The sequence below is a fragment of the Cavia porcellus genome, unplaced genomic scaffold (assembly GCF_034190915.1).
Source record: "Cavia porcellus strain 051 isolate PalLab524CR breed Dunkin Hartley unplaced genomic scaffold, mCavPor4.1 scaffold_12, whole genome shotgun sequence".
Taxonomy (NCBI): Eukaryota; Metazoa; Chordata; class Mammalia; order Rodentia; family Caviidae; genus Cavia; species Cavia porcellus.
Genome location: NW_026947495.1, coordinates 59148473 through 59436830, shown reverse-complemented (window position 1 = coordinate 59436830; position 288358 = coordinate 59148473). Strand labels below are relative to the sequence as shown.

Here is a 288358-nt window from a genome sequence, read left to right as displayed (position 1 = left end):
TTGAACCCAGGACATTGCACAAAATGCTAGGCAACCACCCTACCACTGACCTATACCCTCAGCCCTCAGATCGGCCTGTAGTTTTTTCAGTTGGATCCTTCTTTGGTTTAGTCAAAGTAATGCTTGCTACCAGGAATGAATTTGGGAATATTGCTTCCCTTTCAATTTCAGTAAAGAGTTTGAGAAGTGGCGATATTAGGTCTTCTCCAAATTTCTTACAGAATTCAGCAGTGAGTCCAGTAGGATCTGGGTTTTTTGGTTGGTAGGTTTTAATTACATCTTCAATTTCATTCACTGATACTGGTTTATTTAGAATTTTTATATCTTCTTACTTCAGCTTTGGTAATTCATGTGTCTAAGAACCTGTACATTTCTTGTTTTCCATCTTATTAGAATACAGTTTCTGAAAGTAGGTATTGATGATCTTTTGAATTGCTGCAAGATCTGTTGTGATTTGATTTTTTTTTTCTAGAGTCTTATTCATCCTCTTTATTACTTGACTGTTAACCACTTTAGAGAGTCCAGGTGGGTGGGTTCCAGATTCTTCATTGCCTCCTGGGTTTGCTTTATGTTTAATTCCTGAGTTGATGCTTGTAAATTGCTTAAGGTAAGTAGCTTTATTGCTAGTATTTAGAATTTTTAGTGAATGACTACTTCTCAGAGGTGTCTTCTATGTGTAGCTCGTTTTTGGGCTTTGAGTCTGTTGCAGGGTCCTACCTTTTCAATTTATTGAGGATGAGAAGTTGCTTCCTATTTGGCCTAGCCTGTGGTTCTTTTCCACTGGCCTATAGCATTTTTTATGACCCTTAGGCAATCTCAGTCTTGCAATACCAAAAAGAGTGGTTAGAATAATCATGTCACTTCAGCTAAAGTGATACAATCAACAAGAGCAATATCATCAAATAGCCTAGAAAATGACAAACTGAGGTAACTATTAATTTGTTACCGTTAACCATGTGAACAAGATTTGTGGTTATATAACAAAATCTAGAATGAACCAGAAAATTGCATGCAGCAAAAAGCCCTCAGTATGGCAATTTTACCCTCAGGGGAGAAAACCTAAAGGGGTTAGGGGGAAAATAGAGAAATAAAAGAAGATGAAGAGATTAGAAGCAAAGCTGCAGGATGAAAGAAGATCACACAAACTTTGGGACACTGGTGAAGAAGACATGAGGGAGAAAAGGAAGAAATAAAAACAAGAACAGAACAGAACAACAACGAAAAACTCTACAAGCCATGTTTACATTCATATAAAAAATAAAAACAAACAATCAAGAAAAAAAGGAGAGGAAAAAAAGTAAAAAAAAAAAAATGTCTACTGCAAGGCATGTCTCTGATGTTACTGATAGACAAAGTCCAGATCCTAGTTGTCCAATCCCAGAAAAACAGCTGTAGCTTTACAGTGGCATAGTGGATAATCCCAGCAAGCCTTTTAGTTTTACTGAAGTTTCTTGCTATAAGGCTGGAACCAGATTTGTTCTGCCTGTTGCAGTCTGTGCGCTTCCTGCTGGCTTTAACCTGACTCCCTGCCTACCTGAACTTGGTTCCCTGATCTTGTCACTGGGAGCCACTAGATGGAGCCACAGTTGTTCTGAGTTCTGAGTTCAGTGGGCCCCTCTCCAAGATGGATACTGATCAATCGCAGTTTCCTGAGAGACATCTGAACCAGACTAACTTACTAGCCACTGCAATGTGCTGTATCCATTGCTCCCTTCCACTGGTACATTTTTCCATGGAGGCCTCTGGTCTCCGGTACTGACCATGCATCAGCAGGTTCAAGCTACCTCTCGCACACAGCAAGTCTGGGCTCAGGGAGAAAACGCTGTCACCTCCTCCTGCTTGAAATCTCCCTCTTTGCCCCTTTATGGACTTCTCTTTCCACTTCAGATCCTTCCTGGATCCCAGGAACCCGCTTCCCTCTTTTTTGTCCTTCTCGTGTTGCTATATGCCAGTGTCTGGACACCAAGTCTCAGAGAGGCTCCTTCTTTGATCACTACTCCATAATTTTCCTGGAAACAAGTATCTGTTCTTGTAGAGGATGGAGAGATGGAGGATGAGAGATTAAATAGCTTGTTCAAGGTGACACTTCTGTGCCATGGGAATTCTTACAAAAATCCTGATCTTCTGGGTTTTGTCCAGTTCTCATGATGCCACCCTGTCCAGCTTCTAGTAACTTGCATCACCATTAGAAGACGGCAAACATTTATGCCCCTGGGGAATTTGCAACAAAAAATGCTGCAAAGCAATTGATTCTTCAACCAGTCTGGTGTCTGCCCAAGTTGGGCTTTTGGCAAATGTTTTAGTTCCTCTTTTCTGCTGTTAAGAAAGCATTTATTTTTATTTTAGAAATGTTCTCTTCAATTTCTTGTTAAATTAGACTAAACAAAGAAATATATGATGTCAGGGCTGGGGATTTAGTTCAGCGGCAAAAGCGCCTGCCTTACAAGCGTGCAGTTGTGAGTTTGATCCCGGTACCAAAAAAAAGAACTATATGATGTCAACCTGGCAGATGAGTTTCTAATAGTACATATTTTAAAGGACATGCAATGTTTCTTTTAGTACAAAAGTAGTAAATGTCAGAAAAAATATAGATAAAACAAAAAGGACATTAAAATGTTGATTATTCTATCCTGATGCAAACATAACAACTATTCATAAATTATTTGGTATTTTATGTTTCCAATTGTGTGTGTGTTAGTTTCTTTTACTCATTGCTGAGACAAAACACCCAGCACCAAAACTAAAGAAGGAAAAGGTTATTTAGCTCACAGTTTGTAGAGGTTTCAGTCTACTGTTGGTTGGCCCCAAGGGAAGGCAGCATAGCAGAGGGGCATCACAGAGAAGAAATAATTCATGGCAGACACAAGGCAGCAAGCAGCAAGTGACAAGCAATGACACTAGCCCTCTTTCTGTCTCTGTATTTTATCCAGGCTACCCATCTTAGGAGGCAGTCTGAATCCTACCCAGAACTATGCCAAACCAATTACCAGACTAATTTAATAATCACATACCCTTGATTCTAGCACCCCACACTTAATTCTAACAATCCACACTCTGATCCAGCCACCTTTGAAAAGCCCACCTGTGATAAAATGAGGCTTTGGGGGGACATTTAAACACAAGGCATAACTGTATGAGACAGAGAAAGAGAAAAAAAGAGGTATATCAAGGGGTCCTCTCCAGTTTCTATCTTATCATCCCTACATCCTCTAGTGAATGACTTTCAATGAGGAGGTTAGTTGTAAAGTTAGGGCACAGGAGAGAGAAGAAGCAGACTAAGAAAGATGTAGGTGATCTAGGAAGATGGAGTCAATCCTATAGTTCTGCTGTTCTTTTACAGAGCTCTCAACAGCTCTGAAGCCCCACACTAATTTCTCTGTTTCACAAGTCACTGGGGCAGTGGCACGTCTGGAGGTCCTGCAGATCTGTCTCTTGCTTCAACGTGTTTGGACAGAACAGACCCAGCGACTTCCTTTTTTTCATCTTCCACACCAACTTCCAGGTACAAATTTTGGAAACTTCTCGACCTTCTCTTCCTTCCAGGACTGGACAACACCATTCTTTAGTGAGTAGCTCCTTACTACTGATCAGCCATGACCTTTCAGATGCATCCGAATTATTCCATCGAGATGGAGGCTGCCCTTAACCGCTTGGTGAACTCGCACCTGTGGCCTTCTACACCTATCTCTCTCTGGGATACTTTACCACGACAATGTGGCTCTGGCAGGTGTAGGCCATTTCTTCTGTGAGCTGGCCAAGGAGAAACGTGAGGGCGCCCAGCATTTCCTGAAGCTGCAAAACCAGTGCAGTGGCCATGTTCTCTTCCAACACATGCAGAAGCCTTCTAAAGATGAGTGGGGCAAAACCCTGGATGCTACGGAAGTTTTCTTGATCCTAGAGAAAAACCTGAACCAAACTCTTCTGGATCTTCATGCCCTGGGCTCTGCCAAGCCAGACCCCATGCCTGGGATTTCCTGGAGAACCATTTCCTAGATGAGGAGGTGAAGCTCATCAAGATAGGTGACCACCTCACTAACCTCCACAGGGGGGGGGGTCTCTGAGGGACTCCTGCATCACCTGGCACCAGAGCTTTGGCCCAATCCTCTCCCTCCAGCCACTAAGCAGTTTTTTTCACCTCTTTGGAGACCCCTCCCAAATCTTGGACCAGAAGAAAATAAAGCCTTTTGCAGAAAAAAAAAGTCACTGGGGGGAAAAAATGAGCCATCAGTAAGGTCTGGTAAAATGCACTAAAAGAGTGACTTGGGTTCTCTGAATTTGCAGAGGATCTCTATACCCAGACCAATGGGCAGCGGCACAGGACCAAAGGAGAATCAGGAGCCACTGAGGGCTTTTCCTGTATGATACTTCATCTGCTGGGTATTAGAGGAGATGTTGAATTTAACAAGGCAGAGAAAATAGGGTGGGATATTTAGATATTTTTCAATCAGGTATTGACTATCATGTGAGCTATTTCAAGGCAGAGGTTAACATAAGCAGACAATAACCACTACTTAGAATAATTCACTGTGCCAGTATAGCATAGCATACCAAATAGTGTAGTACAAGCTAGTACTTTAGGTACTGTGTCCTTTGTGGGGTAATAACTAATATCTTACAAGATCTTTTCTGTTCCTTTTTTTCTTTTCTGCTTCCCTCTTTTATTTCACACTCTTCTCTTCTCATAAGGTTACTGGCACTCAGGTCCATATGCTCAGTTTCATGTGCTGACTAAAGCAAAGGAGGCTGTTTATTTTGGTGAAAAGGAAAAATCCTTTATTCAAAACTAGCTCCAAAGAGACAGGGGCCTCGCTTGCCTCAGATCACCATCATCTCACTGTGTCCAGGTGCACAAGAGCCTTTTACAGAAAGGAACAGAGGGGAGAGGTAGTGAATCAGACAAGAGATGACTTAAAGCTTGCACCATCCCTCCTGGCCTTCTGCACTCCCTGTCTTCCTTGTGGGATCAAGCTTCACTTTGATTTCCTGGGGCCCGCAGATGAAAAGAAGTTGTAGACGTCACACCCATGGTTTAAGGAAGTTTAGAGAGGCCACTTGTTTCTTTAAAAAAAAAAAAATATATATATATATATATATATATATATATATATATGTATATGTATATATATGTATACACACATAAAAAATATTTGTTAAAGTTTCATTTTTTTCTATGTCAGTTACAAAAGTACATATGATTTCTGTACCAAAAAGAAAAATAAACTTAAACCAAAGACATCATCTGAGACAAGATCTACATACAGTATTTTCCTTAGGTAGATATTAGATGATATCAAGAAACAAATTCATTCCTAAGAAATGCATGCTGAAGTTGAGATAGTCTTACTATAACTGCAGTTTACTTTAAAACCTGTAGGTGCAGAGGGAGAAAAAGATAAAATCAAATGTGGCAAACATGAGCAATCACTCAATCTGTTGGAGAGTATGTGTTTATTTACATTGCTACTCAATTCTTCTACACTTTAAAAATTAAAAGTGAAAAGTTAGTGTATTGTCTAGGGTTCCCTAGAGGAACAGAATCAGTAGAAAATATGTGCATATTTATGCAAGGGGATTTCTTGGGAGACTGACAGGATCAGGGGAAGGATGGTGCACAGCAGCCATCTGCATGCTGGAGAGCTGGAAGATCCAGTAGCTGCTCAGCCCAAGAAGATGGAGCTGCAGAACAAGAGGGATCAAGGATGCTGCACCAGCCCAAGGATAAAGGTTCGAAGCTCCCTGGAGAGTTGTCAGTGTGAGTACATGGAAGGCTGAAGAGAGAAGACTCATGTCCAAAGGCATAGCAGCCAAAGACACACACACTCAAGTATACTGGAGCTTTGAAAACACACTGATGGTCTTCTGTCCTTTTATTCTGTCCAAGGAACTAGCCTATTGGTCAGTGTCACCCACAATTGGGTGGAGCTTCCCCCTAGTTGCAGACTCCATGCCAGTCATCTCTGGAACACCCCACAGATGGGACCAGAACTATACTTTACTAATCTGGTAGGTATTTTTAGTGCAGTGAAGGAAAATACAGCTGCAAAAATACAAATGGATTGCATTTAGGACAAAGTGCTGACTTGACCAATAGTAGATTCTTTGTCAGAGTCCAGGAAAATGCTCCTTGCCTTTAAGTGATAACTTTTGCCTCACATACTTAATTTATATGGATTTGTTTGTTAGCATTTCAACTTCAAGTGTCAAGCTGCCAAAATGCAATCTTTTTAATTTTTTAAAATTTTAATTAGTACATGTTTGCAGTACCTAATGATTACATTTATCGTGGGGACTTGTATATAAAGCATCTTAGTTATTTTTGGGGGTCCCTATCCCTTCTCTTTCTATTTGAAAAACAGCTTCCTACTTCCGAATATCTATCTTTTAGTCTGCTTCTTATTTATATTTTGGGTTTCTTATATAAGAAGTACCATGACATATTTAAGCTTGTGTGTCTGATTTATTTCACTTAACATTATAGTCTCACACTGCATCCATTTACTTAAAAATGATTCGGTTTTATTTTATGGCAGAGTAGTACTCCATTGTGTGTAAATACTGCACATTTTCTTTATCCATTCACCTGTTAATGAACATCCAAGCTATTTCCAAGAAAAGCTTGGAATTTAGCTAGCTATTATAAATTATGCTGCTATAAATATGAGTATGTATGTATCAGTGTAATATTATGTTTTTAATCCTTTCAGGAAGATACTTAAAAGGGAACTAGCTAGGTCAAGTGGAATTTCTAATTTTAGTGTTTTGAGGAATCACTATACTATTTCCATAGCGGCTGTACTAGTTTACATTCTTACAAATGATGTAGGAGAGTTCCTTATTCCCCATGGCTTGGTCAGCATTTGTTATTCAATTTCTTGTGGCAGCCATTCTTTCTGGAGTCAGCTAGAATCTAGTTGTTGTTTTCATTTTCATTTTTCTAGTGAACAGAAATGTTGCATTTTTCATGCATCTAGTGGCCATCTACACTTTTTCTAGGAAATGTCTATACATTTCAGGTGCCAGTTTTTGACTGGGTCTTTTATTTGGGGAGTCTAATTTTTTTAATTCTTTATGTCTCTTAGACATTAGTCCTCTGTCTAAGGAATAGCTGGCGATTATTTTTCCTGTTCTGTAGGCTGTTTCTTCACTCCATTGCTTGTTTCCTTTGCTGTTTGAAAGATTTCTATTTTGATATGATCCTGTTTGTTGGTCTTCAGTACTATTTCTTGTGCCATTAGGGTTCTGTTTAGAAATTCCTTGCCTATGTTTATGACTTTAAAAGTTTTATCTATTTTATCTTCTAGTAGATTAATGATTTCTGTTTTAACATTTAGATCTTTGATCCATTTTGATTATAGTTTAGTACAAGATGAGGTGTATGGGTCTAGAGTCAATCTTCTATGTATATAGCCAATTTTCCCAGTACCGTGTGTAAAAGAGGCTGTCTTTCTTCCTCTGTATGTTTTTGGCCCCTTTGTAGCTGAATGTGGCTGGGCTTGCTTCTTCTTCCTCTATTCTGTTTCACTGATCTGCATGTCTTTTTTATACCATGCTGTCTTTGTCTCTGTAGCTTTGTGATATAACTTCAAATCTTGGGTTATGGGGCCTCCTCCTTTCCTTTTGTTACCTAGGATTGTATTGCTATTCTGAGACTAGTCTGGTTTCAAGTGAATTTTAGGCTTATTTTCTATAGATCTTTGAGAAATGCTGTCAGTATTTTGACTATAATTATATTAAATCTGTATTTCAGTTTTGGAAGTATGGCCATTTTGACTACATTCAGAATACAATGTTTTTTTTTTTTTTGGGGTACTGGGGATCAAATTCATGACCTTGCGCTTGCCAGGCAGGTGCTTATGCCACTGAGCTAAATCCAGCCTCGCAGAATACAATCTTATATGAGGTATATTTTTCTCTTGTCCAATTACACAAGCCCAGGTGCTCAAATATTTTAAAGTGGAAATTATAATTATTTAATATTCCCTTTTCATCTCTACTTTATAATGAAGGTCAAGTTCTCACCTTTAATTGCATGATATTTAAAGCAAGTATGTTTTGTACAGCATTTAATTAGGCAAGAGTCAAGTTTAAGTAAGTGGATAAAAAGCAAGATCTGTAACTTGGCAAGAAGTTGTAAGAGCATCTTGAGTAAAATTGTCCTTTGACCAATTTTTCCCAAAATAAAGCAAAGCAGTCATTTGCAACAGTTCCAAAAGAGAAAAGAAAAAAAGTCTCCTTCATTGAATGAATATAAATGCTGCATATTGCAATTCCTGTCTTGGATATTCTGATTACACTTTAGCAATGAAAAGTGTGGCATAGTTCTGGATTTTGAAAATGGAGAAATAGCTTCTTTTGAATCAACTCTTCTACAGACAACAATCAAAAAATATGGACAGAATGTTTTTTTAAAAACTATCTGAAGACACTGGAAAGTAATAAAAAGCAGGCAAGGAGACAAAATTCCACCCGAAAACCTGTTTTACTGACTTGGAGAACCAAAGAATAAAATTCAATGTGACCCACAGCAGCTTGACGGGGAAGGGAAGATCTTCTTGGGCAGAGACATCAGGGGAATTTTTTTTCCTGATACTGGAGATTGAATCCAGTACCTTTCCATCGCCAACACTTTTTTTGCCTTTAATCTTAAAAGAGAATTTTAAGTCACTAAATTGTCCAGATTGGGCTTAAATTTGGCATCTTCCTGCCTCAGCCTCCCAAAGTGCTGAGATTACAGGCATGCACCAACATGTGTGACTGCTGAAGGATTTTATTATTTAGGATTCTCCAGAGTAACACTGAGACAATAGTTAGGATTCTATGGGGTGGTAAGGACAATGGCCCTAGAATGGACTCAGGAAGGTTCAAACGGAGTTAGCTGGGTCACCCTTCTAAGGATCTTACGAAAATATCTGCTAGTTGTCTTTGGACTATCAGGGACCTTACAGTACATGAATGGGGAGGCCATTGGCTCAAGGGAGCCCTACATGAACACTGCTTTGATTGGACCCTGAGAACTATGTAGCCTTGTGTAGGGTAGAAATCATACCCTTTGGATGACTACCTGAGAATTCTTCTAAACCCCTTTAAAAACCATAGACAAAGAGCCTTCATGGGTATCCTTCTCAAGAACCTCTCCCAGCTAGCAGGAATTCTACTTTGCCTTTATAACATCTACTTCCTTGTCTTCGTATCTTTTAAATAAACTTGGTTACACTCTGCCTGCTCTGTCCACAGTTTTATCCTTCACTACCATGGGACACAACCTTGGCATTCTGGTAACAACAAAACCAATAGAACAAGTATATAATTATTGTATTAGCTTTCTGTTGCTGGACACAATATCTAATTTAAGGAAGAGAGGCTTCATTTGCCTCACATTTAAAGGGAATTCAGTCTCTGGTCAGCCTGCTACATTTCTTATAGGGCTAAGCAAGAAAGAAACATTATGGCAGAAGGGTGTGGTGGAAGAGAGCTTCTCACCTCATGGCAGGAGGAAGGTGGGGGAGAGCTGGGGACAGGATGTGTCCTTCAAAGGCACACCCATACTGACCCACTTCCCCCAGCTGTATTCTACCTCCTGATAGCCCATTCAATTATGAACTCAATGGATGTCAATAGATTAGCCTATTGATGAAATCAGCACGTGCATGTGTAAACACCTTTCTAGGCCCCACCTTTGAAAATTGTTACACTGGGAATCAAGCCCTCATTATCTGAGTCTTTGGGGGATACTTCATATTTAAACTGTAACAGGGTGAAGAAGGGGTTGATCTCTTTCTTGTTCATCCATGGAATTGTGGCTGATACCCTTATAGCCACAGACAAATTAACAAGACAAAAACATAGAATTATTTGAACATAGCATTAAGTGACATTTTTAATGCTTACAGAGATTCAATGAAACATGGATAGCTGTGCAGAAATATGATTGTGATCCCAGAATGCTGGGATCGTGTCCCATGGTGACAAGGAAAGAAACTACAAATGGAGGAGGTGGAGTGCAAGCAAGCTTGTTTCTGTTGTGGTTGTAGTTGTTGTTGTTTTGAGACAGGGTCTCACTATGTAGTTCAGGCTGGACTTGAACTCACTATGTAGCCTAGCCTGGCCTCAAACTTGTAATGATCTGCCTGCCTTAGCCCCCTGAATGCCAAGACTACAGGTCTGTACCACCATGCCCAGCCCAAATTTGTTTAAAAGATATAACAGCAAGAAAGTAAAAAGAATAAAGGCAAGAAAATAAAGCTCCTGCTGGATGGGAAAGGGTCCTGAGCAGGATACCTATGAAGGTTCTTTTCTACAGGTTTTAAGGGGCTTAGAAGGGAGCTCAAGGCATTGTACAACCTATATGCTCCCTACCTTACATATTTTTAGTGTCCATTCTATGCAATGCTCCTGTAGTGTCCATGCAGGTCCAATGTACCCTTGAGTCAATGGCCCCTTGAGGCAATGGAGCCAAGGGACAGCATTGGCCTGCCTGATCCTGCTCTGGGGAGGCCCTACACAGCTGCAGGACACCTGGCAGATATTTGTAAGGCTCATCACTCATTGTGAGACCACTGTCCTTACTGCCTAACTCCTGTCTCACTAATCCCATCTTAGTTGGATAAAAAGGGTATGATTTATTCACAATAGACTTGGGGGGACTACAAGGTTGTCTTTTAAAAATAATTTTGTCCTCTCTCTGAAGAATTTCTTTCTTTCAGGATGGGGTAGAACCCTCCTGTATTGGGGATCTTATGACCTACAATCAAAACAAGGTAGGTCATAGGATTTTCTTTATGGCCAGCTCTCACTCAGAAAAATGAATCACGTATTTTAGGTTTTATGGCTGGTTTTGGAGATGAGCTATAACCTGCCTTGAGAAAGAGTAATTCTGCTTCTCATGGCTTGCCTTTAGCTAATAAAAGAGGGCAGGTTGTCAGAAAAAATCTGTTATGGGAGCCCTCGAGGAGAGGCCAAACTCTGGGGGTGCCAACAAATCAATCTGGTCTCTTGCTTTAAACAAAGCAAGCAAAAAGTAATGGTGAGGACAGATATGGGCCTTTAATCAGTGTGGCTTAACCAGGAAGACGCAGGGCTTTACCAAGGGAGGCCGGATCGGTGCTTCCAGCTCTGTCTCCAGGGTGCTGACGTGAACGCCCAGATATTCAGACTCAAGAACCAGAAGTCTGCACAGGCCAGCTGATGTGATCAAAGGCAATGGCTGAGTGACCACTGTCTCAGGACTGGCAGGGGAGAAGGACTTCTTGGACAATAGAAAAGCTGCTGATATCTGCATGACAGTTTTAACACATCACAAGTTGCTTATGAATCAGATATTGTTCCTAGAATCCAAGATGACCACCAGACAGAATGCCTCGGAGCAAAGGAAACAGCTGAAAATGGAGGCAGAGACACCAAATTTTTATTCTGCTGTTAGTTATTCATTTGACATTTGTGGGCCCAAGTGAGGGGTGTTGGTAAAGCAGCCCATGAATCCTTATAATTAAAAAAAAAAAATAACTTTGCTTCTGATGTTGCCAGTTCTGGCTACTTGCCAATCAAAAGCTGAGAGCTGGGTTGGGGAGTCAGTTCAGCGGCATAAGCACCTGCCTGGCAACTACAAGGTCTTGAGTTTGATCCCCAATACTAAAATAAATAATCTGAGAGTTGATGGGAACAAAATCTGATTTCTTTAATGGCTAACTCTGAAAAGGGAGGCAGGGTGTTATCATCTTCACAACTTGTATCTTGCAGGACTCAGGTATCGTGTCCTGACCTAGATCCCAATCTCCCAAAGGAGTGTACGGCAGAGGTTAAATAAAGAGACAAATTGTACGACTTTTTAGGGCTCCAGGAGGATCAAAACCCTTTAATTAATCTCGAGACTCTGAGGGTTAAGACAAAAGCTTCTCTGGATCAGTCCACTTATATTAGGACCAAGGACAAAGAGTGGAGAAACTGAGGAAAGTGCAGGCAATGAGCAGGACCTCGGGAATCACTTCAAAGACGTCTCCAAGTAATGAGTGAAGTCAGTTCAGTAGCACTACCATGAAGACATGGTGGAAGGGAAACTGCAGGAGTAATCTTTGCGGCTGCAGTCTCTACCTTGTTAATCGGGTTTGGAGCCAAGTGTCCGCAGCTGTGGCCTTATCTTGCCCTTTGAGGTATCTCTGGCCTCACAGGCCTCAGCCAGGAACAGTGATTCACAGAGGTTCACTTACTATGAATGAGCTCCCACCGCCAGGCAAGGGGCCTAGGCCTAGGACTGATTCACAGATAAACATAGAAAGCCAATTAGTAAAATTTAAATCCTGCTCAGAGCCACTTGTAGTGTTTCCAACACCGGTAGATGAAAAACCTCACACCCCACCCCAGGTACTGGGAAAGATTAAACTTGGGGGCTTTTTTTTTTTAATTTAAAGAGAAAGAAACAAAAAAATACATGGATATAAAAAAAGGGCAGAAATAGTACAGAATTATAGAAAAATAAACGGTAAGAAATCACCAGTTGATAAGATACATATTGTCATCTTAGGAATAGCTGTTCAGGTTACAAAATTAAAGTATGTAAAATGACATTCAAATAGTGACACTGCCAACAGTTCTGCTCAGTGATCTAACAAAAACTTAGTAATATGGTTATCAGTCCTACACACTTGTTTTTTATCTTAAAGAGGGTAAGATTAAACATATCAAAACAGAACAAAACAGTTAAAAAAAAATTTAAAGAAATACAGATTTCAAAACAAGTCCACTGGAAATCTTCACTGTTTATCTCATTGTCTCTAGTTTGTTCCAAATAGTTATCCCCATCTTCACACACATTAAATACATACTGCATATTATAGAACTAATCAAATCATTATAGGATGATGAAGGCTTTTTAGGTCTTCAAGATGTGACATTGGGGAAGACAATAACTACCATAGTGTCTCTCATTCTTTTCGTAGTAGCTGTCCTTATCTTTACATATGCTGAAATTGAACTTAAGAGACTAGACTAATATCACTCTGAGCAGTGAATAATAGTATTGCTAGATTTTATATCATAATGCTACAGAATTAGCATTGGGTTTCTTAGTGTCTCTTCTTCTTCAGAGTATCTGTTCATTACATCTTGCATTATATATAATCTGTTCCCGTAAATAGTTTTTAAAAAATCTCCTCATGTGTGAATTTCTACATGTATATCTATCCTCTCTGTATTATAGGGAAAAACAAATCATAACAAGACAGCAAAACAAATTCCAAGAAAAACATGCAATGAAAAAGACACATAAGACCATAATATTAGGTGATCTACAGTAGTTACTATGCTTTCATTTGTTATTTTCAATAGACTTGTCCACATCATCAGGCTTAATATAGTTAAGCATAGTATTACATAGCTATTTTTATAAAAGCACAACTTTGAAAACATTGTAGGACTTGAGAGCTGTTAATAATCAATATCAGTATGGATATCTTTTACATCCTGTCATCTTCAGAGTAGTTGCCTCTACTTTTAGGGTTGATACTATCAAGCACACAAAATTCAAATAAAATCAGCCAAGGCAAAACCACGGTCTAATAAATTGGATTCAAATAAGATCAGTCACAGTAAGACAATGTAAGTAATAAAGGGTTTCAGTTTAAGTTAATAGGAAATTAAAGATAATTACCATGGTATAACCTGCTATTTTTGGGTCAGATGTGTGTGCCCTCAAATCTGATATGAGTGGACAGACCAGAACAAATTAAATTCAAACTAAACAGGGCAATAAGACTACTATGTCTTTTAAATCCTGATACACTATTAACAATGACCTCTGCCTTTTTTTTAGCATATCAAAGCTATCTATACTAAAGATTATAGCTTACTGTCTGTGCCTCATGTCTGCTACTCCACTGTATCGCTATAATTTGTCCACCTTACTCCCTCATTCCACTGTCTGCCCCATTCATTGAGGCCTCTCTGCCACTATTGCTGGAATCCAGGTATCCCTTCCTCTCTTTCTCTGGAATGTCCTTTAGCACTCTCTGTAGGATTGGGTTGGTGGCCACGAACTCCCACAGTTCCTCCTTGTCTTGGAAGCATCTTATTTCTCCATTAATTTTGAGAGAGTTTTTATGGGTATATGAGTCTTGGTTGCAAATTATTTTCTTTCAGGACTTGGAATATTTCTCCCCATTCCCGTCTTGACTTTGATAATTTTCCCGTTGTAGGTAATCTGCTTCTTTTCCCAGCTGCTTTTAATATTCTATTCTTTTTCTTCCAGGAGAACATGGCAGACAAATAACAGCAGCCACAGAGGCTCTCTGAGATTACCAGCTTAGAATCCAGGAATGGTGTGGTGTGAGGAGTCCTAAGCAAGGGGAGATGTATCCTGCCGACCCAGGAACGAAACAAACTGAGAGAAACCAACTGGAAATGTAATCTTGATGCTATAACAGGAACAGATAAAATCTCAGTGCAGAAGCTGGAACCCGCACCACTGGAAGCCAAGATTTGAATTTCCTGCTGCTGCTGCATCCCAATCAGCACAGCCGGGAGAGAAATGCGCGGAAGCTCTGAGAGCAGGAATCGGTGAACCAAACAGAGTTGAGAGCGGGACTTGCAGGGAGCCCTGCATTGACCTGCGGTGAGTGAGAGAAACGGGGATCCTTTCATAGACTATGAGGCTTCAACAGAGGACATTCTGGGACCGAGCAGACTAGCCTGAACAGGGTGCTACGGTGACTTTAGTTGCATATTCCCCTCTCAAGAAGGATTGGTGGGGAGCGCTTGGCCTGGTGACGCTGTGGACCAAGATCCGGTAGGCTAGCCCAAACCAGGTCCCTGCGCCTGGCGATGCACCCTAGCAGTGAAGCCTTCTGTAGGTTGACCTGGAGGGGTGAGCCCAACAGAGGCTGCCCAGGTCTGTGCTCCCTAGTACACTACAGGTGGGTGGGAACACCTAGCCGGCACAATTCAAACAAACTGTAACAGACAAAGAAAAAAAAAAAAACTGGGCCTCCTATATTTGCTTGTATGGAAGGAACAAAAAGTATGGGAAGAGGGAGCAACAAGAAAGGGCCCTCAGTCCCCAATCCTGAGAACACTGATCCAGTAAAGGTAAATGCAAAGGAGAATGAGGACAGAAAACATGCAATATCAGATATGGCACCAATAGACATAAAGCGATATCTTCGGAGTCTCATAGACAAGTTCAAAAATGAAGTATTTAATGAAATAAAGCAAGAAATAAGTAGAACAGTTAGAGAAATGCTAAGCACCACCCAAGAAAAAACAGATGGTGGAATGGAAGAACAGAAAAAAAGGGAGAATTGTTTGATGGAGAAAATAGAGAAAACATAGAATACATGAAGCAGGTTCAAAGAGATTACCAAGAAACTAAAAACTCTATTGAAAGCTGGCATAACAGCTTGAAAGAAACTAAGGATAGATTATCAGAACTGGAGGACAGATTTGTAAGGTGGGAGCATGAAATGAAAAACTTCTTAAAAATAACAAAACAAAACAGCAATAGTACAAAGGCTTGAAGATGATAAGAGGATCTATAACTTAAGAATTAAGAACATAAAAGAAGAAGCAGGGACACAAACAAATGGACTACAAAAGCTATTCACAGAAATAATACAGGAGAATTTCCCTAATTTAGCAAAAGGTAAAGATACTTGGATATATGAGGCATACAGGACCCCAGACACCTACAACTCAAACAGAACAACACCCAGGCATATAATAATCAAAATTTCAGAAATCCAAAATAAGAACAGAATATTAAAAGCTGTCAGAGACAAGAAACAGATCACTTACAAGGCAACACCCATCAGAATTACAGCAGACTTCTTGGCACAAACCATCAAATCATGAAGAGCGTGGGGGGAAATAATTCAAGATTTGAAAGATAATAACCTCCGGCTAAGATTGATATGTCCTGCACAACTGTCCCTAGAAATTGATGGAAAAACAAGGTGCTTCCAGGATAAAGAGGAACTAGGGGAATTTGTGGCCACCGATTCAACTCTACAGAGAATACTGCAGGATATTCTAAAAATGAAAAATACCAAGATTCCAGAAACAGTGGCAGAGCGGCCACAATGAATGGAGCAGAAAGCAAAATGAAGAAAACAAACTGACATCTAATGACAGAAAAGGAGCTCAACAGAAATGAGGCAAAGAAGGTTGGATGGTAGGAACAGCCATTCTGGAGAAAACAAGACATCATAATAGGTAGTGCTGATTTAATATCCTCTTGTTTTGAAGTCCCATCAAGCTTTTGGAGTTTTTTGTTTTTGTTTTTGTTTTTTGTCTTTTTCCTTTTTATCAGTACCGGGGATCGAACTCATAACTGCCTGCTTGCAAGGCAGGCGCTTATGTCGCTGAGCTAAACCTCCAGCCCCCCATCAAGCTTTTGTTCTTCTGTCTCCCTCGGTTTTAACATGTTGTATCTTATTGGATTTTATTATATGTGATAATATAAACAAAAACTTATATAGATAAGGAGATTATACAGAAACCATTGTTCATTTTCTGTTAGTTGATTCTAAATACCCTGTAGTACTGTCATTCTCTTGAATGGTTTTACATTGTCTTGATATGTTTGATGCTATAGTATACGAAATTATACCCAAAGATTTTAAGGAAAGAGACACTATGGTAACTACTTTTATGTCAGGATTATCTTGTAGTGAAACACTATTTTGCTTAAATGGCTATGTTTTGACCTGTGCTGTTTTGTTGTTATACCCTCTTTTATCTCAATCTCCTTTTTATTATCTACTTTTTCATTTTATCCTTTTAATTAAGGGAAAAATAAATAAAAATAGCAGGATATATTATAGTAACCCACATTGATTTCCTATTAACTTGATTTGAAACCCTGTATTGCTCTCACCATCTTGTTTTGACTGATTTTCCTCTATTCTGTTATGGTTGATAGTACCAAATTCGAAAGTATAGGCAACAACTATGAAGACAATAAGATTCATTATGAGGCCCATTCTATTTCACTATTAACTTCTTTTTGAAGTCCTCTAATGTCTTCAATGTTTTGGTTATATTGGTCTTGTTCTTTACTGTTTTGTTCAATTTTATTATAACTGATGATATAGGCAATTATTTTTAAGCTAGCAAGAGGCATTATGGTAACCATTGTTGATCACCTTTGTTTTTACATTATGTATTATGTCCATCCTTTTGATTTGACTGACTCTGTCCTATTATGTCACATTTGATTTTACTTTCTTCAAAAAAAAGTAATAAGAACAGTGAGAGTAATAAAACCCAAAATGTGTAATTGTCACAGTACAACAGAGAGGAAAAGAAGGTGCTCTAAAGGACATAACTGCATGTATATTTAAGTGTATATGATAGATAACCATATTCTCAAGTTTTGTTGGATCATTGAACAGAGCTGTTTGCAATCTCACTGTTTGAATGTCCACTTTATATGCTTTAATTTTGTGACTTGAACAACTATTTCTAAGATGACAATATGTAATCTATTAACTAGTGATTTCCTACTATTTATTTTTTCTGAAATTCTGTATAACTTGTACCCTTTTTCTGTTTTTTTTTTTTCTTTTTTCTCCGTAAATAAAATTAAAAAAATATTCTGTTGTTTTGGTGGATTTCTGGAATCTTGATTATTATATGTCTGGGTGTAGATCTGTTTTGGTTGTAGGTAGCTGGTGTTCTGTATGCCTCTTTTATCTGGATATCATTTCTTTTTGCTATACATGGGAAATTTTCCTTTAATATATCTGTGAATATTCTTTATATTTCATTTTTGGTTGCTCCTGCTTCCTGACTCACATGCCTTATTCTGAAATTATGTATCCTTTTGTCATCTTCTAGTCTTTGAATTATTTCTTTCTGGTTCTTGTTATTTTTAAGAGGTCTTTTCTTTCATGATCATATATCATAAATCTCTCTTCAAGTTTCAAAAGGCTAACTTTAGTTTCTGTCAAGGCATTTTACCAGTGTTCAATGGAATTTTTAGTTTCCTGCTAATCTCTTTCGATCTGTTTCATGTATTCCAGATTGTTTACATTCTTCTTCAGAAGTTTCTCTTTCTTTTCTGATTTCCTCTGTTCTTCTATCTGTGTTCTCTTGTGCGGAGCTTATCATTTCATTAATTAATCTCTTCATATCTTGCCTCACTTGGATCAGGAGTACAGCTTTAAATTCATCTGTGAGGTCATGGAGGTATTTTTTATTTTGGCTGATGCTGTGTCCAGTATTGGATGGTTACTGTGCTTGTTCTCTTCAGTGTTTACTTCTCCTGGGCTTATTTTCTTATGTTGGGCAGCTGGAGATTTTTTTTATTTCTATCTCTTGTCATGTTTCTGGTTTCTTTCAGACTGGAGTGTCCTGGGTGTCTCTGGCCCTATCTGTATTGCTTAGGGCCTTTCAGAAGCATGCTGACTTGAGTTTTTGCTGCCCTCTCCAATTTGCTGTTATCTGGGGTAGGCAAGGATGCAAGGACGGTGCAGGCTAGCCTCTAGCCTCTATACCAGTCAATCCGTAAGTTAGACTGTACTTTGTGGATGTCATAGAGTCATGATTATTTTGTATCTGCTTATTGGGTCCCAACCAGAGTCTTGGTTCAGCCCCAGCAGATCCTGCCAGTTCTCTCTGTGCCAGAAGCAGCTGACTTATGTCACCGTGGCAAAGGGCTCTGCCCAAATCCCAGCTGTCCTCTACCAGACCTCTCTGTGCCAGGAGCGACTATCTAATGTTACCACTACACTGGGTCTGCCCAATTTCAAGATGTCCTCCATCAGATCTCTCTATGCCAGGGGTGACTGTCTGACGTCACCGAGTCTCGGGCTCTGTCCAACTCCAAGATGTCCTCCACCAGACTCTCCATGTTACTGATGCTGCCATGGTGGCAGGCCCTGCCCAATTCCAAGATGTCCTCCAGCCAGCCACAGCAGCCGTGGGACCCAGTCCCTAGTACTCACCAGGACTCAGTGCAGATCTTCCTCTTGGGTCTACTGCACACTGCACCACTTGCCTTCACTGCGTTCCTGACACAGCACAGAACACTGCACGGTGTTCGGTTTCTGAGCTCCAGAGCTTCTCACAATCTTCTCCGGCACAGCTGGGTGGCCCTGGCTGCTTCGTGGGGTCCCGGGTCTCAATTTCCAGCAGTCACCAAAAGCCAACACAGCTTTTCCTCTTGGATCTACTGGTCAGTGTGCCGCATCAAAGGCGCGGGATTTGCAGACTCCCGTTATCAGCAGCCGCAGTCTCAGCACGACTTTAAATCCTCCAGCTGCGCTGTCTTGGTTAGTAAGAATTTTTATCCATTCATCTGGCCCTCTCCATGTTGTCAAATTCTAGCATCTAATATGATTTCTCCACAGAGACTTCCCGCCCAATCCCCTAGCAAGCCGCCATTTTTGAAACTCCAACTTGGGAGCTTTTCACTGAGCTATATTCCCAACCCTTTTTAATTTTTTTATTTTCAGATAGAGTCTTGCTAAGTTGCTAAGTTTCTTCCTTTCTACCATCACTGTCTTCTTCTACATAATTTTTAATTCCTCATCATTTTTGCCTAACAAGAACTTCCTCCTGTTATATACCAGGGATTGGCATTCTTTAGCCAGAGGGCCAAAAACAGCCTGTTGTAAAGTTTCCTGGAAAATAACTATTCTAATCTCACTCATTAAGGTACTGTCTGTCACCACTTGGGGATACCATGGCAGAGTTCAGTAGTTACAATAGGTTCTGTGTAGTATCACAAGCCTACTTGGCTTGTCTCAGACAAATTTTCTTAACTCTTGGGCAGGCTCTACCTCATGGCCCTGGTCTCCAGGCACTCTTTTAGCTTCAGTGTCCACTGACTTACTCTCCAAGTATTTCCCAGTGTGCATTCTTAGAAGAGAGAAAATCAGAACTGCATGTGTAAATACTGAATTGTCTACTTAGTGTAAAAAACTGAAACAATGAATAAGATCCAAAATGTACAACAGATATTGTGAAAGGGAAAGAAACTTCAAAAGAAAGGAACAAGTGTAGTGTAATCTCAAATATTGAGTACAGTCATCCAAGTATCTAATCTCTTTTCTAGTCTTCCTCAAAATCCAAAAAGTTATATTTGTAATCCCATTGAGATGTAATTGGAATCCCAGCAAGTTAACTTTAATCTATCACCTCCAATGCATCCCACGGAGAGAGTAAAGACACCAAGACATTTTCAAAGTTAAAGGCAGCCAATCCCCATGAGGATGTGCTGTGTGGACAAAGGCCTTTCCCAGAATTTATTATCTCGTGAAGAAGGGGGTCACTCAAGGGTGGTGGTGGGGATACTAGGTGAGTAACTTGAGCTGGCTAGTTAGGTAGTGAGAAAGGCATCTCTGCAAATTGCAGAGATAAAGATATGCAGAAGATCAATTTGCATAATTCAATTAAGGTAGCAACTTAATTGTTTTTGGAGGCTGTTGCTTTAGTTTCTGATATATAAATTTTTGTGCCCTGGGGACTCATCACTTCTTTATCTCAAGGCTCATATCCAGTTAACATTCCTGGAGCTGACTGGCTCTACCATCCTACTGTGCTCATAGCTTTTACAGAGAGCACTGCGCAAGGAAACAGGAGACTGTCTGATGGCTTTAGAGATTACATACCAGTACCTGGGCTAGCCTTATTTGCAATGCTTAGAACCAACTGAAGAGAGAAGGAAATACCACAGTCAGCTCTGTATATATCAGTATAAAGAAATGTCTCCATATAATCAAAGTTGCAGCAATTGTTCTGCATTCAAGGGGAGTCACTCAAATGTCTCCCACAAAAGTGGGATGGGGGAAAGGAGAAAAGAAAAGGAAAAGGCTGTATGTTTATATATACAAGATAGACAACTATACTACTAATCTCTACTACTCATCAAAAAAAAAGTTTGTGCTTTCATTGTTCAATTGATCGTTTTTATGCTCTTATAAACTGAACTACTTTAAAGATAATATGCAATACACTAACTAGTGTTAATTTCCTATTATTTTGTTTTGAAATTCTGTATCAATGTTTTTATTCTTTTGTTTTTAAAATTAAAACAAAAAAAAACACCCCAAAATTAAAAAGAAAAGAAGAAAGAAAAGCAACATGACCGCTGTTTTTTAATGCCAGGCCAGTCTGTAGTATGTTATCCTGCTTTGGAGAGGTTGCACCTGGGTGGTAGCCATGTCCTTTCTCATCCTGTCCAGTTAGCTGTGCTGACAAGACATAGGTGACATTTGGTTAGTTAAACAGAGGTCCCTTGGAGGGACCGGAGCATGTAATTGACATGCCTAGCACAATCCCAAATGGTATTAAATAAATTGATATGTGTAAAATTATACAGTAATATGCTCCAATGTATGTAAAATTCAAAAAGCACTTGTCAATTAATCTAAATCTAAATAAAGTACCCCTGAAATTAAGAAAATAAATCTGTGACAAAATATGATGTAACATAAAAATTCAACTCATATGTATTGCAGCCATGTTGAATAATAGGACCTAATCTTATACTATCATGGCTATGTGACACGAAATATCATGAACATTTCTAGCAGATAAAAAAGCTAAAAAAGCCTAAATGAGTGGTCAAATGAAGAGCTGGATGAGTCTAGGCATTACTTGGGTATCAATGATCCTTTACTGTGGGGAAAGGCAAAGTAGTTCATCCATAATGAATTATACATTTTCTCCATGAAAAGTTGCTGTAAAGAATTTTACGACAACAATTACTTTACTAGGTTCTTCTTCTGTAATTTCCCAACTCACACCACACCCGTGTGGGCTGCTTGTATCCATGTACCCTTTTAGACTGCAGAGTGTGACTCCAACTCTGAGTCACTTTCCTCATTGCTAGGGCAAAGTGGCTGACACCTACACCATAAAGGAAGAGAGTTTTGGGTTCACAGCCACAGTCCCTGATAAGCTGCCTCTCAGACATGGTGGAATAGCCTGGGCAAAGGAAAGCTGCTCACGTCATTATGGCCAAGAAGCAGAGAGAGAAAGGAGGGCCCAGGGAGGCTGATACAGCCTTCCAGGTCACCTCTCCAGTGACCAGCCTCAGACTGCTGAAGGCAACTCACCTGTAGCGCCTGATCCAAAAGCCCCGCCTCTAAACACATGAAGTGTTTGGGGAACATTCTAGATCTAAACCACAAGCAACGGGAACACCATGACAGTTTTGAAACAGTTGTCTGATACTTCTAGCAATGTAAAAGGTACAGTACTCAAAATACACTTGATAGGGAAATCTGACAGCATTTTCAATAAAAGAACTAAAAAGAAATTATCCCCTCCAAAAACCATGAAAAAGAAACTTTCAAAATAATTCCTATACCTTGCTGGACAAATTGATAATGCACACGAAAAGCTTTCAAAATACCTTTTTATTACTATATAAAAAGAAAAATAAACGAGTAGCTTTTCTACAAGATTATAAAATATTAAACATATTTAATATTTTCCCAAGTCTGCCAAGATAAAAAGACAAATTTAAAAGATAAATCTTTTGTTTCCACTAAACTTCTCGGGTACCTTGTAGCAGACAAAAAATAACTTTCTTCTATATTTTCCTATGTGTAGCCATGACATAGAAGTTACAGTTTCCTGCTGGAGTTTATCTTTTAAAAAATCAAGATAAAAATTCTATCATATTGTAACAAAATTGGACTAAGGGTTACTTCTTCCTTTGGGCTTTAAATTTGGCAGTTGTGGTCAATCAGTGTTGCTCGGGTTTTTCAACTCAGCAGGGAGAAGAGCCTAATTAAAGACAAGACACACAATTTATTTCTTTTTTCAGAAGACAGAAAGCACTTGTCAGTATTCCTTAAAAAGTACGATTGCCTTCTTTGTCATTTCATTGTAAGGTCTGAGATGCTATTTCTAAACAGCACAGCTTAAATGAAACCCTAAAGTAAAGAAAGTGTGCTAGAGGGTGGATTCAGTTTGACACAAGTACAGGAAACTGTACACTTCTGATGACATTAATTCAATAAAGTATATTCATTTGAGTTTCTCAATAAACCTTTCAAAAGAAAAGCCTTTCATGTTGACTTAGATGAGTGTTAAAATAAAGCTTTCTTTTTTGAAATTAGATTATGGGGTAAGCCAAGCCAGATTATCTCCACAGATGATATAAGCTATAATTATTTTAGAAGCTTCAATCACTGTTTTGGAATTGATACCTAAGTCTTTCTTCTCCCGTATTCTTTGTGGGCTTTTTAATGTGATATTTTTGGGGGAGATGCTTTAAGTAGGAAATATTAGCTTTTAAAAGATAAAAGTGCAATTATCATTAGAAAAGAGAGCCCATTAAAAGGAAAGTCTCAAATAGAAAGGTTTTCTAGATTATTTTACTATGCATCCTTTTTATAAGTGCTGAAGAAGAAAGAGGTTCCTATAATATCTGTAAGATTACCCTCACATTAGCCTGCTTGAGAGAAAATAAAAGGCTGAGATGAGGGGCACTCAAAGACTTTGCAGTCATCTATTCTAGTGCTGAGTAATTAGCTTTACCCTGATAATCTCTTTGTTGGCCTGTAAAAAAGGAATGGGGCCTTCATTCTTGGGTCTCAGTCGCTACGCCCCTCTCACCCCAAAAAAACCACGTGTGTGCACAGCTATGTAATGAGACATCCATTTATAAACTACATTTGCAGGTGACCATGCAACTATTTAGCAATCACTTGGCATTCATAGAGTTTAATTATGCTATTATATACACAGTCTTGGCATCCTTCTGATACTAGTAACAATTTTTGAAACATAATTAAATAAGAAATAAAAACCCAAAATATTGCAGTTAGGGAATCCTGAATGGTTATTCACCAAGTCTAAGGAATATGATACAGTATAAGGTGTATTCAGCCTTTGGAAATAATAGCCTGTTACCTAAAAGAAAGTTCTTGAAACATCAACAATGTTAAATATATTTGGTGCAAAACATAGGGTTCTTATTCACATTAAAATGCTGCAGTGTTCTATTTGTTGTTGCTGTTTTTAAGAGATGGAGTCTTACTGTGTTGCCCAGGTTGGCTCCAAACTTCTGACCTCAAATGATCCTGCCTGGGCTACCACACTGGCTTTCAATGCTTCAGTTTAAAATCAGATGGAAGCCAAACCTAACCAAAACCCCAAATGCATCATTTCAGCATAGCTACTACTCTAAGTTTTAAATCAGCTTAGAGCCTAGATAGAGATTCCCATGCCTGAAAAGTTAGCATCCCTAAGCCCTAGTTCATGACCAAGAATCCAAGACTCAAAATTTCACAAAAGGCAGGAAAAGTCAGGAAGGCTGTGAGATAAATCTCTCCAGCTGAAAAGCTGCTCAGCAGCTAAGATCCTGAAGAGCAGGGCTGGGGAAGTAGTTCAGTAGCAGAACATTTGTTTAGCATGGAGGCCCTGGTCCAATCCCTCATAATGCCTCCTAAATCCTGGACCTGCTTTCCCCATTCCTTCTGTCAGCAAGACAAAACATTAAGATTCAGTGGGTAGCAAGGCAGGTTATGACTTGTGGTGGCAGAGGGCTCTTGACTGCTATCCAGGAGTAGCAGATCCCTTTCCCTGGGCTACCTGGGAGATTTTCCTGGAAGACAGTGAAAGGTAAGAGCATTCTTTATACCTCCACTCTACCCCACTCCAGCAATGTGATGCATGTTAGTATAAAACAGAGGAGCAGCAGAGTGCAATGGTTAGTATACAATAGAGGAGCAGCAGAGTGAAACAGGAGTCAGCTGCCAGTGTGTGAATGTGAGTTCCCCTGCTTATGAGCTGTGTGACACTGGGTCACCTTACCAATTACTCCAAGTTTCAGATCTCTCACCTGTAAAATGGGGTAATCTCCACCTCATTCTGAGGGTGGAGGGAGCTCATTATAAAGTGCTTAAAAAGAGTGGCCACGTAAGTACTTTACTTAAAAAAACAGAAACCAAAAACCCCCACAGAAACTAAGGAAAAGTATTCTTTGAGTTTTGTAGAGTGGTGTAGGTTGCTTAAGCATTCAGGCAAATTTTCATTCTAAGAGGTCTAGAATCTAGACTGTATCAGTCCAGGAGGTTTTGAGACTAAGCTGAGTTACGGAAAATCTTGAGCCTGTCGAGGGAAGATCTCTTCGGTTACCAACAGCCCAAATACCTTCCCAAATACCGTAGTAGAAAGACTGGTACCCAGAGCCAATCTGAGCCCAAACCAGCTGGGAAGGAAGCAGAAGTCTGCCAGGGAGAAAGGGAACTTGTTGTTTTCCTGAAGAGTTTTTTGTTCTGTCGTGGTATTTGTGTAGGATAAAGATCTAAACCCAGTCCCCAAGACTGGTGATCTGATTTTAAAACTTTACAATGGATTCTACCTACTTCTGAAATCACTGGGCTCCCAGAAGCAACAGGAGGCCAGGGGTGCTGCTAGTTTATCCGATCAACCACCTGACAGACAAACTTTGAACATTTGTTTCATGTAAGCCAGTGTGACAAAGGTTTGGTCCCCAATTAGAAACATGTAACATAAACACAATTTATATCTTTTATTATTTATATTGATTGTGTCTTTTCCCACTCATGTAACTCAGAACCTTCAGTCATTACAAATTCTTTCAAGAAATGCTCTACGGTGATCACAACAAATATTGACACTATGTAGCTTGATCATCTTATGACTAGGAGAAGCGAAACTGTACAGCTAGTTTTTAAAGGTGAATTTATATGGCTGTATTTTAAAATGTGCAGTTATACGGTTCAGTGACATTTTACATGGTAGACCTCTGGCTAGCCTCATCAAGACCGAAGTTTCTCTTTCTGGCTGCTACTTCATTGTTTAACTCTGCTTCAGATTTGTCGCCCAAGCTCATGGTTATGGTGCCTTCCACTTCCTCTCCAGCGCCTCCTTTGGACTGAAGAATGGAGGAATCTGGTTCTTTGGGACGTTTCCATTGTGGCCGAGTAGCAATCCAGAAGATGAGGGCCCCATACAACACAATCAGAAGACTAAGGGTATTTGTGAAAATACCTTCTGGTGAGAATGAATTGTATGGGGGAGTTGTGCTGAGAAAAAAAGAGAAAATGCATTCAATTACAGATAGGTCAATATGGCACCACACAGCATAGTATTGAATTCATCGGTTCAAAATATACATGGATACAGTTTGAATGTAAATTCCTTTAACGCTTGATATTAAGATTAGATTTAAATTATGTAATAATTCACACACTAGGATATTATAAAAATTGCTAAAATTCCTAAGTATGAAAATAATATAGCACTTGGAACACTTGTGCCACTTAAAACTTGGAAAACAAAATGAAAATTAAAAATGCATGTGTACTGTAATTACAAACATGCATACCAAAGACGGAAAGGTAATGTTCAGCTCCCATCTGTGTTTCGTGCGAGTAGACCTGCTAAGCTTCTATTAATGTCCTAGTCCACATATGATATAGTTAAGTATTTAAAAAATAACTAGGTTAAGGCCTAAATTTTTAATATTAAATATTGTTACATTTAAATTTGTTTCTCCTAGAATAGAAGTATGAACATTTTATAGCTGACATATTATGATTAGGAAGTCTATGCAACTTACGTGGGAGAAGTCAGCTTCTCTGTCACTCCCATAAGGACTGTTGCAATCACTGTCCCAAAGAGGAAAAGTCCAGAATAAACATGTATGGGCATGGCTATTGCTCGGAGAGAAAGTGGAGCCCATGGGAGCAGAAAGATGCAAAAACCTAGGACAAGCTAAACACCAAAAAGTGCAAAGGTTAGCATTTAATTTTGTTTTACTGACTTTTAACTTGGTATTATAAAAACAATATGTGAAAAGTGAGAAATAAGGTTTTCTACTCCAGTTCCACTATCCAGAGTGATGACAGCCATGATAATCACCTACTTATGGACCCTTCTAGAAAATGTCCATTCCTGTACAAGTATATCGTGTGTATTTCATACATGCCTTTTTAATGCCTAAAGGGAACCTCACTATACATATTATTCTATACCTTGCTTTTTTCCTTAACAGTATATCTTTTCAACACATGTTTAACTAGTTTATTATTTTTATTCACTAACATTTTATTTTAAATATATAACAATTTATTCAGTTCTCTATGAACATTTCTGTTTTCATGCTTTTTTTTCTAACATTAACAGGGCCACAGCATTTGTTTTTAATCAATTTCCTAAGGTTGTCAAGTAAAAAGGGAAATAAAAGATTAAGTCACCAAAAACAAACACATTAGGATGCATAACTCAGTCAGTTCCGCCTAAAAAGCTCTGTAGAAAGATGACAATTTTGTTTCACAAAGGAAAAAATGAATTCTGTAGAAAAGTTACCTCCATTTCATTGATGACTAAATCTTTAGTGGGATATCAAATAAAGTCAGTTATACTTCTCCAGTTTTGTGTTGTTGCCCCATTTCCCTGAGCTAATAATATTTTCTTCAGGAAAATTAAGATGACTTAGCAGCTACTGGATCACTGAGTTTAAAAAGACATTTTTCCCCAGGTTCTACCCATTTAAAATGACTTGGAAAAAAACAGCGGGGTAGGAGAAAGAATGGGTAAAAAATCCACTGAAATCACTGTTCATCCTGCCTGACTGAGACCCAAGACTGAGCGGCACGGGCAGGAGGGTCCAAAGCCCAAAATACATTTACAAGCAATATGTGTAATACACAGTGGTGATGAATGGAAAATAATAAAAGTGACTTTGATAGGCTGGTGTGCGTGTTTTATTGTCCGCTTAATACCATAAATGCTTGAATATTGTTAGGAAAGGTTCAGAGGGCTCCCTTTGGTGGTTCAAAATTTTCCTAATTCTCCTTCAGAGTTTCTATTAGTATTGATGAGCAAGCTTCCTGACGTCCATGCTGCGCCTTCTATGTGAAACTGTGGCTCAGCTAAACGAATTAAACGCAAGTGTATTTCTATGAGGCACCATATAGCTTTTCTGTGACTTACCCATAGGAATATATACTTCTAACCTTTGTGTTCTCCTGATCTTTATTCCTAAGATCTCTAATATCTTCTTTCCATTTCTTCATGATTTATCATATGGGTCTTAAAAATCTGAAGGCCTCAATGATTTAAGTAGGTGGGAGGTCAAAAATTCATTTATACCATTAAAGAAAATCTTAAAAGAAAATTCCCTTTTAGGGGAGGGTAGTGAGGATCGAGCCTGGGGCCTCATGCATGCCAAGCAAGCCCTCTGTTACTGAGTTACAGTCACAGTCTTGTTTTACTATGTTTTATTTTGGTTTTGTGACTGGGTCTCACTAAATCGCCCACGCTGGCCTCAAATTTGATATTCTCCTACCTTAGCTTTCCAAGTAGCCGGCATTACATGTGTATGCCACCATGCTTGGCTAAAAGAAATATTTTTTAAAAAAGGAAACCAGACTCCAAACTTAGCATTATTCACCAAATACTCAATTGCCTATTTTCTCCTGTAAGCTTCACAAGAGCACAGAGCCCACATTCTTTAAGTCCATGTTTATCTTGTGGAACAGTGTATCTCCCAAGTATCTAACTCTGTTGACTGGCTTTGGGCATAAAATTCCACCAACATAAAAGGCGTATTCTCAGTCATAACGGTGATCCAGAGTAGATAGGAAAATGCTATCTTCAGATTACAGAAGAGCCTACCACAAGATTCACCCTTCAGATAATAACAGCTAATTTGGGGCATTACAGTGTGTATTAATCTTTGGGTTGAGCCTTTTGGTGCATTATTTGGATTTGATTTTCAAGGTTTTGTGAAGGATCATAAGCATTACTTACAAGTGAGCAAAAGTAAATCCAGAGCAGTTTTACATAATTTGTATAAGATTGCCAGGCACCAAATGGATAAATCTTTCTCAAACTAAGGTCTCCCTGATTGCAAAACCTGTGTGCTTAAAACACTTCCTATTTTCCAGATCTGAGCAAGAAAGAAGCTAAGAGCCAACATTCCTCCCAGTGAACAAAAGCCAAGAAGTTACAAAACCATTTCTGAGAAGTCCATTGAGCACAAAGAAAAACATGAGAGAAGAACACAGATATTTCAGAAAGCATGGGGAATCTTGAGACAATTGGGTCTGTTTTAAATAGAATCAATGGATGTAATTGGCTAAATTAACAAAGTAAAAAAAGCAAAACTATATCCATCCCAACAGACACAGAAGAAGCAACAGACACAGAAATAAAATTCCACACGCATTCCTGAATTGAAAAGAAAAACCTGTTTACAGAGATAGGAAGAAATGTGAAGCATCTGTATTAAACAGTAAAATGTTAGAAATGTTAAAATCAGAATTAGGGATGCTTATTTCTTCTGCTGCTCCCCCTTCTTCACTGCAACTCCCAACTCCCCCTCATCGGCCTCTCCTTCCTCCCCCCCCCCCCCCAGGTAAGCACTCTATTAACAAGCTACATCCCCAAGCTTGTACTGCTTACTTCTTACACTTCTTTTTTTTTTAAATCAGTACCGGGGATCGAACTCATGACCACCTGCTTGCAAGGCAGGCGCTTATGCTGCTGAGCTAAATCCCCAGCCCACTTCTATGCACTTCTACATGCTTCAATGCTTCCATGCGCCTCAACTCCTCCCGTGCTGAGTAGAATGCAGAGGGAAAATACGTGACAAGACCCTCACTGCAGAGTAGGGACGACTCAGCAAATGGTTTTGGGAAAACAACTTACCCATCTGGAGAAAAATGAAGCTGAACTACCAAATTACATCATGAGCTAAAGTAAATTCCAGATGAATGAAGCACTCAAATATTAAAGACAAAACATTACTATTCTTAATAAAAAGAGATTGTTTTGATCTCAGGGTAGGGCAGGGTTTCATTAAAAAGTCACCAAAAGAAAATAAAACTTAAAAAAAGAGATAACCTTAGAGGAAAAAATGATTCATTTTAGTTGTACTAAAACTGAGACTTTCTACCTGTCAACAAATACTAACAAAAGTGAGAAAATGCAAGATTTATACTGGAAGAAGATATATTAATATACAAAAAAAGGGCACTTGATACTGAATTCCTACAAACCTTTAAGGAAAAACACACACTTACTTACTTTTTAAATGGACAGAAGGCACAAACAGGTATTTCTTATAAAAGAAAATGAGCTGGGCAAGGTGGTGCGGCCCTGCCCAGCTTGCCCAGCCACTCAGGAAGCTGAGGCAGGCAGATCATTCTGAACTCAAGGGCAGGACAGGCACACAGTGAGTTCAAGGACAGCCTAACTACATAGTGAGGCCATGTGTCAAAAAAAAAAAAAGAGAAAAATGTATGAAACGAAATTTGACACCCCAAAAAGACATCATTTGATACCTGCTTGTTTAGAATAATTAAAAGGTTTAAAGAGGATGTATATTAACAAGGATGTGGCATGTGGGAAAACCTAAATACTCTTGCCAGGAATATTATCTGGGGTCAGCTATGTTGGAAAGCAATTTGGTGCTATTTTTTCTTTTAGTTGAGCGTATAGTTCCACGTAAGTGTATGCCCGGAGAAACCCTGGTATATGTGGACCAGGAGACGTGCAATGCTCTGTGCAGCATTGCTTGCAACAGGGAAACAACCCGAACGTCTAATAGCAGGAGTGCAGGTAAGTCGGTGGTACCTTTTAACAGTGGAATGCAGAAGCACGCATAGACTAGCTAGAGGAATCAACAGAGGTCAATCGCTTAAGTTTTTTTTAAAGGTCACAATAGAATTTAGTATATGAGACCTTTTTAAAGTTAAAAAGGCAAAATTAAACTATGTTTAAATGCTATTGACACACCAATTCACAGTGTATTGGATCAAAGTATGTCTCAGTCACTTTTTTGTCACTGAAACACGAGACTGGGCACTCATAACTGAAAAGAGGCCAGCTTTATTTGGGCTCATAGTGACAGTCCATAGTCAGCTGGCTCCTGGGGGAAAACAACAACGTGGTGGGAGAGAGGCAGCGAAAAGCTGCTCAAGCCTAGGCCACCAGGAAGCACAGAGCAAAAGGGACTTAGGCCTCTGAGTCACACCCCAGGAGGCCTCTTCAGACAAGGCCCCACCTCCTAACAGCAAGTTAGTAGGGACCCCAGGGGTCCAACATCCTTCCAAAGGCCCCGCCTATGAGCTTGTTAGACTTTTGGGGACATTCTTGATATAAACCAAAAGGTACACGTATAAAGAAAATCATACAATGAGGGAAAACAAAAACAAAATAAAACACAAGCTAAGTTACTTGGGTGGGTACATAAATGTGCATTTACCAGGTGGGCAGGTAGGTGGGGCTTCTCTGTTTTTTTAAATTAGTTTGGATGGGAATCATGGAAGTTCATTTTATTATGAGAACTCATAGCTTTATACACACACAATAGTTGTTTTTTAATGCCCCAGAGGCTAAATCTCACAAAGAATTCTGCCCTTAAAATGTTTACAGTTCACTGAGGAGGGCTGAGACCTTTTAACTGTTTTAGGTCATGTGGTTTTATTTTTGGCCTCCTGTTTTGTTTTGTTAATTGAGATAACCTAGACACTGGCTTCCTTTGGCAGGTAAACCCTGATTTTACATCTAGTGGCTAACCCAAACCCTCAACAGTGCTACAGAGAGGACCTAATCTTGAAAATCTCTCCCATGTTTTTCACACTCTGCAGGAGCTTTGTTTCTTGAATCGGCTGACAAGAGAAGACAACTAGACTTTGTGGCTAAAGTGCAGAGCAGAATGACAGGCAGCGCTCCCTGGGTTGGGGCTTCCTTTCTCCACCCACAGGCCACAGCCCCAAGAACCGCTGTTTGTGGTTCTCTCGAAAGTGAAACTGCTTCCCCGTTAAGGCTTTTAACTTCATTTGTGAATTTTACAGAAAAATATTATCTCTGTAAAGCGTATGTTTGTGGTTCTGATATTTTTGCAGCTAACATTATGGGGCAGAAATCTGAAATCTTGAGAAGGAAGGAGTTTCATCTCCATCAAAAATGAAGACAGGCAAACTTAGAAACTTTCTTAACATTAGGAAAGAGAATGTTATTTCACTTAATTTCTGCCTGAGCTCACCTTCATGATCTGTCACTTCTAAGAAGAAACAATACAACCAACCTAAAAATAGCTTTTACACAACAAAGGGATAAAGCTGGAATGTCGCATCTTTCTAGACTAGGACTAACCTCTGGTCCCCTGGCTCGGGAAGGCACATGTAAGCGTGCAAGCATAACATGAGTACTGCCACATGCAAGGAGGGATGCTGTTTGCTTATTTAGTGACAAAACAAAACAAATACATATTTTTTATAAATATATAGACTCACTTATTTTTAAGAGTACAAAAGTCACATGTTCACACAAATAAAACAAACTATATTTAAAATGTAATAATTTCCCCAACTAGTCTCACGCTATATTGGTAGCAATTTTATATAAGTCTTCCTTCCTCTTTCCCTCCTCTCCTCTCTTCTCTGCCCTGCTTTTCCCTCTCCCCCGACCCCAGTTTCTGTCTGTTTCTTTTTGGTACTGGGGGCTGGGGCCACGGGCATTCTACCGCTGAGCTACATCCCGCCCTTTTGAAAAATCTAAAAAAAAAAAGTTTTGACAATCCTGCTGCCCAGATTGACCTACACTTGCTTCCTGCCTTGTCTGAGTGCTGGGATTACAGGTGTACCCTGCTGGGCTGGCCCGGTAGTTTTTTACTGTAGAACACATCATGCAGTTCTACCTTGGTCTATGGCTTTGGTTATATTCTATGCATAATATCAAAAAATATATGGATTTGCTACAAATAATTTAACCGTTCCCATACTGACAAAATTGCTGACTGTTTCCCGTCCGTATGATGTTTCATTGAAGGAAGCCCCTAGGTGCGGTTCCCAGGTCAAAGGGTAAGTATCTTAAAATAAATCTCTAGATATTAGGATATTACTCCCCCATACTTGGTTACTATTCAGTTTCCCACTGCAATGTAAGAGCACCTGACATCAAGCCAGCAGTGAACATCAATCTTACAAGAGAAAACCACTATTTTATGGTTGTTTTAATACGTATTTCCTTAGGACTTTTGGATATCTTCTCAACTTTATGGCCTTCCCCGTCATTCATATATATATATATATATATATATTTTTTTTTTTTTTTTGAGAGCCTTGCTATGCAGCCCAGGCTAGCCTCAGACTCATGGTGATCCTCCTGCCTCAGCCTCCTGAATGCTGAGATTACAGTTGTGTGCTACCACACCTGGCTCATTACAGATTATACATTTCTTATTTTTTTATCTCATCATTAGTGTTGATTTTTATATTTCTTGGGTCAACTTTGGTAGTTTTTATTTGGTAACAAAATAATCCCTTTTTCCTTAAGATTTTAAAGTATATTACTATCTATATCTATCTAATTTGGGGGAGTGTTAGGAACTGAACTCAGGACTTCTCATATGCTATGTACATGTTCTGCCATCGAGCTATATTCCATATATTAAAATTTAATAATTGGTCCTAATTTAAGAATATTATTTTTATGTATGATTATATTTCTCATTTTAAATGTTATATATTTTAGTTTTACTTAATTAAGCCTTGCATGGGGTTTTAGATGTGAACAGAGATAGCAAACCAACTTGGAATTTTGTTGGGAGGTTGTACGTTTGGGTTTTCATAAGGTATTAAATTCATGGTAATGTGTTATGGCAACAATAGGATAGTAAAGAAATTATTCATGGAATTCTTTGTCTTTATTAATTTACTTTCTCGCTGTTTTCCTTTAGTTTCTTACGTGGTTAGTTTCTATATGTTGTCTTTTCTTTTAAAAAGGCCTTTAAAAACTTACATTTCTCTGACAGTCAAGTCAATTAACATTTATATATTTTAGAATATTCTTTTTGTGAATTCTTCAGTATCCTTTAATTTTACATATTAACATGTTAATGAGGGTATAGTAGGCTTATAGTAATCCCTGATTAAAAGACAAGCCTGGTATAGAAAGTCTTCTATTATTTATTTATTCATTTAATTATTTACTTATACTTTACTATTATAATGCAAGAAAAAGGTGTGTGGAAGAAATATGAGATAATACAGACAGTAAAAAGAAAACTAATCAATTGATATGTAGCCAACTACAGAAAATCACATTTAACATTTCTGGCACATGTCTTTCCAGATGTTCTGCGAATGTCTTGGCATAAAACTAACTCAGAACTGACACTTTAGTTAGTCTGTATAAAATTATTTACTTGGATGCACAGATCTAGTATACTTTTACCCAGAAAGTGGAGGCTTTTCAATCTATGTGATCAGACAGCAGTAAACTAATGATGCGGAAAGTCAGGACTCAGAGAGACCTGGGCCTGAGTCCCAGCTCTGCCACTAACTGAGTAGCTCTGGGACGGTCATTTCTCTCTGTGCCCTCGGTATCTGTGCAAAACTTCTCACCCAAATGAATGAGCCAGAAACACACAATGCTCTCCAGGGCACCAGCTGTGGCAGCATCTGTATGCTGACGGGGTGCAGGAAACTGAGCAAAGCCAGGGTAACTGAGGTCCCAAAGAGCATAGCGCTGCAAGAACTGCAGAGACGCTGGTGTCCACACGAGCGCACAGAGCACCTGCAGGTCTCAGTGGCTCTGCCCTTGCAATCCTCTTCTGTAGGGAGGGGATTCATCAGCTGATGGCAGTCAAGGAAAAGGCCTGCCAGATGTGAATCAGAGGCTGAAAATTCCCAAACAAAAATCAACCTGAGGACAGGCGATCTCAGCTGGGCTCAGCTATCCAATGACAGAAATTTCATTTGTTCTTTCTTTTTTTTTTTTTTTTGTGAGTGTGTCTTTCTTGTTTTTTATCGGTACCAGGGATCGAACTCATGACTGCCTGCTTGCAAGGCAGGCGCTTATGCCGCTGAGCTAAATCCCCAGCCCCTCATTTGTTCTTTCTTATTTGGGAAAATTATAGTTGATAACAGGTTTTCTCCATACTTTCCTCCCATCTCCTTGCCAATCCCAATCCCTATGACCACATCTGCTATCACAAACTTAAATAATAGTATTCTTGGAGATACTAACTTTGTTTAATAAAAATTCAGTAGCTTTAAGGTTTAGAAACTTTTTTTCAGAAAAAGAAAAATGACAATTTCCAGGTAAGAGGTTCTGTTTTTAAGGGAGCCCTATATTTGGGAATAATAAGCCTTGGATTTTGTGGATTCACTCTGTTTTATTAATCTTATTAACAAGTAAGGTTCACACTGATGATTCACCAACCAGCTCAGTATACCCTGTACTAATAAGGCAGAGAAGTGAGTCCATATAGGTAACAAAGATTTTTCAACAAAGTTGTTAAGACCCAAAAGACTCTCATTAACTTTTATTTTAGTGACCTAGGGGAGCCAACTGTCCATTGCCTGCTACAAAATTAGGCTTAAATAAAGTGTTCTCAGGGTACGTGCCTTTAAAAAGAAAAGGGCGAATAATGGGGAAATAATCACCGTGCCTTTGAAATCTAGTGAAAAGTTGGAATCTCTTCACTTATAAAAGTAAACCTAGAAAAGTGGTAGAGAATGTGGGAAAGCCACAGCTGGGCATAAGCTAGTAGAACCTAAAGTTAGAACACAGAACCTCAAGTCTGAGCAAGAGCAGCCTAGATGTTAAGAGATGGCAATTTCCTTACTTACAGATGTCAGTATTTTAAATCCCACATTCAAACTCAGAGACTGAATTCAGCAATGCCAGTGTCCATGTGGCAGAAAGAGTTGTAATAGAAGCAAATGTAAAGAAAGCTTAGAAAACCTTGGTGGTCCCTAATGGTTTTACTTTTCGTATTTTATCAGTATACTAAGACAATCACCTGTAAAACATAGAGTATGACAGCTGTCAGGCCAATCCAGCTGTGCAGACTGTACATATTGGTGAGGTTTCTGGCTCTACGGTTCTCGAAAACAGCCACCAGGGAGACGATCGCAAGAATGGCAGCAACGGTATTCAGCCCGGCGTGGATGGACTTCATCAGGAGCTTGCTGCATTTCCAGGTCCATGGGAGTCTGTATACGATGATGGCTACAAAGACAGAACGTGTTTTTAAAATTTAAAAAAAACATACAAAATAAACAATGGGACAGACTGGGCACTCGTTTTGTGAATCCTTTCTCCCTTGGCTTCTGCTTGGCCTCCCTTCCCCGTTACTCCTGCCTCTCAGCAGCAACTTCTCAGGCTCCTTTGTTTCCATTTCACTCCCCAGTTTATGCTCGAAAGAAATATGTGCCCAGGTTCCCCAAAAGACACGTTTTAGAATATTACTAGCGGCACTATTTATAATGGCCGAAACTCCCCAAATGCCCCTCAACAATAGAATGATACATACACACCATGGAATAAGGTACAGCAAAGGGAATGAATGATCATAACAACTACAGCTAATGACCCGGTTCCACCTGCGGTGTTAACCCCAAGAAGCTGCAGATTAAAAAGGATACAGAAGGATTCAGTTTATTTGAAGCATAAAAGCAGGCAAAGCTCATCTCTGCATTAAGAGAGGTCAGGACAGGGGCTGGAGATTTAGCTCAGCGGCATAAGCGCCTGCCCTACAAGCAGGCAGTCGTGAGTTCGATCCCTGGTACCCACAAAAAGGAAAAAGAAAAGAAAAAAAGAAAGAGAGGTCAGGACAGTGGTTGTGTGTTTTAACTTCACTTATCTCTCACACTCACATGCACACTGCACATGCACACGTGTGTAGATCCTTGCTGGGTGTTGGACACCATGCTCAGTGATTTACATGTTTACATTTTAATTCTTACCTCAATTACCTGAGAAAGACAAAATTACCATTGCATAGAGGAGAAAGCTGATGCATAGAGATCAATTTGTTCAACTTCAATTAGTGTTTCAAAATATTATCGCTAGACAGGTGCTATAGTGAGCACCTGAAATTCCAGCTACTCAGGAGGCTGAGACAGGAGGATTAAAAGTTCAAAGTCAGCCTGAGCAGTCAGCCTGCCCCCCCATATCTGTATATTTATGTATCTATGTACCTATCTATCTATGTATCTATGTATCTATGTTTTTATTGCCATTATCACTGTTGTGTCAACCAACACCTGAAGGAAAGAATCTACATACAAAAAGGAAGTACTCAACATGTGTTTTCTTGAAGACAAAATGGTGAACAATAAGCCACACAGCTTTTCTCTCCAGCCTGATCACATTATACCAAAAACTTCCAAAGTAAAAATGACTGATGTTAAAAGTCAAGAGTAGTCATTGTAATTGAAAGGCCTTGCAAGGCTGACCAGGGAGATACTGGGGTGCTTGGAATATTCTTTCTTTTACCTGGGTACCCAGGCGTGTCCCTGTTACAAGATCACCTCACATGACCCAGCACTTTTCTGCATGTTGTTTTAAAAAGTTTGCTTTAAATACTGTTGCTGAAAATGCAAAGACAAGTGTGTAATGAGTACAGATTTCTTACCACTCGCAGTACAATAGATATCAGAGTGTGCCAACATTTCATACAGCCGAAATCTTCCCCTCTTTGAATGTTTGACATTGATTGAATGTTTGACTTGATTTTTAAAGCTTTTACATTTGCTCAAATGTGGATTTTTTGTCACTGGTGTGTGTACGGGAGAGGAGTTGTTTTGAGACAGGGTCTTGCTATGCTGCCTATGCTGGTCTCAAAGCTCTGGGCGCAAGTAACCCTCCTGCCTCCATTTCTCAAGGAGCAATGTTTTTCAGATTAGTTGTACACTTGTCTTCCTTCTTCAGCAGTAGCGCGAATGGGACATATTTATTCTTCCACTGATGATTTGGGTCATCAAGCAAACATCGATTATTATCCTATTTTTATAAGAAGGAAGTCCGTGAGGGTTTCCGAAGCAAGAGAGGTGCCTGTCTCTGACCCATACAGACCCAGACAATTGTGGTTTTAGAGGCCCAGAGGTTTTTTAGTTTGTTTCTTCTAACCTTAGAGCATCTACCTCCCACTTCTTTCCTGTATCATCCTACCTTATGCTTAATTCCTACCAGCTCTAAATTGTAGCTTATAAGTTTTTATGTTGTTGCAAATCTCAACATCTGTTAAATCTGGGTAGTGAAAACATGGGAATCTATCATACGATTTTCTGCAAAACTGAAAGAGTTCACCAAAGTTTTTTTTTTTTTCCATTAAAGTTTTAAAGTTAAAACAATATTTTAGCTAGGCATAGTAGCACATGCGTGTAATGCCAGCATTTGGGAGGCTGAGGCTGGAGAACTGGTGTGAGTTTGATGTAATAGTGAATTCAAAGCCAGTTGCATAGTGAGTTCAAGACCAGCCTGAACTGCATAGAGACCATGTTCAAAAAACAAACAGACAACAAAACACAAAACCAAAAGAAACAAGCAAAAATCAATATTTTTGTAAGCTCACAAATGGTGGCCATTAGTCTCAACTTCTCCATAGGCAGCCAAGATCTGAGGCCTTGCATCTGAATGAAGAACAACCAGTTCTCAGCCTCCATCCCAGCAACCTGAGGCTCTGCTCACAGCTGACTGTGCTTCCAAACGCACTGTGGTAAAGGAAAGCCCACTGCAAAATACTGCATTCACTCCAGCTGTTTATATGCTTTAAAACATGCATAAATAACCAAAATACGGTGGGTTTCAAGAGGAAAAAGTAAGCTTAACAAATCAGACTTCTTAAATAAGAAACGATTCTCAACAATTATACAAACTGCCTAGAGTGTACATTTCAATGTTTCTTGCTCTCTGACTTGGCACTTAGACACCATTCCTGAGGCTCCGTAGGAAAGGAGAAGGGCTCCTAAGCCCCAGAGGAAGAGAAATGGTATGAAACGGCTACTTGTGATTCAAACAAGAGCTTTCTGTTGGAGGCTCTACTTGGCAGGGCCATTTCACCGCAGAAAACGAGCGGGTACATGAACACATTCATGTGAGAAACACGTTTTCAGTTCTAAGGACGAGTCGCTAGTGGAGGAACGTGTTAGTGTAAAGAACTGATGAAGGACGAAATGAATAACTGTGTGTGACTATTCACCGGACCATGAAGAAGAAAGAATGGTAAATTAAATTTGAATTTAACTATTAGAAAATTTCTCAACTACAAATTGCATAACCAAAGCTCAAAAATATATACAGTATGTATATACACACATACATATCTTCATATATATATATATATATATATTCTGACTTACACCAGCCTTTCATCCCAATGCCATTATACAGATGCTTTATACAATTATAAAATATGGCTATGAGCAATGCAGAGCTAGAATCTATCAAAGTAGGAGCAGGCATGGGAGGAGTGTTTGCCCGGAGAGAAATGTCTCCAGACCTAGGGACTCATTTTGACTCTAGCTCTTCTGTGTTTAAATCTTGCAGTTCATGAGAGTAGAAAATGTCTATCTTGTTATAACCCAGTAGTTGGCAGGGACCCTGGCACACAGTGAGAATTCAGTAAATACGTGTGAAAAATTAAACCTTAATAAAGTACAGTAATCCATTCAATATTCCCAGCAAATAAACAGGTCTTTTACTTTTTTCAAATTTATTTTTTAATAATAAGGTATATATGTATGAACTACAACATAAAGTTTTGACATATGTACACATTGTGAAATGGTTATGTCAGGCTATTTAACATGTCTGTTACCTCACAAACTTAGCAACTGTTGTTGTGACAGATCCTCTTTTAAGATGTACAAATCAAAAATATAAAACAAATTATACTGCTGACCCACATATAGCAAATATTGTAAGACCAAGTAATCCTTTCAGATAAGTAAAAGGTATTCTGCACTTGGACCTGCTTAACTGCTTTAAGTGAACTTTAAAATAAACTATTGAGCTTGCGGTCAGTACACTGGAATTTGTTTTGTTTTGGTTTTTGAAACAGGGTCTCGCTGTGTAATTCAGACTGGCCTTGAGTTCACAGTGTATCCTAGGCTGGCCTTGAACTCCCAGGAATCTTCCTGCCTCAGCCTCCTGTGCTGGGATTACAGCTAGGTGTCACCATAACTGGCAATACACTGGAATTTTAAAACACTTAAATTTTGCTTGAATATGGTGTGCCACTGCACTGCCTTTCCCTCTTGGAATAAAGTATTATTTCATTCTACTTGATAGAATGTCCAGAACAAGAGTTTACCAGATTCTATACAAAGGACTTCAAGTTTAAATGACAAAGTAAACTCTTTTTAAATTCCTGCAGTAGCCGACAAAGAAAATCAGACCTCTAAAATGCGTGTGCTTTGGAACTGTCTCACCGTGTGAGCATCAGGAAGTTGAAAACTTTTGGAGCAGCAAAATGAAGGAAGTCATCTGGATACACTGAAAGATAGATTTTATCGTCTTGGCACTAGAAGCATCTGTCTCAAGCGGCCGAAATCCTCCACAGGCAGCTCTTTGGTAACAAGTATGTGTATGAGAACAGAAAAAAAAAAATCAATTGGCTTGAAATCTTCTTTTTTTTATTAAAAAGAATTAAAAGAAAGAAGGAGATTAAGATAAAAGAGGACATAACAGCATAATAACACAGGTCGGAACAGAACAATTTAAGCAACACAGTGTTTCACCACAAGATAACCTGACATAACAGTAGCTACCATAGTGTCTCTTTCCTTGAAATATTTGAGTATAACTTCGTGTATTATAGCATCAAACACAAGATGACAGTGTAAAACCATTCAAGAGAATGAAAGTATTACAGGGTATTTAGAATCAACTAACAGAAAATGAACAAATAATGGTTTGTATATTATCTCCTTGTCTATAAAAAATTTTGTTTGTACTATCACATACAATAAAATCCAATAAGATACAACATGATAAACTGATGGAGACAGAAGAACGAAAGCTTCATGGGACTTCAAAACAAGATGATATTAAATCAGCACTAGCTACTATATTGTATTGTTTTCTTCAAAATAACTGTTCATACAGTTATTTTGTTTAAAATCAAACAACCCAGAATAAAGCCATTCCAATTAATGAATGAAAACATTATAAGGCTTCAAAGCAATATAATGGGGAATCATGTTTACCACCGGTATTCTTACCATTTCTTACATTAGGGAAACTATTCATTATTTATACATGTGAGTTTGATTTATTTCGCTTATGAGTATGGTCTCAAGCTGTGCTCATTATTTATAAATATCTCAATGTGATCATTCTTTATAGCTGAGTAGTACTCCATTGTATAAAAATATCACAACTTTTTTATCCATTCCTCAGTTGATGGACACTTAGGTTGTTTCCAAGATCTGGCTATTACAAATTGTGCTGCTATAAACATGGGTGCACATATATCACTGTGGTATGATGTTTTCAGTTCTTCCGGGAATATTTGGCTTGAAATTTTCAAAAATCCAGAAACTTTTTGTTTCTAGAATGATCAGCTCTATTTTCTTGTGTCTCACGTCAATATTACGACAAATCAGAAACCGTGCTGGCTGTGATGTCACACAGCTATCTGATTCTGGACTGGAACCCAATTCCTCCAATGAGTAGTCGAACTTAAGGGCCCAGCCAGTCCTAAACACAAGGATCACTGCCACACTCATTCAGAAAAAAATCCTCATCATTACTTATGTCCCGCACCTCAATGGGAACAGCTTGTAGACAGGGTTGCACCTTAGTATTCGCCCCGGCTTCAGGGTTATGCCTTGAACCTGGGCTCATACCTACGAGGCAAGTACTCTACCTTGGAGCCACACGCTCAGCCAATTATTCATTTACACCACATTTGCTGCATTGTAAGCGCTTAATCAAGGTATGCTGATTGAATACATAGAATAATAGATAAAGGAACTGGAGGACTGGACAAAACAACAAACCTACAGAGCACAAAATCTAAACAGTTGTTTTCAAAGCCTGTTTTCACTTGCTAAAAATGTTTCCATGTGATGAAAAAAAAGTTATAACACATATTTCAGGCCCACCTTCCTTAAAAGGGAAGATTATCCTACATTTTCAAGGTAAAATTAAAAACCTCACAAAGTCAGGTTTCTACAGGAAACCCCAGCAGAAGTCACCTGTAATCTGGAAGGCATGGGTTGGAATTTGGTCTACAGATGCGTTTTACTGGATCACTACAATGTTGGGGGGACGGGGTGTTGTTTTTGTGACTTGTTTACTTTTAGTTTGAACCAGGTTTTAAACATCTTGCTCCTTGGGGCTGGGGATTTAGCTCAGCGGCATAAGCGCCTGCCTTGCAAACAGGGAGTCGTGAGTTCGATCTCTGGTACTGATTAAAATATATATATATATATCTTGCTTCTTTTGGAAAAGTAGGAAGACCTGGCAATCTTGGACTGGCATTTCCAGACAGCTACACTCTGCTGCAGCTAAGCAGAAGTTTGCTGTCTCCTGTTTCGCGTAGAACCAGCATTTGTCCATGCCTCTGAGATCTCACCTTCCCAGTGAGGTCTACCCTTACACCCTGCTTCCCCAGGGTCTGACTTGTGGATACCTGGCCTCTTAAACAGATCAAGAGACTTGTTACAGTGTTATTAGGCACCGGTGCTTCCAATCAGGACCATCAGATTGGTAAGCTATGTCTGCACTAGGAAGAACAATGAAAAGTCTATTAAACATGTGAAAAGAATGCCACTACTTTGGGCTCTCGAGGGTACAGGGACCTGTTTTATCCTGTATTTGTTTCGTGGGCTACCTTAACAAGTTACCACAAACCTAGTGCTTAAAAGAACATAAATTTATTCTTTCAAATCTGAAGGCCAGAAATTCAGAATCAAAGTGTTGTCCAAATGGGCTCCTCCTGGCGGTGCCGAGGGATAATAAGTGGCATCCGTTCCTCTTCCTTTGCTTCCAGCGGTGCTGGTTACTTGTGATATTCCTGGGCTTGCAGACATGTCACTCCTGTCTCTGTCTCTGTCCTCATCGGCCTCCGCTCTGTTAGTTTTTGTGTCTCAGATCTCATTTCTCTTACTAGAACATCAGTCACTGGATTTAGGACCTAAATGTGCATATCCCTTGCTGGGAATCTGGAAAGTAGGTCTACAGAATATTACAAGCAATAACAGTTCCTATAAGGCAGGGGGACTAAAGCCCTGGCCCACCAACGTGGATCTTATCTCTTGTTCCTGAGTTGTCACCTAGGAAGAGGACTGCTGCATGGACTCCGGTGCCAGCGTGCCTGCTGGGGAAGACTGCCTGCTTCACATCTGTCTGTAGACTCTGGTTCCTGTCCCGTGTCCTGCTAAGTGGACTGGTTCACACTGTGGTCTGGTGTTGGGTTGTACCCAGGACACCCTGGTGATGCTACACTCCAAATCCACCTCATTTATTTACTCTGTATACCCAATCCTTGTAAGAGGGCTTTTAAAGATTGGCAAAATTGTCTTTAATTCAATATTATTTTCTTTAATTCAGTATTTATTAAATGCTTATTCCACGTTAGATAATACCATGGATAGAGCAGTGAAGAAAACAGACAAAATCTTTCCCCTTGGAGAGCTTGTATTTAGTACGCTAAGAGAAGTTAAGAGGTTAATTAATAATTAAAATAGTGTCAAAATTTGGATATCACTGTATTTGAAATTGAAGTTTATAGGATTTCCTGATGGACTGGATGTGAAGTACAGAAGAAGGGAATGCAGACGACTCTAGTTCTGAATACTTAGAATGATCAAGTTGCCATTTACTGAAATGCTGGATGGTGTCATATACCGGAATGTATGAAGAAATGGGTTTTCAGACGTAAGGAAGATCAGCTGTTGAGCTGGGGACATGTCTAGCTGACACCCGAGAGTCTGAGCAGGCAGATGACGACGATCTGGTTCTGGAGTTAGGGGAGGGGCTGGGAAGCCTCAGTGTCTGGACGGTGTTTAACCCAGAAGGTGAACGAGATCCCCAAGAAAGAATGGAGGAGACTGAGCCTCAGGATTCTACCGTAAGGAATAGGGGAGATAAAGGGAACCCTGAAAAGGGAATTAGGAAGGGCGGCCAAGAACAAAGACAAGTATCCTAGAATTCACTCAACCCTACTGAAAAAGGTAAAGCCAAAAAAGAAGTGTCCCCAGAAGGAAGGAGGGATCAGTTATGTCACGTAACGGCCTGCAGTCAAGCAGGATGAGGACTGAGAAATGAGCACTGATGTTACCAACGGGGAAGCCTCTCGTTACTACATTAAGAGCGATTTTGTGACACACAGGAGGTTCAAGTGACAGCAGGAGGAAAGGATCTGGGAACCACCCATATTGACGTATTTCAAAAAGTTCTATGGGAAGGTTAAGAGGAAAATTAGGGCAGTGACTGGGAAGGGACTCAAGGTCAAGAGTGTAGTTTTTTTTAGGGTGACAAATTATAATATATTGGAAATCATCTAATAGGGGAAGAAAGTGATTCAGCATTGCCTTAGGTGAGCAGAAGAGACACGGGCAGTACCTAAGCAGTGGTGTGCTTAGAATAAAGTATGCCTTATCTCACAGATTTAGAGAAAACAATCCTAAAATTCATCTAGAACCAGAAGAGACCTAGAATAGCATAGGCAATCCTGGCCAAAAAAGGTAAGGCAGGGGGCATCCCAATCTCTGACTCAAAATCATACTATAAAGCTACTATAATAAAAGCAGCATGGCAAAAAAAAACCAGACACACTAAGCCAAAAGACTCTTTAATAAATAAGGGTGGCAAAACTGGCTCTGCATAAGCCAAAGATTAAAGTTTGACCCATATCTTTCACCATGCACTTAACTATATTCAAAATGGATCAAAGGTCTGAATATTAAAACAGAAACATTGGGGCTGGGGATTTAGCTCAGCGGCATAAGCGCCTGCCTTGCAAGCAGGCAGTTGTGAGTTCAATCCCCGGTACCGATAAAAAGGAAAAAGAAAAAAAAGAAAAACAGAAACATTAAATCTGCTGGGAGATAAAGCAAATAAAACTCTAGAAGATATTGGTGTAGGCAAAGACTTTATGAACAAAACCTTGATTGCACAGGACCTACTGCAAAGAATCAACAAATAGGATCTCACTCTATTGAAAAGCCTTTGCACAGCACGAGAAACCACTAACAGAATGAACAGACAACGCCCAGTGTCTGTGGGAGAAAATGTTTGCCACCTGTTCCTCAGACAAACAATTACTGTCAAGAACATATAAAGAACACAAAATCAGTTCTCCCAGATATAAAAATTCAATCTAAAAATGGACATCTGAGATGAATACACACTTCTCAGATGAAATAAAAACAGCAAATAAATATATGAAAAAAAACGTTCAATATCACTGGTCATTCGAGAGATGCAAATTAAAACAACACAGAGATTCTACCTCATCCCAGAAAGAATAGCTACTATCAAGAAATCAACCAATAGCAAATGCTGGAGAGGCTGTGGGGAAAAAAAGGAACCCTTCTTCACTGTTGGTGGGAGTGTAGACTGGTGCAACCACACTGGAAATCAGTGTGGAGATTCCTCAAAAAAACTAGGATTGGAGGTCCCATTTGACCCAGCTATTCCCCTGCTAGGTATCTTCCCAGAAAAATTAAAAACACTGTACCACAGCAATATATGTGCACCCATGTTCATAGCAGCACAATTTCTAATGGCCAGATCTTGGAAACAACCCAAATGCTCATCAATTGAGAAGTGGATTAAAAAAAAAGATGTGGTTCTTTTATGCGATGGAGTACTATTCAGTCATAAAGAAGGACAAACTTGAGACTTTGATAGGTAAATGGATGCAACTTGAGCCCATACTCATAAGTGAACTAAATAAGACATATATGTATCATATATATATATGATTTCTCTGAGTACATCGAAGAGAAAGGTTTGCACTGATGCTGGTTGTTGTATTTTGAAATTGTTATTTTTTTTTCTCTTTGAAATAAAATGGATTTGAAGGAAAAAAAGAATGAAGTATGCCTTTCTAGTGCAACACGATGCTCATCCTTCCCTGGAGCTGACTAAGCAGTGGTTCTAAACTGCTGAACAGGATAAGCTCAGGGGACAAGAAGCGCGATTCTGCTTTGGACGCCATTATCACCATCACAAATGACAGACTGTAAAATTGCATTTTTGTTACTAACAACTTAATGATGGCACAGAAATAACTATTCAACAATATTTACTAGCTTACTACGTGCTACTTGTAGGCTCTAGGGATACAGGAGTGAGCAAAATAGTCCTACCTCAAACATCGCTACTAGTTACCTTATTAAGAGATCTGTATGCATTTATTTATAATAAAAATTAAATATCTTGAGTTGCTCGGAAGTGTCCCTGTATGCTTTATAAAAACCCTCACTTCCCTAAGATTCATATGTTTTGTTATCGAGGTTTACTTTTTCCTCAAAGCCAGTTTTGGAGTAGCTATTTGGAGCAGTTTGTCTATTATCTTCTTTGCCAGGTTTTAGCCCAAAAGCCTTTTAAAACAGATATGTTTAAATATTCTTGGAATTTGGGCACTTTGCGATCCATTAATAGGATATCCTGACCACTTTTTAAGAACTACCCTTCATTTCTTTCTGTTGTTTGTTTTTAGATGTTTTAAATGCAGTTACATTATCTCACCAAACCTTCTGGAGAGCATTAAACTATTTAATTTCTCTTTCTTTAGTTTATAACACAAAAGGAATTCTACTTGTGGAAAGTAAAAAGTATAGTGTTGCCAACACTGCTTTTCGCTAAATGTAGACACCCCATTTTCTACCTTTCACTAAAGAATACCTTCCACCTTTGACTCTTTTAAAGGCCAGCAGCCACTCTGAGAGCACTTATCTGTTTCAGTCTTTTCTGTGGCCTTCTTTACCAGGGGGCTTCTCTGATTTCCTGACAGCATAGTACTTGCTTCATGGGAATCATTCCATTTAGAGAAGCACAAAGCCTCTTCTAGACTCTTCCTCATCCATGTCAGATTCTGTTAGGTAGACTTCCCACTAGTTTAAGATTTTACTTAACCAGACTTAGTGGTGCAGGTCTACAGTCCCAGTACTTGGGAGGCTGAGGCAGGAAGACTAGTTGAACCCAGAAGTTCAAGTCCAGCATGGGCAACAGAGCAATAACCTGGTTCAAAATTTTCGTTTTGGATTTCCCATAATCTGTCATGCTTTATTTTAGAATATATACGTTTTCCAAAATATACTTGGGGCTGTGTGTGTGTGAGGAAGGAGAGAGAGGCTGATTTTGTAATTTCTATGTTAGCCTTGTTTTCTTCAGAGCTTCTTAAAGGTTTCAAAGATTCATATTTATTCTTAACCTAGTTTCAAATGTTGCCTATGGTTTGTACATTGGATTTGTAAAGCATTCTATGCCTTGAGTAACGGCTGTACTCTCACCTTTCCTTCGGCTCCAAGTATCTCTATATTACGAAGACCTCTATTATATCATGTGCATTGTTAGAGATTTGAAATATCATAACCTTAAGGTTTTCTCCCTTAAGGACACACACACACACACACACACACACACACACACACACGCCTTTATAACACAGCTAGTCTGTAACGTGTATTTCCCCTCACAGCCTATAAACCCAACTACAGACAGTCTCCAATTTAAGACTGTTACACTTAAAAAGTAATTGACCTTACATTGATAGAGCAGTCATAGGTACAAACTGTACTTCAAATTTTGGATTCTGATCTTTTCCCAGCCTAGTGACACATGTGTGATAACTCCCCATGTGCCAGGCAGTGCCCACAAGTCACAGCCCCAGTCAGCCAGGTCATCACCATGGTAACAAACTGATGCTCTACAGCGCACTGGGCTTCCCAGGTGTGCCAGGTGCATTTTGCAGTTAGTGTATTTCCAACATGCAATGGGTTTATCAGGGATGTAATCTCCAATCAAGAAGCCTCCATACTGGCTCTCTTTCCTCCCACCCAAGGCTTCCTCCTGCTTGTGTTGAGTGTGTGCAGGCCAAGGTACAGGAGACCTGGGGAGGACTCTTCATGAAAAAGTTTATGTTCATGTCAATTAGACATAGTATGTGAATAAAATGCTTTGCAAAAACGGGATCCAAGCAATAAACAGGATGGGACAGGAGAAACCTTGGAACATTAGCACAAATACAGTGACTAAGTCTTTTTAAAAAACAAGGTTTGCATAAGAGGAACATGAAAATTTCCAAGGTATCCATTTACACATTTATATCCAAAAGTAAGAAAAAACAGATTATAAGAAATCCAATGTGTAGAGAAATTAGAAAATCATTTAGAAAAACTGTGTAGTAGATTCTGATATGAATGAAGATTTTCAAAAACTGTATTTCAGATGAAGCTTTAGATGTCTCTAAAAACTTTGAAGAAAATAAACATATTGTTATAAAAATTAGAAATAATCCTTGAAAATAAAGCAACTGAAAAGACTTACACTATTCCATGGGTAAGTTACCAACTCCTCTGTGCCTTGGTTTATTCTCATACGGCCACACTGGTTTTGGGGAACTGTTCTAAGAGGAGGATGGAAAAGAGGAAGACAGCTTTTGTATGACTGAGCAAACAGATGGTGTGGACAGCTCTGGCTTAACTGAAGGCCTCCACCATGAAGGAAAGCGCTCTGCTGGTGAGAGCGACTTGGAATATGTTTTTCTCATCTCGGGGTAGCGGTAAAAGAGACTGGAATTATGCAACGCAATGACTCAGTGGTGTTCCCGGACTTCAAACCTCAGAGCAGCGAAGCCTCCTGAAGCTGAACGCTGGTGCCGCCTCCCACCTCAGGTCGCAGTGGGAGAATCTGGGCCACACCCGTTGCAGGTTGTAGCACAGGTTAAAAGCGGAAAGACAGAAGGATACTATTTTCTTTTAGAAATGAGGTCGGTATTTTATTGTTCGCTTGCCTGCAGGAAGTTAATACTGGGGAAGAAAAGGCAGCCAACCCAGAGGCCAGCCTGGTCTCAACACGTGGGCATCTCAACAGGTGGGCATCTCAACAGGTGGGCATCTCTTTTGGAACCCTGTCCACGGTCTACTCCTCTGTATTATTCCCGTGAGCACTCCAGGACACCACTTCGTTTTTCTAAACGAGTTCCCTATCCACCGCCTGGTCTTCTCTTTTGGGAAGGTGGTTACAAACAAATGCTCGAGGTTCGTCCAATCAAACAAAAGTTGCCCAAGGAATCTTCCAGGACCTTGTATAAGAGAAACCATGTACCACGACAGAAACACTGCCACCGATGCGGGTCCTCCGCGCGGCCTCAGCCCGGAGAACGCGGACCCTCTCGCTAGTCGCAGTCCCGCCGGGGTGCCGCCCCGCGGGGCATCGCTCACAGCCCCAGTTCGGGCTGCAGCCCAACAGGAAGCCACGCAGGGAAACTTTCCCTGCGGGCTGCCCCATAAACGAGTGGAGCTCAGGACCGTCCGACGCGTGGGCGGGAGCAGCCCCGCGGCCCGGCTTAGCGACGCGCCCGGGCGGGCGGGCGGGGTGAGACCGGGGAGGATGCTCCGCGCGCCGCCCGGCCACCAGCTGCCCCGGAGTTGGGGGCGAGGCTGGTGCTCCCTCCTCAACCCCACGCCCTACCCCTGCAGTCCCCTCTCACTCTGCAGCCCCCTAAAGCGCACTCTGCACCTGCCCGCGCAGCCCGGCGCAGGGCCACCGCCAGGAGCAGTGTCCAGCGAGCCCGGCTGCACCGCGCTGGCGCGCGAGGCCCCGACACCCCGAAGCCCGGCCCGCGCCCCGGGGTGCCCCCTTACCTAGCCCTTGGATGAAGACGAAGCCGATCACCGCCAGAAGCGGGTGCCAGTTAAACTGGAGCGCGGTGCCGTCCCAGCCCAGCCCCTCCCGGTAGTGCAGGATCCAGACAAACGTGAAGATCACCGACAGCAAGCCGAAGAGCAGCGCCGCCGCCAGGAGGCCCAGGAGGCCCCGGGAGCCGCCCATGGCGTCAGAGCCCCATAGCCCGGCCGCGGCAGCCTCGGAGCTCGGCGAGGGGCGGCCTCTGGCTCTGGCCGGGCGGCCGGGCGGCGACTTCCCCGCGCGGGGTCCGCCCGCGGGGCGGGGCTTCCTGGGGGCCGGCCGGTGGGGGGCCGTCCGCGCGAGGGGGGCCCACCCGGGTCACGCGGCGGCGCGGGCCGCCCTCTGGCCCAGCCTGCGAGCTCGCGGAGGGCTCGAGTGGCCGATCCGGTTCCTCCGCAGAGTCCTCTGAGGATTTCATGCCCACCACTTTGTTGTAACTCTTCTTGCATCTCTTCCTTATTTGTGGCGAGGGCAGTGTGGCATGCTCCTAGTTTTAAATTAAAAGCCTCTTTAATCTAGAAAACTGGCTCTGATGCCAAGGAAGAGTCAAAGAGAAACCTCGGGTAGTGTGGGCAACAGTGCGCTTAGCTCCATCCAGAGGGAAACCACTTGCAGTTGGCTATGGAGAAAAAGATAGCAGGCACCTGGACCCTGGCCTTGCCGGATTTTAAAACTGCCCACCTGTGTCAGAGGACTTGTCTAGCATGCACAAGGCCCTGGGTTCGATTCCTAGCGCCACAAAGCAAACAAAAACGTCCACTTTCCCAAACACTTAAACTGAAATTTCACGTTGGCAATTAATGAAGTGAAGCTGGCTTCCTGCCCTTTCCAACTTCGTCTTCACCCTCTCTGTGGACAAGAACATAGTCAGCGTTACATGTTGCTATTATGATTCCCCATTATGTGGCCTTGAAGCCTTATAAAATTTTCACTTATTAATTAGAAAGGCTTTACTCTGGGCTTTTTGATATGGAAATATTTGAAGCTATAGTATATGAAGTTTTATCCAAATATTTTAAGGAAAAAGACAGACACTATGGTAACTACTATTCTTTAAAAAAAATTATTTAGCTATTTCTTATGTTTATTTTAATTAAGGGAAAAACTTAAAAAATTAGGATATATAGTAGTAACTCTTTTTGATCTCCTATTAACTTGTTTTGAAGTCCTGTAATACTCCCAAGATCTTGTTTTGACTGATTAGACTCTGTTCCATTCTGTGCGATAGTAGCAAGTTTGAAGGTATAGGCAACTAATTTGAAGGCAATAAGATTCACAAAGATGCCCATTGTGGTTTGACTATTGTCTCCTTTGGAAGTCCTGTAATGTTCACAATGCCTAAGTTTTATTGGTCTTGTTCTCCACTGTTTTGTCCGGCTTTATAATATCTAATGAGATGGACAATTCCTTTTAAGGAAACAAGAGACAATGCTGATAACCATTGTTGATGACCTTGTACTCTGTTCTACATCATGTGCTATGTCTATCCTTGGTTTGGACTTACAGCTTTGTTTTGCCATATTTGACTTTATTCTCTCCCCCCCAAGAGAGTAATGAGAACTGAGGAGTAATAAAATCCAAAATGTATAAATTTTGTTATAAAAAAGAGAGGGAGGGGAAAAAAAAAAAGAGCTCTAACGGATATAACAACAAGTGTGTTTAGGGATGTTAAATAGCTGACTATATTAATGTTTTTGGATCATTGAACACAGCTGTTTGCAGTCTCTCCGTTTGAATGTCTACTTTGTATTCTTTGATACTGTGATTTGAGCAACTATTTCCAAGATGATATTATGTAATCTATTAACAGGTGATTTCTTACTGTTATGTTTTTTTTTTGTAGTTATGTATTATGTGTAACCTTACACTGCTTTGTTTTGTTTTGTGTTTTTCTCTTTTTCCTCTTAAATAAAAAAAAAAAAAAAAACCGGACTCTGGCCTGCAGGGCTTCATGAATGCGTTTGGGAACATCACTTGTAGCCCACGGCGGTGGCTTATCTCCAAAGGACTAGTTTACCATGTTGTCTTTTTGTAACCATAAAGACCCAAAAAATGTGCAAGACAGGGTAGGGGTCTGACTTTTCAAAGTGGAGAAAGTAGCGGGGCAGGATTAAAGCGTCTACAGTGACAGGCTACAGACTTTACCTGTGCCCTTGTTTTTTCTTTGGCAGGGAAAATAAGCACATAGAGATGCCTTCCCGGAGTACAGTGCTTCCTTTGGCCTGCCACACCCCAGCTCTACTCTCCTGATCCCTTACCAATCCCTGAATGGCTCTGGAGGTCCTTAGCTGTAGAGCGCTGTCAGCTGTCAAAGCTCCTGACCACTCCTATCTGGCTCCCTGCCTGACCCCACCTTAGCCAAGCAATCCCTGAGTCTCTCCTTGCTGCAGACCTTTTATCCTGGCCCCCCATTCCCTTGGAGCACTTTCCAAAATGAACTGTAATGATCTATTTCAGCGGTTATCTCCATTCACCAGACTGGCTTCAAGGCATGCAGTAGTTGTCAAACTTTCATTGTTAGGTTCAGGGGACTAAATATGGCAGTTGGGGTCCTGTCAGGAAACAGATGGCACATTCCCACTGAGTAATTTAGCAACAGATAGGACTCTTTACATACAAAGTTTCAGAGAGCCTGTGAAAAGCCACCAGGATTCTGCAGTTCCCCAAGCCTCTAGGGAAGAGGATCCCTGGAACTAGAGAAAACATCGGACAAGTGTATTGTCACACAGGCTGTGTGGAGAGGTGCAACCAGCTCGCAGTGACCCCACGCCAGGAAAGACTAGGAAGGGGGACATATATTCCAACATTACCTTCCTGCTCTCTGGTCTGCCAGGTATCCTCCAGCGGCTACTCAGACCCTAACAGAAGCTGAAAGGCTGTGTCATGGCTCGCACAAGTCAGGCTCTCAGGACACACAGCACAGGCCAGGAGGGCTATGGTAAATTCACTGGAATACATACAGTTTTTTTAGGTTTTGTTCCTGAGTGCTACAACCCTATACAACATTCCCCTTTAATTTTATACTGTTTCTCTTCCTCTGCAAACTTAAGCTAGATATTCAATAAGATGGTCATTGTTCTTGTGCCTAAGATTATGCACTTCTTATCTCTGTTTACCCACTCACCCAATGCTTCACTCTGCTCTTGAGTTAATTTTGCTTTGCTTTGCAGCAACAGCAAATAAGTCTCTGAGATTCTAGACCCCATTTAATAAAACACCTGAGGAGAATGGGACATAGGTGGCACTGACAATGTTGAACTGTCTGTAAGGTATGTGTCAAAGAGAAAATTCCAGCTTTAAAATGTAAAGTTGGATGCCTGCCTAGAAACCAGCTCTATGTGCAGGCCGCTGCCAGAGTGGGGACAGCCGGACCGAAGTCTCTCTCCGTGAGTCAGCACCATTTTCAGACTGTGGAGGGAAAGAACAGGTCTCACCAGGAAGCAGTCCCCACCGGGAAACCGTATCATCTTCATTGTTTTCTTGGGTTGAGTTTTATTCTCTTTTGTTTTGTTTTGTTTGATTATGTTAAATCTGATGACATGAGCAGATATTTAAAATATAGCAAGACATATTATGGTAGCAACTTTGGATTTAATATAGGCTTGTGTTGAAGTCCTTTATTGCATTCATTGTTTTGTTTTATAGATTCTGTTCTGTTTGATTTTACTATGTCTGAAGGTATCAGCAGATATTTTGAAGACAACAAAAGGCATTATGGTAACCATTGTTGATTTTTTAAGGTTTTGAAATCCTGTATCACTTATACTGGTTTATTTTGATTGGTTTTATTCTGTTTTATTTTCCTTGGTTTTATCCTCTTTAAAATAAAAAACATGTAAAGTTGTCCTTTCAGGACCTAACTTTGGTAGAATCTATTACTTAGAAGAAGGACTTTTTCAACTGAATATTGGTGTGGCCTAGAGTTAACAACTTTCTAAAAACATTTGTTCAGCAATCAAAGTTTCTTTTAGGAGGCCCTGAGCAGTTTGTCATCAAAGTACTTCATTGGATTTCCCGATATGTGTATGTGATACTAAAAACAAGTACATGCTGACAAAAATTTTTACAGTCCCTGAGGAAAACATAGAGTAAGGAGATAGGCTATGAAGAGGATATCAAGCCCATCCATGTGAGCTAAGCCACACACGGATGTCCTGGGAGCTCACTATCTATTGGGCTTGCATGTGGTAATGGTACATTTCTTCTGGTACTTTGGAAGTCCAGTGTTCTTGAGCAAGGCACTGATAAATTATATAGAGTGGGTTGCTTTTATTGGATAAGCAGACCACTTTTTTAATTTTCAAGGTCTTCCATTCGCCACCCTTTCTTTGCCTATGCCCCTGGAGGCTGAAGTTGACAGCTTTTCTTGTCCTCTTGTTACTACGTGTAGATCCAACAGATAAATTTTAGGCTTTTGTGTCCACAAGCAATGACTTGTGAAGCATACACACGATAGGGGAAAGCAGCTATCTTTGTTCACAAACCGAGAAATGACATACTCCTGTAGACAAATCAGGCTCTTGGGCCCAAGAGCAAGAGAGGAAAAAAGGGCTTGCATGTACTTTGATCTGGGGTTATGTGGAATGCTCCTAAGGTGGCCTCACAACTCAAGTAGGTGGAGTGGGGTGAATCCCTTGGCTCCTCATATCCTATCTGTCTACTCTGGCTCCCAGTTGGTTTTGGCTGAAGGCAATGCTAGCATAGATTAGAGGAAACATAGACTTATCCCACTGTGCCCCCTTGACAAGTCACGGCTTTTGCAGTGGTTGCATTTCTCTCTGCCACATGACTTTCTGGTACACTGTCTTCCACAGCTATAGCTCTCACAGAAGTTTAGTACCCTGCAGGCTTAGGGTTCCTGTTGCTGGTTGTCTCTTTTATGCATTATTCTCGTTGGGTTTTCTTAAGTCTGTACCTTTGAAAATATTTCATGTATTAAAGTTTTTAAATCCTTTATGCAAATCAGTTTCTAGCAGGATCCTGACAGATACAGGTGGAAAAATACATTGACCTAAGACTATTTCCTTAGCCCCATCCCAACTGCCTGTGCCTTCTTAGAACACATTATTATAGGAATGATATCATGATCTCCAAATGATATAGCTAAAATATTATAACTCCCCACCTACAAGATGTTCAATATACCAAGATTGTATTCCACAAAATCAGAGAACAAATTCTGTGAGAGAAAAAAAAATGGAAGTTAAGAGCAGGAAATATTTATTGAGAGAAAGACATCGCCTGCATAAGAGAGACAGGAGATGACCTGGAAAGTGAGTTTCTCACGAGCCCACTTCTCAAAGGAAGTTTTATGGAGCAAAATCATGAGGTGGGCATAAGATGGGACAAAACTATGGGCAACCAATAAGATTATAAGGATAGCTGCTTAGGTGATATTGATCCAGGGGGGAAACAAGTCCCATAACAAGTGTATGTGGAAAGAACAAGGACCTTTCCTGGGAGGGATGCATCAAGGGAGTCTTGGTGTCCCCCTCACCAGGTAACCGATACCCATTTAAGACTACTGATCATTGTTTGTCCCTCGGGGAAGTATGTAGGTCTAGTCATTCCATGTTTGTCTTGAAGCCTGGCTTAGCGAGTGCACCTCTACCCACTGTTGTAAGATGCTCTTATCTTCTTCACTGACTTCTTTTGCAAATACTGACAACAATAGCCATAATGTAACCCAATATTCTGTGTAGTTCATGTGCACTAATTAAAAAAGAAAAAAAGAAAGTCGCCTCAAGTGACTAAGATAAAGTGACTCACAGCTGACACTGATTCATGATGCATGCTAACCTCAGGGAGTGGTCAAGCGCTCCTTGAAAAATGAAAAGGAGGATTACAATTTTAAGAGAACAAAGTCAAACCTATGTTAGTGGGAAACATATCATGGGAGATATAGCAAAGACAATCAGACAAATTGTTATCTTTAGGAATGTAAATCTTGAGAGGGTTAGCTTCCTGGATCTACAAGGCCCCACACATCCGCAATCAGAAATACCGAAAATAATTACTGTCAATACATCCTGGAACAGTTGACAGAGAAAAGGCATTTAAAAACACAACCTTCAGGAAGGTTAGACAAGAGGATTTGCAGTTCAAGTCCAGCCCTGGCAATTTAGCAAGACCTTGTCTCAAAAAAACATAAATAAATAAATAAATAAATAAGAAAAAAAGGTGGGGGAGCAGGTAGGATAATAGCTCAATGGTAGAGAACTCCTAGATTTGACCCCTATTACCACACACACACACACACACACACACACACACACACACAAAACCAATTTGTTCACTGCCTGCAGACTCACTAGAAGATTAGAGCTAAAGTCAGAGAATTGGCAAGAAAAGGACTGGCTTATGACATTTTTCTTAGACTCAAGCTTCCACAGACACCAAATTTTAAAAGTAACTTTGAGCTGTTTGGATGCGACACTATAAAATGTAAAGAACTAGGTTGGACAATTAATGAGAAGCTAAAAACATAGTTTTACCTTTGGAGAACTTTTATTGGATGCTTTCTAGTTTAGCTCTGTAATAACAGGAATAAGTGTTCTAATTATAATCTCTGTCACTAATGTATTTTTTAAAGGGCATTCATAGACTGGGTGTCTCAGAAATAATTTCCAGAATTGTGGCTCACAGACCTCAGGACATTACTGAAATATGCAGGGATCGTGTGTGTCTGAAAAGAACCTTGAATGTAGATCCCAGATGATCTCCTGACAGGTCTGGTTTTTGAGTTAGTAAATTTGACCTGCAAACACCTTTAGATGGCTCTCACTGGATCTTGGGAAGACTTGGTAACATATATATTATATATATGTATATGTATATATATATATTTTTTTTCCTTTTAAGCAGGGAAAGCTTTTTTAAAAGAGAATTTTACATTTGCTCCAGAATAATTTATCTTGGTTTCTGTCATTTATGTGCTCCATCCAAGCCCAGATTCCTGGGATTCCAAAGGATGGGAAGCTGTTTACAGAAGGGATTTCAATTTGCTAGCATGTTGTGTAATCAGATGACTATGAGGGCCAAAAACCAGGGCTGTATTTTGCTAGTTCATGACACAGTGGTTTTGAATTTGCCTAGAGTTCTTAAACTGGTGTGTATGGAGAAATCATAGATAACTGGAAATGGCATCTTTTTTTCATAAACAGAATTTTAGCCCTTTCTTTAATTATAAAGACAAAATGCCCATGAATATCCACTGTTGCTATGGCTTCATAACCCTTGGCAGTCTTGTCATATTGGAATCAGTACGGATATCTCAATTTATCATGGATGCTCAGTACCTCTTCAAACTAACTGTGGTAACTAGATGTGCAACCAGATCTTACCAGTGAATCCATAAGGAGGCGCATATATTACTACACCTCACATTTACTTTTATTTTTTAATTGTAATAACTCCTTTTCCATGTGATTGGTCTTCTTCATAATCCTATATTAAAAAAAAGATACTGTAGTGGATTGGGGATGGAATCTAGGGGTGCTCTACACCTCAGCTACATCCCCAACCATTTAATTATTTTTTTTACACAAGATCTTGCTTTATTGTCCCACTTTTTGTTTGTTTATTTTTAAAATACATTTAAAACAATATTCTGAGGAGAGGTCCACAGGTGTTACGAGCTTTCCAGGAAAGTCTATGACACGAAAATTTTGGGAACCCCTGACTCTAAGGTTTATTTCTGCCTTTAAATCTACCTGCAAAACCAGGAGAATAAATCACAGTCACATCTTACAGAGCATAGTCATCACCCTAAGATGATAACAATGCAAACATCTACACCTAAAGGATTTCACAGTTCTTTTGAAAAATTGAAACTTCACAAGTTTCAATTGGCATTGGCACTGGCAGGTGCAAGCTGAGTTATCTTGAGTCATTCTTCCTTGAGAATCAAGAGTCAGTCTCTTGCTAGCTTAATCTTTATTTACTGTTGGTTCAACAGACATGTTTTTCTGCAAATACAGCCGACCTGGCCAGAGTGTCAGTCGGACTCTGTTTGTTATGGATACCCCATCATCTCGTCTCACCACTGCCCTTCTCCTGTCTTGCCTCTCCTTCTTCTGGTATCTGCTATTTGTATAGGAACTCCCCACACCCAAACCTGTGGTCCACCTCTTTCACATTAAGTGTCCATCACTGGTGTAATACTCACCATGAACATGACTAGCAATTGTTGATCACTTACCTTATATTGTGCAAAGTTTTCCATATATTCCTCAACTTAGTTCCTGTAACAACCAGTCTTATAGATAAGTAAACAGCTACAAGCAAGGCAAATTAGCAAAGGTCCCACAGAAAGGAAGTAGAGAGACTGGGATTCAGCTCAAGTCCTTTGCTCAGAGTCCTCCTTTGGAGTTGCTCTCGGCTACAGTGCTGTGATTTATTCAGCAAATACCCTGTTTGTTGGTTGGTTGATTGGTTTCTTTGTTTTGAGACAGGGTCTTGCTGCGTAGTTCAGGCTGGCCTAGAATTCACAATGTAGCCCAAGCTGGCCTCGAACCCACAGCGACCCTCCTGCGCTAGACTCCTGGGTGCTGGCATTACAGGTGCACACCACCACTCCTGGTCCCTGTTTTTTGATGATGACATTTATTTATAATTTTTCACTGTTCTAAAGTTACCAGCATTAATATCTTTATACATAAATAATTATTGCCGGTAAAGAGTGTTACCATTTTATATCTTTAGGATGGAAGTTTGTGGGCAAAACGTATCTCATTATAATTTGCATCTGTTCAAATTTTCTTCAAATATGTGCATTTTTCACATATTAAATAATCATTTGTATTTTTTCTTTTGTGATTCTTGTTTTCTCTTGTAATGATTTGAATATGGATAGAGTACCCCAAAAGCCTAGTGTGTTAAAGTTTGGTCCCCAGAGTGCTGCTATTGGGAGGTGCAGGGAGGTCTAGTGGGAGGTTAGTATATATGTTGCTGGGGATATCATAGTAAGAGGGATTGTGAGATCCCCCCGCCCCGGATATCCTCTCTCAGCTACCTGGCTTGTGTGTAAGTGCTGTCTCAGCCACATGGTCTGCCACAATGCGCCACCATTGCTACAGGCTCAGAGTGAAAGCACTGCCCAGTCTTAGACTGGAAACTTCATAATTGTATACTGAACCTCGATATACCTTTATTAAGTAATTCCCTCCACTATTTCATTATAGTAACACAAAACTGACTACTACGCTCTACTTTGTTTCCTTCTTGTTTTGTATAATATTTCTTCCCTATTAAGCTTTTAACATCGTGTTTTGAAAAGATTTAACAGAAAAAAATGAATGTTGGCTGTCTGCTGGTCATAAAACAGCATTATGTAATGTTTCATGTTTTAGTGTCACAAGAGACAGGGAGTTGCTTGAAATACTTTGACATTAAAAGCATTCTTAGAAATTGTTGAACAGACTTGGTTTGAGCAGAGGAACTTGTCTTGTTCTTACACCTTGTTCGTGAGATTCACAAGTTTCTCTTCTTCAGGATTTTCTAGCAATCAGAAAAACAAGAAAAAGGGCTGAGGATGTAGCTCAGTGGTACAGTAACTGGTTATCTAGCACAGGTTCAACCCCCAGCACCACCAAAACAAAACAGTAACAACAGCAAATCCAGGAGAAACAATTTCCTACCAAGCTCATTTCCCCTTTCAGCCTTCTGAGGGGCTTCTGTGGAGGCCTTAGTGTTCATGAAAAGTATCTAAGTGTGGTTAATGATCTGAAGAGAATCATTCTTATTCTAGAATAATGAGAATTAATGATATTTTGGCCATGGTGACTTTTTATCATAGCCCACCCTATGCTGCAGGGTGTATTTTTTAATTTTAATTTTTATCTTTTCCCCCCTACTTTTACTTGGTCAAACTTGCTCTGCAGAGCCTGTTTTTCTCTACCTTTAATAAACTTTACCACCATTAAAAAAAAGTCAGTGGAATCTAAAACATTTAAAGGTAATAATATTCATTTCCTATTGTTGTTATAATATATTGCTGCAAATTCAATGATTTACGATAGTAACCAATGTCAGTAACCATTAGAAATTCTTTGTCATTTCCTTCTTCTTAAATCCTTACACTAATGCTCTGGAGAGGTAGAGCAGACATTATAGTTACAGCTGCTGTTTAGAAGTAAAGAAACAGTAACAGGTGATGGTAAAATTCACATCACTGAAGGAATTTGTTTATTCATTCAACAAACATTGATAAGTAACAGCTAGTATTAGAACACAGAAGCCTGACCCTCTGCCATGTCCTGTTTCTACCATTAGGCTCAGGTTTGCCTTTCTCAAGAAATGAAGATTAGTCATGGCCGGAGAAATTGATAGAAGTATTCAAATGTGTATTTTCTCACACTTGTAACAGAGTAGAAAACAAATTAAAAGAGATTTTCCATCTCTTTCTGCTTCCAGCAAGGATGTTAAACCCCTTGAATTCCTGGTCTGGGATCTTTAGACCAGCCTCTCACCTCACTCCCTCACACTCCATCACTCCTGCTTCAAGGAAGAGTTCAGAGCGTCTCTATGTTTTAGGGGACACCCCAGCTTTTGTTGTAAAAGTTAGCCTCAAAGGGGAGAAGCTAAACTGCTCCCCGAGAGCAACGGTGACAGAGACAGACGTGAATTAAAGAGGATGGTGGGTCATCCAGCATGAAATAGTGAAAGGTGGATGATAGATACAGACAGACAGAGAGACAGACAAACAGACACAGACAGATAGATAGATAGATAGATAGATAGATAGATAGATAGATAATATATAGATAGATAAAAGATAGATGATAAATAGATAGATAACTAATATACAGTATATCTCTTGTTGGTTTTGTTTCTCTAGAGAGCCTGATAAATTTACTATATAACAGGTCTGTTTAACACAGAGAAAACATAGCCATCATTCATTTGTATATATAAAAAAAGAATCACAAAAAATAGGTAAATTAAAGAGACTTACTCTTAAGTTAGAAAGCACTGGAAATGAGGAACTGTCATCTGCTCTGATGAGTTTTAATGACAGAAGGTTTTGTAAAAACCACAAAAGTCTATTGGAAGCTGTTTGGTGGCCTCATAACAACTTTCCTTTATATTGCCTGTGCCCTAAGGCAGGTCTGTTTCCTTCCCCTCACCACTGTCTGTCCTAGTTAAAATTGTTTTGGTTACAAGAAATCTAAACCTACTCCACAAGTGTATTTATTGGTCACTTGTCCGGTGCTGAAACAAAATACCTAAGTCTAGGAAACTTATGAAGAAAAGAGTTTAGGCTGGAAGGTGTAGCTCAGTGGAGTGCTTGGCTCTGATCAAACTCAAGATTCTGGATTTGATTCTCAACATATCAAAAGAAAAATCAAGTTTATGTAACTCACAGTTTTAGAGGTTCGTATTCCAAAAGCATGACAAGCTGTGATGGCAGCCCCCCTGACTGTATCACAACCCTCTACGCAAACTAACAGAGTCTCAGGAGACCCCCATCAATTTCACAAGAGGGCAGCTCCCTCAGGGGCTTAGTTACTTCCTAGCAGTCCCTACTGGTAGCACACACTTTAAAGAAGCAATAAATAGGTAAATAAATACAATTAAAAACTAAAAAAGTGCTTTATTGTGGAGCACATACGCATTTTTGGTGATAGAGAACAGAATCAGAAACAATTTGAACCACCATATGCAAAATCTGATGATTCATCTAGAAGTGTAAGGGTATGAAAAAATGGACTAAATCCAGGTTCTGAAATCTAGACAAGTGACTGGCCTTGTCTTTAATTGCTGTACAGGTCTGCATGACTTTTTCCCCCTACTCTAGACTGCCGCTTTCTATGTATGGTTGTGTGTAGCTTCTAGTTGTTCTGGTCTTCACCTTTCTGGTTTTTCAACTTTAGAACAGAGATCAGCAAATTTTCTGTAAAAGTCTAGGCCGTAAACACTATAGATTTTACAGAGCAAATGGTCTCTGCTGTTGCTATTCAGCTCTGCCATTATAGCATGAAAGCAGCAAGCACTCTGTAAATCAATGGATGTGGACGTGTTCCAGTAAAGTTTTGTTAGCAAAAACAAGCAGCAGAGTGAATGGAAAAAAAATATATTAGTCCTGCTGGTGGACAAAATGTCAAACACTCACAAACTAAAGAAGTTTAATTGGGCTAATGGCCTCAGACGATTCATCTATGGCCTGCTGGCTCCAAGGTAGACACAGGACAGCAAAGGCACGTGGCAGAGCAAAGCTGCTTAGTTTATGGCCACTTAGTTCAGGGAAAGCAGAGCAGTGCCAGGGAGGAAGGGACAGTGGACCAGATACAGACACCGAGCTCATACCTTCAGGGGCCATCCAGACATACACCGAAATGTGCTCCTGCTTCCCAGGAGGAGGCACAGAGGAAACCCAACCAAGTGTCCACTACAAGGAGTGCCCTAAAACTCCAACAAAGCTAGAAATATAAAGGGGCCTCATGCAGACAAAAACCAGAAACTCAGAGAACCTGAGGAGCTAAAGCAGCTGCTTCTCCATGGAATGACCAGTTCCTTTGGTCTCTCCCCGCCCACCCTTGGGCATCTTTCCCCCTTTACTTTTTCTAAGTGTAACTTTCTCCCCTGCCTGTGGTGGATGAGGTAGTTTCCCACACTTTCAGTATTTATTTTTTCCAATTGTAGTACTTATAATTATTATATTTACATTTTTATATTATGCTAAAGCAAACTAAATGGTGGTAACTCTAGAATTTCATTTTTGAGAAATTGTGTTCCTAATCACTGAGGACTTTAAATGTCCTCCATTCTAGTGTAATAAGCTACATGCATCATTTTGAAAGACTCACAGTATATAATACCTGGGTTAGATTTACAATAAAACATTTTTATTGTGAGAATGTACACACATCATTATACTAAAATGCTTAGCAAATGAAGACTGTTTCCTTTTTAAAAACTCAAACCCCAGCAAATATTTCTTAGTATTTGACAAAAGTGATGAACCATCTTTTGGCCCAATTGTCTTTTGATTCAGTAATGATGTATGACAAGTGACAGGGCCAGACAGACAAGACACAGCACAGCAGTGAGCACTCTGAGTCACCGTGGGTCTCAGTGATGGTGGCCATGTGCTCAGCAATTCCCTGACCCTTGTGTCTTGTACACCAAAGGAGACAAACAGGCTGCTGACCACGCGTGGCAGAAACAGCTAACAATCCAAGGAAAGTCATGGTCCTACTCCCTAGGGCAGAATTGTCCTGGGAATCAACCACACAGGACTACAGCTCCAAGGGTGGCATTTCCCGTCCTCCCTGCCTCTAAGTGCTACCATGCTCACTGGCTGAAGTGTCCTTAACCACCCCAGGCCTGGCTGCCCCTGCCACCTCCAGGGCTGCTCCCTGTGTAGTTCCCCATGGTGCATCCCTCTGCAGATGGAGGCAGAGGACTCAGAAGGCCTAGAGGCGGGCAGGAGTGTTCTGATGGAAAGGGGTAGAGAACAAGTGTTTTAGGCTTTGTGGTCACGTGGTCTGTGTTGCAGTTACCCAGGTTGCACTGCAGCACAAACGTGGTTGCCGACAGTAACACAAGCAATGGGTGCAACTGTGGTGCGTTCCAACTTCATCTCCCCAGAGTGGGACAGGATGCTGGATTCCAAGTTTCAGTGCAGGCTTTGCGTGACCCTCTATGTCTTCATCTGTGAAATGAAGAAGGTGGTTTGGATCTCAAAATTCTCTTAATATCACCACAGTTCCACAATTTCAGTCCATCAACTATTTCCACTTACCTTTGACACCGTGTATTCGTGTGTGTGTGTGTGTGTGTGCACGTGCACACACACACAACTCTTAAAAGCCAAAGAAAATTAGCTGTAAAATACAACAATTAAAGTGTTTTCCAAGATTGGGTAAAAGTGAAGAAGAAAATGAGCCAAGAAAAAGAAGAAAAGCATCAGGTGCTTCCGTACTTCACAGAATTTAGAAGATTAAACACAGGAAGCGTTGAGTGAATGGGTTCCAAGTGCACATTCTCACCGCACCAGACCGCGGGGTGCAGGAGCTTGATCACAGCCATTACACAGGGGGAAAACTGGAGTCTTTCTTTGGGAACTCACAGCATCATTATTAAGTAAGCACCCTGGGAGCAAAAGAACTGTTTAGCTCAACAGCAGCAAGATTCTTTGAGAAGAGAAGAATGATGGCCTCCTTCAACAACTGAGTAGTTTGCTCAGCAGAAGAAAGTTAATGTGTTAAACAAGAAGCATCAGCTATTATGGTCATAATGATCGGGAGGTCCGTGTTTGTGTTTAGGTAGCAACCTATTTTCCAGGAGCCCTGAGCACACAAACCTCACATTGGTGGGATCCCAGCACATACGGCACTATGATTCATCAGCAGGACAGTCTGTGACACACTTACAAATGTCACATTTGTGTCTTCCCAAATCTCAACATAATCAGTGTAATGTCAGGGCACACTATTACTGAACATTTCATCTGTTTTATCCCACATGGAGAACCGTAGTAGTAGCTATTTTTTTATGAGTAATAATACAAGAACAGTAAACTTATTATTCAAATGTTAATATTCTCTATCACTTTAATTGTTACATCAATCTGGGAAAAAAGGATGAAGCTCTGTGAGAAGGAAACGGAGACACTGGCAGTAAGTTGCATTTCTTCTCTCACCTCGCTGATTATCTTTTCCTCCCCTGCATGTATATTATCCGTGATTCTTGAGTGAAGTTGGGAGTGAAACGGGGCCAGAATGGACTGCCCCAGCTGCCATCAGAGGAGGCATCTCCCCGGCCTGCATTTCCCTGTCCTGACAGCTGCAGGAGGGCTCACACCTGTGGTCCCTACGGTGCTGCTCATACTGTCTGTCCTGTGAGGGTCCCAAAGCAGAGCTGGGTGCCACAGGCAGCGCCGTGACTGAGGAGCTGGGAAGGCGGCCCCTCCTGGTGTTGCTCTGCCTGGAGACAGCCAGCCTTTGGATCTGACTTTGGGGTCCCTGCTCTCAGCAGCAGGACTGCGCATCTCCCCATCCTCACTAGGCTTCCTCAACTTGGTTAACCAGACTCAGCCTTCAGCTCTCATTTCAGCACCACTGCCTTGGGAGTGACTTCCTAGCTCCAGACCCGGTCCTGGGCCCTCTTTTCATTCAGCACATGCCACATGGCTAGCAGTCATCCATTTGCCTTCATGGTTGCATTATTATTGTCCCTCCCAGCTAGAGAGGTTGAAAATGCTAGAGAGCAAAATTCTTTTTTGTTCTGTTTATCACCATGTTCCTACCACCTGGCAGAGATATTGGGCTCACCGCAGAGACTTTGTTTGAATAAATGTATCTATAGATGAATGAATAAGAGCATGAATGCATAAGATTAAAAAGTTTTAAACTCAGTGGCAAATGCTTGCCTCGCTAGCATGTGTGAGGCTCTAGAATCAAATCTCAGCACTGTCAAACAAGACAAGACAAAACAGCTCCATCAGAGCAGTCCTGCAAAAATGCAGGTAACATATTTCTGATAAATAGCACATAATTTTCTAATGTAACTACATTTTATAATCTTTGGTAGATACACTAAAAAGTTTCTTATTGTTTATCTGAGATTTAAATTTAACAATGTATTCTATATTTTTATTTTTAAAATCTAAATGTTGGAACTGGAAGAAGTCTTGGAAATTACAGTTCAAATTCTTCATCAAACAGAGTGGTACCTAGGGCCCTGAGCCTGAAGGGAAGTTTTCCTTACCAGTGATCTATTGCAAATATGGCCGTGAGTCTCTAAACTGTGGGTTCCTCTTTGTTTCTTTCCTTCAGAGGAAGAAAGAACTTTGATAGAAAGTGATCATACTTAGAACCCAGATCTAGCAGTATGGAAACAATTTTTGAACCAATAAATGCCCTTTATCACTTGAGCTAGTTTGAATGGTATTTCTATCTCTTTTACCATCCAGCGTCCTCACTAATACTAGCATAAGACTTCCATATTTTCTTATAATCATGTTGTTAGACTACTCATCACAGTGATGTTCACAAAAAAACTCAATGAAATTTTGTTAAAGAAATTATACCTAGATCAATTGAAAGTTTGTTCAGATATATTCATTTGAAGACTCTGTCCCTAGGTATTTGTACTGAAACATGTTAAAGCGAGAGGTCAAGTTAACAAGAAATTCTTTTGATATATGCAATAAAAGGAAACATCCCATTAGCTAAGAAATTATTCTGATATATGTGGTAAAAGGATACATTGTGTTAGTTAACGGGAGGTTCTGATATATGCAGTAAGAAGGAATTGAAAGCATTATTTCCAAATCAACCATACCATGTAAATTTGACCAAATTTGGGTCCCATACATAGTAATGAACTCCTTCTCATAATGTTTCACTTTGCTTTAGATTTTTTTCCTTTTTTAGCAAAACTACACTTTCAGGTATGCACGCTACAAGGTGACAGGGATGAAATGTGGGATCATGATGATTCACTGAAGCCTTCTGGAAACCAAGGAGAGCTAAATGTTATTATACACAGCCTATGAATCTGAACTGTCAGAGGACAAGTATACAACACTTTAGTTTAATTGAATTTTTTTCTGACTCCAGAATTGGGCAACACAACATTCCATAAACTAGAGTAAGTATTCAGATGCGCTGAGTGGGAGAGCATGATTTTCACAGATAGAAAAGGATTAGGAAAAAGAAAGCAGAAAGAACAAGGAAAAGACTAGTCATTTCACAGTCACTGTCCTTGTAAGGTGGGAACAGTGAGACAACACAACAGAAAAATAACTGGTTGCTTAACGCCAGGTCTCTTTGGGATACTTTTCTTTGTAAGGATTAAAGCAGGTAATTATCATGTGAACTGAAAATGGCTTTTTGGGAAATTTAGCTGTTACCTCTCTTGTTTGTTGATTTCTGGGAAAGTCAGATCACAGCTTAGTTTTTGTTTAGTGATGTGGACATTTAATATGGGCTTTGATTGTTAGGCTGGTCTGTTGGGGCTTAGTTCAAAACAATGGCCTTCTGCAATTTTCGGTTAATAATTGATAGGTATATAAAAGAACCAAGTCATCGCCTATACAGAAGAAATCAGTTTAACAACAGAAATGTATTGAAAGTCTACTGTATGCCAGGCATTTTGCTAGGCCTCTTGGGACATATCAGTGAACAAAATAAGATCCGCAAACTCTTAATGCTTATTTACTTCCTAGAGAATGGGGCTACAGGGGATGTGTACTTCAAAAGAACGAAACACTATGCTCTGTTAATCTGCAGAGGCAGATCTGAACAGGAGTCAGGCTCAGAATGGAACCCTGGGTTGGAGCTGCAAGGCAGTCACAAGTAGCCAGTAGAATATTCCTGTGGAGGCAGACCAAGAGGCTAAAAAATGAGGGATTTGGCCCATATCCTTAGGAAGTGTTCTTAGATAAGACATGAAAGGCAATAATCATATTTTTAAAAAAGCAAGCCTTGTCATGGTGGCACTTGCCTACAATTCCATCACTCTACAAGTCTGAGCCCATTGTCAGAAACTTAGTGATTTAGTAAGACCTTGTCTTAATGGGCCTGGGGATTTAGCTCAGCAGCATAAGCGCCTGCCTTGCAAGCAGGCAGTCATAAGTTCGATCCCTGGTACCGATAAAAAGGAAAAAGACCACACACACACACACACACACACACACACACACACACACAAACAAAAATCCTGTCTTAAAATAAAAAAAGTAAAACAGGCTGGTGATATAGCTCAGTGCAAAGGCCCTAGGTTCACTCTCTAGCACGGCTGGGTGTGGGGAAGCAGAGAGAGAGACAACAGACAGACAGACAGAAAGAGAGAGATGGCCTCAGCAAAGTCTAAAACTTTTGTTAACCAAAAGCTATCATTAAAAAATTTAACAAGCCAAACTGGGAGAAATATTTGAGAAATATATATCCAAATCAGTGTAATATTGTATAATACAAGAATATCGGCTCCTGACCTAGATCTTTGATCTCCCAAACTAGTGTATGGTGAAGGCTTAAATAAAATGAGACAAGTGGTATGATTTTAGGGCTCCAGGAGGGTCAAAACTCTTTAGCTGCGTTCAAGAGTCTGAGGGCTAAGACAAAGATTTCTCTGGATCACCTGTGTTTATTAGGTCCAAAACAAAGGGTGGGGAAACTGAGGAAAGTGCAGGCAATGAGCAGGACCTTGGGAGTCACTTCAAGGATGTCTCCAAGTAATAAATCATATCAATTTAGGAGAACCATCTTATCATGAAGACATGGTAGGAGTGAGACTATAAGGAATAATTCCTGCAGCTATAGTCTCTATCTACTTAGTTGATGTTTGAGCCAAATGTCTGCAGCTGTGGCCTTATCGTGCCTTTGAGGTATCTCTGGCCTCACAGGCTGCTGCGGGTCTCAGTCAGGACCAGTGATTCATAGAGGTTCACTTACTATGAATCAGCTCCCATTGCCAGGCAAGGGGCCGAAAATTTTTAATCTCGCTCAGAGTCACTTTGTAGTGGTCTTCAACACAAGTACAAGGGGAAAATCAAATGATCATTACAACTGATGAAGAAGAAGCATTTGACAACATCCAATACCCTTTCATCACAAAGATATTCAGAACAGTGGGAATAAAACGTATCTTAGTTGCTTTTTTCATTGCTGAGACAAAATACCTGACATCTGCAATTTAAAGGAGAGGTTTATTTATTGATTTATTTTTAAATTTTATTTAAAGAAAGACAAAACAAAAGAACAGGCAGAAATAGTACATTCTTTCAAAGAAAAGAAATAAATAATAATAAATCACTAGTTGATGTATACATATTGTCCCCCCACAAATAATTGTTCAAGATACAAAAGTGGAGCATATAAATGGGAATTCAACCAGGGAGACTGCAAACAGTTCTGTTCAACTATCCAACAAAAACGAAGCAATATGGCTATCAATCCTATACACTTAGACATGTATGTATTTATCCATATCTTCATTTATGTTGAGACCAAATAAAACATAACAGATTAAAATCATTCTGAACAAAGATTAATAGTATTGCTGGATTTCACATCGTGACACTCTGGAATCAGCACTGGGTACTGCAGTGCCCCTTTTTTCCTTTCAAAGTATTTGTTCATTTCATCATGTGTCATAAGATCAGTCCTCATAAACTGTTTATAGGTTTTATGCAAGCATGAGTCTTAACATGTATTTCTATCCTTTCTATATTAGAGGGAGAAACAGAACAAAGCAGGACAGAAGAAAACATATTCCTATAGACATATAAAACTGCTGTATAAGGAGTTCTACCATGGTCACTGTGCTGTCTCTTGTTATCATCAACATCAATCTGGGCTGGAGGTTATTTTCATTCAAGGCTTGGATTATTTCATCCCACACTCTTCTCGATTTGATGGTTTGTGCCGAGAAGTCTGCTGTAATTCTGATGGGTTTTCCCTTGTAAGTGATCTGTTTCTTGTCTCTGACAGCTTTTAATATTCTGTTCTTATACTGAATTTCTGGGATCTTGATTATTATATGCCTGGGTGTAGTTCTGTTTTGGTGTAGGTGGCTGGAGTTCTGTATGCCTCATCAGAAAAGTATAACTGATTATATAGTAACCAAATCAGAATGGGTATCATAGTAAATCATTGTCATTTTCAGTATAGTTTTCTATACTCTCCAACTTGATACCATCAATCTAAGAGTTTTGAATAAAATCTGTCAGTAATAAGCAGCAATCAAACAAATTAGATTTAACTAAGATCAGTCATGATACAACAGTATAAGTCATACAGGGATCCAGATTAAGTTAATAGAAAATTAAAGATGACCACTGTGCTGTATCCTGATATCTTCAGGACAGCTGTCTGTGCCCTCAGATCCAGTGCTTGTATACCAACTGGGATGGAACAAGTTCCATCCAAGCAGAGTGAGTAATAAGGGTTTTAGTTCCTGATACACTATTAGCAATATCTCCTGCTGTCTTTTAAAAGACTATTCCTCCCCTTTCACTCCCCTAGGATGTACTGTGTATTTTTGGGTCTCCCCAACACTCTCGGTTTTATATTGGGGGAGCAACCTGCTATTTACCTAAGTGTTTCCGAACTTTCTCACACCTAGACTTGATATTTAGTTGTATTTCTTCACTTATTAATGCCTGTCTTTTCAACCTATCCATAAATACTGGTCAGGTACCCCTTTACTCTCTGGTTCCCTATCAAATCAAGTTCTGTTTTCTCATATTTGATTTTGGTCCATATACCCTTCTTCAGGTTAATTATATTTCCTATAAAGAACATCTTGGTGGACCCTACCTCTTGATCCACTCTGCCTACGACTCTCTCTCTTTTTTCCCTTAAGGTAGTGTATGTAGGCCTTCTATATTAGAAAGTATATCCAACCTTCTCTGCCTCATTTCTGTTGTGCTCTTTTTCCATCATTAGTTGTCTGTTTGTCTTCTTCATTTCGCTTTTTGCTCCATTTGTTGGGGCCTCTCTGCCACTGTTCCTGAAATCCTGGTGCTTTTCTCTCTCTTTAGAATGTCCTGGAGTATTTTCTGTAGAGTTGGATTGGTGGTTGCAAATTCCCCCAGTTCCTCTTTACCTTAGAAGCATCTTGTTTCTCCATTAATTTCTAGGGACACTTGTACAGGATACATCAATCTGGGATAGAGGTTATTTTCGTTCAAGGCTTGGATTATTTCATCCCACACTCTTCTCGATTTGATGGTTTGTGCCGAGAAGTCTGCTGTAATTCTGATGGGTTTTCCCTTGTAAGTGATCTGTTTCTTGTCTCTGACAGCTTTTAATATTCTGTTCTTATATTGAATTTCTGGGATCTTGATTATTATATGCCTGGGTGTAGTTCTGTTTTGGTGTAGGTAGCTGGAGTTCTGTATGCCTCATACATCTGAGTATCTTTTCCTTTTTCTATGTTTGGGAAGTTTTCCTTAATTATTTCTGTGAATAGCCTTTGCAGTTTCTTTGTTTGTACCCCTGCTTCTTCATTCACATTCTTTATTCTTAAGTTATAGATCCTCTTGTCATCTTCTAGCCTTTGTGTTGTTACTGCTTGTTTCCTTGTTATTTTTAAGAAATTTTTCCTTTTATGTTCCCACATTGCAAACCTGTCCTCCAGTTCGGATAATCCATCCTTAGTTTCTTTCAAGCAGTTTTGCCAGTTTTCAATGGAGTTTTTAATTTCCTGGTAAGTTTTTTGAACCTGCTTCATGTACTCTATATTTTTTCTAGTTTCTTCATCAAACCATTCTCCTGTTGTTTTTTTTTGTTGTTGTTGTTGTTGTTCTTCCATTCTTCCATCTGTTTTTTCTTGAGAGGAGCTTAGCATTTCTTTAATTATTCTATTTATATCTTGCTTTATTTGGTTAAATACTTCACTTTTGAACTCGTCTATGAGGTCCCAAAGATATTGCTTTATGTCTATTGGTGCAGTGTCTGATATTGTATGTTTTCTGTCTTCATTCTCCTTTACATTTACCTTTCCTGGATCAGTGTTCTCAGGATTGGGGACTGAGGACCCTTTCTTGTTGCCTCTTATTCTCATGTTTTTTGTTCCTTCCATACAAGCGTATATAGGAGGCCCAATTTCTTTCTTTGTTGGTTTCAGTTTGTCTGAAGCACGCTGACTAGGTGTTCCCACCTACTGCAGTGTACTAGGAGGTACAGACCCAGGCAGCCTATGTTGGGTCTGCCCCTCCGGGTCAGCCAACCTGCTGAAAGCTTCACTGCTAGGGTTCACCGCCAGGCATAGGGACTTGGTTTGGGTAGCCTATTGGGTCTCAGTCCAGCATGACTCAGGTCAAGTGCTCCCCACCAATCCCACTTGAGAAGGGAATAGCTTACTGAAGTCACTGTAGCCCTCTGTTCTGACCAGTCTTCCCAGTCCCAGAATGTTGTCTGTTGGAGCCTCTTTGTGTGTGGAAGGGTCTTTATTCCCGTCACTCACTACAGGTCGATGCAGGGTTCCCCGCCAGCTCTGCTCTCAATTCAGTTCACTGACTCCCACCCTCAGTGCATTCACATCTCCAGTGAGCTGAAACTGGCGGGCTATCCTGGCTGCAGCAGTGGCTGCACAGTTCAAGTGGCAGCACTGAGAATGTAGCTGTTCCAATCGTAGCACTGGGACTGTATTTTTAATTGGTTTCTCTCAGCTTAGTTTGTTCCTGGGTCCGGAGGGTGTATCTCCCTCTATTTGGGACTCCCCATGCTATATGATTTTTGTAATCTAAGTTGACTATCTCTGAGAGTCTCTGTAGCCTGCTGTTACCTATGCGCCGTCTTTGGAACCCCCAAAGGAGAGGGTTTTTTAGCTCCAAATTTTAGAAGTTTCAGTCCATGGTTGGCAGGGTGGTAGAAGGGCTTTCAAGGAGGAAAGCTGCTTAACTTGTGGCAGTGAGGAAGCCGAGGGAAGCAAGGAGTCCCTTCCAGGTCACAGTCCCAGTGACCTGCCTCTTTCAATTAGACCTTGCCTGCTAACAGGAAGTTACCTATGTATTGTGTCCCATGATTCAATCCTCTTCCAAAAGCCCCACCTTTGAATGTATGAGCTCGTTGGGAGACAGTCATGAAATAAACCATCACAAAGAGAATTTTCTTAATATCATGAAAGGTACTTATGAACCTTTGTCTCCACCCATTTCCCACAAAACTAATGTCATAAGCAAGGTGAAAAACTGTCTAAAATCTTTCCCCTTCAGATCAAGAACAGTGCAAGCATGGGCTGGGGATGCAGCTTGTTGGTAGAGTGAATGCTTAGCAGGCATAAGGTCCTGGGTTCAATTCTAACATTAAAAAAAAGACAAGTTCTCCTTTCATTGCTATTGTTCAACAATGTATTGAAAGTTCCAAAAGAATACACATATATACATCATCACCAGCAGCAATAAAATTAGGCAGGGTACAAACGCTACATACAAGAGTCAGTAGGGTTTGTAAATATCATCAATGAAAAAATCAAAAAATGAATTTAAAAAAACAATTCCACTCATTTTAGCAGCCAAAATTATAAAGTACCTAGGAATGTGGAGGTAAAGACTTGTACTGAGAAGTATAAAGTATTGCTGAAAGAAATTAAAGAAGACTTAAATAAAATCACTTTGTGTTCAAGAATTGAAAAATTTAGTTTTGTTAAGATGCAGTACTGTCCCAGTTGATCTTCAGATTTGATACAGTCCTAAAACACCAATGACTCTTTTTTCACAAGTAGAAAAACTGACCTTCAAATTCATATGGTAGTACAAGGGGGTGAAATGCCTGGTACAACATTTAAAAAGAAGAAAAAAGTTATAAGGCTCATAGTTCCTCATTTTAAAAACTTACTACAAAGCTACAGTAATAAAAGAGTGTGGTGATTACACTGATGTTTCAGTCAGGTTTTACTCGAGAAATGGACATAACCCAAGATATATAAATGTGTAAGAAATTACAAGGTTTGCTTAACAGTGGTCAGCCACAGAGTTGGATGAGGAAGTGTGCAGAGGGTCTGCACACTGGAGGCTGAAGGGTCCAGTCCGAGATCTGAAGCTCACTGCAGTGTTCTGTGTAAGTCCATATCAGGAGGTGGATGAGTGTGTGACAGAATCATGAAGAATCTACACTGGAAAGCTGAAGAATGAATGACAAAAGATGAGGAATCTACACCAGAAGGCTGAAGAGTCCCAGGCAGAAGCTGAACAGTCTGCACCAGCAGTCAGGAGATGGTGTCCAAGCTGAAAGCAAAGACTGGAGCTCCTTAGAAGAACCAGCAATCAGTCTTTCCTCATTTCTCTTTTATTCTATGCTGGCTATCCACTCTGGGATGGGTCCTTTACTTCACACCATCTCCAGCTCTTTTGCACAGGCTGAGGATGTTTACAAAGTGAGGACTCTGGCCCTCTGCTGAATCACTTAAACTTCTAAACTTCTCAAGTTGACACAATGAATAACATCTTAGAGGGGCAGGGCATAGCTTCTACTCCAGAGGATATAGAGGAGTAACAAGTAACTCAGTTACTTAGGCTTCTAGATTACTCAAGTGGACACAGTGTATCAACTATTACAGATAAATATATAGAACAATGCAATAGAGTGTCCAAAAATAAACCCATTCTTCTATGGCCAGCTCATTTTTGACAAGGATCAATATCAAGACTACAGTCCTGGTACAATTGGATAAACACACAAAAAGTATGAAGTTGGATACCTACCTCATATCATATAGAAAAATTAACTCAAAATGGATCAACAATTGCATCACCCAGGAGAGTGATGGTATTAGGAGGTGGGGCCTTGGTTGGTGACTAGGTCATGAAGATGGAACCCTCATGAGTAGAGTTAATACCTTTATGGAGTCTTCAGAGAGCTCCTGTTGCCTCATCCACCCTGTGTGGACACAGCAAGAAGAATCATCTATAAACTAGGAAGTCCTCACCAGTTCCTGAATTTGTTGGAATTTTGATTTTGGAATTCTTAGTCTCTATTACTATGAAAAATAAATATCTATTGTTATAACAATCATCTAAATATAAGGGCTAACATCATAAAATTCTTAGAAGAAACCAGGAAAAAATCTTCATTATCCAGGATTTAGCAATGGAGTCTTAGAAGTGACATCAAAAGCATAAGTGACAAAGAAAAAAAGATAATTCATCTAAATTATGAATGCACTTCAATGGGCATTGTAAAGAAAGTTAAAAGGCAACATACAGAATAGGATAAAATATTTGCAAATAATATATTTGATAAGGGTTTAATCCCCAGAACATACAAAGAACTCTATTATTCAACAACAAAATTCAAAGTGTCCAATTTAAAAATGGGTAGAGGCTCTGACAGACATTTTTCAAAGAAGATGTATAAATGGCCAACAAGGTCATGAAAAGATCAACAGCACCATTCATTTGGGGAATGGAAATCAAAACCACAGTAAGGTACCATTTTATACCTTCAAGAAAAGCCGCAAGTATAACAAAAGGAAAGTGGTGTCAGGGTTTGGAAAAATAACAATCCACACACGCCACTTACGGGAATATAAAGTGCTTCTCCAGAACAGTGTGTCAGTTTCTGAAAAAATGAAACATAGAATTACCATATGACCCACCAATCTGGTTCTGAAGAATACACATCAAATAATTAAAAGCAGGAGCTCAAAGAAATACGTGTACATCCAGGTTCATTGCAGCACTATTCACAACATGTCAGTGGTGGAAACCACCCAAATGCTCATCAATGATAAATAAATAAATCATGGTATATACATATTTATCAGAAGTGAAAACACTTTACTAAGACAGATATATATTCTACGAGTCCATGTATATGAATTATTCATAATAAGCAAATTCCTAGAGATAGAAGGGAGAACAGAGAATTAGAACTCAATGAATATGGGGTTTTCTTTGGGGACAATAAGAGTGCTTTAGGATTAGGGAAGGAGATGGTTGTGTATCATTATGAATGTATTAAATGCCATGGAATTGTGCACTTTAAAGAGGTTTTATGTTATGTGAATTTACTTTAAAAAAAAAAACGTAGAAGACCTGAGGGAAAAAATTATATATTTGGTTGACAAAGTTTTTTATCTAGGGAATTATAAAGAATATCTGCAACTCAATGATATAAGAACATACAATATGTTTTCTTTTAATGGACCACAGGGCCAGTCCTTTGGCTCAGCAGTATACGTGCCTGCCTGACAAGCGCAAGGTCATGAGTTTGATCCCTGGCACAAAAAAAAAAAAAAAAAAAAAAAAAAGACTACAGATTTAAAAAGAAGTTTCACAAAAAAGAAGTGGATAATAAGATACAGAAGTGGCTAAATAAAAATATTTACATCATTAGTTGTCAGGAAAATATAAATTTAAACCATAATGTTTTACCATTTCATAACCATAATGACCAAAATTGAGAGTATTTTTCTGTTTCTTTCCACTCTTTTTCCTCCTTGTATTTTAATGTTTTCTAATAGTGTGTTTTTTATTTTCTAATGGTGTTCTTCTGTCTCCAGTATGTTGTTAAAGTCATCCTATGAGTTCTTTTTAAAAAAACTTTTGTTTTTCCTGCTGGGCATGGTAGCACATGTCTGAAGTCCCAGCACTTGGGAGGCTGAGGCAGGAAGATCACAGTGAGGTTGAGGCCAGCCAGGACTACATAGTGAATTCAAGGCCAACCTGAACTACATAGTGTGGACATTCTGACTGTCAAATCCTAAGCTGCTTAGCGGGCTAGCGGTGGGCAAGGGAGCTGCCAGGTGCTTCAGGATGAAAGATTTGGGGTCTCTCTCTCCTCTGTGTAGCTGATAGTCTGAGAGATAAAGAGATGGTTGATAGTGTAAAAGCTTCCTCCAAAGCTTCCTTGGCAAGGAAATCAAAGACTCCATGTGGGGTATTTGTACCATCTCAAAGTTGATGTTTGAATCCACCAAGAGAGAGAGGAGCAGTGGAAGAAGCGTTACAGTGTCGTGATGCAGTAGAAACCCAGAGTACAGAGCAGAAGAAAGAACGAGCCACACATTGTTAGCAGAATTCTCTGATGTTGTGCTTGGAGTGGTGACTTCTGGTTCAGTCTCCTCTCGTGTTTTTAGTGTTTGTTCCTGTGATTCAGTCTGCGTGAATTGCTGGCGATTCATCACTGCCTGGGGATATTTGATCGAGGCTGGAATTCTTCCTCATGCTGATTGTCAGCGCTCCCAATTTGGGTTTAGCAAAGTTGTGAATGCTATTTGGTTTCAAGGGATGTTTGTCTTTTCCCACCCATCTTGCTGGTCAGCTGGGTAGGGCACTGCATACGTTCCTTTTCTAGCCAGTGTACTGTTTTAAATAATGTTGGTTCATAATGCACCAGTGGTCTCCAAGCGCAGCAGGGAACTGGCCTTTCTCCCTTGGATTTAGCCTGCCTTTTGCTTTCCTCATGCAACACGGTCCTCATGTACCACCAGCCTGCCTCTGCTCTATCCGCCACTCATCGTCAGCACCAGTGAAGAAAAGACTCCTGATAAAGCCTATCAGCCCACTTGCTCTTCTCCCTGGTGGCTTCTGGGAGCAACAGACCCTTCCGTAGGCCAGTCCACCTGCAGGCCGCCCTGAGAAGCTCCCCTCTGCAGAGACGCTCCCTTCAACACACCCATGTCCTGCCAACCTGAAGGCTGCCGCAGACCACCGAGTGCCATCCCAAGGGGATGGCTGGGACCCGAGGGAGGCTGTGGCAGCTCCTTTCCCAGGTCTGCTCCCTGGTCAAGGAAGATGGGACCCATTCTGCCAAGAATCCTCTGCCTATTACCTTCTCTTTCAAAAACTTGAATTTTTGCCTCTGATTCACTTGAGGCAGTATCTTCCTCACACTAGTTTGTGGATTTTAACACCATCACGAGGCTGAACAGATTACAAGTTTTTCTGTAGCTCTTTTCTAGCACTTGCCAATCCCTGTGCCTGGATCAATTGAACACTTTGTTTTTTCTCTATGCTATTTACCCTTCTGTCTGTCCTCCCTTCTTTCCAGCACCCTTGGCCTAGTGGGTTTTATAATGCTAGCTTTGTGGATTTGTTATTTTTGTTGTTTTTCTATGAAACACATACACTGGATATGGGAGGTAAAGGAATATCTCACTGGTGCCTGGTCACTTCCTTAATAGCCATCTCTGTCTTGTTTCTTGTAACTCACATTAGGTTTTGCTCTATTGAAAGAAAAACAGAAGAAACTGATAAAATTCTACACACAGTATAAAAAGAATTCTTAGTAAACTAGGAAAAAGGAAACTTTAATTTGAGTATCTATTTCAAAACACTATAGGAAATATTCTACTTAATGGTGAAATATTGAAATGTTTATTCTGAAATAAGGTACCAGAGTGTCAGACAACACAGTAAAACAAGAAAAATAAATCATAGAATTGAAAATAAACAAGGTAATATAACTAAATGTTTTGAATTCCTAGTTGAGTGTCAAATTATTTAAAATGAAATTTTAAAGAGTTTTTTCATAATAGCATTAAAATGTATCAAATACCTAGCAATAAATCAAAACAAATTATGCCCCTATACAGAAGATCTGAATATATGTTTAAAGATATTGAATATCAACTAAATGAATAGAAGAATGCACTAAGTTAATGCATCAGAAGGCCTAAAATAGCAAAAATATCATTTCTACCTAAGATTGTCAATATAGTAAGCGCAATCTCAAGCAATTAAGTTTTGTGGAATTGACAAGTGGACTTTAAAATGTGTACATTAAGGTCAAGAATAGTCATAAGATTATGAGAAGAAGAGTGTGGCAGACATACACTATTAGTATTAAGATGTATTATAAATCTATAGTGATTGAGACAGAATGATACTGGTGAAAATATTGACAAGCAGGCCAATAGATCAGAATAGACTATGTAGACACCTGTTTATGACAAAGATGCAAATGTGGCACTTACAGTAGTACTCTAATTGAACTTTTAATAAAGGGAATGGGGGAGTTAGGCCCTATCTACACATAAATAATATCAACTTCAGGTGGACTACGACGCTAAATGTAAAAGATAACAATCAGAAAAAAGAGCCTAGAAACAGACTCAAAAGGGGGATAAAAAGACTTACTCCTCACTTTTGAACCTTTTGGATTTAGTAACTGCAGTAGAACTGAAAGGACAGTTATTACATGTTTTAGTGAATTACTGCATTACAGTAATTCATGTTGATCTTTGATCATATTGAACCCTTCAAAGGGATCTGAAGGGCAAAGACCCAACCTAGGGAAAGACTGTCAGAAGCCATTTTAAACGAAGGCTCCTCTTTTGTGATAAGGGTTATGGAACTAGGGAGCACCAGCAGGCTAGGATGCCCAGGCTTCTGGTCCTTGTCATTCCCAGATACAGGCCACATCTAAGCAGGGGCTTTCCAGCTGTCCCTAAGGATGCTGTCCTATCTGCAGAGTGAGTCACGTGTTTAGGTAGTTCTGTTAAAAAAAAAAAAAAAAAACCTCTGTGCCCACTCCTATCCTTCTGATAAATCTATTGATTCTCCTTGAATCACCAACGTATTTTTAAAAAAACCTCAAAGATGAGTGGAAGCCGTAAGTAATAAAAACACAGTAACTGTAATGCCACACCCCAAATGACATTGCTAGAATGATTGTCAGAGAGTGTGTATGTAGTTTTGGATCCACCTGAATATATCTTAATAATATAGGATTTCTGGCTAAACAGAGTTTTAGATGTATATTGGACTACACGAGAATAATATTGTTCATCAATCCTTATGTAAACCTAGTATTTAGTGACATGGAAATTTTACCTCTAGTTGTACTTCCTTGCCTAATCTACAGGTCCACTAATATACAGTTCCTCCTAAAATGTATTTACTTTATTCTTATGTCATTAAAAACTCAATTACCGGTACTGTTCTTTGCAGATAGAACACCTAATAAGTTCAGTGATTAAACTCACGAAACAGCGACAGAGGTTATTACGTCTAACTATATGTTTTGGTATTTATTACTCTGCGATGATTCAAAGCATTCTTAGATATTTCCATGTAATCTATTAAGTTCAAAGTGGATAACGTATTTGTCACAGCACTTTGTTAAAATTCTAAGATAGGTTCTAAAATAGAAAAAGTTAATAATTGCTCAGAAACTCATACACATTTACAACAATCATGCAGTAGAATTCTCTATTAGTGTCAACCTTTATAAAATAATAGATGTCACTCCACGGGATTATGGAAAATGTATTCATACTCATTATAGAACATATGGAAATAACATTAATCCGAACTCTGGGGAAACAAACATAAGAACTGTAGGATAGTAGCTCCCTCCATGAACCCGGACCGGCTCACGGCCTTAGCAGTGGATGAAGTCTTGTTTTTCCAGCTCTGTATGAGGCCCAGAGCTGGGACTTGTTTCCTTCACCAACCCCTGCTTCAGAGTGGCTTCCCAGCATAGCTCTCATGCTTGTACTTTATGGGGAGTCACTAGGTTCATATTTGAAAATAAAAGAATCAAACTACCATTGGCTCCCTGGATAACAGAAGGAGGAAGTAAGAAAATAAACAGTGTTAATGTTAAATTCTATATATTCTAAGATGATAGATTACAATGATCAATGTATGTGCTATCTGAAAACTCTTAGAAGAAAACATAGAAGTAAATCTTTGTGAGTTTAGACTAGCCAATGATTTGTTAGCTATGATACCAAGAGGAAAAATAACAAAAGAAAAAATTGGACTGCATCAAATAAAATCTTTTGGGCTTCAAAGGTACCATGAAGAAAAAGATAATCCACAGAATGAGAGAAAATATTTATAAATCTCATATCTAGTAGGGATTTGTATCCAGAACATACAAAACTTCAAATTAACTATAGGAAGACAATCCTATTAAAATATGTAGTGGATTTGAATAGATATTTCTCCAAAGATACATAAATGGACAATTATTCCATAAAAATCATTAGTTTCTAGGAAAATACAAATCAAAACAAAATGGAATATTACTTCATACCAACTGTAATAGATATAGTTTTAAAAAAAGAAAATAACAACTGTTGGTACATAATTTAGTTTCCTATCACTGTGACAAAACACCTGAGATAAAAAACTTACAAGGAGGAAAGGTTAATTGTGGCTCCTCATTCCAGTTCATGGTTGTTTGGCTTCACTGCTTTTGGGCCCGTGGTAAGGTAGCACATCATGTGCTCCTCTAACAGGTGGACCTTCAAGGAACCCTTCCAAACCACACTATTTGGCAAGAATGTTGAGAAATTGGAATTCTCTTACAGTGGGAATGTATAATGGTGCCATTGCTATGAAAAAGTTTGACAGTTCAGAAACATAAACATAGAGTTACCATCTGAACCAGTAATTCTACTCTTAGGAATTTAGCCAGAGTTGAAAAGATATGTCCACACAATCTTGTACATAAATGTTTACACAGCATAATAGATAACAGCTAAAAGATGAAATGATATATCATCCATCAACAGATGTATAAACAAAACGTGGCTCATTCATCCAATGAATTATTATTTAGCCATAAAAATGAAATATTAATACATACTAGAGCATGGATAAAAAAATTTTTTTTGGTACCAGGTATCAAACTCAAGGCCTCGTGCTTGCCAGGCAGAATGGATGAAATTTTGAGAACATTTTGCTAAGTAGCTAGAAACAAGAAACATTTTCAAAGTAGCTAGAAACAAGAGGTCATGTGTTGTGTGATTTCATTTATATAAAACGTTATGAGGCAAATCCATAGAAAAAGAGAATGAATGGTTGGTAGGGTTTGGAGGGCAACTAATATATAACAGAGATTTTGTGGGGAAGGGATAAAAATGTTCTGGAATTAGTGGTAATGATGCTCATACCTTAATGAATATATTAAAAACAAAGTGTACACTTTGAAATGGTTAATTTTATGTATATGAATTAGGGATCAAAAAGACTCTCAATCTTTTAGAAAGAATAAAAATATTCTATTGTCTGACATTGTAAGGAAGGTTAGACAGCTAATTTAAAAGTCAGTTGAGATCTGGGTGTGGAGACACACACTTATCTTAGCACTTGGGAGGCTGAGGCAGGAGGATCATCAAGAATTCAAGGGCAGCCTCTGTTACATAGTGAGTCCAGGCCAGGGTGAACTGCATAGTGAGACTGTCTCAAAAAAAATATCCGTTAAGAGGCGGAGCTTGGCAGAAGAACATGCTCAGTGTGCACAATCCCTAGGTGACTGCACATGGGCACATGCATGTGCACATTTACACACACACACACATACAGTTAAAAAGGAAATAATTATATTAAGATAACCTGAAGTTTATGCCAATTTAAAACATGGGTATTATCATTTAATTATCTTTGACATAAGTCAAGGCGTTCTTTAAGTTAGAGTTTTACTAATTATTGTTCTCTGCCCTTTTTCTGGCATAAACCATACTGATCAGCTATAATTTTCAGATTTTTTTCCATTGCAGAGGAATGAGCCACAAGCTGTGTGCGTGGTAGGTGAGTGTTCTACCGCTGATCTATATTCCTGGTCCCCAGACTACAATTCAGAGTCACATGTGAGAAAATCTGAGGAGAATCCCTCCAAAGGTTTTTAGTTAATCCTTTAGCAGCAGCCTGCATTAATTCAGGAGCCTCATGGCCTGACTTCTCTCTTGTTCCAGCCGCTGCTACCAAGAATGTCTCACAGGCACTCTGCAAACTTCATGTTACCTAATAACATCTCATGTTGCCCTGAGTTTTGCTGCTTCCTGCCTGTTGTGGATTAAAAACTGGTGGTCAACTTAACACTAGCTGAATTAAATCAGAATGGTGCTGAGTGTAGGTGGCCCATTTAAGAGTTGCTAGCATAAACAGAGACATGGAGAAGAGAGCAGGTCATTGTGGGTTCTCTTAAGTGTTGTTGTTTGAAACCATGGTTATCCTGGAGGAGCTGGTCATGGCTAGCTTCCCTGATATGAATTCAGTCATTCTCATGGGAGGAGCTTGGGACCTTGTAGTTGAGAGTGGCTGTGTTTCACTTTAAGAGAGCTTTGGTCCTTACATTTAGCATTGCTTCCTGGCTCCGGAGGGGAAGATGTGTGCTGTTTAATCTCCAGGAGAAGCTTGTCACTCTGACTTCCTGGCATCTACTCAGCTGTTCTCATTGTCGGAAAAGTTCAGGACCTCATTGTTGCTGAGGATGGCTGTGGTACTTTTCAGGGCAGCCCTGGTCCTTATTTTTAGTGTGACTTCTTGGCTCCAGTGTAGAACCCTCAACCTACTGGCATAGTTCCTTCATCCCGCTGGTATAGACTTTCTAGCTTTCACTGCTGACCTTTGTGCCTTCCCAGCGTAGAACAATAAAGCAGACTGGTATGAGTCTTCCTCGTGGACTCTAGACCTCCAGTTAGACTTACAGGAGGCTTTGTCATGGGCTCTGGGTCTTCAGCTGGACTCATGCAGGATATTGCTGTGGGATCCAGGCTCTTGGCTGAATACTTTGTGTCTGTAGTGCTGTGGACAGATTTCCTATACTTTCTTGTAATTAACTCTGGGTGATCATCATAAAATAATATTATAAATTCTGTGTCCTGTATGTAATTGTTCTCCTTTCAGACTCTGACTACAACACTGCCTATGGAGCCTAGGTGAAATATGGAAGTTCTGGGGTGATGTTCTGGAGTGAGCATTTGAGGAGTGGCAGATAAGAACTGGAAGATAAACTCACTCCCCGCCCCCATCCATTCCACCCATGCTGCCCCGAACCACCATTTATGGCTCCTTACAGATGTGTCTGTGAGATTAGGCATTTAATTGCATTCAGTGGCAGCCAGCTTGTTGTAGGACCCTTATATTGAGTTTACTTCTGCATTTGCTTCACTCTGCAGGCCCCTATTAATGTTCTCTGAGATTTCATTCTGTTGTCATCAGGGTTTGCAAGGGAACAGATTTAGTACATTACACATAATTTATAGGATTGTTTTATAATATTCACACAAAAAGTCAAATGCAGAAGAGTGCGGGAGATCTGTCCACACACTAGAGACCCAAAACATTCAGCTACATTAACTCAGAGGCTCTTGGCCTGACTCCTCTCTTGTTCCAACTGAGGGCCTAAATCCTATGGCAATGTCCTACACAAGTCCACACTACAATATCTCATGCAAGTCTGTATCAAAGCTCTGCACTGGGAAGACCCAAAGGTCAGTGGTGGAAGCTAAAATGTCTGCACTAGTGGGATGAAGGATCTGTGCCAGCAGACAGAGCTCTGCACTGGAGCCAGGAAGTGACACTCAAGGCAAGGACGAGAGGTCCCTGGAAGAGAACTGCGGCCATCCTCAGCAACAGCGAGGACCTGAGCTCCTCAGGTGATGAGAAAAGCTGAGTTCACATCAGAAAAACCAACATGACAAGCTTCTCCAGGAGAATCAACAGCATGCCTCCCCCTCCAGTCTTCCTTTTGTGATGTTGGCAACAATCCTCAGGTGGGCCTTCCCTGCCCAAAACCGTGCTGACTCAGTTCAACTGGGTGTTCCAAGTTGACCACTAGTTAAAGTACTACACATGCCTTACCACAGAAGTAGCCCAAAAGCTTTTGATTTAGGCTCTGCTTTGGGGGGAAATGTAAGCAAAGCTATCTCTCAATATTTTACAACCATTTTGTTTACATCTTAATAGCAATTTTTGTGTCCCCATTTTACCAAGTCTTTCCAAAGTATTTATTCTTCTTAATAGAAAAAACAAATTAAAAAAACCTTTCACATTTGAATGTAATAAGCAAGTCATATACAATAATGTATAACTGGCAAAAAAGGTTTAGAAATTAAAATAATTGGTTGTTGGTAGGTATACAACACATAAACATGCTGGAGAACACTCACAGGATTGCATACTCATTTTGTTCAGCTCTTGAAATACTTTAAAACCACAACTAGGGGCTTTTAAAAATGGACCATTTAACATAAAGCAAGATTTTTTACATTGAAATATTATGTAAGATCTGGCAGCATTAGAGTCATGTAGAAATGGACCCCAGACAGGTAGGAAAAAGTCAGGCCTTGCTGAGAGATATCAAAACTCAGAATCTAAATTCCACATTACTCAGTGAGAATTACAACTGAAGCTGTGTCAGCCAGGCGTGGTAGTACACACTGTAATCCCAGCATTCCGGGAGGCTGAGGCAGGAGAATTGCAAGCTTGAACCCAGCCTGGGCATCATGGTAACTTAGTGAGACCCTGTCTTGTCAATAACACTTGAAGCAAATGCTAGGATTGCTTTGACAAATGTACCTTATGAGCAAGAGGCAATAGTCAAAATCTCAAGAACCAAGAAAGTAAAATTCCTTTTACAGGACGAAATTGAGAAGCCATTCCTGAAGCACTCACTCTCCATAAGTGGTGTCATCACAGCAGTGCATCTTTGTGGCAGCATGCAACGTTTGCATCGCTAGCATTTTGTGCTGTCCTCTGCCTTTCTGGAATCATCGGTGTAAACTTCCACATAATTTTCTATTCCAGAAGCATCCCCATTCTCTGACTCTGGTGGTGTTCTTCCATTTGTATCACCTTCCTCTTGAATAACAGATTGAAATAAAAAGTAGGACTGACCAAAAGTCTCCTGAGCTCAGTGTAGTTTGATCTGAGGGAAACACAGGTAAATGGTGGCAGAAAATAAATTCTGGAGGAAGGAAGAAAGGAAGGAAGGAAGGAAGGAAGGAAGAAAGGAAGGAAGGAAGGAAGAAAGGAAGGCAAGTAAGCAAGCAAATAGGCAAGTGGCAGAAACCAAAACAGAAAACAAGGGATTAGAAGTCCTGCTGGTAACATAAACCAAGGTAAACTCTAGCAACGAGACATTTGGGTTTGGGGTTATTATGACGGCTGAAGAGTGAGTCCAAGGACCTCAAGTCTATCCTAGACTGTCAGTCTAATCAGATACTGAACAGTGAGATTTTATATAAGGCAAAGATTGAAGTTGGAAAATCATTTAACTTACTAACTTTGCTCTCTATAGTAAAAAAAGAAGGTGTACAGATTAGATACTGCAAAATTGTTAGTGAAGTTTCACTGTAATTCTTTTTTTGAGACAGGGACTTGCGATGCAGTTCAGGCTGGCCTTGAACTCACAGTAACTCTCCTGCCTCATCCTCACAGCACCTGGTTTCTAAACTGTAATTCTTTTTTGTATGCTTTAACCAATCTTGTTATCCTTACAGATAAAGCTTGAAAAGTTGTAAAGAAAAAGGTGTTAAAAATAGGATTGTTTACTTGAGCAGATTTCTAAGAGAAAATAAGAAGTACTTAATTGAGCTGCAAAACTTAACACTAGAAAGTAATTTATTTCTCTATAGATTCCCCTTGACAGACTGATTTAAACAGATGGTTCCTATGCAGTCAGTTCCCTGAATAGGAATACTTTCATTGATGTTTATTTTTTGTACCATGAATTGAACCCAGTGCCTTTATGCTGACCTACCTACCTAACACTTTTTAATTTATTTTGAGCCACAGTCCTGATAAATTATCCAAGTTGGGCTCAAATTTTCAAATCTATTGACAGTTTCCAAGTTTGCTGGGAATATAAACCCATGTCACCATGCCCAGTTTCACTGAAGTATTTTCATGAATTTAGTTATCTATAAGTTTTATCACTTTCACACTGATAAAGTTTCAAAATACACTGAACTAAAATGAGTTCAAGGTATTTCCTGTGACCACAGCCTATAATAATTGACTTTTCTACTTTAGACATATTTTATTTAGTACATGAACCTTCTACATTGAGATAAGAAGGGAGAGGCTGGAGGCATACCAAGCTAGGTTGAAAGTCCTAAAGAAATTCTGAATTTCTCATATCAAGAAAATAAACGATAGAGATAAAATGAGGAAAGGAATGGGGGAGGAAAGGGCTGAAAAAAGGCATGAAGATGTGTTATGTATATGTGCCAACTCCACACAAGGAATGTGACACTTCATACTGAAGCTTGTACTAATAAAATATCTGAAAAAATTTTTTTGGAAGGAATACCAAAAAAAAAAAAAAATCTACTTTGAGCATATTAAGGTTTTTTGCCTTTTGGCTCTAGCTTGTGTCATCCAACCTGCCTTCTGCAAATGTGCAGAAATGCTATGGAAGATAAAAATAGTGTTAGCAAAGGGAGTAGAGATATAAAATGAAAAATATTAACAAGAAAAAGTCGGTGTTGTAAAAAGCTATCAAAGTTAATTAGCAAACTCTCAAAAGTTCAAGAAACTGGGTGTAGTGATACACATCTGTAATCCCAGCACTTGGGAGGCTGAGGAAGGAAGATCACCATGAGTTCAAGGCCAGCCTGGGTCACACAGTGAGACCCTGCCACAAAACTAGGCTGGGGATTTAGCTCAGTAGCATAAGTGCCTCCCTGGCAAGCACAAGGTCGTGAGTTCAATCCCTGTTACCAAAAAACAAAACAAAAAAATCCAGTCAAACAAACCTCCTGTCCTCCTGCCCCTCCCAAAGGAAAAAAAAAAAGGAACAGATTGTGTGAGGCCTCACACAGGAATGAGGGGGCACTGGAAGACTCCCCACACTTGCCCAAGCCACAAGAGACAATCTGGGAGATTCAGAAGTCTAGGGAGTATACTTCAGTTTCTGCTAGCTGTCCAGGTAACAGTTCCTGTTACAGTTTCTGTTACTTTTGTTTCTTAGAAATGGCTGGTTGCTGTGATGCACAGCTGGTCACTACAATGTGTACTGTAAGAACCAATCAAAGACAGTCATGTACTCTGCATTTCCCCTTGGCAATCCCATAAAAACCTCCCTCCCTGGGCCTTTGAGGTCTGACATTTTTATAAGGATTGATTCCCATCTGATGTTAAATAAATTTGCCTCCAAATTCTGGGGGTCATTTTGGTGTTTCTGTTTGCCACCGCAAATACCAACTCCAAATAGTTAACACGATGCAGTTGAATTTCTTAGATGTTTCAAGACTGCCTGAGATTTACTACAGAAACTATGTCAGTCTGTTGACACAGATCCCACCAACCAGCCAAGTCCTGATTCGCTGTATGCGATGCTCACAAAACAATGTACTATGCTTAGCATTTCACTCTCCACTTCCACTCCCATTCAATTGGTTTCCCCACAGAAAGTGATTCTGTTTTGTAGTAATCATGTGGCTTGAAATTCAGTGTTTGAATCTATACAAGAATGTAGAAGTTTGTACTAAAACTTTTATCACTAATATATTGACTTTTTTCCTGAGAATGAAATTACTGGCAAAAGAAGAAAGATGTAAAAATTTTTTGTCAAGGCAGAAAATCATTTAAATGTAATGACCTTGAAACAATTGTGTACCATAATACAAATGTGTTGGTAAATTTTATGAATTCATTATTGTGAAAGTGACACAATGTGAAAAAAACAGAACTGCAGCAACTGTCTCACTTTCAATAAGCTTGGAAATCTAGAAGTAGTTTCTAAACAGTTCAAAATTAGTTTAACATTCAAAAAACTCAATGTAACTAGCTATATTAACAGTCAGAAACAAAAACTTCATGATTAACACAATAGATGCCAAAAAAGCATCTGACATACTCCAACATCTATACTCAAATAAAAAGAAAACCAAGAATACAAGGGAACTTTCTCAAACTGGTAAAGCACATCTATAAAAAGCCTACAGCCAATATCATACCTACCAGTGAATGAATAGTCTTCTCTTATGCATTGGATATCCATATGCAAAAAAGAACTGATTCACAACTTGCACCATATAAAACATTTAAAATTGGACCATATTAAATCTAAAACATTTTTGAGAGGAAACACAAAATGTCTCTGGGATCAGGCCGGATATCTCAGGCCAGCTATAGTGCTAGTGGCATTTTGGGTTTGTAGTTTTTTGTTGTGAGGGGCTATCCTGTGCTTTGCAGGATGTTTAGCAGTATCTTTGGTTTTTGCCTACTAGACATTATCATTGCTATAGTTGTGGCAACAAAAAGTCTCTAAGCATTGCCAGATTCTCCCTTTCACGCAAATCACACCTATTTGAGAACTATTACATTAGGCAAAACTTTCTTAGATATAACACCAGAAGTGTGATCCATAAAAAATAGTGTGTTTAATTTCATCTGCACTCAGAACTACTTCTTCTCAAAAGGCAGTGTTAGAAGAATGAAAGTTAAGCCACAGACTGGGAACAGCTGGCTGCAAGTCCATATCTGATCTAGAATATATAAAGAAGATTTACAACTTACTAAGAAGAAAACAAGTCCAATTTATAAAAAGTGCAAAAGATTTAGCTGTGACATCAGAAAGATATGCAAATGACAAACACATGAAAATGTGCATACCATCATTAATCTACAGGGAAGTATAAACTAAAACTACATTATGATACCATAATATACTTACTAGAATGTCTAAAATTAAAGACTAACATACTAAGGGCTGGACAGTACACAAAAAACTGGGATTCTTATATACTGATGATGGAAATGTAAAATTGTACAGCCATTTTGGAAGAACAATCTTAAAAAGTTAAACATGTATCTAATATATGATCCAGCCACTCTCTCCTTAGTACCTACTTGATAGAAAACCTATGTCTAAATAAAGAACTATAAATAGATGCTCCTACTAATTTCATTTGTAGTAGTCAAAATTGGAAACAATCCAAATGCCTGTCAAAGTGTCTCCATTTGTTTAATGCTGCTAGAACAGAATGCTACAGATTGGGAAATTATAACCAGTAAGTTTATTTGATATATCATTCTGGAGGCTGGCAAGTCCAAGATTCAAGGGCTGTGTCTGAAGGAACTTCTGTGTCAAAAAGGTGGGGAAAAGTGTCACATGGTCAGAAACCACAGGCACACGTGTGTGGGGATGGAGCAGAGAGAAGCCTGAACTCACTGTTTTAACAAGAACCCACCTCATAACAACTACTTATTTCTAAGATAACGGCACTAACCCATTTACGAGGGCAGAGTCCTCTAATTTCTGAATTAATACTTCTCAACGTTCCACTAGGATGCTGAATTTCCAATAGATGAAAATGCAGGACATACTGCAACCACAGCAAATGTGACTACACAAACTGTGGTTATATCCAGTCAATGCAGCACTAATTTGCAGTTAAAAAAAGAACTTAAGGATGAGAGGCAACACAGATGAATCTCAAAATAATGGTACTGAAAGACACCAGAATACTGCATGATTCCGTTCATAAAAAATTCTATAAAATGCAATTTCATTTCAAATGACAGAAACAGATTAGAGGTTAACCTGGGAAGGGGGTAGTGAGCAGAAGTGAAACATTAAAAAGAAGTACAAGTAGGGACTGGAGATTTAGCTCAGTGGCATAAGCGCCTGCCCTGCAAGCAGGCAGTTGTGAGTTGGATCTCCGCTACCGATAAAAAGGAAAAAGATAAAAAAAAAAAAAAAAAAAAAAAAAAAAAAAGAGTACAAGGAAACATATGGGGTGATGGTTGAGTGGGAAGAATGTTTCTTACCAAACTATATTTCAAATATGTCCAATTTATGGGCTATTGATTACACCTCAATAAATTTTCTAAGAAAATTTATGATCCTAATAATTATAAGTAGTAATTTGATTTTAACGTGGTAATACTTTTTCATTGGATTATCTTTTGCAAAGTTGGCTCTTGTAATACTGTTTTGGTTTGGATTTTTTGCTCAACCAGGACCTCATCCTCAGTTCTTTTTAAAGCTTTTTGAGACAGGGTCTTGATAAGTCATCTAGGTTGGCCTCACACTTGTGATCCTCCTACCTCAACCTCCCAAGCAGCTGGGATTACAGGTGTATGCCTGTGCTGGGCTGCTGTTATAATTCTGAGAAATTTAGTATCTATGCAAAATTCTTTATGAAACTCAAACGTTGCCTCATATAAGGAATTATACTTGTCAAAGATGACAAAGAATTAAAGGACAGTATCAGACAAATCTTAAAGGCTTCTGTTGATTGAAACCTCTCACTGCTACTGTCTATTAATCACCTGGGATTCTGGGATCCTAGTGCCTTGTGCATGGTAAGGAGGCTGAGAAGTGGCCCCCCCTCCACTTTACCCTACATCAGGTTCAACTGACTATGAAGAAAGAGTGGGCCTGCACCCTTTGGAACAAATTCTAGGACATTTTAATACAGAATGAAGCAGTAAGAGAAAAATAAAATATTTTAAATTTCGCAGCAGTTCTTAAACTTGAATATGCTATTTGGTACGATAGCAAATGTAGTGTGAACACTAGTTAAGGGGAAGATAAACTGGTTTCATACTTTCCGATCAGAGAAAAAAAGATCTGAGTTAGAAGGAACATGACCTCATAACCCTCAAAGAAAGAAGTCTTTTCCTACTTGTATTAGAATGATAAAGCCTCTCCATGCCACTCTGTCCAGCTCTGGTTGTGTGAAACAAGCTAAGGTGCCCTCAGAACCCAGGTTTGCTCCCTAATGTTAGTCTCTGTTAAAGAAGTCAAGGTTCTGCACTGAGCAGTGTACTCCATGTTCAACAAAGAATAATTCAAACTGAGATTTGGGTTATCTTTACTATTATCATGAAGAGTATTTTCAGCAGTTCCGGGGGTGTGGGTGGGGTGAGACCAAGAGGTCAATTTGACAAAGAGGGCGGCTGGGCACCAGTAAAAACAACCTGAGTATCAACTAGAAGTGATTACGCATCCACCCTAAATGCTAAGATAAGAAAAACTAACTACATATGTAAAGAAAATACAGAACAATTCAAAGTCTTACATGCTGTTGCAGGCTTATTAAATGGTACAATCCTTTGGAAGTAGGTTTGCCAACTTCTTATTAAATATACACCTACTGAAAAGACTCAAAAATTCCATCCATAGTACTTTATGAAAGAGAAATGAGATACACAGTACAATTAACAAACATTTCTATAAGAATGTCCATAGCAGCCTTATTCATAAGAGTAAAAAAAGAAACAAGGAAGAAACATGCCAGGTCTTCATCAACAGGAAGACAGAAAAACGGTGACACATTTAATTTTGAGTACATGTGCCGCTGAAGGGAGCCAAATGACACATTCTTATGAAAGAATATTTAGCAACGAAAAGGAACAAACTGACACATACAACAATAGGAGTAAATCTCAAAAGCATTATGCTCAAAGTTTTATTAAATTTCATGATAGGCAAATATAACCTGGGATACAAAAGAATAAGAACAGCAGTTCTACCTGAGAGATGGGGAGGGACGGATCATGCAGGGGAAGTAGAAAACTTGCAGGCGAACTGTGCATTCTAAAGTTTCAAAATGGTTTGGGTTATGTATTTGCAAACACTCAGCAAATGTATACCTTCTTACATAGTAAGAAAAAGAGTATAACAATTACTGAAATGGAAGCTAGATTACATTAAGAGTAATTACTCATACTGTGATTTTCTGTCACTACAAACAAAATGGGTATCATTTCTAAAGGACTTCTAACTAGTGAATGAAGAATTGTCTTTTCTGTCAAGTTACGTGTGAACTGTCTCTAGGCCAAACTTCACCCAAAACTTGGATATTCCATCATTATTAAAAACAAACAACCCCCCCCCCCGCCCCAAAACAAAACAAAACACACACCAGGCTGGGGAGGTTGCTCAGTGGTTAAAAGCACCTATTTACCATGCTCAAGGCTCTAGGTTCAATCCTCAGCTGCACCAAGGTTTTTTTTTTTAAAGAACACATGAAACACTTTCCCATTACCCAGTATTGCTAACTGTCAGTAATTTATATGTGTGATAAAATAACATCAACTGCTTTTCGAGAGCTTCAGAGGAAAACATGGCATACATAAGTTTATCACCCAAATCTATTTTTGTTCCTATTTCTACAGCTACTGTTGTGGGAACTTAGGAAAACTAACTTCTGTTAAGTCTCAATCCTTCATTTCTAAAAACGCAGAGACAATGGTAGTTTTCCCTTTTCATATTCAAAAATAACCACCTGCTTATTCTGAATATGAAATGAGACTTCATTGTAAGTACATCACAGGGACTGACAGATGCAAAATATGTTTCTTTTTCCTGTGGTACTAGTATTGAACTCAGGATCTCTGCACTGAGTTATACCCCCAACCCTTATTATTATTATTATTAATTTTGAGCCACAGCCTAATTGCTAAGTTGGCCAGACTAGGCTTAAACTTGTGAATTCCCTGCCTCAGTCTCCCAGAAAATTTCTACTTTAAAAAAATATATAGCTGGGCACAGTGCTGCACACCTGTAGTCCCAGCACTTGAAGGCTGAGGCAGGAGGATCACCCTGAGTTCAAGGCCAGCCTGGACTACATAGTATGCTCAAGGCCAGCCTACACTACATAGCCTGTCTGAAAACAAAAATGAAAACATACAAACGAACAAACAACCCAAGGGCCTATGACATAAAACATTTCAAGAATGTATAGTACTTATTAGCTCAAGTAGTGTGACAGAATGTTTTCTCCTTGAATTATATCAAACACTGCAGAAAATCAAACAATAAGCTTGCAGCAAGGATAGTAAGAAAAACTTACATCAAGGTGGAAAACACAGAAATGCACTTCTTTTCAGCTTAAAGTCAGTACTGGCTGAGAAAAGTAACTCTGCTTCATTTGGTCTTGGGTTAAACACAGAAATGTCACCCATGTTTTGTACCTGTTGCTTGTACGTGTTACGTGGATGGGCGATACTTTAATAGTAGCAGAGTCACTGAAACAATCAGGCAGACAAGGGTTAAGGTGGGTCAAGAGGATACTGACTAATCTGCCTCTAGTCTGGCAGGTGGCAGTATAAAGGGCCACGTGACATTGGGTGCTGAGACACTCCACGTCTTTGGGGGAAGCATATAGTATTGTCTCTTGCTATTTGCAGTAGATCAATTTGCCATAATCTCTGTTATTCTCAGTATCTTTTGGCATCTTATTAGCAAACATGCTGTCAACAATCATGTACACTCCCATTCACTCTTACAATCAGCTAGAGTGAAGTACAGTAGCTGCAGCTTATTTAGTTGGGATACAGCTCTCCTGTTTGTTACTCTGTTCCAAACTAGATCTATTTCCCGCCTAATCCATATACCATTTGGATCCTGGTCTATTCCATTTTGGCAGTGGTAACATATTAGGAATTTCTTAATGGTCACTTTACATCTAGACCAAAAGTATCTCATCCCTCACCCCTGCCAAAAAATCCAGGCATCTCAGTTCTCAAATGCCTTCCTGAGCGCTGAGTTCCTTTCCATCATTTTACCAAAAGGTAGTAAACATTATGAAAGGCTCAATGACTGCCTTAGAAAAAGTCTCTCACAATGGAAGTCTAAAGATGTTTAAAATTAAGACCACACACTCTGCTATTACACAATATTATGCTTGCTCTGAAGCCTACAGTGTTAGTGTTTGTGCTTTCCTTGCCAAACTACTTTTTTCAAGATATAAATTTATTAAGCAGGACAATGCAGATATAGTCTAATTGAAAGTTTGAGGCACTAGAATTCCAGTACTTGGAAGACCGAGGCAGGAGAATCATTGCAAAAGCCAGCCTGGCTATGAGCTACACAGTGAGTTCTAGGGCAGCTTGAACTACATAGTAAGACTGTCTCAACAAAACAAAACGAGTTTGACACAGTATCTAGACACTAATTATGGAACTATTCTGTAATCATAATCATGTCTTTAGAAGTTTCAAACACAGTAAATGGTACTATTAATATGCATAAAATGAGAATAATTTTTCAGTTAGATAAGACAGCATTAGAATTTAACATATCAAGATAATTTTATCATCTTGCTAAGGTATACTTCTGTTTTCTCAGATGTTTATTACACATAGAATTAGATTCAGAAATACTTATTTTAGCCCATATATATTTTACCACATTCTCAAGTGTTAGTACTGGTTAAGCATTTCTCATCTGGAAATCAAAATATTCCACAATCTAAAACTTTCTGAGCACTGACATGATGCCACAAATAAAAAATTCCATACTTGACCTCATGTGATGGGACACAGTCTAAACACAGGTACCCTAAAACTAGTGCACGAAGTTGCCCTCAGGGTACGTATTTAAGGTGCACATGAAATAAAAGTTTATGTTTTAATTTGAGTCCCATTTCCAAGAGTGCATTAGGTACATGCAGATATTCTAAAACTGGAAAAAAATTTAAATCCAAACCACTCTTGGTCCTAGACATCTCAGATAAGGGATGTTTAACTTATATCCTTTTTTCTATTGTACAAAAGGTGGTTTCTTTTCTATCTTTTAAAGACCCTCGTACTGTTACCTTGACTTTTGAAATACACAACATCTTTCTCTTTGTGGTGGATTAACTAATGGTCAATTTGTAAATCCGGCGGAACTGAATCAGTGTGCTGATGGGTGTAGAAGGCACAACTGAGGATTGCTGCCTACAGCATAAAAACAGAACTGGAAAGGAAGATGGTGCTGCCAGTTTTCTGAAGAAGTTTGTCACGCTGGTTTTGCTGATATGAATTCAGCTGTTTCCATCCTCGGAGGAGCTCGGGTCCCTGCTGCTGCCAAGGATGGCTGCAGTTCTCTTTGGTGGAGCACTAGTCCTTACCTTAGTCTGTTTCTTGGTTCCAGTGCAGATCCCTCAGTCTGCTGGCAAAGATCCTTCACCCTACTGGCTCAGACTTTTTAGCTTCCACCACTGACCTTTGGGACTTTCCAGTGCAGATCCCTGATAGACTTGCATGAGACATTGTCGTGGGTTCTAGGCCTCCAGTTGGGACTTGTGGAGGACATTGCTATCGGATCCAGGCTCTGTGCTGGATTATTTGGGTCTCTAGTGCAAGGTCAGATCTCTTGTACTGTTCTGTATTTGACTTTTTGGGTGAATTTTTAAAAATAGTCCTATAAATTATGTGTCCTATATAAAGTCTTTTCTCTCACAAACCCTGACTACAACATTTTCCTTAATCCTATTGATTGTAATAAGCTTAAAATCTACTTGTAAACATCCCAAAAATTTTACAATGAAAAAAAAGTATTGTACAATGAATTAAACAGAATTCATATCAATTTTTAACATGACACCAAAGCCTAAATTGAAGGATTTTAATGCAAATTATTCAAGCTAAAATTCCGCATTTTCATCTTCAGCAATGATTTTTACTGCTGTTTTTTTAAACTTGTTATTCTTTTGATGCTGCATCAAAGAAATGTGTTGATCAAGTGGATTGCCAGCAACTCATGGCTTAAACACAAAGCACAAACAAACATTTTTATCCCTTTCTTAGGCTGCCTTCATTTAACATTGTCATAAAGATTACTGCAGTTTAAGTATCGTATTTAGATCTGTCCTAGGAAAGAAGAAAAAATATTCCTTTTGTAATTAAGATAATCAAAAACTTTCTCTGGCCAATTAAGTAACTGCTGTTCCAGGAAGAACCCCTGTTGGACCTCACTGTCTCCTCTATAGGGAACTAAACTGGCACAGGCTACGGTCGCTTTATTTTCTTGTATACTTATGAAAAAGTATCACCTAAACAAAACAATGAGTAAACAGAATGATTAATGACAGCAACATTTGTAGATGTAAACAGCCCTACTGATGAGAGAAAAAAATTTTCATTTTAAGTTATTTAGAGTTTTTTATATTAGTCTACAACAGAAACACAAAATATTTAATGGGGCTGGGAATACAGCTCAGCAGCACAAGCAACTACTTGGCAAATGCAAGGTCCTGAGTTTGATTTCCAGTACCAAAACCAAAACCAACCAACCGACAAACAAAATATTTAATGGGGACGTCCATCCAAGAGAATAGAACCATGGAAGGAAAGGTAATTTGGAAACCAGAACTAATTCTTATTATTATACACAAATACAAAACATATATACATACATACAATGTTTTTTTAAAAACCCGTGATACCGTACGTTTAAGGCTCAAAAGTAGGCTTTCACATTATATATTTTTTATTCTTAAGCAAAGTTTGGAATGGAGGCTCGAGGATCTTTCTGTATCTTTCTAATTTTTCTTTTTGTCTCTCTCCTAGCCTTATCAATCAAAATTCCATTAAAAACCTTGTTAAACCCTTCCACAGCAAGTGTTCTCTCCGTAACGTCTGGCATTCATCTGTTCTCCGTTCCTCAGCATTTTATATTTGCATTAGCACCTAGCTAAAAGTTTCCAAATACTATACCTCCTGGGACAGCATTATAAAAAACCCCACCAATTTTCATGTCAAGCATTTAATGTTAGTCATCTGAAGTTAATACAAGGCCTTTTCTTTTTTTTTTTGTACCGGGAATTGAACTCACAATCTCGTGGTTGCCAGGCAGGTGCTGTGTGGCTGAGCTATATCCCCAGCTAATACAAGACCTTTTCTGGACAAAATCGTAGAACATGCCAACCAGAAAATAAAAAAAGAGAACTGGACACAGTTTCTAAGGTGCTGGGCTAACAGTCCTAAGCCGTAATTGTCTCACTCTTATTAACAATTTGAGTTTAGGATTTCTTCTTCTTCTTCATCTTCTTCTTCTTCTCCAGGGTCACACACCATCTGGTATACATAGCAGCTGAAGACCCTGTTGGGTTTCTGTTCAATGTGGAGCACCAAGTCTCTGTCAAAGTAGACTTCATGGCTGTATGTCTGTAACAAAAACACAATCATACAGAACTTCATTTCCATAGTATGACACTAAAATGTTGCAGCACCTATGCTAGGAATCTTCAATATACACATAGAGACAAAGAATTGCCAAAAATAGGCTTATTTTTCCTTATTTGTGGATATACATACTACTAATTTAAAAAGGCATTGTACAAAATACAGAAAATGAAAACAACTCTGGACTTAAGGGTCTGAATATCCAGATTCTATGGTCAATGCTGCTACCATATATCCTAGTTGGTGAACTGTTACACTTCAAAGTTCTCCACTGATAAAACAAGGCTTGCGTAGAATGCTTGCCATTCTTAGTATATAATACTTGGAAGAGCAAACAAATATTTCCATGAGTGGCTGGAAACTCGACTTGCTTAGTTATGGTCTTATTAAATAGATAGTGGGGATTCACTACATTATATTTTTTAATACTTTCATTTTTTAAACATTATCAAACATATTAGGAGAGAAAATCCTACAACCGTAAAGAAAAATAAAATAAATTTTATCTTTGAGGCTATTGGTAAGAAAGCACCCCCTAGTGCAGAGGGGAATAAGGGAGGTACTGGTTTTGTATTGTGTATGGGATAGTAACTTTTGGGGAGGAGGGAAGTGGGGTGGGAATTGAACTCAAGACTTTGTGCTTGGCAGGCAGGCAGGCGCTGTGCCACTGAGCTATATCCCCAACCCCAATAACTTCTTTCATGTGATCATTGACACAGGTGAGTGTGATTCATGTGAGCACAGTAGTATCTATTCCAGTAAATAGAATCCACAAAGAAAACTCTTGTAATAATTTTGACCTCCCACCCCTTTAAAGTACTGAACTCAGGTTCTCAAACATGTTAGACAAGTGTTTTTCACAAAATTGAAAACCCAGGCCTATATCTCAAGAATTCTACTCACCACATCCCATGACTCCACTAGTGGAATGCTTTTAAGTAACGTTCCATATTCATTACAGTGGAAATCCAAGTGAGCTTTTCCTTCAGCATCTATTTGAGTAACAGCTACTACAGAGAGCAAATCCAACTCATCTTCATAGTCCACAATTTTGAAAGTCTAGAGGATAGATGGATAAAGCAGAGGAAAAGAGGCCAAATCCAGTTATTCAGTTAGGAATATTCCTATGTTTATAATTTAACTGTTCTATTACTACAGAAACATAGGCCCCAAATTTCTAAGAGTTAAGTATCATTTTACAGATTTTGACGAGCAGACCCAAATCTATGTAGGTGTCAAAATACAAGTGAAATTCTCTATAATGACAGCAAGCCAGAACCTTTCCAAATTCAAGAGTATTCAGCTGCTGCTTCTGACATGTGTTCTTGAGTTCTCAGGAAGCTCAGATCTGAAACCTGGGGATAGCTCTCTGAGCTCTCGAAGTTCTTACATCAGAAAAGTCATTCTAAGAAGGACTGATAACTCATCATATACTATTTATGACTCTATCTGCCATCTTTTTTGTTTTTAAAAAAGTGTTTTCTAGTTTGCTGAATAAATCAAAATGATGGTTTATACTTCAGGAGAAATACTAGGAACTTAAATCCAACCCACAGAATGAGACTGGGTCAAGGGGGTTAGATATGGTTAAAGCAAGACAAAACTCAGCACTCTCTCTCCTGGAAAAATCCCCAGAACAGCCAAAGCCTCACAGAGGAAGCAGGGCTGAAGCACAGGACGCACATGTTAGCTGAGTGCCTGGCATCACTCTTCAACACAGGCATAGTGTGTCTCTTAACCACCACTTATGTCTGGTCATGGTATTCTTTAATCCATTTAAATTTCCTGCCTTTACTATCTTCTGGCATAAAAGTGCACACAGATTTGTTAACTATGGTTCATTTTATTTACTTTTCTGCCACGATCCTACCATGGTCAAATTTCAAAGGGTGACTTTGCCTTAGTAGCAATGATTTTATAGGTTTTGGTAAGAATCATTTTCAATTTTTCCTTTATAGAATAAAAGACTTAGTTTCCTAATCTCATGATACAGCGCATCTCTTGTTTTCTTGCCATCTCTCTCTTATTACTTTTTTGCTACTTTTTGATGATTTTAGTATATCTTTCTTGAATATGCTTTTCTAAAAAATTGTATTTATTTGTTGTGTTTCTGAGACAGGGCCTCATTATAGTTCTGGCTGGCCTTAAGCTTACTATGTGGCCAATGGGGGAAGGGGAGGTTTCTCATGGCGATCCTCCTGCCTTAGCATCTAAGTGCTAGGGTTACAGGCATGTGTCACCACGCCTAGCTTGAATGTGCTTTTATATACAGGATAGGGAATTTCCTACTTCATCTTGATAGGTTTTTATGAACCAAAAGAGTAATTTTTTTTTTTCCTTTTTACACATACTAGGCTATATCAAGAGGCTGCTTTAAAGTTTACATATAGATATGACCACACAAACACTATAGATATAAGATTTAAGTGGATTTAGAAAGTAAGCAATGGTTATATATTTGAAGCATGATCAGTGTTGCTTTCACAGTATTTCTAGTGCCTTTTAATGGAAAGGGGTAAAACTGGATTAGCTCAGTGACTGGCAATGCCAAATAGATGACAAAAGCTAAACTGATTTGCTATACCCTTATCCTCAATGGCCTATTAAAAAAAAATCCATGTCTAGTAAGTAAAAAAATAAGGCAAAAGCCATTAAAGCATGAGAATTTCACAGTTTTCTGTTAAATGATTTCCCTAGAAAACACACAAAACAAAACACTAAACCACGTTTTCAAGTTATTTTGGCCTCATGAACCTTTCTACAAACAAAATCTTATGAATAATTTCAATAAGAGAGGATGGCGGAGCTGCACTGGTACAAATAGCCTACACAATCCAACCATTCAGCCTGCAAGGAATCCATTACCACAATCTTACCACCGGATCTGGGGCATTTTGACTTGAAATTCACTGTGCAAATACACACTGATTTGGTTTGCTATTGTTGGCTAAAGTACTACCTCTTGTTCTGGGTCATCATCCAGAAGGTTAAAACTTTTTTTCACCACCCTTCCAGAAGCTGTAACAGTGATTAAGTTTTCTTTCTATCAAATGAAGAGAAACAGTGTTAATTTATACACTAAAGTATCATTTGCAGTCAGGTATGATATGTGTTTTCACATATATCCCAAATAACTCTAAGCTTATACAAATAATTAGAACCAAAAGTTGCAAATTCATCTATAAAACTTGAAAAATCCAGAAAGAAAACAAATAAGCAAAACATAAATTCAACATAATTAACTTTTCAAATCTTGCTTGTACACAAGGGTAAGACTGGGTATCTATGTAGACAAAATGAATAGTTTTATAGAGTTGTGCTCTTGTTTTCAGCCATATTGAAAGGCAAACATATTTGCATTTTACATGGTTATACATAAAGACAATTACATATAAAGGACTTAAAAGTATTTCTAACTTACTTTGTGCTCCCTATTGGCCAAAATTACAAAATCTTCAGAGATCTGATGCTGAGAACTATTATTTTCTATTTCATTTAGCTTTAAAATTCTGAAAAAAAAAAAAAAAGAATTCTAAGGATCTAAGACCTCAAAACATCATCGAAGTATCAAAGTTGAACTGCTGAAATAAAACAATAAAAATTATAATAACCACATTTTCTGATTAGTCTGCAAAACCAATGCCTGATCACTAAATGTCTGCAAACCCCTGCAAACCTGAGAGATTTTGTTAAGAAGAAAAACATAGCAACTGTGACAAGTGCAAGTGAAGTAGGTAATGCAGGAATGAGGCATTTTGCTCAGGTTTCACCTTCCAAAAGGACTTAATGAAAGCTGCTCTGAGGAACCTCATCTCTTTGCCCTGTAACAGGTCTTTAATGTGGTATTATGGCAGATTTCTGCATTCTTATTTCTAAAGACAGAGTAAGATGTCTATAAACAACACCTAGAGTTAACTGTAAGAGATTGGAATAGCAACTAAATCTAAACTAAGAGTCTTCATGATAGAGTAATAATTAAAAAAAACTGAATTGACAATAAATTTGTCTTTTCTTAGGATTAGTTGTAATTAAAGTTTTGGGTTATATGAGTGCAAATATATTCATGGATCAAACTTTATTAAGCAAGAAAAAATAAAATAATTTGCTCAGCACCTACACAAATCTGTTCACATCATTAACAAGTTTACAAAGCACAATGTTTAAAAAGCTCAAAGTTCCATATACATACAAACAAAAATATCAGGTGAGATAGCTATGTATAGTGGTGCACATCTCTAAACTCAGTTACTCAAGATGCCAAGGGAGAAACACAAATTTGAGGCCAGCTCAGGAAACCTAGGAAGGGTGTCTCAGTGCCCATTATTGCCAAAAAGACAAGGGGAGGAGAGCAGGGAGGAGAGTTGGGGAGGGAAGGGAAGGGGAGAGAAAGAGAAGAAAAAACAGAGAAATAGTTACCGTGGCCCAGGATAGCTGGATGCCTCAGAATTGCCAGAGGCATACATATCAAATTTAAATTACTCAACTAGTTATTTTAATCACTGCAATATTTAAAAGTGCCTATCTTTTAAAATCTGGCAAAAGGGGGCTGGGGATTTAGCTCAGTGGCATAAGCACCTGCCTTGTGAGCAGGCAGTCCTGAGTCTGATCCCGGTTACCAGTGAAAAAAAAAAAGAAAAAAAAATCTGGCAAAAGGATGTATATTCTTTGTGGACTGTATTTTCTTATAATAATAAAAGTTAAAAAGCTGGGTGGTAATAAACATTGTACATAAGGTTTATTGAAGCTGAAATTTAGTTTAAGACATTTGTAAAAGGTTAATAAACATTTCATTAAATACTTTCACCCTTATAATAGATGGAGAGGTAAACTGATTATTAAGAAGCATAAATAATAAAGCAGATACTTCTCTTCTTATTCAACAAATACTGAGCATCCATTCTGTGTCAAGTACTGTGCTCAGACTAGGGGTACAGGAATCAACAGACTCCTCGTCATTATGGACAATTAATTAAAACTGCTCTATGTGCTACAAAGCAAGATTACATAGCAGGTACTTCAAACATACGATAGGAAGTAAATCTAAAAATCGTGAAGAAAATCTCTAGAAGAGTGACTATGAACTATGAACAGAAATTAGACAGGAGAACAGACAAGAAAAACTCCAAAGGGAACAGGTCTTCAGTTGTCTGAAAAGATAGCACACCTGAAGTTAACTGAGTGGGAAGGTCTTTCACTCTGCTAACTCTGTGGGTCTTCACCTTGAGTGCAAAAAGGAAGCCATAAAAAGGTTAAAGTAAAATTCAGTTACTTAGGTTTTCGTATTTGTTCACATTACTAAAAATCACTCTCACTGCTAAAAAGAAAAGAGAGCACAAAAGTGGATTCTAGAAGCTCTTTAAGTAAGCTATTACTGTGTCCTAGGCTAGTGATGACTGCAGTCTGACCAAAATGAGGACAATGCCCAGGAGTAGAAACAGGCAGGCTTAAATATTTAGTAGTAAAATAAACTGTATTGACAGAATACGTACTTGCATGTGAGAGGCAGGGGGTGCTGGGTGTGGCAGTGCATGACTGTAATCCCAGCCCTCTGGGAGGCTGAAGCAGGAGGACTGCAAGTTTTGAGTCCAGTAAAAGTAGTGAGTTAGTGAGACTGTTTCACAATGAAAAATAAAAAATGGGCTGGGGATGTAGATCAGTGCAAAGGACCTGAGTTCAATGCTAGTACCACCACCAGCACTATCAAAAAAAAAAAAACAAAAAACAGTTTACTGAACAGACACAAGAAGGTAAGATATCAAGAACAATTCCAGATTTCTGGCATGAGTTTAAATGAGGTTTGAGCTAGTACATATGTGGTGGAATTTTTGCTGTATACAGATTGATATAATCAGGGGTTGTGAGAACAATTAGAATCAGGACACAGAATTTATAATATTATTTTATGATGGTCACCCAGAGTTAAATACAAGAAAGTACAGGAAGTTTGTCCACAACACTAAAGACCCAGAATATTCAGCCAAAGCCTGGATCCCACAGTAATGCCCTACATGAATCCAGCTGAAGACCTACAGCCCATGACAATGCCTTCCACGAATCAGTCCAATTGGAGGCCTGGAACCCATGAGGACTCACGCCAATCTGTTTTACAGATCTACTGGGAAGGCCCAAAGGTCGGTGGTAGAAGCGGGATGAAAGAGCTGTGCCAGTAAGTTGAGGGTTCTACACTGGAGCTGAAAAATCACGCCCAAAATAAGGACCAGGGCTGTCCTGAAAAATACCGCAGTCATCCTCAGCAACAAGGACGTCCTGAGCTCCTTCAACAAATGAGAACAGTTGAGTAGATGCCAGGAAGTCAGCATGACAAGATTCTCCTGGGGATTAAACAGCACACATCTTCCCCTCAATGGAAGGACCAGAGCTCCCCCAAAGTGAACTACAGCCATTCTCAGCAACAAGGTCCCAAGCTCCTCTGATGTTATAGTCAAACTCATACTGGTGAAGCTAATCATGATGAATTCCTCTAGGAGAACCAACAGCTTGAAACAGCACCACTGAGGAGAACCCCCAACACCTAGTTCTTCTCCACGTCTCTATTTATGCTGGCAACTTTCCTTAGGTGGGCCGCCTACATGCAGCACCATACTGATTTAATTCAGCTGGTGTTAAGTTGATCACCAGCTTTTAATAACACAGATTTTGAAGTCAAGCAAATAAATAGAGAATATTGAGTGAGAAGAGAAGAAGGTCCAAGAGGTGCCAAACTTACAGCACATGTCCTGCAGCGAGCTGATTATTATCACCGAAAGCTCTAAAAGGTTCATCATCACTGACTTATAATATCAAACAATTACAAAGTCTGTGAAGAGCATGAAAAGAGCACAAAAAACATAGATAAAACAAGGAAGAAAACCAGAGAACTGTGATGTCAGGGAAATCAAATGACAAACATTTCAAGGGACAAAGGTTACCTGGTGGGAGATATGTAGGCATCGAAAGCAAACAAAGTTAAACAAAAGTCGGTCCACTGAATAGTCTATGTTAAAGCTGACTTTCAGGAAAAAGACAAACCACCTCCTTCTGTTTTAATCCTGGAGAATTAGGATCTGATGAGGAAAGGTTGTTCTACTATTTCCTTTCACTCATACATCATCTATCAAAGAATACGCTCAGATATTATATCTACGAACAGTATAATGGGTAAAAGTCAGATTTTCCAGGTGCTTATCTTTGGGAAATGCTCTGCAACAAGCTATTTCCATAATTTGCTCAATAGTTAACTGGCAAACAAATAAAAGGGACAGAGAGAGAAGGCAAAAAATACACCAAAAGATGTTTTTAACTTTGAGGTGCTAATGAAATTACTCACTTGATTTGATTTGGACCAACATGTATTATTCTACCAGAAGCATCAGGATGGAAATAGATCCAGTCAGATTCTAAAGAACAACAGTCCATTTCTTGGATCCCATTTTTTGCCTAAAGTTGGAAAAAAATAGTAAGATAAATAACAGGAGAAAATGAAATTTTTCAAATTTAACATCAGAGATGCGTCATTATTACAAAAGCGTAGGAAAGTGAAATTACTAACCAGCTGAACTAGGATGTACAGGAGGGCTCAATTATGACGCTCAAAGTTGAGAAAGGAAAAGCATTTAAATTTGGAAATTTCAGAGATTTATTTTGTACCAAACTATAATAGTATGTTATCATGTTTGATGGCACAGCTTTATGTCACGGACTGTATTTGATCCTTTATGGTCACTAATTTATTTGATCTTAATCACTCTCAAAGCGAGTATTAACCTCACTTTATGGCTAGCGAAACTGATACGCAAAGAAAATAAATCATTTATCCAATGTTTTGCACCTACTAAATAGAAGACCTGATTCTAAAGTCCATGGACATTCCATCATATATTATTTTGCCCTTCTTATGTACAGCCTTCTTCCTTCTCATCCCATCGGAACAGTGAGTAACACAAATAAGCACATAACCAGGCTAAAACCTCTGACACAGGCCACATAAGCTTAGATAAGTAAAATATTAAACTCTCATATCTAGCCAGGTATGGTGGTGCAAGCCGATAGTCCCACCTACTCAGGAGGCTAAGGCAAGAAGACTGCTTGAATCCTAAAGTCGGAGACTAGCCTGGGCAACACAGCAAGACCCTGTCCCAAAAAACAAAAGCAGAGGCTGGAAATATAGCTCAGTGGCACAGTACCTGCCTGGCAAGTACAAGGTTGAGTTCAATTCCTGGTTATCAAAAACAAAACAAAACAAGCAAGAAAATCAAAACACACACACTTCACACCCATATCTAAGGAAATGGTCTACCACTGCTTAGTATTTAAGAAAAATGAAATTTCCTTCATTGTGGTATATTTAGACATTAAAATAAAGAAAAACAATCTTGCATGTGATCACATGAGCACACAAATGTTTCATCTTATATATACACAAGAGCACTGGAAACTAAAATGAGCATGGATACAGAACTTTATTGGTTTCGAGTCATTTAATTTTTAAAATTTCTCTCATGTAAATGAGAGAAATGAAATGATACCATTTTTCATACTGGATATTCATAAAAGTTTTGAATTATTAAGAGTTTATTAATTTCATTGGCATATATTGACAGGCTACTAAGCATTTGTACCTGACATGAATTAAACATCAAGATGTTTACAGCTTAGGGGAAGGCAGAAACATAAAGAAAAACTAGTAATGCAGAGTAGAAAATGAAGTAATTGGGCCAAAACAGGATATTATCAAGCCATCAATCCAGATGAAAAGAATTTTAGGAAGCAAAAATAGCTTAACCCAAGCCATAATAGAAAAACAGAAAATAGAAACAGCACAGAAAACACAGAAAAAAGCACAACAGTTTAATACACACACGCATATACACACGTGCACACACACATATAAACATAAGTAACAGCTAAAGTAAAATTGAGAGGTAAGGTATACAGGCATGAGGCTGGAGAGGTAGGCTAGGGATATGTCATAAGTGCTTTGTATGCTAAAGCACTTAAAATTTTTGAAATTTAATATATTTTATAAATACAATTAGTGAATGAGATTAAATTTTTCATTAATTTTTACAAGTATACTATTTCTAATAGAAATGGTCATTATTATTTCACATTACACACAAAAAAATGAATGCATTTAAATATCTTCATCGCAACAATTAAAATAAATATGTCCGTGAGATACTGGCTCCAGATGTCCTTTCAATATAAAACATGTAAGCACATACTTTCTTTAGCAAGTGTTCTCTTTATTATCTAAGTATAACATGCGAGAATATCTCTGTGTTAAATAGTAGGCAGCTTTATTACCAGTGCCTATTGCTTTTAATTATTTGTTCAAATGCTAGATTTAAAGCTCAGTGTAATATTGAAACCTGTAAGCCATTTTCTGACATCTTAAATTTGCCTGCTTCTGTTTTGGGGTTGACTCTTCTGATGGGTAACAAGGTAATAGGCACAGGCGTCACTTAGGCAGTGTCACTGTAATAAAACTATCCAACAAAAAGATTAAGAACTTCCTGAATTTGACAATTATTTATGAATGTTATAATTGGTTATTACAGGAGAATGCCTAAGTATTATGCTGAAGGCCATTATTTATGTGCATACATAAAAATGCAGTCTATGTATACAGATAGATAGAACAGGTGTTACCAGTTCTTACTTAGCAAGAGTATGCTTAATGTCTAGAATGCAAATTGTGTAGGATATGACTGGATGCACAAATTAAGTGGAAAAAAGGGCAACATTAAGGTACAGGGATATACCTCAGCAGCACATGCACCTGCCTGGCAGATGCAAGGTCCTGAGTTCGATTCCTAGTACAAACTAACTAACTAACTAAATAAATAAATAAATAAAGCAATATTAGCCAGGCGTGGTGGTGCACATTACAATCCCAGCACTCAGAAGGTGAAGGCAGGAGAATCACCATGAGTTTGAGGTCAGCCTAGGCTAAATAGTGAGTTCAAGGCCACCCTGAATTACACTGCAAGACCTTGATGCAAAAACAAAAGTAAACTAAATTAGGTCAGCAATATAAAACAAAAATGGAACCTTATGTTTGCTTTCTTCTGAGAGTATAAGCAACTTTAAGGAAGAAAATGTATCCCTAGCTATGTCTGGCACATGGTGGACTCTGGTGTTCGATAAATAGCAAATCAATGCAGAAAGCATTTTAAAAAAGAAGTATGAACTCAAGAGGTACGAATAGTTATGATTGTACACGTATCATTCCTCTGCCATAAATATGTGGTTGAAAATAAGGTAATTATTTAAACTCTAAAAAATATAGTAAAAGATATATTGCTTTACTCCCCCACACATCAAACACACTTATCCCACTACTCTCGCCACTTTGTGAAATAGTTCTCGAAGACCTTTTTATGAGTATCTCTGTGGTTGTGCTGCTGTAGCTGCCTCGACGCTCTTCACTCATTCAGAATGTTTACTTTTCATGGTCATTCTGACCTTGAGGAAAAGCTAGCAGTTGCATAGTACCAGACTCGGTGAATAAGGTAGATGGGGACACGCTGCAATTTTTTCAAGTCTGTCTTTCAACTGTATGGCGCTCAGCAGCAGTATTCCCCGTACTTTTTATCACTCATAAAAAGACTAACAAGAGTTCCATAATTGCTTCACAAAGTAGCAAGCAACAAAGGTGGGAAAACTGTGTTTGAAGCAAGGGAGAGTATTTTGAGGTGCATTACTGTCAGTGTATCTTTTACTGAAATATATTTTACTTAAAAACACACTACATTTTTTGATAAGCACTTGTAGTTTAAGAATATCCTTGAAAACTCAAAGTGTTTCAATACCTATGCTATGATCTCCAAAGCACCATTTGGTTCTGCTCTAGAAAGCATACAGCAACAAACCATGTAGAAGCAGAAGCAGAACCAGCATCACATTCCACAGAAATTTCAGAGGCAACCAGAATACATTCCATCACTGTGCAGACTGACAGAAGTTTTGTATGGGACCCCTTAGTTAGAGATTACTAAGGGTGAAAAAATTACCAGTACCCTAAGACTTTCAAATACAAATGGTTTTAAATTTTGTGTGATACACATAAGTATTTCTCTATATTGTTGTGAATTATTAAAATAAATGAATAATAAAGTAATTCTTAGGAATGTATCACTATTAGAGGAGTAAAGAACAGAGAATTTTTGGTACAAATCTACTATTAAAAGTCTGTCACTAATGATTTACCAAGGAGTTATCCTTCAAGGCACAAATATGGAAAACTCCTTTCTGTTTCTTCTTATTGGGTGTAATGATGTAGTGCCAAGGATGGCCTCCAATTTGAAAAGCATTTTCTAGAGATGACACCTCAAAGAGCAATGGTGGTGAGTCTGTAAAGATGAGAAGACAGTATTAGTTTCTCTGTTCTAGTGGTCTTGGACCATTCATTAACTGAATTAAACCTTTCCTTGCATGCATCATCCATGAACTTTCACTATGAAAAATGATTAAGATGAAGGAAACAAAACGCAATCAGGAAGAGGTTTATTGCTAAGAGAAGAGAATGCTAGTAGAAAACAAATCTTAGATCATGAACCAATTTTCTAGACATCTATTTTCGGGGGCATGTGTGGCCTGAAGATGAATAGAGATAAAAGATTGAGATGCTTATAATGGGGGACAAAAAGAGGACAAAGTACACATAATGAAAGCCACCATTTACTAACCATCTGCTATGTATAAGGTTCTGAGCTAGTTACTCTTTCCAAGTCCCATGACAATCCTAGCAGGCAATTAAATCTAATAATTCCTTTAAGTAAGAAAAGACCTTCCATATCCAAGGTTAACAGGTATATGCAGTAAGCTTTACAAGATTTGTGTTGCATAAGATTTTCAGGGTAAATGCAACATTAGTCATAATGAATGTAAACAACCACTTAGAAAAGGCCCTGCCACAAGAAAGGCTTTATTAAAGGGTATTCACTTCTGCTACCATTATCATCAGACAAGTTAACTTTCACGTGGTTCAGAAGGATTCAGTCAGTCTCTTTCGGAGACATTATAAAAGAGAATTCTGTTGGTGCTTTTTAGTCTTGCTCTTTGATCACAATTTTAAAGAGTATAATCTACTCTTAAATGTGTAAGTGAAAGGTATCATAGCTTTAGAAGATTAGCATTTCTTTTGGACAATCTACAAAAACACTACATGGTCTAACTGGGCAAGTGGCTAATCTGTTTAGGTGTCTTACTTCAGAGTTTAATCACTTGATGAGGCCAATACTTTTGCAGAGTAATCTTTTCATTGTAGTAAAGTGGCTTGTGTTAGGAAGACTATTCATACAAGAGTCAAATATTATATATAGAAGTGTATGTTTTGTTAGGCCTTGACAAAAGTTATATATTACTTATACTATCTTTTAACCTTTTAAGAAAAGGGTAATAACATCAATATATAGAGGATTTTTTCAGTAATAAGAAAAATGTGAATACTCCAATATAAAAATAGCATAAAGGCATGAGTCATTAAATCATAAATTTCATATGTGATACTACACTGGCTACCAAGTGATGGTGCATAGGGAAAAGAATCATAAGATAGGAAAAATATAGTTTTAATTTGAAATTAAAATTTAATTTTGTTTTAGAGAATATAAAATAAAATTCTAAACAAAAAAATCAATGCAAATACATGCATTTAAAAAGAAATACTTTTCCCAGCATTTGCTAAAAATGAACTAAAAGTATTAGCAGGTCTCTGTTCACATCTGTGATTGGCTCTGCTTATCTTCCAAGGACCAAAACCTTGACTGGCAATATTATTCTCAAAAAGGCCTACAAGTTCTCAGATACTAGGTAATTTCATGCCATGAAGTAAGAAAAGTTTTAGATGGGCCTCTACCATCCTGCTGTTTCTAGAAAGCAAGGATGTTTACCAGGACATCAGCAGGTAGTGTGAAAGGAAGAGTCATTACAAGAAGGTCCTACTGTCTAGACAGTGGAAAGAGGCACTACAAATAAAATAACCGACTAAGCAGAGTACTTTGAGTCTGTGAAACATCAAACAATAATACTCCAAAGGAGACTTTTAACACAAAGTGTACAAAATGATTGTTTACAAAAGAAGGGAGGAGCCAGGCATGGTTGTTCACGCCTATGATCCCAGTACTAAGGAAGATGATGCAGAAGATTGCTGCAAGTTCAAACCCTTCCTGGGCTACAGTGAGTTTAAGGCCGGCCTACACTATATAGTGAGACCTTGTTTCAAAAAAACAAAAAATAAAAATAAAATTGTAAAAGAAAGGAAATGACAATTTTCTATAATTTTAAAATGTAAGGCATATTTAGTCATATAAATGTTTAAAAATTTAGCTATGTGTGAAGCAAAAATACAGAGTATATGCCATTCTCGGTATAGGAAAGGAGGCATTATTTAAAGTTAATAGTTGCCAAAAACAAACAAACAAACAAACAAACAAGTGAAGGAGGGGCTGGAAATTTAGCTTAGTGGCACAAGAGCCTGGCTGGCAAGCATAGGTCATGAGTCCGATGCCCATTACCAAAAAAAAGAAACAGCAGAAGGATAAACTAGAAACAAACATAAAAATCATCATTTCTGAAGGCAGATAAGAGTGGGGAAGAAAGTAAGAAAGTAACAACAGGATGGAAGAGGAAAGCCTGGAAGCAAAGTTTCTGAGTGTAAATTTTCATGCAGTTTTGATCTTTCAACTATATATACATTTTGTAACTGCAAGAATAAAACCAAGGGCTGGGATGTAGCTTGGTGGTAGAGCACTTGTCCTAGAATGTGCAAGGCCCTATATTTAATCTGCAGTATTGGGCTGGGGGAATAAAAAGAATAAAATCAATAAGAAAAAAGGAAAACCAAAAAACAGAAACCAAACTGAAATAAATGAACTTCCATATATCAAATTGGTAATCTAATCCTACAGAAAAATGATGTCAAATTACATTTGAACACATTAGTCTATATACACTATGGGGCTGCATACTGAGGAAAAAAATGGAACCTTCAGTCCATGCTTTAATTTTTAGTAGCAGCACTGGTACTGAAGGCATGGGACTACTGTATATGCATTAAGGATGAAGTTTTAATTGGGATCAAGAAATTCAGCATGGGGCTGAGTGTGGCTTAGTGGAAGAGGGCTTGCCTAGCATGTGCAAGGCCCTGGGTTCAAGTTCCAACACTATTAACAATAAACAAAACAACAAAAAAGAGAAAGTTTGCTGTGAGTTAAAAGACAAAAACATAAAACAAAAAAGAACAGTAACTTTATTTTATTTATTTATTTTACTTTTGGCATTTCACCTAAAAGTATGTTGCTTATTGACAGGAAATAGAAGGAAGTATCTTCAATGAGAATAGAAACGATTCTTAATGAACTAAGAATAAAAAGATATTAGGATAATAAAATGTACTTTCTCTAATTAACTCATAGGATTTTGTGTCTATTTGCAATCATTAAACCATTCTTGAATTCTTGAGATGTACCTTGAATACTCATAGTTTAACAAATACTACTGATTTTATACAGTGGTTTAATTTCTCTAAAAAATGCTGAATTTAATAAGCTAATTAAATAAAGAACATGTTTGCTATATTTATAGAATTCTCTTTTTTGTGCTTTGTCAATCTGTAAGCATACTGGGAAATCCTCACTGTAACTAATCCTATCTATATTCAGATGCATGATAATATTTTCCTTGAAAAATACCCTTTATAAATTATAAAGTATTTCACAAAATATAAAATATTAAGTTATAAGGGAGTGAGAATGGTAGTATTCATTGCAACTCTTCATTTTGCAGGTAAGGATATAAAAGATCAGAAATGCAAAGTGTTTCAAAGGTCTTTGGTCAAGCAAGACTCAGGATCCCCAAGCCTTTGGTTCAAGCAACAGATAAAAGCATTTTGTTGACATTTATTCAGTAACAATGATTGTTGTACAGAAGTAACATGAATCAGTTTATAACTACAGGAAAAAACATCTGCATTATTACAATTAGTAATATTTATATGACCACTTATTTAAAGTGAAAAAATACTATATAGTAGCCATACCTGTGATTTTAATATTACAAGGGATGCCAAAAGGAGCCTCTCCTACAGTTCCAGTAGTCCCACCCCATCTGCATGCACACCCTAAGTCAAGTTTCTGTTGCATGAACTAAAAACAAAACAAAACAAAAATGGTGGCTTTAGCACCTATTTATTTGCTGTCTGAGAGAAAAAAAAACTCACATGCATATAACAGAGAAAATGTCTCTATCCAAGGGTCTTCCTGTTTATCTTCCCCACCCCTCTTTTAAAGGTTACTTTGTCTTTTGGATTTCCAAAGTTTTATGAATTTGATTACTACACATACACTTTAAAAACATTTCATTTTTAAAAAAGTCCAAAATCCATAGTACAGCAAACATCAGTTTTCTTTACCTGTTCAGTGATGGCTTGGAAGCTATAGAGCCTGACCAGTCCTGAGCTGTACATCACAATTAGTATCCCATGAGAGAGGGTAGCATCGGTAATGTTCCCGAAAATCTGGGGGGAAAGGCAGATATCACCTGAGAAAAGACCAGAAGGTCAATCCTCTGAGTATTCACAATGGTTTGTACTCTTGCTTACAATTCAGGTCACTATTACAACCTTGCTGCCTAGTGCCAAAACTTAACTACAACTCAGCAACTTGAGATGAGAGTGTTAGTAGGAGAGAGCAGTAAGCTACTAGATTCCCAGGCTGGAGCACTAAAATAGAAGTGTGACACATGCGCCTCAAAATGACGCACCAGCAGCATTTATTTGCTTCATAGCTTTGTCAAAACTCATTAACAGCTGGGTGTGGTGGCACACACCTGTAATCCCAGTGTGCCTTGGGAGGTTAAGGCAGAACTACAAAGTGAGACCCTATCTCAAAAAAAAAAAAAACTCTATTAATAAATCTTAATCCTCAAGAACACTGTAACATTTATATAGTTAGGCCACATAATTCTAAATGAATTTTTAACTTACCATGCATATCCTGGCAGGAACCCATTCTTTACATTAAAATGTTCTTTATTAAGAGATAAACTTCAGCTATTTAAAAAGAATGGTCTAGGAAAGTAATTATAAGAGAAACAGACATCTCCAGATTTTACCTTGAGCTTTAATTTATAATATTACCTTTTTTTCTTGAGCCACATAAAAACAAAACATGCTAAACACCAAATGTCTACAGAGACATTTAGCCTAGCTGGCCTTGAGTAAGATTTTGGTTCATTGTTCTTAAAAGTGTCTGTTCTACGCATTGAATGTATAATTCTAAATATAGCTTAATAACATTATTCTATGCCTACTTTAACAACAATATTTATTATTATTATTAACAATATTTAATATTTACTGATATATGCAAGTATTCATAGCAATGAAAGACAATAGATATGAAATGAAAATCTGTTTCTATTTCTACTCAAGAAAACTTAGTGAAGATTTACAATCTCAATAAATATCTAGAGTACACAATACTACCCAGTTTATTATGCATAGTAAGTGAAAAATATGCTTTTATCCCAATAATACCCACTATAATCAAAACCAAATGATTACTGTGGATACATAAGAATAAACAGGAACAACTTATCATTTTGTTACGTGCTCATTACTATTGTAGACTGATATATATTCACAATTATCTAAACTGCAAGCACAAAGAGAATGATTATAAGTTGTGCTTTTTGCCATTTCTTTGAAAGATAATTACAGTTGGTTTTGATGTTGACTCACTCATGACTTTTTAATTCACTGACCCTTGTTCCCCATTTTGAAAGGAAGAGCTGTATAATTCAAACATTACAAAATAATGAGTGCTGTAATAAAGTAGCCACAGTATTCTAGGTTTAAATTCTAGCTCTTTTACTTTCTATTTTCAGAATTTGTATATCTGTTTAACTTCTTAATTACAATGTAAAATACTCAAAGAACCTGCTTCAAAATGAATAATATGGTAATTAATATTACTTACTGTATTACACTTATATAATATTAAGATGTTTAAGCTCATTCATTTTATTTGGTAGCAAATATTAGTAGAACTTCAAGGTTTTGTCTTCTAAAGCACTTTAGGTGTTTAAAGACAGAGTCCAATAAACAACCATTCACCCAGAACAAAGCTGAAGACTAGTGGTTCATTTTTTGGTGCTCAGGATCAAAACCTGGACCTTGCACATTTTAGACAAGTGTTCCCAGCCCCACTAATTCTTCTACTCAACTGAGATTTGTCACCTCCTTCCCTCCATGTAACTACTCCACAATTCAAGAAAAACACCACCAACAATAAAATCCAAAACTGAATAATAGAGAAAATTTACACATTTAATTTTAAGCCTTGTTTATATACCATAAAGCAAATTTTAGACATATACCTTGCAATTAAAATGACACATATTTTACAGCTTAATGATCATTTTTATAAGCTTTGGAAATATTTCCTTTGAAAAAACTACCTTACTCATTTCATAATTTTATAAAGCAGTGGTTTGTTAATGACCACAGGTTCCAACACTATCCATTTGAGAGGCATAAAAATATGCACAAAGAGGAAGGGGTAAGGGACTTTTTCTCAAGTCAAATGTTCTCCTGTATTTTGATCTGAAATAACCAAGTCACAGGAACATTTCCAATCAAAACATCTAATAAATAATTAAATAATGACAGTAATCTTACTGTCAATAAAATTAATACTGCAGTTAAATAAGAAATAAGTTCTTACCCTTTTGTTGATCTCTACAATCCCTACAAGTGAAAAAGGCAGAACTCGGAACACTGCAAGGTATAACAAAACAGTCTGCTGAATGCCTGCCTAAAAGGAAAGACCAATATTACAGGCAGCTCTCCAAAGTACTTCAGAAATATTCTTTTTATAAGCTGAAAACATCTATCTGTCCTAGAATGTGGTCACACAGAGGTTTTCACAAACTGAAAACATGTATCAACCTAGACTGAAAAGTCACCTAAAAAGAAAGACAAACATATTTAAAATATGTTCACTCCAAATCTTCAGCTACAATATTCAGATATATACACATAAATATGCACACAAAAATTTATAACTGTAAACATTTTTCAGCAACAAAATACTAGGCATTTATATTGTAAATTGGAGTTCTAACAATAAAGAGCCTAATCAAAACATAAGTAGTTGTCATGGTTACTATCATTAAAAGTCACGTTGCACTGATACATCTGTGTAAAATGAGAAAAAAAAAATCAATAGTAAAATCTTGAGCAATTTCTCTGCTTCAAGAAGAACAAATTTTAGTCAATTTATTCCCATATCGAAATGTAAAATAATCTGTTGTATTTCTTTAGTACAGGGTTCAAGTAAATGTCCTAAATATGTGGTAGACAAAGGGGGCTGTCTAGTACAGTGAGACCTACTTCAACAAAACTGTAACACTTGTGATAACTAAATTAGAAAAAAAAAATAGATTGTAATGTTTAAAATCCTTAGAATTTTCCTGCTGAAAAGGGTATACTTAACAAAAGATCATCAAGATATACATCAGACTTTTAAGTTCCTAAAGTTCAAAGGAAAGACATTATTTATGTGTCTTGAAAAGAGCTACTAGTTGTCGACTAAAGATTGTGAGAAAACAGTCTAAACCAAAAAATCTACTGAAAAGACTTTTGACGCCATCAGAAGGTGGTAAATAAAAAACTTTTGTGTACTGTGTAAAATAAGACTTACATACTTGCTCTTCAGGAATTTAAGTTCTTAAAAAGGCACACTGGACTAGATATTTGGAGAATTCTCATAAATGTTTTGCTCTTTTGTTACTATTTCACTTGTATGAATTTTCCTTTATCAAAGCAAAGATGGCAACACAGTAAAAGGAGAAAAATATTTGTGAGACAGTGATCTTTTTTCTTCGATTGACATACTTAATATATCAAGGAGTGAGTGAGCAGATTCCAATAAAAGACATGAATAATGTGATAGGGCAGAATGTAGAAACAGAGTAGAAACATTTATACTCATCATAAAAAGTGCAAGCTGCTGGACAAAGGAAGTTGACAAGAGAGTGCTGGATGCGATTACTTAAATAAGATTAAATCAGAGGAACTGCTTAATTTATTAAAAATTACTATAGAGTTTTATATAAACCTTCCTGTCAGTCAGTTATACCACTTTCAAAAAAGGGCAGCCTGCTACAAACGTGTAAGAAGAGGAACTCAGGAGCTAGACTGTCTTGAGTCTAAGTTCTACCACTTACCAGCACAGTGACTTTGCAAAAGTTATTTAACCTGTGGGGGTCTCAGACTTATCATCTGAGAAATGGACAATAATATGTATTTCAAGGTTTATGTTGAAGATTAGAAGAGTTAATACCGGAAAAGCACTCAGAATAGTTTTTGGCTAGTTTATAATCAAGAATACTGGTGAGAAAAAGCTATATTCACATTAAAGGTGATATGCAAACAAAAGGAAACAAATACTTGTTATAGTATTGGGGTAGGGGACATGGAGAGGCCATTTTAATAAAACATTTCAGAAAAAATAATTTACCTACCAACTCTAATGGCATGCTTCAAAAATCAAAGATGATCAGTTCTTTCATAACAAATTTACGGACTAGTATCTAAGGAAGCAAATTCTTGGTTTACTGAATATTTAATCATGTCTACCTGACAAGCCAATGCAGAACATTTGTTCTGAGCTGACTTGATTGTGATGACTTCTTGAGGAGTATCCCAGCTCAGGTACCTTTCAAAATAAAGTGGAGAGTATAATAATTTGAGTCAATTTCCTTGTACTTAAAATCAAGACATTATACAGTTTATCAATTGCATTATAAAAGCAATCTATTTAAAAAATAAACTGATAAATGAATTAATAATTTTAATCCTTTTGGAATGTTGATAGATAAAAATGTTTTTGATCTAAGAGTATTCAAAATTTAGGGAAGAAATTTCTACCTTAAAATGAAAGTTATAAAAGTATTAATATATTACATTCAAAAACTGTATACCCATATTCACTCCAAAAATTTGTATCTCACTGACAGAACCAAATTTTAAAAAAACAGTTGTTCAATTTTAGTAGGCAGATAATTTAACTGACAAAGACTAGCCTTTAGGAAATCCTACCCTAAGTTTCACCTTATACAGAAAACACTAGTTGTAGAAGGGTAACACAGTGTATTAAAATTTTTTGTTAAATGTATGTATACTATTTTGTATAGACCAAATACTTATTAGGAATCAAAACAAAAAGACAAAGAAGGTCTCAGTGCTCAAATATTCAAATGTAGTCACAAGGAAAAAAAAGCACTGGAAAACTGGGGCATGGGGTTTTAAAATTCCTGATCTATAAGCCTTAAATTTTTATGGCAAAATCTTAAATAATAAACCCGCAGTTAATACCTGAATTTGCAGTAAGAGGCGAGATATATTTTTTCAAGAATTTTTCCTGTAGTCGCCGATATACGGAGTAGCCAATTATGAGCAGTCAGTGCTATGAGTGAGGATTTATAATCTGATGGATTGGAAAGTACATCCCCCTAAAAAAAGTAAGATGTAAAAATGAAACATTTGGCCATGAACAATATATGGTAATTAATGTCCAAAGAAAATTACTAAACTTAAAGATAGCCAGATAAGTAAACACAAGAAGGAAACAATTTTTTTTTAGTTTTTTGAAACAGGGTCTTACTATATAGTTCAGGCTGACTTTGTATTCATTCGCTATGCAGCCCAGGCTGACCTTGAACTCATCGCAATCTTCCTGCCTCAGCCTCCTTCATGCTGAATTACAGGCATATGCTACCATTCCTAGCTTACTAAAGAATATGTTTTAAGCACATAAATAGAGAATCCAAAGAAGGAAAGATTCTGAGTTATTATTTTCATCACTAACTTACTGAGTTTATTCACATAAACCTTTTAAAATGTCCCTGAAATAACTTATTTACTACATATTTAACAAATGTTAGCCAATAATAACTATAGTGGGAATACTGACACTGCTGCTATGATAATAAAAATAGCTCTTAAAAATCATGTAGCCAAGCGTGGTGGTGCATGCCTGTAATTTCAGCACTGAGGAGGCTGAGAGAGGAAGACTGCTGCAAGTTGAGGCCAACCTGGGCTATAAAGTGAGTTTAAGGCCAGTTTGAATTGCATAGTGAAACCCTATTTCAAAAAGAAAGAAAAATCATGTACAGTAGCCATAGCTATTAACCAGCGTACTTGGCAGGCTCTGAGTTCAAGCTTTATTGTTGAAAGAAAAAGTCATGATAGAACAGACATTTACATTATCCCTTTTGTCTTTACTACAGGATTTGTTTTCCTTTATATGGAAGTCAATGTGGCAAAATGCAAATTACCCTACTGTTTAATGTGCTTCTATTCCAACCTCAGATAAGAAGCTACAATCCAGAATGAAGATAGTCAAAAAGAGTGGAAGAGAAACTGGTTGTAAAGATGACCTGTTAACAATGAGTAGCCCAGGAAAGGGAGATGACAGCTGTGTGGGCATGCCTGTCACCAAGGAGCTGCCACAAGGTGGAAGTATAATACAGGAAGACAAAAAGAAGCAAAATGTTTGCTTTGAATTGGAGATGCAGTTGTAAGAAAAAACTTAAGAACAGAGAATTTGATGAGCTGAGCGTGGTGGTGCACACCTAGAATCCCAGCACTCAGAACGATGACACAGGAGGATCATGAGTTTGAGGTCAGCCTGGGTTGCACAGTTTGAGACAAGCTTGGGCTACCCAGTGAGTCTCTATCTCTAAAACAACCAAAAACAAACAATTCCTGAAATGGTCACAACAAAAAAAGTTGAAATTAATTGAGTATTTGCTTAGGTCAAAAGTGAACAGAAAAGAATGAGGGCACTGTTATTTTCTATGTGCTCCAAAAGATGAGTCTTCTCCTACAGAAAGAAGGTGTTTTTTGTTTGCTTCTTGGTGATATTGTTTAACTTTCTACCAGAAGTCTTACACTAACTCACAGATAAAGACAAACGTTTCTATTCCACAATGTCTTATATAAGTATATTTCAGAGATTTTATAAAGTTTTATAGAATATACTATTTATATCTTGACTATTAGAAAAACACTTGAAGCAGCTTATATGACAACTGAACTATTTTCCTAAACTAAAAGTTTGTTTTCTGCATACTTACAATATTTCACCTACTATCTCAAAAAAGGATATTAATTTAAAAGTAGTCTCACATTGGTACATTAACAACAATATAATATGCTTCTTAGTTTTTCTTAATGGGAAATCTTGCTTCACTGTAAATGAGAACAAAATGCCTAAATGTTAAGGAAGTCTGAATAGAAGAATTAGGTTACTAGAAATTTTATTTTTACAGAAGTGCTTTGATGTGATAAGATTGCTCTAAAATTTTGTTTTATAGAAGTGTATTCAAAATTCTCAAGTAAGTTTTGTCATTTTCTACCCCACCCTTAACCTCCATGAAAATTGATTAAAAAGTGTTAAATTGCTGACAGCACAACAGTTATTTATAGCTTCAAACTAAGAAACTGAAGAAGAAAACAGAAATCCCAGTCTTTCTAACATTTATAAAGGAGCTTTCTATGAACAGAGAATAAGTATCCAATGAAAAATAAAGCAGAAATTCCAGAAAACTACAATGTATGTAAAATTAGCCTTGAAAAAAAAAAAAGGATTTTAACAGAAAATTTAGAATATAGCCTCTTATCCTTTAAGTATTGTTTAGAGTTAAATACTGGTCATCTACTGGGGATTCTGTTTTTCCTAAAGAACAAACCAACCAGATTTAAAGACCTGCTTAATTTCTTATAGTATTTCCTAAGTGCATTCCTTAGAACAGTAATGACATGGAAGACTTACTTAGAAATGTTTCTCAAAAAGCAAGTTCTATCAAGATTTTGGAAAAAAAAAAAATGCTGGGAATGTAGCTCAGGGGCACAGCACCTGCCTGGCAAGTGCAAGATCTTGAGTTCGATTTCCAGTACCAAAAAAAGATTTTGGGAACATGACTTACAATCATTATATACATTAGTATTAAAGGCTCTGAGAAATAATTCGATAAACAAACTAGTTTATAATCTTTTATACTCAGAATGTTCTAAATTTACTTTTCCAGTCAAATTTCTCTTAATTCTTTTTGTACTTACTTACCTCTAACGTCACGCGGGAGCAGTGGTCTGAAAAATACTACCAGACCAATGCTGGTCTGATGGAATGAGTGTATCTTGTTGGTATACATTTTAGTTTTATTTTACAGTTTTCCAAATAATATTCATGGAGGAATAGTTAAGAATTCACTTTCAACAATTTACTTAACATAACTGTCACTCTAAATACCTTACTTCAGTATAGTGAAGTGGAATAATCTCTTAAACACACTGCAAATATAAACTAGCTTATACTGCTATAAACATTTTAATCAGTCACTAATGTTTTCTAATTTTTAACATTTAAAGAAACTAATTTTTAAAGTATTTATAATATCAATGATTTTTAAGCTAAGGAAAATGATAATCAAAGATATGTTCTTTTTAATTGCTCTAAAGATTTAGGAATTACTATAACTTTTAGGTTTTAATTCTTTATATATTAATAATAACCAGTTCTTCTAGGCTAACGATGCTTTAAACATAAATCTCACCACTGGGCATTCCCATAACAAAGCATCCTCTATTTTTTCTGATTTGGGACACTTTGGCATCTCATAAAGTTTTCTTGGCTCTGATGCAACACTGGAAAAGAGAAAAAAAAATTACTGTTATTAATAATGGAAGTAGTAATTGCTCAGGTTTGAGATACTTTTCCATATAAAGATTTGGAATACCAAAATATAATGTGTTATTTGCCTTCTTATGTACATTATTTTTTCTGGTCACAGAATTTGTAACATAATATACACATAGAGAAAACCTCAAAAAAGTAATAAGATTAATATAGTTTATAATACTATAAAACTATCAAAAATAATTACTAACCTTTTAGCTCATTTTCTAGCTTTTCTTTACATATATTAGCTACATTAAAGTTTTTCAAGATTATATCATATTGATCTTTTTTATCCCTGAACATTTTTTTGTGGGTAACTTCATTTCCTTTGAGTTCAAAAACTATTTAAGCACATGTGAAATAAAAATTTGTAGATAAAAATGGCTCCATTGTTTTAGAATAAAAATTCATATACAGAAAAGGAAATACTCTGGAATTTTTTTTATTCCTAAATTATCTTTTAGAAAGGCTCAATACCAATATAGAACACTGTTATCTTTGATAGGACAAATAGTCTTATTTATGAGACAAAATCTTGCTATGTTGCCCAGGTTGGTTTCAAATGATTTCTCCTGCTTCAACCACTTCAGGAACTGAACTACAGGCATGTGCCACTGTGCCTGACTATACTTCTCTGATTTCTACTGAGAGATGACCACAGATATTTTCATTTAACAGAGGCACTTTAAAATTAACCTACTGCTAAAAGAGAAACAATTTTCAAGGTGACATTTTATTCACCTTTGATTATCTCTGATTGAAAGGTTTAAACTGAATAGAATTTCATAAGAATGAAACAGCCTCATCTGTAATTCTAACCTGTGGGTAAAGCACCTTGGATGGCATGTTAAAGAACTCCAACATTATTTACATTAGAGCACCAATCAAAATTTATTATTTCAGAATTTTTTTCTAAATCAAAGCAAGTACTTCCAAATGGGGGAAGTTATAAAGTGAAAATTAAATGGTAGCAAAGAATTAGTACTATTTTTTCCAGGTATGGTAACATTATGATCATATAAGAAAACATCCAGATTTCTACTTCTAGCACGACAGATTTAGTGGATACTCTTCAGCAAAACTGGTGAAAATTACAAAAGAACAATCACTTAATGTTTCTGGAAATGGTCCTGGGGACGTTATGTCAGATGAAGACACGTTTATTCAAGAAAATCTATCACAGCTCAATAGGGATTTTGTGAGTCTGTTGTTTAATCCAAGGCATGTTTCCTTCCTCAGACTGTTGTAGGAGAGAGCACAGGGCTCCCTCTCCTGGCTGTTTTATTTAGAGGCCTAACTTGGGGGAAGGAAGGAGCTTTGGGCTTAGCCAGCTTCAAGTTGTCAGTTACTGAAGCGGAGTCCTCGGTGAGGGCAGTAGAGAAACAAGGGGCTCACTTCTATCCAGGCTCCAATGGTGACATGGAGGCTCTACCTTAGGTGCAGTACAGCTGAGAATATTAGGGCCCAAAGTGGCCTAGGTATATCATACTCAAACAAGAGAAAATAAAAAATGAAGCAAAACATCTTAAAAGTTGGAGAAAAAGAGAAAAAAAAAAAGTTGGAGAAAAAGAGAAAAAAAAAAATCACCTTATCCATAAAGGAACAAGGATAAAAATTTACATCAGGCTTTCCTTTTCAGAGATCATACAACCAGAGAAATATCTGAAGCATTAAAAGTAAAAAAATACCCCACCAACTTAAAATTTCAGTTCCCCCCCAAAAAACTACCTTTCAGAAGTGAAGGAGAAATATAAATTTCTCAGATGAACAAAAAGCTGAGAGTGTATGCTGGCCATGGACTTGCCTTGCAAGAAATATGAAAACATTTTCTAAGAGAAAAAAATGATGTATCAGAAAATCAGTTCTACATAAAGAATGCAAAAGGGTTAGAGAAGGAATAAAGGTAAAACAAAATTTCTTGTTTTTCTTAATCTTTATTGACTTTTAGTTTGCTAAAAATAAAAACAGCAACATGGTTTTCAGTGATTATAACATATAGATAGGTAAGTAATATGAATGACAGCAGTGTTATCAAAGACAAGCGGGAAGAATTAGGAATACTCTGTTCCTGGGTCCCAGCATCATCCATGAAATAAATGATCTTGTATACAACCAAAAGGCACTAATCCCTTCCCCAGAATATGGCTTTCTAGCTGTCTTATACAAGTCTTTTTTAAAATGGGAACTACCTTTCAAGATTTTGGCTTTCAAGACTACAGTACTTGGAATGTTAATATTTTTAGGATTTTGATTTTAATCTTTCATGATTTCAACACTCAGGATTATAGCATTTGGGATGTCTTATGGGATTATGACTGGGAACAATGAAGCTGCTGCAAAATTAATCACATTGGTGAGAATGTAAGCATTAGTGAACAGGAAACTTTAAATGGTAAACAGTATAGTATATGCCTATCCTAATGAAGTTCTTATAAAGCAAATTCTCACAATTTTTAGAGACACAAATTGAAGTGAAGGGAATGCAGTAAAATAAGTATAGCAAATTTTGATAGTATTTGAGTCTAAAGAATTGGTACTGGGTGGGTTTCACCATGGCTTTCCTGTCAATCTCATGCTTGAAAGTTTGGGGATGAGGCTGACTTGAGATATCTTAGATCTATAAATATGCTTTTGCTTGAAAAATTCTCTTAAAAAAAAAAAAAAGCCAAGTAGTCACGTGTGGTGACACATACCTGTAATTCCAGCACTGGGGAGAATGAGGCAAGAGGATTGACACAAATTCAAGGCCAGCCTAAGCTAAATGATGAGTCCAAGGCCAGCCTTTATTACTTAGTGAGGGAGATCCTGTCTGTGTTATTTTTTTAAGTATCATAAAAAAAAAAAAAAACTACACAGTCTATCTTTGAGCAGTCTATCATTTTGCCTTAGCATTTTGTTTGGCTCTGAAATGGTATTTTACAAACCTCAACCTACAACTTCATATTTAAGAAGATTTTTAAAGTACATTCATTTTGGGCTGGGGATTTAGCTCAGCGAAGCGCCTGCCTTGCAAGCAGGCAGTCATGAGTTCGATCCCTGGAACCGGTAAAAAGGAAAAAGACAAAAAAAAAAAGTACATTCATTTTACTACTTAAGTTTTATTTTGGACCCATTTTGTCCACTGTCCTATTTTACTAAGTACTAGCATAGTCACGAGGCTCTGCAAATACTAAAGATTAACAGTCAGGTAAATGACAACGAAAATTATAACTAAAAGTTACCTGCTGACACAACACCGATAATTGTCAAAATATATTCTTCCTCTCTCATAGGCTATAGGTGACTTGGAATGAGTTGTCCAAACATTCTTAAATTTAGTACTTTCCTGAAAGACACAAGGAATTTCGGTTTAGAATAGAACACATAACCCTCTACTGTGCATTCATTTTAAACCAGATGGTTAGATTTACCACTTTCAAAGTAATTTCACATACGTTATTTTAAAACATTATTTTAATGTCCTCCTCACTCTGCTCACACATTTTGGATCAACTGCTTGCCCAATTTTTAAAAAGACTGCAGAAAGGCATAAGCAGCTTAAAACTAAAACCATCTGGTGTCCCTATTAACACCTTTTTGCTAATCCCCTTCCCATGGCTTGTGACCCTCTTAAAGAAAGTCCAAGAACCTAAAGCCTGCATCCCAGCCTAGGCGTCCCGCTGTCTTTATTTTGTCCCCGGCCGGTAGGCGGTCACCTGGCACACCAGCACCCGCAGGATGCCCAGGTTTGTCCTCTGCACCACGCCTGCGTCGCGGGCGAAGAAGCCCAGAGCCCGGCGACTCAGCTGGCTGCACACGTTGGGCTTCCGGGTCGGGCCCATGGAGGCTCAGACAGTCGCAATTTGCTTGGGTTGAAGGAGGGGTGCACCCCTCACTCCCTCACCCAACAGCAGCCGTCACCTCTGAATTTCAAGAAAAAAAATAATGCTGGGAAACAGGCACGCAATAGCGGGGCGAGGAAAGGACCAGCCAGTCCTCCCCGAGTACAGGGAAAAAGGAAACAACAAACACTACCCCTTCCCGGCCTGCTTCTGTGGCTCTCCCACAGCAGGCAGTACGCTGTCGCTGTACCTCGTGGCCTGCCGTAGCCGCCTTCTCACCGGGAAATGTAGTTCCTAGTGCCCTCTGGCTTCTTCCTGGACTACAATTCCCATGGGGCGGCGGGGCATGAGGTCTCGCCCCGGTCCCGCCCTCAACCCACCCTGCCTGGCACCGCCCCTTGGGTCCCTCAGAGGGTGCGCCCGGGCCGGCGCGCTTTTCCGCGTTGTGTGCAAGGCGCAGGCCGCGAGCCCTGGGGGCGCTGTACTGCCACCTCCTGGCCCCGTTTCGTTTGTTTCTGTTCCTTCCGGTTTGCCTCCCTTCCCGCCTTGATGCTGTGACGCGTGTCTGTCTACCTTTGCTGTTTGCTGGGGGAGGCTCTGGCCATTTGTCCGGAGGGCCGCTGAGTCGAGTGCGACCTTGCCAAGGTACGCCCCGCGGCTTTTCCATTAGTTGTGCACACTGTTGATGAAGTTGACTGCTAAACATTTTGGGTGTATAAACACTGTGCTTTGTACAGGACGTATTATGATTACTGGTAGAAGATGCTGGCTTTCCCACCAAAATAGGATGGAATTATTTTTTCCCCCCACGAGGCCCGCCTTTGTGTGGCCTGTGGAGACAGTGAATGATTTGGAGATAATTACTACGTTTTTCTTATAGGGAATAAAATGTGTAATGCTTACATTTTTATTGAAGTATCTAAGATAGTCGACGTTGATTTCTCTAAGTAAAAGATAACAAGCTGGCCCTGTCTGTGTGTTCAAAGCTCCTAATACGCTAAATTTTCAATAACCCTAGGTCCCATTGCCTTAAATCCCTTGAGGGTATTGTCTTCCCATCTGCCACGTGAATTTGGCGTGCTGCCTCCTGTTTTTAGGTCCCTACGGGAAATAAGTGACCGTTTATGACAACCAGCTCAAAAAAGCACAATAGCAGGTGAACACACTGGGTCGACTTAGGCGTAAAAAAAAAAATAGCCGTATCTCTTTTTATCCTTGCTGCTTTTCACTCAGCACCTGTTTTTTGCTGATTTTTCTTGACTTATAGCATACAGTGTAATGCTTTGTATTAGAGAGTGCTATAATGGTTGATTTAGTCATTTATTAATGCTGCTGTCATTGAGAAAACTGGAAAAGACGTGTTGCTGTGGATGATGTGTGTCTGTGGATGAAATAAAATTCAAATCATTGCTGAGTCTAACTCATTATAGGTTTTCTCCTCTCTCCTTGCCCCCACTTGTTTTCCTTTGGTCATTATGATCAGATCATCAAGGGGAGTTATTCTTGATGCCTCCTTGTTCCACCTAGAGCCAAATCTTAACACTTACCCATCTTTTCATCTGAACATTTTCAGACCTTACTATTTTTAACACATTATGAGGGAAGCATGTAATACTTACAGGTGCTTCTTTCACAGTGATTTTACTAAAGCACAAAGGTGTTACCTGCACATTCTGTTTTCAGTAGCTACTGAACACCCATAGTAGAATTTTTCAAGTCAAAATCAATACCCAGGATCTTCCATTTAAAATTTTTTAGTATATTAAATATGTATAAATACAAAACTAGATATAAACTATATTATATCTTTTGTACAACTACAGGATCCAGGATTTATAAGAAAACCAGCAAATTCAAATGAATACATCATAATGAGTTTTGCTGGACTGGTTTGCTGGACCTAAAGTATTCCAAAAGCAAACCAATTCTATGGCGTGCTTTCCTTACAGAAGGCCTGTCTGTATTGCCCTAGTGTTGAAAGATTACGTAGTGCACCCCTCCACTTACTTAAACCACATGGTTTCCTTGGTGCTTAACTTGACATTATATGCATGCAGTAATCCCCCTTCCTTTCTCATTATTCTGCATCAGTGACAAATGGCACTTTAAACACAAATGCGCAAACTGAGGGTCTTGTGACAGCACTTAACCTAAAGGTGGTCATCCACTTGATCTAGCCATCCTTTTGTTAAAATCCCTTGTTTAGGATTTTGTCAAATTGAAAATAAAAGGTTCGGGGTTGGGGATTTAGCTCAGCGGCATAAGCGCCTGCCTTGTAAGTGTGTGGTCGTGAGTTCAATCCCTGGTATCGATAAAAATGAAAAAGACAAAAAAAAAAAAAAAAAAAAAAAAAAAAAAAGGGGGATCTTAAGGAGAAATCTCATAGTCTTGAGGATACCAGTACAAATTCCTACGGTTTCACACAGCTATCTTATAGGACAGATTGGAATCCCTTAGTGTAGTTTACAGAACACTCTATTATCTTATCTTGTTCATATTTTCAGCCTCCTCTCTCTGACCAACCTTGTTGTTCTGACATGTACACACTTTCTTAGCAGTGTGCCTTAGCATTTGAGATTTTCTTTGTCTGGAGCTCTCTTCCTCTCCTCTTACCATTTATCAGAGGACTGTGATAATTGTCACAGATGCACTTGGACCCTTTTCCTTACCTCTTCAGTTTAGTAGCTTTGCGTGTGTTCCTAACTTATCCTGCAGATATTTTGGTACTATTTTAAAACTGTCATTAGTCTGTCTTCCTAACTAACCCAGTCAGAAACTGAGACAATATCATTCTGCCTCTCTAGCACACTACCTAAAATATGGTTAATGCATGTGTATGTTGAAAGAATGAATGACCTGTAAAAATAATGTATGGAATACATTATTAATAATGAATAATGTATACATTATTAATAATGTATAAAAATAATGTATAGAAACTAGTATCAGTAGCTAAGTACTTTTACGTAAATACACATTTAGTCTCCCATTAGTCTTTAAATCAGTAGGAAACCACAATATTAATAAGAAATAACTTTCAAAAAATTTAAAGCCCTCAGAGTTCTATCTATAGTGTGGATATTTTCAATTTGTTGAAGGTAAAATAGCATGAACACAGAGCTTATGATTGAAAAATGGCTTCTCTGTGTTTTGGTAGCAAAACAAACATTAGCTTTCCTCTTCCCCATTCTTTATGATATATATTTTCAGACTACTAACCCTTCTAGCCATTGTAAATTAAAGACAAGAAGAAATAGAGACTCATAAGTTAATACAATGCTTTGGTTGTTTATATGCTCTACTTAAAGAAGCAATAAATGTATAAAATGCTCATATTATTAAACTTGAACATTTGTTCAGGGACAAATTTGAACCAAGGCGACAAGTGGTCAATAATACAACACAATTATTTTTATCTATAATATACTGGAAGTTATTTTGTCATAGGGTGTATCAGGATAGGCATTTTGGGAGGGGCATCACAGAGGAAAACAGTCCATGGCAGGCTGAAGGTGGCAAAAATAGCAATGATAAGTGGTGACACTAACAGCCATCTTTCTGTCCCTTATATTCGATCCAGGCTACCTGTCCTTACACCCATGTGGGGCACCCTTAATCCTGGCATTGTACCGTGAATCAATCCAAGCATCACATCTTTAATCCTACCATCATATGCTTTAGATCCAACTACATCTAAAAAGCTCCATCTATGACTACATAGGGTTTGGGGGAACATCTAGATATAATCCATAACACATCTGTTTATGAGCCTGTGCTTCCTGGACTCTCCTTTCCCCTTTTGGTGGGGGAGGTTTGAGACAAGGTCTCACTCTGTAATTCAGACTGGCTTTGAACAAATCATGTAGTCCAGGCTGGCCTTGAACTCACAGTAGTCCTCCTACCTCATCCTCCTGAGTGCAGGGATTATAGGGGTCTGCCACCATGCCCAGTCTTGCTTCTTTATAAAAGTAAGAAATAAGAAAAATAAATAAAATATCTGAACAGTGTTGAACATTAAATAAGTAAAATTATATTGTGTTTATATTCTCTTCTACAGCTTTTTCATCAATATTGCACTTAATAATATAACTGCAGCTAACTGATTTACTAGTATAGAGTATTTCATTATATGAATTTTCTGCAGTTTATCTCCTTCTACTGGCTAGGCTTTTTATTTCCTCTTAAAACCAAAAATTCAGAAAAGTGACTGGACATTATTACACCTGTCTTTTACTACACATGTTACAGAGTATATTAGTTTTCAGAGCTATGCCTGTGTTGCATACTTCAAATCCCAGCTACCCAAGAGGTTGAGACAAGAGGATCACAAGTCTTGAGTTCAGCCTGAGTCCAATGCTTACCTGCACTAATTCTTTGTGGTAGTCCTAATTTGACAGTTTATTTTCATGATCCTCCTCTCTCACCTTCCCATTACTGTATACCTTCCATATAGTCCTTCATTATAAGTGGGACTTAAGACTATGATGGATTGCTTCCTTGATTAGGTTATTTTTACATAAGGTTCCATTTTAGCAAACATTAAAAAAACTGACCTTTTTTCATTTCGTTTTTTGAGATAGGACCTCACCTTGTAGTTCAGGCTGCCCTTGAACTCACTTTGTAGCCTAGGCTGCCCTTTTGGCGATCTTCCTGCCTTAACTTCTCAAGTATTGGAATTACAGCTGTGCACCACTATGCACAACTAACATCCTCTTGTTGAAAAAGCAAATTACCATGTTGTGGAAAGTACCACGTGGTGTGAAACAGTAGGCAACTTGTAGGAGCCGAGGTCACAGTGGCAAGGAACTGAATTCTGTTTATGACCTTGAGTATGTAAAAGAACCCTGAGCCTCAGATGAGATTACTCCCCCTGGTTGACATGACTTCAGCCTGATGATACCCTGAGCAGAGAGCCAGGCTACATTATATGAGGAATTGAGTATCAGGACTTTGAGATAATAAATGACTGTTGGTTTAAACTATGTACTAAACTTGTGGTTGTTACACAAGAGCATACAATGAATACCCTTTTTTTTCTTGTGGTCCTGGGGATTGAACAAAGGGCTTCATATATGTTGAGTGAGTGCTGTACCACTGAACTTCATCCTATCCTCAGCTTGTTTTTTTTCTTTCTTTCTTTTTTTTTTTAGATTGGATCACACTAAGTTGCCCAGTCGGCTTGAACTTACCATCCTCCTACCTTACCTAGAGTTCTTGGATTACAGGTATATGCCACCTCTCCCACCTGTAAATGGTATATTTTTAAATTAGGTTTTTGAACTATATTTTTGCTATTATGTAAAAATAGAATTAATTTCTGTATATTGATCTCCTACTTAAAAACCTTATCAGTACTAATCATTTAGAAAGTTTGGGAGTTTTTTGTATGTAGATATTCATGTCCTTAGAAAATTGTGACACTTTTGTTATTGTACTTCCTTCTTAAGCCTGTCACCCTTTTTCTCCCCTCATTCTTTTCTTACTATACTGGCTAGGATCTCCTGTGCAGTATTGAGTAGAAACATTGATAATGAACTTTCTTATCTTGTTCATGTTTATAAAGGGGATAGTTCTAATATTTCACCTCAAGGATGGCTTTGTAGATTTTTTTTTTTACCGGTACCAGGGATCAAACTCACGACCGCCTGCTCACAAAGCAGGTGCTTATGCCGCTGAGCTAAATCCCCAACCCCAGCATTGTAGATTTTTGGAAACTTCCTTTTATCAAGTAAATTCTCTCCAATTCCACATTTGCTAAAAGTTTTATTTGATTTCTAGTCATGAATTGTTGAATTTTACAGATGTTTTCACTGTATCTTGTGAAATGATCATGTGATTTTTTTCTTTAATATGACAGTCCAGTGAATTACATGAATATATTTGCTAATGTTAAATCAAACAAGTTTATTTAGATGACTTTTTGTGACCTTTTTCCCCATACATTATAGGCTTTCAGAACTCAGTACTCATTTGGCATGAGGTTCAGTACTCATTTAGTTCTGTAATTGTGCTAACTTTTGGTTTTTAAGGATTTCTCTTTCTTGCTGGCTCAGTGTTATATTTAAGTGTTTTAAATTATTTTTTTATCCACTGTTTTGGAGGTATTGAATAGTAGAAGGGTTTTTGAGGTGTCAAGTTCACCAAATTTCCAGAGCTAGAATTTCACTTTTTCCTGTTTTTAGTATAAAAGCTTTGTTCACATAAAACATGGCTTAAATGATCACTTATCACCACTTCTACCTTTTCTTCTTCTTATCTCACTGCACAACCATCCCACTCACTGCTGAAAAGGAAGGATCTTGCAGTGGAAAGAGCATCATACCAGAAGTCAAAAGGCACAAGTTCTAGTGGCAGCACTAACACTTACTGAGATCTCAACCAAGCCACTTACTCTGAGTTTCATTCAATCTTCTGCTAAGTGGAAACATTTAAGATTCAAGTGAGATCACATGTGTTTATAAATATGAACATGATGTAAGGGAATAAAATGAGAAGCAATATCAAGTGCATTCTATGTTAGGAAAATGAATCAAATGGAGGTTAGGGTGGGAGAGGTTAGGTTACACTAGGGATTTTTTTAGCATGATGAAACCATTTCGTAGGATTTTCTAGTGGATACTTGTTTTACTGTGTATTTGTTAAAACCACAGAATTTTACACCACAGACTGAATGGGGGGAGAGGATACTAGGGATTGAATCCCAGAGCTTGCAAATGCTAACCACATGCATTACCACTGCACTGACCCTCAGCCCCAAAATGAATCTTTTTAAAAATTTTTTTAGTACTAGGGATTGAACCCAGAGATTTGTGCACACTAGGCAAGCACTCCACCATTGAGCAACATACCAGCCTCCCCAGAGTGAATTTTAGTTGTGTGCACAATTTTAAAAATTAATTTTGGGGAATGAGGATTCTAGGACGGAAGGCAGACTGTGACAAAAGAATCTAATTGTTTTTACTAATGTTTGCAGTTACTTCCCTGATAGAGGCCAGGGAAAGATTGTTGATGTAAGTAACTTTGTAAGACTAAAGGCAGTAGAAGGTGTACATAGTACTATATTATAATTGATGAAGTTTCCCACAGAAGTGTATGTTAACAGTTCTGAAACTATTATATCTATGCACTAGAATTAAACAATTAAAAATTTCATGGTGGTAATGAGAGCCAGATTTCTAATTGTTGGAGTAGAAGGCTGTAGTCAGGCAGGAATGGAAGGCTAGGTATCCCTGTCATACTGGATTACAGTTAGCAATATTAGTGTGAACAGTAACTTAATTTAGATACATTTAGAAACATTTACAGATATAAATGTACATATAGTTGGTTTATTATGCACATATGAATTTCCTTGCTTGATCAATTGAGAGGGCCCAGAAATAAGGATAAGCTAATAGATAGAAGCACTTCTAGTGCCTAACTATTCTCTTGTGAGAGAAAGAAAGCCTTTAGAAATGACTGTTCTAAGACTGGATCAGGAATAAACAAGATGAGCCCGCAGCACCTTGTGATACCAGAAAGTGAAGAAGTACTAAAAACACAAACGTTTTGAAGGAGTGTGTTAAAAGGCTATAGATGCCTCCTGAATGAGCTCTTGGTTTGCAAAGCTGAACATCGATTAACAAAATAAATCAAGCATTATTGGGTTATAACTCAAACTTTAAAAATAATTCAGGGTTCATAATGACATAAATGAAAGATTGAATAATCTCAGAGAAGAGAAAAATCTCTTAAATGAAACATAATACCAATAACTTTAATCCAATTGGGAGAAATACATAAACACATCATTAATTAGGATGGGTTACATAATCTCTTACCAGTTTTCCTGAAAACTGTTAAAGTCCTCAGAACAAGGAAAGTCTGAGGCATGGTTAGAAACTAGAAGAGCCTCAGAAGACATGATAAGTAATTGTGATATCCTGGATGCAATTCAGGATGATATTAGGTAAAATGAAGGATATCTGGACCTAAATTCAAGATAATATATTACTATTAGGTTGTTAATTGTAGCATGTATAACATAGTAATACAAAATTTTAATATTAGGAAAGCTATGTCAGATATATAGGAATTTTGTATGATTTGCAATGAAATTAAAAGTTTACTCTTAAAATGTAATGAGGATATGCTACACATTTCTGTAGAGAGGCAGCACAACATAGTAGTTAAGAAGATGTACTTAGGTGTCAGTTGGCCTTGGTTCAGATCTCAGGCTTACTACTTACTGGCTATATAACCTCAATAACTCTAAATAACTACAATTATTTGCCTCTGCATGCTTCAATTGCCTCTTTCTGCTAAATGGATTCTTGAGAGGACTAAATGAGTTAATATGCCTAACATACTTTGCTCTTTGGTTTTGGGGATTGCTGTAGTTGTAGTTGAATTTTACTGCATCTTTTCTCATTTGTCATACTGATTTTTAAGTTGGTACTTGTTATGATTTGGATCTGAAATATCACCAAAAAGTCTGATGTTCAGAGACAGGGCCCTTGGAAGGTGGTTGGATATGGGGGCACTGTATTCACTAATGGAGTAATCCATGAGTGAGTTCATAGTTGGTTGTGCTGTTTGCAGGTGGGACTGGCTGGAAGAGGCAAGTCACTGGAATTGAGACCTGGAAGGATATATTTTGTCTCTGGATCCTCTCTTCTCTCTTTGCTTCCTAGCAACTGATGTGAGCTGCTTTCCTTCTACTTTGCCCTTTCTGACTTGCAGTTGGCCTATGCTGGGCTAATTCACTGAGACTGAGCCAAAATCAACTTCTTCCCTTTTAAGTTGTAATGTATGTGTTGGGTATTTTGTCCCACTGATGAGTAAGCAACTGATAGAAAAACTGACAACAGTATCTATAATGTTTTATTCATAAAAGAAATAATCAAGATTGTGAAGATTAAAGAGAAAGCAGAACCACAATTTGAGAATTGTTAACCTAGTTTCATTTTTCATGTGCAGTAGTGGCTGAGTGAATGCAGATACAGGGCCTGGCAGGATCTACTGTATATTGTTGTAGACATGCCACAGAAATTTTGAAGTTAATGTTTTTGGTCTTCAGCAGATGCTTTATTAAGATGTCCACTTCCCTTATTAAACTGATGTTCTTCTGGGGCGAAGTGCTACTCAAAATGCAAACACTTCCCGTCCTAAAATATACAGCACCTCTTTAGAAAACTATTTACTGCTCAGTAGCTCCAGTAGAACAGTGTGCAGGGTACAACAGAAAATTTGGAATCTGGAGGTCTGCTTGGAGAGTGGGCTCTTGTAGGTCTGAAGCCAAGCAGCTCTTGTGTATTTGAATGTTGGTATCTGCATCTTTAAAATGGTGAAGATAGTGATGCTTAGCCCTCCTTTCTTCTTCATTTACAAAACTGCCATGAGGATTGAGTGTAAATATGAATTGAGCACTTTCTGTAAGTTGTAAAACTTACACACATGTTGCCTGTTACCATGATTCTCAGGTTTTCAATCAAAGTATGTTCTAATGAGGCTTTCAAATCATATGTTTGTCATCTGGATACTCTAATTATTAAGTAAAAAGATGAAATGATTTGAACTGCAATGCTTCTAATGGAATATTTCTCTCAGCACTTTAGTTTTTATGATGTTTTTCTTTGGTGTTAAAAAGGAAAGCATGAGTTGAATTTGCAGTTGTCTCTTTTGGGTTGTATGTTCAGGAAGCAGCTCCCAAATTCTTCACAAAAGTTAGATGGACAACACCAGGGTAAAACCCTGTGGTTTGAGAAGCTATCTTCTGTGGACAGTGTCTTGGACCTGACCAGCAGAGGGTGCAGGAGCTTTCCTAGGAGCTGACTTCAGCTCAATGTGAGACTGGGCAGACCTGGCTGGGGCCATCTGTGTTTGCTGTCTGATGATGAACAAGTACTATAAATGAAAATGTTGGGGCACCTCAGAAATACAGTTATCAAGTGAAGAGAGTGCCAAGATGCCAAGTTAAAATAGTAGTCATTAGAGGTTAGGAAAGGAGAGAGGGAATAGAGATCCAATATTGGGTACTAAAAAAGAACAAGTACTACTGTTCTACAGCATACTACGGTGACTGTAGTTTATGACTACTTAGTATATAATTTTTAAAGAACTAGAAAAGAGGAGTTCAAAAGTTCTCAACACACACACAAATGTTCAATGTTTGAGAAGGTGGAAGTGCTAGTTACCCTGATTTGTTATATACTCATAAATATGGATATAATCAAAAGCAATTTGGAAAGAAAAACAAAAAGGCAAGGTAACAGTATTTGCCATAGTTGATGAACAGGAAGTTCCTAGATAACTAAAATCTGTCATTCTAGCTTGGAGTTTTTTGTTGGTTTCCTACCTCCTACTCTTCTTTTCCTAATCATTTCTTTTCTTTTGTTATTGGGGATCAAACTCATGACCTTGTGCATGCCATGCAGGCACTTGTGTTTCTGAGCTAAATTACTGGCTTTTTTTTTTTTTTTTGATACTGGGAATTGAACTCAGGATCTTGTACTTGCCAGGCAGGCACTCATGCCACTGACCTGTATCTTCAGTCCCTTATCATTACTTTTTACTCAAGGTCCTTTACCCCGCTTTCACCATCATCCACAATCCTTTGGTACATCTGGCTTTTAAACCACTTTTCTCTGAAGTTTTTTAGGCCTGGGCAATGAGCTCCTGAATTAAGTATATTCTGTGTCCTACTAACCAGGCTCTTGCACAGTCAACACCTTTTATTCCATGTGAATAAGTGACCAAGAGAAAAGTTTTCTAAACCTTTCTAGTGTTACCTATTACCCATGTCAGATTTTTCCCCTTCTTTCTCTAGCATGGATCCTCTGCTCACTAATACTGTTAGAATTTGTATATTTAATGATTTAAAAAATAATTTTATATTCTGATTTTAAAAGTAGTTTGAGTTTGTTTAGAGGAAAAATATGCATTTTAAGATGCATTAAGAAAAAAATAACAGTGATTCCCTGTGAGCCTTCAGAGGTAACTACTATAAATCCTGTCAGACTTTTGTATGCATGTTTACATTTCTTGATATAATGTTGTACCTTGCTTTTTTTCTCACCTGCTAAATCATGAACTTCTGAAACTCTCCCAGTTTTTAAATGCATGTTAATTTTTAAAAATGAAACTATATAAGGTTGAATGTGGTGGCACACTCTAGTAGTCCTAGCATTTGGGAGGTTGAGGCAGGAGGATCACTGTGAGTTCCAGACCAGCTTGGACTACAAAGTAAGTTCAAGGCTAGTCTGAACTACATAGTGAGACCCTGTCTCAAAAAGAGAGAGAGAGCAAGAGAGAGAGACTATATAGAACACTATTATTATTTTTTTTCCTTTTGAGATAGTCTCATCGTGTAGTTCAGGCTGCCCTTGAACTCACCAAGCTGGCCTCTAACTCATAGCAGTACTTCGCTTCAGCCTCCTGTATGCTGGGGTTGATTATATGTGTGTACTGTGATGTTCAGCATAGATAGTATTTCGTACCTTTTTTTTAACCTATTGATTCATGGACTTCTTTCTATATCAATAAATGTATGTTTCTAGCAACCTTCTAAGTGGGCAATTTTCTTTTCTATGAACGGATTTATAATTTTATCAGTCTTCTAGAGAAGACAAGGATAGATTTTCATTATAGTGGACTAATTGTACTGTGGACTTAATAGTGCTTTAATATATTTTCTGATTATATCCTTGGCATATATTTCTAAAAATAGAATTTTCTATTAAAGTTTTTCTTTTAAAAATGTTCATGTAAAAAAATTTCCATTTAGGGACTGGGGATTTAGCTCAGTGGCATAAGCACCTGCCTTGCAAGAGCACAGTCGTGAGTTTGATACCCAGTACCAAAAAAAAAAAAAAAAAAAAAAATTTCACTTGTAAAGTTTCTCGGTAGAGTCTCCCTTCAGTCCATATCCAGGACCAGTGTTGCATCCTTACCAAAATGATAATGAGAAAATTATTGCTTTTTTTTAATGGTAGGCTTTCCATTAATCCTGTCATCCCACAAAATTAATCTAAACCATAGTTCTCATAGTCTCAGGATCCCTAACACTCTAAAAGAATGTAACTGTTTTATATTTTTGCAAATCTCTTTAATCTCTAGCCTGAGAGATAACTAGATTCTTATATCTGCTTCTTCATTGTCTTTTATGATAATGTTGTTCTGGTTGATACATAGGAAGAAATCTGCTAACAGAGATATATAGGTAGTTAGAAAGGGAGGAGTGCAATAGTTTCTTCAGATGGTGTGGATATTGTACTTTGATTCTACACCAAATTCCATTAAGTGGTAGCTTCTTAGAGGTTAACTGCAGTCTAAAATTTAAAACTCTTATCAGTGAGGCCTTCATATTCTGCTACATTGAAATTCACTGGTCTGTCTTGCACCTGAATGAATCTTACACACACATCCTTTACATGATTTTATAATATTATATCTTGGTCATCTGGAAAATATTAGTTGACACATTTCATAATACTCTATCAAAAGTATGTTGTTCTCAGCAGAACAGAATGTAATTATTAGAAAGCTGTTAAGCTCACAGTGGTAGCCACAGGTTTCTCAAGAATTCTAATTTTTGTTTAAAAGCTTGAATTTTATCAAAGACAACAAATAGTGTCAGTTGCTTTCCTGACAGGCTTACTTTGTTTTTGAGAAAATGCCAAACTAAAAATGGTGCTCCTTGTAAACAATTTTTATTGCTTCATTTAAAAAACGCTTAAGTAAAACTCACTGCCCCACCACCACACCCTCAGAGTGCATGGTTAGTGAAGCCACTGATCTGATTTAGGCTAAAGTGATAGCACTTTTGGCTACATTGCTTGTGCACTGGCAGTGTAAATGTCATGGCAGTAAAAAAGAGCAAGTAACATGTTGATATTGTGGTGAAAATAATTGTGACCTTCTAAAGATGCCACGCAAGGGTTTTGGGGATTCTCAGGGATCCATGAGCCATACTTTGAAAACTTCTACTGTAAAGTTATTATAGCAACCCTTTCTGTCAACAGAGATCAGTTTAGGAATAGTTTGTGCCCAGTTGTGGCCAGTGATATCTGAGAGAAAGTCTGCTGGGAAACGTGTGAGAAGATTTCCTCATTCCTAAAAAGAAACACAAGAAAGAGCTGGTCCTTCTCTTCGTTTGGAAGTTGCCATGTTTGTTTCATGGCTGGAACTGCATTAGTGACTTTGTAATGGATACAGAAGTCCAGGTTTAGGGTGAAATTGATGCTAGAAAGAGATCAAGAAATAGCAGAACTGGGATCCATACAACAGATAAAACCATAACTGACCTTGCTACACTTCTGAACTTCTAGTTATGAGAGAGATTATTCCTTTGTCATTTCAGCCAGTTTGAAATTGCCTTCTGTGACTTGTCAAAAACTTGCCAAAATATGTTTATTATTAGTGGGGTAAACATTTTCAATTGTCTCATGACCTTTAGCATTTCTTTTTTTGAATTGTCATTCATGACATTAACATATTTCCTACTTAGATCACTTCTACTTATTTTCTAAGCATTCCTTATATATTAACAATAATACATTATAATAGTTTACAGATATTTCCATCATCTTTTATAGCACATTTTTTCATGCATTTTTATATAAGCTGTCTGTTTCTTTTCTTTTTTTCTTTATAGCTATGGCTTGGTATCATGTTTAAGAAAGTCTTTCTACTTTTTTTTTTTTGAAAATTCATCTATAACTTTTAGGCTTAGTAAGATGTGACTTGTTTACAAAATTTGATTCACTTGGGATTTATTTCGGGGTGGGATAGAAATATAGCACTGTTTCCCCAAATGGTAGTCTATTTTCTTAATATACTTCCTTAAATAGGTCATCTCTAACTTACTTACTTTAAAGTACTAAACTTTTGGAATACTGGCTTTATTACAATAGAATTTTTATACCTATTTTGACTAGTTTGGGAACTTTCTATTCTTCTGCATTTGCTTTGACTGTATCTTGGTATGTAGAGGCATGGCCAGGATTTACTTGTTTTATGGTGTGTTGTAATGTCTGGAAGGGCAAACATACGCTCCCCAACCTACCACAACCAACATCATTCTTTTTTCCTGTAGTATTTTCCTGGCACTTTCCGCATGTTTATTCTTTCAGATGAACTCTTCTTTATTTGATCAAGTTCCCAAAACCATTTTTGGAATTTTGATTGGAATTACTTTAATTTTATAGATGATTCTGGCAAGAATTAACATTTTTTTTTTTTTTTTTACAGTAATGAACCTTCAGCTCCAGAAATGCTTGGGCTGTCTTCCTATTTATTAAAATCATCTTCCATGTTACTCTTGTCAAGTTGTATAGCTTTCTTCATACCAGTTCATTACATTTCTGGCTGTTTATTTCTAGGTATTTCATATTGTTCTTGTTGTATTTGTAGAAGGAGCTTCTACCCTTCTGTATATTTTCTATTTAAAAAGAAAAAGAACACTTTTTAAAAACATTCAGCTCATATTTCCATATAGTTTGGCTTTTTAAAATAGAATATGCAGTAAGGATACTATCATTTGTGGTATTACAGTATGTACTGTGTGAACTTGATTTATGAAATATGACTGTTGAAGGCAGTTTAAGGAAACAGAACACACCAGAAACTATTATCATAATGAATATGATCTTCCAAGCTGGTTGTGTTGGGAGCTTATACATTTATAGCAACAAGAACAACAAATTATTTTTAAAACAAAGGCTATTATCCTAAAGCAAAGAATTTGCCTTCCTTGAGGACATGAAAAAGAATAATAGTTTTCTATAAGGATATTTTCTGAAAATGAAATTTCAAAAGTGTTTATTATTGCAATAAGTAGTAATATCTTAAGATGACTTATTTGAGGTGACAATACTTATTTTGAGTACAGATCTAGTTTTTAGTTAAACAGCATTACCTTATACACCCATTATGATGATGTCAGGTGGTAGGGAGATGGGTGACAGGTTTTATGTTTTGTTGTTGTTTTAAAAGAATCATCATTTAATCAGATTGTTTTTGTATTAAATAAGATTTTAGTTGCCCCAGGCAGTATGGATTGGCAGTATTTCAGCTATTTGAGAATATGGAATTTGCCAGTTTTCTAAGACCATTTTGAAATAAACAAACACATTTCTTTTCATCCACATTATGGATTTAAAAGGCATGTGTGAACTAGCTTGGTATCTTAATTACCATTTAAAATGTTCCTATAGAAAATGTGCTTCTGAGCTTCTAACAACTGTCTTACAAATGATTTTAGGAATAAGGCCTTTCATAGGTTAGGGATTACTAAGATTTCTCTACATGAGGTATTCCTTGGAGATTAAGAATATAATTAATAGTCTCAATTATTTTTAAGCAGCTTGCTGTGACACTGTTGTTCTTAGGCTTTTCTCTCTCTCTCTCTTTTTTTTTTTTTTTTTTTTGGCAGTGCTGGGGATTGAACCTAAGGCCTCACATACCCCAGGCAAGCACTCAACCAACTGGGCTACTCTCATAATGCTAAATTGTGAATTGATTTTTTTTTTTAACTAAAGCTTGTATGGTTTCTCAGGATAAGGCTTATTATGTACTGAATAAAGAATGATTGTATTGTTTTTCTCTTTGATTGGCAAGACATCTGGCTCCAGATGGAAATCCTATGTGTGACCTTTCAAGTTAACCATAGGCAATTACAGGCCTTGCCTAGAAACCTCACTGGCAGAAGCTTCCCTTCCGCACTAGGTAGCACACAGAGGTGGAGGAGGGTTACAGTGCCCGCGGTGGGGCAGCCTTGTTCCTAGGAGCTACCCTGCATTCCAGCCTAGGAGCCTCCATTCAGAGAGAGGGCTTATGGCTTGGGCTATGGTAGAGGGTCCACTGAGACACTTTCTTCTCTTTGCATCTTTTCCTCTCAGTTAAGCCCTAGCAGTCTTTAAATAAGTAGGTGCCATCATTCTCCTGGCTGCTTGACAGTGAGACTACCACCTAAGCTGTTCCACTTAATTTTCACCCAATGCCATTCATTAGTGGGGAGTAGAACATTGGGGCACTGCTGCTGTCTGCTGCCTGTTGCACTGTTGCAGGAAATATGAGACTTGGTGTTACTTTCAGTTTCAGTTGTCCTGACTACTTCAGCACCAGGTTACAAAAGTGTGTGTGTGGAGTGAGGATTATTTATTTTATTGTGTTTATTTTTGCCTTTTCAACCTTTAAGAGGTGTCTTTTAAAAGGGTTACAGGATTCATTGAACAGTAATTTCACTTTACATTTGTAAAGCATTATGTAGTTTTTAGTTTGCTTGTTTTTTGAGGCAGAGTCTCACTATGTAGTTTAGGCTGTCTTGAACTCACACTACGGAGTCCAAGCTGGCTTTGAACTTGCAGCAGTCCTCCTGCCTCAGCCTTCAAGTGCTGGTGTTACAGGGGAATGAAACTCCCAACCTACTATATATTTGGTACAAGTTCGTGTTCTCTAAAATCAAAGAATGCATTTTAGGAACAACGGAGGTGAAGAGCAGAACATATTTATTGAGAGAAAGAAAACTTCTGTCTGAGAGACGGAAGGAGATCTAATTGGTTGCCAGTATCTCTGTCTTTTCTAGGGACTTTATAGAGTAAAAATCATGAGGTTAGATGGGTTCAAGGTGGGGAAAAATGGGAACTAGCAAGATGGGCATAAGGTGAGACAGAACTGTGGTCAACCAATAAGATTAACTGCTCAGGTAAAATTGATTAAATCAGGAACAAATGGGAGAGCAAGTCATACAGTAAGTGAGTATGCTTATCAGCAGTGACTTCCTGTAGGGGGTTGGAATGCTGACTCCTGACTTCCTTAGGATGATAGAGAACTGTTTGGACTATCAGTCCTTAGGATATCTTTGTATTTGCTTTGTCTTGAGATCTGGCCCACAGCAGGAGGTGCCAGGCTGTGGTCATAAGGTATCTGAACTTCTACACTGGCTCCTTTGAGGGCCCAGTCTGCCTACATTTCTAACTCAGCTGTCTGAAACGCTGGGATTACAGGCATCTGCCACTATATCTGGCTGTATCATTTTCTTCATAAAAAAATTTGTGACTTAGGAATTATTTCCATTTGTATGTGAGTCCATAGTGCTCTACCTCCTTGGGAAGTTGCAATGAGCTGGAGTTAAAAAGTGTTTTAGTGGATAGCGAGATCCTGTGGTTTCCTCAAAGCCCTGTGGGAATTGTAAGGAGAGCCAGAGTAATGATAACAATACTGAACAGGTAGCATGAACCCAGCACTGTGTTATATATATTACCTCCTGGAAGCTTTCTGTTATTTGGAATAATCTTACTAGGCACATTTTATTGAGGAAATTAAAATTAACAGTTAAGTATCAGGCCAGAAGTGGTCAGACTAAGACGCTGGTGGAAGGTCCTGGATTCAATTTAGTTCAAACTTTTACCTTTACCTGAGATTATTTTTCCGAAGGGAATTGAAGAGATTCTGCCCTTATTTGGGGTATTTCTGCTATGAAGAAGAAATAAAAATAGAATTCCCTAGAGTAGACTCTTCTAATACTGCATTTCTCAATGTTGAGAAATAGGCTGTATTTAAAGAGAAAGAATTCTCAGACCCTGGGTTGACTTAAAATGTGTTTACTGTATTGCTTATAAACACAGGCGTAAGCTTTTTGTGCATAGAGCTCCTGTTTAACCATAAAATCAAAATAAATACAAATACAACCACAAAAGCCAATACAGCTCAAACTAACAGCATTATAGTGTGACTGCTGATGTTTTACTGAAGCTAAATTGCTAATCTCATTATAAGCAAGGCAATGACCATCACCACACAGGTTCTTTTGACTTCAGCCCATCTGTGCTGTTGTGTGCAATGTGTCTGCCAATTCCCTCATTGCTTTTCTCTATTCAGAATACTGCAGAATTTTTTTACAGAGTGCTGTATACTCAGATGAATCATTTACATATTACATCTGTGCCGCTTGTTGCCAACAAGATCATAAATGCAAACGCAGGCAGTGAAACCAAGTAGCAGTTATACATGTACTCCTATTGATTTCATTTTTAGGTTATTATCATAATAGAAGCACAATTTTAAAACTGCCTTAGTTTACCAAACCCTGTTCTAGGAGATGTGCCCAGTGGGACACTGTTCTGGAAGAACAAGGGAACCTTAACCTTTGAAAGACCAAATGAGGTCTTAATGTTTCAGCATTTGACAATGCCAAAATGTTCTCTTTTATAGGTATTTGTGGCCTTGTAGCTTCAGCCACACTGTAAGAACCTAATTCAAAGCAGTATTTCTTTCTCATTTTTACAGTGTTACTGTTTTTGTTACTAGGAGACATGGGCTAACAAAGTCAGATGGCCTAATAACTAATCAGTACCTCCTGTCTCTTTCCTTCCCCATGTTTCTATTAAACCCAGATTTAAGTCACATCAAGTCCATCAGCCCACCCAGTTCTTTCTACTTTCCTCTTCCTTTTTTTGGTGGGGAAAGGGGGTTTTACGGGTCTTTTTTTTTTTTCCAGTGCTAGGGATTGAACCCAGGGCCTTAAGCATGCTGGACAAGAATTCTATCACAGCCACAGTCCTTGTTTCCAGTCAACATGGGCTTGTTTCATGATTGTTGTCTAAATTCTCCGTCAATTCTATCATCCTAAATTATCATCACTTTTTATCCCACAAGCTTAGGCCTAATCCTTATTAAACCAAGTGTTTTGCTCCCAACTCACCAGGCAGTAGAGAAAGTTTAGAGCTACTTTATCTGCTAGGTTACTTTTGGCCATTGGTAACAGAAAACTCAGACTGGCTTAAATAGTTAAGTAAATATATTGGTCAATAACAATGACAACAAAACAAAGGTGGAACTATGTTCAAATGATGTGTAATTCAACTATTTAAAAGTGGAACATAAATTTCTACTGTCTGGCAGTTTCCCTTCCTCATAGTTGGCTTTAACCCTAAATTTGTACCATGCCATCCTAAAACCAGCTTGCTCATGGCTTAAAGTTGGTTTTTGTTATAGACTGCAGTATGTCTCCTCAAAATTCATATGTTGAAGACTCAGCACCCCATGTGACTGGAGATGAGGCCTTTATGGTGATAATAAAGATTAAGGAAAGTCACAAGGATGGGGCCCTAAATTCAGTAGAACTATTGTCCTTGCAAGAAAAGAAAAAGACTCTGAGATCACTCTCCTTCTCTCTAATGTTCCTTTTCTTTTTCTTGAGTGTCCAAAGCAAAGGCTTGGTGAGGACACGTGAGAAGACAGGAAGAAATTCCTCTTCAGGAATTACATCAGCCTGCATCTTGATCTGGGGCTTCTAGCCTCCAGACCTATGAAAAAATGAATTTATATTTTAAAGTCACCCAGTCAATGATACTTTGTTATGGCAGCCTGAGTTGACCAATACAACTTTCAAAATATGTTATCATATCTTAATAGATTTCTCTTGGCTCTAGAGTTTCTAGGACATACTTTGTTTCTCATAACCTTGACAATTTTGAAGAAAACTAGCCAGGAATTTTACAGAATGTCTCTCAATTAAGAGTTTACTGATGTTTTTCTTATGATTAGACTGGGGCTGTGGAGCTTGACAAAGAAAAACATAAAGTGCCATTCGTATATCAAGTACATGCCATCAACATGACCTGTCTTTGCTGATGTTAACCTTGATCACTTGGCTGAGGAAGTATATTTCAAGTTTCTTTACTACAGAGTTATTTTCGTTCTCCCTTTTCCATACTTGTTCTTTAGAGGAAAGTCACTGTGTAATGAAGGGTCCTATTCATTGGTGTTTTGTTCAATGGAAAATCTGTATTAATTATTTGGAATTTTACTTTTAAGGGAAGATTTATCTCTTCCCCCATTTATTTGTTTATTCAGTTGTTTAAATCAGTATTGTACATACGTATATGTTTTATACTTTGAATTGTAAATCAAAACTGCTTCTTATTTTGTTGCTTAAAATGTTCTACCTTTTGCCATTGGGAGCTTTTTGAGCTGACTCCTGCACTCTTTTGACATACTCTTATTGTACTCTTACTGACTGTAGGTCATTTTCTATGAATAAGAATCTGTTTCCTTGTAATTAAAGAGTGGTGTTAGAAACTAAGATCTGGGGCTCTGTGGCTTGTTGCTACTGGGGTGTAGTAGCTTTTAGGCCCTCACAGGTGCCAGGATAAGGAAATAGATGTGCATATGCCAAACCGGGTGTGTGTGTGCAAGTGTGTATGTGTGTGTGTGTGTGTGTGTGTATGTGTGTGTGTGTGTGTGTCTATATATATGTTTTGATACGAAAGATCTTCATTATATGGAGCTGAATATAAGTTCATGCTGATGACTGAAACCCTCATCATTTACCATGAGCATTATTATAGCCTTTTCCCCTCACTTGTCTGGAACCTCCCACTTCAACCATGAGAAACCTGGGTCTGCCATTTGCCATCTATTTACTAGTTGCTCAGTTTCAGTTCACTTACATAGTGGTTTCAAAATTAATAGCATCATTTTGTCAGAGCGCAGAGCTTATTGCCTTTTGTCTTAGAGACTCTTTTCATATCCAGAGTTACTTAGGTCAGCACCTTTTTCCAAGTTACTTTTTAATTCTGTGAACATCCCATGTGCTTTCACACCTCTTTGTTTTTAATTGTACTAGTCCTTCTGCCTGAACTGCCTTGGCTTTCACTTTTACCTCCTTGGAATATTCCTATTCATTCAGTCATTCTTCACCCAGCATAGAAGCTACCTTTACCAGGAAGTGTCTGTGAATACTCACGTAGATTTAGTCATTCATTTATCTTGTGCTAATGCAGTTTATATCACTTTTATCATACATTTCCTGCACTATTCACTGTCCATATTTCTGTTGAATTTTTTAATGCTCCCTTACAACTGTCCATTTATTTAGTTAGTTAGAGATAGGACTTCATTGTAGAGATCAAGCCAGGCTTGAACTCACTATATACCTCAGACTGGCTTCGAACTCATAGTGATCCTTCTGTCTCAGCCTCCTGAATGATAGGGTTACTGATTTGTGTTACCATGGCCAGCAAAAAATTTTAGCTTGCCAGTGAGACCCTGTCTCAAAAGAAAACAAAGCAAAACCAAAAAAAAAAATTTTTTTTTCAGTGTGTCTATTCTTACACAGAAATTGTACCTTTCTTGTGCATTTTCTTTTTCATTTTCTGGACCCTTTTTTGAAAGTGTGGTATTGCCTGTGGTCTGGTAGTAAAAACTTTACCTGATATTTCATGGTGCAGTTTGCCTTTATTTTTTTCAAGTTATAACAAAATGTAGTTTTCTAAAACAGAATTTATACAATGTTGTAAACATTTCCTGCCTGAATTGTGTTCATTTAAACTTATGAAAATATATTCATTTGGATATTTTTATTCACCAATGAATAGTTTGAATTTTTCATATCTGACACCTATTATATAACATGAATTTTTTAAATAGTCCTTTCTCAGTCAGGGCAACCTAACTGATATATCGGCTCAAGTATGGGTACATGCATTTCTGCCACACAGTGAACCTAGAGATAGAGATCTCTACAATATATATGAAAGCAGAAGTCTCGGTAAGGCTAGAAATCTGTTTATCACACCTATGAGAACTTTTCACAATACTTGTGAGAACTGACCACACATAAAGTATGAATGCAACCTAATATCCTTTATCAGCCCACCAAATTTGGTTAGTACCTCCAAAAGTTACTACACTGGCATATGTGAAATGCTGGTAGGATAAGTTCAAACTAATTTCACCCTGGTCTAGTGTAATGTGCATTGAGACAACTTTCAGAGTAATTAAAATAGTGTGTTCTTCAGATATTTTGGTTTTTGGATGGGCTTACATAAAATCCATTGAAAGAAACTTTTGAGTCCCACAGACCTCTTTTTTGGTGTGAGCTAGCACATGGCGTACCTTCCTTTCAGGGCTGTCCTGGAAGAGCAGCCGTTGAATATGAGCTTTCCATTCTGAAGCTGTGGAGTGACTGACGTCATAGTGTGATCAAAAGACTCTGTGAATACTTACTGTAATTATTGTTGTTCTGCTCTTGCTAATAACCTTATTTATACCCAGAAATTATACTCATCCAAAGAAAGATTACAACAAGATGCGAGTTCCCTGAGCTGTTTACCTCACAGATGGTCACCCCCCGGAGTTGTCAGAAATTGCCAGGGTTAATTGAAGCTTCAGTTTTCACTGCAATGTAGTTGATACTTAAGTGTTTCTTACCTGTCGGCTTTCACTCTTCAAAACACTACAACAATAGCACTTTAATTTGTTCTCATTAATGCTTGCCCCTCGGGTAATGTTCAATGCAGCTTCATCTAGATGTTTGCTTTTCCTAACCTTTTACTAGCTTCCCAGCCAAGAAGAAAAGCTTGACAGTTACAAAGCTAAAGACAGGAGTATCTCACTAATTTATCGATTTAAAGAATTTTCTAAATCAGGAAACATTGAAGGGGCAGTTAACTTTTACTTGGTAGGCAGACATTTAGCAAATGATTAACAGTGCTTCTCTCCCTGGGGCTTCAGTGGGTTTAGACAACCAGGAATCATTCTTGGGGAGTCTTTCAAATAGTTTATGCCCAGAGCCAGCAGAATGCTCCAAGGATAATCATTATAAACTTGCACAAACAGCAGTACTGCTTGCTCTAGTTCTTTGGTGCTCCTCTAGAATATTGAAATGTAAGAAAGCAATCTTAGGATCAAGCTTAAATGGCAAGGGAAGCAAAGAAGTCCTTTTTTTTTATCTCTGCTCCTCAGCGTGTAAAAAGAGCCTAGTGAAAAGAACTGGGTGTTAAAAAGTGTTACATTATCTAGGTGATGCAAGAGCCCTTTATCTGTATTTTGAGATTTGAATACTAGAAAGAAAATGACTGTGCTCTTCTAATCTGGGGCCAGTGTCTTCCAGTGATATTGTTTGCTGTTTGATGATGCCCCAAGAGAATAAACAGCTGAGAGAAAGAGAAAGAAGGAATTTGAGGCCTCCTTGAATCATCTGTGTTAAATCAGTTGCATTACATTAGTAACTCAGGTCAAAACTGAAGAATCACTGCTGTGATCTTTTCTTGTGTATGTGGTGTACAACTGTAGATAACAAATGGGTTAATTGTATGTAGGTGAATTTAGCATATAATATATAATAGTTGGTTAACAGCAACAAAGAAAAGAGGAGAGTGGAGGGCTTGGGAGGAGAACATGTGTTTTCCAGTTAGACTGCTTGGATTCAATCAAAGCCTCATTGAATTTTAGTTGAGTGACCTTAAGCATGTGAATTTACTTTGTTCTTTTGTACCACAAGTATTTTTCTATAGCATTTAAATTCCGTAGCATTTATATTGTATTATAAGTTATATGACTTATCTAGAGATATAAAATATAGACGAGGATGTACAGAACACAAATCCTGCTCCATTTTATATAAAGTACTTGAACATTCCTGTATTCAAGTATGGTATCCATAAAGGTTCTGGGATCAGTCACACAAAGGTATCAGGGACCAGGACTTCACAAAATAGTGAATACCTTTCTTAAAAATCAAAGTTTCTATGAAAACTAAATAAAATTGTTACTTTACTTCCTAAAATATGTTTTCCATTTTCAAGTATATAATGGAGGGCCAGGAATATAGCTCAGCAGCATATTCCTGTCTGGCAAGCCAAAGGTATGCAATGGAGTATTTCTTTTAACTAAAATGCTCCTTTTATTTAAAAAAAAAAAAAGTACTAGAAAATACTGCTCCACAAAAATAAACTGTAGTTATTGAAGACTTATTTTTCCATGTATGTATCATCTACTACACCTATTCTAGTAGAATATATGATTATCAGTTGGAGGGATCAGGAGGATGTGTGAAAAAGGCTCCATTTTGGTAGAGGATGAAACATATTGCCAAAAATCTGGATCTGGGGCAGAGCTCTGTTCCCCACAGGTCATCTTTCTGATTAGGACATCTGTGCTGCTGAGTTCAGTGTGATGGTGGTTGGCCTTGAAAACTGGTAAGTATTAAAATCATATTCTCCTTGGCTTATCATGCCATATAATGAATCCAAGTCATTTTATACATTTGTTCTTTCTTTGCATAGTAAGTAAGGCACACATGTACCTGTATCTAGGCTGGCAGAAAGTTTGTCAGCTCTTCACAGTGTACCTCTATATACTTGGTAGCATACTAAATTCTATTGATAATCACAGTCTGTCAATCTGATACTTGTGTGAACCTCAGTTCCTTTCCTGGTCTGTTCCTTACTGACTGCTTCAGCCAATTGACTATTCATGATTGAGTCTCAGCACAGAGATCTGAGAGAGTCATGGCCCTAAAGTCATTTTCATTCTGTTTCTTTTGGGTCTTTACAGGGTTCAAAAGGAAAAACCATTCTAGAATGGTGAGCTCAAAGTGGGCAAAAGAAGTAAAAGAACTACCACTTGATTACGTCCTCTAGAATTAGATTGGCAGAATCAGTTAGAGCTAAGTAAAGGGTCAGGACCACAATTGCAGATGCTTCCAACAGTAAATAAAAACTCAAACAGCTCACTAGAATTTGTGGAAATTTATTGCCTTAATATTTTTCTGCTCTAGAGTAATACACTGTAAATACAGTTATATGTCATTTAACAATGGAGATATGTTTTAAGAAATGTGTTCTTAGGCAATTTTGCTGATGTGCCACATCACAGAATGTACTTACACAAATCTAGATGGTGTAGCCTATTATAATTTAGGTATACTAAATTATGGCCCACTGGTCCTATATAGTAGTAAAGTATATATAGAGAGTAAGTATATAGTCTATATGATAGAGTAACTATATATACTTATCTATTTAGTAAGTGTAGTATATATAGATAATGTTATTGTAACTGATAAGATTGGGCAGTTGTAACATAATACTAAATATTTGTGTATGTAAACATAGAAAAGATTTGATAAAAATAGTTGGCACAGGAATTCTTCCACTCCACTATAATCTTACTGTTGTATATGGTTCATCGCTAACTGAGACATTGCTGTGTGGTGTGTGACACTATCAGCTTTAATAAAAGTATACCAAGACGTGCCTAGAAAGCTCTTACATATTTCTTCCCTTCGGTATCCTCATTTTATCCCTGATAAACACTTGATAACTTAAAATTGAGTGGGAAGCACTAAGCTTATGTGAAAACTGCAATGTAAGAAAGTAGTCAATATTCAAACTTTTATTTCTCATAAACGTACTACTTAGGGCAGTTATACTGGCCTCATAAAACAAGATGAGAAATGTTCCTTCTTCTCTTTTTAAAATTGGGTAAGATTGGTATTGCTTTTCTTTCTTTTTCTTTTTTTAAATGTTTGGTAAAACGTGTGAGGACAATGAGTCTATAGTTTTCTGTTATTTTGTGTTTTTGTTGTAAAATGTACATAACATAAAATTTACCATTTCAGTCTTTTTTAAGTATACAGTTCAGTAGCAGTAAGTATATTCACATTGCTGTGCAAATATTAACATCATCCATCTCCAGAAGTTTTTTATCTTCCCTAACAAAAATGTGTCACTATTTTTTCTTTTCACTTTTTTGGTCCAGCTTCTTTTTTAAAATTTTTATATATTGTAATTGTATAACAGAACATTTTGATATCACTATATATACATAGTGAAATGGTTATTACAGTCAAGCAAATTAACATATCCATTATTTGTGGCAAGAGCACCTACATTTTTAAGCAAGCATTCTAAGTACAATACAATGATATTGACAATAGCCCTCATTTGTACATTAATCTCTAGATTGTTTGTTCTATGTATCTATATGTAACTCTGTATCCTTTAATTTGCATCTCCTGATTTCTCTTCCCCACCCTAGAATAATTAAACACTTTATTGTCCATTATCCTCTCTGGCAACCACCACCTTTCCTTCTGTCTTATGAATTTGACTTCTCAGGAATCTCATATAAGAAGAATCATAGGATGTTTGCCCTTTTATGACAGACTTCACATACTGCTTTAAGACTTATCCATAGTTTAAAGAGAGTTAAGATTATTTTCCTGGGCTCAGAATGTACTTTAGAGGTAGATTATTCATCAAGCATCTATAAGTCCCAGGGTTTGATTCACAGCACTGCCAAAATTAAAAAACAAAAAGATGACCTGCAGTTTGGATGCCCCTGTTTGAGGTGCTGCTTCAGTTGCATTTCACAAATTTTGATATTTTGAGATTTCAGTATTCAACATATTTTTAACTTTTTCCTTAAGATTTAGTCTTTGAATCCTGGATTACTTAAAAGCATATTGTTCACCTAGATTACTTAAAAGCATGTTGTCAATTTCTAAATATTTGGGATTTTTTCTTGATACCTTTTAATTTAAGTTTGGACTAAAAATCCAAGGTCAACAATATATTGCCTATAAGAGAATCACTTTAAATGTTAACACACAAATATATTCAAAATTTATAATAAGATACACCGTATGCCACTTTGCATTTCAGCTGGTAGAGCTATGTTCATTGTAGACAAAGTAGATTTCAGCAAAACAATGGAGATAAGATATGATATTGTTAATAAGAGGTATTTCACGAAACATATTTGCATTTAGTATTATTGCAGAAAACTTTCTGAATGTTTTCAATACTTTGGAATTTTTTGACATTGTTGTAGAGAACAGCATATATGGCCTGCCTAGGTGAATGTTCCACGTGCACTTGAAGAGAATGTGTAATTTGCTGATAGTAGGCATAGTGTTCTTTCTGTATCTTTTATGTCAGATTGATAGTATTTTTCCTTACTGATTTCTGTGATCACTTGTTAATTATTATTGTTCTGTTTTTACTGAAAGGAGGCTGTTGAAATATGAATCACTGCTTCTTCATTTTAGAAAGTCCCATCTATTCTTGCTTCATGGATTTTGAAGGTTTATTATTAGATTATGCACATTTTTAGTGATTAGTATGGCCCCTCACTGAATTGGCTGTTATCTAAAAGGCATAACAGCCTGTAATCCCAGCACTTGAGAGACTGAGGCAAGAGGATAGCTCTGCATTTGAGACAACCTTTGCTACATAGTTCAAGGCCAACCTGAATTACATAGTGAGACCATGTCTCAAAAAAAGCATAGTGATATGGATCTTACCATTTTTAAATGTCCCTCTCTATCTGTGTAATGGTCTTTTGCTTAAAGTCTACTTTGTCTAATGATGTAGATCCATCAGCTTTCTCATGCAGGGTTTGCAATGTATCTTTTTCTTTTTAATGTATTTGAATCTGTATACTTAAAATGTGTGTCTTAGAAACATTAAATTGTAAGGTCTTGCTTTTTAATCCAGATTGATAAACTTCGCCTTTTAATCAAAATCCATCTACATGTAATAATTTTGATATGATTGGGTTTAAATATGCCATCATGGACCTGGGGATGTAGCTCAGTGGTAGAGTGCTTGTTTAGCATTTAAGCAGTTCTGGGTTTGAGCTCCAGTACTGCAATAAATAAAGTGCCATCTTGTTACTATGGTTCTGGAGTGCAGTGAACTTCTAGAGGGTTTTCCTTATTGTCCTGAACTGGACGTCCTGTTCTTTGAACTGGACGGGAAACACACAATGTAGTGAGAGTTTACATTTACTAATGATTGGGGCCTAGGATTTAGCTCAGTGGCATAAGCACCTATCTGGCAATCGCGCAAGGTCATGAGTTTGATCCCCGGTACCAAACAAAACAAAACAAAACAAAATATTTACTAATGGTTAGAGAAAAAGATGCCATCTAGGCTGTCCCATCAAAAACCTGCTTGCCTTTGTGCCAAAAGAACTGAAGATAGCACTTTTCAGTTTTTCCCAGGCGCAGGCTTGGAAGTGTTTTCCTGCGCATGTGTCTTGGATTTCTGTGATTAACAGGTCATGCCCACTTGACCATCTGACTGGCATGACCTAAGTTCCTGCCTCAGTCTCGGTGTTTCATTTTTTAATACCATCTATTTTTAATTCCTCTGTTTTTTCTTGCCTTCTTTTGAACAAATGAAATGTTTTGAACTATAACTTTTTCTGTTATTTCAAATAAAAATTTCTATAGTTTTATTATGCAAACAATATCTTAATGTTTAAATATGCAAATTTAAAATATACCAAAAGAAATTTTAAGAGAGGATACAGCTTTAAGTACTCATTTAAAGTCTCAACTACTCAGGAGGCTGAGGCAAGAGGATTACAAATTCACAGCCAGCTTGATCAATTAAGCAAGATTGTCTTAAAATAAAAAAGGACTCAGTGATGGAGTACCCCTGGGTTCAGACCCCAGAGAGAGAGATATATATAGAGAGAGACAGAGATGGAGGGAGGAAGGGAAAAAGAGAGAATGAGAACATAAAGGAAATGGTGCCAGAAACCAGCTTTTATTTCCAGAACTCCATTTTAGGTCTGGTCCAGGCCTTCTTTCTTTTTTTTCCCCCCTCAAAATGGAACCATGACCTAGAAAGTCTTAAACTGGTATAACATGAAACACGTTTATAAAATATTATATACAATATAACAGGATAGCTGCCTATACACTATCACACTCTTCCGTCTTCCTTTTTGTCAGTGCAAGAATCTTAGGAATCATCTTGGAAAATATGAAGTAATTTTTTCCAATTAAGTTTATGTCAGACAAGTACCACTTTTTATGTAATCACACAAACAATTCATGAGCAGCTTGGTACTGCCTCCGGAAGTTTCCATTTAGTTGAGAAGGTATTTGCATAATTTTGTTATGTATTTATCTGTGTTATATGTTCAATTAAATAAACATTATATCTTCATATAATAAAAAATGAATAGCAACAAACCACTGTGTGTGACTATCTTAATTACTTTTCTCTCATTGCCGAGACATAGTAATGACACCCAATTAGTTAAAGGGAGAAAATTTTATTGAGCTAAGTTTGTAGAGATTTCAATATATAATTGGTTGGGTTCAGGCATAGCAGACAGGCATTGCAAAGGAGAAACAATTCATGGCAGACACAGGTAGCAAAGCAAGCAAGTGAGGGGCAGGACAAGCCTCTTTATGTCCCTTGTGCTGTATCCAGGCTACCAGGATTAGGGTAGTGCCAATCCAATCAGGAAACTGATTTACTAATCACCCACCCTTAATTCTAGCATTGCACTGTGAATCAATCATGACTAGATTCAGCCAGCTCTAAAAAAAATCCACCTATGAGTACATGAGACTTTGGAGATGTCTAGACACAAGCCTTAACAATGACTGTTACAGATGATAAATAAACATATAAAGATGTTTGTTTAACTACAGAAGCAGCTGCCTAGTTAAGGAAACTGCTAGATGTTGGGCCCTGACCATACAGTGCTGTCTCTGATGCTCGCAGTCTGCATGACATACACTTCTGTGACTTTCATATATATATATATATATATATATATATATATATATATATATATATATATAACTCTGGTTATATAGCTTTGTCTTTGACAGTCCACAGAGATCCTTGGTCATTTATAGTGAGGAAAACTCATTTTTTTTCTCTTTTCCTTTTTTATACATGGATAGATGGAGATAAGTATCACATGATTATTTGAAGGATTGAAATTTTATTTCAATTTGGCTTTCCTGGGTGAGAAACATTTACATTATTTTATACTTTCAAGCATGAATTTCCTCTTTTCAGTGTAATCAGTTTCTACTCTTCAGCATACAGAACATTTTATGAATAATATTCAGTGTGGAAAGAAATCTAAAAATAACTTTGCACGTAGGGTTTTGTTAGTCTTATGTGGAATACTGACAAGCGAAAAAAACAAAGGCACATCAGGGGAAAGGTAGTGGTAGGTGGGGCATTTCATTTGCTCCACCGAAGAGCTTCCTTTCCTGAAGAAGGGAAAACACAAGAAACAGGAGCATTTGTGCTATTAAATGATTCATTTCTCACATTAGTCACATTTAAATGGAACCATGGCAGTCCTTTTGGTATCACTCACCTCCCTTCCTTTACTTCTAAAGGAAAAATCTTGAATTTTATATTTAAAAGCCCAGCAAAATGTTTTGAACATTCTGAGGTTTGTTTTGCAATTCACAGTCTTAAAGCCCATTCATTTTTGTAAGGTGGTAAAAGGAAATGCAGTATGCCTAACAGAACCATCAGTAGTTCTAATTCATGGTATGTACACATAACTTCTAATACTTGTTTCTGACAGCCTACAGCATTCAGCTGAATGTTGTAATGAACAACTTGAAATGCCAGACATTATTACAGTGGATTCTTATTGGGAAAATTTAGAGCTTTAGAGCTTCTTTTTAGTACTTTTCTGTAAGATTTTTTAATGACATATTTACCAGTACATAATTAACATGACTAGTCTTTAAATATTAAAGTTACTCTTTCAAAGTGGAGATGGATTTGGGCCAGTCATCTGGTAAATCTTGTAAGTTGGGATTAAAACATGAATTATGTAAGCATGGATTCTGAATTTTGCAACCATATTACTGATTAAATATGTAAATATATAATTGATAATTTAAAAATTACTAGGATTTTGTCTCAATATAACATTTATTTATCTAATTTTCATATTACTCAGTTTAGCATGAAGATGAATTTTAGGTTTGTTTTCCTGTTCTGCCTCTGTACTTGGGTTTTTGGTCTACTGGGCATGAAATATTCCTTGTAAGTTGCTTAGAATTCTCCAAACAGTGTAATAAAATAACTGTAAAACAGTTGTCTTTAATACACAAAATTCAGGTTCTGGGCTTACCTGATTTGGCCATGTGCTAAATATAAGGCAAACACTTAACAAAGCAAAATGGATCAAAGTTGTAATTTGTAAAGAATGCTATCCAATGGGCTCATCCTAAATACTGCTTCTCTCTGACTTAGCCTGCCCACAAGTTCTTCAGGAGAGAACCTATCATGCTATCATGCCCATCTTTTTTTCTTTCTTGCTTTCTTTGAATATTGAGGATTGAATCCAGGGCCTTTATATTGAACTGTATCCCCAGCCCTTTTCTTATTTTGAGTCAGGGTGTCACTAAGTCATTACTCAGGCTGGGCCCAAACTTACGATCCTCCCAACTCAGCCAGAATTCTGAGAATACATGTGCATGCTGCCACATCTGGCTTTCATGACCATCTTTCATTTAAGAAACATTTAGTTTCCATCTCCTTTCTCAGATTGTTAACCTTTCAGAACCAATTTTGATTATTAAACAGTATACTTCAATTTAAACTGATCATTTTGATTTTGCAGGTACTGCTTAAGATGAATGTGATTTGGAGAAGTTATATTTGTAGTGTAAGGCTAAGGAAGGTGCCATACAGATGTCAAAGTGGTAACCACCCAGTGGCTCCCCTGGGATCAAGGATTTTAACTGACCCAGCCAAAGTTTTTGAACACAACATGTGGTAAGTGGTTTTTTTTGGCTGATATTTTGTATGTTTATTAAATATCACTGTGGGCCTGGGGATTTAGCTTAGCGACATAAACACCTGCTTGGCAAGCTCAAGGTCATGAGTTCGATCCCCAGTACACACACATACATAATCACTATGGTATTATTTTCATTTTTTAAAATTTATTTTGTACCATATTTTCATTTACATGAAACAGTATAGTAATCAGGATAGTTAGGCTTTAAAAAAGAAAGACTCTTTTTGGTTTTTTTCCAGGTTTTTTTTTTTTTTTTTGTCTTTTCCTTTTTATCGGTACCGGGGATCGAACTCAAGACTGCCTGCTTGCAGGGCAGGCGCTTATGCCGCTGAGCTAAATCTCCAGCCCCTAAAAAAGAAACACTCTTACAGAGATTGGTAAAAGATAAGGTTAGAATGATATAGCTAACATGTTGATAGAGGAACAGCATTGCATGTGGTTCTGTATTAGTAGTTTATGTGCCAGGCATTTTAGAGCCACTGTGGAGAAGTGATACTACACATGGTACATAACATTAGGTATATGAATTGATAACAGTGCACTGAATAGGTCAGCAGGGATAACTAGAAGTGAGAGGGGGCCAGTGAGATTGTGAATGAAAAATAAATAGAGCCTGCTGCTCGTGTAGAAAAAAAAAAAAAAGGAAAAACTTGACTCTGAAGTTTTGAACTGAGGTCACTAATAGGAAAAGAAAAATCAAGAGGTAATTTTTTTAATTTTGGAAGAAAGATGGTGGATTTAGTTGTAGACATGTTGAACAGGCTTTGAGAGTAGGACATTTTTGTTAAAAATATCTAGGAAACATACAGGGGTAAATATGTTCAAAGCTGAAGATAGAAAGTTAGATATGATATCTATGGTCAAAACTTAATCAAACTAGGCTTTGGAGCAGGGTTGGGGAAGATGCTTTTACTCTTTGTTTTTATTGCAACAGAGTATCATTTTTAAAAAGAAATATATTAATCTTTTATTAATTAGTCTTATAGCAACAAACCACATGTGGTTTTGGATCACTTAAAATGTGGTTAGTCTGAATGAAGATTGCTACAATACAAAAAATTATTAAACTAAAACACAAATAATTTTTGTATTGAATTTCATCTTGAAATGGGTGAAATTTTGGATATATTGAGCTAAATAAAATACTTTTTTTTTTTTTTTTTTTTGGTACTGCGGGTAGAACTCATGTCCTCACACTTCCCAGGCAGGCAGTTATGCCACTGAGCTAAATCCCCGGCTAAAATACATTATTAAAATAAATTTTTCCTCATCACTGTGCTACTAGAAAAGTTTAAATTAGTTATACATGTTGCTCACATTATACTTTTTGAAATTAAAAAAAAAGTAAATCATTTTGACAACAATCACCAATTTGGACAGTTACTGCAGGCTGTGAGGAAATGGGTCCTTTAGCACACAATGAAATCTCAAGAGAAACTTCTGGTCCTCAGCAAGCTCCTAATTTTTTCTTCCTTAACCCTAGTGATTTAGCTATGTTCTTTTTTCCATCTGCTGTCACCACTCTTTTTCCCTGAGCCTCTCACCTACTGATTTAAGTCCTAGCTTGGTATAGACTCCAGGAAAGCAAGGGCTCTTTGGTCCTGGGCTTCTCAAACACCCAAGAGTAGCTTTGAGCAGGCTGCAGGGAAACCCTGTGGGAAGTTACTGTTTAGTGGGTCTAGAGATATGGCCTGAGAGCTTTTAATTTTCAAAGCTTTGGGTAATTCTCTTGAGCAGCCAAGTTTAGGAACTCTTGATGTAATCACTGACTTTCAGACTTTGTTTTAGCAGCAGAAATTTCTTCAGGTGAAGTTTTACTATGAGATCTCAATGTTTAAAAGAGCAAATCTGCCCTGAATCATGGGATAGAGGCCTGCACATCAATAGCTCTACTTCCTTTTCTTTTCCCTTGTCTCCTTATGCTCTAGTAGCCCAGAGGACCTTTAGAGCTCTATTCATCATGGGTCGAAAAACCATGATCTTGTCTAGACAGCCATCCTCCTTCATCGCCTGCTCTCCAAGGGCTTTCCAGCCTGTATGAGGACCACTGGAATCTGGAATCTTCTTGTGACCACTGTCCCTTGGCACATACCTGCTGTAATAATAACAGTAAAAACAGTATCCTCCAAGGGGAAAGCAAAGTGGTTGCTTCACATCATTTGCTCAGACATCCTGATTTGTTTTTTTTTTTTCTCCTTTCCTTTTTTTCTTAAAGAGAAAATTTGTTACAAAGATTTTTAAGTTCATTAACTCCTTCCAAAGTTCTAAAAGTACTCATTTTCTTCTTTATATTTAAGAGTAATATTTCTTCTCTTGCTGAAATAGATTTTTAAAAGGATGTTTATAGAAAAGTACATGTCAGTTTTTTTCTCAGAGATGTTACTAGGAATTATCTGTAGAACACCAGATGTGGTGGTACATGCCTGTAATCCCAGCACTCTGAGAGACTGAGGCAAGAGGATTACAAGTTCTAGCCCAGTCTGAGCAACTTAGTGAGATCCTGTCTCAAAGTAAAAAAATAATTAAAAGGGCTGGGGATGTAGCTTAGGATAGAGGCCCTGGTTCAGTTCCTACTGCAAAAGCGAAAGGTTATCTACAGTTAATGTTTCTGTTCAGCCTCTACTTAGAGAGTTTTATTTTTTTGTCTTTTTCCTTTTTTATCGGTACCAGGGATCGAACTCACGACTGCCTGCTTGCAAGGCAGGTGCTTATGCCACTGAGCTAAATCCCCAGCCCCTAGAAAGTTTTATTTTACATAGGACCCCTTTAAACTTTTTAAAATCTCTTTTATTCAGTTTCTAATACTATTTTGAGAAAGATTTCCCTTTCGGATTCTGGATACATACATTGTTTACTAGCACTTACATCTATCTAGACACTTTATTTTTTAATACTTAAGTGAAATTCGTATAACATAAAATAATCACTTTAAGGCAAACAATTCCATGGCATTAGCTACATTTAATTTTATACATTCAACCCCTCTGTCTAATTTACAAAACATTTCCATTACTCCAAAGAGAAACTGCTAGGCAGACACAGTGACGCACCTGGGAGACTGAGACAGGAAAATCACCCAAAGTTCAAGGTCAGCCTGAGCTACACAGTGAACTGAAAACCAGCTTGAGCTACATAGCAGACCCTGTCTCAAAAAACAAACAAACAAAAACATTGAAACCACTTTTCAGTAAAGTCTTCATCCTCTAGCAACCACTAATCTGTGTTCTGTCTCTCTGAATTTCACTATTCTGGATATGTATTTCATATAAATAGAATTATAATATGTACCTCATCTAGCTGAGTAATATTTCATTATTTATATATACCACAATTGGTTTACTCATTCATCTACTGACAACACTTGGGCTTTTCCCCCTTTTGGCTCCTGTGAATAATGCTGTGAATAGAGGTATACATGAACTTTTTGAATCTCTATTTCCAATTCTTGGGGGTATGTATCTAGGAGTAGAATTATGGGGTGATGTGATAATTCTATGTTTTAAGTTTTAGAGTAGTAGTAGTAGTAGAGCTTTTTTCCATAGCAACTGAGCTATTTTGTATTCTGCCTATAGTCTTTAAATTATACTTGCTACATTTAATCAATGTTGGGGAGTACTGACTAGAAAACGCAATTTTTGAGACAAGGTCTTCCTAAATAGTTCAGGCTGACTTGCACTCACTGTGTAGCACATGCTGGCTTCAAACTCAGCAATTCACCTGCCTCAGCCTCCCCCATTCTGGGATTACAGGCATGTGCTGTGCCACCTGGCTCCAAAATGCTTTTTGAGACATGGCCTGAAAGTCTGTCTGTGATGAGCAGCTTACACAGTTACTTAGAAAAATCGTTCCTCATTGAACAGTGTTCCTGATTTAATTGACAGTAAGCACAGCTTACTTATTGGAACAGTAATATATACACATATATAAAACAGTAGCAAAATTTTCATGTACAGTTTTTACCATGTAAGATGTGCACCAGTGTTTTCCCTTTGTTTTATCCTGCTGTTCCTTTTTGTTTCTCTTTTTCAGTGTTGTTTAGACTAGCTAAATTTGATTTCATGACTCACAAATGGGATTTGACCTTTAGTTTAAAAAAAAATACTGAGCTAAGCTATATTCTGAATATGCAAAGACCTAGATGTTGCCATATGACTTTTATTATATGACATTTAAATAATAGACTTTCTAGAATCATAATAGGGTTCTAGTGCCAAGATGTTTTATTCTGTTTCCTTTTATAATCATCATATTTATCATCTATACCTCTTCCCATGTTTCATACAGTTAATCAGCAAATATTTTCTTTGGCTACCTCCATCATGACATTTGTTATGAGAGGCATCAGAGTGTAGATGTTGAGAGTACAAGTTTGGGAAGTTACTTAATTCGTCTATGGCTCAGTTTTCTCATTGGTAATATAGGATAATAGTAGTAATTCCTACCTTATGGGGTAAATTGAACATTAAGTGACCATAAGGTAAAGTGTCTATACATAGTAAATAAACAACATATAGTACTGTTTAAGAATTAGCTATCTTGGGGCTAGGGATTTAGCTCAGTGGCATAAGTGCCTGCCTTGTAAGCATGCAGTCCTGAGTTCGATCCCTGGTACAATGAAAAAAAAAAAAAGAATTAGCTATCTTGTTATACCATTTTCTAATGTATACTATAATTATATCTATTTTGCCTTCATTATTAGTCTTATTCTACAGAGGACAACTTAGCTTATATCTTTCACTGATATATTCCTTATGTAATCAATACTAAACATGTTTGAATAAATGAATCAATGTAGAGAAATACAGGATCCAGTTCCTAATTGGAAGTTTAAAACTAAACTGAAAATTTTTATAGTGGTTAAACATTGATTGAAAAATCCAAGAAATCTGAATTATGATTCTGTGTCTTTCCCTGTCAAGCCTTGGACTTGAGCAAAGTCCTTCTGGGGTTCTTGGGAGATAATAACAGGTAAATATCTTCATAGTAATAAGTGCTCACTAAAAGGCATCAGCCTTATTATCTTATTAAATGGAGAACTGTGATACATACTTGTCAATAAATAAACAGCATAGGCAGTATGCAAGATCATAATAAGTGATAAAGACAGTGAATACAACAGAAATTCACAATAGGAACAGATTCCTGGGATGGGCATGGAAGGCAGGTAGAATCTAACCTGAGTTTTGAGGGATGGTGAGTACTTAAGTAGTAAAGAGGATTTATTTTAGACAAGTAGTGCTATGAGCATCTGTATTCTGAGTAAATACATGAGGTATATTCTGCAAAGTACATACAGTGAATTTTAAACAAATTTCAACAACTTAAATGTAGTTAAAGATGTACTACCTAAATGAAAGGATAAGTGTGTTTGAAGTGAGGGGAAATATTTTAGTAGGGTTAATGTCAATGGGTGTTTTACTGTAAATTTTTAAAAATGTAAACCTTCACTGTATTTTTTACTACCCCTTTGTTCACCAGACCACACTTTATATTTGAAACTCGATGAGTGGTATAAAGAAAGAAGTATTTAGGAGAATTAATTTGACTTAGGAGAATTAATTAGATTTGGGATACCTAATCATTGTTGCTCATGAAGTGCATCCTCTGTTGTAGCATTTTTTGTCGTGATACATGTACGACACTGGGATATCTCTGGATATCCCAGAGGGCGAGAAAATGATCATGGCTTCCACCTGTTACACAAATAAGCTGAAGCTTTCTGGGTAAAGAACATAGAATGAATAAGAATAAATAAAAACAACCAAAACTATGCCATTAGCAACCAATAACAACAAAAACAAATCCATAAACATGGAAAACTAGTAACCACAGAAAGAAATTTTAGATTCATGTGGCTTGTCCTATTTCCTAACCCCACCTATATATCTCAGGTGCTAGGCAAAAAGGTCTCCTGGCAAGTTGGAAGGCTTCCTAATAATCATTTGGCAGCTGTGGTAAAGGTTGAAAATGAACCTTTGAAAATAAATTTTCTTACCTAGAAATAGAACACATCCTAACAAAGAAAGCAAAACCTAGCACAGGCTTAACTGTGGGGAAAAAAAAGGTAGACTTAGATTTTTGACTTTCAGCTTGGGGAAGATGGATTTTTCTTCAGTTGTCATAACATCTACAGCTGATACCAGCTGCCTCTGCCATGTCATCCAAGTTCAACCCCAAAGAGCTCAAAGTGGAATCCCTGAGGTGAACCTCTGGGGAAGTCTCATTGCTCTGGCTTCCCAGATCATCCCCTTGGTCTTATTGCTAAAAAAAAAAAATTCATGCTGACATCACAAATGCAAGTGGAGACTAGAAGGTTCTAAGGATTACATTGAAACTGACTGTTCAGAACAGGCAGATCCAGATTGAGGTAGAATGTTATGCCTCTACCACCATCATCAAAACCATCAAAGAACCACTCTAGAAAGAGAGAGAGAAGGAGAGGAAGAGGGAGAGGAGAGAGAGATTAAATACACTGAACATATCACTTTTAACAAGATTGTCAGCATTGCCTGACATATGTCACCAGAGAGTTCCCTGTAATTAAAAAGATCCTAATGATTGGCCAGTGTTGGACTGCAGTATTGAATGTGCTACTTTCACAACTTCCTAATAGAATCAGCAGTGGTACAGTAGAATTCCTGCCTAGTTAAGAACTACAAAGAAAATCACTTCAGTAGATTATTTAACAAAAGAAAAGCAGGCTTAGATGTTAATAAAGGCTATCTACTACCTAGTAAATAGTAAAGTCCTTCAACAATCCCTGTCCACACCTTCAGGCTACAGAAAAATAAAATATAATGCCTAAGCCTTTAAACTGGAACTTTGAAATAGAGAAAGATAAAAAGGTCTCTGGAAAAAGTAGAATGTCAAGGAAATTGTGCATACAGAGAGAAAAGAAAGAAGAAAGCAGAGAAAACATAGAATGCCTTGTAGATTAGTTTACATTTTCCAAAATACTATATAAAGGGAATCATACAGTATGTGTTCTTTTTTATCTGGACTCTTTGACTCAGCATAAGTATTTTGAGATTTATCCATGTTATCATGCATATCCATGGTTTGTCCTTTTTGCTGATAAAAGATTCATAATCAGATTATATTTTTTAAAAGCTCAAAGTTTAGTAAGAGAACAACACAATAAAAATGAACAAAACATTTTAACAGATACTTCACCAAAGATACACAGATGGTAAATAAACACATGAAAAGATGTTTGACATTTTTAGTTATTAGAAAAATGCGTATTAATGTCACATTGAAATACCAATTCACACTCATGAGAATAGCTAAAATTCAAAATACTGAGCATACTGAGTGTTGTCCAGAATATGGAGAAACTGAAACTCAGCGACTCTCAGACACTACTAATGGAGAAAAAACATGGATAACTACTTTGGCATACAAGTTAGCAGTTACTTAAAAAATTAAACCTATGCCTACTATTGGTGCACTTGATGACATAGTTTCAGAATTATTGTGCAGAAAGAAAGGAGCTAGAAATAAAGGCCAATTTCCTTTATCCACAGTTTTAGGTATTCGCCATCAACTGTGGTAAAAAAAAAAATTATCTATCTCTCCATCTATCTATCTGTCTGTGTATCATCTAGGTTGAGAGAGAGATGGAGAGAGAGAGCATGCGATGGATAGAGAGAAAGAAAGGATATAAAGATATAGATCCTCTCTGTGTTGTTGGGAATCAAGCCCAGTGCCTTACTTTCCAAGCACTTTCCAAAAATATTGAATGATATAAATAATTCATATATTCGAAACATAATTATTCTACTTTATTTAACTATTATTGTTTATCTCTTACTATGCCTAACTTAAAAATTAAACTTTATCATAGGTATGTATATAAGGACACAAAGATATATATATATATATATATATGAGCACGACATTAGTTTATATATAATATATATCTAAAATATATATATATGATTAGGCAGTTTTATATATATATATATATATATATATATATATATAATGTATATATAAGACATATATCTGTGATACACATATGATTAGGCACAACCCAGTTTCAGGCATCTACTGGGGGCCTTAGGACATATCACTCCCGGATAAGGGATGACTGTTGCACATACTGTGCCTCCTTGTACTGGTTTAGAACATGCAAATTGATTTTGAGAGATGTACTGCAGATCAGTGATTGCAGGTGGGGTAGGAATGCTGATGAGAGCAGGGAAGAAGTGGGAGGGAGGAATTGAAAAGGAACACAAGGAAATTTAAAAGATGATGAGTATGTCATTACCCAGATTGTGGATTATAGTTTCACAAGTGCCTATCTGTACCAAAACTTACCAAATTCTACACTTTAAATATCTGCAGTTAGCTATAATTTAATTATACCTTACAAGCTGTTAAAAATATGGTACTATCCTACATTGGAAAATAATGTAATTAGTAAAAATACTTGTATACTGATATAGAGAAATGACTATGATAGGTCATTAAACAAAAAGAGCAAATTGCAAAGACGTTATCTCCAAGGTGGCCTCAATTTTGTGAAGAAAGTCTTGTGCACATGTATCTCACATATACATACCTTTGTCTATACAGAGAGAATTCTGTAAAGGTCCACATTATCCTGATAACAGCGCTTGTCTCATGGATAGGAATGAGGATGAGAAATAGGGTGACTATATTTTATATGCATTGGCATTGTTTGAATTTTAATTTTTAAAAATGCCCTTACTCACCTGTTCCCACCTGCATTCTACTCAATGATTTGTGTATTTTTAGTAAGTCTGTGCACTAGAACTCCACAACAATGAGTTCTATCAAAATTTCTTTATTTTTATGCCCCTGATAATATAGGTTCCAAATAAATGTTTTATGAGAGAAATGGACATTGGTTTCTTTTTCTTTTTTTGGTACTGGGAATTGAACTCAGGACCTTGTGCTTGCCAGGCTAGCACTCTGCTGCTGAGCTATATTCCCAGCCCTGAACATCAGTTTCTAGCAGCAGCTGTGACAGCCATTCCACTGAATCTAAATGTAAAAAAGCATTGTTTATTTCTGTGTTTGTCTTTTGTAATCAATTCCTAAGTAAGAAACTGACTTACTAGTAACAATAATCAACTGGAGTATTTATTATGTCCAAAACAAAAGGGTAGACAACCAGGAGTTAGAAATAAACATTAACATCAGTAGAGAAAAGAAAATTGAATGGAAGTTAGTTCAGTCATTAGCTATAATGGCTATATTTCATCCCTTCTAACAGTCACATTTTTTTCACCAATTAACAACTCTAGAATTGGGAAACTTCTTACAATTGATGGCATCTTAAAATTGTAATTCAAAATGAGATTTTTTTCTTTCTTATTGGTACAGAAAATAATAGCATTTTAGATTTGATAAAATAGGATAATAATAATTTGAGTACTTAATTTGTATACTATTTTGATATTAATCTTATTGACAATACAAAAACAGAAATTTTAAATGATTTTTCCACTGCCATGCATTAATAGATAGAATATTTACTATGTTCGTAGAAAAAGCATTGAAAAATTTTGCTATATTGATAAATATACAATGGACATATGGAAAATTGAACTAGGAATAAGTACATGTGACCATAGGGGAAATATTCAACAATAAAAGAAAGACAAATTAAATTTTGTATGACTACCAGTACAAAAAAAAAAACCAAAAAACTGCTATAAGATATATTTTGGGATCTATTAGAGAGAGAGAGAAAGAGAGAAGAAGAGAGAGTGGGAGGGAGGAAGGAAAGGAGAAGTTTTCAAGTTAAACACCCAAGTTTTGTTGTCTCTTTCTCTTCTCTCTCTCCCCCTCTCTCTCATTTTCTGTCTATTCCTTTTACCTGCATTCTTTTGGATAAACTGAACACTTTTAAACTATTATATTTTCTTTACTTTTTAGCTATACATCTTTGCAGTATGTTTTAGAAATTTTTCTAGATCATTAGTTTGAAACATTTTGGTCTCAGGACTCCTTTACACTTCAAATCATTGGGGGGTCCCAAACACCTTTTATTTTTATGGATTTTGCCTATTGATATTTTCCATATTAGATATTAAAAGTTATTCATTTCAAAACAATGTCATTACATTTTAAGCAATACATTTTAAATAAAATACCTGTACGTTCCCAAAAATGCAGAGCAAAGAGTGGCATTATTTTGAGTGTTTGCAGGTCTCTTTTATGTCTTGCTGAATGAACAAAGCTGGATTCTCATATTTGCTTCTGCTTTCAATTTTTATAGAATGTTGTTTAGGTTGAATTATGTGAAGAAATTTGGCCTTACCCAGATATGTACTTGTAAAGGAGAGAAGCCTTTTCAGATAACTGGAATTTTTTCCCTTGATATTACATTAAATCTTAGTGAAAGAGTTGCTGGCCCAGACTGGACACTTTAACCAGGAAAAAGCTGCAGCCAAGTTAGGAGACTCCTGCCTCCCCCGCCCCCTACAGATTTAACTGTAACCTTATACCCCCATCCCTAGGAACCTGTGTGCCAATGAAATACCTGTACATCTCTAATGGCCTTAGGGCACTGCCCTAAGCTTAGGCTATTTATATTCCCCCACGCCACGTGTCCGAGAGAGATCGCCAGATTCCAGCGGCCAGTGCGCCAGTCTCCTCTCCGCGTGTTCCCGGAGAGACCACCGTCCCCGGGTGCAGTGAGATGCTGCACCCCGGGGCCGGGGGGGGGGGGTGTCTCTCCCCGAATTCCCGAAATAAAACCACCGCCGCCCACTACTTTCACGCCGTCCACTCCACTCCTTCCACGGACTTCTTCCTCTCCCTCCTCCCATCCTCTCCCCACTTCTTCTCAGACCTAACACTTAGTAGTAGTAATTTCTTGGTTGCAATATGGTCTAGGAACCCATATTAAAAAGCTTTTCATATTCTGTTGTAAATCATTAGTATACCTTGTACTATGGATGTATCCTTTACCTGTGTATCTTTTCAAACATCACACATAGGTAGTTAGAGAAAGATTGTAGATCTTCCAAATGTTGACATATTTTGTTATGTAATATTTTAATATAACATTTGTTAAAATCACCCTTAGTCTCATTAGAAAAATCTGTAAGTATTAGAAAGCTGTCACATTCATGGTAGTAGAGGTTTTTGAAAATTCTCTAATTTTTGCTTGAAAGCCCCCACATTTATCTTTGGCAACAAATATTGCCATTTGATTTTCTTGAAGTGATAGGCTCATTTTGTTTACTTTTGAGAAAACATGCCAAATACCCAAGTCTGAATCACTATAGTTTTATCTACAGTTGTTCTTTCAACTAAAAATATCTTTCTATTAAAAAAAAAGTTCAGTTCATAATTCGTATCACACAAGTGCTTTTCCTTGTCAATTAGTTATATATCAGGATGCACAGAGCCATTTTATAGAATATGAAAAGGATATATCTCCAAGAGTTCATATTTTTATTTTTTCAATTAATTAGTTAATTGTTTTTACAGTCATAGAGCTTGATCATGGTAGGTGAAAGGGTTGCTGGCCCAGACCGGACATTTTAGCCAGGAAAAGCCTCAGCAAGAATTAGGGAGCTCCTGCCTCCCCCGCCCCTAGGAATTTACCTGTAACCCTATACCCCTGCGCTTAGTAACCTACCTCTGGCGCCAAACCTGTGCCAATGGGCTACCTGTGCATCCCTAATACCCCCTAGGTTCCACCCCAGACGGAGGCTACTTATGTGCCTCACTCCACATGTTCCAGAGTGAGAGTGTTCCAGAGAGAGATCGCTGGCCCGGGGGTGGAGATGCTACGCCCCGGGGGCCGAGGGTGGGGGTCTCTCCCCGCATTCTCGAAATAAAGGTTACTTATATTTTATACTTCTTATCTTTGCAGCCACCGCCGGCCACTCCTTCCACCACTCCTTCCTCTTCTTCCCCTCCTCAGACCTAACAGTAGGCAAATGCTATTCCACTAAACTATACATGGTAGGCAAATGTATTCCACTAAACCTGCAGCCAAAAGTCAGTCTCTCATAAAATTAACTTTTATTGTTTTATTAATCAGTAAAATTTTTAAAAATCTGTTTATTATCAGAACAAAAATATATTCTTTTCACTCACAGATTACAGTAAAGTACAGTAACTGCTAATACATTTTGGTATCATGGCCTTATTCCATGCTAAAGGAGTGCATTTTTATCCATCATTTTCTTCATATCATCAGTACAAATGTCAGCCCAGTGAAAGAGGCAAAATAAAACATTGTTATGAAAATAGCTTTGACTCAGGGACCACCTAAAAGGATGGAATTAAAATTAGAGTTAATATTATATCATGTAACATAAAATGTAGGGAATTTAAGAACAGGATTTTCTTTATTCCTCTAACGTTTGGGCAACTTCATATTTATATACTATGATTATTATTTATGCTAAATGTAGTTAATAATTTGGATTTTCTAAAGAAATTAAGTTTAAAAAAGGTAATCTTATAGTTAGCCACATATCTGTCACTTCTTGTGTTTTTATTTCATACTACAGATTTGGTCCTGATGGGTATCATCTTTTTTTAGCCTAAAGATTTTTAACATTTCTTATAATTCAGGTTCTACTAGTAACAAATTTTGTTTACCTGACAGTGTGCTTTGCAACTTTGAGAAATCTTTTTACTGTACCTCTGATCACAAACCCCTACCCCCAGATATACGGCATCTTTAAAGATAATATGTGCACTATTATCCCACAGGTTTCTGAGGCTCATACTTTTTAAATAATATTTTCTCTCTGTTCTTCAGTTTGAATAATTTTTATACCTATCTATGTCTAATTTTTATTTTTATTTTTTTTAGTGGTTTTCTCTATGTTTATATTGGCTGGAGTTTGACGTGCTTCCTGAATCTATTGGTTGCATCCTCTTTTTTAAAGATCAAACTTGGAAAAAGTTTAGTCGGTGTTCAGGGATTTTTCTTATTCATTCTTACTCTTATTTTCCCCTTCCCTCTTTCCTCCCTCCCCTCCTCCTTCTCTTTTTCTGTCCCTCTTTCCCTCTGTTCCTTTCCTGGAACTTCAATTTTGTGTTTCCTAAACAAATTGGTATTTGTAGTAGTCATATTTTATCACTGTAATGAAATACAGTAATTCTGGGGCTGGATAACTACAAAAAAAAAGACGTTTATTTAGCTCACAGTTTGAAGGCTCATAGCAGATGACAAGAGTGTGCGGAGAGAGAGGTATCAGAGGGCTAGATGTGGCCTAAGTCAGGCCCAGTCGTGGAACTCAGTCTTGTAAGAACCAACCCTGAGAACTGTCTTCAGTCATGTGAGGGTAGTAACCAAGGGACCTAAGGACCTCCCACTAGGCCCTTCCCTAAGGCTCTACCACCTACCTGCACTGTCTAGTTTTTTTCTCTCTGTGCTTCAATTTGAATAACTTCTACAGTTGTCTTTAAGTTTACTGACATTTTTTCTTCAGGTAGTCTTCAGCTATTAAGTCTGCCCAATGAATTTTTTCTTTCTTTTTTTTTTTTTTTTGTAGATATACTGTCTTGGCCTCATTGAAGGATTTCCTTGTTATTTTTCTTTTTTTAAAAAATAGCTTCCATTTCTTTGCTGAGATTTCTTCCATATATCTATTCTGTCTCTCTTTTCCTTTAAATCATTGGACATAATTTTTTTTTTCACTAGTGGCAACTGAACCTAGGGCCTTCATACTGAGCTATATCCTCAGCCCTTTTTCTGTTTTTAATTATCATTTTGTTGTTTGTTTGTTTGTTTGTTTAATTTTAAAGAGATTAAGACAAAACAGGACATAACAAAGCAGATCAGAACAGAACAATGTAAGCAACACAGTATTTCACCAGAAGACAACCTGTAATTAACAGTAACTACCACAATGTCTTTTCTAATAGTTGAGTATAACTTCATATACAATAGTATCAAACAGCATAATAGTATAAAAACATTCAAGAGAATGAGAGTATTATAGGGCATTCAGAACCAAATAACAGAAAACAAACAATGGCTACTGTATTATCTCATTTTCCATAGAAAACTTGTTTATACTTTCACACATAATACAATCCAATAAGGTACAACATGATAGAGCCAATGGAAACAAGAGCAAGAGCATGGTAGGACTTCAGAGTAAGATGATATTATATCAGTACTGGCTATTATAATGACTTGTTTCCCTCAAATTAGCTGTTCATATCATCACAGATAATAAAATAAAAAAACCAGGACAAACCCATTACAACTAATGAATGCAATCATTATAAGGCTACAAGCAATGTAATGGGGAATCATGATTACCATAAACTCTTATGTACTCTTACTATTTCTTATACTAGGGAGACTATATGGTATTTGTATATGTGAGTTTGATTTATTTCGCCTATGAGTATGGTCTCAAGTTGCACCCATTTATTAGTAAATATCTCAGTGTGATCCTTCTTTATAGCTCAGTAGTACTCCATTGTTTAAAAATACCACAACTTTTTTATCCATTCCTCAGTTGATGAACACTTAGGTTGTTTCCAAGATCTGGCTATTACAAATTATGCTGCTATAAACATGGGTGCACATATATCACAGTGGTATGATGTTTTCAGTTCTTCTGGGAATATGCCTAGGAGTGGAATAACTGGGTCGAATGGGACCTCCAATCCTAATTTTTGAGGAATCTCCGGACTGACCTCCACAGTGGTTGCACCAGTCTACTGTTTGGTTGTTTTTGAGACAGGATCTCACTTCAGGCTTTCCTTGAACTCAGTATATAGTCTGCTTTGGCTTCGAACTCGTGGCAATTCTCTTATCTCAGCCTCTGAGTGCTGGAATTAGATTGCAGACATGTACCACCATGCCTGGCTTACTGTTTTGAATTATGGTCTCAATTTCTGATCCTCTTAAAGCTGTTTTAACGTCTTTGTATACTAATTCCAGTATTTGGTTTTCCTAAAGTCTTTATTTATTTACTCCTTTTCTCTTGATTCACATGCCTAGTAACATTTTACAGTACAGTGGATATTATGAATTATATTGTGTGTAGAGCTTGGATTATTTTACTTTAAAGATATTAAAAAAGAAAAAAGAGATGTTGAGTATTTTTCTGACAAGTGGTTCATTTACTGCCACATCTTGCTTGAGTCAGTATTAACTCTAGGTTTTATGAGGTGGACTTTTTAAATATTGTCCTGAATCTAGTGCAGTTCTTTTTCTGTGGCATAGTATTTCTGGGATTTTAACTGAATACTTGTGGCATTCAGAAAGGCCTCTCCTCTCTGGTGTCGCTGGAACTCTAGTGTCTCCAAGAACTTGCTATCTGTCTAGTCAATTTTCCTTCACTCACATCCCCAGAACCTCTCCACTGAGTTCTCTGGAGTCTCACCCTGTGGGTAAGTGCCCAACACTCTGGTACAGCAGCAGGGGAGTTCTCCTGCAGCCCTGAGGGATCCTACCCTCTGTCCAGCCAAGTTCTGCTGCACAAACCTCAGCACCCCACAATTGGAACTTGATCTCTGCCATCCCATTCCTGAAACAGCCATTCAGTGGGTAATCGCTCTCTGCTTGGGCTCCATCTCTCTGTACTGTCATCTAGAAAAGTGTCACCAGATAGAATGATCTGGTGACTGTGGGGACTCATATTTTATGTTTCTCTTCTCTTAAGGAACATATAACATCCACTGTCAGAAGTGTCATCTAATGCTTGAAAGTGGTTGCTTTTATATCTTATATTTACAATTTTATATAGTAGGAAGCTAGTCTGTTGTGGCCAGAACCAAATCATGTATAGCAGGTTTAAATTGTAATTATGATGAACATTTTATAACTACATAAAAATGTGTATGTGATATATAAATATGTAATAATATGATTTATAGAATGAAGAATTATTGAAATATAGTGTATAGTTTTATGCTGAATGGAGGGGAGAGCAAATGGGAGCCAATGGCAGGAAAAAAGCATGGCAAAGACGAACCAGTGCATGTTAGCCATAACCATTAATGTAGATAGTCTCAGTTCACCAATAAAAAGAAACAGGCAGAATGGATCAAGAAACTAGATCCATTAATATGTGATATACAAGAAACACATTAGGAAAGGAAATTCATAGACTGAAAGTCAAGGGAGAGAAAACAATGCTCCATGACAGGGAACCAGAAAAAGCAGGGATAGCTTTCCCATCAACTACAGACTGGATAAGAAAGACATGGCATTTGTACACAGTTTAAAGCTACTCACCTATAAAGAAGGATAATCATGAGGCTTTTGTAGGTAAATGGATGCAACTTGAGATCATGCTCTTGGATGAAATGGTTCAGACTCACATAGGTGAACATCATGTCTCCCTAGTATCAAAAACTGAAAGAGTTAGTGGGATACAAAATGTACAATAGATATTGTGAAAGTGAAAAGGTAGGAAACATCTAAAAGGGGAAGGTGGTAGCCCCTGGTAATTCCCTATTATTTTGTTTTAAAGTCCTGTATTGTTTTCATTGGTTTTTATTTGGTTTGATTCTATTATATCTGATTACACAGACACCTATTTCAAAGGTTACAAGATATATTATGGTAGCCATTGTTGGTTTCCTGTTATCTTGTTTTGAAGTCCTCTGTGCTGTTTACTGTTTTGTTTTTAATTGGCTTTGTTCTGTTTTAGTTTGGTTTTATTCTCTTAAAAATAATGAACACTTAAATATGGTGAAAATGGCTGTTCTCCCAAAACTGCTATACAGACTCAATGCAATCCCAATAAAAATATCATCGACATACTTCATGGATCTAGAGAAATCACGCCTCAAATTCATCTCAAACCAGAAGAGACCTAGAATAGCAAAGATAGTTCTAAGCAGCAAAGGCAAGGCAGGAAGCATCACAATCCCTGACTTGAAGTTATACTACAAAGCAACTGTAGTAAAATCAACATGGTACTGGAATCAAAACAGAGCCGAAGATCAATGGAATAGATTAGAAGATACAACCACAACTACAAACACACTCAACCAACTCAACCACCTTAATATTTTTTTTTTTTTGTCTTTTTCATTTTTATCCGTACCAGGGATCGAACTCACGACTGCCTGCTTGCAAGGCAGGCGCTTATGCCGCTGAGCTAAATCCCCAGCCCCCAAAGCTGGGAAAAATTCTTAGTGAACTGTCCCTCAAGGACTTCTATCTAAAACATATAAAGAATTAAAAAAAATCAGACCCCCAAAATTCAAAAATTCAATCCAAAAATGGGGATCTGAGATGAATACAACAATTCTCAGATGAAGAAATACAAATGGCAAATAAATACATGAAAAAATGTTCATCATCATTACTCATTAGAGAAATGCAAATTAAAACCACACTGAGATTCCATCTCACTCTTGAAAGAATGGCCAAGATCAAGAAAACTACCAACAACAAATGCTGGAGAGGCTGTGGGGAAAAAGGAACTCTCCTGCACTATTGGTGGGAGTGTAGACTAGTACAACCATTGTGGTCAGTCTGGAAATGTCTCAAAAAGCTGGGATTGGAAGTCCCATTTGTTCCAGCTATTCCATTTGTAGGCATATTCCCAGAAAAACTGAAAACGTCATACCACAGTGATATATGTGCACCTATGTTTATAGCAGCACAATTTATAATAGCCAGATCTTGGAAACAACCTAAGTGTCCATCAACTGAGAAATGGATAAAAAATTTGTGGTGTTTTTATACAATGGAGTACTACTGAGCTATAAAGAAGGATCACACTGAGATATTTATAAATAAGTGGGCGCAGCTTGAGGCCATCCTCATAAGCGAAATAAATTAAACTTACATGTATAAATACCGAATAGTTTCCCTAGTGTAAGAAATAGTAAGAATACATAAAAGTATGTGGTAAACATGATTCCCCATTATATTGCTTTGAAGCCTTATAATGTTTTCATTCATTAATTGGAATGTTTTTATTCTGGGTTGTTTGATTTTATTGTCTGTGATGGTATGAACAGTTACTTTGAAGAAAACAAGACAATATAATAGCTACTGCTGATTTAATACCATCTTGTTTTTAAGTCCCATGAAGCTTTTGTTCTTCTGTCTCCATCGGTTTATCATGTTGTATCTTATTGGATTTTATTATATGTGATAGTATTAACAAAATGTTTTGTACACAAGGAGATAATATAGAAACCATTGTTTATTTTCTGTTAGTTGGTTCTAAATACGCTGTAATACTTTCATTCTCTTGAATGGTTTTATACTGTCATATTGTGTTTGATGCTATAATATACAAAGTTATACTCAAATATTTCAAGGAAAGGGACACTATGGTAGCTACTGTTATATCAGGTTATCTTGTGGTAAAACACTATGTTGCTTAAATTGTTCTATTCTGCCCTGTGTTATTATGTTGTTATGTCCTCTTTTATCTTAATCTCCTTCTTTCTTTTAATAAACCCTTTTATATGTTTTAAGGTATACTTTTTATATAAATATTTTTTTAAAAAATTATAGTTGAAGCAGCATTATAGAATTAAGGAAATTTGAAGGCAGTTCTCGCTTAATCTCACTATTTTAATCATTTCACCATTTAGTCTTTATTCAGTGTATATAATATTAAACAACTATAATATATACAGTTTTGCTATCTGCTTTTTAAATCTTGTTACTTCTTATTTTAGTTTATTAGTACATGTGTGTAGTATATACTGTACATTCCTTGTAAGAAGTGGCTATATGTGTATAACCTCAGATTATTTTATAAACACTTTTTCACATTATTGCATAGTGGTCATACTGACTACTTTAAATGTCTGCATAGTATTCCTTTGAGTTACCATAATGTTTTCATTACCCTATAACTGAGTTTATTTCCAACTTTTTGTCATTATATTTAGTGTCCTAGTGAATATCATTATACCAATATTTTTCTGTACAGCACTTTATTCCATTGAGTTACTTTTTTTCAGTAGATTCCAAGAATTACAATTCATAGGCCAAACAGTATGAATCATTTTTTCCTTTGGGTTTTATTTTGTTAAATGCTTGATTATTTTCAGTTTGCTTATTAGTTTGTTGCCTCTGTGCTTAAATTCTATTATTGTACTTATTACTTATAAAAACTTGAATAATTCTTATTGCTGGCCATTGGGTTTTGGTATAAGAATCAGACTTTTCTAATGTAAAGAACTGCCATACAACAGCGGGTCTGGAGGAAGTTCCCATAAATACAGTGGGAACATTTTATAGGTTTCTGTGGGGATTCTGTAACTGCAGAGTGGGAAAATCTGTTCTGCAGGAGCTTAGAGTATAATGTTGCCTGCACTTCTCAGTTAAGAAAATGAAGTAATAAATAGTTTAAGGAAGTTAGAGCATTTTAAGAAATAGCCAAATCTGTTAAATCCTTATGAAGAGGTAAGTTAAAGTAACAATTTAAAAAAAACTGTTTGAAGCTGAAGGCCACATATACGCTCATTGCTCCACAAACTTGATTTTCTATCATGTGTACACAAATAAGTCAAAACAAAACTTTGCTCTAATTTAGTTCACTAAGCAAGTGACAAAGCTGTTCATTTGGGCTGTAAGTGAGTGGTTTTTAAAAGTTGCTACTGGTTTAATTTTTATCTGTGGAACTCTGCCTTTTACATTCTCCATTTGCTTTTCCTAGAGATTTAGTATATCGGTCTTGATCCTTTTAAAGAGAAAAGTTTCTCATGTTTCAGTAGTGTATTTATAGCTGGGTCACTGGAATATACCCTCTTATATTTGATTGCATAAACATAACTTAAAATAGAATGAAGTTCTCATCATTCCACCTGAAGAGGCTTCTTTACTTTGCCTTTGTTACCCCCACTTTCCTTGATACTCAATGATAAGACCTTGGAATCATTTTCAGTTCTCACTTTCTTTTCCAATATCTAGTTATTTCCCAGTCAACACTACAGTTTTTTCAGTGACTTCCTCAACTGTTTCTTTCTGTTTTCTATTATCACCACCTTGATGCTGTGACTGAGTCTTTACCCCTAGACTACAGAGCAGTCTAATCCTTTCCCTCTGGTCTCTCCTTGCTTAGTCGTGTCTTTTAAACTGTTTAAAATACTCTGAAATCTATTACCTACATCTCAACTTCATCTGCAGTTCCCCAAAATAGTCAATTTTAAAATAGATTTTTTTTCATTGTTTCCTGTATATGCTGTCTTAATTGCCAGAGGTTTTTTTGTTTTTGTTTTTGTTTTTTTGTCTTTTTCTTTTTTATCAGTACCGGGGATTGAACTCACAGCCACACACTTGCAAGGCAGGCGCTTATGCCGCTGAGCTAAATCCCCAGGCCCAGTTGCCAGTTTCTCAATGACAGCTGTCATTGCCCCACCACCTTTCCCCAACCTTAGCTAAACTCATCTTCCCCTTTCTTTTTTGCCCCAGGTAGTGGGTCCTAACATTGCATGCTCCATTGTTTTATCATTTACTTTCTGTTTATCTGTCTGCATTAGAAGAATATATGCCTTTGATGGACAAAAAGTAAGTCTTAAATCTACAGTATCCCCTGCTGCATTGGTAGGCAGTAATAGATGAATGACTGAGGAGACTCTGATGAGACATAAATCCGAGTTTGAATTCTGCTTCTGCCACTTTCAGCTGTAGGATCTTGACTGAGCTACTAAACTTGTTTCCTTGTATATAAAATAAGCATGATTATAACCCCTGCACAAGATTTTTGAAAGGATTAAATAAAACAAATATATATGCAACGTGCTTAGTACAATGTTTGACATGTTATAAATAATAAATGGTAGTAATTATCATGCTAACTGCTCAGTTAATGTTCAGTCGCCATGACTGACATAAAAAAATCCAAGAATTTTATAACTAATCTATTCTCTGTCAGATAACTATAAATATCATACAATAATAGTGTTAAGATGTTTCTTATAATTACCAATAGACTTTCTGGAACTTGAATGTAGAGTGTTTGGGATTTGTTTCTTTTTTTGTTTGTTTCAAAAAATGGAAATTCAGAAAATTCAGAATATTGCTTTACTCATATATAGTCTAACCTAGTACAGGAAAGAAAATGTAAAAGCAAAATTAAAAAGAAAAATCACCTTTTTTGTATATAAGTATTGCCTCTATCGTAAGAAGAATTTTTTTCAGCCAAGGAACTGAATCCAGGGACCTGCAAATGCTAGACAACAAGACATTGTTGCAGCAGTTTATGCTCAAATAGAGAAGATAAATTCTAAAACTAAAAATACTCATAGAAAGTGCCACATTGTAGAAAAGTCATCTTTTTATATGTTATATCATGTACTCTATCATTTACATGTAAGCAAACCTCTTTTCAGAAATTAAAGTAGGTAATAAAAATAAATCTAAAGTTACTTTAAGAATTAAAATTGAGGTGTAAGTACCTAATATTTGAAAACTTGCATGTTTCTGACAGCAGAATATTCAAATAAAGTTTTATAAAAAGAGTATTAAAATAGTGTTAAAGAATGTCCTATTCATAAATGAACTAAAGGGTAAGTAAATTTAAAGTAGAGTAAAAACAACAAACCATACCATATCCAGAGAATCAGAGATTAGAGTATTCTGGGGATATTATTTCAGCAGCCGTTCCCAAAGGTAGCTGGGACTTGCAGCACAACCAGAGTTAAACAGAAGAGCTGTAGGAGATGGAGGGTTGTACCAATACCTGCAGGAAGACATAAGACACAGAACTAGTCACTTAACATCTTGTTATTTTGTATCAGTTGCATTTGACAGAGACTGGAGATTTAGCTCAGTGATATAAGCGCCTGCCTGGCAAACTTGAGGTCATGAGTTCAATCCCTGGTACCAAAAAAAAAAGAATCAAGTCAGTTGCATTTGACTAATCTAGGATAAAATCTAGTGCCTGGCCATTATTTTTTTGTTTTTGTTCCCTTCTTCAATTATAAGGCATGATTTACAATGTTCGTTTGTTTGTTTGTATATAAAAAACAGGGATCACTTGCAGTGGTCTAAAGAAGAAACAGCAGCTGCCAGAAAAAAAGTAGAGGAAAACTCAGCTGTGCGAGTCATTCAGGAAGAGCAAGGTAACCAGTGATCTGTGGCTCCTGGAGCCCAGCTTCTCTATTTGGTCTTCCCTTCACACCTTCATCATCATTGCTTCTCCTGTATCATTGCTTTTGAGAGTTCTTAGCTTTCATCTAAACCAATCAATCCACTCATTCCCTTTGGTAGAATTCCCAGTTCTTCTGGTATAGTGGGACCAAAATTAATGAAATAAATTATGTATTCACCCTATAATTGGTCTTTTGGTAGTCATAATGCTTTTTCTGGGAGTTTCACATATGGGTGGCATTTTGAGCAAGATATGAAAATGTAGCTTTAAAATTTTCCTCTTGCTATACTGCTTTTAGTATGCTATTGTATATTTCACTTGCTAGAAACTTTGAGCAAATTCATAAACTTTGAATAAAAAAGATAACATCATGTAATATGTTGCTGGGTTTTTAGGATAAAGTTTTAATAAGGATTGAAAGTACTTTCCTTAGAGACCTTTTACTTATACTTTGATTTAGGTAAGACCTTGCCAAATTACTTTGAAAAAATTGGCCTGTGCTACTGTCAAAAAACCAGAAAATGGAAATGTTGACAGGATATAGAGACATAGGAGTAAGCCCTTGTACAGTCTTGGTAAGACTGTAAAATGGTATGGCCACTGTGGAAAACAATACAGGGATTCCTCAAAAATTTAAAATTAGAACTTCCATATGATCGAACTTTATACTTCTGGGTTATATCCAAAAAGTTGACAGCAAGATTGCAAAGATATAATTGTATTTCCATGTTCATAACAGCACTATTCATGATAAGCAAAAGAAGCAATCCAAATGTCTATCACTAAATGGATAAATAAAATGTGATATATACACAAAATGGAATATTATTCCACCTAAAAAGGAAAAAAATTCCATTACATATTAGAACATGGATGAGGACATCATAAGTGAAATAAGACAATCACACACACACATATAGTACTACCGTATGTCAGCACTTCTGTGATAGCTAACATAGTGAAACTCATAGAAACGCAGAACAGTGGTTGCCACAGCCTAAGGGGTAGGGGGAAAGGGAGTTATTTAATGGGTTTAGAGTAATAGTTTTGCAAGGTAGAAACATTTTAGACCTGTTTTACAACAATGTAAATAATTTCTACTGGACTATATGCTTAAAAATGCTTAAAATGTTTAATTTTATACTATGTGTTTTAGCTACAATATAAAAAAAGCATACATACATCTCCCAAAAGAAAGAAAGAAAGCACCCTATGTGCTTCCTTGTACATGACTAAGAACCTAAAGGCACTGTGCCAGCTCCTAAGCCTATATGAGATTTACCACCTTTGTTTTTTCTTTTGGTGGCGGGGGTGGGGTGCCATGGATCGAATCTATGACCTTATGGTTACCAGGCAAGCACTTAAGCCACTGAATCTAAATCTGTGGCCAACCGTATTTTTCTTAAAGCAACTTCTTGCTCAGAACATATTGGTTCTTTTTCTTTTTTAAAATCAAATTATTGAAGGACCAGAGAGAGAAATTTATACAGTTCAAAAATGAATTCTCGACAAAAATTCAGTGAATTCTCACAAAGTGAATATATCTGTGTGAATAGCACCCACGTGGAGAAACAGAATATTACCAAAAACCTAGCAGCTTCCGTATGCTTGTTCCAAATTACAATATTTCACAGACCCCTCACAGCTTATAAAATTCAACTTCTAGTCCAGCTTTTAATGCCATGGATTAATTTGTCAAAATACCTTTGTGCTGTTCATTATTCTTTTTTTGTTTTCCTTATAGCAATGTCACTGTAACCAGTGAGTAAAGCAGAAGTCAGTAAACTACAGGCCTTGTGCCAAATCTAGCCTGCTGCCTGTTTTTATAAATAAAGTTTAATTGGAACACAGACAAAGCCATGGAATCGAGCTGTTGCAACAGACTGTGGTTCTACAAAACTAAAATACTTACTGGTATTTGTTTATTCCTAGATTGATGAGGTATCCTGACACTTCCCAGGGAAAAATGTTTGCATTTGTCCTCTATGTAAGTGAAGCATAGTGCAAATGACTAATCCACTAGAAGTTCATTGTTGTGATGACACTGTCCTACAATAGAGACTGAAGTGTGCAGCAGAGACATTAGGGAAGACTGAAGTAGTAAGACAGCCATCACCAGTGGCCTTTACCAGGTGAAGGGAGCAATGCTCACCCACGCTCTGGTACTTCGATAACCTCTTATCATGTGACATCTTTTGCTGTTCCTTAGAGTAGTTCTCCTTCCACAACCTAAGCATTAATGTGTCCTGGGGGATGGACAGGAGAGAAGAGCACCAGATCTACAGTGGGAAATTCTATTTTTACAGGCTCCAGCCATGCAGTCCCAGAGTGGAAAAGGCCAGACTGTTGGGGTTGGATTTGAGGGTGCATACCAGTGGTGGTACTGCCTACAAATCAGCCAACATTACATTCCTTTGCAAGAACTCTGTCACATTATTTCTGAGGAAGTATAACTTTGCTTCTTTGCCAGCAACTGCACAGACATATTTTCCACATTACTCAAGTTCTGCTAGTGGCCACCTGAATGTGACAAAGAAAGTAAAGCCTAACCTGAATTAAACGTTATTAGCCATTTTAATTTATTTCCAGGAAGTTAAAATTATCCATAGTATATTTCTGATAATATGAAAAACCAAGGATTTTTCTCACCCTTTTTTGAATGTTTGTGTTTAGAGAATAAATGCTTGTAGATGAGCAGAACTGATAATGTTCTTTTAAAGTGCTCTGTACATGACTGCCTATTTTGTCCTATTTATGTTAACAATGAACTTGAGTGAAGCTAATGAGGTTATTTTAGGGCCTCGGAAACCACAGAAAAGGAGAATGACAGTTCCCGCAGAACCATAGTGTGACCAAAATAGAAAGGTGGTGACTGGCCTCTCTGTGGAAGCAGGAAAGGCAGGGAGGAGAGGGCTGATGGTACCACTTTGAGGCATTTGATTTGCTTACTAGTAAGTCTAGTCTTTTTCTGAGTATTATTTCTGGCTGCTGTAAAGACACAGAACAAAAGATTCGATTTCAAAATGACTCAAAGAGGCAGAGGTTTCTGCTGGGGCCCCTCTGTATCCCTGTAACACTGCTCAGTACAGTGAACTTCATGTGTGTCAGAGGGCCCCTGCAAGGAGAGAGGATACATTATGAAGTGACCACCTTGTCACACTTAAATTAAAACACGGTTGCCAGCAGCATGGCAATGGAAGAAAACTTATGTTCTGAGGAATTGTGTTGAGGGGCAGGACACGACAATGAGAGCCACTTGGTACAGTTTTTACAAGAGATTATAGACTTACCAGTCTGCAGAAGCCAGGAATGAGGCTTCTGATGAATATGGAGCAAGGTGAATAGGTCACTTCAAAACTCTGGTTCTACACCTTGTGAAAACCCAAAGGAGGTCTTGACCTGGCTCTTCTGCCAGCACCTCTGTTAAACACAGTCTCTTATCTAGGAGAGTCCTAAGTCTTTGAAAGAACCACTTTTCTCTCATCACAGAGTATTCCATATGCAGATCATTATTTAGCAGGAGCCCTGTTTATTGGCCTTATGGCTATTAACGTCACTGAGAGGAAACACTAGTTGTTCTCTTGTGCTGGCCCTCTCTGGTACACTGCTTTTGGTCTCTGCATAGTTCACTATCCTGTCACTGTTCTCCCTTTGTTTACCTGTTGTCTTAGCTATTGATGAGAACCAAATCAGGAAATACCCTCAGCATCTGAAAGTGAGAACCTACATATCACAGATAATCATCCTTTGGTGCATCATGGCTGACATCTCATTTCTGTGATTAAAATATGTGGTATACAAGCTCTTGTCGGCAGTGTTTCTTTCAATTAGATTGCCCACATTAATGATTTTTAATTCCACATTTCCTTTTTGTAATTACTTTTCAATTTTATTATAGCTCATATTTCTTTTAAAAGCAGGTTAACTCAGAAATGAGAAAGATACATTTGGCAGTGTTTGAGTTAACATGATTGTATTTTATAATTTCCTAAAAAGATCTCTAGTGTGTTATATCTCAGTCAATTGTGTAGCAAATGTAATGGGTTTTTAAAACTTAATAACAAAAGCAGCTGCTATTTCCATTTTAAAATATTCTTGTAAATAACTGCCTACCTAGAGTAAATTATCTATGTCAACCAAAATAATAGGTCTCACTGTACTTCACCTTATGAATGAATATCTTATTACTGTTCTGAGTGGAAAAAAATAGATTAAGATTTTGTGCTGATGAATACAGGGTACTTATTTATAGGATAGCTTCGGCTGTTAAAAATTTCATTCAGTGGCTTCAACAATATACTTTTATGTTGTAATTTTAAGAGTTTTCTTTTATTAGAGAGTGAACTTCATCAGTGACATGTGAAAATTTCCAATTTAGAAAGCTCAGGTATTTGCATAATTGATGTGCAAAAATAACTTCAAATTGCTTTTGGTTACATGGCAACTTAGAATAAATTTTTGTAATCCATATTAATCATATATATGCCAGATACATAAATGGTTTAATTCACTTTTTTAGTTATGATACTCAGGGTGATTCAGAGTAAATGCTGAATATTTAAGAAAGTCAGTATGTCTTGCTCCTTCCCCTCTGCATTATTGAATTTAATAAGTGAATAATTGAGAAGTTGCTTTTTGCCTATGGTTAAACAGATCACTACATCCCTTTTACTGCCTTTGGCATAGAGCAGTTCTTTCTGAATTGGCAACTTTGGAAAGAAAAAAAATGTTCCTTTAAGGTAAAATAATGATTCATATACCTGTTAGGCAGTCAGTTAGACAAGATCAAGACATTACAGATTTCTCCATGCTATACATACTTCTTTACTGACCTGAACTTGTTGTGAGTTAACAACAGGTCAAGATGGTTTTTTTCACTTCAAATCAGAGAGTAATTCCTGAAATCCCTTATTAACACAGATATTCTTGCAGTTTAAGATATTAAATCATATGCCAAAGGTGTTTGTTGTTTCATGTTCATCATTACGAGTTTGATTAAGCTTCTGAGGGGTCTCAGAAGCAGTCACACAGTACCGGGAATGACAATCCTTGGTTGGAGATCCGGTGAAACCACAGCTTTAAAAGGCCCCACCTTCTAGCACATTGGTGCAACTGCTTCTCTTGTTTCAGTTCTGACCCACGAGCTCGTATGTTCTCATAGAGCATTTTATGCTTCTATCACTCATCATAATTTCATCACATAAGCTTGCATGGTTTATGTTTTATATAATGCAAAAAACAGGATTTAACTAATTCTTTGTTTCCAAACTATTCTAATGAAGGTTAACTCCAATCAACATTGTTTTTACAGTTTACTTATACTGATTATGCCACATTGAGGTTTCAATTTCAACTTGATGCTTCATAACTGAGAGGAAAGTAAGAATCAGAAAAATAAATTATTTTCAGAGAGATTGTAGTAGGGGTTCATATCAACTTTGTGCAAGAAGATGGAGTCATGTAATGGTTGAGAGCACAGGCTTTAGGTGTGACAGACTTGGTCTGGGTTCTGATTCTGTTCTTTTAATTAGATTACTGTAGGGGAATCTTTAACCCTTCTCACCTTGAATTTCTTTATAAATTGAAGTAGCGTTTTCTAAGCAATATTAGTAGCATTAAATGGGGAAAAATTTAAATCAAGCATTTAACATAATACCTAATAGTACTATTGTTATTTTTAATGTTATTCTTAACACATAATAAATATCCAATATATTATTGTTGTTATTTTTAATGCTGTTATTGGCATGACTTATGTAATTGTTTGGTTTCTTTTCTCTTAGTTTTTGAACGAGAATTACATGAAAATAGCAGCTGGGGATTTAGCTTAGTGGCATAAATGCCTACCTAGCAAGTGCAAAGGTCATGAGTTCAATCCCCAGTACAAAAATAAAAAAAAAAAATTGAGAAAATAGCTTGAAAGCATAGATACATTAGTGTACCTTAACTGTTGTTATCTAAATGTAATCAAGTCCTTGTTAAAGATTGCAAAGGCTAGAGTTGAATTTAGATACTTGAAATACTTGTTATCTGAACCAGATTGCAGTTAAATGACTATGATTAGTTTTCTTTTTAAATTATGAAAATTAGAACAGTAGTACAGGCTCATGTTTAAAGCAGAAATATGACCCAAGATTGTATAGTTTGCAAAACTGATACTGTTTATTCTTTATAGATTCATGGAATGTAAAACAAAAAATGCACAGAATTTTTAGATCTTAAACAGACTGTAGGTCTGGGGATTTAGCTCAGTGGCATAAGCACCTGCCTTGCAAGCAGGCGGTCATGAGTTCAATCTCAGGTACCGATAAAAAGTTAAAAGATCTTAAACAGACTGTGGAGATAATTCTAATTCAGTCTCATCAAATGAGGAAATTCTGTAGGCAAAATGAAGATTTCAGCCAAGATTCTTTATTTTTGTGTAAGACGTAGAGCTAGGAAAGAGCTGCCTGATAATTATTATTTGTTACCATTTCTCCAAATTTTTAAAATGATTTTTATAAAGGAATAGAAATTTTAGAGGTATCATAGTATCTTTAATTACTATGTGAATGTATTTTCTTACTATTATTATCTTTTATTTTTAAATTGATGTGTAAGTTTACCTTGTTTCAACATACATGGTTTACTTGCGATTTCCATGTTACTGGGCATTTGAATTATTTCCTACATTTTCCTTCTTTGTTTCTTTTCTATTTTTTTGGTATCTTGAGACAGGAACTAACTAAGTAGTTCAGGCTGGCCTTGAACCTGTTATATAGCCCAGGTTGGCCTCAACTCACAGGGATTCTCCTGCCTCAGCCTCCTGTTTGCTGGCATTACAGGCATTTACCACCACATCCAGCTCTTCACACTTTAAATCATGTTACTCGTTTGCATTCCCTACACTACCCCCAGTTAATTGCTAGGGGGCCATACCCACAAATTAATCAAGGTAGAGTATTCTACTTACTAGTTAGTAGGCTCAAATTCACTTCATGAATAGCTTATTATTGGAAACCCAAATACTAGAGACTTGACTAAATTAAGTTTCCTTAGCTTTAACTGTGGGTCTTCTGGCTGCTTTTTATTTAGGCAGAAAATCTTTTACCTGCCTGGAGTGAATTTCAAGGAGAGATTGTAAGATAAAGGAAGAAAAGACCGTTCAAGAAGGCCCTTAGTGGGCTCGGGATTTAGCTCAGTGGCATAAGCGCCTGCCTTGCAGGTGGTGCAGTCATGAGTTCAATCTCTGGTACTGATTAAAAAAAAAAAAAAAAGAAGGCCCTTAGAAAATTAGGCAGCTTTCTGATTTCTACTGAGTCTAATTTCAGAATGTTGTTTTATTTTCTTATAGTATATCAAGTATATTCCAATTGTTAAAAGTAGGGATAAACACTATTTTCAAAATAAATGTATATTTTTTAGATTAGCCGTAACTAGATATCCTTCCATCAGTGTAGAAGAGAAGTAGATGTTTTGGGCTTACCGCCACATAATTCTTTTGTTACAGAGACTCTCTTTTTTTTCTCAGACCTTAAATACAAATGAGAGTTTCTGTCTTTATAGCAGTCCTGCTGCTGGAGACAATTCAGCCTTGATGGGAAGAAAGTCTTTTGGCTATGTAGGTGGAGAGTCATGATACAAGGCATAAGGATGAAAATGGAAAGAAGAAAAGAAAAACTGTAAGGGCTTCAGGACCGGGCTCTATAACAAAGTTGAAGCTGACTGCAGACACCCACTTGTTCTGAGGGTAGAGGCTTTAAAATTATCAAAAATATGAGTCTTCTTTGTTTTTGGTTTTAGTTTTGGAAATGGTAGTAAATTCAAATGGATCGTAGTTCAAATGAAAACATTTTTTCAAACTGTGGTCCTCAGCTGCTTCATCCCCCTCCTGAGACACAACCAGTGTTGCTTATGAGATTATCCTATAAAAAATGTTTTGTACAAGGCGGGTTTACATACACATGTATGTTTATGTGTGTGCACAGACACATATGTTTTCCTTCTCCTTGATGAATTGTTGCATAATATATATGCCTTTCCTTTCCCCTTCCAATATTAAATATTAGAAATTATTCTATATTCATTAAAAAGCTTCTGCATATTTGAAAGTACTTTCAAAATGTCATGGTTCTACACTGAATGAAAGTAATTCTTAATCTGTAGAGTAGGCCTAGGGATTAGGCTTTTACATAATAAGAGTCAATAAGTGTTGGATGAATGGAGGGAAGAGTGAATTGCTTATTCACAATATTATTATATTATTGTAAATACAGATAGGAAGAGGCAGAAGTCTAAGAAATGACTGAAGCCTTGAGACAAATAATCCAATACTGGCCTTGCCTAGAATGACATCACAAAATACCAATCTGTTTTAAGAAAGCATTAGTAATTCTCTAAGATTTCATATTAGAAGTCAGTAGGAAGAGACCGTTTTGGAAATTGGGGAAGAATAGTTATAGGTGACCCTGGCTTCAGGAATCAGGAGATATCATCTGGTTCCTTTGTGATTGGGGTTCAAGATCAGGGAACAAGTGAATACAGGTTCTTCAAATATAAAAGAAGGGGCTTGGAGTAGACTATTTCAATGAACCTTCTAGCTCTAATGCACATTTCTAATTCTACAATTTGCTTTCTGATCTCACCAATTTTCACATTTGTCATATTTCAACTATATTTGTAGAGACATAAAATGATGTATCCTTTCTGTGAGATAATAAAAAGCCACACAAATTTTCGAGGAAAATATAACTGCTAAGATTCCAAGATTCTACTATAGAAAGTAGTTCACAGTGGCCAAACTATAAGATAAAGGCAGATTTATGGATATAGAACCTCAAAACCCACATATAATTTTTTTTTTTTTTGAGACCAGGTAGCTCAGGCTGGCCTTGAACTCACTAGGTCGCCTAGGCTGACCTGGAACTTGCAGTGAAACTTTTGTCTCAACCTCCCAAGTGCTGGGATTACAGTGTGCACATTGGGAAGCAGAGACATTTTGAAAGGAATTAAAATCTTTTAACAGATAAATGAAATTACTATAATAATAATAAAGTTACTAAGTATTAAGTACAATTGTTGATAATATATTTATGTATTTTAAAATATTTAATTAAATCTTATGAAGATAGTACCTAATAGTAAATACAATTCATAGTAAAGTATTTTTTTTTTCTCTTTCTTTTAGTTAAGTATGAAAGTGAAGCTAGTAAATACTGGGACACATTTTACAAGATTCATAAGAATAAGTTTTTCAAGAATCGTAATTGGTTGTTGAGGGAATTTCCTGAAATTCTTCCAATTGATCCAAAAACTGAAGAGAAGATGGGAGAACTATCATGGCATCCCGTAGAAACTAATGCTACAAACTCTTTCTCAAGAATGCCAGAAGAACAAAACCATTATGAGAAAAGTTTTGGTTTATCAGATGGTCAAAGCAAAGGAGAGTCTGAATGTCTCAGCCTAAACTCAAAAGAGCACAGAAAAGGACTCCTAAAGGCCGAACTATTTCCTGGTAGCAATGCAACTTTCAGAATACTAGAGGTACTGTACTCAAAGAATGACAGCAGGAAATAACAAAAATTTAAAATCTGCGTTCCACATTATTTTGCTAATGGCCCAAATTGTTTGGGGGGGAAAGTGATCAAATCTAATTAAGTGCATGCACAGTATATTTTTATACATAAATAATATTGAATGGCCTAAGGTCTTTAATCAGACAAAGTTTTAAGGCCATAAGGCTTTCATTTTGTTGCTTTTTTTTTTTTTTTTTTTTGCTTTATCTCTTCCTTTCTACCTGGAGGACACTTTTGAATACAGATAATGTTTGTGTCTGAATTTTTACTTGTCTGGTATTGCCACTTTTTAGGTACAACAGAAATAAGTGAGACATATAATTATTTTGCTATAATCTAGTGTAGAGCTTGAGTTCCCATTTTTGCAATTAAACTCTATCTTTCTGGTTATAAAACTAATACATGTTGCTCACAGAGAATTTGCAAAAAAAAGAGAAATTACCCACAGTGCACCAGTGCACAAAGGTTTTACCTACTGTTAACATTTTTTCTCTTGATGATATTGTATTTGCTTATGTTTTAGGTGTACTTGTATTTGTTTCTTTTTAATGTTATATCATAGGAAATTTTTCCTGTCTTTAAAAATTCTCCATAAATGACTGTAAAATATTTTACCATGTGGACTGCTATAATTTCATAATCAATTCCCATGCTACTAGTCATTTAAATTGTTTCCAACTTTTCTGCCACAAAAATGTCTTTGAATATAGCTCCGTTTTCTTTTATTGTCAGGTTAGATTTATAATTTATGGAAAATTTTGATACTCGTAAACATTGCCAATTGCTTTCTAGGAAGTTGTGCTAATACGAGTTTATTTCTGTTTCATCATACCATCATTGGTTGGAAAAGTCTTATTTTATTTTAGAGTTTTTCACTTTGTTAGACAAATATTGAACCTTGTTTTAATTTGCATTTCTTTTATTACTATATATGTCACATCATTCTTTAATGTTTAGGAGCCATTTGTACTTCTTTTGAAATTCTGACCTTTTACTTCCTTTGCTTGTTTTTTTTTTTTTTTTAATAATTTCTGCCCTTTATCATATGTAGCACAAAATTTTTTCTCAGTGTGTTGTCACGTTTTAATTTGATTTATTTGGGGTTTTGGGGTTACGGATTTTAGGTGTTTCTATAGTCAAATCTTTCAGTGTTATTCTTGTGATTTCACTCATTACCACTGAGTTAGAGAACTCTACCATACCTAAAAATACAGTAAGCTTATTTTTTAAAAAAGAAAATCTGATATTATGAGAGGCATTCATGATATTTGTTTAATCTCTTAATTTTAGGTTGGCTGTGGCGCTGGCAGTAGTGTTTTTCCAGTTCTGAACACCTTGCAGTAAGTTTTAGAGTTTTTTCCTACATAATTTTACATATTTAAGGGATGTTGAGAAATCTTGGAAATATATTGTCATGTATATGCCAGTAATGTTTTTAATTCCCATCTAAACAGCAATTAAAGCGCATTTCCAAAGAACCATCTCAGTCTTAGTGCTAATTTCATGTAAACTCAGAATTACTCTGAAGATGGTGTTTCATAACCATGGGTTATCCACCTTGAGATTCAAGTAAGATTCTTTTAAGGTTATGTTTAAGCAGATGAGACAATAAGAAAAAAAGCAAAAGATTCATCCTTAAATGAAATTTCAACTCGGTTCACTGAATTACCCAGTTTCAGAGGCTGCTTGTTCCTCTTGGATAATTAGATGCCATTTTACACATGGAAAACTGAGTTGAATACTTAAACCTTAGTCCTCATTTTATTTTGTCATCATTTCTGGAGTAGCACGCAGTATAAGGCTTTCACATCTAGGTGAGGTGGTGCATGTTTGTAATCCCAGCACTTGAGAGACTTAAACAGGAGACTTAAACAAGTTCTAGGCCAGCTTAGGCTAGGAACTGAGTTCAAGACCAGTCTGAAATACATAGGAAGATCCTGTCTCAAAAAAAACAGACCTTCGAGTGTCACATCATTGTGTCTAGGCTTGAAATTGTTTGAAAGTAGCAGCAACTAACCCTAAGACTCAAAACAAAAGAAGTAAATGATGTTTTCCTGATGTGTATTTCCTGTTCACCATCTCGACTCCGTGTTTTAGAATTTCCATGATGAAAATGACACACCCCATAAAACTCTCCAAATAGCTTTTACCTATGCTGATCTGTTAGTTCTTTTCTTTTTTAAAGTTTATGCAATAGTTTTCACATCATTTTTCCACTATAAATTCAACATGAGCACATTGTAGCACATTTCCACTAGAGGAAAGGGGTAGTAGGAAAATCACCCATTATCTCCTTTTTCTTAATGTAGCCACTGATGGAATTTTCATTCTCTTTGCAAATTTTTTAATGTAATAATGTGATCCTTTAAGTTTTTAATGTAAAAGTATTTGAAAAAGCAGAGAATAATACAATGAATTTCCATAAGCCCTCTACCTTGAGTCAACAACTTTTGATAATGTCAGCATCATGACACTGTATCTTTGATTATAGATGATGCATCTCTAGAATATCAGGGCATTCTCCAACACTTTCATAAACCTAACATAAAAAGCAATGACTTGGTAATATTTTCTAATAACCAGTTAAAGTGTCTAGGCCCAGATGATGCTAGTAAACTTACAGTTCTAAATGGCCTTTCTTTTTCTATGTTTTTTTAATCTTTGTTTTTCCTTTCCCAGTTTTTAAGCTAAAAGTTTCTTTCCCCTTGTACCACATAGCCAGGTTCCTTCACTCCAGTAATAAATGAATTTCTAGTATATATGCATGCACTACATTGGCAATTGTTATATGTTACTTTATGAATAATCTTAAGGTATTGTTTAACATTTCTTTATTCCATGCCTCTCTAGCCATGTCTTATATCATTGAGGTCGGGAGCACATTTTATTCTAATCTGATTTTCCAGGTTGCTGAACAGTATAACATACATAGTTAGAGCTCAAACTGTATTTGCTGTTTAATCTCTGATTGCTCACTTGATAGTTATATTTTTCCTTCTATACTTATCCCTCCAACTAATAATATAAGCTTTAGGCTTCTCACTTCTGACTTTCTTCCTGGTTTGTGTCTTTCTTTGCCTCACACCTGTGTTTTAGAAATTATGGGAAACTTAATAACCTGAGATAATTAATTCACTTTAAAAACCAACTAGTGGTTAACCTTCCAAATGGAGGAATATACTTTTTTCCCACCCAAGAAATTATGTTTTATTGCTTCTTGTGAGTACAGGATTAATATTTTTACATTTTCAGAATATTTTACCATTAGTAGGCCTCTGAAATGGAGATGTCAGATCATTTTCCAAGGATCATTTAATTCTTAAGCACACTGCCAAGAGAGTGTTTGGTGGTGTGGTGGTAGTAATGGAATTTACACCTGTTTGCTGGGAAAAGGGCCAAGGCAGTCAGCTGATTTTTACAGAAAGTCACTGGAAAGTCATTGGGTGGTCATAAGACTTCAGTTTGGGCTGCTGATGTAGTGGGAACTCTGTTTCAGAGGTTGTACTGCCACCCTGGCAAGACACATTGCATATGGCACATGCTTTCCTTACTAGACTGCTCTGTGGTTAGTATTGAGTAACTACACAAAGGTAGACTGCAGACTTTTTATAATGACATGTAGCAGGGTCCAGAAAAGCATTCTGAGTTACATACAGAGTTTTAGAGGACCATGTTAGTTTTTAAATTGCCTTACGGCAGAGACAAGTCTCCTTAAAAGGAATAATAACAACTACAATAGACTAATATTTACTGAGTGCTTTCTGTGAGTCAGGTAACTTTCTAGAAACTACTCTGTGAATTCATTTGGTCCTCACAACCAAAGGTGCCTTATTCTGAATTTTAAAGATGAGGAAACTAATACAGAGAGAGTAATAATCTCTTGGCCACACAACTAAGTCATAGTGCCAGTAATCAAATCTTTAGCAGTCTGGTGGCAGAACCCTATCTTTAGCCGTGCCATGCATCTGAGTGGTAACAGAAAACATTTAAAACACATGTGGCCACCTACCAAATTACAAGTCACAATTATATGGATTCCATGGGAAATAGCAGAGGCATGAGCTAGAATTAAGTACTGGTTTTAATCAGACTGATGACAAAGACCAAGTAGTCCAAATTTTAACTCGGACTCAGTAATAGTTAATTTATCATAACCACCTCCTATTCATACTTTAACTCGGTTTAGATAGGTCTTAAATTGAACACGAGTCCCTCAGGCCACAGAATGAATGAGTTGTATGTGAACATAATATTTATTGAGTTACCTTTAAGATCCTAAGTGAAATTTTTGTTAAATCATATTTGTGTTTATGTTGGATATTTATTTAGAAGTCCACCTTGCCTGAAATGCCTTTTGAATCAAATTAGAAGTTATGATGTTGTTATTCAAGGCCTGCCTGTAGTCTTGCCACATACCACTTTGAACTCTCAGAATCATTTCTGCCTTGCATTGATGACTCCTGACTCTCACTGCTCATTTCTTATGTTTCTTCTCTCACTCGGCAATGCCATCCTCCCTTTCAAAACTTTTAGGACTTACCTGTTACGGTGCTGGCCTTCTCTGTTCCCTTATAAAAGATACATAAAGTTAGGCATGTTTTCAAGGTGTCTATAAAATCTACAAGAGCTAGAACATACTTAAATTACTGGATAATGACATTCTGACTCATGATTCTGTACAACATGAGGAAAAGATTACTTTATAGCAGCATACAGAGGATAATCAGGAGAGATACTGACTGCAAAACTCAAAGCATATGCCTGATTAACTAGGGATCAGCATTGTTATGGAATTCCAAGTAAAGACCAAACAGAACATGTTTAATTTTGGAAGAAACTAATTAAAATTAGTTAAGATTTTTATATGGATAAACACTTTACTGAAAGATAAAATTGAATTTATTTACATATTGTAAATAAAGCAACTGAGTCTTAGAGACATTGTCAGATTCACAGTTAATAAATATCAAATCTGTAATTCAAAAACATATATTAGGTTTCAAATTATGTACTCTTACTATTGTATTAGATAATGTTAATTACTACTTTGTATTCTAATAAAAGGTATATGTGGGTACAATGGTGCATACCTGTAGTACCAGCTATTAGGCTAAGACAGTGTTATTCCTTGAGCTCAGGAGTTCAAGTTCAACCTAGACAACATTATGATTCCTCACAAATGTGTGTGCATGTGTCTATCCTGTTAGAGCATCAGAGCCTCTGTGAAAGGCTTAAGAACCAAAAGAGTTAGACAAAAAGAGGAATGAAGCAACACAGGAGTTGGAGAATCCTTGGAGAAGAGAAGAGATTAGCTAAGCCAAGAAGAGCTGCAGGAGTGCTGGAGGGAGGCAGAGATCTTAGAAAGGGAACTGAGGAAGTAGTTCAGGAGTAGTGCAGGGAGGATTTCCCTTGTGGGAGTATGATGAGACACAAGGCAGAAAAGGCCAAGGAAAGGAGGACCTTACGACTAGAGCTAGAGTTACCTATAATTAGTAAGTGATCAAAACAATGCTGGATCAGAAAAGTACCCATGCACCAGCTCAGAAAATAATGCTTAAAAAGAAGAAATGATGAGCCAAATGTTGTCCAACATTCTGCTAAAGAAACAACAAGAAGTTATATCTACAGTTCCCTTTTGCTTTAGTTTGAACAATACTAAACTCTAGATTGAAATCTTTTTTTCCGTTTTTATAGGAGCACTCCAGAATCCTTTCTCTATTGTTGTGATTTTGCCCCTGAAGCTGTGGAGCTTATAAAGGTATGCCTTTTATTTCCTTTAAAAAGAGTCCATATGAAAGTAATTTATTTGCTCTTATAGTGATTATTTGAAATGTTTCTGGATCAAATGTTATCTGTAACCATTTTAACTGAACTTTTTCAATTTCTAAGGTTATTAACATCCATTGAAGTCTAAGATACAAATTGCACTAAAACAATAGAAGTTGTTTTGAGTGTTAAAGTTATCAAGGGATTGGTAGACCTAGAAAGACCAGCACCACATACAATGACCTACAAAATTCAGACTCTACACCTGCCCGTGGCTAACCTTGCTCCAAACAACTTGTTTAAGTATAGAGAAAATCAGTTAAAATTAGAATATTCAGAAAGATAAAAAAAATTCCCCACTCCTAAAATTGAATGTTTAATTAAGTCCTATAAGAAGAGCTTATTCATATTTGGATCTCTAAAGCCTTATACATTGTCTGAGCATAGTAGGCACTCATTAAATTAAAATATTTAAAATATGAAAATCTAGGGTAGAGGATAGAAGATGATGAATTGGTAAACAGCAGAGAAAGATCCTCTCTGAGTGTTGTTCTCCAGACACTAAAATATAGCAATATGAGGAAGACAAGAAAGAGGTAAGTGAATCCCTTGGACTCAGAAAGGGTAAAGAGAGAAACTTCAAAGGAAAAGAGGGAGATAGATGGTGGCACCTTCTTCCTGAGACAGGACTCACTGTGCAAGAGGAATGGTTCAAACCTGAAGATGCATGGTAACCCCAGAGGCCTCCATGGAGAGACGTAGCTTTGGAGGAAAGTAGTGGACATGAAGGACTACCCTGGCTGCCAGTAAGTGCTGAAGGCTCAGTTGTCCTGCACAAGAGAGCTATTGGTCAGGAGCAGTCTTGGAGAGAGGCTGGCAGAACTCAAGAGTGACTGTTGGCTCCATCTAACAACTCCCAGGCATACAGAAGGTACACAGATGGCTGCAGGCCAAATGTGTCTGGTCTTGGCTAGAAGGTACAGGCTGACTGAGATTACCCACTCCCCACCAAAAAGCTACTTGCTGACTTGCTAGCTTGCAGTAGCTTTTTGGTTGGCTAAATCAACACTGATCAGTACTCTATCTCCACACATTGTCTACCACTGACAGCAGAGACAATCCTGGAAATAAAGGTTTTTTTCTCTGTTTCTGTCTCATTTGTTTTTTGTTGTTTGTGATGTGGTTTTGTTTTTTTTTTGTTTGTTTTTGTTTTTTCTCCATTGTTTGATCTTGTTTTTAGATGAGTGCGAATGTAATTTCTAGCCTCTTTGTGGTTATTGTTCTGTTCTTTTTATTTCTTCTTTCTCTTTTTCCTGCTAGCCTTCTGCACCAGATTTCAAGTTAGCCTGATCCCCTTTTGTCTTCTAGTCTTACTTCTAATCTCTTCCTCTTCTACCTCTGTATTTTAACCCTATTCCCTGTTTTCTTTAAGGAGAAAAAGGAAAAAAACAGAAAAAGGGAACAAGTAATACAAAATTTAAAAAATAAACAGTAAGAAATCACTAGTTAATAGATTACATATTCTCATCTTAGAAATAGTTGTTCAAGTTACAAAATTGAAGCATATAAAGTGGACTTTCAAACAGTGAGAGTGCAAACAGTTTTGTTCAATGATCCAAAAACACTCAATAATATGGTTATCTATCTTATACACTCAAACATATATGCAGTTATAACCTTTAGAGCACTTTCTTTTCTTTTCTTTTGTACAATGACAATTACACATTTTGAGTTTTATTACTCCCACAGTTCTTATTACTTTTTTTGAAGAGAGTAAAACCAAATGCAACATATCAGAACAGAGTGAGTCAAATCAAAAGGATGGACATAATAGATAATGTAAAAACAAAATATAAGGTGATCAACAATGGTTACCATACTGTCTCTTGCTATTTTAAGAAGAGTTGGCAGTTGTCATAAAATTGAACTAAACAGTAAAGAATAAAACCAAAGCATTGGAGGCATTACAGGATTTTAAAAGAAAATAATAGTCAACCGGAATGGGCGTCATAATGATTCTTATTGTCTTCACAGTTATGCCTATACTTTTGAACTTGGTACTATCAAGCAAGGCAGAATAGAGGAAAATCAGTCAAAACAAGATGGTGAGGGCAATACAAGATTTCAAATCAAGTTAATAAGAAATCAAAGTAGGTTACTATAATGTATCCTGCTATTTTTTATTTTTCCCTTAATTAAAAAAATAGAAAAAAGTAAATAATTTTTAAAAAGGGGGGATTGAGATAAAAGAGGGCATAACAACAGAACAGCACAGGTCAAATCATAACCATTTAAGCAAAATAGTGTTTCACCACAAGATATCCTGACATAAAAATAGTTACCATAGTGTCTCTTTCCTTGAAATCTTTGAGTATAACTTTGTATACTGTAGCACCAAACATATCAAGACACTATAAAACCATTCAAGAGAATGACATTATTACAGGGTATTTAGAACCAATTAACAGAAAATGAACAGTGGTTTCTATATAAACTCCTTGTCTATAAAAGCTTTTGCTTATATTATCATATATAATAAAATCCAGTAAGATACAACCTTTTAAGACCTATGGAGACAGAACAATACAAGTTTGATGGGACTTCAAAACAAGATGATACTAAATCAGCACTAGCTATTATGATATCTTGTTTTCTCTAAAATAGCTGTTCCTACCTTCCAGTCTTCTCTGCCTCATTTCTGTTGAGCTCTTTTTCTGTCGTTTGTTGTCAGTTTGTCTTCTTCATTTTGTTTTCTGCTCCATTCATTGTGGCCTCTCTGCCACTATTTCTGGAATCTTGGTATTTTCCTTTTTTAGACTATTCTGCAGTATTCTCTGTAGAGTTGAATTAGTGGTTGCAAATTCCCCTAGTTCCTCTTTATCCTGGAAGCACCTTGTTTTTCCATCAGTTTCTAGGGACAGTTGTACAGGATATATCAATCTTGGATGGAGGTTATTATCTTTCAAAGCTTGAATTATTTCCCCCCACACTCTTCGTGATTTGATGGTTTGTGCCAAGAAGTCTCCTCTAATTCTGATGGGTGTTCCCTTTTAAGTGATCTGTTTCTTGTCTCTGACGGCTTTTAATATTCTGTTCTTATATTGTATTTCTGGAATTTTGATTATTATATGCCTGGGTGTAGCTCTGTTTGGGTTGTAGGTGGCTGGAGTCCTGTATGCCTCATACATCTGAGTATCTTTACCATTTGCTAAATTAGGGAAATTCTCAATCTCTCCCTTATTCATTAAAAAAATTATTTAGTTATTTTTTATGATTTTTTTAATTAAGGGGAAAAATAAAAAAATTAGCAGGATATATTATAGTAACTTTTTTGATTTCCTACTAGCTTGATTTGAAGTCCTGTAATACTCCCACTATCTTGTTTTGACTGATTAGACTCTGTTCCGTTCTGTATGATAGTATCAAGTTTGAGGGTATAGGCAACTACGTTGAAGGCAATAAGATTTACTATGATGCCCATTCTGGTTTGACTATTATCTCCTTTGGAAGTCCTGTAATGTTTACAATGTTTAGGTTTTATTGGTCTTGTTCTCTACTGTTTTGTTCAACTTTATAATACCTAATGAGATAGACAATTCTTTTTAAGGAAGTAAGAGGCATTATGGTAACCATTGTTGATAACCTTGTACTCTGTTTTTACATCATTTCCTATATCTATCCTTGGTTTTGACTGACAGCTTTGTTTTGCCATATTTGACTTTATTCTCTTCCAAAAAAAAAAAAAAAGTAATAAGAACTAAAGAGGAATAAAACCCAAAATGTGTAAATTTTGTTGTAAAAAAGAGGGAAAAAAAGTGCTCTAAAGGGTACATCTGCAAGTGTGTTTAGGGGTGTTAAATAGATGATCATATTAATGTTTTTGGTTGGATCATTGAACACAATTGTTTGCAGTCTCACTGTTTGAATGTCCACTTTGTATGCTTTGATACTGTCACTTGAGCAACTATCTCTAAGATGATAATGTGTAATCTATTAACTGGTGATTTCTTACTGTTTTTTTTTTTTTTTTTTTTTTTGTAGTTCTGTATTACTTGTACCCTTATACCGCTTTGTTTTGTTTTATTTCGTTTTTTCTCTTTTTCCTTTTAAATAAAATTTTTTTAAAAAGGCAAGTCTGGCTGGAAAAAATGGAGAACTGATGTGTTAAAGAAGGCAAGTACAAACACACAAAAAAAATAAATTAGGGAAGTTCTCTTGGATTATTTCTGTGAATAGCTTTTGTAGTCCATTTGTTTGTGTCCCCACTTCTCTTATGTTCTTAATTCTTAAGTTATAGATCCTCTTATCATCTTCTAGCTTTTGTATTGTTGCTGTTTTTTTTTTGTTATTTTTAAGAAGTTTTTCATTTCATGTTCCCATATTACAAATCTGCCCTCTAGTTCAGATAATCTATCCTTAGTTTCTTTTAAGCTGTTATGTCAGTTTTTGATAGAGTTTTTAGTTTCCTGGTAATCTCTTTGAACCTGCTTCACGTATTCTATGCTTTCTCTATTTTCTCCATCAAACAATTCTCCCCTTTTTTTCTGTTCTTCCATTCTGTATCTATTTTTTCTTGGGCAGTGCTTAGCATTTCTCTAACTATTCTGCTTATGTCTTACTTCAGGTCATTAATAACTTTATTCCTGAATTTGTCTGTGAGGCTCTGGAGAAAGCGCTTTATGTCTATTGGTGCCGTGACTGCTATTTAATGTTTCTCAGGATTGGGGGCCGAGGACCCTTTCTTGTTGCTCCCTCTTCCCATATTCTTTGTTCCTTATATATAAGCATATACAGGAGGCCCAGCTTCCTTCCCTGTCGGCCACAGTATGTTTGAATTGCACTGGCTAGGTGTTTCCGCCCACCGCAGCACACCAGGGAGACACAGACCTGAGCAGTCTATGCTGGGCCTGCCCCTCCAGGTCAACCTACCAAAGGCTTCACCGGTAGGGTGCACCTCCAGGCGCTGGAACCTGGGTTGGGCTAGCCTGCTGGGTCTCAGCCAGCGGCATCTGGCAGGCCAGGCACTCCCCACCAATCCTGCTTAAGAGGGGGGATATAGGACTGAAGTCACTATAGCATCTCATCTGCCCGGTCCGAGTATGTCCTCTGCTGAAGCCTCCTCTATGGAAGGGTCCCGATCCGCTTACCCACTGCATGTTGATGCAGGGCACCCGGCCAGTCCCACTCCCAACTCCATTCAACGCTTCCCACTCTCCGAGCTTTTGCACCTCTCTCCCCGCTGTGCCGACCGGGATGCAACAGTGGCTGCAGGAAATTCAAATCGCAGTTTCCAGTGGCCCGGGTCCGGCTTCCGTGCTGAGACCTTATCTGTTCCTGCTGTATCACCTGGATTACGTTTCCAGTTGGTTTCTCTTAATTTAGTTCATTCCTGGGTCGGCAAAGAATATCCCCCCTTGCCTAGGACTTCCTGCCCAGCACCATTCCTGGATTTCAAGTGCGGTTTCTCAGAGAGCCTCTGAGGCTGCTGCTATCTATCCGCCATGTTCTTCCGGACTCCAACCCTGTTCCCTTTTAAATTTTAACCCCTGAGGGTAATATTGACATATTAAGGATTTATAGATTGCATATAATTTTCTGGCCTCTTAGATTTTTTTCATATAACCACAAATCTAGTTCATATGGTTACCTCAGTTTGTCATTTTCTAGACTCTCATTGATGCTACTGTTATTTCTGATGGTACCACTTTAGCCTAAAGTGGCATAGTTGTTCTAAACAGCTATTCTTCCTAGTATTCCAATACTGAGACTGACTACAGTCATAGAAAATACTGTGGCACAGTGCCAAAGAACCAGAGGCTAGACCAAACAGAAAGCAGTTCTCATCCATTGCAAATTGAAGATGTAGGCTCTTGCAACACACTCAAACCCAGAAACCAGTTACACCTGAAAGATACCTCAGAGACTAGTCATTTCCTAAGAGTTCTGAATACTAGCAATAAAACAACCCACCATAGGAAATTTATAGGTGTTACTCCAGGAGTTAAACTAAAAAAGGAAATGAGAAGACACTTAAACAAAATGCAACCCCAGACATCCACTTCACCAAAGACAAACCCAGAAGGCAATGACATAGGACAATCTAAAAACTGCCCACCTGGTCTCTCTGAAGTGATAGCAACAAAGCAATGAAATGAGGCTATAGAAAAAGTCAAATCAAAGGGCTGGGGATTTAGCTTAGCGGCTAATAAGCACTTGCCTTGCAAGCATGCAGTCATGAGTTTGATCCCCGGTAACAAAAAAAAAAAAAAAAAAAAAAAAGTGAAATCAGAAATAATTTCTCAGATAACTGCAGAAATGGTGTCCATAATGAAAACCATAGACTCTATAACAGAGAAGAAAAAAAAACCAGAGGAATTTAAGAAAATTGTGGAAGCCATGAATGCTCAGCATAAGAAAGAAATGTCATCTATAAAATAGATTCAAACATATCTAGGAGAATAAAAATTCCATTGAAAGTATTCACAGCAAATTAAGCCATTATGAGGACCGGATCTCAGATATAGAAGATAGGCTTGTGGTTAGCCATCATAAAAAGAAAGATTTCTTAAAAATAGCAAGGGACCATGAGAAATCAATCCAGCAGTTGCTAGAAGAGGCAGAGAAGATAACTTACGACTGGTTGGATTCAATGAAAAAGCAGGAGATAGCATAAATGATATTTTAAAAACTTTACAAATGGCATGGCAGAAAACTTCCCTGGTAGGGAAAAAGAACTGAACATCAGATAAGTGAGACATTATCGAACTCCAACTAGCCACAATCAGAAAATATCTACAGCCAGGCATATCATAAGAGCTAGAAATTTAGCACAAGAATAGAATGTTAAAAGCTGTTAGGGAAAAGAAACAAATCCCCTATAAATAAAGCCCATCAGAATCACAGCTGACTTCTCAATACAAACCCTCAAGTCAAGAAGAGCTTGGAATGAAATATTTCAGATTCTAACGGAAAATAGCCTTCAACCTTCAAAACTAATGGAGAAATAACACACTTCCAGGATAAAGGACATCTGAAGAAATTTTGACCAAAAACTCAGCACTCTAAGATGTTTTGAACAACATTCTAGAAAGAGATTACAAGTACTATAACTCCATGAACCCAAATAGAACAAATCCACCAGGCAAGGCAATCCACCAGGCAGTTAAACAGAGGGAAGGGAAAAAGGAGGGGGAACCAATAACAGGAAAATAACGTAACACAGGACTAGAAATTTAGCTCACCAGCACAAGCACCTGCTTGGCAAGTGTAAGGTCATGAGTTTGATCTGCAGTATCCACCCCCACAAAAAGCATGACACAAACGAATCAATACATGTCAGTTATAACCATCAATGTTAATGGTCTCAATTCATCAATCAAAAGACACAGACTAGCAGAATATATTAAGAAGCAAGATCCAACAATATGCTGCATACAAGAAGCATATTTAATTCAAAAAGAAATTCATAGAAAGTTGAGGGATGGAAAATAATATTTGATCCTTTTGACTTTCAGGAATCCAGATAAAATCAGGTACCTATTCTATTTGCAGACAAAGTGAACTTCAAGCCAAGACTGATGAAGAGAGACAAGGAAGGTTACTACATCCTTATAAGGTGAACAATCCAAGAAGAGGAGATAATAATTATAAATATATATGCACCAAATACCAGTGTACTCAAGTATAAAAACAAATTGAATGGACATCAAAAAATCAAATAAGCACTAATACAGTTGTATTAGGGATCTCCACATGAAAGCAGCCCTAAAGGGAAATTTATAGCAGTGAATACTCATATTAGGAAAACAAAGCAAGCACAAATAACTTAACAGTGAATCTCAAACTTCTAGAAAAAGAAGAACAGGCTGAGCCAAAAGCTTGTATAAAGAAGGAAATTATTTTTAAAAGACCAGAAATTAATTTATTGAAGACTAAGAAAACAATACAAAGAATCAGTGAATCAAACAGTTGGTTCTTCAAAAGATATAAATAAAATTTACAAGCCCTTATCCAACCTTATCAAAAAGAAGTAAGATGAGACTCAAATCCATACAATTAGGAATGAAAAGGGTGAAATCACAACAGACCTTGTAGAATCCAGAAGATCATCTATACTTTCTTTGAAAAATTGTCTTCTAATAAGATGGAAAATACAGAAGAAATGGACAGATTCCTAGATATACATGAATTATTAAATTCATGAATCATGAAGATATAAAAATCTTAAATATTAATCAATGAAAGCAATGATATAATTAAAATCTTTCCAACAAAGAAAAGCCTAGACCCTGACAGATTCAATGCTATATTCTACTAGAAATTTAGAGAAGATATAACACTACTATTTCTTGACTCTTTCATGAAATTGAAAGGGAAGCAATACTACAGAATTGATTCCTGGAAGCCAAAAATAAGAGGCCAAAAGAGTTAATAAGATCCAAAATGTAAAATAGATATTCTAAAATGGGAAGAAACTGTTCAAAAGGAAAGAGAAGCTAAGTATATATATATATATATATATATATATATATATATATATATACACACATAAATACATATACAAGATAGTTTAGACAGTTATGCTACTAATTTTTCTTAGTTCATTGAAAAGAAAAGGTCTGCAGGTATAGCTCAGCAGCACAGTACCTGCCTGGGAAATGTGAATCCCTGCGTTTGATTTCCAGTTCCAAAAAAAAAGAGAAAGAATGGTTTGTGCTAATATTGTTTGGACAATAAACATCTATATCTTGTACTCTGAATAACTCACGTAAAGATAAAAATATGCAGTGTATTACCATTGTTACCCTCCTATTATCTTGTTTTAAAATTGTGTTTTTTCTCTTTAAAATAAAAAATTTTTAAATAATAAAAGAAAAAGAAAGAAAATCTGGGACAGTCAGGAGGCTGAAGGCAGGAGGAACACCTCAAGTTTGAGTCCAGCCTTGGCTACATAGTGAGTGCAAGGCTAGCCTGGACTGCATAGTGAGACCCTGTCTCAAAGAAACAAACCAAATCTAGGAAGCTGTGCATGGTGGTGTCCAAACCATAATTCTGGCACTCTGGAGGGCTGAGTCAGGAGAATTGCAAGTTTGAGCCTAGTCTAGGCAACTTAGTGTCCTAGCTAGACCTTGTCTCAAAAAATAAACACTCAAGATGTGTGTTAATGTGAAAGTCTGAGGTTCAAGCCCCAGAATTCAAAAAAACAAAAAACTGATAAAACATTTGATACAAATTTAAAAATGCCTTAGACAATAAGGAAAACAGTGTATAATCCAGGCTTGTTGCACAAATCTTGAATGTTAGTGGTCATTACCATAGAAAGAAAAGACAAATTAATGGAAAATATATGGTAAACAGATAAATTAAGTAAAATTTTAAAAAATTAGTACCATTTAAAATTTTGATAATAATTCATTTTCCAAATAAAAAGGGGTAGAAAAATACACTTGTAATCGTACTTCTTAGGATGAATCAATGTAATGTGTGGATATATATCCTGATATTTTTTTTGTGTAGACAAATTGTATATGTTGTTACTTTAATGCAATTTTTAAGATTATAGCCTTATTGAAACAGTTCACGTACAATCTCATTTAGCGTTTTTGCATAGTTGCATAATTATCTGCATGATCTAATTGTGATTACATAGTGTAAGATATTTGTATTTTGAAGCAAAAGTAATGTGGAGAAAGCGGTGAAAGAATTAAGGACTGCGGCTGTGGCAGAGTGGGCAGCAGCACTGCCAGTGACTTACGGCTGCCCAGCTCTGCCTTTTAATCTGTACAAGGGTTGTAAAGAAGTCTGTTAGACTTAACGTTTTAGGGCTGCCTGAAATAAACTACAGAATAATGAACTGGAAATAAAGTACATTTAGATTTACATAGGAAAGGCTGGTGGGAGAAAAAGTTAAAAAATTGATATTTTATATTTAAAAAATTTGGGAATTCTACTAACTCCTTTTTGTTGGTTCTGTGTTCCTTAATAATGACAGTCGCACTCATCCTACAGAGCCGCCCAGTGTTCTGCCTTTGTTCACGATGTGTGTGATGATGGTTCACCCTACCCTTTTCCAGATGGTAGCCTGGATGTCATTCTCCTTGTCTTCGTGCTCTCTTCTATTCATCCCGACAGGTAAATGAAGACAAAGGGGCAAAGTAAATGAGGGAAGCTCCTCTCAGTGTGATTTTTTAGAGCTATCAAAGCAAAAATGGCAATTGTTGAATGTAGTATTTAGTGAACTACATTATGTATAGTATGCAACCTTTTAAATGCAGTTTTTCTTTTCTTCAGACTTTAAGAAAGAAACTGGTCAAACTACTTCATTAGTGAGCTTTCTGTCACTGTCAGAATGAAGCGAACATATTCTGGCAAGACACATACCTATTAAAAGTAACAGTGCTTCAAGGAAATTACAAATTCAGAGCAGGCTAATAGACTCCCAAGAGGGAAATTGTTCTTGGTGATCAGAAACAAACATCTTTGATTTAGCATTTTCCTGAATGTTCATGAAGGTGGACTATGTATGTAGCTGTTCAACTTCACACAAATCTGTTGATGGGTTTTTAAATTTTTGTTTTAGAGAAGCTCAGTTAGGAATTATGGATTATAGCAATTTAACATGTTATCCTTATACCTTAATGATCTAAGATGGGCCTAGTACCATCATATATACGCATATACGTGTGTGTGTGTGTGTGTGTGTGTGTGTGTGTGTGTTTGAATGTGACTGTTTCCCACAGAAACTAAGTTTCCATGTGTTTCTTTGCAATTATGAAGTCACTAGTGCTCTTTTTACATCCCTTCCAGAGATAAGCACTTTGCTGTGAAGAACAAGTTAGATTTCCAGATAAATCCAAAACAAGGTTGTATTTGTAGCTATCAGGTACCATGAAGCGTGAAGTTTTTCTCTCAATTTCTTTTCTGCTAATCTAGTCATCCATTGACAGTGTTCAGGTACTAGTAGAAAGACATCATCATTGTATTTTGTTTCCTTATATGAATAGTTAAAAGGATGGTATAGGTAGATAACAAGATTTCATATTTAGCACCTATATCAGGAAACATACAAATTCTAAATAAGACTGCAAAAAGGTTATTTGAAATTAATTTAGATAATGTATTTTCTCATGATTTAACTTGAATGTTAAAGAGGAAATAGATGACTTAGGAAGATTACCTTTATAGTAGTTATTTTTTTCTGCTTACTATGAAATAAATTCAGATGTGTCATGTTGATACTACTTTCTTACTTACATGGAAATGATTTTAAAATAAGGTGAATAATATGAGTATGGTGGCATGCACTTGTAGTTCCAACTACTCAGGAGACTGAGGCAAGAGAATCACTGGAGCCCAGGGATTTGGGAACAGCTTGAGCAACATAATAAGAAAGAATCTGTAAATAAATAAACAAATTAAATAAAGATGAGTGAATAGAAGGCAAGTAACAGTAAAAAGGCACAACAGTGTCTGCAGGATCATTTAAGATCATAGTGGTGGTTTACTCCCCAGAAAAGTTCTAGAAAAGAATAGAAGCTGTAGATTGGCATCTTGGAAAATCTAGGTTCAAATAATTGGCAAGGAAGTTAGTTAAAATAGGAAGAAAATAAAGGGGAAAGATTTCTTTGAGAGGAAACCTGTGAACAGAGGTATAAGCTGCCCAGAACCAAGCTCTTAACAGTTGGGTTTAAACAGGTACTTTAGATTAGGAAGTTAGAGAAAAGGATACTGGAAGGATTTAGTGGGGTCAGGTGTAATTCTAGGAGATCTACTGAGAAATAAAGTTTTGCTCCATGGGCTGAAGTCATGCAAGTTTTTGAGTAAGGAGGTGTTTTGACAAAACCATCATTTTAGGTAGAATAACTCATTGGTAATATGCCAGAAGAACTGATGGGAGAATAATAAAGCATGTTGGAAAGCAATTCTGTTTCTAGACTCAGACAGTTAGGGATTTGTACTGAGGGAGTACCAGTAGGAAACAAAAGAGAAAGACAATATCAAAGATGGTGTAAAAGGAAAGAAGAGAGAGGACACAGAATTTGATGACCACTTGGAGTGAACAGAGGAAGAAAAATAATAGTCTCTTCTTCCTGAGGTGAATGATAGTGTCTTGGAACTAAACAAATAAGAGAGAGAATGAGCTAATTTGGAGGATGATGATTCCAGTTTCAAGTGTATCATTTGGGATGATTCTGATACACTTTTTGTTTTGCAAGGAAAACAAAGCACCTTCATTTATTTTATGTCTCCCGCAGGACCATTATGCTTTGCTATAAATATCAGCAAACATCTTTTTTTTGTAGTTCAGCTTTTGATGCCATACATCAAGTTCTGTAAAGTACCCAGTCTGGTCATTTGGGTGATTTCTTAAAACTGTAAGCTTTCTGAATGTGATGATTAAGCAAGTTGGCATCTTGTTTTCCTTCTTTACAACATATTTGTTTTTGTTGCCTTTACATTTATGGTTTAGATTTCTTTGGCTTTATTGAGCCTTTTTTACTTTATCTCAGTAAGGTTCAGTCTGGCATATCACACAAGATTTCCACAAAGAAAGTATCTTACTTTGTTTTCAAAGGATGCAAGGTGCTGTCAACCGACTGTCTAAGTTACTGAAGCCCGGGGGAATGCTGCTTTTTCGGGACCATGGAAGATACGATTTCACTCAGCTTCGTTTTAAAAAAGGTAATAGTATATTCACTTTGGGGTTATTTTCATGTCTTTTAAAGAATGCTTTGTTTATGTTTCATATCAAGTTGCTTGGATTTTTATTGTTTTATTAAGGAATACCAAGATTTTTTCACATGTTTTTTAGGGCGTTGTTTATCTGAAAATTTTTATGTTCGAGGAGATGGTACCCGAGCATATTTCTTTACAAAAGGTATGCTAATCTACAAGATGAAATAATTAGCTATGAAAACTCTCTTTGGTTATTATTTGCAAGGCATAATTCAAAAGCTATAAAAATGAGACTTCAGCAGTTGATTAAGCATCCAGTGTCTTCATACTTTGATGCATATAATTTGCATAAAAATTTGAAAATGATCTTCTTACCTTTTAATCTTTTTCTAGTTAAAACTGCTTTAAAGAGTCACTTGTCTCACTCTGGTACTCAAGTGAAGGTATAGCATACAATTTTGGTGATGTTGTTAGCCTGGATATGAAAATAATTTATAATACAATGTAGTCAAATGAGGGAAGCTTTCTAAATTTACGGAAAATTACTTATCGCCAGTCAGTTAGGATACTTTTGTGTCAGTAAAGAAACCTATTTAGTTTCACAAGTTTCCTTCACCCAGTTGTATTAGGCCTTGTTTCTTGGGATAAATGAAATTTTCATGTTTAATCATTCTATCAGTATTCCATTGCTCCTTACCTTCCCCATACCCTACCCCTTGTCCTGTCTTTGACTGCTGTTTTTGTCTCAAAGGGGAAGTCCACCGCATATTCCGCAAGGCTGGATTAGTTGAAAAACAAAATCTGGTTGATCGTCGCTTACAAGTTAATAGGAAAAAACAAGTGACTATGCATCGAGTGTGGGTTCAAGGAAAATTCCAGAAACCATTGCACTGAACTTAAAATAGTTCCTAATTGATATTTTTCACATGACTGAAATATGTACCATACTAAGACATAAAACCAGAGGACTCTGCCACTTAAAGATTCTAGAAGATCTTTTGTTTCTCAGAAGATAATTAGTATTTGATCCCCAGTACCGATAAAAATGAAAAAGACAAAAAAAAAAAAAAAAAAAGAAGAAGATAATGAGAAGAAAATCTGTGTTTCTTGGTGTTCTATCACAAGTACATTCTGTGCATTTTAAGCACATATAAGTTGTTCTGCAGAAATGTATTATTTTATTATATCTTTAAAATTTGATATGTACATCTAATCATTTTGCTCTTTGAATTTTATAAGCATTCAATTAAATTTCTGATATACGTCATACTTTAGACAAACCATAACCTCCCACATTTTAGAAGTAGAAAAAAATCATCTTTATTTATATACACATTTATCATCTTCTTTATTTAAAGCATTTCACGAACAAACTCCCCCATTGTCATTTAACAGCAGAGAGGTAGTAGGCCTTGTTTTTAGAGAAAGTTACAAGCTCACGATAGAAATGTATTGTTTTTGTCTGTTTTCCCAAAAACTTTTTGTTTTTTTTAATTCAGAGACTAATGTCTGAAGTACACTTTTAGTTTCTTTGTTCTTAAAATTGAGAATGTATGGCCCATGCTAGCATTACTTTCAGGCTATTCTTATGTTTAAGATGTTTAAGTTGTTGTAAACTCTCTTTAAGACAACTGTCATGCTCAAGAAAATTCCTGTAGCAATTAGAAATTGGCTTACTCTGTTGCGTCAATAAGGACATATGTTGGCTTGCAAATTGCAGTTCGTTAAAAAAAAATGGAGTTTCTAAAATTGGTCTTTCATTATTAAAAATTTCATGAGTACTCACATTGTGCTGAAGTATATGGAATAAAACAATCAATGAAGACCTAGTCCTGTCTTCAGTGAGTGTAACTAGAATTGAGCTGGCAAAGCAAAAAATCATGGCATAAAATAACATATGAATAAATACTCAAATGAAGAGCTTGCCAGCTAGTGAATATTAATGTGAGTCATAGAATTTTGGAAGAAATGGGTACTTTCTTGAGAGGACCACAATTGGCATAATTCAGTTTAAACTGTTTCTCCTTCTTGAATCACTTGAAACTCAGATTCCTGAAGGATTTAATCAGTTCAACTTAGATTATGGCCATCACTTAACAGGCTGAGTGAGAGGAACTTGATGGTGCAGCCAGAAAGGATGGGGTTGGAGAAAGTTCCTCAGAGGAAAATCAACACACTTCCCAAAAAGGAAGAAGGATGCTGCTTTTTCACTACCAAAACATCTATCATAGTAATAACAGTATTCATGGTTCTAAAGAGAGAGCAGCTGTGAAAAGGAATAGGGGAGAATTGGGCTTCTGGAAGCGGGGGGCTGCAGGCTCGCCCTTGATTTTCTTTTCTTGGAATATTGTGAGAAGATGAGGCCTGTTTGGTGTGGGATGTTAATGATGAAGAACAGCAGAGAAGACGTGGACAGGGAGTTTCAGCTTATAAACAGCATACAATCAGTAGTAGGTATGTTGACTTCTAGTTCTAACTGGAGCCATCGGTGGTTGTTTGGTTTCTGTTTCATCCTTACCACACTATTTCTGAATCTGTTTAGAGGATTTGATGAAGAGTTGTCTGCAGAATAGAACTGAGTAAGATGAGAGATCAGTGGCAAGGAAGACTACAGAAAAGTTTTGCATAAACTTGCCTTGGTATCACGTCCTTAGAAAGACAAGTATCAAGGTTTCTATTTAAATATGCATACATCAGTAAATGTAAAAGCCCAAATTTGCCTGAAACTCTTAACTTAGTTTTATTTCGTAATTAAAGTCTGCATTTAAAAGCCAACCAGTCATGAAAGTATTACATACAAGGGCAGTTGAGATGTTAATGTTGCTATGGGAACCCCAGCAGATCTTCTTGTGTCTCCACTTAAAAATCATGGCCCAAGGTGGTTTTAAAAACAACAGAAGGTAAAATTATTCTCACATTCTCACACATGTAAATTGTACTGTCTCTCTCAGTTCTAAATAGGAGATTCAAGCCAGCCTCTTGACTGGCACAGTAAAATTCAGCTTCATGTCTTTCCATAATATATTACAGCATGTGAGTTAACCTTTAGAAGCTTCAAAAATACATCAGCCAAATTTGGACTGTGAGACACAAACTGAGCTGTCTTGGGCTCTGTCCAGCATAGACCTCCTCTTCCACATGGCACACCAAGGCTTTTCTTTTCTCCACATCCTCTTGTCCAGTCAGTCTTTCTGTCTCCGACCCTAACTGTGTCAACCTCATCCTTAGGGTCTGCTGCTGAGTAACAACAACCCCAAAAGGTATAGATTTATGTGGAGAATGGAAAGGGAAAGGCCTATCTGGAATTTTTCCTGTCAATATTAAGAAGTCATAAAGTGTTACAAATGTATTTTGTTAGCTTAAAATATTTGATAACTGCATGAAATTCTAATTTTTCCCTTCCCATTTATCAAGCTAGGACATTTGATTAGGTGGAGTCTAAAATTTAGAAATTATTTATCTAGCTAGGCATGATGTCATTACAACTGTAATCCCAGCCCTCTGGGAAATTGAGGCACAAAGATTGCAAGTTCAAACTAACCTGGGCAATTTAGCAACTTAGTGGAGGCCCTGTCTCAAAATAAAACAATGGAAAAGGGATCCACCAGGTAGCTTAGTGAGAAGGTCTGAGGTTCAGACCCATTTTACACACACACACACACACACACACACACACACACACACACACACACACCATCTTCTGAGAGAGCTAAATTTCAACAGGATCATTTTCTAACAGAAAAAAGGCATATTCTTTCATCTTGTAACATTATAGAAACAATGAAACATGTTAAAATACACCTCTAATTTTCTCCATTTCTAAAAATTAACTTTTGAGCATTGTCCAAATGTAAAAATTCTCACATGAAGAACTACTTCCAAAGGTTGCGAGAAAGCTGACATAACAGTTTCTATTATTATAAGTTTTGCATTTAGTATGTCACATTTGTCTGCGTTGAAACATCCAGTTAACATTGACTTCTGAGAACTTATTTGCTTTGCTTGTTTCAGTTCCATATGCTTTGTCTCCAAATTGTGAACACATCTTGGTTTCTACCGTTATGTAATTCTAAATCATTGCTGTAATCTAGTTTGTACATGAAAATTCACCCATCTGCAGATAGCTGCCTTTCTGAGAGCAAAACATAAAGCTGTCTGAACCATCTGGGTTGGTAAACTTCAGGTAGGTTAAATTCTTGCCCTAAAACTCCTATGCTGTATTCCTGTGGCTTTCTAACTCAGCAGAGTTCTGAAACCTGAATATATCATGCATTGTTACTTCTAATTGGTTCTAATGTTTATTATGCTCCTCACAAGTACCGAGAACTTCACATTTGCATAGTTAATAGACCTCTTTCAAAGCTTCAGCTCCTCCTTCCTGCCTCTGTTAGTCACCAATAGACTGCATGTTGTCAGAGCTGTTTTCCCCATTTGTGAAAGTACATTGTAAATTCTAGAGCATGAAATATATATGTGATGTATTGTTATAAATAGCAGCATCTACAATCTACAAGGTATCACACAAAATACTCAATAATACTTTTTCAGTGGTTTTATGAAACATCGTGAGAACAATAGTATGATGCTGTGGAAAAAGTGTTGCCTATAAATCAGACAGGAAGGTATGGGTTCTAGTTCCTACTGTTCCTACTGAGCTACTTTCCACTTAGCTCTAATTGCTTAGTATTGGTTATACTGTACACTGTATTTCATTGAATCCTCAAGCTTCTATGTAGCCATTTACCAGATGAGACTCGGACTCTAAGATGTTAAGTCACTTGCCCAGCAAGTCAGAACTATTGTGTGGCAGAGCCAGAATGTGGACTCTGAACTGTCTGATCCCTAAACTTCTACTTTAATCATTGCACTTGGAATTGATAGGGTTGGTGCTGCTAGGGAAGACATTAGAGAAGAAAGAGCTCCTGAATGAAGCAGACAGCTATCATAATGGGTGGGAGTTTGGCTCAGACAACCTTCAAGGTTATAGCTCCTAGACCATTTTATGAAAGAAGTAAAAGAAGTTAAAAATTGGAAAAGAAGGGAAGGAAAAGGAAATGAGGAATGACAAAGCAAAATCCTTTCAATCAGTTCTTTTCAGCATTCTGTGTATGCTCAGTTCTGCTCTTGCCCCAGCCCCCAGGCTTTGGCATTGCACTTGGCAAGCCTCCTAGCAGAGCACTCATCACTTGCATACTCCTCACATACAGAAAAAGCCATCCTTTGCTGTACAGTGGGGGAAACACCCTGAAAATGTCCTCAAAGGGATTCAGCTGTAGCAGCATTTAAATATGTAAAATCAGAGTGTGTCAGTAATAAAATATGAATGAAAACATCTTTATTTAAAACGTATGTACATTAATGCCACATTAATGCCAATTCAAGCATGAAATGTTGAACACTGCTTGGAATATGATTTGGGATTTGAGAGGCACAAGGTACCTTCAAGATGTCTTTACTGTAGTTATAAATATAATTAAAAGCAAAATAGTGGTTGCATCTTTATTTATCTATATTGTGGCCTCATAGCCACAAAGAGTAAGATGTATTTCATTTGCATATGCCTTGAAATACAATGAAATTTGTATTTCATTAGCATATGCCTTAAGTGACTGGGAAGAGGTGTTGAAGACAAAAATTATTTTTTCCTATGAGTATGAATCAGCAGTAACAAGCAAGTAGTAATAGTTCTGTGACTGAGGGCCTACAGAGGGTAAGAAAAATAGCATCAGATAGAAAAAGCAAGTGTGCCTGCAAGGAGACTAGGAAGCCCAGGGCCCAGCTCCTTTGAGCTCCATCTTGGGGGTCTGAGAGTACACTGAGCCTAACTCTGGCAAGTCAGATTGGCATGAGAGGGATGGAGCACATTAAATCCTCCAGCTGGTCAAAGGGAAGCCTACCTTCAGCTGCTGCTGAAGCTTGTCAGAGGCAGGCTACGAGGTACCACTACTTGGCTAAGAGCTTCAGACAACAGTTTTTGATTCTCCAGTGCCAGTGATTTCACAACCACTTAACCTTTAGTAAGGATTAGCTAGTAGCAGGTGAATGAGTGAATAAACGTTGACATTACATAGGAGGGGAGAAATCAATACTTCAAGAACATACTGACTTCAAATAGTCACAAATAAGTGTCCAGGTAGCTGTGTCCTTGGCATCCTAGGGATTTGTGTCTTTAACTTTGATTTTTCTCTAGCAGGTAGGCACTAAGTAGAGCCTGGGCCTCTGTGGGAAAAAAATGCCTTTCTATCAGATATTACCTACCAAATAAAATGAGCCATAGATTGCCTTCTGACCAGCCCCAAGAACTACTTTCTTACTTGGCCTGATGAAGTTTGTAGTCCAGGAAAAATAGGAATTTTGTTATGCTTATAAAAATTCTTCAGCAGGACCCTCAACCCATTGCTCCTTTGTGACACTTTTATTTCATTGCAGAAAAAGCACAAATTAATTATTTTCCTCAGTTAATCTTCAAGTGTTGTTTCAAAAAACATTGGAAAGGGGCTTGATCACTCTGCAAGCTTTAAGGTTTTTTTATTGGGAAAAGGCACTAGAACTATATGACCTGCTAAAATTAATAATGAGACATTGTTGAACCAATTACATTAGTGATTTTTTGTTTTGTATTTAATGTTGTATACTAAGCATAAGCAACACCATGCAATTGCACCTCATTTCTCTCACCTCCTTCCTCCCAAGAGGACCGTGTCTTCCTCCTGAGGCGGCCTGCTGAATACAATGATCCCTCCCCATACATCTGTAGTTGTGCCCAGTTCCCTTACGGGTGCAGAGACAGCAGCCCCCCAAGCAGCATTTGGAACTCTGAAAACACCTGAAAGAAAATGGCTGAGATTGCTAGCATCTGCACTGAAGTAAAGAGGGAATTTCTTTCTCCAAGGATAATTGCTTCACTCATTGCTCATACTTTTTCCTTCACTGCCTTTGTTTATTTTAATGCATATATTCTACTTTGAATTTCTGGAAGATGCTTTAAAAGTTTTTTTAAAAATGAAAGATAAAATTCAAGATCCAGAAGGGTGTTTATCTTCTTATCCTTCCCATGAATGTATTCTTAATCAACCAATCTCTCTGAGTGTCTCTTCATTTGCAGCTTTGTTTCCTAATAGAACACTTGGGCTCTGGAGATCAGTGAGACAAAGCTTCATTATAACCATCCTTGTTTTACTCCATTTCTTATATGCTTTCCCTTCCTAACTCACTCTCCAGGTGCTTCTTTCTCTTGCCAAATAGTGCAAGGAAATACTTTTGCAGATCTTTTGTTTACTTTAGAAAGAAAACATTGATCCAGGCTTTTCCATTTGGGAGTGCTGCTCATTTCCTGACTGGCCTTTAAAGTTTGGCTCAGCAGCAACTTGGGGATTTGTTTCCTACCCAGAGTGAAAGGAGCTGGGTACCCAGGAGCCCCAGGCTGAAATGGGATTAGAGTCTACTCATTCTCTGGGTAGGCACACATTTTCCTCATCATATTTTCCTGTTCCTGAAAGCTTTGAGCTTTGATGTATAGTCATTTAGCTTTATATGACTGACACACAGTAATTGTACTTACTTATCGGATACAGCTTTGATTCCCCCTTACCTCATTGGGGATCAAGCCCAGGGCCTCATGCTTACTAGGCAAGTGTTCTAACACTGAGTTACACCCCTGGCCCATAGCTTTGACTTTTCAAAGAGATTTTTAAGCTATGATGACATAGGTTTATAATCCAGTCTACTTGAGAGGCTGAGACAGAAGAGTCACAGTTTCAAAACCAACTAGAGCTACTTAGCAAAACCCTATCAGTAAATAAAAATGTTAAAAGGAGGAGGGGAAGAGGGCTCTGAATGGTACAGTGTTTGCCCACCCTGTGCAAACTCCAAGGTTCAATTCCTCCTACACACACATACACATTTTAATAGTGTGGTTTCGTCTCCAAATGCACACCAGCACTGATCATGGACACAAGGAAATTCTCAGGGATAAAGAACTACTTCCTGTACTCTGGCAGGCTGCTTAACATTTGTAGGACTTAACCTCTACCCCAGTTTCATTGCCAGTTGCCTGGCCTGGTTCTGTCACATCAGAAACATTTGTCTTGGGCTACCTCACCTAGTAGGTCCCAAGACTACTGAGTTCATGAATCCTTGGTAAAGACATGGTTGAATATTCTCTTATTTCATTTCAGTTTTTTAAATCTTTGTGTTTCTTTCTCTTTGGCACATTTATATTGATTCTAATTGTGCGACTATATACTATAATTATGTTTACATGTGAATGTAAATTCTTGGTTTATCCTACTTCGAGGAATTTATTCATAGTTTGTCATGAGGTCAGTACCTTTCTAAAAAGACAGGCTAGAGACCATACTTTTATATATTATTGTGAGTTTTTTTTTAACATTAAAAGATGTTTGGGCTAGGAAAATTGAATGATAAATAAAAGTATCAAAAAATCAGATTTTACTACATCTAAGTTGGGGATTAAATCTTAAGGGCCTAATCTATAATATACAGTAATGTGATCAATAACGTACCATACTCAAAGGATTATAGACAGAGATCTTGGCATAGATAAGACCCCACTGAAGAAATATACCACATCACCCAGGTAACACAAGGAACCAGTCATTCCTCTTGAGCTCAGGTAAGCAAAGTCACTAATAGGACAGGCTACCAGCAGAAGCAACTAGCACTCTGCCTTATAGAGAGGGGTTAATATTCACAGACAGCTTAGCCAAATCTTTCCCCCAGTAATCCAAAGAAAAATGGAATATCAGGGAAGATATTCCAAGAGTGGCTAGTAACTAAGTCTCAAAGAATCAACAGTAAATTTAAGTGCCCCTACCTGAGTTGGGAGAAGAGCCTAAGAATCCTTACCGAAAGCCTTTTCCTGTGAGTCAGCACCATTCACAGGGAAGAGAACCAGAATTCACCAAGAAGCAAACCTCCCTGCGAACTAGCACCATGTGCCAGCTGGGGATCAGCCAGATCCCTGCCCCTTCCAGCGTGCAGGTTGGGAAAGAAGAAGAGTCAACACCCACCCCACACACATCTCTCCCCATAACCGGGGGTGGGGGAGTTGATGCTTATGGTGTTTGGTACTTCACTGACTTTGCAGGTCTAGGGCCCGTGGTTTGATCATCTGTTCAGAGGATAACAGCACGCAGTGTGGCATCTATTGGGCATCTCCTTCTGAAGCTGGTAGCCGTTGTTCCTTCCCTATTATCTTGTTTTGAAGCCCTCTATAATTTTCATTGGTTTGATGGTTTGGGTTTTATTCTGTTTTGTTTGATTTTGTTAGATGCGATGGCATGGGCAGCTATTTCAGTGATAGTAAGGTATATTATGGTAGCCATTTTGGATTCACTGTTTTCTTGTTTTGAAGTCCTTTATTGAATTCATTGTTTTGTTTTTATTGGTTTTATTCTTTTATGTTTTGTTTGATTTTTACTATGTCTGAAGGTATTTGTAGCTATTTTGAAGACAGCAGGAGGCATCATGGTAACCACTGATTTCATATTGTTTTGAAGTCCTGTCTCACTCACACTGGTTTGTTGATTTACCTTATTCTGTTTTTATTTTGCTTGATATTATTCTCTTTAAAATAAAAAAATTAAAATCCAAGAAAAAAAAAACACTTGCTGAGATGTAGAAATAAGAAAACTACAGAGGCCATGAATTTTTTTTTTCTGCTTTTATCTGAATTACGGATCTACCACAGACATGACTAGTAGGACATTTTGTTCTTGGTACTTAGAAGAGCCAAGGCTTTCCTTTATCTGATTCTTCTTCTGATTCCAGAACCCTTGGACTTTTGTGTTTGTTTTTCTTCATGATGTGTCACATGCATGAGTTTATTGATTGTCATAAACATGGAAAAATAGAACACAGCTTTAGAAAAAATATACTTAGAGAAATATGGGAGGAAGGGTTTATTGGTGAAGCTAGGTCATTCTCATTTCCCAGTGTGAAAGAGGGCTCTTGCTTTACAGAAGGGACAGATTATGTATCAGGTCTAATGGAGTCATCGAGTGTTTCAAGATTTTCTGTTTCACTATAAGGAAATAAACCAGATGATAAGACGAAAATAGCCCACTAAACAAGACGACCATGTGGAATCACCACCATCTCATTAAGAGAAGCCCAGAAAATAATATCCCTGATCCCTGCTCAAACTATAAACTGAGACACTTAAGATGTCAAAAGATGAAGATTAAAAGGTTAGCTCAATTAGTAATGAAGCTGGAAAAAATAATAGGGTACGTGGCCACAGTTGCTTTTCAGTACAGGACCCTGGAATCAGGATCTATAACCAGTCAACCACAGAACTCTGGTCATGCAAAGCTAGAGCACTGTCCTCTATGAGAAGTAGTGAAAGGCTGATTTATCTCCCACATTCACATATTCAGTAAGTCGATCCGCTTTCCCAGACAGGAAAGCCAAGACTAGAGGCTTGTGGCTGTTGCTGTTCCTCCATATGGCAAGAAACAACAAGCATGGGAATTACCTAAACCTTTCGTAAGTGCCACAAGCACACCCCACGTATACAGAGGCTAGCTCAAGATGGAGAGGACTCTGCTTTTTCCTTTGTGACTTGCCAAATAGTCTGCTCAGAGAGATACGCTTATCAGTGGGACTTAAGCATTTATGTATAAGTCTGTAGCAAACATCTGGGCTGTAAACATTTGCCTTAAAATGATGAATAGGATCTGTAGGGTATGAGCTGACAGTACATGATAAGAGTACTGGAAACTTCAAACAAACTGAAATTCCAAAGTTATAGGCAGTGACTTATTCTGGGAACCCTGCTACACTTAACGTTTTTACTAGGGTGCTAAATAAATAGCCAGGAAGTCTAACAACTCTGCCCAGTACCATTTCCTCACTGATTTTAGAATAAATAGTAGGCTGTAGACCAGTGCTTCTCAAACTGAGGTAAAGGATCAGTTAGTTGTTGCTTTTTGTTTCATTATCCAGTCTGTCACAGACTAGTATCTTTTTGCAAAAAACAGTAAAGATGAGTAGCTAGAAAATTTTTAAAAACAAAGATACTCTAGTACCTGCCATTTTACTTCCTGGATTCTGTCACACACACACATACACACACACCCCATAACAATCTGTTCCTGTTACCATCTTGTTACCAGTGAAACACCAGACTCTGTTCTAGAGGAATAAAGGGATAAATAACAAACAGTAAAGGGACAAGGAATAAAAATTTTAATCATATTCAACAGGCATAAAATTAGTTGGTTTCTGTCCTTATCTAGTCAACAGGACTGGTAATGACAACTCATTGACCAGAACACACCCACATTTAAACTCTAAACCACAGAGATTATTAGACTAAATATCTCTTAAATCTTGTTACTTGTCCTACTGTGCCTACTGAGCTGTTACCTCTTCTTACTTCAAGGTCTACAGTGCCAGGGTCTCAGCTCTTGCACCTAGAAAATACACGGTACAGGTGTTCAGTTGCTTGTTCCCCTTTTTAAAATTTTGGCTTTTCGTGAATATGAAAATGGTGCAAAATAGTTTCTATGCTGACTCAAAATGGAAAGAGAGATGGTTTTACTGAAGTCAAAATTTGTGTGTGTGTGTGTGTGTGTGTGTGTGTGTGTACACGGAGGGGGTGTGTGTTTCGCTGAACAATACTTTAAGTGTTGGTTTGATGCCAAACTCAAGGAACATGGAGAACTTGGGGAAAGGCCAGAAACAGATAAAAGATTATTAATAGTTTGTTTGGGCCACGATTAGAGGCTGAAGAAAATGTGTTTGTTTCTCATAAAAGGAAAATATGCAGGAAGATGAGAAAATTGTCTCCAAGTAGACACAGGTAGAAAGGAGTTATCAGAGAAGAAACATGGGTCCATTTTAGATAGAAATGCTAGCTTCAAAACTGATGGTTTTGTGACCTTATCTAAGACATTTAATATCTCTAAGCCTCAAGGTCTTCAGCTATAAAATGGAAATAATGCTTACTTTTGGATTGTTGTAAAAATTAAAATACAAAGCACAAACTGAGCATGGTGGCATATTCTTGTAATCCCAGCACTCAGGAGGCTGAGGCAGAAGGGTCATTTCAAGTTCAAGACCAGTGTAGGCTACAAAATGGGCCCAAGGCCAGCCTGAACTGCATAGTGAAACCCTGTCTCAAAAAAGACAAAACAAAAACCTCAAAGCACACCAAGTGCTGGGCATGATCCTGACGAATATCGGTATTTAATAACTGAAATTTGACCATTGTTAATAGATTATTTTGTTTGTACCAAAGGATTTTTGGCTTCAGCTTGATTGGGTGTAAGGCACCTAGATAACTAGTAAAGCCTTATTTCTTGGTAAATCTATGGCAATGTTTTCAGGGGAGAATGACGTGTGAGTTGGTAGAATAAGATGGACAAATTGGCCCTTGGTGTGCATGTGCATCATTCATAGATGGGGGCCCAGACAGAACAATGGCCAGGGAGAGGCCAGTTTTCTGTCTGCTAGAACTAGAATATCCAGTTTCCTAAAATAAAATCCATGTGTGTGTGCGTGTGTGTATTTGTGTGTGTGTGTGTGTGTGTGTGCATGCGTGTAGTGTCTGTCTCTCTGGTGAACCCTGACTAATAGAGGTGGTGACTGTCTTAGTTACTTTCTTGTCACCAGGACTGAATACCAAACACCTACAGTTTATCTTGGCTCACAGTTTGTAGAGGTTTCACCCACAGTTGGCTGACTCCAGGGCAAGGTAGCATAGCAGAGGGACCTGGCAGAAGAGGCTTTCAGAAGGCAGAGCACAGTTAAGGAGGAAGGAGATAGAGCTTTCCAGGCCACAACCCCAGTGACCCATCTCCTCCAACCAGGCCTCACCTTGCAGTATCACATCTAGCTATGAACTCACCATGAGTTGATCTACTGGTGAGTATTACACCCCATGATCCTATCACCTCCCAAGAGCCCCACTTATGAGTGCATGGGCTCTGGGGGAACATTTAGATATGAACCATAACAGTGATCAAATTTTTGTCTCCTTTGAGTAGAAGGGAAATGGACTCTTCCCATATGTGAATAATTTAAACTAGCCATAAAAACTTCCTAACTGTGAAAAGTTTGACTTTTCTTAATTCAGAGACGCATTCCTGATTCATTGGCTTGTGTTCAATTCAGGTCAGTAAACATTTAATAAACATCTACCATGTGCCAGAAACTGTTAGACATGGAGAAAGATGAAATAAATGTGGCTTGACCCAGCCCTGTAGATGCCTACCATGCAGGATGGAGGCCCATTTGTCTGAGATGCAGTAAGCACCTCCTACTTAAATCTTTGACCTCATCAAGCTACCAGCATTTGACCACAATAGTTTAGCCAACCCCATCATATCAGTAAGTATTCTCATTTTTTGAGACCCTGTTTGGTGTCCCCTCCCCAAGAAATATAGTTAGGTGCTACTCAGAAAAAGCTCCCATACCACAACATCCAAGGTCACTTTTAATAACGTGCCCCCTGACTTCATGTAGATCCTCTCCTGCCACAATGCTTAGGGCTTTCTCTCACAGCACCTGTGGGACCCTCCATTGTCACCACAGGCCATTCAACTTGTCACAACTGAGATGAAACCTGGGCTGTGTTTAAAAGATCTGCAAGATTCTTCCCAGTAGGCCAAAGAGTGCTTGAAAGCCTCACCCTACCTTCAATTCACCCAGTCAGCGATGGTGAACCATTTAGAGCTTTCAGTGATAACAAACAACCAGTTGTGGCACACATGCCATAGGTTCACCACCACTAACCTAGATGATCATCCAAGCAATACTTGATCTGACTCACCTGCTGCCACAGTTGCACTGATCCTCATATAAACTCCAAAGCTAGCCCTTTCAGATACTAGAAATAAACCTTTGCATATATAGTCAATTTTGCTAGGTGTCTAAGCTATTCAACAAAAGGAGAACACAATTTTCAGTAAACATTGTTGGGAAATTGGATATCCCCATGCAAAAGAATGATGTTAGACCCTTATACGAGATTCAAAACTTCAATCAAAATAACTAAAGCTGGGCATGGTGGCACATTTCTATAATCCTAGCACTTAGAAGGTGGAGGCAGGAACATTATACAAGTTTGAGGCCAGCCTTGACTATATAGTGAGACACTGTTGCATACAAAAAAAAAAAAAAAATGGTAATTCAAGCACTCAAGAAGCTGAGGCAGCAGGATCACTGTGAGCTGAGCTCAAGGCCAACCTCGGCTACATAGTGAATTCAAGCTTGAATTACAGAGACTCTCAAAAGCCAGAAATAAAAAATAAATAAATTTGAAGCCTAAAACTAGCAAATTCTTAAGAGGAGTACACATAAGACAAAAGTTTATGACACTGAATTTGCCAGTGATTTCCCAGACAAGACCAAACACTCAGGGAATGAAAACACAAAACATCAAAACACAATCGATGGAAGGGTGGACTGACAAGAGTAAAAGGCATCCCACAGAATGGAGAAAATTATACACGCAGTACAGGTTCAGTATCCAGAACATATAATAACTTACAATTCAACAACAAAAACAACCTGATAAAAAGCAAAGACTTGAATGATCATATCTCCAAAGCAGATATACTAATGACCAATGACATATGGAAAAATGTGTGATGTTACTAATCATTGGGGAAGTGCAAATCAAAAGCGTAGTGGAATAACACCTCATACCTGTTAGGATAACTACTTCAGAAAAGAGGAAACAAGGCTGGAGGAAGTACAGCTACATAACAACCTGGGTCCAATTATCAGACTTAAAGCAAAAGAAAAGCATTTGCAAAATACAGAGAAATTGGAACCTTCATGTCCTGCTGTTGGGAATGCAAACTGGTATCAGAGTTCCTAAAAAACTGGTTACCATGTGATTCAGCAAATCTATTTCTAGATACAGTTTCAAACACTTGGAAAGCAGGGACCTAGAGCAGTATCGTTATACCCATGCAATAGCAGTATTACTTATTCACAGTAGTCCAAAGCTAGAAGCAACCCACAAAACTATCAGCAAACAAAAGGGTCCGTACATACCATGAACATCAGCCTTTAAAAGGAAGGAAATTCCAGCACATTAGGACATGAATGAACTTCAAAGTCATTACACTAAGTAAAATACACCACCAACAAAAGGACAAATGTAGTGTGGTTCTACTTAGGTGAGATGAAAAGTGGGCTGGGCACAGTTTTAGTATTGCAAGATGAGTTCTGCAGATGGCCAATAGTAAATATTATAACAGTAACTGTATAGAATGTTATTGAAGTGTACACTAAAAACCAGTTAAGATGGTATATTTTTGCATGTGCTTTACAACAATTAAAAAACAAACAAACTAGCCCGTGCTCCACCTGGCCTCCCCAAATCGTGAAGCTCATGCTTTCTCTTTGGCTTCCTGCCCTAACCACCCACTACCCAGTTTCCCACCATTCTCCTCTATACCCATCTGTAGTTGTTGATTGATTGTGTGAACTTGAGAAGTTTAGAAGCATAATTAAATCAGCAACTCTGCCCTCTAGAATGTAGGAGACCCACCCTAGGTGACTCATCACTGAAAGGTATAAAAGGGAAAGAGGAAAGATGGACAGGTTCCATTCTTTAGAGGAACTCCAGTCTTCACCTTCAGCTTGGATGTTGCTTCCTGGCTTCTGATGCAGACTCTTCAGCTTCTACCTGAGATCCTTCAGCCTTCCATCACAGACCCTTCCATTGGCCTTGTGATACGGACTTACACAGGACACTGCAGTGAACTCTAGACCTTGGATTGAATCCTCTGTACACTTCTTCATCCAACTCAAGCTGACCATCGTAAGCCAATCTTGTAATTTCTTATACATTTGTATCTTGTGTTACCTCTGTTTTACTGACTAATACACCGTCCCACAGACTCCACCTGGCATATACTTCTGTCATCCCAGCTCAGGAGAGAAGGCTTTGTGAGAAAAGAAGCTGGGCTCCCACTAGCACACTACCTCCTGGTGTGCTAAGTATGCTTTGCCATCACACTGCTTTGCCAAACAAACCTGGGAAAGTTCAGGCTTTCTTGTGGTGTGACTGGGAGAGATACACAGAAGAACCTCAGGCATTTGAAGCATCACCTTGCTTCCTGTACTTTGGCCTCTTGCTTTCTCACCAAAGTGTTCGTTTTCCTTTTTCTGGTTTTACATGGCCCTTGAGACCTCATAGTCAGCTTATCCTTACCTGGGCATCTCTGCAATTTCAACCCAAACATCACCTCTGCCTGTACTGTCCAAGGCTTGGTCCTGGGGAGTGTTTCTTATAGCAGATACTTCTGGCCCAATTAGTGATGTAATCACCTCCCAAATGCCCTACTTCTAACACCATCACATTTGGGATCAGATTTCAGTTCATATGCTAGGCTGAATCAGGACAATCACAGGAGCCCACAAGTTTAAAACCATCCTAGGCATCATAGCAATATCCCCATCCCAAGAAAAAAGGATTTGGGGGTGTTCAGTCAGATAGCTGCACACACCTGTGATCCTAGATCTCAGGAGGCTGAGGCAGGAGGATCAGCATGAGTTTGAGATCTGTTTAGCTCCGTAGTTCAAGACCAGCTGGAACTACATAGTGAGACCCTGTCTCAAAGCAAATTGGTTTGCAGACAGTAGCATCAGCATTACAGGATAAGTTGTTAGCAGTTCACCATCTCAGGCCCCAACTGGACTTAGCAAGTCAGAATCCCACTTTAATAAGATCACCCAGGTAACTCCTATTTACATTTAAATTAAAATTGTCTTTAAAAGCCTCTAACTGCTCCTTTTAGAACATGTCTCTACATTGGTTTCTTATAGAAGCACTTAAGAAACTTGTAAAACATACTGGATCCTGGATGGTACTGACTGCATCTGTCTGGAGTATTGGGGTGAGGTAGGGTAGGCATTCATGGTTATTATTCTCTAGAAAACTTTGAGGTTTAGTCAAGACAAAAACACCAAGTTGTGACTTAAAGAAAATATAACAAAAAGTGCCATGGATTATGAACTGCTTTACAGTTGTGAGAAGCAGAGTGAGATTATTAAATTTGAGTAGGTTCTAACCTAAATAGGTAACTAGTAATGTGAAAGTACAGTTTTCATGGAGAAACCATTTCTCCCCTAAGAGTCTTCCTGTCTTAATCCTTATTTCTCTTTCATTTCAATTCGCGTAGCCCCTAGCAGATCTCAACAGCCTTTTTAACCTCCACTCAGTGGGGGTCAGAGCCTCTCACCAAGCCCAGTGAGAAGGTCATGCTCCTGCCCTGTGCACAAAGCCAGGACTGCTGCTGCAAAGGCCAGGCAGACAGCCCTGGGGAAGCAGTGTCACTTGCACTTTGCCTGCTGGTGCTGTTTGGTCAGTGACCCAGAGATTCACTGGGTAGAAGTCACCTGCCTACGCACGTTGGAATCTCAAGTGGTAAGCACAATGGTTTCCATACTCCTTTTTTTGTTTTGTACCAGGGATCGAACTCATGACCATGAACTTGCAAGGCAGGCACTTAAGACTCTGAGCTAAATCCCTGGCCCTTTACATACTTTTGAAAATCAGCTTTGTGGCCATGACCCATCCCCAAACTTGAAGCAACTTTGGTATTTCTGCCAATCTGCAACTTCCACAGATTTTTTCATCTTTTCCTATGCTTGTTTCATTTTCATGTGTCCTTCCACAGAGCCCAACCAGAATCTGCCATAGTCTAAATGAATTTAAGAGTAGAGAACTGGGGGGCTGGGGATTTAGCTCAGCGGCATAAGCGCCTGCCTTGCAAGGAGGCAGTCGTGAGTTCGATCTCTGGTACCGATAAAAATGAAAAAGACCAAAAAAAAAAAAAAAAAAGAGTAGAGCACCTGCTACCCAGAACTTTTCCCAAAGATGTGCTTTTCTTTCTGTGGTCACAAGTGGGTAGATGAGGGTCTCTCTGCAAAGCTGTATAAACATTTATGGATTAGCTCATATTCTTTATTTCTGTACTAGTAACTAGTTTGTAGAAAGTTGAAATAGATTTTTTTAGTCAGTTGGTGTTAGAAAACCTTTTTAAAAAATGTTTGAATGTGAAATTCAGTTTAATCAATATATCAAATCTTAATTGAATTCCTGTTTCTATCACTGGAAAATGACTAGCAGCTTTCCCATTGTTATTGCAATATTTATCTTCTTTATAAATATTTTCACACTTCTTGAAATGCCAAAAAATATGCATGATGTGTACTATATTGTCAAGAATTGAACAGGGTTCTTGTTCTGGCATAAGCTTATTTCAGGTGGGAAGTGGGGAAAGAAGGTGATTGATACAGCAGCTAAGAAAGTAGGATTAAGTGAATGCAATCAGTTTTATCAGCATGATATGTTTCAAAATAGGGTCCTAACAACCTAATTCCTTTGCAGAAAATGGACCCTAAATATTTCAGAGTCATTATTGGAGTTGTAAGTTCTGGTTCCTAATTAAATATGTATCTTCGAGGGAGTCAATCTGTTTCTGCTTTAGAGTATTTATCTATAAAATCAGGGTATTACACCAAAAATCTAATAGTTTTTTCCAGCTCCAAAAGTCAGTGATTCTGCGAATTCTCAGTGAAATTATGGATTACCAAAAAGCAGAAGTAGCATCTTCTATTTTTCCCCAACTCCTGATTTTGTCATCATATTAAAAACAAAAATACAGATAATGAAAAATAAGGAATAAATGGACTTAGCATTATGCTATCTGATATATCAAGTTTTCATCTTATGTTCAATCTAGTTCTTGAACATATGTATACATAATTTTACATGGTTATAATCACAAAACATGTAAAAATGTATTTGGCTTACTTAACATAATTTTTATATTGTAATATTCATCACTCATTATTGTAGATTTATTAGTTACAAAGTCCCTATTTCACTGATGTATTGTGTTTACTTATACATTCCCTATGCTTGAAACTTTTGATTGCTTGCAGTATTTGATGACCTAAAATGCAACAGCAAAATTTTATTCATATGACTACCTCTTTTAAATAACTTTTTAAGAAAACATTTCTAGGAGTTGGTTACTGAGTTAAAAGAACTCTTTGCCATTATTTATAATACATATATATATATAAAACAGCTTAAGTATGATAGACATTTTTGCCACCAGATCCAAGAGTAACAGTTTAAACATCCCCAAAGGTATGGTGTAAAATTATACTTAGTTTTAAAATTTGCATTTCTTTGATTACTGGCAGTCTTGAACGTTTTTCCATTTGAGATTGTATTTTATCTTATGTGAATTGTCTAGTTATACTTTTTCCATTATTTTGGCTGTGAAACCTTGGGTGAGTCATTTAACCCCTCTGTGGTTCAGTGTGCTCATCTGTAAACAAGATAAAAATAATTCCTAACTTGTAGGTTTTCAAAAGGATTGAATGGATTTCTTGATGTAAAGTATGTAGACTATTGCATAATATTTACAGAATCTTAAAAATTCATAGGAATAACATTTTTATATTAATGCTTTTTATTACAGTTTATATAAGTCCATAAATATCTTTGATGAACTTTTAAGAGAGTTCTTCATGCAATGACAATGTGGCTTCTTTAGTCTACTGGGTTTGGAAAAATATCTTTTTCAGTGTGTTGTTTTAATTTCTGTGTTAGTTTTGTCTGTGTATACAGTCATGCACATGCAAGTATATGAGTATATATTTTTCTCACAAATGTCACAAATACAAAAAGAGCAGCTTATAAAAATGTTACTGCCTGACAGTACTCAGGCCCAATGATACAGGCCCAATTCTGTTTGACCCAGGAACTGTTCGACCAAGGCATTTAGAAAAAAATAAAGAAAACAAGGTAAAATTAAACCACACACACACACACACACACACACACACACACCCCAAACAAATAAAACCATGGATGTTTCAAGTCAGAGAGATGAAATAAATTGTAAACCATAGGAATTTCTCTTCAAGAGTAGCTGATTCTTTTTAGACAAATCTAACTTAGACCAAATGAAAAGAAACAAAAAGGTAGCAGCAATAAATTACCTTTAAGATAAAAACCCCTTAGAGTCCACAGTATCATGGATTGGGAGGGCCTTTAGGGAGGGAATGAAGCACAGCTCCAAATGGCGAAGCTAGAAATGTTCAAGACCAAAGTTAATCATTTATACAGTGAATAAATTGAAAGAAGAGGATTAAAAGCAATAAAAAATAATAACATGAGTAATGGGAAGAACTGATGGAGCCCACAGCCCAGATGAGGATTGGAAACTATTTAAACTGGATAATACAGTATGTGTTTTGGCTCAGAGAAAACAGAAGTTGAACTTTTGAGTGGTAATCAAGGACTTGGTCTTGAAGTATTTGCAAACAGTGCTGGTATGGAGAACAGATGCTGACATTATTGCCAATGGGAATCGCAGTGTGATAGTTTGAGTGAGAGACTAAAAGAAACCACAGGGAATTTTTGTGGAAAGCTCAGCATTGAAAATGATTTATGGTTGATTTAAGAAAGAGACAGGAAAATAAGGCTATGGTGTATACCATCTGACTGCTGCAGACAAAGGATATAAACAGTTAGCCACAGCTCTCCAACCTTCTGGAAATCAGAATTCTGCTCATACAGAAAGGCGCCAGAATGTTGTCTGAATTAAGTGCATACTTCTTTTCTAGCATCTAAGAATAGTTATCTTCCTTTCCTCTTCCATTGCTGCTTATATATCCTTAAAAGTCCTCACCAGCTATTAAGTACGATGGAGTCATCCAAAAAGATTTGCAGGGTACTCGATTACTTCCTTACATGCAGCTCTAGGCTCAGAATGTGGTCAACACTATTTTGTTATTATTTTATGTGTGCAATACTTTCATGTTAGAAAACTGAAATTTGGAGCTTTCAAAATAATCAGGTGTATCTTCCAAAAATATTTAATAAAGTAAGCTGAGAAGGTAAGTTGAAACAGAAAAGATGACGTCTCCTTTTTGGGAGGTCATGTGAGTATATCTTCCCTTTAAAGCAGAGATGATCAGCAGTAATATTTTCAAATGAAAGACACAGGCTACAGGGATGTTGATAGTCCTCAAGTTCTCAGGACCACTAGAAAAATGAAAATCATATACAGTGGAAAAAGATGAACCACATAGTGTTGGCAAATATAGGAACAATAGGTTTTAATGCCTGATCAGTGACAGTACTTATGAATAACACAGAAAAGAGACAAGATGAGAAAAATAATGCTGGGTGTTGTGCCCAGAAATTTGAGCCAACTAAACCAATCAGTGACGAGAATTATGTTACCTCAGGAAAACATACCCGGGCTTTTTCAATGTGTCTGTATATAGGCATTGTCTCAATAAAATGTATCTCACCATCATCTTCCTCCTGTTTCCTAGTTAAGTTTCCTTCAAAGAATTTTCGTCACAGAGGCTGTGCTAAGATTACAGAGATTCAATCTAAACCTAGGCCAGAATAACAGGCAGAGCCAAATATTCCCTTGGCGGGTAGGTACCAGTCTGTACTCAAAAAAGAGCTGAGACAGCTGCTTACACAGCTAGAGAGATGGAAAGCTGAGGGTTCCATCGGCATGCATTGCCCTCTCGGTGTTCTTGGTTTCTTGGTAGAGTCCTTTGGCAGTTAGGATCCACTCAGATGTTACCCATTATTTCCTCTCTCTAACCCACTGGTGAAAAGAGCTCCATTCCCATAGTATCTTGTGTACAGCACTAATTTTGTATTTGCTGTACTATTTTGTAATGCTTTGCTTGTTCACCTTCCCTAATGGACCATAACTCCATGATAGTATGGACAAGGTCTTTGCTTTACAGCATCAGATTGAGTTCATTAGGCCCATTCCTTACTTTTCTATTTAGTATAATAGTAGCTGATTGTGCATCTTAGTACCTTTCCCTAAGGAATACAGGAAGCAATTTATATGTTTACCCACTTGATATGATGGGTGGTAAGGAGTGTGCATATATGCAAAAGTGTCAAAATGGGATTTGGACCCATGCTTATGTTTCAACTGGTTTTTCATATGTTTACCAAGCATCACAGAGGGTCCAATAGACCCAATTGATCCACTCTAGAATTTGTTTTTAAAAATGCTTTTTTTTTTATTTTTCTGGTAGAAGTAGCCTATTTCAGCTCAATGGCACATGAAAAACCAGATTTGCAATTTTGGAAGAGGTCAAAGGTGAACCATCAAATTATTCATGCATGGATGAAGAAGGTGATCCCTGTTAGTAAAACACCTGCCTTCAGGGCTGGGGATTTAGCTCAGCAGCATAAGTGCTTGGCCTGGCAAGTGCAAGGTCGTGAGTTTGATCCCCGGTACCAAAAAAAAAAAGTGACTAAAATACCTGCTTTCATAGCAAAAGAGTGGTGTGTGTGTGTGTGTGATGCTGACAATGGCTATGACAATGACGATGATGATGATGGTGATGACTTTGATGTTGGCCATATGAGCTAAAGTTCTTGTGACAGTGAAATGGAGCAAGAATTGACTGATACAAATACAGGGAATGCAGACCTCCTTGATTCAGGTGATAAAGAAAACAACAATGTAAGTACATGTTTGACTAGTTGAAATGTTGTGAAATGGCCACACAGCCAAATGGAACAATGCAGTGTTGGAAGGTCTTGGCAGAGATGAAACTTAATGGACAAAACACCAGCACTGTTACTCCATGTTGGAAATACTAACAGATGAAATACTGTAAGATACTGTGAAATACTCAAAGCTCATATGCAAGTAAGATGTTCTATATGTGCCAGCAGCCATATTGAAAAATGACTTATTGTGACACCTCACAAGCTAAACTGAAAGCATTCATAGGTCTGCTGTATTTAGCACAATTTCTCTCGGTGATCACAGGAATATAAAAGACTTATGGGGGGGAGCAAAGATGGTGGATAGATAATAGCTGGCTACAGAGGCTCCCTGGGATAGTCAACTTAGAATACAGCATAATAGAGCACGGGGAGCCCTGAACAGAGGGAGATGAATTCTCTCATCCCAAGAAGAAACTAAGGTGAGAAGAACCAATCAAACATACAGTCCCGGTGCTATTATTGGAACAGCTAAAGGATAGGTGCTCCCACTGTAAGGAGTGACTTGCTGAGCTGTCGAGGTCCTGCTGCTTTGACTCACTGGAGGCACAATCTCATTGAGGTCGAGGGTCAGTGAGCCAAATGGAGAGCTGAGCTGGCAGGGAGCCTGCATTGACCTGTGTGAGTGACAGGAGTGGAGCCTTTCCACAGAAAAGGGGGCTCTGGTGGATGACATTCTGGGACTGGGCAGGACTGGCAAGTACAAAAGGCAGCAGTGACTTCAGTCAGTTGTTCCCTTCCTGAATGGGATTGGTGGAGTGAACTAGGCCTGGGTCATGTGACCTGGCTGAGACCCAATAGGTTATCTGAAATCAATTCCCTATGGTGGCAGTGCACACTAACGTAGTGAAACCTCAGAAGTTTGACTGACCTGAAGGGGAGGCAGCACATAGTGATACTGTGCAGGCCTCAGCAGCTTGACTGATCTGGAGGGGAGGGCCCAGCATATTCTACCCTTGTCTATAACTCACTAGCACACTGCAGTGGGAAGGGTCACCTAGCCAGCGTGCTTCAGAAGAATTGTAACCAACAAAGAAAGAAACTGAGGCCTCCTGGAAGAAACAAAAAAGATGGGAAGAGGAAGCAACAACAAAAAGTCCCCAGGTCCCAACCCTGAGAACATTGACCCAGGACAGGTAAATACAAAGGAGAATGAGAACAGCAAACATGCAGTATCACACACAGCACCAATGGACATAAAGAGATATCTTCAGAACCTCATAGATGAGTTCAAAAGTGAAATATTTAGCCAAGTAAAGCAAGATATAAGAAGAGTAATATAAGAGATGCTAAGTACCCCTCAAGCAGACACAGACAGAAGAAGGGAGGAACTCAAACAAAGGAGAGAACCATTTGATGAAGAATATAAATAAAATATGGAATACATGAAGCAGATTCAAAGAGATTACCAGGAAATTAAAAACTCTATGGAAAGATGGCAGATCTGCTTGAAAGAAACTAAGGATAGATTATCCAAACTGGAGGACAGTTTTGCAATGTAAGATTATGAAAGGGAAAACTTTTAAAAAATAACAAGGAAACAAGCAGTAACAATACAAAGGCTAGAAGACGACAGGAGGATCTACAACTTGAGAAAAAGAATGTGAATGAAGAAGCAGGGGTACAAACAAAGGAACTACAAAGGCTACTCACAGAAATAATTAAGTAAAACTTCCCAAACATAGGAAAAGGAAATGATATTCAGATATATATGAGGCATACAGAACTACAGCCACCTGCAACCAAAACAGAGTTATACCCAGACATAATCAAGGTCCCAGAAGTACAATTTAAGAACAGAATATTAAAAGCTGTTAGAGACAAAAAACAGATAACCTGTAAAGGAAGGCCCATTAGAATAATGGCAGACTTCTTGACACAAACCATCAAGTCAAGAAGAGCTGGCGCGAACTATTCCAAGCCCTAAAAGAAAATAACCTCCATCCCACATTGATACACCCTGCTAAACTGTCTCTAGAAATTAATGGAGAAACAAGCTGCTTCCAAGACAAAGAGGAACTTGGGAAATTCGCAACCACCAATCCAAGTCTACAGAGAATACTGCAAGGCATTCTAGAAGACAGAAAAGTACTAGGATTCCAGGAACAGTGTCAGAGAGGCCTCAATGAATGGAGCAGAAAACAGAATGAAGAAGATAAGCAGATAAATGATGGCAAAAAAAGAGCATAACAGAAATGAGGCAGAGAAAGTTGGTTATAATCTCTAATATAGATGGCCTTGATACACTAAATTAAAAAAAAACACGTGGAGTAGATCAAGAGGCAGGGTCCATCAAGATGCTATTTTTAGGAAATATAATTAACATGAAAAAGAGTACATGGGCTGAAAATAAAATATGAGAAAATAATGCTCTTTGTGACAGAGAACCAGAGAGTAATAGGGGCAACTAGACCAGTATTTGTGGATAGGTTGGAAAGACAGGCTCTAATAGTTAAAGGAATACAATTAGAGATCAAGTCCAGGAGAGCAAAGGTTCAGAACCACTTAGGTAAATAGCAGGTTGTCCCTCTCCCCCCACCAATTTAAAACCAAGGGTCTTGCTCAGACTCAAAAATGCACAGTGTACCCTGGGGAAGTAAAAGGGGAGGGAGAGTCTTAAAAAAGATGGCACAATATTGTTAATAGTGTATCAGGATTTAAAACCCACATTACTTGCACCACTCTGCTTAGATAGATTTTATTCTTTTTTTTTTTTGATAGATTTTATTCTGTCCCAGTTTGTCTACTTGCATTAGATTTGAGGGCACAGACAGCTATCCCAAAAACATCAGGATATAGCACAGTAATCATCTTTAATTTCCTATTATCTTAATATGGAGCCCTGTATGACTTATACTGTTTTATCATGACTGATCTTAGTTAAATCTGGTTTGTTTCATTGCTGTTTGGTATCAACAGATTTTATTCAAAACTGGTATGATTGATAGTATCAAGTCTGAGAGTCTAGGCAACTACACTGAGGGTGACAAGACTCTATGATACACATTCTGGCTTGATAACTGCCTGCTTTTGAAATTTTATACTATATACAAAGTTATGTTTTTATTAACTATTATATACTGATATATTCAATTATACTGTCTGATGATATAGCCAATTCTATTGAAGATAACAAGAGACAACACAGGAACTATGGTAAAACTCCTTGTGCAACAATCTTATATGTCTTTTTCATTTCATGTGTTTATAGGAATATGTTTTGTTTTGTCTTGCTTGATTTTGTTTCTCCCTCTAATATAGAAAGGATAGAAATACATGTTAAGACTCATGCATGTGTAGAATCTCTAAACAGGTTATGAGAACTGATTTTATGACACATAATAAAATGAACAGATACTTTGAAGAAAAAGAGACACTAAAGTACTCAGTGCTGATCCTGGAGGGTCATAAAGTGAAACCCAGCAATAGTATTATTCTTTGTTCAGAGTGATATTAGCCTGCTTGGGTTTGTTCAATCTCAACATAATTGAAGATATGGATAACTGCATGTATGTTTAAGTGTATAGGATTGATAACCATATTTCTAAGTTTTTGTTGGATAGTTGAACAGAACTGGTTGCAGTATCTCTGTTTAAATCCCCACTTTATATGCTCCACTTTAGTATCTTGAATAAGTATTCATAAGAGGACAATCTGTAATCATCAACTAGTGATTTCTTACTGTTTACTTTTTCTCTGAACGTATGTATTATTTCTACCCATTTTCTGTTTTGTTTAGTCTTTCTTTAAATAAAATTTTTAAAAAAAGACTTATGGGAAAACAGTGGATCAAAATATGGCATAAAAATTTATGCCTTTAAAAAAGAAAGAAAGAAAGAAGTGGGGATTTAGCTCAGTGGCATAAGCACCTGCCTGGCAAGGGCAAGGCCATGAGTTTGATCCCTGGTACAAAAAAATATGCCCTTGTAGATGCAACAGCTTATATCTTTTCAGTTTAGGCATTTATCCTGGAACTCAGCCATCAGGTCCTTATTTGTGTAGTAATAAACCAAATGATATCTCCCATCTCCCAACCTAATCATGACATCAGCAATGAGTTTACCATTTCCAGGTGATGTAACATTTGCTAACAGAGCCAATTGATCAGTGCAGGAATTGTACACAGGAACAAAGAAGAAATCACAAATGAAGTGTTGCAGTTTCAAAACAGAAAATTGTACAGAGTACAATCTTTGAATTCCAGAAAGATATAACATTAGTCTCATATATGGCAAAGAAAAGCAAACTGGCACTGCTGCTGTCAATATTTCACCATGATGGAAATATTGATAGGGAAACCTTGACAAAATGGAAACCTGAAATGCACACTTTCAACAACAAACCTGAACATGGAGAAGATGTTGTTGGAGAGTTACGCAGTGACTATAATGTCCCTTGAAACACAAAACATTGGCCAATAGTTGTGTTTTACTCTATCCTAAATTTGTATGAAGTAAATAGTTTGATAATTTACAAAGAAAATAGCAACCGCAAAATATCACAGAGAAATTTTCTTAGAGGACTGGAACTGGAATTCATAAGAGATCATTTACAGCAGAGGAAAAACAAAATGTTTATGCCCAGGGTACTGTGCAGAAAAATTGTGGAGCACACTGGTGAGCTGACAGGTGAACAGACAGGTAGAGCATCACAAAGACCTAATATTACAACAACAACAACAACAACAAAGGTGTCATCTGTGCCCCCACAAGAAAGTACAGGAACACAAAACCTGTGTACTATCAGTGTAAGCGATACTTGGGTATAGAACATGCAGTTGTGTGTGTATAGAACATGCGTGAAGACTACTTTGGATGTGACAGTTGAAGCAAAGTTCATTTCTGTGGTAGACTTTTGTTTGTGTTTATACCATGGTTCACATAGGTTTTTATTTTTGATGTTATCTTTTAGATTTTGTAAGCAAGTAAACAGCTGGTATGAAAATGTTGATGTCTATTCTAAGCACTTATTACATATTTGATATTGTATTTTTTTGACATCTTATTTCCCTACAAAGTACTTGTTGTACAATATAGTAGGAAGCTCCTGGCAAAACAGGAAGAGAAGGGAGGTGACAAGACTGCCACACAGTGCTGTCAGTGTGAGAGAGACATATGCAAGGAAAATGCGCTTGTCAAGCATGAAGACTTCCTTGGGTGTGACAGTTGAAGCAAAGCTTATTTCTGTGGTGGAGTTTTATTGGTATTTTCATTGTAGTTCACACAGGAATTTATTTCTGATGTTACCTTTTAGGTTTTGTAAACAAGTACACAGTTGATGTGAAAATGTCAACATCTATTCTAAACACACAATACATATTAGGAATTTAATAATTTATATTTTATGGTACTGTTAACTACACACTGTATAATATAATAAGAACCTCCTGACAAAACAGCAGAACCACTGAGATGTTAAATATGTCCACAAAAAGTCCAAAAAAACCCGAAAGATGTCAGCGTAAGTGATGTGTGTGTATGGAATGTGCTGTTGTCATATGTGCAGACTGCCTTAGTGTGATAATTGCAGTAAAGATTGTTTTTTTGGTAGAGTGATACTGGCATTTTCATTGTAGCTCATATAAGAATTCATTTATGATGTTCTTTTTTAGACTTTGTACACCAAAAACCAGTCAATGTTAAAATTGTGATTCTTTTTTTTTTCTTCTTCTTTTTTTGTGGTCTTTTTGAGACAAGGTTTCACTATGCTGTTCAGACTGGCCTCAAACTTGCATCAATCCTCTTGCCTCAGCCTCCCAAGTGTTTGGGTTACAGGCATGCAAAGATATTTTATAAACAATTGTTAAATATTAAAAACTCAATGTTTATTTTTGTGATTTTTTTCCCTGTTGAGTACTCATTTAATATAATAAAACTCATAAAATTAAAATTAATAATTCATCAATAGCTTATTGTAAAAAATAAACGTGGGTCTGGCAAATCTACACTTATGCACCTTGATGACAAAAGTAGTCTTAGGCTCCAAGTACTGTCTATATCTCCTGCCCTAACAGTATCTAAAATTGCTCTGTCCAGGATGTAGCCACCAGCTACATGTAGCTTCTAAGCACTTAAATGTGATTCATTAAATTGGATGTGTTGCAAGAGTAAGATACATATTAGATTTTGACAATCTCACATGAATAAACAAATGTACAGTATTAATACATTTTATAATGATTACACATCTTAAAAGTATTTTAGATGTAGAGTTAAATAAAATTTATTATTAAACTTAATTGTGTCTGTTTCCTCTTTTTTGCATGACTACAAGAATATTTATAATGTATAATGTATATGTGACTCCTGTTGTTCTTTGTTGGATACTGGAGTCTAGAACATAGTAGAAACTTATAAAGAATCAACAAATAGGATCTCACCGTACCGAAAAGCTTTTGCACAGCAAGAGAAACCACCAACAGAGTGAAGCAACAGCCTACAATGTGGGAAAAAACGTTTTCCAGCTGTTGCTCAGACAAAAGTTTACTATAGAGAACATATGAAGAAAAACAAAATCAGCCCTCCCAGATTTAAAGACCCAATCCAAAAATGGGCATCTGATATGAATATACACTTCTCAGATGAGGAAATACAAACAGCAAATAAATATGTGAAAAAAAAATGTTCAACATGACTGGCCATTCAATTAAAACACTGAGATCCCACCTCACTGGAGAAAGGATGGCTGTCATTGAGAAATCAACCAACAACAAATGCTGGAGGGGCTATAGGTGAAAAGGAACCTTCTCCACTGTTGGTGGGAGTGCAGACTGCTGCAACCACTGAGGAAATCAGTGTGGACGTTCCTCCAAAAAACTAGAATTGGAGGTCCCATTCAACCCATCTGTTACCCTGCTAGGTATCTTCCCAAAAGAATTAAAAACATCATACCTCAGTGATATTTGTGCACCTGTGTTTATAGCAGCACAATTTGTAATAGCCAGATCTTGGAAACACCCTAAATGCCCATCAACTGAGGGCTGGATAAAAGAGATGTGGTATTTTTATACAACCGTGGCATCTTTATACACCCATAAAGAATGATAAACTGAAGACTTTTATAGGTAAATGGATGCACCTTGAGAACATACTCAGTGAAATAAGATACACATGTGTAAACATATTTCATTAGTTTCATTAGTATGCCCAGCTGAAACAACATGCAATGTGTATGTATATGTATCTAAAAATAGTTACAATAATTATACTACTGATTTCTCTGAGTTTGCTAAAGAGAAAGATTTGTACTGGTATTGTTTGGACGATTGTGCTCTGGCTGAATGATTTGGAGATGACAATGTGCAAAGTATGTACCATTGTTACCCCCTGATTAACATGCTTTAAAATTTTGTTTTAGTTTTTTCTTCGTTTTATTCTTTGTCTTTCTTTTATCTATGAATAAAATAGATTTGAAAAAAAAAAAGAAAGAAAGAAACTTGTTCAGGCCAGTGTCTTAGCAGGGAAGAGAAAGCACACCCAGTTTGGATTATGAAGAGGTGTGAATGAAGGGATCGGTTACACAGATGTAGGCAAGCTTGAGGGAATCCACAAAGGTGGCAGAAGCACCAAGACTTGCAGAAGAGGGGCGCCGTTCCCACTCAAACTTAGAAGCGAGGGAAGGAAGAGATGTTATGAGTGCTAGTGAGCATGGAGTGTGCATTAGTGTCACCCACAGGGCCCTCGGTCTGCTGCTCCAGGCAGTGCCAAACCTTGGATCCCGAGCATCAAGAGAATCTGCCCTTGATCTCCTGCCTTGCTCCTGCTGGCTGTAGAGGACTGAATGGCAGAGGGAAAATTGATCTTGATTGATGTAGTCCTTGGGGGTCACCTCCTACCTTCCACAGCATTAACCAGAAAGGGCACAGAGTAGATGACCAAAGGACAGATAGTGAAGAGTAAGGGAACATTTATTAATTGAATGAGTGAAATGAAACCGGCCAATTGGAAGAGAATGAAGAACAGTGGTAAGTTCATTTTTTTTTCTCACCTGGCATCTTTCTACAGCACTGCTTTTCAAACTTCTGTGACACCAGTGTTTAGTGACATTATGTTAGCAGTTTAACAGACATTCCTTCCCAGTTTTTAATGTCTATATTTCTAACTATTTAAAACACCACTACCAATGGCCATAGTGGGACATTTCTCTAATACCAGCACTTGGGAGGCTGAGGCAGGAGGATTGCCATACGCCATCCTGGGCTACAAAGTGAGTTCAAGGTCAATCTAGACTGAATAGTAAGACTCTACTAAAAAAAATGAATAAATAAAACACTATTAAACAACACAACATGGGCAACCACATGTGTTATGTAGCAAGATATTTGAAAAAAATCACACATCAATTAGTGTTGCCAGATTAATTTGTCTTAGTGCAAGCCTAAAAATAGTTTTTTCTGATCTTCTATATTTTTGAGTATCTTAAATATGTCATTAATTAAGATTTAGATCTGATTAATCTTTTAAAAAAAATAGATCCACAAGGGTCCACATAAGTAAATGCATGCATATTAGTATCCACTGTGACATGTGTGCCAGCTCAGTTTGATGCCCAGTAAGTTTAAAGCATCTGTGTTCGGCCCCTGTGCTCCTATCTCATGCTGTATCAGTTTATGGCATGTCTGCATAAAGATGTTGTATTCATGTTAAGAATTCTGCCATGGCCAGTATTGTTAGGAATTTGATTTGAAATGCACTCCTGGCCATGAAGATTTTTTTCTTCAGTTCTTGACAAATTGAGATTAAACTGTTCCTCAGCTCAGGATATGGTGGTACGTGCTTGCAATCCAAGCTACTCAGGAGGCTGAGTCAGGAGAATCACAAGTTAGAGGCCAGCCCGAACAATTTAGCAAGACTTCTCTCAAAATTAAATAAAATATATGGCTGGGGGTGTAACTCAGTGATAGAGTGCTTGTCTAGAAGGCACCAAGTGCTGAGTTCAATCCCTAGTATTGAAGAAAAAAGCATTTTGGTCCTTTTCATTCTGGCCTTTTCTCTCAGCTCTAGAGTTTCCTCCTTGAGAATGGCTCCCTGACCAGCTAATATATTAAGCTTTCTCTCACTGTGCAACCTTTTTTAATTTTATTGCCTTCATAGTGTTCATCTCAGTTTGCAAGTTTTTGCTTGTGTATTATTTTTCATCTCTTTGCAAAGCAAACATGAATTTGAATTTCAGCAGCATAGGAGCTGGATCCATACTTCATCTGCCAGGGAAGTACTTTAAGAGCTTTATCTAATGAGTTCAGCTCTTCACCATAACCCATGAGAGGCTCTGGTCCCCCTTTGAGAGATGTGGATAGTGAGATGTAGGGAGGTTAAGTGACATGACCCACAACACATAGCTATTACAGGGGAGAGCCAGGGTTGAAACCCAGGAATGGGTAGGGGAGTATAACAGCATATTCATCAGAAACGCCATGGTGCTGTTTTGTGTGAGTTTTGCTCTTATGATGACCTTATGAGACAGATGCTCCTGTTAGCTCCATTTTACAAGTGAGGAAACTGGGACCCAGAGAAATGAAACATCTTTCCAAAGATCATCCAGCCAAAAAATGGCAACATGGTAATTTGAACCTAACCTAACCAGGATGCTGTATCACCTGTCTGGGATCCTGCTTGTGCTATGTGTCAAACCTTCCCAATTCGAAGACCACATGTGGACAGGCATATGTTCTTCATTCATAGTGGAAAGAATAGGCAGAGCCACCAGGAAACCTCTACTTACCTTCTCTGTGCCTCTCATGTTCTCCCATCAGTGTTTATCTCGGGCTTCTCAAATTGAGACATTTAATGCTGTCATTTTCCTATGGAAAATCTGGGAGACACAATAAGTTAAATGACACTTCTAACTAACCAGGGAGTCAGAGAAACCAGAAAATGCTTTGACATGAGTGAAAATGATAGAAGTATGATGTTCCAAGACTTACGAAATGGAGTTGAAGCCTCAAGTGTACAGAACACATGTACTGAACTTATTTCTATTCTCACCTGCACTTGACTGAATTTTTAAAAAGTCTATTCAGGCAACACTGAAGGCCAGCTCGGGGCCAGACAGCATGCTGAGATTTAGAAACAGTGATATCTAGATGATAACTCTAGCCCTCTACTGATGACCAAGGCAGTTGGAGCACGTAAAGTCATGATTATACCAACTGGCTGAGGACTTGATCAGGATTCTAGTGGACAAAACCAGAAGAATGTTATCCTTTTGGCCTGTTACTATCTCATTTTGTCTGTACCTTACCCCCGTTCAGCTTTTCTTTTCCCTGGAAGATGTACTTTTCTAGTTACCTTATGCCCCTTTTTAAAAAAAAAAATTAATTTATACAGCCAATTCCAGATGATCCCTTTTGTAGATTTTATACAATTAATGTTTGAACCCTGACTACTGGAATCTGGAATTAATTTTTCCCATCAGCTCCCTGCTTCCCAGATGAAGAACATGAGAACAGGGATTGGTTGTAACATTAGCCTAAGGAAAGTTGAAATAGATGGTCATTAGCTCCCCACCACTCCCTATGCCTGTATTCTTCACAGAATTTAAAATTTTTTCCCAAGCCACATAGGAATGTTTTTTTCCCTCAAGTCTCTGCTCTACTGGCACAGATGCAACAAATGGATATCTCCTGATTTGTTTTCTGCTGCTGCTAGGGTTATAGAATGTTATTTAAAAATTCTTTGAATTTTTGTATCCAAATTTATGTCCCAAATCTTAGTATAAGACCTGGCATATAATAGATATCAAAAAACTACATGTGAAAATACAAAATGGAAAGAGAAGTGGAAAAAAGCAGTGTATTATTCTTGCACAAACAATTTTGTTATATTTACATTTAGAGGTTTTTGTATCAGTTTCATCCGTGCATCATATGGTCCTCAAAAATAAGGCGAGTAATGTTTGTTCTTCTTTGTATGGCTTTACTCCTGGCCTAAAATAACACCTACTGCAGAGCAAAACCTTAATCCATATTTGTCAAATAAAGAATGAATAACTACTGGGCCTCAGTAAACCTCTGGTTGGTGTGGAAGAGGATTTATATTAATAATGTTACCCTAAACAGATTTAATATTACCTTAAACATTTTCTAAAACAAGACATAAATAACTTAGGTAAATTAACTCTAAATATTATAGAGTTTTGAAACCATATTAGTTACCTCAAGTGCAGGGAATCCATCTCTTAAATGAGTGTTGTTTTATTCCTCGGGAGAGAAATGGAGCCGAGCTATGGTAGTGCGGTGGCGTGAACGTGTGTTGTGGGATTTTTGTTGATGTAGCCATTCCCTTCCAAACACACGAAAACTACTTTTATACTTCCATTCTACTGCCATTGCTTCTGAGCTTTCTTCTCATTTCACATTTAAATTCTATAAACCGTCCAGTGAATGTGGCCATGCATAATAAGTGAACCCAGATCTGATTCTAAATGGAAGCCAGAGCCAGTGTCCAGACACTGGGAAAGCATAATTATCCCAAGAGCAAAGTTTTGTTTTCTGGGAGGGCTTTTATCAGTGTCTGTGGAGCCCCAGGTGTACATTTCAACATTAGACAAGGAAAAAGATTTATGAGACACATTTCTCCTTTTTCCCGGGGAAAAAATCTTCTCTTTTTGCAAAGACTTAGTGTGTGAGTACATCCCAATCCTTAAGGGAAAGAAAGAAAATTATATAAAAAAATCTATGCATGCTAAAATAATATGCACTCAAAATGAGGAATGATTGATTCTTTCCATATGTTCTTATCCTATTTCAATTTAAATTAATTTTGCAGGAATCATTAACCATCTCTGCGAAATTTGCTGGATTTCCTCCTAATGCTAGCTTTGGCACACCTGCAGCCAGTACATGTCTATGATAATCTGTAGGAACCAAAATTAATTTCAATGAGAAAGCAAAATGGTTCTCAAGAGTCCTTCTTCATATGTCTGGTTAGCATTCACCAGGGGCAGTAAACACAGCCTGACAAAGAGTGACAGAAATGTTTCAAGGGATCTCTTCCAAGTTTTCTCACTATCTTTTTTTTTTTTTTTAATTTGCAGGTGCAAAAATTCCATTTGTAATTCTTTAATTCCAAGGGCAATGGCCGCCTTGGGGTCTTAGAATTCAGGACAAGTGGCCAGCTGGGATACAATATTCTGCTTGCAAGTCATGGCAGGTGCAGAAGGAGGGCAAGCGGTTACAAGTTTGGCCTGTTCTCTTTTTCTTTCTTTTTGTGCTTCCTTTTCCTCGTCTAGTTGGGCGTACAATTACATGAGCTGAATTAGTTATCTCCCAAAGCTGTGCTGTTGTACATCCAGGAAAAGGACTTGATTACTCAATCCATGTTTCCAGGAGCCTTATTTGGGTTCTTTTGTGCAGCAGAAGAGAAAGTGCTGAGTGTACCCTCTATTTGTTTTATGATTTGCCTGCTGGGCACATTACTTGCTATCACTCTGCTTTCAGTAGATGGTCTTTCCACCAAGGTTGGAGAATGTCTATATTTAGAAAACGATCCAGGATGTAGAAGATGGAAAAATTAGGAGAAAGCAAAAGTGCACCAAGGAGGAGAGAGAAGGGCGAGAAACTACCATGGATTGTTTTTAAGGACAGGAGCCGCACCTGGTATTCAGGCTTGATTTCTTTCTAACCTTGCCTAGTGTTCCACTGTGCAATGTGGAGTTACTAAGTGGGGAGATGAGAGGAACAACAGTCAAGGAAAACAGCTCCAGTGCATGGTGACGTGGAGAGTTTTCCCAGGGCACACCCCAAGCACAGGGAGAGACTCCAAGGAGCACAGACAGAGGTTTCGGCTGCAAAGGGTGTATCTGTGACTAAGAGACTGAGGCCATTCTTAGCCTCTTTTGTTGTGGCTTTGTCAGCCAGTGAGCTGCAGATAAGGTCCATGACTTCTTTCCAGATCAGGAGTGCTTTGATAGCTTTTCCGCAAGCCATTACCAGAAACTTGTGAGTGGGAAGCTCAAGGTGGATGTGACTAGAACTGGCTCTGCTTCATCTTCACTCAAACTTGACACTTTGAAAAGATTAATACACAAAATACTCAGATATAATAAAAGAAAAAAGGATGAGGGGACCCAGGCATGGTAGCACAGGTCTATAATGTGGGACTCTGTTGAGGCAGGGAGCTCTCAAATTTGAGCCAACCCTGGACAACTTAGTAACTTAGCAAAACCCTGTCTCAAAATTTAAAACTGGGAGAGGCATGTAACTCAGTGCAAACACCCTGTGTTCAATTCCCAGTACTGGAAAAAAAAATGAGAAAAGAAAAAGGAAGCGTACAGAGCTCAAAAGCAATGAAAGAATATTCGAGATGGTCTAGAATCTTGGCCTGTGTAGCATACCAATTTAATTGTGCATTATTTCAGACAGTAAGGATATTTGTGGCCTTGGGATATATATATATATATGCTTGTTTTACAGTATACCAAGCATAGGCACATACCCAGTTCAAACCTTAAGAAATTGATACCTGAGTTACCATAGCTACTAGCTTATAGTAACAATGGGCTAGGAAGAACCATTCTCTTTGATATTAGAAATAAAATGAAAAAAGGGAAGGAAAAGGTCTACTTGACTAAAAATATATAAGATGTCTGAGTAGCCCTAAGATGTTTAATAGAACACACATTTCTTCCTTACAAAGCATCCAGGCTAGATGTGGTATGCAAACTTCTTTTCTCAATACAAAAAAATGCCAAGAGAGGAGAATAGTGAGTTCCGGCCAGGCCTGGGAAATAATAAGTCCCCTCCTCAAAAGAAAAAGTTCAACACTGGTGTCTTAGTTACTTGTCATATGAGACAAAATAGTTGACACCAAAAGCTAAAAGAGGAAAAGTTTATTTTGGCTCACAGTTTGTGGAGGTTTCAGCTCATGGTTGTCTCACTCCAAGGCAGGATGGCGTGGTAGAGGAGCATCACTGGGGGAATCAGTCCATGGCTGCCAGAAGGCAAAGGCAACAGAGCAGCAAACAGCAAAGTAGCAAAAGATGCAGCATCTCTCTTTCTGTCCCTTGTATTTTGCCCAGGCTGCACGCCCTTAGCGCAGGTAGCACCCACATCCAGGGAGGGTCTTCTCATTATCCACACCCAGAACTATGCCAAACCAATCAGTGGACTAGGTTAGTAATCACACACCCTTGATCCCAGCATCACACACCCTAGACTCAGCCACCTCTGAAAAATCCCACCTATGAACACGTGAAGCTTTCTGGGAACATCTAGATAGGAGCCATAACAACTAGAGACTGTTTGAAGTAATATTACTAAAAAAAATACACTTGTGTGATAATTAGCTCTTGTCAGTTTGCAACTACCTAGTCTCAGAACTAGACCAATCTCAACATCACATTCCTGTGTTGTAAATAAGAAAGTAACCCTGAAGTGTCCACCCCTGTGCTGGGGGTCATCACTTCCTCCAGCATCAAGTTGGCTGCTACTGGTTTCTGGGTGGGAAGGCTTGGACAGAATTTTTCCTTAATTGTTTTTCTCCTGTCCCCAGTTTTCTTGGGGGAAAGGAGGTAAGCCACAGTTTGTCTGTGCCTCATGGTCAAAAGAAAATATTCTCAGATCTCTGGAATCTTGAGTCCTAGTGTTGGCCCAGCCACTCTTGTTACTTATAGACAAATTAACCACATCCCACTGACTTCAGTTCCTCATAGGAGCAGAAACATATACTACTTTCTTTGATCCTTATAAAGTCTGTTTTAAACTGGACACAGTGGCACATACCTGTTATCCCACACTTAGGAGGTGGAGACAAGAGGATCACTGCAAATTCAAGGCCAGACTGGATTACAGTGTGAGTTAAGGACCAGCTTGGAGTACACAGCAAGACCCTGTTTCAAAAAAACCATCAATAAATCAATGAAAGACTTTTAGAGTAGCAGGCGGTGTCATGGAAAGAGCAAAGGCTTTGGAGTCAGCCAGTTCTGGTTCATTTTGTTTTGTTTCGTTTTTTGTTTTTTTGGTTGTGCTGGGAATTGAACTCAGGGTTTTGTGCATGCTAGGCAAGCACTCTGCCACTCATCCCCAGTCCTTCTGCTTAGTTCTTAATAAATACTTATTTGGCACCTGCCAAACGCAACACATTGCTGTTACTGCCAGAAATACTCTCCTTGTGCTGCTCATGGTTTAATGAGCAGTTAGTCTGTGAACTTGAGCAAATCATTTAACTCTCTAAGCTTGTTTGTTTGTTTTTCCCCCATCGGCCATTATAACAGAGTTTCAGGATTTGCTAGCAAGATTACACAAAATGGCATTTAAATCATCTATTATGTGGTAGGAGCTCAATTATTGCTATGTAACGTGTTACAAGACACCTTTGCAATCGTGTGCCTCTAGATAAGAGAATTCTTTCATCCCTTCTCCATACTTTCATCCCTTCTCCACCACGGCTATCACAAAATTATACTAATTTCTTTCTTTCTTTCTTTCTTTCTTTCTTTCTTTCTTTCTTTCTTTCTTTCTAAACAAGGTTTCACAGTGCAGTTCAGGCTGGCCTTAAACTCACTTTGTAGCCTAGGCTGACCTCAAACTCATAGTGATTCTCCTGCCTCAGCCTCCCAAGGGCTGGAATCATGGGTATGGGCCACCACACCTGGCTACATCTCTTTTTCTGTACCTTCTTAAAACAACTTCACTTATCAAAGAAATACAATCTGCATTTCTTCTATGCATACATTGACTATATCCTTGGCTAGATCTGGACATATGGAAATAAATGAGACTTTCTAGGTTTTACTTAGGAACATACAGTAGAAGCTTGAATTTCATGAATGTTCTCACTTTTACAGAGCTTATTCCAGCTAGAGTTGAATATTGGATGGGAGGAGAGAGAAGGAAGGAGCAAGAGAGGGAAAGAGAGAGGGAAGGAGAGAAAAACAGAGAGAGAGAGAGAAAGAGAGAGAAAGGAAAAAAGAAAATAGCTTTCTGCTCGGAAAGTGGGCCAAGCTAAAGCTTTACCAGAGACCTATAGCTTTGTCCCCAGGACCCTTGGCAACCTTACTCTCTCAAGACAAAACAGATGGTGGAACACATGTTTCCTGTAACTGACCCGGAGGTAAAATTTTAACCTATCAGTCTCATTTCCAGCTAGAGAAAATCAATCCAGTTATTTACTGAACCCAGCCATGTGACTAGAGTGTTACAGCTATTTTAGAGGATATAAATTAAGAAGATACTTTAGGAGACATAAGTCAATATGAGATATGATTCCTACCTTCAAGGCAGGATGTGAACTGTGTTAATTTATTTATTCAAGGAAAATCTATGTAATAACCATTGGCTTTGAGGAATGATACTGAGTCCTGGGTCTACTGAATGAAAGAACTAAGAGAGTAAGGAAATATTTATTAGCACCTATTATGTACCAGACACTGTTTACCACTTTATTTATCTCACATTTATTTTTCCATTAGCTTAAAAAGGTAACCAGGCATGGTGGTTCTCTCTTGTAATCCCAGCACCCTGGGAGGCTGAGGGAGGAAAATCACTAGTTCAAGCCTATCCTGGGCAACTTAGTGGCTTAGCAAGACCCTGTGTCAAAATTAAAAAGGGTGGGGGCTTGGGATATAGCGAAAGGTGAAGGCTCTGAGTTCAGTCCTCAGGAAAATAAATCAATAAATTTCAAAATAAAAACTGTGCTGTTTGACCTCAAGGGGCTTAGAATGTGGCAGGACAGAGGACAGCAACACACATTGTTAGAGGCAAAGTGTCGCAGAGGAAGTAGCCCAGAGCTGGCACGTCCCACAGAGGAGGGAATGGCTAACTGTGCCTTGCGAGCAGGGGCAGGTATCACAGATGGGGTAGCTTTCTAGTCGTGAAGCAGGAGGAGCACATGTAAAAGAGATTCGTGCCAGACAAGGCAGACAGGGTGTGACTGAAGACAGAGACCGGGGAATGCTGCAGGAGTCTGCGACACCCCAGGGCTCTCAGAGCACCAGCTTTCCCACCCCTGCACCCAGGGCAGCTGCCTCTGCTGAACAGTTTTCTTCCCTAAAAGAAGGACACCAGCGTTCAAATTTCCAGCCCAATTTATAATACACTAGGAGTCTTATGTATAGTTCACTCTATTTTACGGAGGGAAAAAAGAAGCATTTTCTTTTTGTTCTATGGTCTGTCTGGGGCAGCAGCTGGTCTTTGCCCTGAAGCCACACTGGATCTTGACTTGTTTTTATACTGATGAGATTTAGGAGTAAGAAGTGAGAAACAAACAGATCCGTTCTGCATCCCTCTATTGGGTTTTGATTGGTAGAGTGGCTTTCTTAAATCTCTCTTCTTTCATTTAGAAGGAGTTATAAGGTGTAATTTGAATGCAAACTTATCTTATATTTGGTGAAGCCAGACAGACATACATTCAAATTTCACACCTGCCCCTTCCCTGGCTGGGTGAGCTTTTCCACTGAACAATCCCAAATTTAGATCATGGGATTGGACCCAGCCCTGAGAGATGAGATAGGACTTTAAGTTGGGAGCCCACTAAGGAAACATTCAGAAAGGGATCTTTAGTTTTTCGTTACTCGAATGAACAGGGATAGCCCAGTTATCACACCCACAGCGTTAGGGCCATGGAGAAACAGAACTGCCACCCCAGGCTGGCTTTTTCCTATGTTTTTCACTGCCTAATTTAGCAAGCAGAGCACCGGATCCTGGGGAAATTATTGGGGGGGGGGGCTGCAAGAAATACTTTATCAGGCTCCTCTACATTTGAAGGTCTGTAAGCATAGTCAGAGAATAGCTTAACTTATAAATAAGCTGAAGCTTTCAGCCCACAATAATAACAATCATTATTAATTTGGGGAGTGTTTACTATACACAAGGTTCTGTTTCAAGCACTTTATTATGAAATGACTCATTTAATCTTGCTGCCGCCCTGTGAGGTAGGAACTGCATTATCTCAAGTTTACGATAAGGAAACTGAGGCACAGAGCAGGACAGTGACTTGCTGACCAGCCTGTCCAGAGTGGGTGCCAGCTCAGAGCCTGTGCCATGAGCTAATCTCTAATTCCATAAACCAAGTTCTTCCAGAATAGTTATAATAACATTTTTGTGTTCTAATTTTAAAACTAAGTCATATAGGAATTTTTTAAAATAGGGAAAAGAGTAAAGAAGTCAAAATTATTTGTATTTTTATCACCCTGTGATAATGTTTATTAATATTAGGTCTATTTCCTTTTGAAATTAAATTGCACATATAACTCTCTTTTCAAATAGCCTAACACTGTATATGACTTTTAAAATTTAATGTTACAATTTGAGCATTTCCCATGTTATTAAATAGTCGTATAAGCCATAGATTTTAATGGGTGCAAATATTCCAATTATCTGGAGGTATCGTAACTTACTTTAAAAACAGATAAAGTTGTACCATTAGATTATTTCCAGTGTTCCTGAAACTTTTGTGTTGGTTTCTTGAGGATTCTTTAGCCTGAACTTTCAGTAACTGGCTGGGCTGTCTGAAGAGCATCTGGTGTACTAAAGAAACCATACTCAGGGACACCCCAGAGTCCCCCAAGGAAGGTGACAACTGTGAGAAATATCTGAGTGTTTGTTTTCCTAAGGAGAGTCCAGAATCTCATTCAGTTAAACCATAACTTGCATATTTCCCTGAGTTTTATAAATAAAACATGGATCTTATAAAGAAAACATAGCATAAAAGTGAACAAAAGAGAAAATAAATAAATTAACCCAAAATCCCACCACTCGGCGTGGTATTTTATCTTTCCACATTCCACACTATCTTGTTACTTGTTACTTTACAACACAAAATATTATGTACATTTTCCTGTTACATTCCAAATGGTAACTCATTTCTGTTTAGCCCCTCTCCTGCCCTCGGGCCTAATCCTGACAGTCTCTTTTAACTTATTTATATTTGCATGGATATAAAGCATTTTTTCTTCGTTTTTATCTTGTGCACCTATCACACTACAGTTGCTGTCCTTTCAGACAGGTAGGAGTGGACTTCTTGGCACCAAGTAATCTGCCTCCTATTTGGGGAGCAAGGGCCATGTTCTTGTCAAAACAAAAAGTCTGTGAAAAAGTGACCTAATGTGATTCTACAATAAGTGGGAATGAGGAACTATCTGGGTGATCTCACCTGTATCTTATTCTTAACACAGCCTATCAATCCAGTTTCTTCTAATGTCTTCTTACCATGAGTTGGAAAAGAAAGTGCTAACTGAGATAAGTATGCCCATGTGTGATGCCTCCAATTAAAAGACTTCGAAGGAGATGTTTCTACCTCACACTCTTCCTGACTTTTCCAAAAAAGGAGAGCCAGAAACTAAGGCTAAGTTCATTTTAAATTTGTATGTCTGAAGCCCAGGAAAACTAGAGCCTTGAGCCTCCCATCTTCTCAGACGGTAAAAAATAGGTCTTATAACCAAAGAAATGTAAATCCATCCTAAAGTCACAAATGATGACAAGCTGAGCTGAAGTCAGGCATGGTGGCATACATACGTGGTCCCAGCAGGTGGGAGGTTGTGGCAGGAAGATCACTGCAGGTTTGAGCCCAGCCCAGGATACACAGTGATTTGAAGACCAGCCTGAAGTACATAGTAAGACCCTTCCTCAAAAACAACAAACAAAAAAGACACAAAAATATATTGCTTTGTAATCAAACTATTTCTCTTTTGTTGTTGTTGTTTTTGAGACAGGGTCTTGCTATGTAGTCCAGGCTGGCCTTCAACTCACTGTGTCATAGTCCAGCCTGCCCTCAAACTTGCTGTGATCCTCCTCCCTTAGCCTCCTAAATGAAGGGGTTACAGGCATGTGCTGCCATGCCCTGCAGGAATTTTTAAAAAATAATAAAAATTGCTTTGTTTTACATTATTATTATTACTCACATAGCTACCACTTCTGGTGCCCTTTTTTGTGTAACTCTAGTTTTTCACCTAATTTAAGTTTTCTTCTGCTGAAGGGCTCCTTGAGCACGTCATGTCTGCTGGAGAATTTCTTTCAGAATTTGTAGAAGTCCATGGCCATTTTGAGGATAGTTTCACTGGGTATAAAATCCTAGATTGTGGGTGGGTTTTTTTTGTTTGTGTTTGTTTTTGTTGTTTCCTATCAGTACTTTAAAATATTGCTTTGCAGATTCTGGTCCACATGTTTCTGACCAAAAGTCTACTGATCCATTATCACTCTCATCTTTGCTTATTCCATACATAATATATTTCCCCCATCTGCTTTTAAGATTTTTTTTCTCTTTATCCCTAGTTTTGAACTATTTATGATGTGTCACAATTTAGTTTTCTTATTTCTTATGTTTGAGTTTGTGGAGTTTTGTCAGATCTATGGGTTTAGAAAGTTCATCAATTTTGAATACTTTTCAACTGTTATTTCTTCAAAACTAATTTTATTTACTTTTCCTCTTTTGTCCCTATTTGGACTGAATTGTGTCTCCCCAAAATGCATATGTAGCAGCAAATCTCCCAGTGTGACTATTTGAAGATAAGGCTTTTAAAGAGGTGATTGAAGTTAACCTTCTGGTCCTGCTGGTGCATGCCTGAAATCCCAGCATTCAGAAGACCAAGGAAGGGGGATCACCACAAGTTCAAGGCCAGCCTAGACAACATAGTGAGTCTAGGGACGAGTATGAACTAATTGCAAAACACTGTCCCAACAATTGCCATTAAAGTTAAAGCTAAGTGAAGTCAAAAATGTGAAGCCCTAACCCAATAGGCCTAGAGTCTACAGAAGAGAAGACTAGGCAGCAGATGCACAGCAAGAAAGTAGATGTCTGTAGGCCAAGGAGAGAAGCCTCCAGAGAACAAACCTGCCAGCACTCTGACTTTATACTTCCAGCCTCCAGGGCTGTGAGAAAATACATTTCTGTTTATGCTGTTGAGTTCATGGTATTTTCTTTTGGTAGTTCTAGCAAATCAAAGTACTCTTGGACTCCAGGTGTACATAGTTAGGGGCTTGCAGTAATTCTACTGCTTGCTGAAGCTCTGTTCATTTTTTTCCAGTCCATTTGCCCTCTGTTTGGATACTTTCTGTTGCTGTGTCTTCAGAACCACTAATCTTCTCTGCCTTGTTTAATTTGTCACTCTTCCCACCCAGCATATTTTCATCTCAGACATTGTGTTTTCTTTTCTGAAAGTTTGATTTGGGCATCTAAAAGGTTTTTTATTACCATATTTTCTTTTTTGAGGACAATATTACATTTACAGAAAAATCAACAAAGTAGATTTTATGGGTGGATTTGTGTCTCCTCAACATTCAAACATAGAAGAGCTAGCACCCAGAGGGGCTGTATCTGGAGACAGAGACTTCAGGGAAGAGACTAAGTCTACAGGAGGTCACTGGGCGGGGGGGTGCTCATCAGACAGCACTTGCATCCTTGTGAGAAGGGAAACAGACTCAGAGCCCACCGTGTCTCCTTCCCACACCCAGGGAAAGCCAGTGATAAGTGGGATCGGTGAGGAGGTGGCCATCAACACTCCAGCAAAAAGTCTTCAGTAGAAACGAATGCCAGCTTCACTTTGACTATGAACTTCTAGCCTCCAGAACTTTAAGCAAATAAACTTCTGATGTTTAAGTCACTCAAACTGTAGTATTTTGTGACAACAGCTGAGCTAAATTCTAGTGGTCAAATATCTCTTCAAGTCTCTGTTCCCTGCTCTTGCAAGTACATACCAGAGTGCAGTTCCAGGGAGTTTTATGTTTAACTGATACACTATTTTCCACAGGGTATAATAACTCTTTAATCATTATTTCTCTGCTAGAATGTATGTTCCAGAAGGGCAGATTAAATCTGTTTTATATAGCTAGCACATAAAACATAATACATGTTCAATAAATATATTAAATTCATAAATGCATGAACTTACATTTGAGAATTAATTAGTAGTAGAAATAGAAACAAGGCAGTAAGTCAATTTTTTAAAAAAATCATAAGAGTAGAATTGTAGTCATATCTTTGCAATAAACTCATTCTGTGACTTTGACAGAATACTAAAGTTCTTGGGGCCAGTGTCTTCATCTGAATGTCATTTGCATTGTACTGAGTTATTGCATGGTTGTTTCAACACTAATATATCCTAGTTCTATGACTCCAAGTGCTGGGGTACCTGATAATCACGAAATATGCATATTGGAAACAGTGTTGTTTATCATATTGTCTGCTATTAGGGCTGAAGCCAAACAGGTCCCCAGTGGGCTAAATTGGGTATGAAAATGGCCAAAGTCAGAAAGCATATCAATGATTGGATCAATAAGAATAATATCTGTTGGGCCAGGAATACAGCTTAGTGATAGACCACCTACCTGCCTAACGTGTGAGTTCCTGGTTCAGTTCCCAGTCATGGAAAAAAAAAAGAATTGCATCCATTGTCAAAATTAAGGATCAAGGGCCAGGCATGGTGGTGTACACTTATAATCCCAATACTTAAGAGGCTGAGGCAGGATGATTGTCATGAGTTCAAGGCCAGCCTGGACTACATAGTGAGATCCTGTCTCCAAAAACAAAAATAAATTAATAGCAGAACCTTGGGCTTTAGGTAGTAACCAAGTATCCCAGAAAGAGGTCTAGATATGGGCTCCAAAAGTAGCCTACAGAACAAATAGTCATTATACTAATCAGCTTCATTATGCTAATCATAGGCAGTGCTGGGCTCCAAACTTCCATTCCAGGATTCTCTGTGCCTCACTCTTTCTAGCAATAAAATGATAGTATTAGTGGATATTTTCATCAGTCAGGCTAGAGATAAATGTAATCCTAGCATTTGGGAAGCTGAGGTAGGAGGATCACTGTGAGTTCAAGGCCAGTTTGGACTACATAGGGAGTTTAAGGCCAGGCTGAACTACATAGTGAGATCTCATTTTTTAAAAAAAGTTAACTTTACTGGACATGGTGGCACACACTTGTAATCCCAGCATTCTGGAAAGACTGAGGCAAGAGGAACATCATGAGTCTGAGGCCAACCAGGATTACATAGTAAATTTAAAACTAGCCTAAAGTGCATAAGGAGGCCTTATCTCAGAAAAAAAAATGATAACAATAATGTTAATTTTTTTTAAAAAAAGTAAAATGATTTGTTTTTCATAGCCTCAATATTTTTTATCTGGTTTAGAATCACAGAAACTGCTCTTGGTAATAAAATACAAGTAACATTCATTGATGGATGCTTAACACAGGAGACTTGGAATGACCTAAATTGTCACCTTTTCTTTGTCAGAACAAATTAAAAATAAGAGAGAATGTGTGGTTAATATAATGGTGTTTACTGTGCTACAAAGTGGCTATAGTGGAGTATTTGATCTGAAATGTAAAGGTATTAACTAAGGGGGTCATTTTAGTTCAGATATATCATCTCTCCTTATGCTAGAGCAAATATTAGAGCGCTGAATGAATCTCAAGCTGTAGATATTTCTCAGGTCTATTTTTAAATGCACACTGGCCCTTTCCCAGAAAGAAGAGAAACAAAAATCCACTGGCAGTAAAGCCTTTACCTTTTTCCATTGAAATTTCTGGGGAGTTTTTTTTAATCTTCTAAAAGCTCAGAACAGATGGAGCATTATAAAGAAATTGGAAAACAGAATACTTTTCAAAGTACTTAAGAGAAAATAAAGTGCTCAAAAAGACCTTGTCTTTAAAAAAAAGGTTGACTACAGCCGAAGAATCAGATGTAGTAAATATTTACCCTTCTTTAAAGGAACTGAAAACAATAAATCATTGTTAAGGTGGTTTGTAAGGCACCAGTCCAAAGGATTTTCAGTCTGGAGAGTTTGTAGACTTCCGGGCAGTCAGGTAATTGAATGATCTGGGTAATGTTCAAGAGAATTGATAAAAATGTTGCTCATTAACATTCACTCTCTTTTCTTAACCATAAAACTATTCTTTAGATATCAGAAAAGTTAAATTTAAAACAATATAAACTTTCCAAAGCCAGGCACGGTGGTGCATGCCTATAATCCCAGCACTTCAGAGGCTGAGGCAGGAGGATCAGCATGAGTTTGAGAGCAGCCAGGCTACATAGTGAACTCAAGGCAAACCTGAACTAGATGGTGAGACCCTGTATCTTAATATATATTCTCCAAGGAGCAAAGACAATCTTAGATACAGCAGCCATATGTTGTGTTCACAAAGGTTTCATAATTTGCTCCTGGAAGAATGAATAGCTATCACCATCAGTTACCTGGCTCTTTTCAACAGGTAAAGAACATGAGTGGTCCGTGCAGGGCTGCAGAGCTCCAAGTGTTAGCTCTGCTTTATAGTTCACCATGAGCCATTCTTCGAAGACTTCCTACCAAACCACCGGGATGGAGCCTTCAGAAGGGAATATCTTACAGCAGCCAGTGAAATAGACCAAAAAACTGTCAGTCCCAGGAAAAGTACTGGAGAGAAGAATCACAAATGTGGCAGTGAATCTTTGCCAAACAGATACAGTTGGCTTTTTTTTTTCCCTTTTAACATCACATTTGACAAATCCTTCCTGAGTTTCAAAGGAAAGAGACAAGTATGCTTCCATTTTCTTATCAATAAAAGTAGCAAGTTGTAAAGGGATTAAATATTTAAGAATAAAATGTAGAAGAACGATGCAAGTTATCATAAAGTAGGAAAGCAAATTTTTAAAAACTCCAGTAAAAAAATAAAAGCAAAATATCCTTTGAAAGGAGATTGGGCATACACTTTCTTGGCTGAAGATCCATTGTAAAAAAGGGGAGAAAAATAACATCCTCATGTGGCCAAAAGAAATGGTAAACCAACCTTTGGTACTAATGAAGTCGTGAAGAGACCTTGAGATGGCCTTGGTTGTTTACCAATGTTGACCTGAGGTTGTTTACCAAGCATGAAGAAATTGGCAAAAGTCTCCAAAATGCTTTCAAAATCACTTTATTATGATTCTCTTTAGGAAAAATCAAATAGATGTGTGTGGTTCTTAGATGAGGGGTTACTAAAAAGCATAAATGTTGGGTTGTAATGAGTCCAAAATTTTTGGAAACCATTGCGTCTGTGACTTTGAATGTTTGGAATTGCAGTATGATTGCAGAGATTATGATCTAAAAGTGTTGGTCAGGCTTGGTTGCAAGTGACTGTCTGAAGGAGAGTGAGGATCCTGGGAAACCCAGCACAGACCTCTAGGAGCTTCAGCAAACAGAACGGTTTAATGTCATTGCCTCTAAGAGAGTGGAGGTGATTTACTGTTTTGATCATTTGGCAAGCATTCCTCCTCAGGCAGGGTATGATTCAAGATGCCAGGTCTATTCCAGGGCATGGATCAGATGTCTAGGATCTGAAAAAGGCTCTCATGACAGCAGCCTCTTAAGGTTATGATTTTTAATTCTTGGCTAAAGAGGTGCTCAGACAGTAATGTCTCATCTTTTGCTGTCATTGGGTGAATACCATCTCCCCATCTCTCCATCTTTTATTATATGCAGCAAATATTTTCTCAACACCCCCTGTATGCCAGGTACTGTAGTTTGTGGCAAGTATGAAACAGTTGATGAGACCCTCCCTCGTGGAGTTTATATTCTATTGAGAGAGTTCCAAATAAACAAGTCACAAATAAATACCTTAGATCATAAAATAAGCTCCAAAAAAAATAAACAGAGTGATGAAAGAGTCAATACAAAAGTGACTAAAGCAAGTGAAAGTCTCCGGAGTCAGAGTAGGCAAGGTCACAGAGAGCCAAGTCTTGATTGATGACAAAGAACTGGGCACAGGAGAGATAAAACGGCACCGGAGAAGGAGAGTGCACTTCAGGTGGAGGGGACAGAGCGGAAAGCCCAGGAAGTTTCTAAGCAGGGGCGTGCGCTCACGTGATTGGAATGCAGTGAGTCCAGGGAGAAGTGACACTGGACAAAGTTGGAGGAATAAGAAATTAGGCATTTGTGGGGCTGGGGATTTAGCTCAGCGGCATAAGCACCTGCCTTGCAAGCAGGCGGTCGTGAGTTCGATCCCTGGTACTGAGAAAAATGAAAAAGACAAAAAAAAAAAAAAAAAAAAAGAAAAGAAATTAGACATTTGTTCTGAGTGGTGTACAAAATCACTGAAGTCTTTTAAGCAAGAGAATAAGGTTTGACATATTTTAGTAAGACCGTTTTGACCATTATATGGAAATGTACTGGGGGGAACAAATCTGGAGCAATGAGACCAATTAGGTGACTCAAAGTGATGGTGACTTGAACTTTGTCCCAACTGAGAGAGTTACTTCCCTTCCCTGGTCCTGGGCCTGCCTGTGGCTGCTTCCACCAGAGTGGAAAAGACCCTGAGACCCAACCTCTGGCTTTTCTTCTGGGCATTGCTTGATCCACAAGAGAGAAGTCTACCTACCCTGAGACTGTCCTGCTACAAAAGAGCCCAGGTCACAGGTAGTGACCATGCACAAATGTTCCAGTCAGCAAGCCCATTGAGGTCTCAGTTGGCAGCCAGCATCAGTCACCAGATGTGTGAGTGGAGATACCACTCAGCACCATTATTCAGTCACCCCAGGCTCTGAATCTTCCTGTTCAAGTCCTAGATATCATGGAGCCAGACAAGTCATCCCCACCCTGCCTGTCTGACTTTCTAACTCATTAAGATTTGAAGTGGTTTGTCGGTAGTGATAGTAATTAGAACTCTACGTGAGGAACATTTTTGAGGGGAGAAAGAAGGCACCAGTGAAATTTGAGGGCATACCAGTGGCGAGGAGGGGGAACCAACTAGTGACAGCAAGTAATTAGTTGCGCATCTGCATGTAAGCAGGCATCTAGACTGGCCTACAGCATGCAGGTCCTACTGAATCACTGAGGGCAGAAGATGAACGGAGAACAGGAGCCGGTTCATCCTCCTTGAAGGAAGTCTAGTGTTTGGGGGTAAAGAAGAGAAGGGAGAGCCAGAAAAGGGAATTGAGACAGAATGTCCAGCAAGGCAAGGAAAAGCTCCAAGATAATAATTTGTCACAAAAGTTGAGAGGAACATTATTCCAGAACAAAGGAAGCAGTCGTCTTTGTGGAAAAGTATTGAGAGTCAAAAAAGATAAAAGTGGCTATTAGATTTGGCAGCAAAGAGATCACTTGTGACCTTGAAAAGAGCAATTTCAGTAGGCGTAGATGGGGCTGAAACATAATGGGAGTTCTGATCTCCCAGAGAAGGAGGAGCAGTATATTATTTCAGAAAAAGTCGGTCAGCCACGCCATATGAAGCTAGTTTAAATGCTCGTGAAACGGCACAGGTTACCTGCTTAGAGGAACTGCACACTGTGGTAAATAGAATAAATTTTTGATATCAGACAGAACTGGGTTGAAACAGCTATCAACAAATTATTTGAACTCATTGAGCTTCGGTTCTTTATTGGTACACTGTAGAGGAGTTAAAAATGAAAACAAAAACAATAACCCGTTTCTCTCTTAGGTGCTGCAGTCTGAGCCTTGGAAATTGAACTGACAAAAGACAGATCAGTAAGAGAAAAACAAAATTTACAAAACTATGTGATATGCCTACACGTGGGAGGAATTCAGTGATGGGTAACTTACAGCTGTGATTAGGACTGGAGCTTTTAGAGCATCTAACAAAGAACAGTGAATTTGTAGAGAAATGGCATCAAATGTAGGCTTTTAGGAGTGGCATACAGTGGGAAGGTAAATATGTAGGAGGAACTAATGGAAGATAAGGGCTATTTCCGTGAGGTTTATTATGTTGATTCATCTTGATAGGATTCTGGAGTTATCTGGGTGATTAAGAATCTGGACATTTACAAAAGAAAATTTATGCCCCACTTTTGGACAAATAGAGAAGAGGGCGGAAAGACATATTTGTCTCTGGTGTTTCTCAGTTGTCTTCAGGTCAGAATAACCCTGGTGCCAAAGAGTGCCAAAATATCTTTTAGACGAAGATACTGTAATCACTAACAAGAATAAAGATAATAATACTTTTCATAGTTGTTATAACACAAAATGAGATAACATTTTAGCACAGGACTAGAGTATAGAAATTTCTCAGTGTTCATTCATTAACAGCACTTATTAAATGCTTGTTGTGAGCCAGGCCCTGTGCATGCTGAGAAATCTCAGGTCATGATCTTCGGAAACTTAATCAGCTGTATTAGAGTCTACACTGTGTCAATGGAACTGTGACAAAGAGGAAGAATACCCAAGTGCACCTCGTGAATCGTGAATTGGGAAAGGCTTTACTGGGGAATGGCACCTTATCTGTGAGCTGTAGGCATGGGGTAGGCGGGCGGGGCTGGCAGCCGAGCTGAAAGGATATTCCAGGTAGAGAGATCATTACGTGCCAGTGTTCAGGGACATTTCTGAGTATAACAGGTTTCAGAAGCAGAGAGAGCTGCATGTTACTAGAGCCTAATCTGCATCATACAGATAGAACCCAGGCACGTAAGAGACAGGCAGAGGATGAAGGGCCTTATTTGTCATGCAAGGACTTTGAGAGGAAGCACTGAAGTACTTGGTGACAAGAAAATGAAAACTATTCTTATGCATGGAAGATGCACGGAGAGTTTTCTCAGCTTTGTAAAATGCCTATATCTTTGCACTTTAAAAAATGGTGTCTCTGATGGATGCTCTCAGCAGGACACGGGCTGTGATTTGTTTTCCCAGTTGTACCATGGAACTGATCTCATTGGCTTGTAGGGAGATACTCATGGGCCAATTGAACAGAACAGAGACTCCCAGAAAAAGACCATCTAGAAGGACTGAATTAGCTTCTATTCTTTTTATAGAGAATGATGTCAGTGTCCTGTGCAGCCCCATCAAAGAGTAGTACATAACCAAACAAACAAATCACATAGAGAGAAAACTCCTGAAGAAATGTGGCCAATAGTGATAAGATGATTCTATTACTTAGATTTTCTGTACTCCTTCTTTCACATTCTAAGTTTATTTTTATGTACAGTTTTGTTATTAGTAATTCTGCATTTTTTCCTTAAAGAGAATTTGAAAAATTGAATCTGCTTTGTGTCCCACAAAACCTGAAAACCTGCTGAGTACTGCAGTATCCTTTATCAATTTCCCTAAGCCTGCCTGCAACTTTGTAAACATTCCTTTTGTTAAGCCTTCCTTGTTTTTGTAGTTTAGCCTACCATCTGTTTCCAGGACCATGACCAGCACAATGTTCATATTAGTTATAATCTTTGTTTATCACTTATACCCTATAGTTCTTTGTATGTATGAAGAAATCCACAATAATAAAAAGAATTGAATACCCTAATGTTGCTCATTAAGTAATGAATGTGAAAGTAATGCTTTCACTTCATTCCATGCTTACCTCTGCTTGAAAATATCCTACAGGGTTTTCCTGTGAGGAGAGATCACATTACTAAAGAACTTTTAATTTTTATTAACTTTTGAGGCTCTCGACAGATCCTGTGGGAATTTTCAGGCATATCATGAAATGCCCACACTGTTTCCACAGCCACTCATCTCAGCCTCAGTATCCCACCATTATGAGAGAAAACATCCTGGAAACCTAGAAATAGAAAACAGGCTCCAGCCTTACTGGGCTAAATGAGCTGGGTGCTTTGCCAGGAGCAGTGACTACAATCCTGAGTAACTGCCTTGAGGGTTCCCTCACACACTCTCTGTGTGTGAAAGACCAGAAAGATGGCCAGACTCAATATACAGCAAAGAAGTTTGTTGAAGGGGAGCCATTCAGACTCCCACACAACACACTGCACAGCCATCTCCTCATGGCCTGCTAGGATGGAGGCTGAGGAGCCAGGAAGGGGACTGAGGTCTGGGAGGTTCAGCTAAAGGAAGGGGAAACAGAGGCACCACTTAGTGGGCAAAGAGAAGGTACAGATCCAAAAGGAAGCCCGGCATGGTGGTGCATGCTGTAATCTGAGCACTCAGGAGGCTAAGGCAGGAGGACTGCTCTGAGTTGAAGGCCTTACTGAAGTACATAGACTCTGTTTCAAAAAACAAATCAACAAAAGAGAAGGAAAGGAGAAATAGGACCATTGAAATCGAATCCATCAGCTCTTTTGGTCTTTACAGTCATTTATCTGCAGTTTAGCTACTCCAATCATCAAATGCATGAAAAGAGCAAATGGTTTCTGGTCGATGGGAGCCAACAGATTTTCCTTGGGTTGACTGATGTTCAGTTTCTTCCCTACACAAATGGTCCTAGTCAAAGAAGCCTGTGACTGTGTGACTTTGTCACCAGCAGCCAAATACTTCCCATTCTCCCTTGCCTCTAATTTTTTTTAATGAGACAAAACTTTTAATCCCATGGTTAGAGAAAGACAAGGAGCACTACCCAAGGATGTGGAATGTAGTGGCTTAAACGCAGAGGAAGTTTGTCAGGGGAAAACACTCCAGTGCCTCATTATAAAACTTCTTGCTTCTCTTGGGAAGCCAAGGAATTAACAGGCTGTGACAATGCCTATTTTTCTTAAGCAAGGCACATACCAATCTCTTTGTCCTTTCTCAAGAGATAGGCTTTATATCTGCTTCAAGGGACAGGAGCATCTGCAAATATACTATTACGTTTAGGAACCATGCGCATTTCTAAAAAATAAAGCAAAGGAACCTGACTTTCAGTAAGTGGCTCAAGTAGGTAAAAAGAATCAAGATTGAAAACCCCTAAGGAATTTTCATTTCTGCCTTGGAAAAAAAAAAATGCCAATGCTTAACATTGTCTCCCCCTGACACACTCCTTCCCTTCCCCTTGCGAGGCTCGTAACGGAGAAGCCTTCATCTGCTCCCAAACTCCACTAAAAGAATGACAGCCCTTGGTTCTAAACCATTTTGATGACTAAAGAATTAATCCATTTTGAAGAATCAGGTGAGACACACTGTAAGTAACGCTTATCATTGATTTTTTTTCAGTTTTTAATTTTTACTGGCGATTAAATCCAGTGCCTGCCACATGCTAGGAAACACTCTAATACTGATATACTCCCAACCCTTCATAATTTATTTTGAGACAGGGACTTGGTAGGTTGCCTAGGCCGGGCTCAAGCTCATGGTCCTTTTGCTTCAGCCTCCAAGTAGCTAAGATTCCAGGTATGCACCACCACTCCTAGTTTAACATTGATTCTTCTGAATAATTTTTAAAAATTTTAAAAAGAATTCTTGACAGTTTTATTGGAGTATAGTTGATATACAACAAATAACATATACTTGAAATATACAATGTAGTATGTTGTGACATACAAATGTAACCAGAAAACCATCACCACAACAAAGACAGAACATTCATCACTCCCAGAAGTCTCCTACTCTTTGGAAATTCAAACCTCCTATACATTCCTGTCTCCCACCAAGAAATCACTAAATTGCTTTTTGTCACTATACATTAGGTTTTATTTTCTAGACTATTGTATAAATGAATTCATACAATGTATGATTTTTTTGGCCTGGTTTCTTTTGTTCATCATAACTATTAGGGGATTTATCCATGTTGTTGAATGTATCAGTAGTTCATTCCTTCTTGTTGTGAAATATCTCCTACTAGGAGTGTATACCAGGGTTTGGTTAATTGTTTTTTGGGGTTTTTTTCCCATTCACCTGTAGATAGACATTTGTGTTGTTGGGTAATGTCCTTCTAAAAGTGACTTGCCAAATAATCGTTAACCAGGCTTTGGGTTGCTTGCCTCTGCTACTGGAGTTGGAGTCCAGCTTCTTCTTATCTCATCTGGAACAAACAATTGAATGAAATGAGCAAAATGCAGTGACAAAGTTTATTTGAAAAAGTAAAGGTGAAGCTGAGTGAGGGAGAAATTGGCTCTGCAGAGGAAGCCTGGACTGAGTAAAAGAGGAAAAAGCAAAATGTAAGTACCCCCTGGAGGAGGCAGGGCAGACTACCACGAGGTAAGCCACAAGTAAGCTTTTCTTGGCGTCATGGTGCCCTTTTCTACTGTGCTTGTTGTGTCCTTTTATACAGTCCAAATCCCAAGGAAACCCGCGAGAACAAAATCCAGGTCCCGAGAGGCCGTGCTGGGATCCCACACCTCAGGTGGATGTCAGGTCTCGGCCATCGTGCTGAAAACCTGCTCCAGTTCTCAGAGTCCACGTGCAGGCCTTGGGAACTGTTGTGCGCATGCGTTCTGAGATCTTGTAACTTCCTCAGCCGGGTTTGCTGTGCTCCAATCTCCAATGTCATTTGGGTTTTTGTTTTTCCCCCTAGTTCAGGGATACTACAGGTGAAGATGCTCTGAACATTCAGGTACAAGTCTACATACATACAGGATGTGCTTTCTTGCTCTTAGGTAAATGCCTAGAAGTAAATGGCTGGGTCACGTGACATCATATGATGGCTCCAACGCATCAGTTCTAGGCTTTTGTTTATAATGACCAAGAATTGCAAGTACACATTCAATGGTAAAAGAAAAAGCAACTATATTTAGTGAAGATAACAGGAGGGTAGGTTCATGCCAGCGGAAACAAAAAGGGTGGCGTGATAGAGAATTGGTGTCAGGGAAACAGGAAAATAAAAAACACACAGATAAATCAGGGTTTTGAATTTTATTTTATTTATTTATTTGTTTTTTAAGACAGGGTCTTGCTATGTAGTCCAGGCTGGCCTTGAACTCATGGCAGTCTTCCTGCCTCAGCCTCCCAAATACTTTGATTATGCATGTGCCACCATGCCCAGCAAAAGTACAGTTTTGGGGTACTTTCTTAGGTCTTTTATGGATAAACAGAGGGCAAAACTTGTTTAGTTATTCAGTGATCACCTATCACAGTTGGCTGTATGTGCTTAGAATAATCATTTTCAGTTTAGACTTTGTAATATAGTGTTTAAACATCCATTGATGATAAAAACCCTGAAGAAAATAGGTGTAGAAGGACCTTATCTCAATCTGATAAAAGCCATTTATGAAAAACCTACTGCCAAAAAAAAAAGAAAGAAAGAAAGAAAGAGTAAAACCTACTGCCAACATCCTACTAAATGCAGAAAAACTGAAAGCTTTCCCTCAAAATCAGGAACAAGACAAGGATATCCACTATTAATATTCCTGTTCAACTCAATCCTTGGAAACATTAGCCAGAGAAATCAGGACAGAGAAAGAAATTAAAGGTGTACATATAGAAAAGGACAAAAATCAAAGTATCATTATTTGCGGATGTTATAATCTTCTGTTTACAAGTCCCAAAAAAATTCCACCAAAAGACTCCTAGAATTAATAACTACATTCAGCAGTGTAGCAGGATACAAAATAAGCACACAAAAATCAGTAACATCCCTATACGCTACTAATGAACTCATTGAGAAATAAATTAGGAAAGCAATACCATTCACAACCACATCAAGGAAAATTAAATACTTAGGAATTAACCTACCCAAGGAAGTGAAAGATCTCTATAACAAAATTACATCACTCTGAAAAAGAATATTGGGAAGGACATCAGAAAATGGAAAGATAACAGGGCTCCTGGATAGGCAGACCCAATATAATCAAAGTGGCTATACTTCCAAAATTGACATGTGGATATAATACAATCTCAGTCCAAATACCAACAGCATTTCTCACAGACCTACAGAAAACAATACTAAAATTTGTATGGAACCAGAAGAAACCAAAACAGCAAAAGCAACCCTGGGTAACAAAAGCAAAGCAAGAGGCATCGTAAGTCCAGATTTGAAATTATATTACAAAGCTACAGTGATGAAAACTGTATGATACTGGCACAAAAACAAGCATGTGACTCAGTGGAACAGAACAGCGGGAGCAGAAACAACCCCAGGCACATTTAGTTATTTGACCTTTAACAAAGGAGCCAAAACTGTACACTGGAGAAAAGATAGCCTCCTTAATAAATGAGGCTGGAAATTGAATATCCACATGCAGAAGAGAGTCTAAACCCATATATCCCATCATGTGCTAAATCAAAATGATTCAAATATCTAAATGTTAAACAGAAATGCATAATATTCTGGGAGATAAAATAAGTAAAACACTTGAAGACATAGACAGAGGCAAGGATTTTTTTTAACAGAACCCCAATAGCACAAGAAACAATTCCAAAAAGCTGGGCACAGAAGCACACACCTTTACTCCTGCCACTCAGGAGGCTGAGGCAGGAGGACTGTCATGAATTCAAAGCCAGCCTAGGCTACATAGTGTGCTCACAGTTACCCTGAACTGCAAAATCAATCAATCAATCAATCAATCAATCAATCAGTCAAGGGTCTGCACAGCAAAGGAAGTAACCAACAAAATGTAGAGACCACTTACAGAATGGGAAAAATATCTTAGCCAGCTGCTACTTGAACGTGGGACTTAATATCAAGATCATACAAAGAACTTGAAAAATAAATATCAAAAATAAATATCAAATATATAAATAAATATCAAAATAAAATAAATATCAAAAATAAAAATCCAATCAAAAGATGAGAAACTGAAATGAATACACAATTCTCAAATGGCCAGTAAAGATAGGAAAAAATGTTCAGCATCACTGGCCAGTAGAGAAACGCATATTAAAACAACACTGAGATTCTATCTTACTTTAGTCAGAATTGCTATCATCTAAAAACTTTATTTTTAATTGGTTATCATCAAGAAATCAAATAACAACAAGTGTTGGCAAGGCTGATGTAGGGGAGGAAACCTTCTGTCTTCTTGGAAATACAACATGGGACAGTCACTATGGAAATCAGCATAGAGATTACTCAAAAAACTAAAACTGGACATTCTATCTGACCCAGTTATTCTTCTTCTAAGTGTCTTCCTGAAAAAGTTAAAGGCATCATGTTACAATGACACATGATACTCATGTTTATAGCAGCACAATTCATAACATCTAAATCTTGGAAATGGCTTATATTCCTGTTAATAGGTGAGTGGATGAAGAGAACATACGCTGGGTGTGGTGGCACATACCTGTAATCCTAGCACTCAGGAGGCTGTGGCAGGAGGATTACTGTGAGTCTGAGGCCAACTTAGTCTGCATAATGAGTTCAAGGGCACCTTCACTACAAAGTGAGTCCCTGCCTCAAAACAACAATGATAACATTAAATGCTATTTATACACAGTGGAATACTACTGTGCAATAAAGAAGGGTAAACTTGAGACATTTATAGGTCAGTGGAGGCACCCTAAGCTAATAATATTAAGTGAAAAAGTCAGACACAAGCTGAACATCACATGATTTCTCTTATATGAGAAACTAGATATATAAATACATATATTTATATATATAAAGCAAAAAAAAGATAAAAAGGAAATAGGGAGCTGCTTTTCAAATGGGGAAACGAGATGGAGGATGGAGGATGGAGGAAGTGCAAGTGGGAGGAGAGGGGAAGGGCATAAAAAAGATAGTTGAAGAAAGAAAAATAAAAATACTTTTTGCAAATGGGAAAGGGACCAAGAGTTGGAAAGAGCACGGAGGGAGAGGAAAAGGAGGAGGAAAAAACCGAAAAACCGAGGTGTGTCATGTACATGTACCAATTCTGCACGATAAATCTAACCATTAGGTACTGCAAACATATACTAATAAAAAACAATATAGAGTTTAAGTGAAATCAGTTACTCAGCTGGCCAAGTTCAAAGGAAACCAGTTACCATCCTCTGCATTACTAAATCCTCTGAACGCAGCGAGGAATTATTAACTGACTTAGAGGATTCCGCCTGCGAAGCTTCTTTCCTGTATTTGGGGTTCTTATCTTAACTTTTTATCCTTTTCCTGTGTTTGCTTTTACATTTCTATGCTTAACTGCCTGTATGGCTTGAATTAGGTCTTGAATTGGGTGTCTGCGATGTTTTCCCATAACCAGCTATCTGAGGCCCTGCCCCTTACAGGCTGCCTGCTTGCAAGCTAACCGGCCAAACTGCCTTTTGAAACATGGCAGATAATGTGTTTCAGTCTGTGAGAAGTTGACAACTATTTTCCAAAGTGGTTATGAGATAGAGTAGAAGAAGAAAAGATGAGTAGGAAGGAGAATCCACAAAAACATAATTTTAAATTTATACTTTAAAAAAAAACCCGCAGCTTCAGGACATAATCAAAGTTAACTAATGTTAAGATGTCTTTTTTTCCTCCCAGGAAACTCCAAAAATTGTTCCAACGTCTAACAAGCCTGTGAATTGGAGCGGTGCTTACATCCAACCTGCCCTTCTCCTCTCAGACTTCAAGGAGGCAGCTCAGTAAGTGAGCCGCAGATCTCTACACTTCACACACATCTAAATCGCCTGCATCCTACCCCAGCCCACCAAATGGCTAACCTGGCAGCCGCTCGGAATATGTACCCGACAGCATCATTTTGTGGATGCCCCAAAAGCACATAAAAGGCCCCCAACATCAGAGAACAGTGTGCCTTAGAGCACTCCACTCCCTTCTGAGAGCGTGCTTTTTTCCCTGCCTAATAAGCCTATAGATGCCTCTCACCGGGGCCCTCGGAAAGTCTTTTTTCCATGACAGAAGTCAGCAAACCAACAACGTATTCCAACGCATTGAGGTCCCCATCTCCTCTGTGCAGGCTCCTCTTCAGACCCCTCCAGAGATGGGTCTTATTCCTACCAGCAGTGTAGAAAGTGCAGGTTCCTCTACCCCTTTATTAACACCTTATACTTGTGCAGTCAGTCTTTTAAACTAAAGCCACACAGCTGGGATTTTAATCTGGATTTCCCTGATGCCCGATAATGCTGACCATCTTTTTATATGCTTTTTTGCCATCCGTGTCTGTTCAAATCTCTTGCCCAGTTTTTAAATTTGTTTTTTTATTATTGAGTTTTCACAGTTTTAAAAAAAAATGTATTCTAGGTGCAAATCCATTATCAGAAATAAGTTTTGCAAATGCTATTTGCAGAAGATACTATTTTTAAATAAGAATGATAAACTAGTGTTAGTTTCATTGATTTTCTGTGGTGATTTCTGTTTTCTAGTTCACTGATTTCCACTCTGATCTTTATTATTTCTTTTCTTCAGTGTACTTTGGGTTTCATTTGTTTCTTAAGATGAAAAGTAAAGGTGTTAACTTAAATCTTTTTTCCCTTTTAATATCAAATTATCTTTTAAGCATCATATGTTTGGATGTGTAATATTTCATTGAACAAAATGCTACTAGTTTTTCTTTTTGATTTCATGGATTACTTGTAATTATGCTATTTAATTTCTAAATATTTGAGAATCTTTTGATGTTTATTCTTATCATGCTTAGAGAAAATAAATCTCGATTACTATATTTATTGAGATTTGTTTTATAGCTTAAAATATAGTATGTCTGAGTAAATATTCTGTGTAAAATTAAAAAGAATGCTACTCTGCTGATGTTTGTGTCAATTGGGTCAATTTGATTGATAGTATTGTTCAAACCTTCTATATTTATTATTGATTTTCTATCAGTTATTCAAAGAGGAGTACTAAAATATCTGAATATTGCTGGTTTATTTCTTTACATCTCATTATTTTGTTCTTTTGATGAACTGGTTTCTAAGTCATTATGAAATGACCTTCTCTGTCATTAGTATTATTCTTTGTTCTGACATCTAGTTTTCCTTACATTTATATAGCCATTCCATAATTCTTTGACTAGTACTAGCATGTTATATATTTTTGCATGTATTTTCTTTTTATCTACTTTTGTTCATTACATGTATTTGCTTTTCTTTTTGAGACAGGGTTTTACTGTGTAGTTCAGAGTAGCATTGAACTCCCTATGTATCCCAGGCTGGCCTCAAACATAGGACAATCCTCTTGCTTCAGTTTCCCGAGTGCTGGGATTACAGGCGTGTGCCACCATGCCCAGTCCATTATATGTAAAGTGAATTTTTTTAGGCATCTTAAGATAGGCTCTTGCTTTTTAATCTAATCTGAAAATCTCTGCCTTTTAATTAGACTAGTTAATCCATTTATATTTAATGTGACCATTGCCGCAGTTTAGATTTAATCTGTCATTTTGCTGATTTGTTTTCTGACTAATTCATATATTCTTGATTCCCTTTTCCTCTTCTTTTGGGTCTTTTTTCAGTTGTATGAGTACATTTCATGATTCCATTTAATGTCCTTTGTTGAATTATTGCATATAACTCTTATTACGTATGGCTTCAGGGTTTATAGTACATATATTAAATTTATTACAATCTAATGTGAAGTGATATTATCGCCTCACATATACAGTAGTATAACAATTTTATACTGGTATACTTCCAATTCTCCTGCCCAAAACTTCAGACATTTTTCTGATGTATTGCTTTTGCACGTTATCCCCACAATACATAGTTATAATTTTTGTGTAAACCATCAGTTCTCTTTTAAAGACAGTTAAGTTACCAGAAAAACAAATTTTATATATTTTCCTATGTAGTTGCCTTCTTTGCTGCTCTTTGTTCTTGTATATACCTGTATTCCCATCAGTGCTACTTATATTTTGTCTGAAAATTTCCCTTTAACATTTTTAGTATAGGAAGATTGCTGGGGATGAGTTCTTTCTGCTTGGATATATTTGAAAATGACTGTTTCACCTTAATCTTTGAAAGGTATTTTCAGTGGGCATAAATTTATGTATGAAAGTTTATTTTTCTTTCAGTATCCTTTCTGTAGTGTAAAGAGTACAGATGTTGCTGTACTATCTTTTCAGTTATATTATTTCCTATGAGAAATATTCTGTTATCCTTATGATTGGTCTGCATATAATGTGCATTTTTTCATTGTCTGATTTTAATATTTGCTTTTTGCCATTGATTTTGAGTAATTTAATACTGATGCCTTAGTAGCTTTTCGTGGATATTATGCTTAGGATTCATTGAACTTCTTTGATTTATGCATTTATAGTTTTCATCAAAATTGAAAAAATTTTAGCCATCATTTATTCAAATAGTTTTCTGTCCCTGCCACATTTTGAGGATACAAATTACATGTACATAGATATATTAGGCTGTTTGAAGTTGTCCCATAACTCACTGATGTTCTTTTAATTCTTGTTTTATAATCTTTTTCTTTTTATATTTGGTTCTATTTTATTGTTATGTCTTTAGGTTAGCTGATCATCTTCCATTAATGCCATCAGTATAATTTTCATCTCAGATATTGGAGTTTTTAGCTCTAGAAATTTGATTTTTTAATATACTTTTTGTATCTGCTTTACATTTTGAACATTTGGAATACAATAATAAATATTGTTATCTGTGTTATTTTTATCAGTTTCAATTGGTTGCTGTGTGTGTGTGTGTGTGTGTGTGTGTGTGTGTTTTAATCTTTTTTTGAGACAGGGTTTCACTATTCATTTCAAACTGACTTTGAACTTACATTGTAGCCCAGGCTAGCCTCAAACTCACAGCGATTCTCCTGCCTCGGCTTCCTCAGTGCTGAGATTACAGGTGTGTGCCATCACACTTACTTTTGTAAGCTTTAAAAAAAAAATAATGGGGGCTGGGGATTTAGCTCAGTGGCATAAGTGCCTGCCTTGCAAGCACCCAGTCATGAGTTCGATCCCTGATACCAAAATAATAATAATAATAATGTTATGAATTTTTTTGTCTTTTTCCTTTTTATCGGTACCGGGGATCGAACTCATGACTGTCTGCTTGCAAGGCAGGTGCTTATGCCACTAAGCTAAATCCCCAGGCCTTAATATTATGAATTTTAATCCACTGGATGCTGCATATTTTCATATTCCCATAAGTATTCCTTTTTTGTTGTTGTTCTGAGGATTGAACCTAAGGCCTTGAATATGCTAGGCAAATGTGATACCTCAGAGCCAAATCATATCCTTCTATAAATATTCTTGAGCTTTATCCTGGAATGCAGGCAGAAACACTGAGCATTTTGTATCTTGTTTTTATGATTTTTTAGGTGAGACCACAACAGCATTTAGTCTAGGAGTAATAATTTTTTGTTAGTAAGACAGGGTCTTAGTCCCCTCCTAAATGCCCTGTGGCTTGCTATTAGAACCTGTAGGTATCTAGGTAAGTTTCCCCATTATGGGCCCCCACTGCCATCACTACAGAAGTCAGGCACTTATTGTCCTAGTTCCCTTGCAGGTTTAGCACAGACACATAATTTGGGATCCACCCATACAAGAACCAGAAATTTGTATACAATTGACAGAAACTGGTGAGATCCATTCTAGTGAGGTGCAGAAAACAATATTCCAGTTTAGAGAGCGAGCAATACCGAACCTTTAGCAGCCCTGCCCAGTGCCTAGTGTAGGAAGTATTAGCAGAATCGCTAATACTGTTTGCACTGTAAATTGGTGCATTTCCTGGCTGTCCTGCCTCTAACTCTGATTTTCCTGGTCCTCTTAGAGTTTCTGAGTCTCCTGATAGCCTTTATTCTTTTTTAAAAATTTATTTATTTATTTATTTATTTGAGGTAGATTCTCACTCTGAGTCCAGTTTGGCCTTGAACTCCTTATATACAGCAGGCTGACCTCAAACTTGCAGCAGTTCTGCTTCAGCCTCCAAATTGTTGGGATTACAGTTGCATACACCACACCTACTTTCCTAATGGTGTTTAAAACTGAGAGTAGCAAACCTTTCTTGGGAAGGAGCAGTTTCTTTGGACTGAATTCCATCCCCCTAAAATTCATATGTTGACATCCTAACCTTTAAAATGATAGGACCTTTGGGAGGCAATTGAGGTTTTGTTTTGCTTTGCTTTACTTTGTTTCCCATTCCCCTTCTTAGGCACCCATCTCCCCACACAACTAGGTTTAGAACAGTCATGAGGGTGAGTCCTTATGATGTTAGTACCCTTTTTTTTTTTTTTTTTTTTTTTTTGGTACTAGGATCAAACTTACAACCTCATGCTTGCCAGGCAGGCACTTATGCTGCTGAGCTAAATCCCCAGGACCATGTTAGTACCCTTATAATAGATATACCAGATCTTTCTCTCTTTCCTGCCCCTTGACACCCAGAGAGAAAGCAGTCATCTGCACCCACAAATCAATTTGAGGGCCCACCAGAAACTGAGCAGGCTGGCACTTGGATTTTGGACATGCAACCTGCAAAACTCAGAGCTGTGAGATCAATCTACAGTATTCTGTCATTGGAGACCAAGCCAACCAGGCCATTAGTAAATATTTTAGACTTTATAGACCATATTGGTAAATATTTTAGGCTTTGTCACAATTCCTCTGTTCTATAGCGGTAGCACAAAAGCAGTTATGGGCAAATATAAGCAAAAAATTGTGACTATGCTTCCATAACATTTTATTTATGGACATTACAATGTGAATTTCATACATTTTCATGGGTCATGACTATCATTCTTTTTTACATTTTTTGTCAAACTATTTAAAACTGTGAAAATTATACTTTATTCTGGCCCATACAAAAATAAAAGGAAAGTCACTTTTGTTTTTTGGTCTTTTTTTTTTAAATTTTTTAAATTATTTATTTATTTTTATTTTAAAGGGGAAAAATAAAAAATAACAATAAAAGTTTCCAAACAGGTTAGTAGGAGAGTTTCAATAATTAATACACTGCATTTTGTTGTCATTGTAGTAATTATTCAGAGTATAAGATATAGGCATGGTATCTTGTCCAAACATTATTAGCACAAATCTTTCTTTTCAGTGAACTAAGAGCTTGTTACTTTCTACATGACCAGCTTTTTCTGCTTAAACAACCTACTATTGGCTTCTGATTTACATCTATGAAGCCTGCCGGGTGCCTTTAGCCCAGGCCTGTTTGAAGAGAAGCTTATTCTTAAGCCTTGAGATAGAAACACTCATTCTGCTTTTCTTCAACTGCCAGAGAAGAATTTGCTACATAAACTTCCCTGTATTACCTGCTGCAATTTTTAGCAACCCATCAACTCCTGCAGAAGGTTGTCTAATATAATCAAGTCTCCTCCTGAGGAAAGATTCTGAATAATTCTAGGTTTCTCTGTCCTGCAGATTGTCCAGCTCTGAAGAGCTCTTGCTCCTCTGAGCGAGCTATTTGTTTCATGTCACCTGAGCCACATGATTGTAGATCAATATAGTACAGCAGCTATAGCTGCTTTGCTGCAGCCGACAGGAAGGATGCATGAAATAGGATGAACAGAAATGGCAATAAAAATAATGAAGGAGGCTGCATAATGAAAGCAGGTCATTCTCTGGACTCATTTAAAGGTGGAGTTAGAAAACTGCTATCTCATTCTAGAAGCTCAAACTAACCCGAGTCAGTCAACATTTAGAGACTCTCTTTTCTAAACCTCTTTTCTATCTGCAAGATGCAGATTCTGTTTGCATTTTCAAATAGAGTACCTTGCCTAATAAAAATATGATGCTTAGCAACAGAGGTAGATTACAACTATATTTAGCTAAACCAAAGCAGTTTTAAAACGTACCGGACAATCTGATTGACATAGTTGGCAAGTCCTCTTGTCCTTTACTGACAGTATCACCTGGTTTATATTCTGGCATGAGAAGAGTCTTGCCCGTCTGAAGTGATCTGATTTGTCAGGGGACAATGAGAAGGCAGAGGCTTAGACAAAAAGGCTTGTCTTTGGGTAGGAGGTCTAGACTTTACAGAGTTTATGCCTGCATGAGGGGACTCTCTCCACTTTTGAGTATTTAGCCTCCTGTTTCACTTTTGAAATTATAATAATTAATCAAAAGAGAAAGCAAAACAGTGTTATTTGGGGACGCAAAAGACATATCTTGAATGAGAGGAAAAAGCGATTCCCAAATATCTGTACTAACAGTCAAAATTAGTACATGGTAGCAAGGGCCCTTTACATGCTATATAGGGAATGGTAGCTAGCCTCTGGGATCCTCCTCCCCTAAACTCGCAACCCCAGCCTCAGGTGAAAAGTATCAAACAAATGCCAGTTGAGGAATAGTCTACAAAACACCTGACTGGGAGTTTAAATTTTTTTGTCCGACTATTTAAAAGTATGAAAAAAGGGGCTGGAGGTTTAGCTCAGTGGCATAAGCACCTGCCTTGCAAGCAGACAGTCGTGAGTTCGATCCCCGGTACCAATAAAAAGGAAAAAGACAAAAAAAAAGTATGAAAAAATTTAAACATATAGGTACACATGGTCACCACAAATAAAGATTGAGAAACAGACACGGCCAAGAAGAGCCTAAAGGGACATGACAATGAACTGCAATGTGGCAACCTGGATGGGATCCTGGAGTAGGAAAAGGACTTTAGGGGGGAAAACTACAGAAATTTGAAGAAACTTTGGACTTCAAGGAGTAATATATGAATATTTGACATGCATGTTAGCAAATGTACCACAGTGTTAAACATTAATAATAGGAGAAACTGGGTGCTAGCTGTACTGTCCCACCAATAATTCTGTAAATCTAAAGCTTTTGAAATAAGTTTATTTTAAAAAAGGAGAAGGCCTTCCCTTTTGCTAGACTTATCCCCCAGCCCCTCACAGGAGGCCAGAGATAGTATTCCCTATCTGAGCAGAGACAAGCTCGGCCTGTATCTATGTCTGGTTAATAGAAGACACAAATGATCAGCCAAAGATTATAAAGCTGAATCTAGACCCCTTCCAAATGGAAACTAAAACAGATATACATAAATTAATAACATCCTAAAGCATTTTCTTATCACTGAGAATAGAACATAATCTGTAAGAAACTCCAAGATGGAATCTGACCTTTTATTTTTAACACGACAGCTGAACTCTCCGTGGTTGCCTGCAATAGCTACCATCATTGCCTATAGGCAGCACCTCTTCCAAATTAAGGAACATTCCTTGAAGTTCTCATTAAATGTACATTACTGTTTTGAGGTTAATATCTTGGGAGCTATGATTGTTCAAGTTACTCTTCACAGAATTGAGTCTTTCTATAAAGCAGAAGTATTGTAGGAGACAAATGTGTTCTGCAGAGTAGGTTGTCTTCGGTGTGTTATTCAGTACGAATATCTCCTTCAGGAATTTACTAGTGACAGTTTCTCTGATTATTGCTCCACAATTGTGTGTTAGCAGTAATCACTCCCCTTCAGATCAACTTTATAGAGGTCATTCTTGAATACAGAAAAATTGATGATCGATTGTCTTGTCACTGCCAATGATAATCAGTCATAGTCTAAGTTGACATGTAGAAAAAAAAAGGAACTTCTTAGTTTGCCATTTTAGCAATCAAACAATTGAGGGATTCAAAAGTCCCTTTCTGCTGTTTTCAGGTCCTGTTTTCAATGTTAGGGGGCTTCCTTGACATAAGCAGCTGCCTCCAGTAGTTTTAATGCTGGTCTTGACTTTTCTGATCTTTATTTAGACTGACTTCTGGTCACAGACCTTCATCTCTGTTTTGCTTTTGCTTTCACAACAAAGATCTATGAAGGAAAGAACAGGATCGTGGGAATGGATTCAACATTCGACCTTTGCCACTTGAGCAGGGCATTTCGACTCTCTGTGCCTTAGTTTCCTAAGCTATAAAGTTGAATTCATAATACTTGTCCATTGTGTCATGTTACTAGGAACATCACTGATCATAATACATATGAATATAGTTTACAGTTTAAAATACAGCACGAAGTGACATTCAAATACTTCAAGGAAATGACTCAAATTTCAAAGTACCCTGCAAGTCTCCTAAAATAGAATGTGACCAACATATTAGAAGCTAAAATTTGGTCACAGATTTCACACAACAGAAAATAATTCTGACTGCTTTGGTGCATTTTGGGTGGAGGTGGGGATCTCTGCAGTATCTATGCCTTTGTGTCACCTATTCAAAGTCAAAGGCAGGGATTTGTAATTGGCTTAGGCCACATTATGTAACATCACTTTCCAGTATGGGAGCTGGGAATGAAGATCTCACATTCTCTGCTTCTAATGTGGAACACAGACACTGTTCCCCACTAAGACTCATAAAGCAGGATTTGCAAAACACAAGAAGGAGTTCAGAGGCTAAGTAGTATCCCAAGAATAATAAGTATCTCTCCTTGAGACTTTCAAAGTATTGGTGAGGGCTCCCTAATCTGCAGAAACTGCAAATATATATGTAAAAGAGTGGCTTACTTGGCTATGTCCTGGTGCTCCTCTCTGTGACCCCTTAAAGCCTATTTAGATAAGCTTTTATTTTCTCAAACTTTGGACCTATTTGCAAGCCAACTCTGACACCCACTTCTGACTCCCAACTAAGTCACAATCTTTGCCCAATAAGTCCCAATTGGGCCACAGTTTAGAATTGAGACTCTAAGAGAAAAAGTAAGCCACAGAGCAATCATAGCCCACAAAGTTTTCAGGTAGGATACCCGTGATTCAAATTATTAGAATACAGTGTGCCTTTATACAAACTCTTCAAAGTTATTATTTCGAATTTTGGAAATGTGAGTTCTTTTCATTATCAGAAATGTTCCCTAAACAGTTTGTGCAGGCATTCTCCTGATGGTGCCGATGAGTGCCAATTACATTTTTTAAAGTTTCTTTCCACATTTTGATTTGATGAATATAGAATTTAAGCTCTGATCTAAAGATGAGAAAGGACTTATCTAAACCAAGGTTTCAAAGTGTGCCCAAATGGCCCAGACCCTCACCAGGGCACTGAGGCTAAGCGACAAAGGGCATCCTCTGGATGAGGGCAGGAGGGAAGTTGAAGGTCTCATCACCTAGTGGATTTGCCAGCCCTCATTTTGCTTTTAGACAGCAAGGAGTGACTATGAGGTATGTGCTGCAAAAGCTATTTTCAGAGCTGTTAAGATTTAATCACTTCACTGTTTTTAACTGGAAGAACCCATTATTTCTTTTACTACATTGGAACACATTTTCAAAGGAAAGCCCACGGACAGTTCGGGCTTAGGATAATTGCCTCAAACCACTTACTCTTTCCTGCCATGTGATCATTACTGCCCTTCAAGGAGCCTCATTCGCACACTCCTCAAGCATTTTTTAGCTCCGTTTTGTGCCTGGCCCTGAAGGATGCATAGGAGAATTGGATGTGATGCCAACAAAGCTTCAAGGACCTTCAATTTCATGTGGCTTTTCCAAGGATGAACCTAGCAATGTATTTGTGTGGTCCTATGTTTTCAAAAAATTTGCAAGAGTAAAGTATTTTAACCATAATTGGTTAAGACCATTATCTCTTTCCACCCTAACATCCACCCTGCTTCACAATTCTTCCTCGCAGTGGCTATGAGTGGAGAGTCTATGGTCATTTGGGGTATTTATCTAAAGGAATTTGAGCTAGAATGCATTTAGTCTGTGTTTAGTGGGATAAGATTATGGGTCTGGCAGTCATTTCTGTGAACAGGTAAATTACTGTTGGCCACCCAGCTCAGGACTGACTTATAGGAATGTTCCTACTCTCCAGTGTGCAGTCAGTGATGTGTGCCTAGCATCGGAAAGGCTCTGACAGTTTGTTGTCAGATGAAAGAAGTAATTACAGATTACAAATCAGAAAAGTAGGAGAAAAGGTATATACAGATGTGCTAGTCAGTTAACAAAAAAATTTCATTTTCATATATTTTGCGATGTTTTTTATTTATTTGTTTTTTTGAGACAGAATCTCACTCTGTAGTACAGCCTGGCCTTGAACTTTCTTTGTAGCCCAAGTTGGTCTCAAATTCATGGCAATCATCTTTCCTCAGCTTCCTGAGTACTAGGATGGCAGGCACACACTACCGCTCCGGGCTATCACCTTTTCTCGTTAATAATTTGTTGTAATTCTTTCATACCTAACTTTGGATTCTTTTGAAAAAATCTATCCCTCCTCAAATTAGTATATGAGGTTCAGACCAACAGATTCTGGATTTGCCCCCTAGAAAGAGAAGGTAAACACAGTAACACCTCATTCAGTTTTCTGGGGGCTCACAGTCCAGTAGGACAGACAGACTAAGAAAGAGGCAGCACAGTACATCATAACCAGTGCTCAAATGTGGCATCATCTGACCAGTTGGAAGATAATGAGTTCCAACCTTACATATGTCCATGTGTGTTTTTCTGACACCAAATGTATGATGTCTTTTCCAGCAACAAATACATTGTTCAAAACCAACTCACCAGCTGTGTGTCCTACAATTGCGTGTGCTTGAGACACTAGCTGCCTGAAATTAGCTTATGCCAACTTTTCATAGATTAGGGGCTCAGACTCACAAGACTGCCCCCAATTTCCCTCCAATCACAAGTCCCAGGATCCCCTCACATTTCTTTCCTACTTAGCTACAAATCCAAAGGTTCTTATTGTGCTTCCTCAGCTTTCATAATCTGTTAGAATGACTTGCAGAGTTTAAGAAAGTGTCCATCAACAGATGAAAGGATAAAGAAAATGTGGCATTTATGCAAAATGGAGTACTACATTTCCTACAAGGATAGACTTGTAGGAAAATGGATGTCCCTTGAGATCACCATGAAAGGGAAATAAATCAGATACACAAGCTTAAATATTGCATAGTTTCTCTTACATAAGCTTAATATAAATAAGCAAAATAAAAGATGGATAATAGGAAATAGATCTTTTGCAAATGGGAAGGGGATTAAGAGATGAAGGGAGTGGGGAGGGGAAGAAAGAAGAAAGGAAGAAAAAAAGAATGAAGATGTTTATGTGGATGCACCAGCTCCCCGTGAGGAATGTGACCATTGTACACTGCAAACATGTACTAATAAAGTTAAAAATTATGATTAACAGTTTATTATAAAGTCAGTCATATAATTCAGGAACAGCCAAATATAACAGACACATAGGACAAAACGGGAGTGGAGGGAGGATCGCCCAGAGTTTCCTTGCCTTCTATCAGGGCGTCGTGCCCACAGCACATCACCGTTGCCAATCTTAGAGTTTTTAATAGCCATTTTATCATTGTTGTCCCAAATCTAGAGTTTTTATCACTGTTTTATTTGGTATGCATGGTTGATTAAATCCTCAGCCCCTGGTGACTGAACTCAATTTCCAGACTCTCTCCTTAGTGGACGGAGAGTAGGGTTGAACTGGTCTTTCGGGCGACCAGTTCCCACCCTGAGTCTGTTGGGAAGCTGCACCCCAGTCACTCATTAGCATAAGCTCTGGGATGCTCAGAAGGGCCTCAGTATGAGCCAGACATGGTGGTGCCTGGCTGTGATCCCAGCACTTGGGATGCAGAGGCAGGAAGATCACTCTGAGTTCAAGACCAGAATGGACTACGTAGTGACTTCAAGGCCAGCTTGAACTTCATCGCAAGACCCTGTCTCAAAAGGGACAGGGGATTTCAGTGTGAATAATAAAAGATTCTCCAATCACACAGGAAATTCTAAGAGTTTAGGAGCTCTGTGCCAGAAACTTGGGGCAAAAACCAAATACTATGTGTGCAGGTATGGAAGTATGCGTGAGTGTGTGTGTGTGTGTGTGTGTGTGTGTGTGTGTGTGAGAGAGAGAGAGAGAGAGAGAGAGAGAGAGAGAGACAGAGAGAGAGAGAGAGAGAGAGAGAGAGAGAGAGAGAGAGAGAGAGAGAGAGAAAGATGCTGGGGATTGAGGCCAAGAATTGTTGGCTGCATTCCTGGCCCCTTTTTTTTATTTCAATACAAGGTCTTGCTGAGTGGCCCTGGCTGGCCTTGAACTTGTGATCCTCATGCCTCAGTCTCCCCTCTGGTAGCTGGGCTTATGAGCGTGTGCCACCATACCCGGGCTGAATACATATTTTTATTATTCCACAATCCAAAAACATTAATTTGATTTATAAAGCTGAGAAGTTCCTTTTGTGAATCATGTACTTAAAAACTACCTCCCAAGTTTACCCCAAAATTGCTTTCCAAAGAACTTTGCTTTGGCAAAATCTCCAGGAGAAATTATTTTCAGTTCCTTGGCCTGCAGTTCTTTGTCATGATCCTTCCATTTTGCCTTTGCTGCAATAAAAATAGAGGACCAATTAAGAAGAGTATTAAAAGTCTTTCTATAGAGTGTTCAGATGTTGTTTTCATATAAATTGAAGTTGTGTCTGATGGATTATTTTTTAGATTATACAGGTTTTTAAAAAAAACTACACACTTTAGGTATATGATCTATTGACTACAGAGTATGAAGTTACTTTTGTATATTTATAAAATAAGAGAACTAGCATCTCGATGATTTTGAGGTTTCCTTTCAGTTTCTCTCTTGTTTCATTTTAATGAGTTCCTCTAATTCATTAAGTCATGGGCGTCAGGATGTGCAAGCTGCATCTACTTCCTACAGCTTCAAAAGGGAAAGTCAGATTCATCTTACAGTGTTTTGCCTGACAACACCATTTTTGAAAAGGAAGGAAGGGGAAAAAAGGGAATAGAAAGAGAAAGATGGAAACAAATCTTTTGTAAATAAGGGGGGGGTGGTTAAAGGGAAAGAAGGGGACTGAGGAAAAAAGAATCACAATATGCCATGTACAGGTACAAGTTTCATAAGACAAATGTGATCATTATGTATATCTAAAGTGTTCCAATAAAATTTTATATTTTTTTGAGACAGGGTCTCACTGTACAGTTCAGGGTGACCTTGAACTCACTATAGTGAGTGGCCTCAAATTCATGATAATCCTCCTGCCTCAGCCTCCTCCTGAGTGCTAGTGTTGCAGGCATGCACCACCACATCTGTCAAAATTAATTTTAAAAGAGAAAAAATACATTTTTGAAAATACAAATCAATTGAGGTGTATGAACCACTTAGATCTACATCTTTATTGTGGTACAACTCATTTTGAAATTATTCTATTCCATTAAGTACAAATGTTTTGATTTAAAAAGAATCAAACAGCACCAGGCATAGTGGAGCTTGCCTCTAAAACCAGGAAGCTGAGGCAGGAGGATCCACATGCGTTTGAGGCCAGTCTGGGCTCATAGGGAGTTCAAGGCCAAACTGAACTACATAGCGAAACTTCATCTCAAAAAACGCAAAACCAGAACCAAACAAACAAGCCTGAAGATTTAGGTTGCCCAGAGCAGATCGCAAAACTGCAGGGCTTAGCGAAGAATTTACTTAAGCTAATTGAGAAGTGACGAAGAAGGCTGAGTGAATTAGTAGCTTGGTTGCTGGAGTGAATTGCTCCTGATTAAAGGAAACAAAGTGGTTAGACACAGACTTTGGACAGTGGAAGATGAAAAAGCAAAGTGGAGAAGTGTGGTTTTTCTGAATAGGAAAAGAAAAAGTAAGGGAAGGAAGATATTAGAGAAAATTGATACCACTAACATGGCCCCTCAGTGATTTCTCTGTGATTCTGGGAGTTACATACCCTGCCCTCTCTAACAAGGTCTGCTTCTCAGCCCAGAGGAGCTGGGGCTCTTCCCCAGTTACCCTGTCTTAGCCCTAGGACTTGTGGGGCTCCTAATATCTGCTATTCCTATATCACTCAGTGTTCTCTTGTTACTAGCCATTCTCTTATCACTTCAAGCCTTTGTTGTGGTTCTTTATACTCTTTATATTAAACTTGCCCTATTCAGCGTATTCTGTGGTTTCTAGCTTGTGACTAGGCCTCAATTTCTATGGTGTCTCTAGTGTACAGTTTGAATGTTGGCCTTCTTCAGCTACATAGTTTAGATTGCTAAAGACTGTTTAGTCAGGACTTCTTGGCAAATAAGAGTAACGTATTAGTAACTATCTGTTACTCTAACAAAATGTCTGAGGCAGTCAACACTTTATTTGGCTCCTGGTTTCAGAGGTTTCTGTTCACCATTGTTGGCCTATTGCTTTGGGCCTGTGGAGAGAGTGTGTCATGGTGGAGAGTGCTTGGTGAAGTAAACACATTCACCTCATAGCCATAAAGTGAAAAAGAGAGAAAAACAGCAAGAGATAAGTGTCCTACATTCTCCTCTCCCCAAGCACACACCACCAATGACCTGAGACCCCCACTCCTCCCACCTCTTAAAGTTTCCACCATCTCCCAATAGTGCCAAAAGCTAGAGAGCAAACTTTTAAAATTTAGGCTTTTGGTGATCATTTAAGATCCAAACTGTATAGCCAGTAGCCTAATTTATATTAATATAAACATCAGTTTACATTAATTCATTAGTTCAAAACATTAAACTTCAGAATGGACAAGAGTGATGGGGTCAGGGAAACATTCTTAGCTTTCTTTCTCTGTTTCTTTCTCCTCTTTTCCCTCCCATAGCTTGGCCTCTGCTTCTTTCTCTGTATGACCTCGTTGTCTCAGGCCGGCTACAACAACTGTGCAGGTAGAATGACGGCCCTGTTTGTATTCAAGATTTATAATTCTGTGTTTAGAAGAGGAGCTCACCCTGCATCTTCAAAGGAAAATTATTTTCTTTCATCATCAGTTAGAAAAGTCTTACCGGGCATGGTGGCACATGCCTGTAATCCCAGCACTCGGGAAGCTGGGGCAGGAGGATCGTTGCAAGTTGGAGACCAGCCTGGGCTACGAAGTGAGCTCAAGGCCAGCCTTAACTGCATAAGGAGACCCTCTCTCAAAAGACAAAAAAAAGAGAGAGAGAGAGAAAAAGAGAAAGAGAAAAAAAAAGAAAGAACAAAAGAAAGAAAGCAAAAAAAGAAGACAAAACAAGAGTCTTGAGAGAGTCTCAAGTTGGCCTATTCATGACCAATCACTGTAGCCAGAGAGGTAGTGGCCTTCCCAGGTAGGTGCTTCCCAGTTGTGGCCATTGGAGGAGACACTGAAGTTGGCAGTGGTCTAAAGATTCACTTGTTTAGAATGGTGAAAAATTTAATTTTCAAGAAAAAAGGGGAGTACTGTTCTGCATACCAAAGCTGTAATATTTTGAAGATACAGGCTTCCCATCTGTGAACTGGGAAAAATAATGTTTTTTCTGATTTACAAAATAAAAAATGTTATTCATAGATCTTTGATGATTAAATGGTGGTAGCAGGTTCCTTTCTTCAACCTTGGCTAAGATAGGATCTGCCCCATTCAACAAGACAGTGTGGCATATTTGGCTGGTTGCACATCAACAGCCAGCCCTTCCCACATTGCCCATCCATAGACCCCTGGGGTGGTTCCCCCTCTAAGGCCGAGTGCTCTGTGAAGGAGCCCCTCCGCACGCCAGAGGAGGAGTATCTGTCAGCAAAGACCATTTTGGGAAATTTCATTTTCCTCACTATTGATTGGAGTGGATTTGTGAGATAATTCTGGCAAACGAAATTTGAAAGAAAAATTTTCTAGGATGAGTGGTAACTTCTGGGAAAGGTTTTACTCAAGTTGGGAATCAAATTGCCCCTCTGGATGTTTAACATTTCTGTGGGAGGGGAAGAAGCCTGGGGATGTGGCAGCCATTATATAACTATTTAGGATAAATGAGGGGACAAACCTACATACTGGGGACAGGAACAAGAAAACATGGAGTGAGCAGGAATTCTTTTGTGTTTATCATTTTCTCTTATTTTTTGAGAGAGTCTCACTATGTTCCCTGGCTGGTCTGAAACTCATGAACTCAAAGTGTTCTTCCCACCTCAGTGTCCTGCGTAGCGAGAGCTACGGGCTCACACCATTATGCCTAGATTGAGCCAGAGTTCTTGATGGCACTAGTGAGTCCTCAAGTTACCCAGCTTGCAAAGCATCTATCTCCAGAATTCTTGTGTTCAAAAATAAATTCCTCTCTACATAAGCCACTTTCAGGTGGGTTTTCTGTTACAACGAAAAGAGTTATATATGATATCTGTGACCTCTTATCCTTGGTTTTGTATCAGAAAATAGCAAGTTTACTTGGAAAATCAGACCCCTTTTTGTTCTAAAGAAACAAGAATGACAATGATAGAGATACTAAAATCAACTAGAGCACCTCTAACCTCAGAACTATCCAATTTCGAATGAAAGGGTTTCATAATAATAGATAAAGAAGGAAAATTTCAAACTACAGAAATTGTCACATAAAATCTGCTGCCACACATAATCTCCTGCCTATAGAGATAGAGGTCTGATCCATATAAGCCAGGTATGCCTCTCTTTTCAAGTAGAAACAGCCTTAAAAAAATGTATATATATTCTTTTTTTTTTCCACCTTTTCAAAGCAGTCTCATTTGCCAGTGAGACAGGCATAGACATTTGAAATACATTATAGCCTTCACAGCCCATGTGGGCATCTCTCATTTGGAATGCCATCTGCTGAGCTCTTCCAAAACTGTGCTCGACAGGTAATTCTATCTGTGTGGAATGCATTCAACTGACATGCAACTATTTGGTTTCTCTCAACAGGGACGAAGGAATATATATATATATATATTTCTTCCACATTGATAGCTTCTTTTTATAGTTCTTTTCTGTACTACACATTTGGGTCCTTAGACATATTTTATCTGATTTTTAATTTTTACTTTTTAAAAATGTCCCTTCTTATTATAAATATTACAATTGTCTGAGAGGCAACATAGTAAGGAAAGTATGTGCTTTAGGCTCAGCATCTGAGTTTAAAATCTTGATCCTGCCATGCACTGTGTTTGTAAATTTGGGGAAAATCCTTCATTTTGGGCCTCAGTTCCTCCTGTGTACAATGTGAGTGCTAACATGTCCTTTCACGCCAGCATCACTGACTTTTATGTTACACTTTTATCTATAAATTGTCACATTTCTAAATTGCACTAATCTTATGCCACCCAGGGATTCTGGCTGAAAGGGGATTTTAGCCCTTGATTCTCAGAGCTAGGATTCTCAGTGAAAAGCAGCTGAATCTTCATGCCTTCCTCATGATTTCACAGAAGAGTAAAGAGGATTCTAAGTCACTATTGTGGGTAGAGCTAAGAAAGATTCTCTTCCTACTCCAAATATAAAGAATTGCTTGATAATAGCTCAGCGTGGTGGCACATGCCTGTAATCCCAGCACGTGGGAGACTGAGACAGGGGATTGTTGCCAGTTTGAGGCCAGCCTGAACTGCATAACAAGACACTGTAGCTCAGGCTGATCTTGAACTGGTTGGGATTACAGGCCTGCACCACCATGCCCAACCACTTGTTTTAAGTACAAGAAATGAGTAATGAGAAATGTAAGAGAAATAATAAATTCTGTAAATGAAGCAAAAACTCAGAACCAAAGCAATAATATCCAGGAGTTATCAACTGCTCACAGAACACCAAACCAGGCCATTGACCTTAAGGGATGGATGCCAGGTGACCACCCCCGCCTAGCCTTGGACTCTCTGAGAGTATCAAGTAGGGTAAATATAGATTTATCTGAAAGTATCATAAGAACTAACAGTATGCTAAAGACAAGGGAAAACATCTTAAAAACAAAGAAAAGGCAGATGGGCTCAACAATTAGACATCAAAATAGAGGTCAGAAACAAAAAGTATGATTTATAATAACAGATAAAGAAAGAAAATTTAAATCCACAAAATGTTTATAATGAATCATAAGAAATTATCAACATTTTGACCTTCAAAATCTTCAATTTCATGGTATTATGAATACCCATAAGTCTATAAACATTAAGCAAATCACTTTCCAGATCAATAGAAGTGACCAAAATAACTAAAGACATTTAAAAACTTCAATAATCTTATAATCATTAAAGAAATTGGATTATAAATAGAGTAAAAATCCACCCTGAATAAACAATGTAAACTCCAGCTTATAGCCTGTTGTTAGCAAATTCAAGAAATAAAAATTAACACTTACTTTATTCTCTCCCAAGGAATGAAAAATGGAGAAAAGAAGCTATTGGTTCTACGTCAAGGTACCAACTCTCAGGAAGTTCCATACCCATGCACATGGCGTAGCATCCTGGAATCACCAAAGTTTGTAATAGCACGAGCCATAAAATAACCTTATGCCCCTCAATATGAGGATGGATTAAAAAAATTGTGAGCTGCTCATGCCCTACAGTTACGTATATCCACATAGGTTACTTTTAAAAATCAATGATCAGTGAAAAAAAACAAGCAAAAGAAAATGCACATGATAAGATTATAGAAAACTTTTAATCTTATAAAGGTAGCATCTGTATATAAATAACTACAAGTTTTTTGTGGATAGAAAAGGTCATAAAGGTTAAAGTGCACAGGGTAACTATGTCTGGGGATGAAGGAAAGTCGATAGGAGAGGGCTGGGCTCTTAACATCTGTGATATTTTGTTTGTAAAAGTTTAAGTAACAGTGGATTGAATAGCACCCTCTCCCCAAAACATATGTCCACCAAAAGTCCATGAACTTCTATTTGGAAAAAGGGTCTTTGCAGATGTACTTAAAGATGTTTTGATGGGATTATCCTGGACTAAGTGGGCTCATAGCGCAATGTTATATGTCCTTGAAGAAGAAAGGGGCAAGCCAGGGGTGATTGTGCATGCCTGCAATCCCAACACTCGGGAGACTGAGGCAGGAGGACCAATGTGAGTTTCAGACCAGCCTGGACTACATAGAGAGATCCTGAAGATAATGAGAGAGATAATAGAGAGATCCTTCAGAAAATGAAGATAGAAAGAAAGAGAGAGAAAGAGAGAGAGAAATAAAAAGGGGTAAAGACATAGAAAGGAATGCCAGGAATTGCCAGTGGCCACCAGAAGCTCTGAAAGAGATGTGGAATAGATCATTCTCCCACTGAGCCTCCAAAAGGAATCAACTCTGGCAACCTCCTGATTGGCACTATTGGCAGCCAGAACTGCGAGGGAATGCATTTCTGTTCTGCTTAACCTCTGCATTTATGGTAGTTTGGTGAAGCCCTAAAAACCTAACACAGTAGTGCAGAAGTTAATATATGTTAAAATCTGAGAGGCTTATGGACTTTATTTATTTATTTATTTATGCATTTTTGAGAGAGAGTCTCTCTATGTTAACCATGGACTTACGGCAATCCTCCTGCCTCAGCCTCCTGAGTGATGGGATTACAGACATGTGCCACCACCCCCAGTTTATTTATGTTTTTATAGTAAGTTACATTTTCTTGGAGTAGCAACTCTATTTTTTTCAGTGCTGGAGGTGGAGCCCATGCTGCACAAGCTCTGCACCACTGCTTTCAATTTAATATGATTAAATACGAACCCCTGAAGAGAGGTAGACTCCTACCAACACAGGTGGAAACTAACAAACAGCAGGAAGAACCAACCACAGGGCTTGTGCACAATAAGACCAGGAGCTTTGTCCAAAGCTAGAAAACGTTCTCCCTCCCTCCCTCTCTCTCTCTCTCTCTCTCTCTCTCTCTCTCTCTCTCTCTCTCTCTCTCTCTCTTCCCCTGCTAAGCAGGCAAGTTCCTTGCTGAATATATAATGCGTCTTGGCCTATGATAGCATGGCAGGGCACCACAGTTGCTGATAGATGACACCAGGAGGGAAGGGTGCCTTTAAACTAACAACCTGCACTATGTTAAATTTCTGACACTTAGATTCTCTGTGAGACCCAGTTCTCCCAAGATTGTGTTAATGAAGTGAATGCAAGTCAGAATTCTCGAATTTTGGATATGAAGGATTACACACCGGGCTGAAGGAGACAAGTGAGCCTCCATCAAGCTGTGCAAGACTGGCATTGAAATGCATTGCTCTGTGACAAGGGTCAGAACAATGCAGCAAGGTTGGTGGTTTGTGTGTGTGTTTTGTTGTTATTTTATTGTTTTGGGATTTGTTTGGTTTTTGTTTTGGAGTTGGCTTGTTCATGACAACGTCTTACTTTGTAGCCCAAGCTAGCCTGGAGTTTGTGACCCTCCTGCCTCTCACTCCTGAGTTCTAGAATTACAAGCCTGTGCCTCCACACGTGTTTTGAGTTTTGACAGTGTCAATACTTTCTTCCCAGAAAGCCTCTGAGTCTCAGCTAATTCAATGGGAGGCCACACTAGGGAGAGCCTGGAATAGAACATGTGACCGTTCAGTAAATTATTGGGAAAAGAAAATATATAAAACAATATTTCTCCTTAAAATAGAGGGGTGTGTCTCACAGGTCACACGTGTGTCCTTTCAGCTCAAGGGTCCACCACTTAGTGGGAATTCCCAAGTGAGAGAATCTAATCATCTGGAACAGGTCACACAGCCACTTCTGGTCCATGCAGCTGGGACCTCAATAGGCAGACATTGACAGAAAGGTCCAGCATTCTGTGAGCCAGACAAAATATTTTTATTACAAGGTTAACCACTAACTTAATAAAATATATCTCCAGGGTACAAAATGCTGCTTTCATAGATCCTAAAAACCATCCTTTAAGAATAAACGTTAACAAAAGAGACGATGTGGTTCAGGGCCAAATAGACATGAGTTGAAATGCTGGAGCAGTCATGAATGAGCTGAGAAAAACTAACATCTCTGAGCCTTAACTCCTCTATCTCTACAGTGGGCATGATAATACCAATTTAGTAAGAGAATTGTGACTACTAATGTCTAAAAAATGCCTGGCATAGTGGCTGGCAGAAGCCTATTCTTGGGAAAAGGTCAATGTTATTTTTAACTAAGAGTTAATGTATTCTCTCAAGGTATCTAATGTACTCCAGGATATCATTCTCTGAAGTTTGTGAATGCTTCAGGATTCTTTGGGAAAACATACTATACTTGGAAGAGATTTAAATTGTGCTATGTTTCTGGTTCAAAGACTAAATCATAGAGAGAAAGCCAGGGAGGACTATAATATTTTTCTAGTCATTTGACTGTTCTAAAATAGTGAGTACATTAATCAGAACTCTTACAGTTGCAATTAAAAGAAATCCAACTGGCTTACACAAAAACAAAAACAGAAGAAGGAAATTTACTGACCTATGTAAGTGCAAATAAAAAAGCCCAAGGGTGTGGTAGATTCAAAATTACTTGGACCCAGGTGCACAAATGTCAAAGCCAGTTATCTCATGGTCCTGATTTCCTCTTTGTAGCTATATAGATTCCAAAGGGAACTCCAGGCCAATATTTTATCTATTGGAAAGAAAACATTTCCTATTAATAGTTTTTCAGTGAAAAATTAGAGAAAATTTCTCACTGGCTCAAACTGGGTCAGATACCTATCTCTGAGCCAATCACAAGGACGAGACAGAGTATTCTAATTAGCCAGACTGGGTTATCGCCAGACCCTAGGGAGTCTTGACATATGATTGGGACATTTTTACCAACAGGAAAGATGAGAATGTTGTGCCAAAATACATACAAACAAACAAAGCAATCTCTACAGGAGGATCCACAACTGTGGGGGACCAGTTAAAACAAAATAACTTTCCCTGGTTTCTTGCTAATACAAACTGATTATATACAGTTAGGCTTCTGTATCTGCAGGTTCTGCTTTCAGGAACTCAACCAACTATGAATAGAAACTATTTGGGAAAACTAGAAACTTCTAAAATGTAAAACTTGAATTTGTCATGTGATGGACAAACATACAGTGAATCCACATGAAGGAAGTCATGTATAGGCACAATCCACGGCAACCTCTCGCCATTTCTCGGGTCTTCAGATTCTCCCAGGCCCTTGTCATTTGAATGTTGTGGACCTCAAGTTTTCATTTGTGTATTATGTAGTTAAGCATACGATGGTTCCATCTATACTGATTGCATATAGACTTACTGCCTTGTCATTATCCTCTAAACATCTGCATTGGATCAGGTATTATAAGTAACTGAGATATAACTGAAAGTCTATGGGAGATGTGCACATGCAATATGCAAATACTGTGCTTTATATAAAGGACTTGAGCATTCGCAGATTTTGGTGGAAGTTGGAGGCCCAGAACCAATTCCTCCAGGATACTGACGCATGATCGTGTCTTCCCCCATCAGAGCCACTGAAATTTATTTTCAAATCCTATTTGAAAGAAATTATGTAAGTCTGACCAATAATGTATTCTTTTGTGACAGAATGTAGGCAATTACATGAAGATTAACTTATCAGAAGCTGCAAATAAATTATTTTACATAAGAGTAGTTTCACACTATTTGGATGATTTTTGTGTGCATGACCACTCCCCTAACCGGCTCATCCTATAACAAAGGAAACTGCCATCTGTCACTTTGCTTGTATGAAATATTTCTGGAGGTGGCTTGCCAACTTCAGCCAGAATTATAAAACTAATGAGTTTTTAGCTACCATATGCACAGAGTGTAATAATAGCAGGTTCTAGGCAAATGTTGTCTACTTGCTTTTGGAAGTGCTTTCCCTCCATGATAGGAGCAGATGCCCAAGGCTCTATTAAGAATTCTGTTTTCTTCATAAATCTGCACAGTGACATGGAGTCCTCATATTCTCGTGAAGTGATTTTATGTGGAAAACATGGCCCTTGTTACCCTGTTTCTCCTGGGATTTTTAGTCTTTGTTATATAGAGACTACCCTTCATTACATCAGAAGTAAGTACCAGATGTCTTTTCAGAAATGTGACCAGTTTAAAATTTCTGATGGTTTCCTGCTCTTTTGATGCCTTACTGATTTATGCAAAGGCAAACAAGATTTTAATTTCCTAGTATTTCTTGCCACATACATTAAAATGACTTTGTACCTAGCCCAGTACTTTGTGCTATAATAGAACAGGTCAGATTACGTCGTGGTAACGAAACACTCTCAATGTCAATGATTTATAATAATAAAGACCCATTTCTTGTTCTCACTATGTTTCACCAGTTTGCTTCCTTGGAGCTCTAGTATGCAGAACTCTAGCAAGGAAAATTCATAAGGATTCAGAGATTACTAAGGGAGTGATAGGAAGGGTTGTATAAATTTAAAAATTAGAATACTATCTTTTATTTTGTTTTTTTGAGATGGGATCTTATTATGTGATTCAGACTGGCCTTGAACTCACTATGTAGCACAAGCTGACTCAAAACTTGCAGGAGTATTCTTGCCTCAGCCTCTCAAATCCAAGGACTTCAGGTGTGTGCCACTGAGCCCCGCTGTAGGGTAAGTTTTTGTTTACTCTAAGAAAATCTAGCTCTGTCCCTTGTAGTCCCCAGAAGCAATTATCACCCAGTGGCCATGAGCACAAATAAACCTGGATCTTGTCTTTTAAATTTTATTCACCAATGATAAATGAAATTAAGCATCCTAGAGAAATGTCTGATTCTAGCTTTGAGTTAGAGAAAATTTGTTCCAGAAAGTAAAAAGCTGGGCGTGGCAACACATGTCTGTAATTCCAGCACTGAGGAAGCTGAGGCAGGAGGATTGCCATGTATGTGTTCAAGGCCAATTTGAGCTACATAGTGAGTTCAAGTATAGACTGAACTGCATAGTGAAACCTTGTCTCAAAAAATGAAGAGACAAAAAGAAAACATTAAAGAACTGAAAAACACATGCATATCCATTCATCAACTGCTAGATATTTAGACAATTTCCACTTTTTATGTATTAGAACTAATAACATATGCTGTAATTCCACTACTTTAGGAGGCAAGAGAAATGCAAATTCAGGACCAGTCTAGAAACTCAATGAGACCCTGTCTCAAAATAAAAAATTAAAAACAAACAAACTAAAAGGGTTAGGGCTGTAGCTCAGTGTCAAGGCCCTGGGTTCAATCTCCACTGCTGTAAAAAAAAAAAAATAATGACGATAATAATAATAACTTATCAATGTCCACATATAAGTTTTTGGGGGCATGTTTTCAATTCTCTTGAATATATTCCAAGGGGTAGAAAGTCTGGGTTGGAGTAATTTTTA

At 37.8% G+C, this 288358-nt stretch overlaps 3 protein-coding genes, 1 long non-coding RNA gene and 1 pseudogene across 11 annotated transcripts; 2 read left to right on the top strand and 3 right to left on the bottom strand.

Annotated features, from left to right (window-relative positions):
- Positions 1 to 3593: 3593 nt before the first annotated feature.
- LOC100732892 (ferritin light chain-like) lies at positions 3594 to 4061 on the top strand (annotated as a pseudogene).
- Positions 4062 to 25465: 21404 nt separating this feature from the next.
- LOC100733177 (plasma membrane ascorbate-dependent reductase CYBRD1) lies at positions 25466 to 49901 on the bottom strand. 3 transcript variants are annotated; one of them, XM_063259272.1, is made up of 4 exons: positions 49542 to 49901; positions 35735 to 35943; positions 26534 to 26688; positions 25466 to 25997 (listed from the first exon to the last, which is right to left on the bottom strand). In XM_063259272.1, exons 1-4 carry the CDS (start codon positions 49726 to 49728, stop codon positions 25703 to 25705), a joined length of 846 nt encoding a protein of 281 aa, XP_063115342.1. In that variant the 5' UTR covers positions 49729 to 49901; the 3' UTR covers positions 25466 to 25702. The 3 variants fall into 3 exon arrangements, with proteins under 3 accessions (XP_063115342.1, XP_012998047.2, XP_023416849.1); XM_013142593.3 differs by lacking the exon at positions 49542 to 49901 and adding an exon at positions 36252 to 36439; XM_023561081.2 differs by lacking the exon at positions 49542 to 49901 and adding an exon at positions 36248 to 36269.
- A 41210-nt stretch (positions 49902 to 91111) lies between these two features.
- On the bottom strand, positions 91112 to 124437 carry Dcaf17 (DDB1 and CUL4 associated factor 17). 3 transcript variants are annotated; one of them, XM_005007660.4, is made up of 14 exons: positions 124071 to 124437; positions 123597 to 123700; positions 120251 to 120341; positions 117009 to 117145; positions 116271 to 116349; positions 114355 to 114444; positions 112041 to 112145; positions 111669 to 111774; positions 107837 to 107979; positions 103953 to 104062; positions 100047 to 100134; positions 99585 to 99668; positions 97529 to 97684; positions 91112 to 96607 (listed from the first exon to the last, which is right to left on the bottom strand). In XM_005007660.4, the coding sequence occupies exons 1-14, from the start codon at positions 124194 to 124196 to the stop codon at positions 96449 to 96451; spliced, it is 1578 nt and encodes a 525-aa protein (XP_005007717.1). In that variant the 5' UTR covers positions 124197 to 124437; the 3' UTR covers positions 91112 to 96448. The 3 variants fall into 3 exon arrangements, 2 of the variants coding, with proteins under 2 accessions (XP_005007717.1, XP_012997996.1); XM_013142542.3 differs by having other exon boundaries at positions 124004 to 124081; XR_010050857.1 differs by lacking the exons at positions 91112 to 96607; positions 97529 to 97684; positions 99585 to 99668; positions 100047 to 100134; positions 111669 to 111774.
- A 163-nt stretch (positions 124438 to 124600) lies between these two features.
- Mettl8 (methyltransferase 8, tRNA N3-cytidine) lies at positions 124601 to 267161 on the top strand. 4 transcript variants are annotated; one of them, XM_003478627.5, is made up of 11 exons: positions 124602 to 124841; positions 129347 to 129421; positions 155373 to 155527; positions 177472 to 177563; positions 186759 to 187114; positions 188437 to 188486; positions 192841 to 192904; positions 202904 to 203043; positions 205487 to 205593; positions 205724 to 205789; positions 206339 to 207416. In XM_003478627.5, exons 3-11 carry the CDS (start codon positions 155385 to 155387, stop codon positions 206479 to 206481), a joined length of 1161 nt encoding a protein of 386 aa, XP_003478675.2. In that variant the 5' UTR covers positions 124602 to 124841; positions 129347 to 129421; positions 155373 to 155384; the 3' UTR covers positions 206482 to 207416. The 4 variants fall into 4 exon arrangements, with proteins under 4 accessions (XP_063115341.1, XP_063115339.1, XP_012998083.2 ...); XM_063259271.1 differs by lacking the exons at positions 205724 to 205789; positions 206339 to 207416 and adding an exon at positions 264076 to 267161 and having other exon boundaries at positions 124601 to 124841; XM_063259269.1 differs by lacking the exon at positions 129347 to 129421 and having other exon boundaries at positions 124601 to 124841.
- Positions 176581 to 239462, bottom strand: LOC134478304 (uncharacterized). Its single transcript, XR_010050858.1, has 4 exons — positions 239304 to 239462; positions 237872 to 237961; positions 177049 to 177181; positions 176581 to 176671 (listed from the first exon to the last, which is right to left on the bottom strand). It is a non-coding gene; the product is annotated as an uncharacterized LOC134478304 (long non-coding RNA).
- Positions 267162 to 288358: the final 21197 nt, after the last annotated feature.

What these genes read in the sequence shown, in the direction of transcription:
- LOC100733177 (XM_063259272.1), bottom strand. Translation starts at nt 49,728, where the DNA reads ATGGGCGGCTCCCGGGGCCTCCTGGGCCTCCTGGCGGCGGCGCTGCTC. An exon ending in CGTCTTCATCCAAGGGCTAG is followed by an intron (nt 35,944 to 49,541) that starts GTAAGGGGGCAC and finishes CTGTCTTTGTAG; the next exon opens with CCATCATCGTATACAGACTC. An exon ending in TCATACTCTATGTTTTACAG is followed by an intron (nt 26,689 to 35,734) that starts GTGATTGTCTTA and finishes TTTGGTGTTTAG; the next exon opens with CTTGTCCTAGGTTTTTGCAT.
- Dcaf17 (XM_005007660.4), bottom strand. Translation starts at nt 124,196, where the DNA reads ATGGGCCCGACCCGGAAGCCCAACGTGTGCAGCCAGCTGAGTCGCCGG. An exon ending in TGCGGGTGCTGGTGTGCCAG is followed by an intron (nt 123,701 to 124,070) that starts GTGACCGCCTAC and finishes TGTGTCTTTCAG; the next exon opens with GAAAGTACTAAATTTAAGAA. An exon ending in GCCTCTTACTGCAAATTCAG is followed by an intron (nt 116,350 to 117,008) that starts GTATTAACTGCG and finishes TTATTTTGAAAG; the next exon opens with GTACCTGAGCTGGGATACTC.
- Mettl8 (XM_063259269.1), top strand. Translation starts at nt 155,385, where the DNA reads ATGAATGTGATTTGGAGAAGTTATATTTGTAGTGTAAGGCTAAGGAAG. An exon ending in CCAGTTCTGAACACCTTGCA is followed by an intron (nt 188,487 to 192,840) that starts GTAAGTTTTAGA and finishes CCGTTTTTATAG; the next exon opens with GAGCACTCCAGAATCCTTTC. An exon ending in TCAGCTTCGTTTTAAAAAAG is followed by an intron (nt 205,594 to 205,723) that starts GTAATAGTATAT and finishes CATGTTTTTTAG; the next exon opens with GGCGTTGTTTATCTGAAAAT.